The sequence below is a fragment of the Taurulus bubalis genome (genome assembly GCF_910589615.1).
Source record: "Taurulus bubalis genome assembly, chromosome: 7".
Classification (NCBI taxonomy): Eukaryota; Metazoa; Chordata; class Actinopteri; order Perciformes; family Cottidae; genus Taurulus; species Taurulus bubalis.
In genome coordinates, this window is record NC_136595.1 from 8,482,621 (window position 1) to 8,761,774 (window position 279,154).

General features: G+C 43.2%; 1 protein-coding gene across 4 annotated transcripts; it reads left to right on the forward strand.

Moving 5' to 3' along the window:
• Positions 1–76,991: 76,991 nt before the first annotated feature.
• Positions 76,992–243,457, forward strand: pik3r3b (phosphoinositide-3-kinase, regulatory subunit 3b (gamma); the record flags this gene model as incomplete). Of its 4 annotated transcripts, none has more annotated exons than XM_079220518.1 (14): positions 76,992–77,343; positions 128,177–128,251; positions 129,127–129,204; positions 148,588–148,719; positions 156,676–156,868; positions 158,470–158,555; positions 238,121–238,256; positions 239,093–239,191; positions 239,290–239,470; positions 240,390–240,515; positions 240,620–240,939; positions 241,564–241,638; positions 241,756–241,926; positions 242,906–243,457. In XM_079220518.1, the coding sequence occupies 14 exons, from the start codon at positions 76,992–76,994 to the stop codon at positions 243,102–243,104; spliced, it is 2,223 nt and encodes a 740-aa protein (XP_079076644.1). In that variant the 3' UTR covers positions 243,105–243,457. The 4 variants fall into 4 exon arrangements, with proteins under 4 accessions (XP_079076644.1, XP_079076645.1, XP_079076646.1 ...); XM_079220519.1 differs by having other exon boundaries at positions 76,992–77,310; XM_079220520.1 differs by lacking the exons at positions 76,992–77,343; positions 128,177–128,251; positions 129,127–129,204; ... (1 more) ...; positions 156,676–156,868; positions 158,470–158,555 and adding an exon at positions 229,655–229,769 and having other exon boundaries at positions 240,620–240,789.
• Between the last annotated feature and the right edge of the window lie 35,697 nt (positions 243,458–279,154).

The window sequence follows — 279,154 nt, forward strand, 5'->3', positions numbered from 1 at the left end:
TTTATGTACTGCAGCTCCTATAAGTTTGTTACTGTAAAGTTAAACATGTCTTTTCGGGACCTAATGACGATTGATAGTGGCCTTTTGAGAGGAGATTTACTTACCAAGGCCATTACCTCCTAACATTTTCCCTGTGGGGATTTATTAAGTTTATTCATGGAGCCCAAATTAGTCAAATGCAATCAACAATAGATATAATTACACAGCACAGTGCTTAAAATGACATGACAAAACAGCACTGTCACACCAAATTTCCTGCTTCTACTCCATATCCTTTAACTTTTTGACCTTGGGACTGAGGCAAGATTGGATCCATGTGCTTGGGAAAAAAAAAACAGCTGGAGGTGATAATTTATAACTACTGCAGGTTCTCAGCCCAGATGTTTTATCTCTTTTCGGATGTGATGGGGTGTTGGATAGAGAGGGCGGCGAAGAGGTAGCTGCTATATTTGGCAAGTAGATAAATGTGACAAAATGGGTAATCGGTGGCAGCACACACCTGTCAAACAGATTTTCATATCCTTTAACCTGACATCTGTACTTGGGATTAATAACACTATCTAAATAGTGTAGCCGCTCCTGCAGGCAGCAGTTTGCACACAAGTACATACAATAAATGTGTTGCTCTGAGAGTGAGGAATCTGTTTATTGAAAGCCATACATGTGACAAATATAAACTAACAAAGACATATATATATATATATATATATATATATATATATATATATATATATATATATATATATATATATATATATATATATATATATGCGCACACAAATACAGTTGGATTTGTGTCCTCCAGAGTCTCGGAAGACTTTGAAAAGCACTTAATGATGAAGCCACAACAAAGGGACTTACAGTCCACCACTGGGCCAGAGAGACAAAATAAAATATACACTGGCCAGCAGCAGAACTGCTATCTCAAAATTAAAATTTCATCTCCGGCTCCAAGAAGTATATAAGTCTGTAAAATATATATGGTTGTGATTTATTGGACATACAGAGTCGGTTGAGGGTCGTTAATCATATGCCATATATATACCCGCCATATATAGAGCCATATAGTTGAAATATGAACGCCATAAAAAGGATGCAAGACGTATGGGAGAGTGGAAAAAAACACAGAGTGATGTGAGAGCTTGCCTTTGATTGCAGGGAGGGAGGAAAGGGATGAGGAAAGAAAGAAAGGAAAGGAGGCAGGGAGAGAGAGAGCGAAACAGAAAAGGAGCTGGCAGTGAATCTCTTTGTCTCCCCGCTAAGCTTTTTCCTCCCCCTCCCGCGCGAGGATGGATCTGTCCTTGCAGCTTTTTTTCCCCTGCGTCTTCTGCCCTCGCCGCCGCTCGTCCCCTGTGCTGCTTCGCCTGCTCAACAGATGGCCAGATGGCTCATTAACTTTAATAAATCTATCATCAATTAGACCAGAGGTAATTGGGATGCCTTGGAGGTGAGCGCAAGGTAGCGGCGGCTGCATACCGACCCCTTAATGAATGGCTCTCGTCATGCCCGAAAGTTGCGTGTGAGTGCCAAAAAGGATGGCATTAACGCCTGGCAGTGCCAGGGAGGATGGAGGGATGTACAGATGATTGAAAGACGGAAGAGACTGTCCCTTTCTGACATGCTACATCACATCAGCTGACCTTGATGGTTCATACTCTCCTTCTCTGCTCAGATGCCTTCTCTTTGTCCTCTTCTTTGTTCCGCTCTTCCCAACCTCTCCTGCGACTTGCTCTTGAAATCCTTCATGTCTCCTTTCCTGCATTTCTCTCGGAAACACTCCCATCTTCTGCCACTTATCTGTTTATCTCTGATAACAAGCTCCTCTCTCGGTTCTTCACATAACAATATTTCTCCCCCCGATGTCTATTTTCCGCCTCTCGCTCTCTTTCACCTTGAACTTTTTACTTAATTGCTCCTTCGTGACCTTTGCCAAAGCTTTGAGATATGAGCCCCCTTCACTGTGTGTGTGTGCATGTGTGTGTGTGTGTGTGTGTGTGTGTGTGTGTGTGTGTGTGTGCGTGTGAGTGTGCTTCTACGCATCCACACGGTGTATATGTGCATCATCTGTGCATGCATAATCAAAAACGTGTGTTTATTATTTGCAGGTGCATGTATCATTGCTTTATTTAGCTGTACACAGCCCAGTCCTGATATACTGCATATGTTTTATGTGTGCGTGTGCGTGTGCATGTGCATGTGTGTGTGTGTGCGTGTGTGTGTGTGTGCGTGTGTGTATCTTTAAATTAGCTGGCGGACAGCTATCCATGTATCTGTCAGAGGATTGTGCTGACTCAGCCAATCAGTGCAGCGTGTCTTCCACAAGAAGCAGATGCACCTGCCAGCCCGCCTGTCCCGGCTGTAAATGTAGAAAAATGGTGTGTTTGTCCGAACGCATACACAACATATGCCTCATTATGAATGATTCAGTGCGGAGCATAACTTGTCTGAGAGAAAGGGACTGTACTCGCACTTGAGGCGCCCGTCTTCAATCCGAGCAGATTGTTTCGTGTCAAGAGGTTCTCGGCTCTGCCGGTTTTAACCCGAACTGGAGAGGCCGAGTCGTCTCCTCGTGTCCAAAGCATTGGTCTGTCTGCTGAACAAAGCGCATCTGCTGAGAGAGAACGTCCCTCCGGCGTTTACCCACTCTGAGTGGAACAAGAGCTGCAGCATTGTCACGTTAAAAGACAGATATGGGTTGTAGAGCCAACTTTAAAGATGAGCATTGCCTGCGGTGGCCCTGAGTGCTCAACACAAGCAAAGTAAGAAGATCTCTTCACCAGCACATGCACAACATTCAGAAGGAATGTTGCAAATAAAAAAACTGCAAATACAGATCACGACCGAGACTAGTCCAAGGGACACTAAAAAGCTTACGGCTTGTTGTTGCCATGGTTTTTGGTTTATGAAGTTATTGAAGTTGTCCGTCGATGGTGATGGAAAATTTGCTAAAAAGTTGTTTTATATTGATTCAAATATTACTGCAGACATTGGCCGTTAACTTAGCCGTCAACTTAGCGCTAGCCTTTTGCTCTTCATTAGAACGCCATTTCAAACATCCTGACCATGCACACACAATGAATTAACCCTGTTTAAATATGGTTTGCAACAGCAAATGGTTTACGCCTGGATTATGTTTTTTCTATCAGCATAATGACAGACTGATTTGAACGTGTCCGGTCTCGTTGAATCAGTATATTTTAACATCTGGAGGGCTGTTTTTAGGATTTTAGAGAATCATGGAGGAAAAGTTTCAGTGTTTACAATTTATATTTAGGAACTGAAACCGTTTTGGTATAAACCACTACACTTTTATCTTTCTGTGCTGTTTTCCTTCCATCAAAGTCCCTTTGAAAAAGTCACATCCTGTTCAGTAAAGCCATGCTATTGCACACTCAGTAGGGATTTGCTCAAATGTAAGACAGAGGACAGTGTGTAGGGAGATAGTCATTTCCCATAAGCCTTCCTCTGTGTCCCATAACCTGCTGTAAATATGAGAGCGCAGGAACCTCCCATACGTCTTTAAAGTCTTGTCGCCGGTGTACTGTTTTTTTTCTTCTTTTTTCCTTAGAGTGCAGCTAACGCAGCAGGCGAGCAGCGTCTTCTGGTCTTTGTGTAAATATCAGGGCCGGTCCCTCTGGGCTGATGTATATGAGGATGATAAGCGGGGGGTTATGTGTGCTGAGTGTTGGGATAGGGGGGTGTAGGGGTAAAGGGGTAAAGCAGAGGGAGGAGTGGAGATGATGACTATTAACAATGGACTAGCTGGGGTCATCCCTGATTTTATTAGGCAACAGGAAATGGAATCGGGGAGGCAGGGGCCGCTTTCTTATATGGAGATCTGAGGATCCCTCGCTAGCTTCTCTAACTCCATGGCTTTTCTCTCTCATCGGTCTTTCTTTTCCATCTATTTTCCATAAGAAAATTTGTATCTGATACTTTACCAGGCAGTACAATGTGACCACTTATCATTCTAACCAAGACAAAAAGACAATAACTTTGTTACCATCCATCCGGTAATATATCTGATAAATCTTGCCATGCTTATTATTGGAATTATTGGAACTAGGAATGTCAGTTTAAAATCCTGTATGAAAACCCACATTAATAACGGGCCAATTCATCACTTCTTCCTGAATTATTGTCATGTTGATAATTGTTCCTTTTCTGGAGTCATTTTATTCATGAAGCTGATTTAAGCAAACATCAAAAAAATACCATTACAAACATGCAGCCACATTTTGATCACGTTCAAAATACACCATGCGAACAAGGTCTCCTCAAAAGGCCTCCAAACAACGTATGCTATCTTTATTATTATGCTACAATCCTAAGAGAATCAAAGGGCAGCCGTCAGCTGAGACTCACCTTTCATTCTTCTTCTTCTGATCAAATAAAAAGCTGCATCACCCCTTTGTCTCTTAACGTTTATCTGTTGTCATAGTGTGAGGTGTGAAATGTGTCATGCATATATTTCTATTTTTGGCCTTGTGTAGAACTGTACGTGTGTGTGTTGCATTGTGTGAATAAAGACATCCACTTGGGATATAAAACAAAAGCGAGGCTTTAAAGAGCATTTGTTACTTAAGTCGCTGGAACAATGAGCATTGAGCTCAGTCAGCTGATTGGGATGGATCACTGCTACAAAGACAAAGGCCTGCAGAAACACAAGGATGAGCAGTAAACACACGCACAACACACACACACACACACACACACACACACACACACACACACACACACACACACACACACACACACACACACACACACACACACACAGATATATTAAAGTTTTGTTTTAGAAAACTAGCCTTGAATAGCCAGACCCATCTCCACAGCGTCAGACCGTACTGAAACTAAATAAAGGAAAAAGGAATCCAATGCATTGTTAAACAAAACATGAACTAAAACTTTCCTCAAGACTTTATTTTGAATTAAGTGATGGATGGAATAAACATTCTACTGTTGGCGCCAGAGGAAACGCCAGGGCTATGAGGATACATCCTCTGAGTACCATGACTATCTGTACAATATTTTTCTGCAAATTCATCCGGTAGATGTGGAACAATTTCACTAAATAAGTGAAAGCTTGGACCTGCCGGCTGTGCCAGAGGAAAGGTCAAAGAATCACCAAAGTCATTACACTGAATCCTCTAGGTGCCATGAAAGTCTGTACAAAATTCCATGGCAATCCATTAAATTGCTATCGAGTTATTTCAGTCGGAACCAAATTGTTTTCGACGGACGACAGAACTGCCGTCCATAGAGCCGCTAGATGCCGCTAGCACGGCCAACACATTTTATGGATAGTGGATAATCAAAATAGTGAGCTGCAGCCCAATAACAGTTGGTAAAACTGATGCTTGGTCCTGAGAGAAATCACCCGTAGGACCGTGCTGAGCCTGTGTGATTTATTATGCAGTATTCTATCAAATCTTAGGTACAATCTGGTACCTTCCCTCTCTCAACACACATCTAGCCAAATATTAAACTCCACCACCTGTGTCTTCTCCCAGCTGACTGCTCTACAGAAGGATTCACAAGTTCTGCTGAGCTCGCAAAGGCAAAGACACAATGTACAGTCTGTTGACCTGCAAATTATATTTGTTTGTTTTGGTCACGATGCTGCAGCAGCGGCGGTTTCACTCCACCTCCTCTGATACGTGGACCCTGGAGGGCTGTTAGTCGAGTTTTCTGTCGTTGTCTTGTGACGAGAGGACGGTTTTACTGCTGGTTGTTGGTGTGTGAATCCCCCCCCCCCCCCCCCCCCCCCATCCTACCCTGGATTCAGTGCAGCCGGATTAGATGAGGTTTTGATTCAATGTGGAAACCTCAGCGGGGATGGAAAAGGCCACTAAAGTGGTGAGGGAGCAAATCAGGGGAAGAGAGAGATAAAAGGAGAGGAGGGACGAAGAAAGACAGCGTCTGTTAGGCAGGTGGATCCTGGTGTGTCTCCTGAGAGAAAGATTCCCTGACACTGTTGACACTGCCTTTATATATGTGTGTGTGTGTGTGTGTGTGTGTGTGTGTGTGTGTGTGTGTGTGTGTGTGTGTGTGTGTGTGTGTGTGTGTGTGTGACATGGATAATGTAATAGCGCAAACCTTCCCATGTTTCTTCATTTCACTGGATATTTAAACGAGACTAAATGGACCATACAGATGCAACACATAGATCAAATGATCTGCCAGAGAAAGGGGACCGTTATATTCCTCATATTTCATCTCTTTCTAAGTATTTCTACAAATTCAGAATGTCTATAATGTCCGAAAATGTCCTCGGTTTCCAAAAAGCCGAGCCCCCCCTCACCCCAATTCTAAAACGTCTTCAATTTACTGAAATTATCCCATTTTTATGTTTGACTTTCCAAAAAGTTTCCCAGGATCTTGTCTCCTCACTTTTCAAGAATATCAACCTAAATGTCCTTACTCTCAGGGCACACACACACACACACACACTGATTATTCTCATCTCAGGGCTGGTGAAATAATCAGTATGTTACACAGCAGAGTCATTAACATGTATAGATTGCGAGAATAAACAATTTGAATGTGATTGTCAGACGTGAGGAGCCCCAGGGTATGTGTGCGTGCGTGTGTGTGTGCGTGTGTGCGTGTCCGTGTGTGTGTGTGTGTGTGTGTGTGTGTGTGTGTGTGCATGCTGATTTGGTTCTGTATGGTTGACCTATCAAGAGGATATACCAGTTGAACGGCTGTTTGTGTGTGTGTGTGTGTGTGTGTGTGTATTCATGCATGCATGCATGTGTGTGTGTGTGTGTGTGTGTGTGTGTGTGTTTGTCAGTGTTAATACAAACCAACAGAGACCCCCCCGCCTCTCTTTCCCATCACAGAAACACGACCTGCCTATCTGCATGCTCACTGACTGTAAAATTGCGACCTCCCACTGAATCAACTCTTAACTAAACACGTCTAATGATTTCCCGTTAGAACCTGATTATTGTTGGGGGGGGGGGGCTTATCTTCTGTGGAGTTTAGTTTGGGTACCTGGGGCTTTGTGGAGGACTCTGTGTATGCTCTCACAGAAACCAAAATTAAAGTCAGAGACGTGGAGTGAAACCTTGAATAGGTGACAGATGGCGGTTTTGTGTGGATGGTGTGTATGTCCTTGTCACAATGTTTGAGTTTCTTGCAGAGGCATTTGGGATTATTCAAGTACCTGTAGGAGGAAATCAAATGATGTGAATCCCTTCCCCCCTCAGAAGTCTATCCCTCCGTCACTTCCATTGTCCTTGTTGTGTTGAAAACTCTTTGAATTTGCAAATATCCCTTGTTTAACAGAAAGCTTCATTTCAATCCAACAGCGGGAACAAAGAAACTGGTTTGCAACAGCAGAAGTGAATGGGGGATGCGCTTTTCCAGAGCGCCTCTAGGGGGCACTGTAGGACATTTTTAAGTAGAGCACAAAGGATAAGAAGCTCAGAAGTATATTATAGAGCCTATATGATGCAGAGAGAGAGAGAGAACAAAAGAAAGACAGAGGCGTTCAAACTCTTTTCCCCTCTCTGCCTTTACATATTACTTCTCATTGCCAACAAACATCCTCTTGAGAGTCAATACAAACTTCAATGCCGTCTCTCGGTTTGCAAGGGTTGACAGACAAAACGCCAACCTTGTCCCTGTGCTGCATGTATGGGAATGGCACAATAACTGCAAAACATAAATGAGCTACTGTCTTTTTTCTTCCTTCATCTTTTCTTCTCTCCCGTGTGTGCGCAGGCTCTCAGGAGGTTCACCTTTGTGGTCGATGATAAGAGCATATTTGAGAAAACAGAGTTTACCTTGGATATGAAAAGAAATTGAAAATATAAAGGAAGATTCGGGTACAGAGAGCTTCAACTTATTTCTACTGTTATGGAGAAAGTGAACTTAAAGTCTGAATGACATCTATAGTGTCTCCACGTGTGTGTGTGTGTGTGTGTGTGTGTGTGTGTGTGTGTGTGTGTGTGTGTGTGTGTGTGTGTGTGTGTGTGTGTGTGTGTGTGTGTGTGTGTGTGTGTGTGTAACATGCTTTCAGCTGGGTTCGTTGTTAAAGAGAGCTGCAGTGTGATGAAACAATCTGTAGACGGAATCAGACCAGTTATGAAATATCACATGACTATTTTAAATGCCATTTGTTTGTGCTCAGGTGGTCACCTGTCACGAGTAAACAAAGTGTGGGTGCATTCACTTGCACACAGTTTGTCCTGGAAAAAAAATACAAATTCCAAAACGTTTTGACAATTGAGTACAATGTTCTCAAAAACGACTTAAACCATCACCTAGGCCAAATGAGACGCAAGTTGTGATAAACCGTGATCATCCTAAGAGTGGTTGTAGTGGTGGTATGGCTAATTGCAGCAATGTACTGACGTGGTATAAAGGGCCAGATGGTCCCCACAGGGCGGGTGGGAACGGAGGTGAATGGGTCAAACAAACACAGCACTTCCGAGGCCGCTGTTTGTGTCCCGCATGTCGCACGTGAATCGTCGGTCACCTGAGTGGTTGGTGTCGTTAGTCACGGTAGTCACATGAGTCATCCGTCAACCACGCTCTTTTCCTAAACCTAGCAATGCGGTTGTGTTGCCTAAACCCCTACATTTTTGGAGAAAAACTAATTATGCATGTAACGAGCGCATGTCGACACGCCGTCCCTGCCACGTCCCAAACTGATGCTAGACGCTATAATTTGAAGCTCAGGGTCACTGACCAAGCTTCGCGTTTGGCGCATTGGGGTGAGAATGTGTTGCTCTAGCAGCTTCCACTCGTCTGGTTTCAGTCTTACTACCGGATGTTGAACCTGCTGCAAAGACAAGCGCCCATTCAGCCACAAGAGCAGACCACAGGAGGTCTGACACTGATGTTGGGTGATCAGGTCGGGCTCTCAGTCGGTGTTTCAATGCCAAAGGTGTTGGATGGGGTAGAGGTTCTTCAACACCAAACTGGGGAAACTATTTCTTTATGAGGCTGGATTGGTGCACAGGGACATTGGCACGTTGAAACCAGGAAGAGACAAAGACAAAATACTGTCAAAAAATTAATTGTATGATGCATTATTTAGATTTTCCTTTATTGGAACTGAGGGACCATGAACAACAGCCTCAGAACAAAAGTAAAAATATGTGAACAAGTGTGAACATTCATGGATGAAACTTCTTGACTTTAGTCCTGAATACCTTTCGAGGAGCACTTTCAGCCTCCCCCGTACAAATCACGCCATCGTGCCACAGCATAGGCTGAAGGCGCAGTCACACCTGAACCTTTTTTACTCATTCACTCCAATTGAAGCCTGTGTGACTAGTGAGTGATTATTGAAGCCAGCCGCTCATCTGAGGATAGGGAATCATATCACTCAATCTACATATCGTCCCTCCTCATGTGTCCCTCAGGCCTTAGCTGGGCATTATGCTATTTGCATTCTATTATTGATAGGGGACCACTGTTATAGTGGAAACACGGTAGTCATCGCCTACATTATTTGTACTTGGACCCATGTTTGTGATAATTATAGCTGACATGGAAGTGGTACAATATTCTGTGTGTGTCTGTGTCTGATAGCATTATGAAGCCAACAAATCAGCCTCAGTGCTGTTTGCCAAATGCACGAGAAGAAAACAACACACGGTGAAGATATGCATCAATGCAAACTCTTTGAAATGCATATTTAAATGCATGCACACAGATATGCGTTGCATTGCATGTCTTTATATCTGCATCTATGTGTGCATATTGATGCTGCTCATTTTGAATAAAACAGCAATAGTGGCTGGTGAGTTTGCTGTAGCTGTTAAATATGTGTGTGATCTCCCCGAGACATATCAAAGAGATCTGTCAGAACTCCCCTCTGGGGCTGTGTGTGGGTGTGTGAGGGCGTGTTTTACCCGTCTACTGGGGACATACGTGTAATTAAACAGTCACTATGGGGGGACAAAATGCACGTCCACATAATGTAAAAATACAATTTTAGGGTGAAGATTAAGTTTTAAGGTTAGGGCTAATTTTAGGTTAGGGTTAGGGTAATGGTTAGGCTGCTAGTAGTGCAATGCAACCTTTAGGTTCTGGTATTTTACTGTGGTATTCCTTCTTGAATGACTTTATTCTTGTTTTACATGTCAGATGGACATATTCTGTTTTACTCCACTGTTCTCCACACCTTCAAGCAGAAAATGAAGAGCAACTGAACACGTATGTAGTTAGACTGTCCTCACCAGAGAAGCGACAGCAGATCATTCATTCAGCCACTACACTACACACGATCTATATCAATATTGAAGTCGCCGCCGTTGCTGCGATGCATAAATGGTGCACAGCGCAGATGAAAACCACTTACTGAGCATTTATGATGGTGACACCTAATTGACTAACTGGAAAGAAGGCCTCCAACATTCAGCAAGTAGGTTCACGCTCAATGACATTACTGGTAAGACCAATTATCTAGTTTCTTTCAGACATTCACATTCCACTAAACGTCGAAACATTGCTTTGCCTTTATGCAATGCCTTTGTACCTGTGTTTGCACTACCAGCCGCTTGATCTCTACAAAGATTCTGCATTCACATTTCACAAGAGCATGTCCGTTTGTAGTCTGAGTAGTGTTTACTAAAACACAAGCATATTTGTTTTTTCCTGTGTGGGCCGCAAAAGGGGCAGAACCCGTAGACCCACCAGCTATTGTCTGACGACGATCGCTTTTCCCTGCCAAGAAAATAGAAGCTGTTATCTCATACATTTGAGAAAATGTAATGAACTTGTGGTGGGCCCTATCTTGGATCAAAAGTACTATTGTTACTAGATACAATATGTTTCTTTGTAATTGCCTTTCCTCAACCAACAGCTTGTTTCTTCAGCCATCCAATGAGAGATCCTCATATGAATATATGACAATGTCTGCAGAATCAGGTCCGGACATTGCCTGGATGTTTCCCTTTTCCACATGTAGCACACAACAGGAGATTGTGCGTGTCAGACGCATTCTCACCGACTGGAAATACTCTGTTTGGTTTAGGCGAAGGGGAGCTCTGGGTAGAGCTTGCAGGAGGCAGGACATGATGCACAAACACAGAGGTCACGTAGCCGGTTTGTAATTTGGTCCGAAATAACTTATTGCCGTTCCTGGAATTTGTCTGACAATTTTGGCATCGGCTTTATACTGACAGCATATCAGTGTGTCTCAGTTTTTGTGGTCGTATTCGTGTAAATGACCCCTCTCCTTCACCCTCGGATGTTTGTATTCTTCCGCTTTAGTGTGAATTCTCTAGACAAGGATTGTCTCTATTTACAAGCTCAATTGGACATGGCACGGCCTTTTTACTCGAAAGCTGGCAGGGTAAAGTCGGTTCAATCTCCGGTCTGAACTGATTCTGACATTTGCGCTGTCACACACAGCTCCTCCACGTAATGTCTCGATAAGGTCATGGGTGCAGTGCATGTGTGAAAGGGGCTTTAGTCAGTTGCTCCATCACTTTGGTCCAGACTGAAGTATCTCAAAAAAACCTACTGGAATCGATTGCAATGCAGAAGATCAGCGAGCATTACTGCAGACTCTTGGGCTTGTTAGTATGCCCTTTGTGGGGATTATTTCCTTAGCTTCTGATAGACCTCAGGCTGGTCAGGATATATGTATGCTGTATGCTTGATGAATAAATGAATTAGAATTGACATCAGGATAATGTAATCCTTCATCATGATTGAAAATATGGCCTGTAGTTTATGAGTTATCTGGCTGTAGTTGGTCAAACTGACCAACTGACCACCGATCAATAGTAGCACCAAAAGAACGTACAGTACATTCTGTACCTGTAGGCAAATCCCAGAATAAGGGGTTTTAGCTTAAAATCCTAAATGGACTGCAGAACCAAGGCCATATTTTCCACTAGTTAGAAAAAGCTTAAACTAATGAAGCATCAATTTGAATAATTTAGCAGGATTTATGGTGTGATATATTCAGTTTTAAGATCGTTGTTGGCTGCTGCAAACCCTTTGGGATGTTCATGCATCTGCTAAGTGCCCGCAAGAACTTGTAAAACCCTCCTGCCTACAGTTAAACTATTAATAAAAGAACACACTCCTTGGGCGGGTTTTTAATTGGCTGTGAAGAAACTCCCCAAATTTACATGCAAATGACTACTTCGGTGGGGGAAAACGATGTGCAACGGGTTTTGAAATGTCACCTGTTCGGATGTTTTGGGATTTTTACCCTCAACGCAATTCAAGTTGAACGCTACGTTTATCCCTCCATGTCCCTGCCTGACTGCCTGCAGCGAGTGTTGGGAACACTGTGTTTTCAGTGACAGCAGCTAACAAGGGGGCGGCGATACCCGCCACTGCTTCCATGCTCCCGCTGCCTGTACATAGGGGAGCACCTGGGGTCATAGATGAATATTTAAAACCACTTCCATATCAAATTAGATGTGACCTTGGAGTACACAGGCTTGTGCCAGATGAAGCCTAAAAAGAGCCTAATTTGCTTTCAAAGGCCCCTTCTGTCATGCAAATGCCTGGAAGGAATCCCCAATGCATGAAGAAGAATTATAGAAACATCTTTGCCACCCGCAAACCCCTAACACCCCTTCTCTCCTCAACTGTACTCTGCAGAGGAATAAAACAATGTGTGAAAAATATGAAAAGCAGTAGATGGAGGGGGAGGATGAAGAGATGGAGAGGAAAAAGTTTTGAAATGATGATGGAGGCCAGGTTGCGTGTTAGTGTGTGGGCAATGTTGAAGTATATTTATTCAAGTACTGTGCCTAAAGCATGCATTGAGTTTTTATTTATTTTTCAGATTGTATTTGTTGATATAATATATACATTTAAACATTTATTGACTCCTTCCTCCTCTCCATGCTGTCCATTTCTTTATGGAGACTTCATCGAGAAAAATGCAAGTTGAACGCCGCAGTCCTTGCTTTGTAAAATAAAATAAATGCAGTATTAAGTTCATCCAAGGCTTTAGCCGACCTGAGTTGGACAGCATGAAACACCAACATAAGGAGGGACTCTCATGCTAAAAACTGTGGTAAATGTCCACTTGATTTGGATAACGCAGTCTGCTGAATTTCAGGTGCTTTTTTTGTGTGCATGAAATGAGTACTTTGGATTTCAAAACCTCTCCCAGTTTTGACACATTATCAAGGCGTTGCAGAATGGTGAGGAGGAATGATTATTCTGACTACATTTTTTTTGTTTTTCAATACACTGAACACGATACGCAATGTTATTCACCTACAGAACAGCGAGCCCTCAATAAAACATCCGCATTTCCACACAAAGACTTAAATGTGGTTGCGTCTTAATCATAGTTCAATAAGGAAACCCTGCAGACCATTTCCCCTGTGTGGCTGCTGGCTGTGCTGTCAGTCAAAGGGGAACTGGACGTAAGTCGAGGAAAATGTCAAAATCTGAGTGGACTGACATTCAGCGTTGGAAGTGAGGGCACCAGAGGAGTGAACAGAAAAAAATAAGTCAAAAGACATGACAAAAAGTAGGCGTTGGTCAGCCCTTAAAAGGGACGGGTCCGACAGAACAAATTGCATCGATGCATCAAACAGCATATCGCAAGGAAATATGGTCAAATATAATTGTTTTCAATTCAAGTGGTTACCCGTTAAGATGCAATTACTTGGAGTGTAAAGGCATAAATAAATTCTTCAGAAGAAAATAGATGTCTTAGTCTTGTGATCCTTTTTAACTCTCATCGCAGGAAAGATCAGCCTCACGTGACTGAATGGAAATGGCGATAAATTATTGAGTTCCTCTCACTGACAGACGGACTCCCTTTTTCACTCTGACTTAAATTGCATACAAGAAAAGTCAAATCGGGGCACATAACAGATCATGCAAAGAAAAATCGTTATAATAAATGAAGAAGCTAGATTTACCGTTAGTGCTCTTTGTTGCTGCTCAGCCGTTTGAATGGCAGTGAAGTTATTTAAATCCTAGAGTAGCCAAGTCTAGATGCACTGCCAGACGTAATCATTTATTTATACATATACATTTTTTGCATATTTTATTCTCTTTGCATGTACTGTGTAGCACCACATAGAGTTGTTGTCAATGTAAAAGCCCAGTAGCCAGGCTGAGAGGACCCTGCAGAAGGGTCGGGCAGCAGGGGAGGTGGAGGGCAGCCATGATGTATTTCCTGCACTGGAAAGGTTAAGAGGCTACTGGTTAATTTGTAGCAGTTCACGTGAACTGGAGTGTGATGGCTCTGCAGGGCGAACAGAGGCTGCTGGACGCATGGGACCGCTGGGGCCCCCATATGTGTGGAAGGCAGCTGTGTGTGCATCTGCGCGTGTGTGTGTGTGTGTGTGTGTGTGTGTGTGTGTGTGTGTGTGTGTGTGTGTGTGTGTGTGTGTGTGTGTGTGTGTGTGTGTGTGTGTGTGTGTGTGATTAAGAGTGTGAGTGTAAGAATGAAGGCAGAGCAGTGGCTGTTGAGACTCTATTTCCCTCCATTTGTCTCCTTAACGGCCCTGCCTCAGGCCACAGCTGCAGAATGGATCGTACATTCTGACAGAGTCCATTCCTGCTGAATGTGCCTCACTCTGTGTGTGTTTGTGTGTCTGTGTGTGTGTGTGTGTGTGTGTGTGTTCATTTTGGCTGCTGCCCCTATAAATACATAATATTTATATACATACTTCATATGAATGTGTGTGTGTTTTAATGCAGCGATGCCCTGTGGCGAGATTTAATTTCGACACTACATCTTCCTCGGCTTACATGAGAGCGAGTGTGTTTCGGCCAGTTTTCCCTATTGGAAAGGTCTTGAAGCTTCTCTGTTCGCTGTTAACACCGTTCTCTCTTTCCTTTCTTACCCAATGGCAATGGGACAGAACTTGTTGGGTACTACCCCCCTTATATATACTCTATTCTGATGGTTGGTAGGGAAAAACATTAGAACACAGAGTATGTCCTCTATATTTGTAAATTGCAGTGTATAGCTGCCGTGCTCTGGAGCAGGGCTCGGTTATTGCGACGAACAACGCAGGCCTCTGGGAACAAAGGACTGTGGTAATACAATACCTTTGCTTCAACGTTTCCTCAAAATGCGGCTTCACCTCATGTTCAAACGCGGCTCTCAGCATCGCATCAGCAGATATTGCACCGAGCAGCAGATATGCAGAAGAAGACCCAATAATGGCCGGGGCCACGGACTATTTGCTCAGCATTTCATCGACTCCTATTCTCAGAGCACTCTGATCGTTATTGGCTTTTGACTGAAACCTGGCACGCCGTATGCTGCTGCCCTCCGGCTGTGTGTGTGTGTGTGTTCTCGTTTGCAGGTGAATATTCTCTCTGCGAGGTGAAAGCTACTGTAAATCAACAACAGCTCATTAGAGTTGATTCCCCGACAGGAAAACATACTGAGGTGTACAGAAAGTCAGACAACGCTTTGATATTGACAGTCACACTGCACTAGTCTGTTTTGTGTGTCATGTATATGTGTGTCTTAGACATGGGGGGAGTTGGGGGAGGGCGGGGCTCACGGCAAAAAGTAATAGAAAAGGAGCGGCGGAGAGAAATAAAGGAGATATAGAAGAGAAATGAAAGTCTCCTCTGAGGAGTAAAAAGGAAATTGGTGTGTTAAGGGGAAATGATTGAACCTGACCCTGGCTTGAGGGCTGAGAGAGGGCATGACCTTCTTTTAATTTAGCAAGTGATGGTGTGTGTGTGTGTGTGTGTGTGTGTGTGTGTGTGTGTGTGTGTGTGTGTGTGTGTGTGTGTGTGTGTGTGTGTGCAGCCATGGTTCAATGCCCCCAGCTGCGATACCACGGGTGGCCACTAGAAGCTGCTCTAAAAAAAAGAAATCAAGGATGTAGGCTTTAGGGCCTCGATGTTACCAGCAGCTGCCCTCAGACTGCTGCTCCTAAAGTCATTTCATTAAGGTGTGGTTGGGCTCTGAACGACGCCAACGGCATTACCACGGTTGTGTACTCGGCTGCTCACGTTACCGCAGTCCTGGAAACGGAGGAGTGGGCAGAAGGGTATTCAGTTGGTTGCTATCTGCAACCTCAATGTTACCACCAACTCCTACTCACTGTACCTTCAAGGTTTGTAGAAAAGTATGTTAAAGGCAGATGTCTGCTTCAGTCGTTATTAATGTTCCTGACTCCATATTTAGATGTTCCTGCGGCATAAACCAACAACCATGTTGCCCAGATTAGATGATGTCATGAACGTAAGGTGTGCGTTGCGAGGTCTATTTTGAGAAATGTTCCTCATGCAAAGCTCTGGAACATCACAGTAATGTTTAACTTGCTTGCTATGATTCTGTCCTATATATATTAAAGTAGCAGTTGTACTAACGTCTGCATGTAGTCAACAACTGACTGTTAAATCAAATAAATAAAGAATGACATTGAATAATATCTCAACAATGTTTATTGAACTGGATGAATTATAAATAATACATAATCTAATAATAAATAAATAAATCTAATAATAAAGACATGTTTTCTCGTTTCATGTAAAATAAGGACCACATTTAAGAATAAATTACATTACAGAAAGCTTTCGAAAAATGCTTAATGTATTTAATTTTAGAACACTGAATTAAACTGAATCGTCTTTAATGATGCCACCCAAAAAAAGCCATGCTAATAAGTTAATATCATCTTCCAATAAGAAAAATGTGTGTGCAGGGACTTTATCTGTGGTCATTAAAACAACTTGTTTCAGCTCATTTCCCCTCTCTGTTCACATCATTGTTGGGCAGTGCATTAATGTATTAGGATTCTGATAAAGTTGGGCTCTTAGATTGTTTATGTTCTGTGCCTTCACGTTTGCTCAAAAGAGTTGTGCTTTGTATTGTAGAGGCGCTTCACATTGCCGCCTTTCATAATCATCACGGTCTCTGATCATCTGGTTTCAAACTGTTCATGGGAAGAGTCCGTCCATTCTAACGGATCTGGTCTCGCTGACCACGTTCCTCTTCTTGGAGAACGCCATGTGAAATAACTTCCCTGACTCACTTAATTCTTGTTATGGGTTTCTCGCCCCGTCTCCCCCGTGTCTTTAGATCTCACTCGAGTTGAGACGGTCCAGGTCTGGGTCCTGATCCGGACCGCGCTCTGCCTATTAGTGACTCCTGCTGTAGACTGTGACCCGAATCAAATAGTACCTGTAGATATAGTTTATTAATATGAATAATTCCCTAACCTAATCTACAATATAACCACTGCAGGCCTTAACCCAAAATGTTAATTTTGTGGGGACCTACTTTATTTTATCCTGGCAGTCCTCACAAAGTCATACAAAACATAACGTCCACACACACACGGCCAGGAATAAAAAACGGTTTCTTATTAGTTGAAACGTTTCCATTTTAGTTAATGTTCGACATCAGTCCTCAGCCAATATTAAACTTTAAGTAACTCCTGCAGGTCAACAATGATATAATAAAATAATAAACAAGGGTATGTGGTGAGATACTTTACTGTTCCTGTGGGGAAACTTATCTTGAATTCATAGCCCTGTTGATCCACCATAATTACAAACTACCATAAAACTACAGAAAAATCAATAGAGGGGCCAACCATTCATTCATCCATCCACACAACACCGCTAAAGGCCCTTCTCATCCACTCATTTACAGCACATATCTTGAGATGGAGACAAAAAGCATTAAAACACAAAGCCGAGTGGCGTGACCTCTGCAAAGTGATGATTTTCTATGTTAGTCCAGACTGACTCTCATACCATGTGTTGGTACATCAAATGTAGTCTCATCCTATAGGTTATATAGGCTACAATGTCCTCACAAATGCAGTACAACGAGAGTGTGCGTGTGTGCGTGTGTGTGTGTGTGTGTGTGTGTGTGTTTGTTTAGGTGCAGGTGTGTGTGTGGATGCAGGTGTGTGTGTGTGTGTGTGGATGCAGGTGAGTGTGGACATCCTGCTGTTAGGCTGGTGGACGTCTCTGTGCCGTCTGACAGATGGAGGCGGCACAGAGGGCGGTTCGGATGCCGGTGGAGTTCTGCGTTCGACTCGACAGCTAATCTCTCACTCTCCACCCGGGGACTCGGGGGACCACGCACATCACATTACTCAAACAGACCCCCCCCCCCCATCGGTCCTTTCGCCTGTCTGTCCATACCTACTGTACGTCTTTTCATGAACCACTTCCTTTTGTCTTTTTGTCTCTGGGTGTCTTTACTCACTCTGAGCTATTTTGAGAACAACCTAAGCCCCATTTCTGTCAGGAAAAAAATAACAACAAAGGATGAAAAGGAATAGTTGATATATATATTGAGTCGTCACATTTTTTAATGCACTTGTTACATGCCGTTATTAAAAGTTTTTCTTTTTTGACATTTGTTGTGTTCCAGCGTATATGATACTATTTTTCTGTTCCTTTGTCCAAAATGGTTGTTTGAAAAAAGACACAGGAAGACGATTCTAGAGCAGCTATACACTGAAACACGAAGGAAGGTAGAAATAAAGCTGGATCCTGTTGTGATGGACCGATGAACCGTCTTTTTATCCAACTTGACTTCTTACCAGATGGTGGTGATGATGTGCAATTCCACTCTTGCAAACCAACATTTCATTAAAAGAACAGGATGAGGTTGAACCTACTCTAGAAAATAATCTGAAAAGTGTTGTTTAACTGTCTTTACTATAATTCAGTCGTCTTCATTTTACTTTAGTTTACTTCGTTTTGCTAAGAAGGAGTCACATTAATTAAGGAGTCACATAGCCAATACACATGATCACACTTAATCTAAGTAATCCATCTGTAAATGTTAAATAAACTTCCTCCGAGGCAGAGGAAATCCCCAGAGTTGCAAAAACAATTTAGAGAACCCTGCTGTCCGTAATGGTCCTTGCGTCCACATGTATTCATCCATCCATTAAGAACATGAACCTTCACCCTACCACTCACTCTCCTCTTCCTCTCTCTCACTTTTTCTCTACTTCTACTTCCCTGGCAGTTAATTATGGTGCAATTAACCTTTACCTGTCAGTTCTCCTCACTTGAAGATAAACAATTAAAGGCAGTGTGTTCCTGACACACACATAGCACTCCTCTAATTTGATTACTCTGAAGATAAATGGGCATTAGGGGCCTGAGGGAATTCTTTAAACCAGGCACACCTTGGTTTGAGTGAAGGTGCTGCCTCAGACAGACACTCCACATCACCGCTGTAGCTGCCTGGATGCCATCGATAGCGTATCCATCCGTGGAGTATTTATCTCCAGCTATAGCGCAGGTCTCCGTTATTAAGGCCCAGTGGTGCCAAACGGGACCTCACTTTAAACTAATCCAGGGGGGGAAACTGAGCGATTGTTATATAAAACTGTAAATCATAGCTGGTTTTATGAAAAAAAATGCCCACAACTGATGCATTTGGATGTATTTAACACCATAAGTAATATACAAGTGAAATATATGGTTTGGTACATGAAAGAATTAAAATGCCACAGATGTGTGCAAATGTGCCCTAATGCATTTTCTCTGCACTAAACCCTCTCTAACATTGTTCTGCTTCACTTTATCAAAGTCAATCTTTACAGAGAGAATGTTCACATATTGTGTTATGATTTGGGTTAGAGTTGGACCTTACAGATGCATCATTTCAAAGAAATAATTATCCTGAAATTGCTTTTTTTCTAGGCGGACTTGAAACCTTTTCATTTTTGCTATGTGTCATCTTCATTTACTCTTAACCAGTAACATATAGACTGATATTTACACATCTGAACAACATCTCACATGTGTAATTATAACACCAAAATTATTCAAAAAGCCCTAGTGGTTGCAGAGATACACCCTTTTTAGTTTGGGTGTGCAATTTTCGAGCAGAAGCCTAAAAATAAGTTGGTTTTCAAAGTGTTAAAATCACAAAGTATTGTTGTTTTCAATGATGTTTTGTGTTTGGTAACAAACAAACAAAGAAACAAACAATATTCAATGTGTGACATTCACATCACATCACATCATCCAGGCTAGCAGTTTCCCCCTGCTTCCAGTCGTTACACTAAGCTAGGCTAACCACGTCCACACTCCATTACATAACAAGTTAATACAACATTGTCCTCTCTTCACTTTCGCACAGAGAGCGAAAAAAGCGGGTTTCCGGAAAATAATCGGAACCTGAGTAAATGCACTTCATGAGTTAAGTTTAATGCACCTGACACCTGCTGCACTATAACTTACATGTCTTACAATCATCTGATTTTGGTTTCAGACCAGCCTCAGGCAGAGACATAGCTCAGTGTAATGCAGTATTTAACAGTGTGAGATCCTTGTGCATGTGTGTGTGTGTGTGTGTGTGTGTGTGTGTGTGTGTGTGTGTGTGTGTGTGTGTGTGTGTGTGTGTGTGTGTGTGTGTGTGTGTGTGGGGGTGTGGGTGTTGCTGCAGGGCAGTTAGCTGTTACAGTCTTAATTACCGTACTTAGTCGTTAGGGGCTTGATTTGTGTGACCTCCTCATCACACACACACACACACACACACACACACACACACACACACACACACACACACACACACACACACACACACACACACACAGATAGAGAGAGATCCAGTATTTGCCCCGGGAGAAGATATTGATAACTATTATATTAATGGTGTCAGAGTTAGTGTCATTCAATTCTATCACCTCAGGGCTTTGTGTTTCTAATACAAGGCTACACCGGCTGTGTGTGTGTGTGTGTGTGTGTGTGTGTGTGTGTGTGTGTGTGTGTGTGTGTGTGTGTGTGTGTGTGTGTGTGTGTGTTCGTAGAAACATCACGTTTCCATGTTTGTAACTGATGGGAGGTTGATTTTGTGTTGATGTGTTCTTTGGCAGCGCGTGTTTGCATGTGTCTCTACACTGTGGTTGGTTGGGGGCGGGCGGCTGCTTCATTGTTTCATTCAAGCACATCTGTTTTGTGTTAGTTTTGATATGTTTTTGTCAAGTTGTTAGCTGTTAGTCTGCAGACAAGTCGGACAAAAAGAAATGCAGATTTATCCCGTTTAGCCCGGCTCAACTGTTACCACGACACAATGCAACACAATGAGACGAGACACTGCGTTAGCCGGGCAAACACATGCTAGCACACCTGGCTGGGAGAATGATTTGTTCCACGGACAATGTATCTCCACTGTTTACCTCATGATTGTCGAGGCGGAGGATAATAATACATTGCCGATTTCTAAAGTCAATAACAGTGCTCCCCCCCAACACCCCTTATTACCATGGCTACCATGGTGAGTTAACTATAAGGCTACAACTTGAGTCTTTTCGCTCATCTGTGTTTATATATGTTTTTTGTGTGTATTTTCTTACGTAGCAAGAATATACACATTTTCTTATGTAGCAATAATGTATATATATATATATATATATATATATATATATATATATATATATATATATATATATATATATAAATATATGTATATATATATATATATTATTGTATATATATATATATATATATATATATATATATATATATATATATTATTGTATATATACATACATTATTGCTACATAAGAAAATGTGCATATTATTACACATATAATATATGTATATATATATATATATATATATATATATATATATATATACATATATTATATGTGTAATTTTAACAAATTCCACTTAGTGTTTTATCTATTGTATTTTTATGGAAACCAGTGAAACATCAGGGTTATTACTTCAGAGGAAATAATTGACATCAATCTGAACTCCAACATTCAGTATTAATGTGGATGTCACTGTTGAATAAAACAGATCTGCTCGGCAGGAGCAGCCGTGAACATGCATTATAACTCTGGTTACAACACAGGAACGTAATGTGTAATTTACATATGTAAAATCACCAATTGACTTTTGAAACCCATTTTATTATGATGGATATATGCAGCGGTGGCAAATATTTTATATGTTATAATATTTCTGGCACATCAGCTTATATCATGGAGAATTGGACAATTTCAAAGATTTGTAGTTGTCCGGGGAAAAGGTCAATTGTAAATGACTCTCATTACTTTCAGAGGATTGCTGTCCTGTGTGGCTACTTGAGGGAGTTATTAAATAGAATCAACTGATTCAACTAAAACATGATGGGAGAGAGATACGACAACTGTTCTGCAAGTTAAACACAAATCCAAATAAAATCGGCCTCCATTACAATCAGCTTTTATTATCCAACCGTACTGGTCATATGAAAACAACTAAATGAATGTGACTGCTCATGCCCCGCAACCTTTTCCAGGCAACCCATGCATATCGAGATACATTAAACATGGAAACTCCATAAGGAAAATGTTAATGATGCAGTCTTTAATAAAATGAACAGAAACAAAACGTCATATTGAATGTTATTTTTTGTTTAAAAGAGCCCAGTTAAGATTTGTCTTTGTCTCGTGAACATTTTAGATGAGTTTAGGGTCAATAAGAAGCTTAGATATATATTTTAATGTGTTCCTGTATAGTTCAGTTGTTATGTGTCTTGTGATCCGGCTTAAAAAGCATAAATGCCCTTGGTTCAACCTGACAAAGGGCAATCATTTTGCCTGATGAGATCTCCTGTGTTTGATTGACATCTGTGTCTCATCTGTTGCTTGAACGGTACGGTACTGATACGGCCTCCTCTGATGCCGTATCAGTCGAAAAAACGTACATGCAATTTGTCCTTGAAATCTGTTAAGTCGTTTTTGAGATATTCCGCTTACTAAAAAAACAGGACCAAACAAGTGACCTTCTTGGCAGAGGTGAATGCATTCGGTGTTCATCCGATGCTTTCACGCTTCACTGAAAGGGCATCGGTGTATAAACACATGATATCAGATAGAAATCATTCCCGCTTTTAAATGGGTACAAATAATGTATTTCTTCTAGATCGCAAAGATGTGTGACAGTCACGGCTTAACGTTCCCAGAACACGACTATTTTGATTCGTTTTAAACGTCGCCACTGCTATTGCACTGTTTGTCTACAAAGTAGTTGTTTTATTTGCCAAATGTATTTAGTCATCATTACCAAACCTTTCCATCACATGACCTGTTTTTGAAGTCGCTCTGCATCCTCACTGCAGCATATTTCTCCACATGAAAGACCAGAACAAACTGCTCTTTGAGCTGGCTCCTAACTCATGTTGGATGATCGTTAAGGGGATCTGGTGACATGTCATGATCATCTCCACAGCTGGACTAATAGAGCGGTGAGGGTGCCCTGTGCCCAGCATCTGTCCTCCTTCAGCTCTGACTCACTCTCATTAAAAGTGCTCCAATCCTGAACTCTGACTACAGTCACGCTATTACTGGGCTGCGTTCAAGCCAGGCCAGGGCGTTCACCGGGTGTGTGCACGAGGCTCCGGATAGTGTTTGTGCACCGTGCCTCTTGAGCCCAGCTAGTGCTAGGAGACGTGTACAGCTCTCCGCCCTTATTTTATTATTCGGCGCCATAGATACTGGCACACTAGGGGAGGGAAGGGAAAAAGTGAAAAATCTGCATACTTACGGCATTTGTCAAGTTCTTTACGAATCCATATAAAAAAAAATACATCTGTTTTGTGCTCCACAAACCGCAGGCTGAAGCTAAATATTACACTTTGTTGATAGAATATTCAGCAGTTTGATTCACTTCACTGACAAATTCATGGTACATTTTGGATGAATTAATTCAGAATTTGCTTCTGCCCTGACTGATGCGCCTGAATGGCTTCTCCTCCGAAGCGACGGCAGCATGGGTGTCATGGGTATTGTAGTATTCAGAGCCACAGCAGGCCGACAGAGAAAACCTGATGTCTCAAAAAAAGAGAGCTGGAATCCTATGAGAACACAATTTTCCGGGTGTTCCTATCACAAATGAGAAAGGCGCATTCATAACAGTTTGCGTTGCTAATGTATGCTGCAATTTGCACAGAAAAGGGCAACGAAGCAGAAAAATAAATGCTGACTTTGGAGGAGACACGGGATGTGGAAAAGCCCTGTCTCTGACAATATTTATATAAATCTAATTTGCAACAGCAAATAGGGTAGAAAGATAATGTCAACATAATTCAGTTTTTTTTATCAAATAAGGAAATTAGCATCCCTGTCAAATGTTTCAAAAATGCTGATGCTGATCACATCAGTAAAATATTCCCTGACAACACATTTCATTTGTTTTCTGCCATAACGTATCATCTTGAAGAGATTACAGCATTATTAAGCTCTGTGTGGCGTATGTTTAGGCACGCACAGCATTTGGTTATGGTGAGGGACATATTATGATCTGGTTTAGTAAAGAAAATGTCCTCAATGACACAACATATTATAGCATTTAAAGCAAAGCCACAATCTTTGCTGACCTTTACCAAAGTGCTTTTGTTGCCTCACCACAGTCAGGACCTAAGCGTTGCCTCTGAGCCTCCAGACAGCGATTATGTTTGTTTTGGGGAAAACAATGAAGTTTTAAATTACATCAATTCTGGGAGACAGCGTTGGGAGATGAGGGCACCATATGACCGTGAATGTCATCAGAGTTCTTGTTACTATTATTTCTCTCAGTTGTCCCTATTTCAGTTGCAAATGTCAAAATCGTTTAAAATAATGATAAAAAGAGTAACAGGCAGTATTTAGATCGGAAGACAAACAAATACAATCCTTTCATCTTACATATTGTTTGAATGTACCTCCCAACTGTCCAACTGAGCCAGACTAACTTGTTCTGATCGTCTGAACGTCCAAATCTTATTACCAATCGGCTCCTCAATTAAAACTTCCAGATTTTTACTTCCAATCATTCATGTGAGAGGTTTCATGTGCCACTGCCCCTCAGAACGCCTGTGCTTGTTACTGGAGAGCAGCTTGAGGTGTTTTTTGGTGGCCTGAACCCCACCACGCTTGCGCAATAAAACAATTAAAAAAATGCAAGGCACACCAAATTACTGTTTGCTTGAAAGCGTCACACCGAGACTTTAGCATTCTGATCATGAAGGGGATCTAGCAAACTTAATGGGGTGTTACACTTGGCTTAAACTGCCTCCACTGAAACATTTTACTACCCCATTAAGTGCATTTTCTTCAACGCATGAATGCATTTTACTTTTATTTTGGTTTGGATCTCGACGCAACATCGGCGTTCACCCGGCAGCAGCCCAGCTGATCGCCCAGTGGCTGCAAAATAAAACCTCCCTGTGAAAGTGGACGTTAGCCCAGTGTCAGCTGTTCTCTGGCTTCTGTTTTCCCACTTTATCACAACCAGAACCCACACAGCGGCCAGACCCCGTGCGCACCACGCCTCATTGACAGTCCAACCGCGGTGGTGGAGTGTTTCTGGCTATGATCTGCGGTGACACCACCTCCTTAAAATCGCTGCTGATACAAGACTCCCCTTCCTGTAACCTCTGACTCCAACCAGCCGCTCTTCATGTGTTTGGTGACGTGGGAGAAAAAACAATATTTTAGATGTCCTTATGCACATCATGCTAACACTAATGGTTTCTTGCTTAAATTGAGGCTGACTCCATTAGCCCGCAAGTGCAGCACGAGTGATGGATGTGACCCTTGTGTCGAGTTCCTGAGTACCAGCCGAAACAGATTACATTATCCCAGGCAGGCGCGTATGGTCAATCCATCTCTTTCTCTCAAGGCCTGACTATCCGTCTCCCATCTACACAAACACAATGGTTGTATTGGATTCATAACTGCAGCTTGGACAAGCAATTAGCGTGCGCTAACGTCGGACTGGTCGATTCAACTCAACTCCACCGCGTGTTTGCAGAGATGATAAACCGATCAATAGAGCTCTCGGAGACATGGGCATGACATCATCACCCAGGGACATCTGATATGTGTGGAGGCACATGCAACACAAACACCTCAGCTTAATCCCTAGACTTTAATAGCTAAATCCGAGCTGTGAGGTCGCAGCAGAGCGGCACTGAGCTTTTAGAATGTTTTTTTAAATTTTTTTATGGACAGACTTTTAAATAAACGTCTTAGGAGAGCTGACAGGCTTTCATTTGGATAGCTGAGGTGGTTAGGTGGAATGATCTTATCAAATATTTGAGTTTTACAATCATCAATCAACTGTTAAAAAAAACAAAGACTTTTGTTAGCATTTCAAGGTGAACTGTGAACATAAGGCTGTTAATATTTATCTGCTATTCAATTAAGATGTTTTGTATTTTCTTTTCTAGTTTTACTCTGATTCAACGTTGTCAAGATGATTTAATGTTGGAAGTCAATAAAGGAGCAAGTACGCTCACATTCCTGGCTCTTGAAAAGGAGTTTGGCTGGCTGTTTATCTATGTTAACACTTTGGAAGTAAAACACATAGGGAGAACAGTACAATATTTATACCTGATACAAGAGGTTTTTAGAGGTCAACGTCAGATTAAACCCATTGATGCAAACCATTAAAATTGGTGTATATCTACTGTCAGGTATCGTGATTTGATGGTATTCCCCACAGTGGTTTATATTCTTTCAACATGCTATGTTTCATGACTGGATAAGATCTGCCACACAGTCACCATGTTTACATTCCTTCATTCAGTGTGACATTGTGATCATGGTGGGCAGAAGGCTGCAATGGAAATGACTTTGCAAGTTATTTAAAATATATTTTACAAAAACAACGATGAATTGATCTCACTGACACGTTGGTGAATCCAAAGCCTGATATCTCTTCTTTCTCTGTGCCATAGAGGAACATTATTGTTAAAAAGCAAACACTGTGATGAGTCACACGGTTGCACTGCGTGGCATACTCCTTATAACACACTGTAGTTTATGTTCAATCCCACATACACCGTCCTGCTGCTACAATTACTCACTAGAAGACCAAATATGGATTGACCACCACTGAAAGTAGTCAGTTGCATTAAAAAAAAAGCACCTAATAGGAATCTTCTTTCAGGAGTTGTTGCCACATTGGGACATTTTGCCCACCATAATCATAAAATTCCTATTATTTGGTACATTAACCAATAAAGGGAGAGGCACATTTCTACCTGGCTACCTCTAGAATATATTATCAAAAGGGTGAACCCTTCATGTGGCACCAGAGAAAATTCCCCTGTGCTTATTGCCAACAACTACTATTTTTAACACGTATTTAAAGCAATGGGTCTGGAACAGAAGGTGTTTTGTGGGGAAAATTATAACAAAATGGATGCTCAGATTGCTCTGGAGAAAACGGGCGCCTGAAGCTTCTGGTTATTTTATGATGCCACATATTTTCCAAAGGCAATTAGATATAGCAGGCTACAGTTTTCTCCCGTGCAGGAGAAAAGTAGAAGCAGAGGGAGGAGTTGGATCCTGGCCACAGTCTGTTCAGTCCAGAGACTAATAGAGTAGAAAACCATCTGATCACGCACCAACATACCTGAAACAACCCTGGCACGTCCCTCCGTCACATGCACGGACAAACATCCATCCCCACATCGCCCATTTCATCATGGACTCTTGCCCTTCATCATTTGAGACTAAAGTCAAGTCACACAAATTAAGTAATGTATTTGACACAGTCAAATAGTGAATCTTTTCCTTCTATCCCGCTGATAGGAAACACATTTCTTCTGGCGTTTAGTGAAGTCTTCTTTAGTCACGTTTGACAAAGGCCTGATTCCTCGACCCAAAACAAAGAGGGCAACCAGAAATGTGACTGACTCTGAATCCCTTTTGACATCAGAGATAATGCAAATGAATAAAGATGCAACAACATAACCTTGGTCAACATTATGAGGGAAAGATAAAATGAAAAATGAAAAACAGAGGTTAATGTGTACGTCTATATAAAGACACACCTTCTGCATTCTCCCTTGTGTACATCCAAGTGGACATTATCCATCCATCAACTCTTTGTTTTATCTCTTCACAGCAGCAGCGTGCTTATCTCATCCCCTCTTTGTTTCGCCGCCCTCTCATCCTCTCCCTTCTCATTGTCTCTCCTCTGTGAGTCGAGCCGGTCGGCGCATTAGCGACGACCTTTTGAGTCTAGCTTCTTGCTCTCTCCCTCTCTCTCTCCGACACCTTTTAAGTGACATCGCATACATCAAATCACTTTCGATCTTTTGTACGTTCACATGAGCAGCAGTTATGGCTCCTTTACTCAATCTGGTCCTTAATCGTATCCCGTATGTACAGATCTCTACATTAAAAATGCATCGGGTGGAACAAAGCTGTCAGGCCGTCTCCGTCACCATCACTTACATCACATCTTCATTCATGGTGAAGGACAGCTGACTTTGGGCCACTTTAAAAACTTGTGCATTTTAAAGTGCTATAGTTTATCTGCAAATATAAAAAAGAAAACAATTACACAACAGACTGAAAAAAAGAGAAAAATCCGAAGAGAAATATCCATTTTAAAAACAAATGATAATTGTAAAAAAAACTACAGCAGCAGACACCCTGAAAATACAGTGACCTGACCTATAGCAGCTGAGGGTGTCGGTCTTTATTGAAGCATGTAATCTGCATGAATACACAAAGGCTAGTAGGTCTTGAGAGAGTAACGTGTTTGCATGGATGCACATACATGCAGTACGAGTACATTCCCCATGTGAATTCAAAAAGAGCGAACACCGTATATACACTTGAGACATAATGCTATAGGCGTCATGGGTTAATCTGGTCAGAAGACACAAGAGTACGCTTCACCTCACATGAACCCCTGCTGCTGGCCTTTTATGTAACCAGAGAGGAGAGGACTTTCTGCTCGAACAGACTTTTGCTCCAGCAGAGGAGTGTGTTTACATAACCAACAACGCACGTTGTGTGTTTACAAATTTAATCCCGGAATTTCCCAGTTTAGCAGCCATCTGTCATGTAGAGGCAGACACTTTAGCCCCCTCTCTGGTTATTCTTGGATTTCTTTCATAGCCAAACGTCAAGTTAGAGTCAGTGAGACATTGTATTCCCTGTCGGTAAAGTCTCACTTCTGAAACTAACTTAGCCACTGGTTAACTTTTAACAAACACACTTTAAAACCTGATGAACGTAAAGGGCCAGAATCTCAAATTTGTGTTCTTATGTTGCTTTCATTACGAATGTCCTATAATGTAAGGGAAATAAATGTTCATACATGTTTTAAATATTGTTTACTACGTGTCGGAACAGCTTTTTCTGACATACTAAATAGTTTGGCTATTGGAACGCACAGTTTATATTTTAATCAGAGTCACAGCTGGCTTATGGCACTTTGCCCTTCACATGGTGATTGTTTTAGTATGGTTTGGCTTAGTTGCCCAAACCAGCAATGGACGTCATCGCCAACCACCTGACTCACAGAGACACCTGGTATATTTACGCCTGGACTGCCTAATCTTTCAGCAAACAAAATCAGAAATTAAATACATGAAAGACAAACAAACACTTTCTGCAACCACATATTAGTTCTAGAGTCCTGACAAGGTGGCCCATCAGTCCGTCCTCACGTGTCTTTTCAACGGTACCATTTTACTGTCCTTACAAGGCAACCTGCTGTGCTTACCGGGCTGTTTACACCGTGAGACGTTGTGTCTTTCTGTCCTGCTGTTCTCAAGGAGCTTTCTACAGCCAAATCATGGATATCAAATGTCTCACAAGACCTTTGGACTCTGCTGTCATTACTTTGTATTGTCCATTGCGGTTGTCTTCTGTCCTGACAAGGTTAACTACAGCCCTGGCTTTCACCTGTCCTTGTAAGGCTTTCTGCTGTGCCCACGTGACTCTTTACTGTGCTCATGTAAGTTTCCACTGTCACGTCTTGGTTTACTAGGGTACCTTTGTGTCTTTGTACTGTCACAGTACAAGGCTTTTCATTTTGCATTTGAGATTTTCTGCCATTACCAAACATCTTTAACCAGCCTCATCGTGGTTTTCTAGTGTCCCATATTGCCTTCCGCTGTCCATTGCAGCCTTCTACTGTACTCTTTAAGCTTGCCATTGTTTCTTGTATTAGAACAAGTTGTTGTACATATTGTAAATATCCATATACAAACCATTGTTGCACACATCATGAAGCCATTACATTCTATCATCTATCTATACATCTATTATCTATCTGTCATGAGAGCAACAGTCAAATGACCTTAGAAGACGGACAGTTTAATAGGTATATAGTATATATATCATGAATAATTTCAGTCTCAAAATGGAAAAACGCCGAGACATTTCATTAGAAAAACATGTGTAAAATATTCATTTTCTGTGATATTGTTATCTACTTTTTACTTAGACTAGATATGGCTTCAGGCTATTGTCCCACTGTGTTTCCCAGTCCATAAGTCCCATTTATAGTCATCTACAGGCATCTATTTGCAAAGAAATGTTCAGGTGGAAATAAAAACCTTATACTTTAGTGTGTTTAAACTTATATAACTCAGTGTCAGCAGCACTTAAAGTGATTCTGACTATTGAGGGGGGAAAGCTTCAGAGTGTTACCTTTCAAAAGAGACCAAGACCATGCATTTACTCCAAATAGTTCAAGTACAGCTTGCAATTTACTTTGGGTATACCTGGATAGGTGTTTTTCGTAAAATTTTACAGGAACGCTAAGAGGTTAATTAGCCTTTATCTGGTCCTCCTGATTCTGTGTACCTGTGTAACACAATGCCTACACTGCACCACTAGTTCACCTTTGCAGCACATCAAAGTTGCATAAACCTTGCCTGCCACAGCTGTGGGCCATCACAGGAAACAATAAAACAGACTCTTAAATTGCTCTGACCTTTTCAGAGAATGTTATTTGTTCCACACCAAATGGCCTGCTTGGTTAACTTAGCCCCAATATGCACCTGGGGCATGAGGATCCATGTGTCTGTCTGTGTGGTAAGCAGATGCCAGCTCGAGCTCATCCCCTCTATCATAGGGGTTTAATAGGCCATAACAATAAAAGTGGCACATCGAGCCAGCCCTTGGGGAAATCGGCGCTACTGTACTGCAGCGTCAGACACGCACATTAGAGTGAAGCAAAGAAAATAGTAGCGACCTAATTTAAAGGGTGCACTCTTTCCTCCTAAAACTCGCATCCTTGGTTTCAATCTCTCCTTCTACTCTGCTGTCGTCTGATTAGAGCGAATCACGGCTTTCAGCGCGTAAAGCTCAATCCTCCAAACAAAGACAGTGAGGAGGGAATACATAGTCTGTGTATGTGCATTCTTTCGAAGTGGTATGTCTGTGTATACACAGGTGCAGGAGGCCCATATGTTGAATTATGCAGTGGGACTTGTTAACATCCGTGTCAGTTATGACAGTGGTGGCTCTCTTTGTGTCCGTCCCTCTGTGTCTCCCTTCATCTCACCCTCCAAACTTCCTTTTCATCTGCCGACAGTTGTATTTTACCCTCCCTGCTCCTCTGTGCATTGTTCCGTTATTGTTTCATGTTTGTTTGCCACAGCTGGTACTTCAGCACTTCCTTCTTTATGAAACAAACCCATCCCCAGGATGAAGGAATCTCATGGGTGTGTGTTGTTCTCGATACTGTTCTTACATTGTACAAAGTGTATTTACTAATAATTGTTTTTCCAAGTGTCTTTGAAGGGGGGCATCAGTATCAATATATTCAGAAACATTGATAAATGCAGATATGACATTAAAAAAGATTCCTATTGGCACTGAATATCAGAAAAGGCTTCTAGAAGACAGTAGAGAGCTGTAGAAAGCCTTGTGCAGACAGTAGACATCCAGGATTGGACAGTAGAACACCTTTTTGTGACGGCAGAGCACCCCATTGGAGTATAGAGAGCCTTGAGAGGACAGGAGGAAATCACACCAGAACTGATGAACATCACAAAGGGACAGAAAAATGCAAAAAGCTTGTGAGCACATAAAGCACAGTAGAAACCCCTATGAAGACAGTAGAAAGCCTTATGAGGACAGTAGAAGACCACGATGGATAATATAAACCCATGATCTGAATAAAACCTTATGACTACAGTAGAATGATGGAAATTAGACACCCATGTTCTGACTAAAGTCTTGTGAGGACATAGGAAGATCACAATGAGTAAAAAGCAATGTAAAGATGGGAGAAAGCCTTGTTGGGACAGTAGAAACCCAAGAGTCCTGTGAGGACAGTGGATGGCAATGATGAGGCAGTCGGAAGCCATAGTTGGACAGTTAACATACCAGCATCCAACACCAACCCTTGTTGGGGCAGTAGAAATCCATGATTGTCTGTAAAACCTTTTGTGAGGTCAGCAGACATTTATGAACACAATGGAAAGCTACGATGAGACAGTATAAAGATTTGCGAGATTTGTAGAAAAGCCAGATGTGACATTAAAGGCATATTGAGAACAGTAGAAAGCCAGTGGAAAACCAGAGTAGAAAGTCAAGAAGAACAGGCGTGGTGTGTGTGTGTGTGTGTGTGTGTGTGTGTGTGTGTGTGTGTGTGTGTGTGTGTGTGTGTGTGTGTGTGTGTGTGTGCGTGTGTGTGTGTGTGTGTGTCTGCGTGGTGTGATGGCTGTCTAATGAGCCTTCGGCCTTCCCAAACCAGATATCTGACCCAGAGCCTCTGATGTCTAGGTGTCAGTGTGTGTGTTTGTTATGATGATGCATGTCATTCCTCAAACCGTCGTGTGCTGCAGGTTTGCGCACGCCTGTGTGGAGCTTCACACCATCTAAAACAAAGGAACTCACGGAGCAATTTTACACCCAGCACACACTTGTGTGTGTTTCTGTGTGTGTGGGTAGCGGTGTAGTGTTTACGTTTTCACACAACATGACCCGCTGTCCACACACACAGTTGGGTTTGTGTTAAAAGGGTTATTTGGAACCCTCTATTCTGCTCCTGTCGATCAAATGCAGCCAAGATGATTGACAGCTGCGGACAGACAGAGGCAAATGACAGTGTGGTGATACTAGATTGACTTGGCTTCCTGCTAGCCTCATTTTCTCCTCAAAGAATTGTGCAATTCAGACATGTAGATGCTTAAACGCACAACAACTCCCCTTCAGCTCCTCCAGGATTTGTGAACATGTAGTCCCTGAATTATTTATTGCATTGTGAGGGCTTGTCTTTAAACTCTGTCGGCCATTATTTAAACACGTTTAACAATGTTGCTGTGCTATATGATTAATGGTATGTTGAAGGGAAGATCCTTCAGTCGGAATCAATGGGCTTGGAGCTGAGTGCCACAGATGGAAGTAATCATAAAGTATTGAGAGACAGTTTGCTGTATACTTTAATGACCTTGTAACACAATTAGAAACTCTTGAAATGATCCACTACAGTAAATGGCAGACATCTCACACTGCCTATGCCTTGAAAACTTGAATTAAGCTACATACAGTATTCTTTTGAAATTGGTTCAGGCAGTTGATTGAGAGGTGCGTCCGGACATATGGCTATAATGCTATATGAATGGATGTAGGAGAGCTCCATTCACTCGTGATGTTCAGTATAGTCTTTCAAAAGGATACTACAAAACACGGTCACACACATTGAACACTGGCACAAGCATTCACAGACTCACACTCGCATTGAGCCGCTCAGGTACCCATTATGTTCGGAGCATTAGGTTGTGCGGGACTGTCAGATTACTCCATATTCAAGGCCACGGCTCGCTCTGAACCCGCGGCTGTGAATCCCTCTCACATTTACCATTAAGCTGTGAATAGGGCCACGGGGAATGGGCTGCAGGCGATGTGTCCGCGGCAGCTGATGGAGAGCTGACCCTCTGCGTCTTTTACGGCATCCTTCGCCGAATGGAACGCTCCAGAGGTTACAAATTGAGGCCCGGCTTTGTTCGGCGGCTGATGGGATTCGGTGTGATTCACTGGCCTGTTATCAAGCTCCTCGAGACAGGTGTGTACATGAATCCCACACAGATCGTAGAGGAGAGGTGCAAATGGAGACATAGTACATCATTGTTGAGCTGATGATAGGATTCACATGCACATTATGGGAGCTCCTGTGAGTCACTGAAAGCTTTAATGGACATTTGTGAGAGTGGAAGAAAGATGTTTTATTGGATAGAAGATGGTTCTTTCCTCTGCGTGTCACTTTTTCCCTCATTTTGCTGTTGCTAGTGAGGCGTGTGTGTGTTTTGTTCGCCCTTGGGTCGTCCCTCAGCGGTAACCTCGATTAGATGTTATTTCACAGGGTGGTCAGTGTGGGGAGAGATCTGATTGTATTACAACTAATCCAACTCCAGCTCATTTTTTACAGCTGACTACTGTTGCACTGTGTGCGTGTATGTGTGTGTGTGTGTGTGTGTGTGTGTGTGTGTGTGTGTGTGTGTGTGTGTGTGTGTGTTTGTGTGTCCAGCCTCTGTGGATTCATTGAGTTGTTGCTGATGTGTGATCTCCCTGAGAGACTTAATATCAGGCTCTGTCGTTTCATTTGGCTGTTTCTTGCAGCTGTGTGTGATCACACCTCTTGGACGCCTGTAAAGATTTTCCATTACGCGGATCGGATGGCAGCTTTGGTCCCTGAGGATACAACAAAATGTAAACGTGTGAGATTTAAAAAAATGCATTACGGGAAATTGCTGTCAAGAATCCAACCAAATGATGCTGTGATTGTATTAATCTTGTTCTCCCACATGTATTACGATACATCTTGGACAAGTCATTCTGCTGTGATTTAAAGAGTGTGACAGCGCTGTCAGCACTCTGCCAAGGCCTTCTCCGTGGCCCCAATCAAGCATTAATGTACGAAGCGGAAAGATCATGTGACAGTGTGGGTTTTGCCGGCAGAGTGAAGGTCAAAAGGCCTGTTTGAAAACTCAGAATCATTAAGTTGGGGATAATTAATACTGACCTTGCCCTCTGGGGAAGCAGTGGACCTGAACTACGCTGCATAAAAATAGTCTCAAACCATTACACAAAAAAAACCACATGCTTGAGATTACATTATATCTACACCTCATTCCATGTAAAAATGTATTTTACATCAACAAAACAATGTGCGGTTAGTTCTGTAAAAGTCAGATGGATTATCCTCTGGGGTCCATGAATATCCACTGTACATTTGCGGCATCTTCCTGACTTGTACCAAAGTGTTAATTGGACAAACTTGATGGTGACGCAAGAGGAGGTTAGTAATAAAAGTGTCTGCAGTGATTTTGCCACAAATAGCACTACACATCACATGATGGCCTCTGAACCAGAGAAACTTTTTGGTCAAACGTGACTATTACAAAAAATGAAAAACAAGATCGTAAAGAACCTAAACCTCATTCAGAACCTAATTGTGTCCTCTAATACCATATGCAGTATGTCCTCTGAAGTGACTTATTATAATTTGTATTTTATTTTAAAAGTTAACCCTTCCGACTCTGAGGTCATTTCCTCGATTTTACATCATTTCTTAAATTCACCTTTTAAGGCACTTGCATATAGATACATACCCATGTTTTACATAAAACATTGCAGAACAATCTCAGCTCTCTATATAATGAGGCACCATTGTCATAAGTCAAAGTGTAAAGAGAAAATATGACTAAAGCTGAAAAATTGAATCTTGATTTTTGGAAATTCTTCATATCTCTTACTCAGGTTGTCAAACGGTTTTGGTGCTTGAAATTGGTTTACTAAAGGTCTTAGGTTTACAAAAGCAGTTAAATATATGAATAAAATGGTAGATACATGTAAATAAATGTCTAAAACCACATTTTGTATTATCGGTTTTTGAGTGGTCTGTCACACCTTTCACCAAAGTTATAAAAATGGGTCTGAGAAATGACTTCATACTGCAGATAAAGCTTCATGGGGTGTGTGTAAATGAAAAATGACCATTACAACATTTTTTGTTTTCAAATAAAATATGTATTTTAAATTTAAAAAAATATTTACACAATATACATGTTCAGAAATAGAAAACAGACCGGGGCTGGATGGCGGTGGTGAATCCTCTCTGTAAAATAAATGACTACTTGTCAGTCCTAACTTCACACAGTTTGAACAGTTCAATGGGTGTACATGTGGAGCTGAGCTGTGCACCTACGTTACCTGGTAAACAGTGTCCGGGTCGTCGCCAGTCTTCCATGACAGCGTAGATGCTGGTGGCTGGAGCGAAGCTGCATGTTGTCCACTGCTGCAGATGTGAATCCTCTTTGTAAAATAAATGACTGCTGGCTGCTGGCTAAGTTCGCTGAAAGAAAGTTACGATTACACACCAAAACTCGTAACAGAGATCCAGCAGGGATGCTCAGGGTATGAGCTAAATGTGCTAACTGCTAATGTAAATAAACTATGTGTGTGCCTGCATTACGCCAGACTCAAGCAGCAAGGGACCAGCCAAATGTGCTCACTCTGCTAGAGTAAATAGGCTATTGCAACACAACGTTTAGTAGCTAAATACACTTACCCATCTTCAAATGGATCCTTTCTGTCTGCATATTTCTCTTCGTCGCAGGAGTCGAAGCCTTCAGCATCTGATGCTCCTGTCGTCCTCGTCGCCAAAATCGCCGCCACAGCTTCCTCTAGTAAAGTGAGTTCTTGCCGGAATATCTCTCTTCTTTATGAGTGAAAACGCCAGCGTGTTTACAGAGCTCAGGTGTGTAGTTACATGCTTGTTGTTTGTGCTTTTCTTTTCTTGGTCAGTTTATTTCAGAAAATGTTGACGGACACATGATTCAACAAATCACGGTGAAGGATTTTGTGTGACAAGTACTTTTTGGCACCGCGTCATATGACACGCCAAAGCCACGCCAAAGCCACGCCATAGCCACTATATCTTGTCTGAATCATGGTAAGATGTTGCAGGAGGAGAGCAGCGGAAACAGGAAGTCTCCTCTTTCCACTAGACGTCAAACCATATTTCTACGATGTATTATCATGAAGATATGAATATTAAAAAAAATGTAAGCACTGTTTGCGCAGCCTCGCGTCGGACATGTCAGATGAGTTAAAGCTGCATTATCTCTGCTGACCACCAGGGGGTGACTCCTCTGATTGTATAGAAGTCTATTCTTCATGTGTTAAAGATGCATTTTCTCTCCTGACCACCAGTGATTTCTGTGGTTGTATAGAAGTCTATATAAATGACCCAATCTCTAGTTTCAAGTCTTCTTCAATACAGCATGATGTTCATTTAGTAAATTATGGTAATTTAGAGTCAAACAGACTATAAAGCAGGGGATGCTCTAGGGTGGGGCTACCAGGTGATTGACAGGTCGCCACCGTATATGGCGATTCTACGTCACTCCTCCTCAGTCCATATATGGTCACTTCCTGTTCACTGGTTGCAAAAAAAAACAAGATAGCGACTGCCAAATCGCAGAACTCAAGGCTTCAAAACATCAGTTCACAAACATTCAAATGGTGGAGTTGTTTCATAAACCATGATGTAGACAACGACCATAAACCATGATGGAGACAACGACCAAAAAACCATGTAGGAGACGACCATAAACCATGATGGAGACGACCATAAACCATGATGGAGACGACCATAAACCATGATGGAGACAACCATGAACCATGATGGAGACAACGAACATAAATAATAATGGAAACGACCATAAACCATGATGGAGACAACCATAAACCATGATGGAGACAACCATGAACCATGATGGAGACAACGAACATAAATAATAATAGAAACGACCATAAACCATGATGGAGACAACCATGAACCATGATGGAGACAACCATGAACCATGATGGAGACAACGAACATAAATAATAATGGAAACGACCATAAACCATGATGGAGACAACCATGAACCATGAAGGAGACAACGAACATAAATAATAATGGAAACGACCATAAACCATGATGGAGACAACCATGAACCATGATGGAGACAACGAACATAAATAATAATGGAGACGACCATAAAACATGATGGAGACAACCATAAACCATGATGGAGACAACGACCATAAACCATGATGGAGACAACCATAAACCATGATGGAGACAACGAACATAAATAATAATGGAGACGACCTTAAAACATGATGGAGACAACCATAAACCATGATGGAGACAACGACCATAAACCATGATGGAGACAACCATAAACCATGATGGAGACAACCATAAACCATGATGACGACGACCATAAACCATGATGACGACGACCATAAACCAAGATGGAGACAACCATAAACCATGATGAAGACAGCGGCCATAAACCATGATGACGACGACCATAAACCATGATGACGACGACCATAAACCACGATGGAGACAACAGCCACCTGAACTCAGGTAGAAAGTCAGTTTAGTAATTAAGACTTTGCTCAGTGTGCTGCTTGAAAATAGAATCATATTTCAGTACATGAAGAACTGTTGACACAGACAGCTCATTTAATGGTTTTATTGAAGCAAAAGAAGCATCATCACAATGAAAAAACACACCATTACCAATAAAACTCCTACATTCAGAATTATGATGTAAAAACTACAGAAGAATGTTCTTCATGACCAAAAGTAAAATCACTCATAATGCAGAATAAACTCTTTTAGAGAGCTATAATATAATAAACAGCATTTTATTGGATCATTTTTACTCATTAACATGTAAGTAGTAGAACCTCTGCCCTTCGTGAAGAACCTGTTTGGAACCCTTATTAGAAACTATATCTGACAGATCAATGTAGTGGAGTAAAAGTCTAAAGTACTAAGACATAGAAACAGGGTACTTCACAGCAAGAAGAAAAGGAGGAAGAGGAGGAGAAAAGAAGCCTCTGACCAAAGTGGATTGAAAGAACATTACAGCTCATCTATTCTCTTCTTCCTGGTATTCTTCTCTTCCTTGTGGAAGACTTTTCCATCCGACTGCTTCTTCCAGCTCAGCTTGATGTCGTCGTTCAGCCACTGGTCGTTCAGCCTCTGTTTGAGCTGAGAGACAAAAACATTGACTACCCTGAATGTGGCTGACAGAGAAGAAGTCTTCACTAAAGCTGTTGTTCCTTTACATTCTGCATCCTGTCTCACACTGTCCTCATGTGGAAGCTCTGCTGGAGAAGAACTCTGGTTTCCACTAGAGCAGCTTTGTTGTTTTATGTTGTCTGGGCACAAGTCTACCTTCAGTAATGACGTGTCCACATCTGCACTGCACATAGCACATTTACATTGCTCTTAGTAGTCCACTACCTCACATATATCACCTGCTGTTGTTAATGAGAGGAATGTGTACCTGCTTCAAGAGGCCCTCCATCACCACAGGGTCATTTAAATCCAGAGAGGAACTTCTTTTCTGCAGCCTCACTTTCATCACTTGCTTTGCAACAGGAACGTCTAAAACACAAACAACCTTCATCAGTCACAACATTTCTGGCTGATAATAATCAACATCGTGGAATGTTTAACACTTTGAATCATAAAAGAAAAATTTAGCATTAGCATTGGTGCATCACTGTGGCCTTCACTTTCCATCTTCTGCAGCTGATCTGCTTATTCAATGTGTTTTCTATCCATAACTTTATATTTATAGATTTTATGTGTATCTACTTTTGCTAGTTGTCTTTCTTTTTTTTACTGTATCTGCAAATGAAGCAAACCTAAGTCCTAATTTACAGCCTGAGTGAATGATAGCTTACCACTGTAGCAGATGAACGCTGACATTACGTCACAGTTCAGGGTCTCCCATTGTCCATTGGCACTAACATCTGCTGACACACAAGTCTTAGAGGAATGACTACCAGGTTTCCAGTTCCTAAATGAGAAGTTCCATCAGACCACTTCCATCCATCTCTGAAGAGGCCGATCCAGACTCCTTCTCTTGAGGGTTTCACATCGTATACCATCTGGTTCTCCTCCATGTTCCTCACCATGGCCAGATCTGCATGGTGTTCTCTGCAGTAGCTCTGGCCCTCAGTCCACGTCATGATGGTGTTAATGAGGACAAATGTCTGTGGACCTGAAAGTAGAGCAGAGTGAAGTGCTGAGTAGATGAACCATAACAGACTACCTGATGCAGACCAGTTTATAGGTCTGAATGAATCTCAGCATGAAGGTGGATCAACACGGAGCTGTGTGAATATGAACATGCAGTGTCCATTGAGTCCCACATTCATGAAGGCATCAGAGATATTTTCACTCCAACAGACATGATACAAACCGGCTGAATGAGCACATTGATCTGCTTTAAATGTCATGCATGTAGCTGAAGACTAGTTCAAGTAACCGTGAGGAACTTTTAACTGGTCCTGAACCCGTCTCAGTCTAGTCCTGGTCCTCTATAGACCTCAGTCTAGACTTAGTCCTCCAGTGGCGGGCCGTCAGGGCCTGCAAAGCCTTCACTGCTGGCCTAAACAGAATCACAAAGTTATAGATATTTTATAATTTAATTGTTTTTCACAAATACACTACATGTATTATTATTTTTCCCTATAACCTTATTTTCTCATTGCACAGCTTCCTCTGTTGCTCTGCCTTCAGCCTGCAGCTTCCAGCCTGCTGCGTGGCCGCTGGATCATCCAATCACATTTCACCGTTTCTCTGGTAGATTAGCGGCTGAAACTACATGGAGAGGCCTTCTAGCATTCTTATGGATGTGTGTTTCGCCACAGGGACAAGCAGCAGCAGCACCCTGAAGCTGCACACTCCGAGCCAGTAGGTGGCGGTATGCACCTAGTCAAGTTGGTTGCGATCCGCCATTTAAACTGAAGAAGCAGCAGCAGCAGCAGCAGCAGCAGCAGCAGCAGCAGCAGCAGCAGCAGCAGCAGCAGCAGCAGCAGCAGCAGCCTTTCCCTGTGGACACTGTATAACAGTGTATAACTAGCCACCGGTAGCTGTGGCGTCATAATGAGGTGAGAGACTCACTGAAAGCATAGAAAAAGCACGGCCCGCCACTGTCTTCTATTCAATAATATGAATACAATCACAAACTAAAAAGTAATTATTCTTGGACAATTTGGGGATCTACCCACTCTGTGTAATTGTCTTACATTTTCATCATTACCTAACCTGTTGGTTGTTTTCTACGATTAATAATTTAGTTCAAGAAAACCGTTTTTACAAAAATCTCAACAGACTGAGCCAGCATGCATTTACGCTGTGTAAGAAATGTTTAGGTGTGTGCATCTGCCAGTGTGTGAGAGAGAGAGAGAGAGAGAGAGAGAGAGAGGCCCTGTCCCGCATTACACTGACAGCTGATTACATCCCCAGTCCCTCATCCCTGCTGTCCTCATGCAATAACCATCACACACACATAAGCCTAAAATTATGGAGCCAAGAGTGCTGCCAAGGAAATGACCGGTGTGTTGTTTTTCATCATAGTTGTCTCCTGAAACACACACACACACACACACACACACACACACATACACACACACACACACACACACACACACACACACACACACACACACACACAACTACTCGTCCAAGCACATTAAGCCAAAGAGACTAAAGCAAAGCATCCTGGGATAGCCCTCTGATGACACTGTGACAGGACTGGCCACTGAGACAAATGGACAACATTACTGGCCACATCTCAAGTGTGTGTGTGTGTGTGTGTGTGTGTGTGTGTGTGTGTGTGTGTGTGTGTGTGTGTGTGTGTGCGTGTGTGTGTGTGTGTGTGTGTGTGTGTGTGTGTGTGTGTGTGAGAGAGAGAGAGTCAATATTAGAGTGCTGGGGGAAAGAGACGTGTGTGAAACCTTTATTTGACTTCATCCGTTTTTCATCTTCATCCGACCTGCACAATTTGTCCTTTGCTGCGAAATCACTCTCTCAGCCTAAATTATATTTTTGCTCTAAAGTCAATCTTTCCTTGTACATTTACCCTCCAGCTGGACTCACACAACCACACACAGCTGCAGTGTTCAGTGGCCTTTCTCAAATCAGCCGGGTCAAACAATAAAAGGTCACTTTCACAATGCTCACCAAATGTTAAAGTTTTGTTCGGTCTATCAATGTGATTTTTTTTAAACTATATTTTTGCCAAAAATAATTTATTTTAAATGAAAAACTGTCTCAGTGATACATTTGACACTGGAGTTAAATAGCATACAACGTAAGAACAGAACCACCATAGCTGCTAGCATTGCAGTTGTATAGGTTATATAAATATATAGGCCTGTCCATAACCATGTGTGATGTTGTTCTGTGTGATCAGCATTAGTTTCTGCCGCTTCTTAGAACCAATTGGCATTAGCAGCAGTGTGGCCTGGAAACCTCCAATGAAACACTTCCAGGAAGTAGAAGGCGATAATGTCAGTGATAGATTCTGGCCCTTCATCTCTTGGGCTCCTCACAGACACTTTTATCAGCCTAAAGGACACATAATTAAGTACACAGAACATGGTGTTTATCAGTGCGTGAGTGTGTGTGTGTGTTAGAGGGAGAAAACACTGCCATTAACTGGTTTTCTTTTTCATGTTCGCTCTCTCCAAAAGCCAGATAGCAATTCAAAGTCTGCTTATCGCCATTCAGAGCCTACATACTTCACTCTGTTTTCCTGCTACTATTTTTTCTAAGAGTGATTTTGTGTGTGTGTGTGTGTGTGTGTGTGTGTGTGTGTGTGTGTGTGTGTGTGTGTGTGTGTGTGTGTGTGTGTGTGTGTGTGTGTGTGTGTGTGTGTGTGCACACAGGGTCACAGGTCTGTCCAACTAATCGTATTGATTTTGTGCATGGAGGCCTAAAGCTAAACTAAAAACAGTAAAGTGAGTGGAGGGATAGAGAGATGGCAGAGGCAGGAGAGATATGTGGTGATGAGGGATTATATGTGGTCTGTGGAGCTGTGTTTGCCTTTTAGAGCCTCAATAAAATACCAATACAGGTTGTTGTTTTTTTTCCTCAACCGAGACCTCACAGTTTATTTGTTCATAAACCGATGGTCCGGGGTGAAACCTCAATACAGCAGGAATGTGACCATGAATGACACCATTTACAGATTATTTTATTTTTTTAATATTACAATGGAACAAGGTAGCATAATTAGGTTCCTTTTCATTTTAAAAGGTGAAAACTCAACCTTGTAAATTTGATTTGGAAAACGCTCAATTGGCAATTAAAGTTGATTTGAAGAGATAAGCTACATGACTTTACTTTATTAAGAGGGTCATCAAAAATGAATGCTTCATTTACCTCCCAGTTGTTTCATATGGTTGCCAGAGATCCTATAAATAATTAATAAAGATCATTTATACATTAAATCAGTAGTTTTAAAAACTGGATTCAGTTCCAGAGTGCAGACCAATTATTAATAGTTCCTACGGTATTTGTAGGCCATTATATTGTTTATTAATTTGTTTTTTTATCTATTTATGTTATTGCTCATGAAATTGCCCCTGAAGGTGAGATTTGTTCTTTTTCAGGAAAAAAAAAAGACTTCAAGAATGATGACTTACCGGTTGAATAACAACAGCTGTAGTTAACAATCTGGACATCAATATACCAGCAGACAAATATCCACGATGTAAAGTAGAGTAATGTCTACCTGAGCAGAGGATGAAGTCACTCTACCTCTGTTTGCTTTGTTGACACGCCGGACGGCCAGACGTGCGTGCGTGCTTTAAGTGCATGTTAGTGCACGTAAGAATTCCCCACTTGTTAGCTCACGGACGTCGATCTGCGTCATCACGCGGTTAGCGCTGTGAGCACCGTTAGCTATTAGCCGGCAGCTCGCTGTCGACATATTGAGAGCCGCTGAGAGGCAATTAAAAAGCTTCCGATCTCGAATCTTGCGCCTTTTAACTCATTTCCAAGTGTCGTTACATGTGGTCGCTGATTTTAATTTAAGGCAGGCATCATACAGTTACACATTTGTAAAATAACTATCCCCAGCAGAAATGTATCACATCACACTTCCATTATTAAACAAAAAAATAACTAATATAGTATCAAATTATTAAAAGGTGGAAGGGATAAAACAATAAGTTGTTCTTGGGGGTTTTGTTTGCAGTTGGTCTGTGGTGGAACTACTGTGGATTGGTTGTCTTTAATCAGCAGTGAGAAAGATGGTATCATAGTTCCAGGTGAATGGGAGACAAATTGGGCCTTATGGTGGAGGAGATGCCCTTCACTTCTCCTCCTCCTCCTCCTCCTCCTCCTCGGTCTGTACTCAGAATCGTGCTTCTTGCCCAACACAATCAATACACACACCTGCTTCCTTCAACCACTTTTCTCTCTCTCTCATTCCCCCTGGTTGATGTAATCTTTGCCCGATGTTCGCTCTGTCATTCTAGCTCTGTCCCAGCTTCCCCAGCGGCCCCGGCAATGACGGGAACAAAACAGGGAATTACCTCCCTTAGGTCTGATTGAACAATGCAAATCACAAGTTTCACCATCACCACAATTGTTAGCGCTGAGAACAGAGATTTGGGCCTCCATCTGGTTGACCTGGGACTCGTGCTGGGGGAAGACAACAGGTATTTTTCTTCTCTTTTGAGATGGTCACTGTGTTCGGATTAAGAGGTCGTGAGGTCGAACATTCATAACACTTGGCAGACTACACATTGGGCCCCGAGCGATTACGCTCTTTCACGAGCTGCGTCCGGGGGGCCATCTCTCTGTGCTCCCATTGGCCGTCGTCTTGGAACGTCAGAAGTTGTCAACATGGCTCAAAACGATCCAAGTATTCATACCATCGATATTAATATATTCTAGAATTGTTAGGGTCAAAGACCACATCCTGGACTCATGAACATGAATGTTAAAAACAACATTTAATCTTTTTTTGTTTTCTATCACATTTGTAATATTACAAAAATACGTTAGTGATAGATTAACAAATTTGTATATCTTTTTTTCCCATAAGTATCCAGGATTAACCGAGAAGGCCATTGCCATGGCTCACATTAAGGATTAGACAGTGGTCTCTGGGGGGCAGGGAGCCACACACTGATCAGCAGGAGAATTGATTTTATTTGCCCAGACGTGAACGAAGGGCCACAAAGCTTGTTTATCTGTTCAGATACCCCAGAGGAGAGGAGAGGATAAGGAGGAAGAAGAAGAAGAGGACGGAGGGGAGGTGGAAAAATCGAAGAGGCTCAAAAATCAAACGTTGCACAAAGAGAGATCATTTATTTGTGTGTGTGTGTGTGTGTGTGTGTGTGTGTGTGTGTGTGTGTGTGTGTGTGTGTGTGTGTGTGTGTGTGTGTAAAGCTCTAAAAGCTCCTGCAGTTTGCAAAATCAACAAGCTTTGGAGATTTTTATTTTTTTTCCTTGCCTGTGTTTTCCTTGTCTCATTGTAATTTCCATGAAAAGGGAGGCAGTAAGCCGTCGACAAATGCCGTTTTGAGCTGAGATTGCAGGTGTGAATACAATATGTCTCCAAAACAGACAAATCTTCTACTTGGAAAGAGATCAAATGCCGGGTTTATTTTACTCTACACAAGACAGAAAGCTTCCTGTCTCAGCAGCGGCACGACTACAAGACACGCTGACAAAAGAGAGGTTAAGCTGCCGCATTAACATGTTTGATGGTATCGAACTTTGTGTGTGTGTGCGTGTGTGTGTGTGTGTGTGTGTGTGTGTGTTTATCTGTTATCTGTGTGTTTACATGTTTTTTTAATCCCTCTCCCGCCTGCTTCTGTAGAGATTTTGATCAGCTCACCTGTTTAGAAAGCGATGAAAATCGGTCTACTCCAAAATATATTTTTAATGGGCTAAAAAAGGTAAATAAAGAATGTCACATTTTGGCATTATGACTCCACCATGTTGTGATGTATCTTGAGACAAACCTTGATGAAATAGCTGAAACGTACAACGACCGGACAAACCACACATGAAGGTAGTTTCCACATGAACAGATGAATTAGTGAACGGTGGGCTGCTCGGTGGTGTCGTGGCTCACACTGTCACCTCCTAGCCAGAGGGGCCAGGTCACCTCATGCCCCGTGGCATTGTGGGTTCCGTCCGGGTTCTCCGACTTCCTCCCACAGTCCAAAGAGGTCAGGCTAATTGGAGACTGTCAGTCGGTGCTTTGAGAAAGAAGTTGTTGCCTGTGAGGTGTTTAAATAAGCATATTGTTAAACATAGGTTTTCTTGAATCTATTACTGAAGAGCCTGTTTAACCGTCATCCTCTACCAACATACAGCATTCAAAATACAAGGATTACCAGCTGGAGAAACAGAATTGTAGAAAATAAACTAGCAAACTTTTTTATTCTAATGGCCTCTGAAGAAAAAGATGATTGCTATTATTTTGTGGGACTTGAAACAAAAATAGACAGAGCACATGAGGGAATCTGTGTTTGATATAAATAGAGACCATGGCAAACATTTTATCTATCGATTCTATTTCCACTATTAACTACAAAACTATACTATATATCATGCTGCATAGGCTGCAACTGGGTGCCTTTGAGCCCGAAGCACTAATTAAAACAGAAACAGGAAATAATGATATTACGTCATGAGGAACGGATTGATGGAAACGTCACAGATTGTGTTCTTGTCTTCTAATGATGGTTCCCGTCGCAACAGATGCAAACAAAATGAAATGCAAAGGGGGTGCGTCGTTACTGTCTGTGTATCCGCTTGAGCACACAGACTGCACGTTTTAAAGGTTGTATTAATGAAATCTAATTGACTAGTCTACCAAGAGAGAGTCAACCTCTCTCGCTCTCGCTCTCGCTCTCTCTCTCTCTCTCTCTCCTCACCCTCACACACACTTTCCCATTTCCTTGCAGGGATCATTTTCACACCGTGACATTCCCATCAGCAGCATCATTAGAGAACCTGTGGCTCCTGTGTGTGTGTGTGTGTGTGTGTGTGTGTGTGTGTGTGTGTGTGTGTGTGTGTGTGTGTGTGTGTGTGTGTACAGTTTGTCATACAGGGTTGTTATATGACTGCACCTCATTCTGTATCTGTAGTCAGCTTTGATCATCAAGCAAATAGTCTGAAGAACACACATTGGTAATTATGAGTGTGACAAGTAATCATATGAGTTAATTAGTCGCAGTGTGTGTCTGCATTTGGGTGACAAGCTGAAAGCATGGATGCTGCGAGCAAAGACATTACCGAGAAATGACTCGTGGCATCACCACCGGTTGTTTCATTGGATCATTTATTCCCCTTTACAAAGACGGACTAAATAGACGGACTAAATGTTCCTGAGGATCCACTGAACCCAGTCCAACTGACTGTGTATTGGTGCATTCTGTTTTTTACTATAGCAGCTATTTTTGTGGTGGAGTAGCCGACCTACTGTTTATAATTAGTGGCCAGAATGGAATTGGGACCGAGCACCGGGGCCTGGTTAGACCAGAGAGTTGCACGGCAATAATTATTTGCATGTCCTAGCATGCTAGCGCCAGTCAGCCGCAATAGCTTGCAAGCGAGCTGATGTATACTTACTTAGGATGATCAAATTTTAAAACCACGAGCATACACGACGCGTTCACGCGTTTGTGAACGCGTCGTGTATGCTCTTATGCCCAAAACCATAGGCGTGTTATTGTATCATCCTTTTCTGGCCATTTTGATATGATCTTTGATATTGGCATTTCCACCACCCGCTCTCAAAAATGTGCTCTGACAGTGTGTGTGCAGAATGTAATATTCATCACTGCCAGGTACTTCACGACGGAAGGAGTATACGCCTTCTTTCGCTCTTTAGAAAAGACACACTTTCTCTTCGGCATGGCAGCTGTAATTATGGTGTTATTGGTTATTTTAACTGTGGGGAAAATTAAGCTTTATGTTAGTTAGTCTAACTGTGTCGAGCAAACATTTAAGGTCCCTTATAGTTGATAGCCTGGGGCAGGGGGTTGCTTTGGTGTGCCAGTTTTCCACCAAAGTTAAACTTTGAGATTCATTTAAATGAGTTGATTCCAGTCTGACATTTGGTACGAGTCCTCCTAAAGCCAACAACAGCTTGAGCTGTGGAGCTCGGCCCATGATAGAGACACTGTGTGTCATATTCCCCAGCTTTCAGAGACATTATACAGTACTCATCTTCACAGTCACGTCTCTATTTAGCCCACAGCTTCTTCCTGTGATCTGATGCCTCACTTTGAATTACGGAGAAGTGAAAATGATGGGAGGATGAAGGGCAGGAGGCGGAGGGGGAGGAGGACTGGAGGTTTGCATGTAATGAATGGTAAGGTGGAGAGAGAGAGAGAGAGAGAGAGAGAGAGGAAGTGGGTAGGTCTGTGTATGTGCGTAAGTAAAAGTGAAGATGGCAGCTCTCTGAGCTGAAGAGGCGTCTGCAGGGCACAGATGCCTGTTGTCAAATCCTATCACTCTCCGTCTCATGAACAGATGCTGTGTGTGTGTGTGTGTGTGTGTGTGTGTGTGTGTGTGTGTGTGTGTGTGTGTGTGTGTGTGTGTGTGTGTGTGTGTGCGTGCACGTGTGCGAGAGTGAGAAAAGGTCTCGGGGCACTATGTCACCATCTCTGTTTCCCAAATTTCCCCTGGGATTCTGGTGAATTTCTGGTTGCTAGTGTTTCTGGTTGCTTCTTTTACATGAACACATTTTTCCAGTAAAGTTTTTTATCGGTTTATCATTTATTGGATGTATTCCTCCGTTTATATTTTATATATTCATTTCATTCTTTGTATTTCATTTTTCATTTTTTATAGAAAAAAAATCTCCGTTTTGCCTCGACCAAAGGAATCACCATAACCGTAACCTTAAAAATAATTCAAATATTATTAAAAGAAAAAACTTTTCCGATTTTATTTGTAGAACCTGCGGCAGATGACATCATTCTTTGTTTGCAAAAACATTTTGTGAGAAAAAGTTAAATTGGTTGTCTTATAAATTCATGTGTTATGTCCCTGTGTATCTGCATGACAGTAAATTACATAACTAACTAACAAAACTAAATATGACCAAGAACGCTGATGAAAAACACATTCTCACTTCTTACTCGATTTATACAGACTCATGGTCAGTGGGCGAAGTCAGATTGCTCCTTGTTACAAGTGTCTTTCCAAAATAAACTTCTGTCTTCACATCTCGCTCTCTGCTGACCATCTACAGACGTTGGAATTAATCGAGGGCCGCTCACCAACCCTCGGTGTTTGAAGAGTTGGGACTGAGACCGGGCGAAAAGTGCTAAAAATGGATGTAATAGACCAAATTTCCTTCAGTCACTGCAGCAGTTTGGACCTGTGTGTGCGTGCGTCTGCCTCTCTGAGTCAGTCTTTCCACGGTGGATCTCACGCACGACTGGACCCATCAGCCCAGTATGTTTTGTGCTCATTTATGACTGTATGCCAAACCACCCTGCGGTTGGTCACACTTTTCGAAAACACATTTTATTGAGTGTTTTACAGCGTCATTGACTGCTGACTCCTCACGTCTCTTCACCAGCTGGCCCATCATCAGCCGGTGCTTCAGTTTGGACTCTTGTTTCAGCTACAGAGTGCTGATTGTTCCTCTCTTGATGGGGAAGACATTTGCGTGTTCGTACGTATGTATCCATGTACAACTACTGCTGATGACAGACATGAAATGAGCGCTGACTATAGCGAAGCTGATGCTTCCTGTTCAGAGGAAGCATTAAACAGTCAAGATGAAGCGTTAGACAGTGAACTGCAGATTAGATGCACAGAGCCGGTGCAGACGGCTGCATAGATTAAAATGAGAGCGGATCTGTTGTGAGGGACGTGCTTACGGTCTAGACGAGGAGGGGGTTAAGCCAATGGTGGTTTATTCATTCAATCAAACATTACAGCAGTGATCATTGCAGACGCACCTGGAGGAGATCTGCACTCTACTGTGCACTTTTCTAGTAATAATTATTCTCTGGATTGTTAGCTGTAGTGTCAGCAGCTCTACGTGTGTGTGTGTGTGTGTGTGAGTGTGTGTGTGTCCATGTGTGTGTGTGCGTGTTGACCTGTTCCTCCACGAGGTCGCCGCTCTGTGTTTGATCCACGAAGACAACTTCACTCTCTGTGTCTCTCACAGTAACATCACATTGTGAAAACATGAGCTTTGAAGTGCTCCGGCCTCCACGCTTCTTACCTGGGATGAAAAGATGTTCTTCTCCCTGCAGAGAAATTATTCACGAGCACAGAGGGAGAGACCGGCGGAGATGATAGGCACTTTATTTCCTCCCTACTTTGTGCGTGTGTGTATGTGTGTGTGTGTGTGTGTGTGTGTGTGTGTGTGTGTGTGTGTGTGTGTGTGTGTGTGTGTGTGTGTGTGCTGCGCTCATGCTAATGCTACACATTTTTTATTCTCTGACGCTAGAGTCAGGTGGAAGAGGCTGATCTGCAGGTTGGTCCGCCTCTTCGGTTCAGCTATTGAATGGGTTGTGATGAAATTCGGTAAAATTAGTTCCTCTGACATTTCCTCTAATCAGGTAAAAGAAAAAAAAGAACGACCTCATTTTGTGACCAACCTGCAAAAATAATGATGTTTCCAATCTTTGGACCTCAACTACTATCCATCTTATATTTTTCCTTTTTTCCTTTTTCACCTCTCAGAGGTGCTTGTGTCACAGCAGGGTATTCAGAAATACAAAAAGAAAAGCATGCACTATTCACATTGGCATGACATGAGAATGCTTGACATTTCAGCTTAAAAAACGACTGAAATGATTGATTCTGTTCACTGAATCATTTCAGCTCTCGACCTAAAAATACAAATAAAAATGTGTTGCAAAATCTTCTTTTTTTCCAATTATTTTCCAGCTGTCATCATGACTCTTTTCCCTCTTCCGAGGTCCCAGTTCTGAAAGTGACTCTTTGTCTCACAGATGGCTGACGAGTCTCAGTGACGTATGAGGTTTCTTTTCTCCCAAATGTCTCTTATTAAAACTGGTGCAGAGCTGCAGTGACACATCATGTGTTATTCATGAGAAACTCCGAGATGTGGGTCAAGAAAAAACCAGAGACATTTGCAATTGTGGTATTCATCATTTGCTGTGATGAAAAGTGTCTGTCAAAATGTTCTGCAGAAAGAAACAAGGGAATGAAGCACACTTCAGCTGCTGAGCCAGATCAGCCAGTCACACTGTTTTTTAATAATCTAGCAAATTCATCCCTCACTCCCTCCTGCAGTTTAGCTTGTGGTCATTAATGAAAACCCCACTTCAGATCCTCCAATACAGCACAAGAGAAAGACATGAATATTATACTTTAAAGATTCTCAGTTTTGGGGCTCTTTTGATTGGGCTGACAGAGAGGTGCTTCCATTCTTGTCTTTTTTTTTAGTCTGATCTTTGCCTCTCTCTCTTTTATTCGCTCTCACCGTCAGCAAATTAGATCATGACCCAATTCCAGTCAAGTTTTCAGCAAACTCTTTTTTTTCGCCGCAGCTGTCTGTGGGAGTTAGATAACGCTCGCTCGCAGCCTCCTGGTGAGTGTGAAGGAGTGCCTTTCTCTCCCATATATACTGTATATATAAAGAACTTACTGTACCGCTACGTGTGTTGCTTGAATGCCCAAGAAATGCAGAATTCACACATTCACTATTGATAGTACTTTGCATCATTTAGCGCTGGAAGGCGAGGAGGGAGCAAATGAAGTGGGAGGTGGGTGAGGGGCACGATGCAGGCCGAGGGAAGTACAAGAAGCCCGCTCTTAAATTATGTTTTTTGAAGTGCGACCCGGTTCTCTTTCAATCAAGCTCGGCTTTCATCTCGCTTTTTGAAACTCGGCCTCCTGCGGTGCCCCGTCCTCCGCCTTCTCCCTCGCATCCATCCATCCGTCCGTTCCTCCCATCTCCCCGCGTCACATCGCAGGCATCATTACCCCGGCTCCATGCTGGGCCTCACATGCTCCCTCTCACGAGGAAGAGATGGCTGGGCGGAGACTGGGAGGGCGAAAGGGATGAGAGGACTGATGGAGATGTTGAGACTGAGAGAGAGAGAGAGAGAGGTCTCTCGGCTCTGAGTGACTCGTCTGTCAGTAGAAACGACTGCAGTGCCCTTGGCTGAGATGAGTGGTGACCATATGGACACGCACGCGAGCAGAGTGCATGCGTGCGCATGTTGTACGCCCTGATTCATGCGAGGGTGAAGTCATGCGCACATACAGAGGCCCGGCAATCATCCCGTTCACATTGGAGCCCCACAAGCTACTTTTGATTGACGCGCTGGTTTTCAAAGTGCCTATTTATAGTTTCTTTTGCCGCTTCCGTGTTTCTCATCCCAGAAAATGTCTGAACGCTTCAGCAAAGAAAACTAACACATGTTCGGTTCAAATGGAAATCTGCACCACAATTTTCACACGTAAAAAAAGTTAGTTGCGGACCTTTGCACCTTTTTGCAACCAAGTGGACGAAAATGCTCCTCCGCAGTCCAAATATGGACCTGCCAATCAAGAGGTAGCCCGCCCCAGCATACCCTGCTTCATCATCTACTTTACCAAATGGGACCATATGTCACGGTCTTGGGTTTTATTTAGTTTATCTTATACTTTATTTTGAATTTACCAGCCTCATGGGTCCTTTGTATGTTTTTCCGCCTTTGAGATTGTCTTTCCCGTCCCTAATTGATTCCTCCTGTGTCTAATCACCTGTGCCTCCCCAGTGTATTTAAACCCCTTGTGTCTCCTGTCTCAGTGTCGGTGCGTCTGCGTCTCATCCCTGTATGTTTCCCTGCTTGGCTCCCTGTGGTTCTGCTATGTTTCCCTGCTATGCTGTTGGTCCTTTTTAATTAAACTTGACTTTGATCATTCCTCTGTTCCCTCGTCTCTCTGCTTTTGGGTCCATCCCCGCTGACCTTTTTGCCCTCCTTTTTGCCTGCACGTGACACCATCATTTACTCATTTTCTAAATTAAACTAGACCATAAACATATTTTTACAATGTTTACTGAGGCAATAAATCAAGTGAGAAGTAGAGTCATTTTCTCATAGAATTCTATACAATTAGACATTGCAACCAGAGGAGTTGCAAAGAGTAGAAAAACACAAGTTTTATGCACTTCCGCATTGGCTTCACTTTCCAAAACCCGAGTTTGCCGCCTGTTTAAACTGACATGCAGGTTCTTTGACATGTAAAGCATTCATTTCTAATGCTTATTTAAATAGGCCACGTTAACATGAGACAATAAACAAGGGAGAAAAGAAGAAAATTAGATTATTCAATTACATTAGTGGGGGGGGGGGGGGGGACCATCAGTCTTTGGTTGACTCGGTCCCACCCCATAGATGATCACATGTTCTGAAAAATGCTTAATATGTCAGTCTGAAATAGATTACCTGCACTCTTTCTGACTCTGAGTTTCAGCAACAAACACATTTGGGAATGTCATCCGGAGATGAAAACAAGAAAACAAAAGAGGAAAAAGTGAGTGGGGTTGACTGCTGATGGATTTATCCAGAGCCAGCAGAGTGCTTTTATAAACTTGACAGTGTAATACTGAGAAGTGAAATATTGCCGGAAATCTCCGCTGCTGCTGAACCTGAGCCTCACAGTCAGTTTTCATTAGAAGAGTCTGCTCTGCCATCATCACAGTCGCCGGCCCCGAGACGTCCTGCAGCACTCGCCCATTCATCACAGCTGACACACACACACACACACACACACACACACACACACACACACACACACACACACACACACACACACACACACACACACACACACACACGCACACACACACGCGCAAAGTAAGAAGGGAGGAAATAAAGTGCCTATCAACAAGATGATTCACTCTCTCGAACATCACTCTGTAACTGAACACTCCTCTTACACTCAGTTCACTGACTTGTGTGTTTTCTCATTGGTATTTGTTTTTTCAGTCTTCATGAATAGTTAAAATCTCAGTTGTTAACCCCACTAGCAGCATGACTCTCGGGATGGCAATGTGGGCTTCTCCGACACTTTGGTCCTCGTCTGACTGTGCCTGGAAGCCTTCCTCTGGAAGCCTATTTCAGACAGAACTCTACTCCCCATAGGTTATCTGCCTGAAGGATAGAATAGAGAATTGGACCGTGCAATAAGGCAGGCCAGCTTGGTTCTTTATGTGAATGGTTGTAAAGGCGTACAAAGAGTATGTTTAGAACATTATCAAGTACCCTCCCCACACTATTTTGCAAAGTCACTGTCGCAACATCCTGGGCTTAATGCCGCCAAAGACGATTATGATCAAATAAAGGTCTGTAGGTCTGGGTTTAGCCAGACCTACAGACAAAGCGCTAAAACAAAGTGTTGGTACAGATCCGGCAGTGCAAGACTACTTGAGTCTAGACTAGAAATACTACTGCATGAGTTACGGTGACATGTTTTACAGGCATTCAATGTCCCCAGAGGATGAATCCTGCTGACTGTGATTCTCTGACTTTTCCTTGAGTGCCACCAATTAATTAAATATTGGACTTTCTCTTTTTCCAAAGCCACGTATCTTCTGAACATTTTGCCACTTAAAATGACATTTTCCAAACAAAGTAATGAGGAGAATATTAAGTTTTGCGAAGACATACCACACTTAGGAGACAGGAAGTGTATTCCACAGTTGTAATGCGTCATCTTTGTGATAGAGCATCTTTGCTTCTGGTCTTCAGCCACAACCGCCGATGACTCAAGTGGCATCACCTGAGGACATTCATCATACTTCACACAACTCCCTCTGGAGCCACAGTGTTCCAACGCTTAAAAAAAAAACTTTTAATTTTGTGCCGAATGCTTTGGTTTATGACCAAATACTTGCAAAACCAAAAGGCGTTCCCATCAGCATATAAGATGATGTGCTTTGTGTTTAGTGCTAATGACCATTTGTTAGCCTGCAAACACGCTAAAGATGGCGAGTGTGGTAAACATTGTCGCGAGGCACACGAAACATACGCAAATTGGCATCGTCATTGTGAGCATGCATGCTGACGTCAGCATTTAGCTCAAGTGCATCCTCACGGACATCTGATCCGCTATATAGGCTTCATGTTTGGAAGTGCAATAATATCTTGAGTTCTCAGAACTTACTGTATAACAAACTTTCTTGCGCGCACACACACACACACACACACACACCATTTTTTTTTCAGATTTCCTCTCTTTTGTTCGATGTTTCATGGCTGTTAGCTCCTCAACCCCCAACTGTCTTTATTTAATCGCATCACACTCCCACACTCCAACGCTGTCTCTCTCACACACAAACACACACACACACACAGACATACAAACACACACATGCTGTGCTCCACAGTTGCCTATGTAACTAAATATTTAATGAAAGTGTCGGAGCAGCTTACTGTATTCAGGAATCCGTTCGCTTTACACGGCTGATGGGATATTTATGCCTGAGGAGGGAGACGGCTGCTGTGACGACTACTGGCCTTTGAAGTTGTCCCCTCTCCTCAAAGCAAAAAAGTGAAAGGCATGAGGGATGGAGGGAACAGCAGGGAGAGGTGGTGCGGTATGAAAGAGACAGAAAAAAGAGAGATATATTAGCAGCCACAGACAACTTGCTGTTAATTGATTGCTCTCCTTTGAGGCGCCTGATGTGCCGTTATTGCAGTGGGACCTCCGCTGTTTCCCCGAGGTGATTGGCGAGTGCAGACGCTGCTGAATCAGTGTTTCGGTCTGCTGTGGCGGCCGCTGCTGCTGCAGGTGGTGGAGCGCTCCACCTGCTGAATGATCTGACGCGTCCTGCAGAGGAGTGGATGTTCTCAAGCGGGCAAACGGCCAAACTGTCGGCAAACAAAGGATGTGTCTTTAACAAATGTCCTCTATGGAGTTGATTTTTTAAATGTTTTGATGTCACATTCATATCATGGATGTTTTCTGTGGGAGGATCCAACTTAAATATAATTAATGTTAATATGCAAGTACCTACATTCAGGGGAATCCAGATTTATTTCTCAGACTCCAATATAATAACGTAGATTTAAATAATATGGAAGTGTTGGTTAAGGCTGCAATATATAATTTACTTAATATAAACTGCAAGCTTCAAATTCATTCCAAATGTCTTTTTTAAATCAATTACATTATATTTTAATTTACATATTGCTGTACTGAGCATGCACAGTATAATCTTTTTTGCACAACTAAATATGCAATTACACAACGGTCCATGTATTCTTTTGACTGAACTCTTACAAGACGTAAACATGAGTCTTTTCCAACTGTTACTTTCCATCCCACAAGACGAGAAAAAGACATTTACGACATGAAACCTACTTTTTAAAAAAAGACTGAATCTGAGTTTTCCAATGTTTTATTAAAAAGAAATAAGCCCGATACATTTATGTCAGTTTTGCTGATACCTGCAGCTTTGGTGCACTAAAGACATACAGTATCAATGATATGTTTGAGGTAACTTAGAATCAGCATTAACTATAAACTGTAAAATGTTCCTCTCAGTACATATCTTTGTTGCAATAACTACATTTTACGGATCCTTATAAAGATATGTTTTGTCTTTTAAAGCAATATTATGGGGGTCAAATGTTGAAAGGCTCTGGCTGGAGTCAGAGATAAATGTTAGGACAAAAAAGCGACACGTAGGGAAAAGATAAAGTCCCACAGGTGTTTGTGCGATCCCTCCATCCACTGCTTTCTTAAAGGAAAATAAAATAACCAAACTGCACTGCGTGCCTCTACTTCCCTTCTAACCCAGTGGCTCTGCAGTCTCTTCTCTGGTATTGAGATGTCTGATGGGTAGAAGACACACATTGGGATGTTCAGCCGCAAGAGAACGAGGGAAACAGCCAATCAGCTTCAATTCCTCAGAAACCCCTCGCTTTGAAATTGTGCCTGTCAAATGTTCATTTAGTGCAGGAACGCTTGAAGCCGAGTACAGCGGCTCTGCACGCGGTACATTTAAGATAATGTCAACATCTAACAGTTATTATATTTTGATGATCTGTTATATTATATTCTCTTTCTACTTCTAAAAATGTACTATAAAATTCACACATACTGGGCATCTCTATGATTGTATTTATATTACATTATATACGCACTATAACAGTGTTTCACGCTCTTAATAAGTTGCACAGCTGGACTTGCATTTTCACATGTGTTTAAAAAATATATGTTAATTATGGCAGACATTTTAATGTAATTATTTTTATTATCTCTTATTTAGTTGTATTCGTTCAATACACATTTAAAGTCCTTCTTCTATCGCCTGGTTTCCTGCGCAGCTGTAACATGTAAATTCTACCCGTGATGATAAATAACATCTTAACTTCTTATCCCCTTAATTAAAATGTATCAAGTCTAAAAAAGCATTACCATTTTGACAGTTAAAGATGAAAGCCATTAGCATTGCTTTGAAAATTACCCTAATATATTTCAGCTTGATGTTGTCATTTGTAAACCCGATAACAATGTTGGTGTCGTTTTAATTTTTCAAATCATCTCAATTTGGAACATAACTTCATTTAGTCGTTCATGAGCCCGTGTAGCACCGCTTCATTTTAGATGAGAATGTATTTATGACTGCGTGTGCTGAGTTTGCCATAAATCAGAATTAATTGCTTCGGTGAAAGGAGGGAGGGGGAACATCAATACGTGGCCTCGGATTTCATTTCCTTTCGCTCTAATGCGATTTGAGTGCTTCCCGAGGTGCTATACCTAATGCAAATGGAACAATAAAAAACGGAGCGCGCAGGGATTGAGGAAAATATAGCAAGTCCTTCTCTTCCATAATGTTCCTGGCTGACAGTGGTGTCAGAACTGCAACTGGAGGTCGTTTACGAGTTCACATGGATGACGTCTTGATGGGGAGAATTTGTGTCTCCTGCTTCCTCCCACTCAATCACTTTTACCCTGGTGTCTCTCTTCGTGCTCGTCTCTTCCTCTCTTTGTCTTTGGATTTCATCGTGGTTTTATTGTTGCAGCTCTGAGATGTTGCTCTGTCTGTGCGCGGGGACGCACACTGTCAGTCCGCGTGATGTTTGTGCGCGACGTCGAGGAGGTTTGTCGTTGCGATCCCATTCGACCCAAGAGCGTTGTTAATCTGCCATCGCAATTACCATAATCATGTTCCCGCCGTGGATGCTATCTGACATTTTGTCCGGCCGCCCTAATGTGCAGCAAAATGCTGAAAAATGCAACCTGAAGCTTTTGTTTGAAAAAAAAGATCTTTTCAGCTTGTTGACAAATAGAAAGGACCCTCTCTTTGTTCAGGGGGCTTGCATCAGGGTGTGGTGTCGGAGTCAGAGCGAGTGGTGGGGGACAAAGAGAGATGGGTCAGAGAAATATGAGGACAGCCTCGGCACGGTAGCGCCGCTACACCTGTGCTTTATTGGTCTCCTTCCTCTCCGCTGGGTCACCTGTGATAAATCGTCTCTCCCAAAAGACTTCCTACGTCCAGTATCTACACTTCTACCCCCTCTCCGCTGCTGCAGACCCCACACAACTGGAACACGTGGGGGGAAACAGCCCTCGCTAGTGTCCTCCAGTATTTTCCTCTGGAGAGTAAAGAATATAATATATTGCACAGGAACCAAATCAGTCTGAGCTTGGTTCTTGACAAGCGCAACAAAAGAATGGCCCCTGTAGAGAAGGAGCTTGTGGAGGGCTTGACCTTTCAGCCAGAGCAACAGACACATTTCACCCAGGAGACCGCTGTTCCTGTCTCGTGTGAAACAAAGAGCAAATGTTGACTGTAGACGAAGGGATGTCGTTGCTGATTTACGGTAGTTTCGGCCGTTATCTTACGCTGTTTTCTTACGTTGTTGCGTTATTATTTTAACACAAACGTGATTCTTTTTTTTCCAACAACCAACAAGTTAAACCTCACCAATTGTTGCGCAATGCTAACCACGTGCTATCGCGCGTCTCTGCACCGGTGATACAAGGCTGGTATGGAACGTTAGCATGAAACATATTTTTTGGTTCAGAAATGTTGTTATTAAATGTTTCCAGTGGCTTGCAGATGCATACAATGGTAACAATATTATACGGCGACTGGGTCACCAATTGAGGAGAGGAACTCTCACACTGTTTTTAGGCCTCTGCTTGAAAATTGCATACCCAAACTAAAAAAGGTATCTCTGCAACCACTAGGGCTATTTTAAATAATTGTGGTGTTATAATAAAAGAGTATAATGTGAGTTGTGCGTTCAGATGTGTAAATATCAGTCTATATGTTACTGATGATGAGTAAATGAAGAAGTGAATTACACAGTTTTTATAGCAATATCTGCCATAGAGTCCATATGAGCTCCGCAGTTTTCATTGAAAGCCACCGAGAAATTATATAGATATCAGGAAGGCTTTAAAATCGTAAAAAATGTAACAGGAAGTTAAGGGAATTATATGCATTAATCAAACATGCAGAATGTTTCAATCTCCTCAGACTGCATTCATTCTTAGTTTTATGGATCATAACAACACTCATTTCCAGTGGCATGTGTGCCAATCAAAAAGATTTCTTGAACATCGTTCAGCTTCTGCCCGAGTCTGCAGGACAGATTCTCTCCTTCCGCACATCTCCCCGGCTCCCAGCGCTCATGGAAACTATATGCATGGCTTTATGTCAGTATGCATGCAGAACAAGTCTGTGTCCTTGTTAGTGAGAAAGTAGAAGAGCGAGCGAGAGACAGCAGAGGGTGGAAAGCCTCAGGGATGAGAGGAGAGAGAGCGATGGGAGGAAAGTCATCGGGAGCCAAGGGGAAAGAGAAAGAGACAAAGAGAATTCACAAGACGTAACGTGGGAGAATTCACACCAACCAGAGCTCTTTTATTCGTGACGCTGTGTCAGAAAGATGTCGATGTGATGAGAGCGTTCCCTCAGATTAAAAGGCTCGCAGAGCGTGGAAGGCAGTTTTGACGTTTTTTTTTAACTCTGCCGCTGAAAATATACCAGAGAAAATATATTTCCCATGCATGGTTGGATAAAATCCAAAATATTATGACTTTTTTTTTTAAATAGAAGGCGTAGGATTCACAATAAATGATTACATACAAATGTTTGTACGCCAGAAAATATCCTAATTTATAAAACATTGCGCACGCCTGCCAGTTTGCAAACTCCTTTTATAAATCCCAGATCAACTCGGAAATGTTCGCACGTGGATCGGCCTCAGATCCTGCCCTCGACAGGCCCGCATTCACCCATATATGATCAATGCAAGGCACCCTCATGAATGTTGATGCCTGGAAATGAGCCTGCCGATCAATGGTTTTCACGGTGAATCCCAGCAACTACAGAGAGGGAGGCCAAGAAAAGGATTCCTCTCTGACACCGTTTGAGTACGCCTGTGCTCGTTGGGTGAGGAGGTCCCTTAGGAGACCACTCACACACACTCGTTCCCTCCTAATACTTCCATTTACGTAGTCATCTAGCAGTGCCAGAGCACCCATTATGCAGAAGTATGCATTATGGGTGTCGCCACAGTATTTATATGTTTACAGCAATCAGACTGATTGCTTCCAAAATGAACGCGACAATCAGCGCATCCCCCACCTTGGGTGTCATTTAAAGATGGAAGTTTGATAGGTGAACACGCTTGATTTATTTGATAATTATGTACGTCTTGTTATGGCGAACTTGGCTGGCATAATTAGGACTCATGATGATGATATGGCTGTCATTGGCTTTATTTCCAGACGTTGAGTGTGTGTGGCAGTCACGAGCCCTCTGACAGTAGCATCTGATAGCTCTTTTCAGTGTGTCTAATGCTACAGTATGCTGCTGCGTGGGAGGTGACAGATGCTGCTTTCAGGCCCCCCGAAACCACACAAACACTATGTATGCAGATGGATGCAAAAGCACACTCGAGGGACAAAAGCAGAAACCAATATATCATTGTTGAACATTTGATGGGCATTGATATGCTGCATAACATTCAGTCTTTCCACCAGATGTTTGCAACCCGCTGCAGGGACGTGGTCCCATTCACAAGAGCAGCAGAGAGGTCCAACACAGGGCCGGGCTCGATGCAGACCAGTCAACTTCTTCCAAACCAGTTCAGGAAAACCAGTTGACACACAGCTTTAGGAACACTATTGCCTAAAATATCACGCTATGCTGTATCTTTAAGATTTCCCTTCATTGAAATTACGGGGCCTGTGAAACAAGTGTGTCTATATACTTTTGGCCACATAATAAAGTGTGTGACTGTATTCATAAATGTACATATATATATGTATAGTTCATGGAGTATATTTAAATTATATTATACTATATTACTTTATGATATTATATTATATTCAATTGCATTACTTTACATGGTATCATATCATATTATATTATACCCATTCAAGAAAAGTGAGTTCAAGTTAATTCTGATATCTTTTGGTCGTAACTTGGACATTTGGAACAGACCCAATGACAAATGATGACATGTGTATCTGGACCCAGAGGAGCCGCTGCTTCTATGTGCACCACCATCTTAAAAAAAGAGAGAGAGGGAGAGAGAAATAAGACAAAGGAGAATGTATCATACTTAACATACTGTATATCCCACATGTCAGGTCTATATTCCTTCTTTTCAGAGAAAGGGACACTTTATTAGTCAAACTCAACCCTATTTGATTAATATTTAATTGTATTTTAACACACACACACACACACACACACACACACACACACACACACACACACACACACTCCCCGACATGCAGTATAACCTATAATACAGCCTTAATGTTTAAATAGCTGTAGCACGCTTTAAAACCGCATCAATGCACTCGGAAGGTTTTCTGACTTTGTTCCTCCCCAGTGACACGACGGAGCCCTGCAGGCGTCAGGAGGGACAACTTCTGACAGTTTATACTCAAATTACAAATGTTTTCCTGCTGAAGATAAAGAAGCGTTGTGCATTGCCTCTACTATGACGGAAGAGCTGCTCCTGCAATAGGAATGTATAGTGGGAAGAATAAAACTGTGTCTGTGGAACCGCAGGGACGGCTCACTGAGCTCGTATAAGGTATATATGATTGAGGATCTTGCACATCGGAATGAGCAATGTGGCTCATGAAAAGGAGTGGATCCCAGGCTTAAAAGCTGTAGACCCAACAGAGCTAAAAAAAAATCCATGCACTTATCAGTAAAGGCATCCATGCATGTGTAATGAAGGCTTGACTTTAGACAAATATCAAACACATTAAGTAACGCTGTTTCACTCGGGTGGATCGTTCGTGCGACATCCCCATCCATACCATTAACCAGCTAATTTCAACTTCCTTATGTATGGTAGTTAAAGAAAAAATATATGATACTTTTTTCTTGAAGAATATGTTAAATATGAATATGGTATGACATGGTTCAGCTATGTTTGATTCAAATAATTCAGGACTGCTTTAATTTAATGAATTCACCAATATAACCACTCATCTAAAGTGTTTTCGTCCTATTTCTGTCACTTGCCAACACACAGCGGAGGTCAACGGTTTACACTGGTAATAGACCAGACCCAGGTTGCAGCCCATGCAACTGAATGCACTTATTTGCAGTTTGGAGGAATGTTAGTGCAGTACTTGAGAGTAGGCCACTGTTTTCATTCATTGAGACTACACTATTAACTATTAAGTAGCGTACAGTTCAAGGTTTGTGTTAAACTCATGTTTGCACTCTTTTCGATTAGATGCAACCATAAAATATAAAAAGACTCATCCTAGCGCATCCACCGTCGCACACTTTCTCCCGCTCGACGTCACAGTCAGTACAGAGTTGTTGAACAGCAACAGCAACCGCACACGTATCAAGGACGTTACCAGCTGAAACATTGTGGCGCCTACACCGCGGGCGACAGCCAACGGGGGGAAGATACAACTGTGTTGTTGATGATAATCAATCAACTAAAAGACAATGTAAAGTATATTCGCCTGTATTTGACTAAGGTAATGCATTAAATAAAACCTGTTCTGCATGTAAATCGATGTCAACATTTTGTCACTAATGTTTTTTCGGATACGGTAAACAATCTCGGAAAGTTCTCTTTTGTCAGGAAAAAAAATGTGGAGGCTGCACTGCTGAGCGTTCAAGTTTGTGTAAAATTGCAAAGAAACATCAGTTTGTCAAGGTCGGCCGTGGTTTTTGTTTACGTTTGCCGTCGTTCGGAAGTGTTAACTGGGACAATTCCGACCTCCGAGTTGTAAGGAACGCAGCATCACGACCTCGCTCACTCACTTCGTGGCATACTTTCACTATTATAGGGCTGGCCTCCAGTTTGGGAGTAAAATCCCAGTACCTCTTGGGTATACGTTCCACCACTGCGTGGATCTGCAGCAGAGCCGGGTTTTGTGGGCGTAGCGCTCTCGACCGTTTCGCGCGCGCTCTGATGATACTCACAACTACACAGACTCTGTGCTGCCAAAGTGATGCTGGACCTATAGAATGGAGATGCAGCAAACAGCTCTATCGACCATAAAGTTTTAATGAATGTGGTTTCACTTGTCAGATCACAACCGCGGGGGAAACTCATATAAAGAGAGATCTTACAGTGTCACAGCTAATTTACTGATATTTCAAGTGAGGAGTGCCACTATCAGAAGGAGAGAATACTGTGAAATATAGATGGTGTGTACATACCAAATGTGTTTTCCTTACACTAATTACATGGTATACGCGCCTCTCTGCTCTCAGCACCCAAACACTTTTCAAGTTGCCTCGAGCCTTTTCCCATCACTTTGTGTCGAGATAAGAGCATCAGCTCGGCTGCTTTTCTCTAAGTGCATCCCTGTTATCTTTCTGTTCCATATGCACAGAGTGTTTACTCTGCTACGTGTGTAGCAGGAATGTAAAATATCCTCTGCCATACTGTAAAATATTCCAGACATCAATGCACCCTCCTCTTGTTTATGCTTCTCTGAGAAGCATAAATTAAGGTCAACCACTCTGACAGGTCTGTGCAGGGAGAGAAGCACTGAGAGAGAGAGAGAGTGTGTGTGTGTGTGTGTGTGTGTGTGTGTGTGTGTGTGTGTGTGTGTGTGTTGCTAGAAACACTGATTACGAGAACAGAGGAGGCAGCTAGAGAACTGAGCATCATTAAGTAGAAAAACTGTATGATTTAAAAAGAAAAATGCAGCTACAATTATATTTACAAATATTTCGTTCCATTATCCGAACCGCTTATCCTATTGAGTGTCGCGGGAAAGAGGAAGAGGAAAATTAAGCAAAGTAGAAGGAAGGACAGAAGGAAAAAAGGACAGAAGGTAGGAGGGAATGCAGGAGTAAAGTAAGTAAAGTCTGAAGGAAAAAAAAATAAAAACAGGAACAAATTTGATAATGGAGGAAAGGACAGGAGAACAGAAAGAAAGGAGATGAGAAAGAAAGCGAAACAGAAGCAATGAATCATTAATCCGCTGATGTGATAATAATAATGCCTTACAGCCAATTGTGGGTTGTGTTCTTCCAATCACACATTACAGCGGTGGTCGTATTGCACACAGCAGAGATGTGCACTCTACTGAGCGCACCTTTCTGGTTTTTCAATTACTGTAACACCCTCTGTTTTCTATGTGTGTCTTCCCAGTGCTTCCTGATTGTTTATTCCCTTCACCTGTTCTCGTTCCAGACTCCTCCCTCCTTGTGTGCCTTTCTCCTCCTGTGATTGTAAAGCCCCGCCCTCATTGTTTCCACCTGTGCCTCGTTGCCTGTCTGTATTTAGTCTGTGGCCGTTTCTCAATATGCGTTCTTCTCTGTACTTGTGTTCTCGTGAAACGTCATCAGTTGCGGCCCAAATACTGCAACAATTCAAAAGTCCGCTTCTCGCCAAGAACGGTGAAAATGCCCGGCTGTGACTTGATCCGTTCATTTTACCGGGGATGCATCAGAGCAGACTAGAGCGTACTTGAGAGAGCCAATATCCCAGAATGCATTTCGGACTAGCAAACGGGGAACAAAGGCAGATGAGACAACTCATAACTGAAAGTTGACATTCTATGAATACTACTTTTTACTGCTCCGATGTCTCCGATGTCTCCGTATCGATTAAACATGAGATATAATTCTGTTTCGAGGATTTAACAAGCAATCATTCTTATTTATTCACAGTCACATTAAATCAGTTTGACTGAGGGAAAGGTTAAGGTTCATAACTTAAGATTTTAATTTAACTTTTACTTTGAACTACAGCGGTGTCTTCTTACTTTTGACCGAATTGTTTGCAATTATATGTGTATATATATAATACATATTTATAAACACAATATATATACAATGAGATGTGTATCTGTGTGTGTGTGTCTATGTATATATATATATATATATATATATATATATATATATATATATACAATGATATGTGTATGTCTGTGAAACCAGTACAAAAAGAGCAGGGTTGTCATATTTTGTTTGACTGTAAAAATACTTTACAGTGAAGAATCAGAGTTACTCATGACAACAACAGCTGAGGTGGTGACGTCATCAAGTCAGCTGCTGTTCCAATTGCAGTAAGACCGTCCTGCGTTCTCCTGTCTTTGAGAGTCTGGACTCCCAAGTCCAGACTCCAAGTCCAGACTCCAAGTCCAGACTCCAAAAGTTCACAAGTCCGTACTTGGGTATTGAGAAACGGCCTGTGTCTTCCCCTGGTCAGTGGGAGGATGGTCTTCCTTGTCTTCCTGCATGTTGGATCGCCTTGAAGCCGTAGTTGTCTAGTGTTTGTTTCCTGTACCAGTCTTTATCTTCGTTTGTGACTTTGTTTACTAAAATACCTTTTTTGATTTTGCCCTCCACCCGGCCTCCTGTCTGTCTCCTCTGCTCCTGAGTCTCTGCCTCTCAAACTCGGTCGTGACAATGACTTCTATTTCTGAGCTTGACTTTACTGCTGTTTTCTGTGTTTTAAAGCATAGTTGGAAGAGTACATTTGTGTGGCTTGAACCTTAAATGTGGGCTGTGACGGGTGTGATGACATAAACCGGGATTTGAAGAGAGGCAGAGGGAGAAGTCTGCTTGTTTGTGTATTTCAGCCACACTTTCCTAACAGTTTAATAGCAGCTAGGCTTCTCTTGTTTGTTTAAGCAGCCTGTAACAGAGTCAGCTGGAGGCCACAGGCAGGCTTTCCACAAATCTGTCCTGTTTATCCTTCATCCCTCTGATTCCCCCATCCCTCCCATCATCCTTTGCGTTTCAGGCTCTTTACGGAGAGTGATAGTAAGCCTAAATACAGTGTATACTGGACACCAAAAAAAAGATAACTCTGCACTGTTTATAGGATTAGGACTGGACATGCGTGCTGCATCCTGATTCAGGCTCTGACTCCGTCCCAGTTGGCATTACAAGACCAAATATGTCAAAAGAAGTCCACAAAGTCTTTATTCCTTTGCACAGATATGAAGGGTGTGTGTGTGTGTGTGTGTGTGTGTGTGTGTGTGTGTGTGTGTGTGTGTGTGTGTGTGAAATATGATTCGTCCAAGTGGTATTTACCAAGTGCTCAGATAGTCACGACTACGTCCATCGCATAAAAGTACTTTCATACACTCGGTGTGTGCTTCTGTTAGCGGCGTGGACATCATCACACTTTTCCCGCCTCCTGAAGGTGTTGGTGGCTAATCATAGATAGATGTTTTTTATTCCTGCTGTGAAATTAACACCCTCCCTGTCCTTTCTTTACACCCCTGGAAGAGTTACAGCATTCTGTCACTGTGTCATTCACACAACCGACAAACACACACACGGACGCACACACAAAGAGACGCACAGAGGGTAATACACAACTCTTCTAATCTATTATTTCTGAGGCAAATATGACATTAAGCGTCATTAAGACCTGCAGGGGCCAGTTGCACAAAACGCCTTAAGTTAGGATTTTTAAGCTTGTTTTAAGTCCGAGTTAAGGTGCCCTTAAAAAAAATTATTGGTTGCACAAAATACCCTTAAGTCTTCGCCTTAAGGTTTCCTTAAAACATCACTTGAGTATTTAGAAGAAGGAATTAAACCTTTGTGACCAAAGAAGGCTGAGTTTATTGCAATAAATGAAGAAAAGTAATGTATCCCGGAGAGGAGTGTTCTGCAACCAACGGATATGCTAAACGTTGAGCAATTACTTTTACGCCACACGTTTGCCCGGCAGTCAATTCATGATTTGTCTAGAGTTGGATCCCTCTCTGCCTTTCGGCCATATTCCTCTGGTCCCTTTGTGCAATGAATCATTCATGCTACGGGATCTTTCAGTCAGTAATATGCGAGGTAATTCACATCCACAGGTCACCGGTGTGCCACGCCATCACCCAGTTTCAAACGCCCGTCTGCTGAACCGTGTGCGATGAAGTTCCTGTATATAGGGCAACTTTGTATCTTGACAGGTATCCCGAGCGCAATTGCAAGCAAACAAATGTCTCCAAGGCAACTAGAATTCTTCCAATGTAAAATCTCTTTCAATGCAGCAAGTATCTTAACATGTTTCCTCAACTAAGGAATTCTTTTCGGGACTCTTGGCAACATCCTCAGGTAAGTCCCTGAGCTATGGAGAAATTAAGCCTTAAGCGCCTGCAGGAGAACTTGAAGAGCCACGGTGTGATTTAAATCCAGACTAATGCATTCATATTGCAGCATTTATATAACATTTCAAAACGTGTTTTACTGAAAACACAAAAACCATTTTCATCAAGTTAATATAAATTAAATACATAATAATGTATGGTCACCTTTACACTTTAATCCAATCACAAAGTGGTTCACAGGGCAACATTTTAAGGCCCCTAATTATAATGAAAAGAATGGAAATATTTATAGAAGACATAAATTTGATTTTTCATCCAGTAGCCTATTTCTTTATTTCTTTATGAATGTTTCTGTTCTGTGGAGCTTGAGATGCATTCCTCGCCTCATTTTGTCAATTAATTAAGATGATCTCTTTTATGACTCCCTTTACTCCTTTTCCCTCTGTTTTCTTGCAGCTTGTGGCTGAATAAAGTATAAAGATGGTTCATGTTGTGATTTTTAGGCCTGGCGATGAATGAAACTCGCTGCTGACACAGTTTACAACCTTCTTTTGAGAAAATGTAATCCGGGTCTATTAAAATGAAATGGAATGAAAATGCAACTCGACTAAAATCAAGAGAAGAAGAAAAAGCTCTCCCACTCGCTCTTCTTCTTCAATCATCTCCATCCTCTCCACCGTCTCATCACCTTCCTCCAGCTCTCCATCTCCCTGTTCTCCGCTCCTCTTGCCCGCCTTCTGCTCTCCTGGTTTCCCATGTCTGCGGTGAATCAGAAGAGGATCGCATTCGGCATGAGTCCTTCACGCTGCTGTTTGCCGTTTGATGAGCTGGGAGGCCTTCAAGGAGGGAGGGAAATTCTGATGCTGTCAGGAGCCTGTGCCAATTTCAAGCGGCACTTGCCACTCATTTTTCCACTTGAACGCTCCTCGCAGGCCTGACGTCCTCCAGAGGCGGCTGTTTTTCTCTCAAAATTGAGATCCAGCGTCGTCGACCAGGTGTGACGAAGGCTTCTCGCCTCTGGGAACATAGCATAACCTTTGCATATTTAGATGAAATATCAAACATGTATATCCATACGTGGGGAGGAAAATCAGTTTTCCCCCGGTTTGAGCGCGTGTGAAGTTTCTACGCGGCGGTGGAGCTGTACACCCTCACGCCTCTCGATACTTCAATCATGTTGTGTAAGTGGATCACCAGGAAGCAGCAATGACATGAGGAGACGTTTGCCTGCCAGTCTAATCTCATGTTGCACATGAAGAGAAGGGTATGCATGACGAGCGCCGACGTCGGTGCCGAGTTCAGCTGCGAGCAGATGTCTGTTGTTGTTTCTCCAGGTTTGTATACGAATCCAACAAAGGTGTTGCATAAAAAAACAACACCCTGAGTAACCTGTGGTGTATCTATCACACGGAGCGTGGTGCGACCCTCACTAAAGAACATTAGTTCCTGGCATTGTATGTTGGAAGCTATAAGTGACACTCAAAAACAATTTGCTCTTTAAAGGAATAGCTTCTAATTTGTTAGATGATTCAATCAAAGTCATTCTGTGCAACTCGTAAAGAATCAGTCTGATCTTACTTTTCAACTTTAACAAATCCCGTGTAAATCCGTCTATAATTATATTCTGACATCTTAACCATCCTTGCGAGGCTCTGAAAGGCCTTGGTTCCTACTGAGGACATAAATCTACTAAAACGGCTCCAGAAATTATATATATATATATATATTTTTAAAGGCTCAGTAATTTCTCAAAACAGCCCACTGCTGTAGCTTTTGAGAAATTATACTCAAACAGGAGGGGAAAGTGCATTTGTCGGGGACTTTTTTTAGCAGCGGATTAATCCACATTTGATGCTGTCGTAAATATTTCAGGCAGCAGGACGGTTCATGTGGGGATTGTGTGAAATTAACTAATCTAAAAACAGCATTTTGCTTTTATCAATGCTTCTGCTTCAGACAAGCCTAAAAGCCTTTTTTGCAAATATTTATGTAATTTTTTTTTATCAAAGATTAATACTTGAATATATGCAGAAAAACAAGTGGATGCAAAATGTATCTTCATTAGTGTTCCCTCCAAACGCAGGGTTATAGATAACCTAAATAAACTGTTGGTTTGTTTCCAACCTGTCGGACTCTGCAGTGTTATTATAATAATGGCCAACTTCACATATATGGCTCCTGTTGCAGTGACCCGGCTTACCCTCCAATGCAGACTGTAGAAAACATGTTTGTGTGTCTGTAAATAAACCTGCTATAGGTGGTCTCTCTGCCCTCATGGCCTTCAGCTAAATGTATACACGGTCCAGCAGATTAAAACTCTGTAATCCTCCTGCCGCTCGTCTCAAATTGGGACCAAACTTGGCCAAGAGGTTTGTCATTAGGCCATGTGTTTCCGTATTTTTACATCAAAACGCAAATTCGAAAATGCACGTGACTGTGATAAGGAAAACAAATGTTCCCTGCAGTAGTACGGGAAGTAATTGAATTGACAACATAACAAGGTCTTATCTGGCGGGTTTCTCCAGGCACGGCAGAGGAGCGTCGTGCCGAGCGAGCCTGTGATGCGGGAAACGCTCCTGGGCCACCAATGAGCTCTTGACCCCGCTGCTCACTGGAGCACATCCTGACACACAGCACGGAGCAGGGCTGTAGAAATGAGGTGTGTGTGTGTGTGTGTGTGTGTGTGTGTGTGTGTGTGTGTGTGTGTGTGGGTCCGCAGGGCATCCATGCGTCTGGGAAGGCATCTAGTTATAGCTGCTAAATGCGTGCCGTGGAGAGGTCACAACGTGCGCTCACATGAGAACACGCCTCCCGCATGCAGATGGGATCAAAAAAACACGGCGAGGTGGCCGAGGCCACTCAGATGTGCGGCTGTCACACGTGTGTACACACACGCAGGCGGTGAGGTCATGCGGGTGAACTCTGACCGTGTCAAGTTGCCATGGCGATGAACGTTTGATCCCGCTGCAGACTTGCTTTAGTTTCGACCGAGCTAATTAGGTGGAGATGAAAACCAAACGCATTTCGTTCTTTATTATTTACGAGAGGATTTTGGGTTGCCACTCGCAAGGTGTGGTGGAGAAATGATTATTGGACAGGACATTATAAACATGAAATAATGTATATAACCTCAGTATTTGATTGAACTACACACGTCATATATACAATATGTAACAAATGATGGAGTAGACATGGTATATATATATATATATATATATATATATATATATATATATATATATATATATATATATATGTATAAAGCGTGGTATGCTTCAGGACAAGCTACATTGTGATTGACAGGTCACTACCGCTACCAGAGCCGTATACGTGTTTTTTTGGGGGGGGGGGTCTTTTTTTTCGTTCATTTTTTTGTCAAAAATTGTTTTTGATATGATGAGTTGCAGCGGGACTCACCACGCTCACTTTCACTTTAATAGAACTGGCACCATGCGTCTGACATGACCTTTGGACTCCTGCAGGCCAGGAGGGTGATAGCTTTATCTGTGGAAAAATGGATATACATTTGATACATGTATGGGTGAAGGAGATGGCATCTTGTATTTTATTGGACTTAAATGAAAAAAAGCAGGATAATTGAAAGTGTCAAAACCTTTATTATCTTGCACACCAAGGTTCACATTCAATTTGAAATTGCGATGTGTTGATGTGTGTAAAACATGTGAAATGTTAATCTTCCTAGACTCATTGTTGAATTATTATTATCATCATTATTGTCTATTTAGCTGTAAGTATATGCGATATCTAATTAAAAAACGTCTGGCACAATCAATTTTTTTTTTTTACGTTCCTTGGTATTATTTTCTCCGGGAAAAGTCATTATGTATTCTTGAGAATTCTCACTTTACAGTATCCAAGCTGATCCTGGACATTTTCAGGTAATATAGAGTTGTTGTTTTTCTCACCGTGTGACACCAGTCAGTCTGCCGTGATGTGGAGCCCCACTCGGTCCTGACAGCCTCCAGCAAACATTCACTCATGCTTCCATGGAAAGTGTCTACACGGACACCACAAGCACGGACTGTTTGCATTCATGAGTAATTGCACTCTCCCAATGCGATAGAGGGAGATGACGCCTGTACAGCCTGACACATTTAATCTGGGACAACGAGCCTCCATCTCCTCTGGGAAGTCACACTTTCCTCTCATAAAGATTGTCTTCCGTCTGATTGGCCGGTGGCTCATGGGAGATCTGACAAAAAGAGGATGACGTGAGCTCGGGAGGAACAGAAGAAGCAATCTCTGTCTGACACTGAAACACAAGCATGACTAAACGCCTGTAATATCCTGATTATATCTTCTCTGCTTCTCGGCGTGAGCCTCGTTGATTCCTGTCGCTGTATGTTTTGCATACGTGGCCGCGTGTCAGAATAGATATCACAAAACAGGGAGAGATCATTTTTTTCCGTGAGGCGATGATGATGAGGAGGAGTGGACGATGCTGTCATGGCGATCGTTTGGGCATTGAATGCACATAAACAAGACTGATGCAGGTTTTCTGCAGTACAAAAGTAATCCAATTGATTTTTTTTTTTTGTCTGACCATTTATGAGAACAGAAAAGTGTTTTTCACGACTGCGACATGTCAGTTCTTTTTGGTTGCAGCTTTACCACGATGCTCAGAATGTCCAGTCAACATGGTTCTTACATTGGTCCACTCTCCTCTATTGATACATTTCAAATTGTGGACAACTTTTTTCTGTCTGTCTGAGTGTGTGTTAAATATCACTCTCATGCAGATTCAGGACAAATCTGAGCAAACAAAGTTTTATACACGGCACTTGACAGATTTCACTGTTTTTGTTGGTTTTTATGCCTCTCTTTATGCCGACGACAGCTGCGGCCGGAGGCATTGTGTTTTACGGGTTGTCGGCCCGTTCGCCTCAGGAACACCATGCAGGAAATGTCTTCACATTCGGACACAAACGTCCACTTGGGATCAAGGATAAATTAATTTGATTTCGGTGGTCAAAGGTCAAAGGTCACTATGATCTCACAAAACAGGCTTTTGGCCTAAAACTCAAGAACTCATACGCTAATCACGACAATTTACACACAAATGTCTGAGAGAGAAAAATAAGGAAGTGCTGACATGTTGGACGGACGTGGATAAGAAGTAGGGTTTGGTTACCGAAAACTATATGACCGGTGCCTACCGGACCGAAACCCAACGCAGATTTCGGTGCTTCCTTTCGGTGCCTGAGCCGATTGAAATATTTTTTTTACACTACTCTGATGACTCCATCCTGGCAGCAGGTAACAATAGCCTATCGTTTGTATAGCTTCAGTAGCTAGCTAGCCATCAACCTTTTAACAGAGAAAATGCAGAAAGGTAAACGGTCAAAAGTGTGGCTGTATTTCGCAAAAAAAGATTTGAACAACGCGTCGTGCAGCAAAACAACTGCGTTGTACGTCAGGGCGCAGGAACCGCAGCTGACCGACAAGAACACCGGCTGGGAGCTCTGCAGGAGAAACGCTCCAAGCCGTGACACAAAGGGAGATTATTAGGAAACGTGTTTGTTCCTCGGTTCATTTGGTGTTTGCCAAATTCAAGAGCAGCTCCATCTGGTTCAGAAAAGCTCTCCCAGTTGATATTAATGATGACGTGTAGTCCAGTAAAGCAGCAGAGTTTGTAGAATCCAACATTTTGTGAGTGGAGTTGCACACGGTCTGATGCTTGTGTCTGTTCTTTATAAATATATATATATATATATATATATATATATATATATATATATATATATATATATATATATATATATATATTGTTCATAGTTTGAAGTTAAAAAGTTTGAAGCTGTAGTTTGAAGTCAAGTGTTTTGTATTTATTTAGATTTATAGTATACTTTAAACAGCTATATAATTATAACAATATATTGTTCAATTTGAAGAACAGAAATTGCTAAAAAGTATAATTTTAGCACCGGCATCGAAAAAAACAACAACCGATACCCATCCCTAATAAGACGTGCAACGGGACCGGTCAACGGAGGCAAACAACCGCCACTTGGTTTTGCTAATAATTACATTAATACATGTTATTTAAGAAGGCCAGCAGTGTGCTGGGGTGTCACTGGATACGTTGGAGGAGGTGGAAGACAGGAGGATGATGGCAAAGCTCTCATTCCTGATGAACAACACCTCCCACCCCATGCAGGACACTCTGGCCGCTCTGCACAGCTCCTTCAGCCACCGGCTGATTCATCCCCAGTGTGTGAAGGAGAGGAACCGCAAGTCCTTCCTTCCTGCTGCTGTCAGGCTGCACAACCATCTGAGCTCCCAGTAGACCACAAAAAAACACTTCAACCTGTGCATTATTAATACACTGTTCATAATAACAGTTATATGTATTATGTCTATATATATGTACAATTCTGTATTTATAGTACTTATTATTATTATTATTATTTTACTATGTCTCTGTGTGCACTTTACCCTGTTTCCCCACTGCGGGACTAATAAAGGAATATCTAATCTAATCTAATCTATTGATATTTTCTCTGAAAACACCAGAGGCACACTTTGATTATTGGTGAAACATTCTCATGTTCATTGTTTTCTCCACAATAATCTCAATGGGCCGACACAAGGACAGGCCCACACATCTTCACTTAGCAAACGGACTGGAAGAAGGGGAAACGGCTTACAAAAATACACCTTCTATCTGATTTACATGTTGTATCTTCTGTAATGAACTGCTGCATGAATAGAGACGTAAAGAATATAGCCTGCGGCTTCGGAGCTGTTTGTTGCTGCTGTCATTTTGTGTCGTCCTGAACTACCAGACTTTAAGAACACTTCAGTTTGAGTGCCTCACTTATCGGTGAAGTGTCTCTCGTGTGCTTTGTGGATATCAGGAAATATAAAAACAGACCACGGGCCAGCTCCAGATCAATCCTCTTAGGGTTTTGCTTTTGTCTTTTCACGCACAGTTGCTCGATAATGATTTATGCTGTGGGTTTAATTATTTTTATTCTGGTAACCCTCACGTTCTTCATAACGTCGAGAGAGTTTAATCTTGAGTGCATCGCTTGCATCTTCATTTGTGTTTGTGTTATTCTCATGGGTCATTAAAAGAAAAAGAAAATCCAAACCAGCTCGCTCTGAAAAAATGAAAGATTTCATATAAGCCAGGTTATGTTTAGAGAAGATATAAACACATGTTGACACTGGAACATATATTGTTTACTGAAACGCTCTACATTGTCGGGGTTCATCATCATTTTAGGATTTTTTTCTAGCATTTATTAGTCTGAGGAGGGCATTGAGAGAGAGTGGAGGAATTCGACATGCAACAAAGATCAATCAAAGGGAGTTATACCAAGGCACTCCAAATAACATTGTTTTTAATTAGTTTAAATGATCACACAGAAAACTTGGGATCCTTTTGTATTGAACATTTCACAAAGAGTGTCTCATTGTACAACATATTGCAAGTTAAAGTCTCAGAACATTTCACCATCAACAATAAAGTGCATTGATCTTCAGCTGTGAGATCACAGCCCCTCCCTTTCAACACATTTCAACTCCTTAAAACTTAATGATAACTCTTGTTGTAATGCGTCATTCATGTGGACTGTTTTCATCTTACCCGGTTTAAATTTGTGCATTTATATTACATTTTACCTTCTGCTTTAAACTGTTTCAATATGAATCTGCCGAGACTATATGTAAAGTTGCGGATGCTGCCTTTATGTGGAATGCATTTAAGCATATGTCCCTGTAAACCTCAAATACACTATTTGTATTATTAAAACATGTTCAAATTATAATTTGTCATACTATGTACTGAAAAACAACATAAATAAATGATGCATAATGAAATATATAAAATAGACAATAACCAAGATGAATACAATTAATAATCAATACTTTAATTTGAGTATATCGATTCAGAATAATCACAAAACGGGAAAAACAGTAAATGCAATAAAGACACATTCTGCCACCTACTCAGCTGCCTTTTTGTCATTCATCTTCCAAAAGTCAGATAAAAGTTGAGGCTTGCAGCCCTCCATCCTCCTCTGAACACGCTGTACCTAAATGTTCTCTGCAGCTCCAGACAGAAACGTGCGCACCTGATGACGCTGCAGTCTGCCGCTGTCTGCTGCTGCGTCATGTGCGCACCAGACAACAGCGACCAAGCCTGCACTCTCCTCCCATCACCCGCCACCACCCTCAAGTCTCATCCCTGCATTAGTCTATTTTTCTATTTTATTTTTACTTAAATTATATATTACTTTCCTAAAACGCACAGGGACTCTTTCCCCGGTCACTCTTAGTTTTTTTTACATAATTCATCACCTCTCTGCTCATCCGCGTGCCTATGGAGCGCAACAACAGCAACTGAGAACAAAACAGAGAAAGCACAGACGCGGTAGAGCCTCAGGACACCGTAACCGGGTCACGCGGAGTGTTTTGCTGCAGCTCAGCAGCCGCGCCGCGCCGCGCCGACCCCGTCCCGTCTCCGCTGGCTGGCTGGCATAATTCGCAGACGGAAGGGGGAGGGGTTTTCACTGACATCAGCACTGCCGCTCCACTACCCAGCGCCCGAGCAAGGCTGCCTGTCTGGACCAGCCACGCGCACATCCACTTCTCCTGACTGGGCTTTCGCGGATGTATACGGGCTCGCTCGGCGGGGGTTCGGGTTGTGTCTCAAGCGGGACGGTTCGCACACCGGGTCGTCGGCGGCGGAGGAGGAGGTGGTGGTGGTGGAGGAGGAGGAGTACGCGGGGCTCGCACGTGCGGTTCGAGCGGTGAGTTTTTTGCGTGTGTTTCAGCGGGCGGCGGCAAACTGGCGCAGGGCGAGTTTAGTCGGGCACGCTGTCTGGCTTGAAGTTCATATCCGCCTCGTCACGCTCGCTGTAACGGATAGTCTGGGCTGCTCGTCTCTCTGTCAGCCTGCTGAGGGACGCTTCCACTGCCTTTAACTCCAATAATATCCTCAAATATTACTTAAATTGAAGCTTTGCTCGTGCTCTGACCTTAATTGACACCCCTGACATTCAAAAGGACCCTCAGGCCTGAGCTGCAGCTTCTATGTCCTTGCTTTTTTTTTAAATCTGAGTAGCTGGATAGAGAAGAAGTGTGTGTGATGATGTTAAGCCTGAAGAACTTCCTTTTTAAGTTTGCAGGTGCGTGTGTCTGCTCCAGGAGGCTGCACAGACCAGAGAAAGGCGAAGCAGCAGGATTTCACACAGAAGGGTGCACACGGGGACGCTCCCAACAAGAAGCCAAATTCTGCACTGCAGTGGATTTCCTCAGGTGTGTGTGTGTGAATGAATGAGTGAGTGAGTGTGTGTGTGTGTATGTCTGTCTGTGGGTGTCTGGTCTGACATACACGTACACTTTCTCATTAACATCGGAGGATCCTGGCAGAAGCTTTGGGGGATCGTCTGGAGGTCGCCCCGTCCTAGAAAACTGTGCCACCCTCCATTTTTTTTTTTCAGACCATCCAGCCCCCCTTCACCATCCACCCCGCTCCTCTTTTTTCTTCTTTTCCCAGCACAGACACAGAGTGGCGGCTGGGCAGTCTTCCTGTCCATTTGGAGGCCTCCGACTGGACAGCTTTGACCGTCGGGTGGATTCATACTGTGGATTTTTTTTTACTGCTCGGGCATTTCACCGAGTATTAAAGCAAAAGTTGGCCGTTCACTTCCATTTCTTTTGCACTTAAAGGACTTGTATTTTTGGATTAAGAAGGTCGGACCTGCTCTTCATGGGGTTGTAGGACTTAAAAGGGTGTCAAATTCCACCTCAGGGATCAGATTTTTATCATTTCCAACCGTGTCATCCAAGTCAGCACGACTCAGCAAATCTCAGGCGCCGTCAGGTTTCCCAGGTTTAGGTTGAGTTCCACCTCAGGGATTTCTAACTAACAGAGTTTACTTTTGCTATTTTTCAAGACTTCACTTTTCACACCTCAAATCTCAGGCAACATCTGTATTTTTGGCTTTAGAACCGCCCTATGAACCCCGGTTGCCATGGCCTCTGACAGTTTCCAGTACCGGGCGCTCTTTGAGTACAAGCGGGAGCGCGGCGATGACATCAGCCTCCAGACGGGCGACCTGCTCACCGTCCTTAAGGCCTCGCTGATGGCCCAGCCGGGGCTGGACTACCAGGACGGGGACGAGCGGAGCCCCAAAGGCTGGCTGCACGGCACCAACGAGAGGAGCAAGGAGAAGGGAGACTTTCCAGGGACCTTTGTGGAGTACGTCGGGGCGGTGAGGACCGGCCCTCCTGCGGCTAAATCCTGGTCCAGGCCGGTACCGCGGATCCCCGGGGGACCACAGGCCGACGCGGGTGCTCAGCCTCCTGGAGCAGCTGCTGCTTCAGGTGAGTGCCTCCAACTCGGCTCTCAAACAAACGCATCATGGGGAAGTTTGGGTCCTCTGCTTGGATCGTCATGCTGACTTAGCAGTTTGATTGTAATCAGTATATTTTTTTTAAGAAATCCATATGAATGGAACAAAAGCTTCACATTTTGTAAGTTTTGGCTGTAAAGCTTGATGTTGGTCTTCATGTGTCTCGTACCATTGTGAGCTGCTCTGCTCTCACAGCTCTCACTTCCCGCCTGGTCCAGTTGCGGTGAAGCATGCTTGGCTTGACTACAGAGTTGCTGCGTAACATGAACCTGAGCTATGGTTTCGACAGCGTTACAGATGAAATGAAACGTGCAACTCAAAAGTTTGCACTTCAGTTCTTTTTCAGGTCTTTTTCGTGTCCACACTGAGGTTGTATCTGGGCCGGCTGTGAGGCTTTCTAGGATCGCCGTGACACAGTTGCAAAACTATGATGGTGACACGACATCTTTATACCCTCACGTACCTCTGCTGTACAAACTATAACTATAACTCCTGGTCCATGGCCTCGCTGCCTGTTCAGGTTGGCTGATAACTTGCAGCTGTGCCTGTTGCTGAGCACCCTTATTTGTCTGGACTGGAGCTGGAGGATCAGTGTAGATCACTACACTGATCCTCCAGCTCCTATCCAGACAAATACCAGCCCTGCATGAAATCCACCGGGCCTGAGTACTCCTCCTCACTGGGGTGTGTGAGTCTTCCAAGAAAATATAGCAAGTTGGTTCTGAAAGATACTTTTCTCTGCTGAACAGCAAGGGGCGGCGACTCTGGCTGCAAAAATAAGTCTGATTGTGTGTATGTATGAGGAAAATGACCCTACTTCTCACTTGATGTCTCAGTAAACATTATAAAGATGTATTATGGTCTCAATCGTTAATTTCAACTCTTCTTCAATACAGCATGATGTTCATTCAGTAATTATGGTGAAATAGACCATAAAACAGAGAATTCTTAAGGGCGGGCCTGCTGTGATTGACAGGTTGCTGTCGCTACCTGAGCCGTATCCGGCACTAACTTCCATTCATCGGTTGCGGGAAAAAAAAACATGGCAACGGCCGTATTCCAAGACAAACCAATGGGTGACGTCGCGATGACTGCGCCCCTGACTTGTATACATGTCGATGGACAAGTTTGACTAAACTGTAACACTGATTCAGAGCTGAAACAATAGGCTCATTTCACAGCAGCCGTTATGATGCATGTGATTGCAGGATAAACACAGGTGTAATCTATCACATGAATTATGGCCCTGTTCCATTTAGGTTTGTTTTTTGCTGCTGATGTTCCCAGAGCTGTGACCTAATGGTAGAAATTATGGCCAAAACAAAGTGTTAACAAACCAGGATTAGACTTTGAAAAGTCAGAATTATTGTGGCACAGTAACAAATAGGCGCGCTTGCGCCTGCAGCAGGAACCCTGGGAGCTGATCAATGCCCCACATTCTCTATTATTGACTGTGCAGTTTCTGCAAACATCCAGAGATGTCACATCCTATACTGTTGGCTCCCGGCGTGTTCTGACTGAATCTGTGTTCATCGCCGCCTGCTTTGACGTCTTCCGGTGTCTCCCGGTGATGATCCCAGTCAGAAGACGCGTAGGGTCACGTACCGTACACTGGCGTGCGAGCCGTGTGTATCTGTCTGTATCCGTTGCAGCTGGATTCTTGATGATTTTTATTTAGAACGGAGCAGAAACCAACATGTAAAAAGCCTTACGAAAGGGGCTGCCCCACTTGAAAAGCTATTCTGAAACGTGCAGGCCTTGATTAGTGTTTTTAAAGGGTTTGGGTGGTTAGCTCCGTTATAGCCCCGGCTGTCTGCTGCAGACCGAGTTCAGATCCGCTGTGTTTATGGCTCCTCATTTTCTAAATGGGTCAGACGCAGCAGTGTTCTCTCCTCCTCCTCTGTCGCCTCGCTGCTCTCTTTAATTGTCTGGCTGCCCGTCTGTTTTATTATGGAGTGGGTTGGGTCCGTCTCTTTATAAATAGCATCCATACCCTCTGGGTAAATATCTCATTTCTATAAGTCTCTGCTCGCTGCGGCTGATGCTCTTAGTTAAAGTGCTGGCAAAGCAGCTCGTCCCTCCATATAGCTATCTATCCATCCAGCCTGCACACAAAGCTGTGTTTGTTCTGATTAGTTGATTGGTCGAGGCACCGTTGGCATGACACGCCACATTCCTGCAGTCACAAATCAGCTGCAGTAAGCAGAACAGCGAGGCCGGAGCAGCCTCTGTTTACCGCTGGCACTCCGGCACGCCCTGCTCTGTTGCAGCGCTCCGTTCAGGAACAACACGGTTTGGAACGACATGGTTTTAAATGTTCCAGGGAGCAGGACTGATCCAGGATCACTGGTCTAACTCACATAGAGTGAGTGTGTTGACGGTGCAGGCATGTAGCAACAATATTTCTTTATATTCATAATGAATCGGCTCGCTATGCACGTTTTTTTAGTTCAGCACAAGCGCTGCGCGGCCATTGTACTTTCTGACTTTTTAAATAATGTGACAAAATGTGCCCAACCAGCACTGTGTTGATCCGGTGTACCATGCTATAGTTCGACTCAGTTGCATGTTTCAAACCTGATTAATCAGGCTGAACTGAAACCTGGCAGCTGGAAATTCCTACCAAACGGAATCCATGACATTCATTTGCCGCTGTGCGAGCGAACGCCATTCAACCCGCCCATCGCTCGGTTTTTATTTAGTGGAACTGAACTAGTTCTTGCCCCAAAGTCGGGCGCCATTTCTCCTTCCTCCACTTGTTGCACAGGACAGTGCACTTTTCTCCCAGCAGCCACGCTGATGAAATCAGGTGTGATGCCTAATAGCGCTAACAGGGCTCATAGCACTAATCAATGCGCAACACTATCTGACGCCTTACCCTTCCCTGAGGGAAGCTCCATGCAGCATTAATTATGACCGTTAGCTAATGAATCCCGGACCGTCTCCTCGTCACTATCGACCCACAGGTACATAGGAGAGATGTTGAGGTAATCAGAGCTCCGGCTGATCCTAAAGGGCTAATGCCATGCAGAGCGCTGCTCTGCTGTGATAAGCCGGGGCTCGCGTCTCTCACACTCTCTGCTCCTCTGTTATTCAAATGAGTGGCGTGATTGCATGTTAACCAGACTAGACGCTGCTGGATCGTTCTCCCCGGAGGATCGCCAGGGCTTCGCCATGTAAAGACGACTAAACCCCTGCGCAACATCAGCGTGGAGAGGGTCAGCGTCCAACGAGAACAGAGAGACCTGAATTCAGAGCGGGAAGTTTGGGGTTTCTTTGCGGAGTCTTTAAAGCCAAGTCTAAGGCCTCAAAACTTCCATTTGAAGAAAGGAATAGGACCTCACATGGACGGAAGCACAAGACCAAACGTGTGCCCCCTGGTTTTACGTCGATACGGGACGCTGATAAGATCGGCCATGACACGATCAAAGCCGCCGATAATGAGGCTGAGACAGTGAGGCTACCGGAAAAATAATGAGCTTATGACCAGAACTTTATCTGTAAGATTTCACTTTACCGCTTGCCATCACTTCTTCCACGCAAATCAACACTGCACAGCAAGGGTTGGCTTTCATTGACAGTGGCCGAACAGCAATAGAATAAAAACCAGCAAAGAAGAACGGACAAACAAGCATTCCTGTGAGGAACTGACTACGTTGACGTCAAAGCCGATAGGATTGATTAAAAAAATCCGATACAAGGCGTATAAAAGTTTTCTCCAAACACGCTACGATCCATTTCCTTTCCATCTGACAAAATGTAAATATGATTCATATTTAGGAGACGAGGCTGGACAAAGAGCTCATCATAACCTTCATTGGCCTGCTCTATTGTGCATGTTTGACACTCACTCACCCATATCAAACAGAGGCTGTCGATGGCAATCAGAGGTTTTTTTAATTGAGCGCAAAGGCCGTTTGAGTGTCTCCGTGTCTTCAGAAGTTTCGTCGGTGTCGAGCGGATCAATGTGATCGGGGAGGTGACGAAATGCCACCGCACCGGATAATGACTGGGAGATCAAATACAATGAGAGAGAGAGAGAGAGAGAGAGAGAGAGAGAGAGAGAGAGAGAGAGAGAGAGAGAGAGAGAGAGAGAGAGAGAGAGAGAGAGAGAGAGAGAGAGAGAGAGAGAGAGAGAGAGAGAGAGAGAGAGAGAGAGAGAGAGAGAGAGAGAGAGAGAGAGAGAGAGAGAGAGAGAGACACAAAGGAGGGACAGCAAGGGAAAAAAAAAAATCAGAGCAGTAATTGCTAGCCTCACTGTGTGTGTGTGTGTGTGTGTGTGTGTGTGTGTGTGTGTGTGTGTGTGTGTGTGTGTGTCACTGTCGACAGCCCGGGAATCATCTCCTCCACCCTCGGCGCTGTGCGATGAGTTCAGGGGATCGATGAGCGCAGCCTCAGCCCGGGGAAACTCTCCGGGCTAAACGGCCTCATTTGTGTGTTTTATATTTAGCTCGACTCTGAGCTCTTTGTTTAGTGTGTGTGTGTGTGTGTGTGTGTGTGGGGGGGTGGGAGAGAGCGTAAATGCTGCCCAGTGAAGAGAGGAGGCACTGAAGCGCGTAGTGTGAAGTGAGACAAAAGAAGAGAGGGAAGCTGTTCATCGTTTCTGCCAGTGAACCTTTCTGTCTCTTTGTCTTCCCCAAAGAGCGTTCAGTACCGTCTTTTACCAGTTTTTTTGATTATTTTACCTTTCCTAGTTGTTTTTGTGAAGGGGGAAAAAAGGAGCAGTGTTGGCGGGTATCAGTCAGAATTGAATTGTCGGCTCAGTTATATATCTTCAGTCTGCCTGATGTGGAGCCACTGGTTTGAGCAGTGGAGTAGAAAACCAAACTGCGATGCTGGGAAATATCAAGAAATATCAAGAAGCGATACCATCAGTGGGGAGGGAGTTTCTTGCCGTACCAGCCGGCCAATACGACACTTGTAGTCTAAAATGTAATAAGACCTATTTTGATTATAAATCGGGAACTATCTCATCAAAGGACGAGTAAATATGATCACGATTCTGACTGACGCCAACATTTTCAAATGTTCTCTGACCACAAACGGCACAGACTTAAATAAGATGGTACAGATTTGAATTAAAATCAGGGGAAATATCTGATCAAAGAATGAATAAACAAGATTAAGACTGTGACCAGACCAAATGCAGTGGCTACGGTGCTGAAAATATATTGGTTTGACTCATTCTGTCTGCTTTTGAGTTTTACACCAAGAAACATTTTTCCATTGGAACTAATTGCTAACCTCAGCGAACCAGACATTTGCTAATTTGATTTGAGGAAAATAACATTTCAGCAGCAAAGAGACATAACTTGATGAAGAGAGGGAGATGGTTCAACATGACTCCACAGATTGCAGATGAATGATAACAGTACTTTACATACTTAAATTAACTTAAAATAAGAATCAAGATTTTTTTTCTTGTTGATGATAATCAAATAATTGCAATTAGGTTCAACCGATGAAACAAACTAGTCTCCCCATGCCTGAACACTATTATATCTCCGTCTCTGTGCGCACAACACAGGCGCAAAGCTGATCCGACTGTTGCTCGGTGGAGTTAATTCTCTGCCAAAAGTCTGCACCATCAACACCAAACTGAATCTGTCAGCCCCATGCGGACCCATGCGGCCGCAGTCGGGCCCGGACTTTGCTGGGTAACCGGAGATTTATGAAATCTGACAGTATTTCACTCACAAATTGACGCGTTTAAGGATTTCCATCTGCTTCATTTCGGCTTAATTCAATATACTGACACTCACACATGGAATTACCTCAAACCACTGGCGGAGTTGAGAAATATTCTTGAAGGCTGAATATCAGAGAGGATGATGGTTCGTGTAGAGGCACTTAGGGGTGTGTGTGTGTGTGTGTGGTTGTGAATTGGCAGAACATCTTTTGGCTGCTTGTCTTTTTCCTTTCCATCTTTGATTTCATTCCCCGCTTCAGTCCTCCATCCGTCAGTCAGTTTTTTAGATCAACTAATCTATCGTCCTTACACACTGATCTTGAAGCTCCCTGCTGGCCTCTAAACACAACACTGGTTTCAGGAAAGTGTTTTCAAAAAAGTTAAAATGATTCCATTATTTTTTTCTTGATTTAAGAAAATGAAAGAGGTCTCTGGGACTCGCATGAACACACATGCTGACCCAAATATGCTGATGTATTGCTTCCTGCTTTAAAGTCAGCTCTGCAGTGGTTGGTTGGTTGGCTCCCTGCGGATCTCTGCGGCAGCATGCAGGGCTGCATGCCAATTAGAGTATCGTAACGAGAGTCTTTGCAAACTGCTGCAGGCCGTCTGCACTCTTGACTGTCAATCACAGACCCACATACACACTAACAATACACTGTGTCAATGATAAGGTCACACACGGTGAACTAAGGCATAGAAGAGCCTTGTAAAGTTCAGGGCAATGAATATATAAGGAGGGATGGGAGCTGAAACCCGGTATTAAACGGGCACCGGCACTTAATTAGTAAGTATTGATAAGCTTCTCCTCTGCTCTCTGTCAGGACTGACCTCCTCCACACAGACAGACAGACAGACATTATTGAGTTTATATCGTGACTTCGCTGTCGTAAATAGTAGCGTTGCTGCTGGATTACAATTTAGATATATTTGAACTAAAAGTTGTTTATACTGTTTTGAATTAAAAAAAATATTTAATAAAAAAATGATTTAATTCAGCATTAAAGCAGCAAGCACGATTCAGACAGGTTAACAAAAAATATAAGCCAAAATAAAAGTCTTCTGTCATCTCAGTGATACATATTATTATACATATTTAGATTTTTCTTCATGTGTTTTCTTCTTTCTTTCTTTCTTTCTTATGATCATTTTATTTTTTCCAACTGATCTGAAAGCAAGAACATGTAACATCTTCACTATTGTTCTTCACAATAAGTACTTTCACTGTAGGTATTAGTTCACATTTTACCTTACGTTGAAAACAAAAATAAAATAACATGATTTTCACCTTTTTTGAGGTGGTTTATTTTCCAAAAGTAAAAGCATGTGAGTATTATGTGTTCTTTTGGGGGGGTATTTTCCCCAGCGCTGCATGCTAATGTCTTTAATCTCTAAAGTGTTATTGTTTGTGCAGGAGGTGAGATTAATTGTCCCAGTTTTGAAAGTTAATTACGGAGGTCCACACAGCGCCTGTGTTATATTGATGAATACGGTGGAGCTGCGGAGTCGTTCGGTGATGGCGAAAGGTGCTTCAAATAAACACGGCATGAATAAAACAGGAGCCCGGGCGACCCTGGGAGGATCCGGGAGGATGCAGCGCTTTAATTCCTCGACGCTGCACGCCGGTGACCCCACCTTGCAGGCTGTTAAACTGCAGATCCGGGCTGCAACGCGGCGGTTCTGGGAATACATCTGCGAGAGGTTCAGGTCACAGTGTGGAGAGCTGCGGGAGAGCTGTTGTCAATAAAGCTTTTATTTTACTGGCTGCCTAATTGGCCTTGGAATCACTGCGCTGAGCTGGGAGGCTTCTCCTCTTGAGCCGAGGAGGATTTACTTGTCAGCAGTTAAAGAATAAGCACACAACACCCGCAAAAAACTAAAACGAACCTCATTGATTTTTATTTGTTTGGAAACAAAGGTAATAAATTGAACCTCTTTTCAGTTGGAAGGAAACCTTTTTTTATGTATTGTATCTGATTTCTTTCCTCCGTCTTGCTTTTCTACCTTGCTTCTTTCTTTTCTTCGGCCTCCTTTCCCCGCCTTAGCTTTGTTTATACTTGCGCAGATGGCCTTGTGAGCTCTGAGCATGAACAGAGGCGTTCACACTCTACACTGCATCATTTTCCTTAGTGCTAGAGGGCGTACAGACTGAATTCATCAAACACAACGCCGAGTGTTACCCATAGACGGTGTTACCGGCAAAAGGCCATAAACCAAGCTCCACAATGCAGAGCAGGGATTATAGTTATCTGTAAACTCGTATCGCCTTTGTAGAAGCCCGGTGAGGAAAGAAGTCGAGTATTAAATGCATTAGAAAGAAACAAAGGTTGAATATCCTGTCAACAATTGGATCAGGCTGACATATTATTTTTATATATATATATATATATATATATATATATATACTCAAATAAAGATTTTTCAAACTTGTTTCTAAAGCATTTGAAACCCCAGACATGTAAATAGTGTTTTTAATTTGTGACAGTCTAGTGGTCACACGTGCCAAGTTACTGAAATTCGGAACGACCAAGCGCCGCGACCGCTTGCGGGGCCGTGATTATGTCAACTTCTGGCGCACCTTGTGATGACTTCACTACGGCGAGTATAAACTAAACTTTAGCTGAACTTGAAAACCAAAGAAAAAAAATCTCCATTTGTGGAGGAAGATTTTCACCCGACAGGAGACACACTGAGGCTCAAAGTTCACTCATAGACCACAGAAACCGCAAATGAGAAACATTTGCCACCGCAAAGTCCATTCAGCAGCGACTATATCACAAGATCTTCATCATCATCATCAGTGGCAGATTTATTTTGCGCCTCAGCTTTCAATCCAACGTGTCCGTGAGGTCAAAAATGGAAAGTTTAAGAATTCCGTGACATTTAGTGCAAAACGGGGAGTGCTGAAGCTCATGTGATGCGATTGAAAGCTGTGGACCTGGTGGTGAAATTCTTTGTCAACTGACCTGTACTCTCCTTTTCCCATATTGTTTATGCAGCTGCAACTTTGGTTTTATTGAGTTTTTCTTTCAAGAAAAGAAACCTCTCGACATAAACATCTGTTTATAAAGTCAACTACCACTGCGTCAGAACATTGAACATATTTCCGGTTAATTAGCATCAGGTTACAAAGCTCCTTCCTGTAAACACTCTATGAATAAAGAACATTACAAACCTGTGCAATGAAGCTGTAACTATTATTAATTGTCAACGTAAGTGTATTTCCACATTGCTTTGAGGAAAAAGTCAAATTTAGAAATATTCTGTATAGAAAAACATGACAAATACCCAACACATGTCCCTAACTGTAGAATATATATATATCTCCCGCACCTAACTGTTTGTATGTAGATGATACTGTTTGTTTCATAAAATGTCAGAAAACTCTTTGTACAAAAATGACATTTGCAATTTCTTGAAGACTTTTAGTTCAATATTATGTATGACAATGGGGGGGGGGCTGCTCTTCGTTCAACAGGGGATATTCCTGTAGCCACTCGAGTGCCGTCAGGAGCTGAGGCTCCGCCTGTAAATCCCTGATTTGTGCGCAGCGACTCGGAACCAAGTTTTATGTTCTCAAAGGAATGGAGGGATGAGAGAAACCGGCCTGTCCACGGGAGATCTGCTTTCTCCCGCGGCCCGTTTATGGGCCCCGATAAAACCACAGCGCTTTTTTACGGCCCCCTCTTCGCTGCGTTTTAATGTCCTCTGAAGTCTCTCGATAGACTCGGTGCAAGTCGTTTGACCGCTTTAATTTCAGCAATCGGAGGGACTGTAAAAATAATTTAAGCGGCTTGTTTTTTGTCTCCGAGGCAGTAATGCGTTTCGGGGGGTTCGAGGCAGCGCATTTACGCTGCTGCACGTTACTACAATGTTGGTATTAATGAGCAGTTTATAAGCACGTTTTTTCACATAATGGCTTCATTAAAAGACGATCTATATGTGAGAGGCTGTGAAAGCATCTTTGTCCTGTTTGTTGTTCATGATTGCAGTTCAGGGTTTTTATTATAGTTGTTTACCGTGCAGCAACAATGGAATGCACCTCAGAATCGCTTGCAATCAAAATGTCCTGCAAGCAGTAGTTCAATCATTCATTTGTAGTGTATTCAGTCCATCATTTTACTCTCCGCTTCATGCCAAAGACGAAACGACGTTGCTGCCCCCGCGAGAACCTATTTCTGAGGTAGACTGCACAGAAAGCCACAAGCATTTATTGTGTGGAAAATTTGATCCGAGGGGTTCTTCTTGTGGTGGAATAAGTGCTCGCATCAACTTTCCTGAATACAGAGAAATAGCTCTTGAGATGCCTTAAGTACCAGCCTTCTGCTCCTTCTGGCTGCTGGCGTGCGCGACTAAGTGCTTGTCTTCTTCCTGCTGCACTGCGATGGAGATGCTTCATGGCAAACCAACTTTCTTTTTTTTAACTACACGCTTTTGTTTGACACCAATGTGTTTTGTGTTGGACTGAAAGCACGCGACACTTCAGGGAGCGTCCATCTCTTCGCCCTCTATATATTTTGACTTCCTCATGGAGGGATCCAGAGCCAGGAGCCACGTGTCGCGCTGCCGGCCTAGCCAGTAGCGTGCCACTTGCACTTCACACCTTGCTGCTGTACTCTCATACGTTGAAAGCAGTTCAAGTGTAACAGTGATCGTTCCTCGAGAGATGCCCTCATGGAACGGGGCCCAGAGCTGTACTTGCTCCATGATGTCATTCTCTGCAGGAAGACGGTGTGTTAGGCTCGAGAAAAGGCAGATGCCGAAAACCAAAGGTGCCTTCCTCCGACCTGGTGCGTGTTGGTTATTTAAGCCTACACCTTGTGGGGAGTGCAGCTTATGATGGTGATCATGTGCGGAGGGGCCTAACGGTGGGCTTTAAGCCGTCAAAGAGAAGGGTGGGAAGTGATAAATTGGGCTGTAAAAGTCATACAGAGCAGCAGATTTAGAGGGATTAGACGACACACACACACACACACACACACACACACACACACACACACACACCAAACCACTCTTCACAATTGAGCTATTGTGTTGATATTTGAGCTGACGAGCAGAGCACTGTAGTGCTTGGCACCGCTGGTACAGAGAGAGAAAGAGTGTGTGTGAAGCCACAGAAGCCAGTTGGGATTACGTTTGGCCAACTGGAGAGCTTTTGAGTTGAAAAGACACTTTGTTATACCAGAAGGGTGTCTGGGCAGAGGCTAAATCTAACAGACACACAAGCTTCTGTTTTACCATTGAAATTAGGGAATTCTCTCAAAAATCCTGAATACAAAGTTCGAGAGGATAAATCCTCAGGCAGGGTCACAGTGATGGAGAATATCTCATATGAAGTCCTGACTCCATCGTGTGTCTGTGTAGATTTGACCAGAAGAGCAGTTTCATTAGGAAAACAAAACAAAAGAGACGCTGTGTGCACAAGGAAAAGGAGGTCAGTGTTTGCCTGGTGCAGCAGTTTGTCATGCTCGGCCCACATCGAGCCCTCGGGTCAAACGCTGTTTTTTTTTTCTCCCTGTCGGTTTTCATCTTTGCTGAGAACAAAGAAATCTGCACAGGTCCACGAAACACGGGCAGAAAACTGATCCTCCTGATACTTCAGTAATAAAGTCTACACACACACACACACATACACCAACCACACCAGGTTTATAAATCTTCACTCGTGACATGAAAGTGTTTGAAGCCGGTCATTGGATACGTGAGAACACACCTCAAGCACAGTGAAAGTGTGTTTGCTTACACGGGACACATTTTGACACAACGACCCCCCACACATGTGTGTTTGTGGAGGCGCGTGAGGTTAAGCACACAGCTCTGAGTTTACACTGTGTGTGTGTGTGTGTGGATAGCTTGACGGCTGAAACGACATTCAGTGCAAAAAAAGACGAATCAGTGGCCCGAGGCTCATTTCTGCCCTCGCGATTTGTCGTGACGTACAGACGGAACTAAATGTGATCACGGGCAGTTTGGTGTCACTCTCGAGCAGATGGAGTTGTTTATGCTGTATCTCATACGCTGCTTGGTTTATTTCCACTAGCAGCGAGTTACATATATATATATATATATATATATATATATATATATATATATATATATATATAATATATAAAAAAGTATTTATATGGGACCTAACAGCTCAAATTCTGATAATGCAAAGAGTTATCAGAGGGTGACGCTGAAAGAAATTAATTAATTGTTTTACAGTATTCAAATAATTCAGAATAATTGGTGGGAAATTACATTTTGGGCCAGTGGGCATCATGTGACCAGCAATTCCGACTGTGTGGCCACTACACCAAAATCCCCTCACAGTGCTGTTGCTTGAGGTCTCGGTTCAGTGATGGTTTCCTCCCGCCCCTCGTTTGGCTGCCAGGGTTTGTTAGCTTCTAAAGGAATCTGGACTTTGGCCAATTTGAGTCACAATTTTTCAGTCATCTCCACTCAGCAACAGCCAGCACCGCTTCAGGCCAGTGCACTGGTGCATCAGTCTGCCATTTATGCCATGGATGTACATTTTATTCATTTGAAGTCATCTTGTAAAATACAAATAACTGGAAAACTACAACTGTAGTAATTATTTAAGCGATCTCAAAGTCAACCTTTTTATAAAATCACAAATATTAAGATTATTACGAAGAAAGAAGACACAAGAAAGACATTCAAAATAATAAGAATAGAAAGCATCTTCCAGAAAGTCCTTTTTTTATTTTCAAGTTCATGCACATATGTTTGTTTTTCTTACTGAAATATTTCCCCCATCGTCTTCCCCCCTCAACTTACATTATATAGAATTTGCTCCATTTAATTATTTCTTTGCAGTTGTGGATGCATGGACATGATTTCTAAAAATATAGTTTATTCTCAAGTAATATTGAATCTACATCTAAAACGAGACAAGCTATATCTAATTGTATCTTTTTATTGTAGAGATTGTTCCTCTGAAAGTCTTTCACATTGGGCAAAACCATCACATCTTTTCAAACATTATGTTGTTGCTGCTAAAAAGAATTTTTCCTCTCAGATTGGTGTGATATTTGCCGTGTTCAAACCTGTTTATTTTCTAACACATGCAGGTTTAACTGCTTGCATTGACGATGCCTGCATTCTGTTGAAGCTATTCCAGTTTCGGGCCCTCGTATCGTGCAGGCACCTAATTGGAACACTGTCATCAATACCACCCTGTTGCCGGAAAATCACCGGTATAATGCTGTAAGACTTTGACAAACGTTGCCGTTCTTTAGCCAAAAAGACCGATATTTGGGGCAATCGGTGTGGATTTTCTCCACTAAATCACTCTGAAATGGACCAGTAAAACAAAAAGGAACTGGCATCACAATGTGGCGGCCATTATTCATCTCTACTGCGGCTTCTAAAAAAGCCCTTTTCACCGTCCATCATCCTCACAAAGTGGCTTGTCACTTTGCGCTTTCCTTCATCAGTTTCATTAATCGTGAGGTTGTCTTTTTTTTTTTTATCCCGACTGTTTATCTTCATCACTTCATTATAATTCCCCGGCACATTTAGTTGAGTATCTGACTTGTGGGTCGGGGGAAACGTGGGAAAGTTGAAGTCGTAGATGCTGCAGGTTGTGAGAGCCTCCCGGTGACAGTTCTGCAGTGTCAGTTGAATCGGTGTGCGCTCGTGTTTGTGAAACGCAAAGCATAAACACAACTGATGCCTCGTGGCGGAAGGTGCTTCATTACACATTCTTGTTTCTTTGGTTTCCAAGGTCAGCGTTTTGCTCCTCCTGACTGATTTCTTTCTTTCCTTCTTTGTTCCTCGTTCTTGCCACGTCTGTGATTTGAGTGGAAACATTTTCCTGTTGGCCTTTTGGAATTCCTTACCTTGCCTTTTCCTGGTCACGCTGCTTGGCTTTACACTGATGCATGTATAGAGGCAGGTGTGTGTGTGTGTGGTAAAGTGTGTGTTTGCGCCACAGTTCCATTATTCCGCATGTCACACAGAGACGAGACGTCTTTATGGAAGTTTAATGACTCTCAGCTGTTTTCACACTGATGTCGTCACATAATCACCATCATTTATTAAACACAACCAGTTTTGCTAACACGCTCCTTCATTCTACTAATTAAGGCATTAATCAGCAAGTAGCGAATTAACGGTAAAGGGATATTCCATCTAAACATACAGTGAAAAAAGTATTGGAACAATGTGCTTTTTATGCCTTGTCTGTTCATTCTCGTGCACGCAATATCTCAAGAACGCCTTGACAATAAGAATAAAATAAAAAATTGGGCACAAACGTCCACCTGGCCTCAATGACGAACTGATTGGAATTTGGTGGTCAAAAGTCACTGAGGTTTGAGGGTTGCCTCATGTATTTATTAATGTTTGCCAAATCCTTGTTAAAATATGGTGTTTTTTTTGTAACCTCAGCTATTGGTATTGGCATCAGCCAGGCTAAATTGGAAACATCTAAGGATGTTAAAATACTGTGACAAATATTGGGTGGATAGACATGACATTCTGTCAAACATTCAGGCTCCCCAGAGGTTAAATTCTCTTGTCCCTCTGTCAAACCTTTCAATTATTCAGTGAAAAAGCTTGACTAGTATGTAATGTGGTGGCCCTTTAATGTTGCACAGACATTCATGGTTCCTACAAAATGTATCCTCAGGGCTTTGACGATTCATAATCGGCTCAAAATATTCAGTGAAATACCCAAACCACTCTTGTTACGCGCTCTTTACCGCTCAGGATGAAAAGCAACCTGTGAGGCACAATTTGTATCCATTTTCCAGTGTGATTTGTCTTCACAGTGAGCATAGCGGCCTCACAAAAGGACTTGCATGTCTGTAGACATCTTTGCCTTGTTCTACAATCTGTGGGAAAGACGTCACCTTTGTGGCTCTGCAATCAGCTCTCAATCTGCCTGTGAAGCCGGAGACGAGGCAGCAGATAACGGATAATACCTGTATTTACAGTCTTTGTGTGCGATGCAGGCAGATGTGCGCTCTCTCTCTCCCCAGTTCTCCCGCTCTCTCCGTGCTTAGATTGTATTCGCAATCTCACTTTCGTGCCTTTCTGTCTCTGATTGTTCTCATCATCTCACCTTCTCTCCCTCCCTCCTCGAACACCTGAACACAACGGCCATCTCCAGATCTGTGGGGAGAGAAAAAGGGGCTATTTTAGCCGAGTAGAGGAACCGTAATCGGGAGCAAAGAGATAATTATAGATGAAAAGCAACATTCTGTAGAGACCGTCTAATGTTTTATTAATGAAGGAGCTAGCAGATGAGAGACATATTTACCGTCCGGTCATTAGTCATTCCTCTTCTTTATCCTCTCATTCCCTCTCTATCTCTGCAGACTTTGTTCTGGTCCCTTTTCTCTTTTTTCCCCCCTATTAACTTGGCGTAAAGTCACCGCTGCTGCAGCCCTCCAGGGTGGAGTTGAACTGCCCCTGAACTCACCACACCCCCTCTAACACACACACACACATTTGGTTCGTTTGGTCCTTGCTCTGTTGTATCTCTGCTCTTCTGTTCCAGCACTCCCCCATAATTCTCTCTCTTGTTGCCTCAATGTCATTTAGTCCTCTTTCTACTTCCTCCCTGTCATCTCCTTGTTCCCCCCTCTGGCATCACAGCACTCCAGTTGAAACCAGTTTGAATTAATATTGGATGACTTTCTCGCTCTTTTTCACACTTTGGCAGCCGACTGTGTGCAGATGAAACACATATGTGGAGAGTTAATAGAAGGGGGGAAGCACTCATCGTTATGTTTTTAAGAGCACCCGTGAGCCTTTCCCTCTAACGTGATTTCATGTATGTCAATAATTGCAGTGAAGACTCATGTGGTGTTTGTTGATTTGTTGGGTGTTGGCGTGGGTGTTTGTACGCATGGAAATGCGTCCGTGAATAGCAAGTACCAAAAGCTGTACTCTGAGTACTCAAAGTTTGCATTGAATGTCTTTTTTATTGATCTATCATCAGGCGTCCACAGTGTGGTAGCAAGAATCTTCAAAGAAGCATGACTGTTTCATTCCTACCCTTTTTAACTTGTTTCAGCGTGGTGCAGGCGTTTCCCGTGACCGCCCGGTGATTCATACTGGATCCAGTCAAAGCGGCTCCAAGAATGGACCTCCTTTCTTCAGTAGTATTGCGCTGTTGCTGTAGACTAGTGTGCGGAAGGATTGGCGGCTGTAATAGGCCGCTGCTCCAAAGCCAATCATTGCAACATGGTTCGTGCGTTGTTACGGCGCTCGGGTCCTCGGACGGCCCTCCATGCACGGTCGCATATCTGACGGCATGAATCACAAAAGACGTTTTAGCTTCGCCTCACGCGGAAAGGATTGTTTTCATAGCTTTACTAACAGCATTATAATCTAAAATAGATCTGGCAGTAAACTACATTGTGAACTCCTTGCCCATGTTTAAGCTCCTGCCATTTTTTTAGATCCAGGTTTGCAACTTAAGGTGACAGACTGTCAGATGCCAATGGCCCCAGACTTTGTAATGCTTTGCCAGAGAAACTCAGAGTTGTACCACAGTTTACTTTCAAGTCCCTTCCTAAAAGAACAGTGCAGTCCTGTATTTGTTCACACATGCAGTAGTACCTTTTGTGAAAGGGGAAAAAAGCCTGTTTTTAACATCTATTAACATCTATTTCTCAAAAAAAGGCAGGACTAAAATCCAGTTTTATTATCATTAGAATGAAAACGGTTCTAACAACACCCAACACTATTTAGGAGGGAATGTTTTAGAATACCTTATGTGGTTAGGGTTAGAGGTAATCTCTGTCCGCACTGAATTTAGTTTAATTTGCCCTGTTGTGCTGCTTCAATACCTTCTTGACCCATCAATGCTCTCGGCTCCAGCTGGCTGTCGACCTTGTTTTTCTATAATTCATCCCCGGGCCTCTAACTGGCTCATGGGAAGATTTGGAAGGCTCTGTCTCAGTTGGATGACCTTCCTCACTCAAATTGCTGCAGATTGTTCCCTTAGACTTTCATCAGGAAGTCCCAGGGCCTCACCAAGATGTGTTTTTGCCCATTTGAGGCCATGAATTTTTAAGTAAAACAGCAGTTGGCCCAAACGTTTGGATTCGTTCTCTCCTCGGTTACCCAAGACAAACAAGAGGAAAGGACATTTCTACCATGAGACGGGGAAGAGCTTGGCCGAGGTCTGAAAGAGCAATTACTTCAGACTTCAGTGCACTTCTCCCGGCCTATTGGGAGGGCACCATAACAAGAGTTAATGCACCAGTTTGAGCTCACGGGAAAGGGTAGTAGATGCCTTCACAAGTAAAACCTACTTAGAAAAAATGACTTGAGTTCATCGAACATTATACTGGTCCTGGGCATGATGCCAGTATTATGGTTGAATGAGTGCGAGTTAAAAACCCTGACGCTAACCAGGAATTCTCAAATAAATACTTCCTTTCCCCAGGAAACATAGCAGTGGGATCCTAAAATGTTTAGCAAAGGCATCTCTAGGAACGACAGTGTTGGTCTGCCAATTGGGGGTTAGTCTGGAATAGCTCAACAACCGTTGGATGGATGGCCAAGGCATTTGCTCAGACTGTCATGCTCCTCAGAGGATAAATCCTTCCCACTTTAGTGATCCCCTGTCTGCAAATCTAATGCCATTCCCATCCGCCTCAAATGGTAGCATGCTAGGCTAGTAAACAGGGTAAAGATTGTACCGGTTAAGAGTCAATTTTGCTGAGAATCCCCCCGTAAATGGCGGGATCTCGATCGGCGGTGCTCAACCCCTCACTGACAGCGAGTGCCAGACATGTCTCTTGTGCTTTACACAAGTCTCTCTCTTTTTCTCAGTTCCTCTGTTTCACATCTCCATCATTTCTTGTTTTGCGCGATCTGACCCCATTTCTCACTTCCCTGACTCTCCCCCCATCTCATCGCCCTCACTGCCTACGTCACTCTCCTCTGCTAATTATTCAGCAGAATCAGCTTTAGGGGTTTCTTTCCCTCTAATCCATTTTTCTGTTCCTCGTCGCTCAGCGGGGAGCTTCCTCTCTGCGGCTCTGTTTGCTTATTTCCCGTTTACACAGAAAATATATATATATATATATATATATATAAAAAGGAAAGCGCACTTTACTCGCCACATGTTTCTAAATATGTTTGAATTTGAGTGGTGTATTTTTAATTACATGCATGTTTGCTGCTTGCAGTTGTCTCTCTCGCTCTTTTTTTGTATTTATTTTTTTACATGTGCGAGTGCATTTGTCACCCTGTATTAGCCGACCCATGCGTCTTCTGCTGCGCCCACGCCCAATGCGTCCATGAGAGATTCAATTACACGCTGTTTTAGGACACACAAACGTCCGTAACGCACACACTTTGATGCGCTCCGGTCCATGTTATCCACCCACACACCCTCCGCCCGAACACTCCCTCCACCACTTACTTTTCTCATTTAATAAAACACCACTTCACTACCCCATTACCTCTAAAACAATCTCTTCCTCATTTATCTTTTTCTCCTCCATGCACTCTTATCTAATCCTACCTCCAGCCCCGTCTTCGCTCTGTGGAAAATGTTGTTATACATCTTGCATTCAGCAATTTATTCTCCCCATTTATCATTTCATTACTTAGCTTTGAAAGCACCCCCCCTATCTCTTCTCTTTCGTCCTTCTTTCTCTGCTGCTTCTTTTGCTCATAACTCTCCACAGTTTTAACTGGATCCAATAGTAGAAAAGCAAACGACCTGTTGACCTTGATTTTATAAATAGAAAAAGCAGTAGCAATATCTATTTAATATCTATTTAAACCCCTCTAAAAGCAACATCCATTCGTCTCCCTCGCTTTCATCTTGTTCATCTAGTCTCTTGAGTTGTAAATCCATCTTTCAGAGCGCCTTATCTGTGGGTAATTCTGAAATGAAAGCCCGACTGCGTTTTCCTCCGTGGCCCAGATGGCTCAGGCTGGAAACCTGTCAACCTTCATCCCGAGTGAGGAGCGGCCTTGATGTCAGCACTGGCAGCCCGGCGCTAGCATCAACCAGCGGACCCTAAATCTCCGCAAATCCGCGAGCGGTTAAGGGCGGTGTTTTCTTTTCTTTCTTCTTTCTCAAAATCAGCTGCCCTGCCATTAGACACTGGCAGCAGAGATAGACAAAGAAAATGAGCAAGGTATTAGAGGGGATCGAGGTGAGAGAAAGTCATTACGGACCCCGAAAGCACCCCGGCTCTTCGCGAAAAGGCCAATTGTCGTCAATTACCGGAGTAAGCAAGTGAGAGATGGAGGGAGCGTGAGAAAAAAGAGAGGGGGATTTCTCTCTCTCTCTCTCTCTCTCCGTGCATGTGTTGCTTGTGCATGCGCTCTGGAGGACTTTTCTTCCCCAGTGTTTCAGAGGGAATTATGGCACTCTTTATTCCACCATCTTTCTCTGCCATCTCGCAACCACGTGTATTGTATGCATATTATAATATATGCACCTCCCGACAGTCATCCTCACAAGACACACGACCAACAGCATTGCTTTTAGCCTCAGGACCATGAATTGTTTTTGGTACTTCGTGATGTTTGGAGAGTAGCTCGGATAATAGTTTTGCTTTGTAACCGGGTTTTTGGCCAGTTGAACTTTTTTTTTGTTTTGATTTCTTTATCTTTGATGTTCTCTTCCTCCTGCAGCTCTCATTCCAACTGTCTTACTCCTTTCACATCTGTTATTCCCACTAGTTCCTCTCTGAATTAAACACAAAGCTCCCTCTGCTGCCGCACTCTTTTCTTCTAGCTGCGAGGAGTTATGTAACCTCTTCCTCTCTCTTCCTTCTCCATCCTAATGATTTGCTTTTTGTATCCCTGCAGCTCCTTCTTTATATTTCTCTCTCTCTCTCTCTCTCTCTCCCTCTCTCTCTCTCTCTCTGGCGGCGAAAAGTTTGCTTCTGAATCTCACAGCAGCAGAAGATCCCTCCCTCCAAAAAAAAAGAACTTGGCTGCAGAAAAAAGATCAAACAGAGAAACACTGGCTTGTTCCTGCAGCGCTGGCAAGAAGAAGCAGGGCGGGAGGGGGAGGATTTTGGGGACATGAAACTGCAGGCGGGGGGGGATTCCAGGCGTAGGACTGTTTTGAAAGCGTGTAAGTGTACAGTGTTGAGTTTTAAGCCTGGGAGAGGGAGAGGGGGAGAGAGAGAGAGAGAGATTTAGAGACGGGGAACCTGGTACCAAGCGGATTTCTCTGCCTCCCTCTGTCTTCTCTTATTAAAATCAGAACACATCACTTTCAGAGGCGTACGGAGGAGTGTGGCCAATTTTTATTTTTTTGTTAATTGGAGCAAAAGATATCCAGTGTGTGTGTGTGTGTGTGTGTGTGTGTGTGTGTGTGTGTGTGTGTTACTTTCACACATGTCTTTAGGGGAAGACAGAGATGAGATTTAAGGGGATGTGGGGAAAGTGATGTGGAGCTGTTTGGAGTCATACAATCCTTTTGAGAGATCGAAAAGAAAATTCAAAGAGAAACGGAAAAAAGGATGATGCTGTTATTTTTGCTTCAGGGATGGTGGGCAGATAGTTTGGGAGGTGATGAAGACCAACCATTCTGTGTCCTGAATCGGAAAAATGGCACTCAGATTTAACTTTTCATGGTTTGGTGTTTCTCAGCCTGCGTTGCTCGGGATGAGCCGCTGAGGATGAACAGAACGCCTGCATTGCAAACGTGAGATGTTTAGCACGATCCCTTTAGTTTAGCAAGCAGTTAGGGTCTGATGATGAGACATATTTAGTCACATAATGAAGGTGCAGAATCTTACTTTTTCCTGGCTTGACCTCTTGGACAGCTACATTGCTTTCTATCACAACTTTGGTCCAGACTGTATATCAACAGTCTGGACCAAATATCAGACGGATTGTCATGCAATTTAGTTCTAGACATTCATGTCCCCCTGAGGATGAATCGTAATGACTTTGAGACTTTCATCAGACTTTACTTCTAGCGCCACCATCATAAGATGGGACATTCCTGTTTCCAGAGCTGATGATGGAAGCAAGCAGTGAGCCATCTCACTTCCTATATGAGCTGATTAATGATATGTGATATCAATTTAGTGTATATACTTGCGTACTAGTTTTTGAAGTTGTATCAGAAAAATGCTATATGGAAAAGCAATACTATATCATAAGAGTACAGTATTGCAGTCAGACATTGTTCAAAAACCACCAACCTATACGTTAAACATTTCTGGTGAAATTTTCCACAGATACAACAACAATGTTATGCAACATTTGGGGAAAACAGGAAGAAACGGATGCACAAAATGTAGTATAAGCAATAAACCGTGACATGAAAAAACGGGACATCTCTCCTAAAGTACGATCCCACCTCTCCATCCTCCCCCCACTCCGCTTGCATCCTAATCTCTCCTCTCATTCTAATTTCATAGTTTTTATCATATTAATCTTCATATTGTTTAGGTCATACAATACAACCTAAACAATCTAGATATGCAGCCAAAGTGAAAGGTATGAAGTTTAAAATAAAATGCTGAGCCTTTAACTTAAAGCATATCACTCACTGGCAACACACACACCTGAGATTATTACATGCCATCTGTCCATTGCAATAGTGAGGTATTAGCGCTGAGCTAAATCTCTAAAAAATTCTAGTTTATCACACTTCTACATTCCTGTTAACCAACACATTATGGCTGCACGATATTGGGAAAAACTGACATTGCAAAAAGAACAAAAAAAATGCTGTATATGTTGCATTATAAAACAACAAATGTAATATTCACCCTTAGTGTTGTAGGCTTCATTTTTTAAGTTGCATCCTTCAATCTGGTGAACTTTAGAAGCAATATTTAGTGGCTAGAGAAATAATTTTGTTTGTGTACCGTATACAGAATTTAATATGAACACATTAAATAGACATGAATGGCGACGGCAGGGCAAACGCATGTATTTTAAACGTCAATATTGCCACAATCATGTTCATTTAAATGCACAAAGCCCAAATTGTGATTGGGATTGATATTCGATGAAATGTGCAGCCCGAGTCGCGAGTGAGAGAAAAATTGACACGCACACCACGAACATGAAAGGGCCGGTTGCTGATGGAGGCCATTAAGTATTGAGCAGGTGGAGTTACCTGTTCTGTAATAACGTCCACTTCCACAGCACAAATTCAATCAGCACAGCAGTCATGTCAAACTCACCGCTTCTGCTTATTGAAGTCGCTAATAATTGACATTGACGTTTGTAAAGTCACTGTCGGTTAAACGTCCTGCATATATATATATATATATATATATATATATATATATATATATATATATATATATATATAGGTGGAAGTAATTACTGAGGGAAGGAATATGAGAACAGCACTGACATCAAATTAAACGGCAGCAGATCACAAAAAAAAAGACGTCGATGGTCGCACTAAAATATGACCCAGGATGAAATAGAAATAGTAATTAATAAATGAATCCTCAGTGTCCAGTTTTTGTGCAGCTCAGCCAGCTTCCATTGCTTTTTTAATTGGATCGATGGTTTCATTGATGAGTGGACGATCTATTTCTAAAAGCTGCTGCTGATTCAGGGCTAGCGAGGGATTTGATAGGCCGGACGGCGACTTGCCTGTGCACCAGGGGATCATCCCTGCTGTCTCCCTTTTTTTATTGTTGCTAAAAGAGGTTTCATCATTAGCATTCAACAGAGAAACAGCAGCGACCCCGCATCCTCATTTTATTCCGCGTTCATCCGACATCTATGAAACGTGATGGTCTTTAAGGCGGAGGATACCCGCCATGAGGGCTCAGGAGAACTTATCAAGATGCACAGTGTTGATGCCTCTTCTTATTTTGGAAGGGCAGCGGCGTTGCGTTAGAGCTTATCAGTCTGTCAGCATGTGTCCTGTGTTTGTGTATTTGCATTCCAAGCATTTCTAAACAGATAAGCAATGAAGTCTGCGTTATTATTGGTTTATCTCGGGCAGGGAGACCTGTCTGACACACATGCACTCGCACACACACACACACACACACACACTCGCGTGCGTGTTTAAACAGAGGATGGAGCATGAATGTCAAACTAAAGTTAAGCTTTGCTGAAAAAAAAAGCGCCTCCTGAAACGGTGTGTTTTGAGCTGGTGGTGTGTGCAGCCTGCATTACGCGTGCGTGTGTGTGTGTGTGTTTCTATGTAATATGTATGTAAATAAGGTACAGCACTGGTCATGGACACACGCATTAATCGCCAAGTCGTCCGCAAGCGCACGGCGTCCCTGCAGGTTTGATGTCAAGGAAGGTGACACGTGTGTGTGTGTGTGTGTGTGTGTGTGTGTGTGTGTGTGTGTGTGTGTGTGTGTGTGTGTGTGTGTGAGATACTTGGCCACATATAAATGACTTTACCTTCTGGCCTCTCCTTTCCTCTCCCATCATCCTCTCCCTCCTCCCTCATATTTATCATTTTCATCCACTTTTTCTTCCTCACATTTTTCTGTGTCTCCTCTTCCTCCTTCCTTTGTTCTACTTTGCCTCTACTTGTCTCTTTGTTTAGTCCTCTCCTTCTTCTGGTCTAATAATCAATTTTCTTCTTTTTTTTCCCCCTACATGTGGTTTGCATGGAGTTAATATATAGAACTACAAGAGAGAACTCTTTCTCTAAAGAAACAAAGTTAAGAAAAGAATGAATTAGCAGCAGATGAACTGACCATTGCATACATTTTTTCTCCATTTCTTCCCTCCCCCTCCGGCACATTAACTGTATTCCAGCCTTTAATATTTTAATTACAGGTTGGACTCTGCATGCAGCAGACGTAGTAATGATAATGAGACATTTAGGAACTGTTGGCATCTGAGGTTTCACTCATTAGAGGCCAAATGCATATGATTAACTCTGCAATGCCAACTGGTGCAGGGCCTGTACCCCGAAGCCGAATTTCATTTCACTCCCCCATATCCTGATTTAATAGGAAACTCCACATTATCGCTAAGCAGTTTTTCTGTAATAAAGTCCTCCTGAAACCCACAGGGCCGTTTATCTCCTTAGTATGTTGGTGTTTTCAAGGCTTTTCCAGACGAGTCTTTCTGGCCATCTGGTTCAAAACCTTCCCGCTAAAATAAAAACGTTTTTCACTTGTTTAGCAAGTTGTGACTTTCCAACAGGACAGTGGCCAGCAATGACGTCTCCTTGGTGGTTTCACAAAGTTTCAACCAAATCAAACAGTTTATTGTGTGTCTGCATTCATTTTAAATTCAATAATTGAATGGTTTCACACACAGTAACTCTGCTGTGTGTTTTGTTTTCCTGCAAAATGAGGAAATGGCAATTTCAGTTCAAGCCTTTTGTTTCTATAATTTTTTTCTTCTGAATTGGCAAAAAAAGAAGTACTTTCATGTTTATTATGACTTTTTAAAGTGTGATGCAACTGTATTGGTGGAAAACATTCATGTTTCAGGGCTGTTTGCGTCCTTTTAGTGATGAAGGGGGAGAAAAAAAAAAGCCCGACGCACACAGAGATTCCCTGCTGAGAGAGGATGGCTAGCCTGCCTGCAGATATTTAGCTGCACAAACGTGCACACATGGGCGTCCTTTCAAAGATACACATATAGTGAGAGCACATGTACCGTCTACAGAGACTCGCTTGTTTGTTTGAGCCTCCTCACATCATCAGTATGTGTGCAGTATTCATGGAAAGAAAAGCCCGGCTCTAAAAACAAACACTTTAGACCTGGACTATCGAAACCACTTGATGTGGAGGTAAAGCTGAAAGTCAGACCACCTGAATAATTGGAACTACTCATTCAGTGTACAAAACAACTAGAGTTGCTCCTTCTTAAATGTAATTGCCCCAAGTAAACCTTCTCGTTGGCGTTCCCTTTGACGCTCAGTTCAGTTGCCTTAACCAATTCTCCTATTTCCAAATTGCCAAAGCCGTCACACAGCAACGACACGTACAAAAATGTAAGAGGCAAAACACATAAATCATCGTGGTAATACCCTAAATATCGGAAGGTTTTAGACAGCAAATACAAAGCCCTTCAGAGCTGCCTCTCCACCTGAAGGTGTCAGTCAACCAGCCTGTTAAATATGCCAAAAAGCTGCTTTTATTACAGCTCCACTGCATACCTGATAAGACTAATTGCACCCGGCCAACACAAACACACTCATCCCATCCTCCAACTTGGTGTGTGTACACACACACACACACACACACACACACACTCACATGCTACCTCTCTCCCCATTTGCAGTTGACAGCTCAGACGATTGCTACTCCGTTGCTAATTCCTTATCTCTGCAGCCTCCGAGCCAAACTCTCTCGCTTTGATCCCTTTTTTTTTCTCATTAATGTCACTTAACTCCAGCTCTTCCTCCAACAGCACCCCCTCCTCCCCATGCCCACCTTTCCATCCACCTACGTATACTCAACTGAATGACAATTTCCCCTTTCTACGGCCCCCCGTTTCTCCTGCTGGCTCTTGGCCACTGTTAACGAGTCCATTTACCTGGTGTGGCTCTTATTAACATGACCTCTGCTAATTTAACACACCTGTGCGTCGTTTTCCAGGGTTTCTATCGCATCTCCCAGTCAGTTTGGCAAGTTGCGATTGAGATAACCGACCCGTCATCACGTTACCCAACTATGACACTTGATAGGAACAGGATGATTAGAATAATGAAAATAAACGTTGTTTTCTGAAGAACGTTGTAAGGTTTGCTCCACCTAAGAGTCAAAGTAAAAACTGCAAATGGTAAAAAAAAAAAAAAGAGCTAAGACCGTAAAATGTTAAACCTTAACAGTTAGATTATTATCAGGGTTTTTGAAGTATCTGTTTGTCTTTGTAAACCAGCCAGGATGAGCCTGTATCAGTTTTGTGAAAGCTGAATACGCTACCTGGAGTGCGCCAATATACTGTATATTCCCATGCGTTATACTGTGGTTTTGATCAGGATATATACAATAACATGAGAAGCCTGGTTATTCAGCTCATTGTGTGCATCCTTCAACAGTATCTCAACAGGTGTGGATGAACCCAGTTTGATTTCTGGAATCTTCTGGATAGTTTTCACCTCTTTGTCTGATCACTAGTGATGAAAGGCAACAGCTAGAATACACTTTATCCTCCAAACTATTGCTGTCAGAGACTGTCACTGTCAGCATCCATTATCAGCACTTTGTGTTCGTCCCACTGTGGTTCCCAACATTACGCTGCCAGTACCAGTGATATAATTTGCCTCAGAATAGATTTACCGTACTAAGTGTTTTCAGCACCGTGGACAGCGGCTCACCTTAATGTAAGCATGTGCATTCCACAAACGCATTACTGTGGGACTTCAAGTAGTCAAATGCCAAAACATTTAGATGCCAATAAGTAGTAAACCACTTGGCAGCTGACCGATGTGTGGGGCTAAAACAAACTGCATTCACTGATTATGAACGCCAACACCATTGTTCTTGGGGGGGCTTCGTAAAAGGTTGTGAATCACTACAAGGAAAAGGAAGTTTAGGTCCAGATCCAAATGCTAGCTTAGTTCATGCCTAGGTTGATATGACAGATTTAACCATTCAATGCAGTGGTAGTCATTTATACGATGCGGATACTAACAGAAACCCCCTCAGGAGCAAGTCTCAGGTCTCCAGAGAGGCGGATGTAAGGAATGGTTTTGGACAACGCACACTGACCCTCGGCTTGTACACGCACAAACTTTCCCACCACCAACACTTTGCAGCAGAGGCCTCTGACTCCTAGCGGTGTGACACTCCCAACTGGTTGTCACAAGGTTAGACAACTGACATCCTCCCACACATGGTACACACACAGACACATAGGAGGTGAGCCATCCCCACCTCTGCCTCCACCTCCCGGCCTCCTTATCTTTTTCTCAGAATAGATGGTCCCCTTTTTTTTCTGCAGCGGTTCATCCATTTTTCATGCCGCTCTCCTCCTGAAGCCTCGCCTGCTGCTGTCACACATGTAGCTCGACGCCGCGGCCAACCGCCATAAATGTTTGATGTCCAAGGTCTTCTGCTTCCAAAAACACTGCCACACACACACTCACACACGTCGCATTTCTTCATTGTCTGCCTTCCTCAGAGACGGAGTCTTTTAAGGTTTGTGTTTGGACTGTGTGTGTGTGAGAGAGAGAGAGGGCTCAGCAGTATATTGTCAAATAATCAATATTGTGAGCAGATATATTCTCGAATTTGTGGTGGAGCTCACAGTTTTAGCTTCAACAAGCCCATCGTTATTCTAACAAGGCGATCCGATCCCCCACATCATGTGTTTGTGTGGGGAAAAAAGATGCAGGCTTCAGGCTTTTGATTCATCATCAAGCGACGTCTGCCTCCGTCTTCTCGTGTTGCATCATTGATGCTTCGTCTGTCTCTCTTGTGTCTGGTGCGTATGGGGCGTCGTGTCAGAGTTTGGAGACTCGTTTGAGTCGGGTTGCCTTTTAACTCCCTGCTGATTGGCCGACGGTTATCGTACCGGGCTGCTTTAACTCTTGCCGTGCAATCGCCTCCCAGTATTTGGTCCCATTACCAACGGCAAAGCAAATCCAGTAGATTATGGTATATTTGATGTTCCCCTCTTGTCATCATGCAGTACATTGTACTGCTCTGCTCCACCCTTTGATGTTGCCCTCTCTCGTCTTTTCTTTGTCCCTTGCTGCTCTGCTGATAGCAACACAAGTGTCTCTGTGGATGCATGTTGCAGTGCCTCTTTCAGCTATACAAATCAAATTAATGGGATTAAGTGCATTTATAATATTTTTGTTTTAATACTGTAGTCCCGGGTCCATACAGACGTTGTTTTGAGCTGGTCGTCTTGGGTCTCTGAAGAAGACTTCATGTAGCTGAACATCAGACACTGCAGGTGGCCACGTTATGTTTTTCTGCAACTTTGTTATTTAAGATGGCCGTGCTCGTGGGTCTGTCTTGTGGTCCTACCCTTTTTGTTCCGGCGTGAAATGTTTCAATGGGTTGCTGTGAGATTAGGTTTAGATGATTTCCTGACATGTGATCTATAGTGCCACCAACAGGTCAAAACGTCCGCTTGTCTTAAATTCAGTTTATCTGAATCCACTGACCCAAAAGGCTAAATGGTACAATAAACTTGGAGCATGTTCACATACTTCATACTTCATACAAACCCTTTTTCTGTTCACCATCTGGACAACTTGTACATCTGCTAGCCCACTATGAACAATCTTTCAATCTCCATCTTTTTTTTTACAACTTTATACCTGCCTGCTAGATTAATTGTACACAACATATTACCACACAAAAAAACAAAACAAAAAACCCACTGTTAATATCAAAACTAGGTTATGAAGTAGTCACCTTTCAAAGGTTTTAAGCAAAAAATATTAAATAAATAATATTGTAAATCAATGTAGAAGCATGACTAGATTATAAACTGTCTCTTAAATAGGTTTTAGAGGCATCGAGCAACCAACGGTAACTTCTCCTGTGTGGCAAAAATACAAATGGCCCAATCTAGAGCCGGGGCTCGTCTGTTCTAGTCTACTGTAGAAACATGGCGGCGCAATACGGTGGTCTCTATGAAGAGGAGCCACTCAGTATGCAGATATAAATAATAATAATTAAGAATGCTCCTTCTGAGGTAACGAAAACACAAACTATTCTTATTTTTATATATATATATATATATATATATATATATATATATATATTCCATTTTTACCAATAGATCCACCTCCCACACACGGGCCCTTTGATCTCTTTTTGAGAGCAAAAAGTGCCGAGCTGCCCAGCTCACCCCTGTACTGTACATGCATGGATGCATTGTGTGTTGCTCCCGTGTACTCTGCACTGTGTGTGTGTGTGTGTGTGTGTGTGTGTGTGTGTGTGTGTGTGTGACACACGGGCAGGTGGACGGTGACCTCAGTATTGCAAAAGATGCCCTCCATCAGAGCAGCATATGTACCACAAGACTTCCTGTGGCCCTGTGTGTGTTGGCGTGTGCGTGTCGGTGTGTGCGCGCAGAGGGTGGCCAGGGGCCCAGTGGTGCTCAGGGTTAATGGATGAAGCGCCATACCTCCCACTGACAGCAGCTTAATAACTGGAGAAACACACACAGAGACACACACAGACAGGCAGGCACGTGGGGACGGTGAAGGAGAGCGAGACGCATCTTGTTACTGAAGGCAGAGAGAGAGATAGGTGCTGTTAGAGTAACTGTTCACACACTGTCTCCTTTTCTTCTTCTTCTCTTTCTGACTCCATTACCAGGATCCCACAGCTCTTCTAGCAACAGAGCTGGGACGCCCTCCACTACCCACCGCACTCTGTAGTAACATGTGCATTTCAGATAATGTAGAACATTGCACAATTTCCAAATGCACCCTATATTTTCGGATATTTGGATACATCTGCATTATTGCCTATTCGCTCCACGTGATAGTTCTGTCTGAATGATTTTCGTAAAAACCTTTGTAGACGGTTCTTGTCGCTCAAGGGTTGAATTCTCTGGATAAATGTCACAATATCAATACGTGGTAATGCATTTAAATTATTTTATATATTTACAAAATGTCAAGTTTTTTTCTCTCTGTCATATGAACCTGAAAAAGCAGAGTCTTTTAGTTTCATATCACCCAGAAGAATGCAATAATAACAATGCCATAGGGCTGGAAGACACCCAGCAGCACGGATTACAACATGATCGGCTGCAATGTATAACAGACTATTAAAGTGGTACGCATTCAGTGAGGCAGAGCAGAAATCTGAGCCGCAGAGGAAACGGTGAAGAAACAAATGTGAAGTTGCCCGCTGACAGCGCACACGTTCGGCAAAATGTGCATACCTAAATAATGGCAATGAGAGTATGAGAGTGGAAGGATTCGGAGGAGGAGACCTCTGTGACGGGAAGATCAGCGCTAATGGTTTTAATAGTCCAACATCACCCCATTAAGAGAGAGAGAGAGAGAGACACACACACACACACTCTCTCTCTCGCTCACATATGACAGGGACAGACATTTCAAGGTTGTGCTGCAAGCTGCTTCTCCCTCATTTTTTCCCCCCTCCGTCTTTTCTACTAGGTCAGCATTAAAATCAGGTCTTAAGGAAAGTGACATTAGCGATGATAAATGAGTTACATGTTTCATTAATCACCCAACTGAAAGCCGTGCAGAGAGCGGGAGGAAGGATGAGGAGAGAGAGAGAGAAAGCGCTCTCCTCGTGCTCCTTTGGCCTCTCTTTGTTTGTCGAGGCGAGCGGCGGATGATTTACGCGCGATGGACGTAAAACCGAACGCGTCAAAAAAAAAAGGCTATCAAAGTGACAAAGTCAGCTTCCTGTTTCCAGGGAATAATTGCATGCAGTCACTAATTCCATTTTGTCGTCGGTTGACAAAGCCCTGGCATAATTATGCGAGTTGAATGCTCTCAATGTGGACAAGTTGAGCCAATTAGCGAGCCGGGAAGTCATTTCAGCAGCAAACACCTTCATTTACATGTCTCACCTTAACCCTCGTAAAAAAAAAAAAATATTAAAAAAAACCACGCCGCTCCCGGGCGTCTTTGATGGAACGCGAGTGTGTTGTATTTAGCTTTGATCTCGCAGATCCTTCACGAAACTCGACAAAGAGCTTTGTGTCATTATGACGACAATTAGAGGATGTGTGTGTGTCGTGTGTCGTGTGTGGAGGGAACACGTGTCAAAAGGTTTTCCGGCTATTTCTGCGAAGAATTAAAAACTCGTCTTGTAATACGGCGGTTTCCCCTGCGACACATTTTAAAGTTCACTCCTGTTGCTGTTCACCAGACAAAGAATGCAATTTTTTTTTCAGGGTGGAGAAATACACAGGCTTTATTTGGCATTCTGCGTAAACCACTGTAATGGAAAAAATGGAGAGGATTAGGGTTTATCAGTTTATAAGGTGTCTGAATGGTATCAGTTGCATCTGGAATGCGTTTTATTTTTTCGTCTTTAACTTCCAGGTCTTAGTGCCGGTCGGATTCCGACCAAAACGGCAGCGTGAAAGGAGAAAATCAAGCCTGAACTTTGTGTCCAACGTGCTACGCTAACGTCAGACGTGGTACACAGTTTAATTAGCACTTAGATCCAGAAGCGCTTGGTTCCACTTGCTGCAGAGATGGAGCTCCTCCTGAAAATGTGACTTCGGGTGGAGCACCGCGGACGCCCCCACACGTTTGATTTGTTTGATCAGAGGTCAGATTTCCGTTCAAGCGCCTCACATTTCGCGACAATAATGACAACAATCTGACCGATTCTACGAACAGGAGCTCCTCATCATCCAACTCTTCCATGAATGTTTTTCCAGCCATTGAGTTGGAACTATTGAATCACGCCTTTCAAATAAAGCAGACACCGCCTCTCAGAGGTTTTGGAAATCGGCGGGTCCGCATCAAAAAGAAAAAGACTGCAGAACTATGTGCGGCTGCGGTATGAATCCGATATACCACTACATAGTGCAACCTCTATATGATATAAAAAGTAATTTAGAGGTTATTTTAAAGCTGCATTTAGCGTTTTTGCTTTCTTTCCCCGAGTAGAAACGCGGCAACAGCAGTGTAAGGACGTGAAAAGTACCATTCCGGCTTCAACCCGTCTGTCATTTTGTGACATTTAATGCCAAATCATACCAACTGGCCACCAAAACTAAATAACGACAAAGAACTGCGGCGTTGTTGATGCTCGGTGGGTTCATTTGATTCAATTTCTGTATCAAACATCCTGATTTCTGCAGACTTTAGTGACTTCACTGAGGCTTTCTGCAGGTTCTCAGTGTCCGGCTCCGCCTCTGAGCGAGGACACCATTAAGATTAGCATTTAGATATCGCACCCGGTGGGAGCTCAGGATGGTGAGAACCGCCTCCTTAGATTCCACCACAGCCCGGCTTACATTCTCACAACCCTTTTGTTTTTATTGTCTCCCCATACAGTCACACGCAATCACGCCGAGCAGATCATATCACCGGGCGACTGCCGTTAACCTGCATGAAAAATGAGCTCTATCTGTTGCTCCTTCTCTTTTCTTAATCTTTCCTCTCTTCTGTCTTATCTGTCTTTTTGTTTGGATTTTCTTTGTCCGTTGGACATTTCTGTCTTTATTCTCTTTGTCTTTCTTGACTTTTTCATCATTCTTTGTTTTGTAATTTTTCAGTCATTTTATTTATTTATTTTTGTCTTCCTCCATTTAGAATTCTTCTTCGTTTCTTCTTTTTTCTTTTCTTTTTTTCGTCTCTTTATTTCTCGTCATCTCCTTCTCTCCTATACACAACCAGCCTCTAGCTGAAGTTTTCCCGCAGGTTATCTGGTGACCAGAGCAGCTGTAACCTGTCTCAGGTAACCTGTAACTGTGGTAACCGTCAAATGGGAGAAGACTGGGAGAAATGGGAAGTCTACGAGGGAGGAGGAGGAGCAGACAAAGGAGGTAGGAGGGGGGGAGAGAATGGAAATTAAAGAGGAGCGATAGCAGCAGCCTCTTAGTCTTATCTTAATTATAAACACGATGACCCAGCTGTGCAGCTCGCCATGTGGCGGCCGTCTGACAGTGACCACTGACAGACACACACAGACCTAATAAACCTGTCTGACACCCCTAATCAGCTCATTTTCCCCTGGGGTGGTGTGTGTGTGTGTGTGTGCGTGTGCGTGTGCGTGCGTGTGTGTGTGTGTGCGTGTGCGTGTGCATGCTTGTACCGTCTCTTGAGGCCAGGTGAGCAGCGAGCATGAGGGAAGATGCTTTAATTGCTTTTTCCTCCTCTTTCCTGCAGCTCTCCCTCATTCCGTCCTTCACTGTCGATCTTAGCCAGCATGGAAGTGTAACACACACACACACACACACACTCTCCCTCCAGTGCTGCTGCAGACGATTTCAGTGATTTCAATCACGTTGGGGTCAAGTGTTTTTTCTAGCTGAACATTATTAATGTAGTCGGAGCCAATGAATATCTTTCTGTCTGAAGGTTCTCGAGGTTTTATGGCCTACCAGCAGCCATCACAGATCATCAGTGTTTGAACAAACTTCAATTCCTAATATTTTGTGTTTGGTCAGTTTTTCCTTGGTGTTTCTGCTTCAAGTAATGAAGACGCTCCGTTGTTGCTTTCTCCTCTGCTGCTCAGGGACTACAGATATTAAGCTAGAAAGGTGCACTCAGTAGAGTGCAGATCTCCAATGACCGCCGCTGTATTGTGAGTGAATGAATACAACCTACAATGGCCTTTAAGGCCTCTTACAACACCCTGCATTCAAACTCAGTCGTTGTATTATGAACCCAATACGGTGCTGATGAAAACAACAAAATCTGACTTGTGTGTGTGTACTGCTAGTTCTGTTCGCTGTTAGTTAATTTATAAGCCAAAAACACTAAAAGTGAGCAAACTGTTTCAGCCCCACTGTGTCTCTGGCCACAGAGGAGTGGTTGGGGGTTGGCGATGCCCGGTCAAGAGTAGCCAGTGAGCAGTCAGTGACAGTATAAAAGAGGCAATACAAGGTGTTTTAAGTGGGCTCCCAAAATATTACACCGTTAGCTGCAGCCGGATGAGAGATTAGCAGCGGACAGAAACAGAGGTTCCCAGTCACTCACGAATGCACACATGCAAGCGATCGCATTATCCCTCTGGTGCTGTGGACTGTGATCCATGAGTCAACAAGTAAAGTGTCTGTTCCCAGATTGAGTATCATGAAGCTATAAACATCTGTTCAGTTTGCTTGTTGAACAAAACAAACAATAAAAAAGGTTTCATCAATTAGTTTCATCTACAAAGGAGCAGGGACGTGACATACTTGCATCTGGGGAACGGCAGAGATCCAACAGTTCAGGATTAATGTTGGAGTCATGACGATGTAAAGTTCAGGGTTAGGGCTGGCATTTAACACTCAGCCGTTTATGTTCAGGCGAGGATAATGTGCCCGTCTGTATTCCGTTAATGTTGATGCATTGAAAGGTTTTTAGATGTTCAAGACTGTTTCCTCTCATTCGATGCAATATAATGAAGATCCGTTGTGTTTCTCGACAGTTTAAAACTCATAGTCGAGGATTTTAAAGGTGAACACACCTACACAGAGGATTTATCTGTCATTTTGTGCTGTGTTGAAGTTCACTATCTCCCCTTTTTGAATGGACTTTAAGCCACCAAAGAAGGGATTAGGGTCCGGCTTTACCCCCCTCATAAGAAGCGTGAATGTCATTGGCCGCACCTGAAATGCGTTTCCCCGAGAATCCTTTAATTTTTCACGGTCCGCTCGGCTCCTCCGAAGCGCGGCGTCTGCCCCCCAAATCACTTGCAAACAGCTCCCTCGTTAGGCCGGCATATTGCTCCCATTCCCTGCCAGAGTCATTTCAATTAGCTAATGAGAGGCCGGGAGGGAGGAGGCACAGCTCCTCTGATGCTCAAGGTTGCTGGACGGAGGGAGAGGGAGCACTTGGTCTAATCTACGCTGAAGGGGTGATTGCATTCAGTCGGCACTACAGGAGAGGAATTGATGTGGCGAGAGAGAAAGGACAGCTGGGAAAGAGAGGGCGAGCGATATGAAACGGTTCATCATCTCAGTGAGGAAAGAAGAGCAATTTCTTTTCTTTTTTAATCAACGTTCTGACAAAACTAAAAGTCCAACTGTATTCTTAATAGTTTTCACAGTCAAATATGTTAAAAGTTCTGATATATTGTGGGTTTTTATACTACTGAGAGCTCGGCCGGTGTATTTTTCAGCGAGCCGACATGCGACATCTGTCCATGTGTGTAGATAAGAAGGAGACATTAACTGGGATGCTAATGTGTAATGTTGCGTTTTAGGCCACTGTCTGGCGGTTTGTCAGTGTCACCGCCGGCCAAAGATAAGAACTGGGATGGGACTATTACTGCTTTATGCAAATACAGTTTAAAATAAGGTTTTTTTTTCATTGGCTGTCAGTGAAAAAAAAAAGAGAAGGAAAGAAGAGTCTCTTTCTGTGTTGAGCAAACACCTTCCAACGGGTTAGTACAAAGACGGGAGTCGCTGTGATCAAACTACATTTTAGGAAAGAATTTTTTTTGTGTGTGGAAAAATACGAAACGTTTGTTCTTTAGGGAAAATGTTTTGCGGATTTTATTATGAGAAACAAATTGTTTACTGAAAAACAAAATTACTGAAATCATTTAGGAGTAGTGTAGAGACGTTTAGAGGATGTCAGCCGTGGAGAATGTATGTGCTCTGTAAGTGCTCTCTGTTTCAGTGTGTGTGTGTGTGTGTGTGTGTGTGTGTGTGTGTGTGTGTGTGTGTGTGTGTGTGTGTGTGTGGGTGTGTGTGTGTGTGTGTGTGTGTGTATTTGAGCTCTGTATGCATTTATGAATGTCTAATATAACTAAATAATAAAATAACAGCGCTAAGCCCAGATGACTCCATCGGTTGTGCTGCTTCCCCGCTGAGAGGACAATGAAGCTTTTCCTTCCTCTACATCTTTCTATTTATCTCACTCTCAATTTAATGGCCCATTGGTCAGCCAGAGGAGGCCCCTCAAAAGATTAATCCACAGCGCAGCCTGGGGGAGATTCAGTCCACAGGAAAGCTGCTGGAGCTCTTTAACTGTACGAGGTTGGAGGGAGGGCAAAATGTAAATGAAGTGAACAGGCGAGAAGCCGGTGTAATGGCCTCCTGCGACACGCTGGAGTCGTGTCAGGTGGAGTCGCAGTTTGTGTGTGTTGGTGATCTAAAGGCAGTTTAGTGGAACTGCACAGGAGACTGATCCGTCTGTGTGCTCGGCAACGCGGAGCACTGCATCAGGTGAACAATCACCCGTCCATAGACACAGCTGAGAGGGAGGGTTGGCCTTTTATGCCGTAAAGAATAGAATTTGACGAGGTGGAAAATGGAGAAGAAAAATGTTTTAGGGCAGATGCCAGTGATGTGGCGCCTGAGCGTCGATACCAAAAATACCTTTACCTTTATTCGCTCTAAAACTCTTTTTCACACTTCAACGTTTACGCGCATCGTGTAGTCGTGAATATTGATGTGTGCACTCTCCGAGGTGCAGTGACACAAACGCACCGCACAGCTTCTTTGTCTGCCGCTGCTTTGTTCTCCTGGTTCCTGTCTCATATCCAGACCTGCCAGCAGGAAACATTCCAGTCTTGGATCTGGTTATCAAAGGTCACGGCTAACGTCGTAGGAATGGATGGATGTATGTATAATGCATGTGTGGGTATTCGTATCACATTCTCCCTCATAATGAAACTAGTGCCTTTTTCTGTTGCTGTTGCTTTCATTTCCTGTTCCTGTCTTACAATTTCCCATCAAAAGCCCCCTTTTTTTTTTTAAAGGTTTCTTCTCAAAGGTGGTTTTAGATGACGGGACTCAACTCTCTGAAATGGTTTATTTGCACCGACTGGAGAATTAGCTCCGCCAGCGGTTTATCTCAATGCACCCAAGTCCTATTACTATAACAGCAGTGGATGGAAACGCGCATTAATTCTCATTTTGTGCCACAGACTACTCATACCGCTAATTCTTTTGACATCAGCGGTCTGCACTTTTCCTTCTCTTGGCGTCTCTCTCGCTGGTCTTCAGCCTCCAGAAGAAAGAAAAAAAGCTTGACGGGGTCAGAGAGCTGTGATGGGGTCAACAGCAATCTGTCACTGTATGTCGCACCAAGACAGAGAGGACGAGGAATGTGTTAATAATAAGAGGAGAATTAATTTGTCTTCCAGGAAAAACTAGATGAATTTTAGAAGGAAAGAAAAGAGACATTTTACTAGAAATCTGCTGGGAGATGTAGAGCAGTTGTTGGTGTGTTAAACACATTACAGAAGACATTAAGCCACTAATATACTCACTGACATCTGGAGGAGGGCACATGTTCAACAGGGAGCCTCAAGGGGAAAGGTAATGAAGTTTCACCTGCAAGAAAACGTCTGATCTTCTGCCCTGACCTTGTGAGTTGTATAATACATGAGATAAATGATATGGCTCAATGTTAAATTTAAACCCTCTGTACACAATATACATTAAGGAGAAACAACAAAAAGGATTGATGAACACTCTTTTGGTGCAAATTAGCGTTGTTAATATTAATAATTAATACAGGTAAATAAAAAAAGGTTGGTCTCCGGGCAAATACAATGAAGGCAAAGGGAGTTTCGGTTCTTTTCGCTCGTGTGTGTGTGTGTGTGTGTGTGTGTGTGTGTGTGTGTGTGTGTGTGTGTGTGTGTGTGTGGTAGCTATGCTAATTTATCTCAGACAGAGATTTGTCTTGTTTTTTTGCCTCAATTAATGGGCTTTGTTCCAACATAAAGAACGACGGATCGCCTGGAGTGAAGAAGATCTGAGGCTCTGTGTGTGTGTGTGTGTGTGTGTGTGTGTGTGTGTGTGCGTGTGCGTGCGTGCGTGTCCAGCGCACGCTCTAAGCATGTCAATAGTCCTAGTCAAATTATAGCAGGAGTCACATATATCACCCTGTTTTCGGCCCTGCAGTAGCAGTGTTACTGTATGGACGGCTCACTAGAGGATTATACACACTTCAACAGGCAGCTGACACTTAATTAATTTAATTGTGTGTTTTTCATTAGTTGTGAGCGCTTTTCTTTGAGTTCATGTGATTTCTATTACTGTGTTTATATTTTATTCAAAGTTAATTTATTGTACTTTGTCCCTTATTTGGGTTATAGATCTGGGTATGTGGGGCTGGCTTTATATCTGAGGCCTGAAAATACAACCCCCATCAGTTCATCTGTTTATTGTAGAATTGTAACTTGGTTGCATCGCAATATGTATCAACCAATGAATCTGTTGTGTATCCAAAGACTGACATTCTAACTTTAGCTTCTTCCTTTGTGCCGCAGAGCTCTTTTCTTTTCCAAAAATTCTAAACCACATGAGCGAGCCTCACTGTTGAACTAGTTGACATGTTCTCTCATTACAGTCGGTGTCTTTCCCCGAGCTTCTCTCCAGAGATAAAAGAGTGTAGTCGTGGTGGTTGTCGTTATTCAGTCGTCATGTGACCCGGCCTGCAAGCACAATTTTGTCTCCTAAGGATCGGTATTGGGAAGTATACATATTTAATAGATATTCAATCAGCACTTTGCTAAATATATCGGCTCGGATGTGGTATTCCAAAAATGATTCACAATTCATAAGTTCATTTATTTATTTAAGTTCAACAGCTCATCAATTATTGGTCTTTCCTTTTAAAGCACAGTAACACCAACACGTGTCTGCCTTCGCATACATGTATTTTGTGTGTGAACCAGAATGTTTTGCCACGCGTTCTCTGTTTTCCCAGCTCTCTCGCTCGATTCATCTTTCCCTCTCTGATTCCCTTTTTCGCCCCCATGCATCTCCTCTTTGTTCCCGCTCCCGGCATCCAGCGTTCATCATATTATATTCAGAGCTCTTGCAGAGGAACGCTCTGGAGAAACACGGCACACATCTTCTCATTTGTCCTTCAAGGCAAGCCTCCACATAAATGCGAGCCTTTTGCTGTTTGAGAATCCTTCTAAGCGTCTCGCGTGCCGTTGCTTTGTGCTTCCGCCGAAGGTGAGAGAGAAAAATGGTTAATGCTTGATGTCCGCCGAGCACATTCGTATTCATGAAAACAGCCGGAATCTGCTGATGGGTATTTTCGAGAGCGGGAAAAGTGTCGAGATATCGTTTTGCGGTGTTTGTGTTTAGTTGCGAATGCACGCCGGCTCTTGTGCTCTCGTTAGAGTATAATTCAGACAAATGGTACGGGAGCCGATGTATGATTGTGTATGCACACGCATGCTCTCCAGCACACTGTATGTTATGGAGGAATTATTTAACAGGAAGGTTGTGGTCTCTGCACTCTAATCCTGAATGCTGGCAATTACTGGGCGTATGGATTCCTCACTCTTGCTCTTTGTCCTCTTTGTGTGTGTGACTTAAAGAATATAACTGGCGTTATTCTATCATTTTACGTTCACCAAGTCCCTTGAAAAGACCAAAATCAACAATGTGGTAGTCGGACAAAATAAGTTCTGACTCGCCTTGTTCTCACTGAAGACAACTCATATATAGCGGGTAAAATAAGTTTTGAACAATGGGCCAAAATGCAGTAGACTAGTTTCTCATACAGGAGGCGTGTCATTCCATTTTATTACACATATCTTTATTTCTGAACTTTTTTCTGGTGAAAATGTCATGTCAATAGTAAAATGGTGACTAGTCCAATACTTATTTTACCCGCTGCAGGCTACGGTCTATTGTGAACCCCTTCTCCTCAACGTCATGAATGAATGAATGAATGAATGAATGAATGAATGAATGAATGAATATGGTCGAGGAAAGATGTGATGGAGAATTCATAAGGATTTAGGGAAAGACGGCCTAGCTCAGAGAATCCGACTCCACGTTCACGAAGCTACGTAATGATGATGCAGCGGCGGATGTAACTGCACGCAAACTGCATGCAAAGAGCTCCTTCAGTGACGGCTGCTTATTAATTTAACTGTTCTATAACAATGTTTCCTATGTGCAATATTGGGAATTTAGCTGTTTAATTATTTATGATAGGCCTAGCTTGTTTTGTTTTTTATTGATATGTTACGTGTTCAAAATACATTAGCATGGATGTAATGAAACAAAATGGTTGTTATCCCATTAGTATATTAATGTATACAAATAATTGTTGAATAGATTGGCATATGGCCTGTTTTCATGGACAGCCAAATGTGGCGTTACTTTAAATATCACCCAAAAAATATTTTCAGTGGAATCAAACGTGTATACAAGCAATTAGGCACAATAAAAAGTGAATTATTTTCTATAACGGGACAATTTAAAATACTTTATTTTGCTTATATTGTTATCATCTACCATCAGAACCAATAGCTTGCGTTTAAAGTTCCCAATAAATCAAAATAGATGGATGTTGTTTTATCACTTCCCAGTGTCTGGCCAAACATTGTTTAAAGTCATCTAGTAGGAATTCCTATTAGTATTTTCCCCGTAAAACGTTGATGACTCATGCTACAACCGTGGGCGTCCAAATGAAAGGACCCAAGCACCATTGGGCTGCAGCAGCTCATAGTGGATGTGAGCCTGCGTCTCTCCTTCGCCAGCCGCACTGAGCACCTTTTCGGATCTGGGCTCGTACATGTGTGGCCACACAAACGACTTCCTCACGAGCGTCGTCTTCTTCCTCCATTTTCATCGCTCTCTCCGATTAGACGGTGGAATCCCCTGGCGCAGGCAGCAATGGTGGCGAGGAGCTGGCTGTCCTCCACGTTGAGACAGTAGCGGACCGTTGATCAGAAATTTGGCGGGCGGTGGGATGAAGCGGGTAAATGCCAATAGATATTGAAAAACATTAATTAAAACGTTAATATGTGGGATCAATTAGCGCCCTGCTTGACGCTTCATTGAATCTGCTCGTAGCCAGGAGGGATATTTTCACATGCCATTTCCCTCTAAATGAGCCTGAAGCATCAATACTGTTGCTATGGTTACCAGCAGGTTAATATATTTTGAGTTTCCAATTAAAAACTGCTGAGCGATAGTTTATTGGAGGTCACCTGATTTATGATTCCTATATCAGAGTCAGTATTTTCTTTCATGGCTGGTGTTTAAAAACAAAGAATCTACACACACACACACACACACACACACACACACACACACACACACACACACTCTATGGCCTGTGTTTCACCCTCACTCTGGGCTCGGCCCCTTGGCTGTCTCTCTGGTTGGCTGTGTCACTGTGTTCTAGTTCGTTCTCGCAGTCGTTGGCTAATAAAAAGACAGAGGCATGATGGGAGTTTACCAAAGAAAACAAGTTCAGCCAAAGGCAAAAGCTTGAGGCAGAAATACCCGCAGTCTACGCTTGAGGCTGGAGTTGGGGGTCGGGTCACACAATACACACACGCACACGCATAAACAAACACTCTGCATTCTGTGTGTAGTACGAAAAATCCCATATGCACACGTATAAATTCAAATGTATGGGCAGCGGCTGCATGCATGCATGTGAATTGTCTGGAGTTATGAGGGACACACGCATCATGCATACTCAAACACACGGCAAAGGTCAGAGGTCAGTCTGGCAGCCAGCTTCACGCTTCATGCATCAGGATCCGAATGCACACGATGCTGCTTCTCTCCCTTTGTCTTCTTTTGTTTCGTATTTGTGTCATTTCTTCCCCTCTGATGTCTTTGTGGGGACCAAACCTCGAGAGTGGGGCCTTCCTCATGAAGCGAGGACATATTTGTGGAGTCGGAACATTTGTTTTTCCAAAGTAAGAACAGTGCTGGAAAGCGATGACATGTGGGGAGTGAGAATAACTTGTTTAAAAGTGAGGTAATTCTGGCAAAGTGAGAACATTTAAGAAGGGAGGGGTGACTTTGGCAAATTAGCACATTTTGTAGAGCTTGGATACAGTGTGAACACAATAGAAAAGTGAGGACATTTTAGAACATTTGAAGAGATTTCTGGGAAGTAAAGACATGTTTGGAAATCAAAGCAGTGGGGAAATATTTCAACAGTGTGGACATTTCAGCTTCTCCCCCTTTTTGATTCCCTTTTTTTCTAGGGTTAAGACGTGGTTTAAAGGTTAATATTAGAATTATCTTATGGGGCCAAGAAATGTGTATATCCGTCAACGAGGGTCCTCACAAGTATACAAGTACAAATGTAGTACGTGGCGGTGCATGCAATCCACTATGATGGACGATTATCTCCTGATGTCATCACTTTGGCCCACAGCAAAATGAACACACACACACACACACACACTCTCTCACACACTCTCTCTCTCTCTCTGTTCATTGATCTGAGTGATGTAGAGTTAATTCCTAAAGGAATGCCAACAGAGCAACGGATCGATAAAGGCCACTCAGACATCTCACAGCAGCGAGGGGCGCTATGCTATCAGGGGTGACACACACACACACACACACACACACGATTTAAATCAGTCATAGACACTTTCAGGAATGCATAAGTCGTGTGCTTGCATGCAGACATTAAAATAAAAAACTTGAAACACATGAACACACACACACACACACGCACACATTAATGTCTACAAAATGAAGGCACCAACTCACCATAATCTTGAGATGTGACTCATTGTTCATCAGCTCTGGGTTTGAAAATGCCTAAACGTCTGATTACCAGAATCCATCGCAGATTTTAGTGAAACGGTCACGATTGACTTAATTTCTGTAGTTACTTTGCGTCGTTATGATTTATCTGCCACGTTAACTGAACACAAAGATAAAGAAAATAAACCACTTTTTCTCCTTAAAGACCTTTTTCTGTATCTGAAACATTTACAGCCCCAAGACAATGAGCATCAACAGCCATTACGCCTAAGTTAAGTCCTTTCATGAACGTCGCTGTTGATTTTGTTGGTGAAAACCTTTCACCTTAAAACAAGCGCTCCTCTTCATCCCAATGCCTCTCTGTCTGCAGTGGCGATATTAGCAGCTACAGTGTTTTTCTTGCCGAACCACTTCCTGTAGAGAGGGAGACTTCCTGGTAGTCTCGTGCAGGTTTGCTGCTGGGACAGAACGCAGTAAAGGCTGTCATCCTACAGATGACTGTCAGGATGAAGGCGACTAGATGGAACTCGCTCGGACGACAGCAGCCTCATTTAAGTTCCGGCAGTGATCTTCCTTCATCCGCTCCGTCTTTAAAGCTCTACAGGGCTTTTTAGCCTCTTATGGCTCAATAGTTTGGCCACATGTCTGGTTCAGTGTTCCAGTGTTTCCAGCAGCAGCAAGAAGCTGTTGATGAACCCACTGTACATTACCTGCCCTGCAGACAACGTTAGTTAGACAATGAATTTGTGACCTTATGAGCAATATGCCCGTAAAAAACATATGGCCGTTAGATATTTAATGGCTCGGAGAAGAGAACAACACTAAATATTTGAAAAACTAGAGTGTCTTGCATTAATAAGCGCTTTTTTCTCTGATGTCAATGTCTCCTGGAAGCACACTGGGAAAGGGCGTTTTGGAAAAACAAAGTCTCTGCTTCCAACTGCAATTTAACACGGCAGAAAACGTTGACCAACAAATATAGATGTGACAAAGATGTTTTCTCTGAAGGATTGCTTTTTCTGTGCGAGCTCGATTTCCATATCGTCGTTCTGTTATGATCTGAGACGGGAGTGGAAACCCCCAACTGAAAGCCTGCAGTATGTTTTGGGGAAATGGCCGGCAGTAATTGAAATCTCACTGGGCTGATTCATACATAATGTCTGAGTCACGGCGTGCGTTTCGCCTTTGACAGCTGATTGGCAACACCAGCTTCACGTCAATGCGGGTGGGGGTGGGCGGATGTTCAGAGGTGCAGTTCTCCTCAAACGCTTGAAGGGACCTGAGGGAGGAAACCAACACTGACTGTTGATAGGATACGGCATGCAGCGTTGATCCCCAAAGTCAGGCACTTTAATGGAGGCTTCCCCTCTCAAGGTTGAACCTGAATCCGTGGTACATTTTTCATTTATCTACCACATATCGTACATATTTCTTACAATTGCGGCTGTCTGTTTTCCAGAGAAGAAGGTCTCATAGACTATGTATATTTCGGAGCAGCCATTCACACATAGCTACTTCTGCAGCTGAAAGGGTTCATTGACTTCATTTGTTTACTATGCACAATTAAAGACACCGTAGGTTTTTTTTTTATCGCTAACAAGCTATGTTTCTATGCACGGTTTTATCCTTTTTTCCACCCATTGCATGCGTATCTCTTATGCAGAAGGATGCAACTAGTCATGCACATTGAAAGTGATAGATTCACTACAAAGAAATGGAGCAATTGGCCAAAAGGGCAGATAAGAGAAAGACAACTAAACTAAAAGTTCTTCAACTTTTTGCTTTAATGCAGGAGGTTGGAACATTGTGTTCAGATTTACAACATGTTTTGCATTTTTGTTCCTTATTCGGTGTTGAATACTGTCCTTAGCTTCTACATTGCTTTGCTTTGGATGTAATGTATTGCTTGTGAACTTCTGCCCGTTTTGTGTGTGTGTGTGTGTGTGTGTGTGTGTGTGTGTGTGTGTGTGTGTGTGTGTGTGTGTGTGTGTGTGTGTTTGGATTGCATGGGATGAGTAACTGCATCTGTCTGACGTCCTCCCCGTTTTAATGTGGACCGATGTCGGTCGTTTCTCTCTTTGCCAGCAGCGGCGAACAAAGACAAACAGCAGCTGTGCTTTCCAAAGTCAAGGCAGAGGAAAAGTGAAAGAAATTCACGCATCAACATATTTTGAGCACAAATGGAACCTCGCATCAAACGTGGAAATGACGCGTCGGAGCCCGGAAGACAGATGTAATGTGATTTTAACACAGTGGCTCATGTGGTCACAAAGCAAGACAAATGACTTGCATTTGTTTGCGTGCGAGACGCCATCCATAGCGTTTAGCTTCTGTCTGACTGCTGGCGCTTCATGAATGTAAATCTGCCTCTTTACCATCAGAGACCATTAAGTAGAAAGTTGAATTTCGTGATAAAGGCTGTGTTGTCCATGCCCAGACGAGAGCGTATGTGTATGCATGCATGCTAATGTATGTGTGTATGGCCGAGCTGCTTATGTTGCCGCTGCAGAGGAAGGGACATCGGGGCAAAAAGGCAAAGCTAGCAGCGCTTGTTTCAAAGGTTTTGTTTTCACCAACTAAATCAACAGTGACGTTCATTAAAGGACTTAACTTAGGCGTAATGACTGTTGATGTTCATTGCATTGGGGTTGTAGACGTTTCAGATGCAGAAAAAGGTCTTTACGGCATACAGCAGAGGTTGAGTGGTAAAATGTTCCTTTTCTTTTTCTTTGTGTAAACTGACCACTTGTTGATCCTTGAAAGCAAAAGTTGGGCCTACTGAGGCTCCACATCTGCATGGGAACCGGATAAATGCGCAAGCTTTCTGTTTTAATTGCTCTGGCATCTGGTTCCCTCTCCGCTTCGGACAGACTTCCAACATCTTGAAATCTGACGGACCGATCGCAACCGTCCATCTCGCAGCCTCGCATCGCCAGACCGAATCGCAAATGCATCTGCCTGAGCAAATAAATCAGCTTAGATTTCAATGTTGAAAACGGCAACACTTGTACAGATGCTAAACCATCGTTGCTCATCTCTGCAAGGACACACAAGGTCTGTTTGCGATTTCCTGTCGCTTAGCTACACGTCCTGTTTAGTTGCTCTAAATGGTTGTAGGTCCATCCAATTGTGTCCAAAGCCATTTTGGACTGCGCCCGTTGGTAACGCCCCTTGGACATTAACTCAGAGGGTTCAGATTACTTCGCATTTATGATTTGGACCAACGATGTTAGGTTAGGTCAATGTACCTCGCATGTCAAGACACTCATCGTACTTAAACTAGCTCTCAATTGTTTTTTAAGCTCCAGAAATGTAATCACTGCACCAAATTAGAGCAAGAAGCAAGGTGGTCTAGAATGCTTCCTGCAGCTTTTTGCTATGATTCTCTCATGTCGTAGTTGTAATGCTGCAGAATTGGCTCATGAAGGACATTATTTTCAAGTAAACACAAATGCAAACATTCAACGTGTGCGTTGCAAGATGGAAGCTATCCTATCACTTTCCAGGAACTTTGGCATTTTAATGCCTCAAAAATAATTGGATCTGCTCTGGTGTGGAGCTGAAAAGAAGAAGAGAGGCTGGAGAACGGTGGAGAAGAAACAAAGAACATTAGAGCGACTGACAGGCAGAGGGAAAGAGTAGGAGGAAGGGGAAGGGCACTTTATGAGCAGCGGTAAAGAGGAGATTGTCATTTCAAGCCTTCACATTGGTAACAGGATATGGTCGTCACGCTCCAGCAGCCTGCAGGTCACCTCAGCTCTCCACCTCATCTCTCGCTCTATCTCTTTTTTTTCTTCTTTTTTTTCTGTCTGATGCAGACCCACAGTTACTTTTAATGCTGTGGCAGAACAGGAGAAATGTCTTGCTATAGTAGGAGAAAATCCAGAGAGAATTGGCATTCCTTCAAGAGAAGGGGGGAGGGGTGAAAAGAATAATCTTTACAGTAATCCTTGCAACTCCTGTCCTTGATACTTGCTTACTGTCCATGAACACTCTCTTTAAAGTTCTTAATGTCTGTTTATGCCCATCATTTCATCTGTAAAATAAATACAAATTCAAGGCTGAGACCAAATGTTCACCCAGTGGTAAAACGGATGGACCGCAGGACTCGGATGAGACGGGATGTGATTAAAAAATGAATAATAATCAACGCCTAAAGTCAAGCTTTTGGCAGCTAAAGTCACCTTGTAGTAACTTTAAAAAAAAAGGTTAAATAAAGATAAACGTACTAATTATTAATCCCTCTCTACTTGAAACCAGTTTTCATGTCCACGCATACATCATTTCTGTGTGGTGCACAAAGTCAGTCGGTTTACCTTTTGGGTCAAAGTCTGGCAGCGGATCACAGCTTCCTTCAGTTATTTTGAATGTAGGACAATTTTTATGGGAACAGATTTTGGAGGGCAGAAGTGATGCCCCCCCCCCCACACACCCCTCTCCAGCAGCTTTCAGAAAAGAGGCCACAGTGCTGTCCAGTCAGGGCTGGAGTCAGCTGCCCCCTGCTGTCGCTGCCCGTTACTGCAGCAGTAAACCCTGCCTGCTGCAGCTCCCCTGACTGACGGAGGCAACGGAGGAAAGATCAGAGACTTTAAACCACTGTAGAGAGACTCCGGATGAAGATCAAACTTGCGTATAATCTCCCATGAACATAAAACATAAATGAATTCCCCCTTTCACACTCTGTGTTTAAGTATTTGACCTAAATGTGATGTATAATTCATCAAGAGAATATCCTAATATATGATCTGCAGAGCCCCATAGGCACCATACGTTACATCTGTGTAATGCAGACATCTCAATCTATAACTCTGCTCTCTTATCTCGGTGCTCAGGTTTTTCCAGCAAGTGTGTACATTGTGTGTGTGTGTGTGTGTGTGTGTGTGTGTGTGTGTGTGTTTTATCAGTTGATATTGAAAAGAGCAGCGATTCAGTGTCTACTTCATAATGCCAACTCCTCTGATCAATAAATCATTTTCAAACACTGCTGATCGGAGACCACAGCTGTCTGCAGGGGAACACAGATGTGTGAGTATGTCCGCGTGTGTGTGTCCGCGTGTGTGTGTCCGCCTTCACGTAAGTTTCCGTCTCTTTGTGTTCATGCAGCAGGAAGGGAATAACATCGGGTAGTGGAACGTGTGTGTGTGCCAGTGCAGTATATAGGTCCGTGCAGGATAATGCAATGGAGCATGTTTTAATGACAGAACACCTCGGTGACAGAGGACAAACACACACACACATCAACACATTCTCACACTGTGTATTCCCCTCTCTTTGTCTCTCACTGCCACAGCTGTGAATGCACAGTCTTTACTGCATGTTTATGGGAGTGTGTTAATGTGTTGCTGTTGGTGCCTTTGTGTGCCGCTCTATACGACGTCTATAGGAGCTGGTGGGAGGCTGAGCTGCTGCAGAGCTGAGCGAGTGCTCAGCCTCATTGTTCCTTATCGGCAGCTCCTCTCCTCTTCTTTGTCTTCTCCTCTCTTCTGCGTTGTCCTCTTCCTTCCTTCCCTCTCTTTTTTCCTTTGTTCTATTCTTTTTCTTGTCTCTTTTCTGTTGTCTTCTTCTCTCCTCTCTTTTTCCATTCTTTGTGTCCATCTTTGCTTTTGTCTTCCCTTCTACGTTGTCCTCGTCTTCTCTCGTCACCTTTGTCTTTTTCGCTTCTTTTTCTCTTGTTTCACTTTTTGGATCTTGTCTCCATTGTCGCTCCTTTTCGCTTCTTTTTACTCCTCTGTTTTGTTTCTGTCCTCTTCACTTTTGTCCTTATCTAATTTCTTCTTCTTTGTCTTCTTTGTCTTCTTCCCCTCTCTTTTGCGTTGTCCTCTTCCTTCCCTCTTTTTTCCTTTTCTATTCTTTTTCTTGTCTCTTTTCTGTTGTCTTCTTGTCTTCTCTCTTTTTCCATTCTTTGTGTCCCTCTTTGCTTTTGTCTTCCCTTCTACGTTGTCCTCGTCTTCTCTCGTTACCTTTGTCTTTTTCTCTTCTTATTTCACTTTTTGTCTCATTGTCTCTTATTTTTACTCCTCTGTTTTGTTTTTGTCCTCATGTATTCTTTTTCTTCTTTCTCTTCTTCACTTTCTTGTGTCCTCTTCTCTGGCGGTTCCTTTCCTCTCTTCTCTCTTTGTTCTCTTATTTTGTCCTCATGTCTTTTTGCCCTCCCATCTCTTCTCCTCTGATGTCACATTCTTCACCTTTATCCTCTTGTCATCCATTTGTCCTCTTCTTTTCACCCTCTTCTCTTTTGCCCTCCTTTTTGTTCTCTTCCACTTTTCATTTTCATCTCCTCTTGTCTTTTTTCCTTCTCCACTTCTGCTTGTCCTCTTTTCCCTTCTCTTTTCTCTTTGTCTTTTCTCCTCTCCTCTCTCCTCTGGGTGAGATATTGCCTCTGTGATGGGTTGTGACAGTGACGTTAATGGAAGCACTGTACATTTAACGACCTTTATCTCTGGAATTTCCTCTGCCGCTTCTCGTTGCTCACACACACATGCATGCACTTACGTACACACACACACACACACACACACACTCCTGAAACAATACAAAACACAATCAGTACAGCAGATACAGGTCGGTACACCTGTAAAAGCAGCAGATATGTGTTTGTTGTTGTTTCCTCAACAAAGGATTAATGCGATTATTGGCTCGTGTGTGTGTGAGAGAGAGAGAGAGCATGTGAGCTTCAAAGGACAAGTTTAATTTAACTCGGTGTGACTGTCACTCGGCAGTGTGTGTGTTTTGTGATATGACACGACTGTCAACAAAAGAGCGAGGGAATAGCTGAGCCGGGAAGCGAGGCTGAGAGTTGGTGAGCAGGAGAGAGGAAGCAGGATGAAAATGATGATTAAGAGGACGAGAGAACCAAAGAGAGACGAAAAGAGAGACGTTGTAGAGGGAACGAGGGAGGAATAGAGAGAACTTGAGCGAGGCAGGACGGATGGAGGGAGCAGAGATGGAACAAAGAAAACAAACATGAGCAGGTTATTACCGGTGCACTTGGAGAGAGAGAGAGAGAGAGGGAGAGGGAGAGAGAGAACCGATGTTTCACATAAAAAATGCTTTTCAACTGGAATGGAAACAATAACTTGATGAATTAGTCACAGAAAATAAATGTGTAACTATTTTGGTATTGGACGCATTTTTTTCTTTCGTAAAACATAAATACCTGCTGGTTCCAGTTTCTCCAGCTTGTGGGTTTGCTGCTTTTCATGTTAGTTAGTAACCTGTGTGTTTTTGTGTTTTGGACTCTGACGATCATCTTTGGCACTGATGATTTTTTATATTATTTTGGACAAAATACAAATTATTGTCAGATCAATCGATGATGGAAATACTTGTTAGTTGCAGCCCTACTTTCCTGGTAGCTCAACTGGTTTCTAAACTACAAACAGTGCTGTGAAAACGATGCTAAATGTACCGTGTGAGTGTAGTAGAGTCAACTCCACCTCCTTGTTCATTATTCATTCATACTTTTATTTAAGAATGTATGACATTGTCAATCTGTAGAACATGTACAGGACCAAACCAGATGTCTGAGGGACTGCCGCTGTGCCGACGATGTCCTGTTCTCTCTTTGCTTCTGTTCAACCCATGTCTAATGTATCAGCAGATTGAATGAGCTTCATCAGAGGTTATCAGAATTATAGAGACGCTAAGTCCAGCCCCTTTCCGATGGACCACCATGGGGCCTTATTTCTGAAATAATATGTACGGAAGTAATTGGCGATAGACAAATAGTTTTTTTTATTCCATTTGAATTGTGCAATCAATTACACATATGTTTGTCAATGTAAAAGACCATTTTGCATATCAAGAAACACACCCAAAGGTTGCCTAAGGGACATCTCTCACAAGCTTGGATGCCTGTGTGCTTTCTGAAATAAGGTCCCATTGGGGGAAACCAGAAGGGGAGGAACTTAGTCTTTTTATTCTAAAGCAAACACATTCTGAGAAGTACTTTGTGGAATAAAAAAAAACAACTTTGGTTAAAAGCAAACAAAACATTACTTTGTTTGGTCCAGGAAAAGATCTCGGTTTGGGTTGAAATAAGTACTACGCGAGTTAGGTCACGAAAGTACACAAGTTCACTGTTGACTTTTGGCTCCACATATGACACGAACAGCCGTGTTTATTTGCTTCATGGTTCTCAACAAGGTTGGAGTGCTCAAAATAATTTAAACAAGGCAATTTTTCTTCCCAATGACTTGGAACCAATGTTTTCTCAAGCCGAACCCTTTCGATACCAGGTCACATTGTTCACTTGACTTCCCACCATGACAATACGACCATGTGGAAGTGTGATTGTGAAACTGAAACCTGGTTTGGTATGACATCCATCACCAACACCTTCCCTGTCCCCCACCATTATAATGTATCCTCCATTGGCTTGGCACTTTGTCTAGAAATCTTTAATTGGGGATTTCTCTCTTCTAATTGATTCCCAATAGTGGATGTTAAGACAGCTGCTGCTGCAGCCTGTGGGCTGTAATCAAGTCCCACATGTTGCTTAACCTTTTCACATCCACTCAAGTGGATTAACTGCAGGCAGCCGCACATGCACGATATTGAAATCTATGCAGATATCTGATTATTTTCATGGCCAATTTAGCAACTCCCGATTCAGATATATTTCATTTCATTGCAGGGCTGCCACATGTTTAATTACCAGCAGTGGAGTTTACCTGCAGCTCTAATGCGTAATGTTTATTAATAACTTTCAAATTGTGTGTGTGTGTGTGTGTGTGTGTGTGTGGCGCTCAGGAAATGCTCATGGACTTGCAGGAATAATAACCGGCAGAACATCTTTCACTTTTAATGTAAACATTGTCTGATGATTTCTGGTACTAATTTAATTCAAGGTACATTTAATTTGCATTTGACATAATGATCTCTCAGCCCTTCTTCAATTTATAGTGTAATTTTGTCTTGTGCAGAATCCGGTTTCATGGAGTGAAACAGCATTATAGAATAATGATTTTCTTTCCTAAATATGTTGTTTAAAAATTAAGTTAGCACATTAAAAGTTAATTGTGGACTTTACTGTACGTCATTAATAAATAAATAGTTGGGGGTGTTGTAAGAAAGAACATCATAAAGGGAACCATCCTTGTTGTTTTATGTAAATTAATAAAACATCATCTCGCGCTCTCTCTTTCAGGCATGGAGGCGGAGCTTCTGTCTGAAGCGGCTCCGGTGGCTGTTTGGAGACTCATCGAAGCCGTCGAGAGACACGGTGAGATAATGCAAACGGATGTGTAGCGAGCATATTCAATTAAGGAACAACATTACATTTCAACTCACTTTTCAAGGACTACTTCAACAATTAGGGCAAGACACGTATGTTTATATATTTTAGTGAGATGGTATAGGTACACATCTGAGGTTTTTAGGGTTAGCATTAACACTGGAAGCAGGGGAATCACTACCTGCCTATCAACACTTCTGAAACTCACTAATGAAAAATTGTGTCTTTTGTTTGTTTAACACAAACAGGACTGTAAAGAGGAGTTATGTGTTGGAAGCATCCATCCATCCAGTGCTTCTAGTGTCAGTGAGCACTCGGTTTTAGTCTCTGTGCAGACGCGATGGTAACACTGCCAACTTCAATGTGATGACCAGCTTTCAGGAAGTTGCATTTGCTTAAATAGCTCCAGGACGTAACTCCCCCGAAAACCACAAACTGTCATTTTGATATGTTTGGTTATCCATGGACTGCACAATATACGTAGAGCTAATGAGCTTTTTTGGGGTTTGTGTGTGTTTTGGAACTGCAGGCTAGCAGTTTACCCTGCTTCCAGTCTTTATGCTAAGCTAGGCTAATAACATCCTGACTCCAGCTGTGTAGGTACATTAACACACAGATATGAGCTTGAGATCCATCTTCTCATTTCACTTTTTCACTATTGAGTTTCATATTTAATTATATATTTCAGAAGAACTGTATGAAAAAACTCATTTTACTCGGCATCAGTAATCTGGAGCTGTAATAGAAGACCTAACATTATTTGTAAAGTATGAATTACTGTCTATCCTTTTGTCGTATCCTAAAGGAAAATGCGTTTTCAGGCTGACACCCAGCTGACTTCCTCTGTTGCTTTTCTACTGCAGGTTTGAACAACGAGTCTCTGTATCGAGTTCCTCCAGCGTCCGGTGGACCCGCGGAGCTGCGGCAGGCTCTGGACTCAGGTACATGCGCCATGAAATAAGCAGATTCGTTGAAGGATGGAAATGCAAACAAATGTCAGGATTTTGAACTCTTCCAACACGAGTCACAACTGAATGCCATCACGCAGCGTGAGGTTTTGTAGTTCACATAAATAACTTCATGGGCACAAAGAAAATACAACGAGATCATTTCACCAGAGGACACTGTGATGATCCATTTTAGGTTGCAGAAGAGGAAGAGATTATTCTCAGGTCAGTCGATAAATGTGTTTTCAATATTCGTTTTTCCTTGTGCATCACAGGCAAAATAGTAAAAAAAATGACAGTGACAGAACTGACCAGAGCCAGGTAAACGTCTTTTTGCTAAGGGTGCTTAGATGCCAGCAGAATACATAAATTAGGCAGCAGAGCTCTATTGTCTATCTAATGACCAAATGTACAAGAGGACCCACCAGTGTCCCTCACTCTCAAAATTAAGACGTTTAGATAAACAGTTATTCAGCGTTAAAATGAATCTGAAAAACAATCACAGGTGCAGTGAAAGCAGAGAACCCTCTTGTTCCTTCATCTCAATATCATGGTATATTCAGGTCTGTAAAGTATGAAACCTAAAGTAGGAAGACCGACCTTGAAGCGATGTGTTGAGGTTCTTCCAGTTTAGTACGTTCTGTGAATCTCTGCTCAGCAACACAGTGCAGGAGCAACAGGTGGCTCAACAGGAGCAGCCGAGGCTCGTCTCCCGCTCTCCTCCTGGCATTCAAACCCATATAAACTCCCACTAAGACCGAGCCGGGTCGTGTCAGTACTGCTGCGGCTGAATGGAGCCGCAGTCAGTCAGACGAAAAAATAAATAAAAAGTTTGACAAGTTTGGGTTGCTGAAGTTCAGGTTTGGCACCACCAGGGAGTGCTCTGACTCTTTACTTTATTTTTTGGGAGAGAGGCGGGGAGCTCCCAAAATCCAAATTCAGACTCCACTCTGAGGAGGCAAGAGCAGAGCGGTTGAGGAGGGAGGAAGGACACGAGCCTGGTGCTGTTTAGAAACATGGCTTTTTAGGGCAGACATTTCATCCTCCCTGCCTCATCTCATCCGTTGTCTCTATTCTCAGTCTTGAGTGTTGCTAGAGTTCATGACCACCACAATACTGATCCGGAGTTTGTTTCCTGCTCTTTAATGGGACCTTAGCGTAACTTTCCTCTTGTTTGAGTAATTCATGCACGACTGTCAATGTCACTCTCATACCTGTAGTTTGGCTCACTTGGCTCAGACCGAGGGAAAATAATATTCCCGCTGCTTTTTTAGTTCAATCCAACCGAGATGAGTACACATACACTCAGTTTTGGTGATGGGTCATCGTCAGCGCTACATGGACCGCCAAGACGGGGATCGAGCGGACTGGGACCGCTCTTTTCTGGCGTTCTTGGACTGTTTGTGGGGTTCGCACAGAGTGAGATTGACAACTTTTGCACCAGCCTAAACTAACCAAACAAAGTTATTTAGTTAGTTAGTTTGTTGGTTAGTTAGTGTACCCTTAGAATGTCTACAGTGAATACAAGTTAGAAGGAGATGGAAGACGTAAAGGTGTTTGACTCAAAACTAAAACAATTTCACTTAATTTGGGACCATTATTATTACAATTGATAGCACCCAACAAGCGTTAAGACTGAAGATAAAGATAAGATAATGTTCAATTGTATTTGTTTACTAATTATCTTTACAAAAAGGATGTGCACATTGTATTGATACATTACAGCCCCTCCTCCCCTGTGCTGTGCAGTGCGACGGCTCATCCAGATGCTCTCCACACTGTTTTTATGTTCATAAGGTTTATGAGGTGCCGAACAGTCATGAATCGCCCAGGTAACCCGATATGGAGAGAGGCCAGAGAGGAGGACCGGCAGGTTGTGAGGTGGAGAGGGAGCAGTTCAAACGCCGTTTGGGCATCGGCTCTACTAACGCATCAGTAAATTGCACAAAGCACCAGACCTGTCAGTCCGCCATCACTTCAAAGGATCCAAAGGTGTGAACAGTGGGGAGGCAAATCCAAACTTCTAGTCCTGTTTTTGATATTTTAAGAATAATTAATCATAAGTAATGATGTTATCCTAATTCCTATAGAATTCCCCAGGGTCTGCTCATAGGTTTCATCCGAGGCAAAGATACCTTGATCTTAATAGGATGTCTGCTGCTCTTTAATGGACCTTTGTGTTTCACAAAAAGTGGCAATTCCCTTTTTTAAATGTTTCATCCAGAAGATCAGGATCATAAGACCCACATGGAGAATAAATTAAATGTTATGACTGGTATTTGCCTCACCGCACACCACATTTTCTCCAGAAAAACGTCAACAGCTCTGCAAATCCAATCCAGTTTATTGGGCACAAAGAATAGCTTTTGAGTAGAGGGACACACACACACACACACACACACACACACACACACACACACACACACACACACACACACACACACACACTGTGCCCATACAGCCACACGTGCACCTGGCTTGCTCGGGCAGTGGTGAGAGGTCAGCAAGGGGGCCCAGGATGTGCACATACTTCAAGTAATTGACTGAAAGGAGCTGACATGGAGGCACTCAGAGGAATTTAGCATGCAGGCTTGACACGCAAACCCACATATATGTTGAGACAGAGGGGCTGTTGCACGAGAGCAATCCTACGCATGTTATGGTGGAAACGCAGGGAAAGGCGGCGGAGAAATGCAGCCGCTGACATCCCGCAGTCACAGCGGCTTCATGTGCAGTAGGTGTCCTGATAGACATAGACAGATCCTATGGAATATAAATGAAAAGCGGTTGCTTCTGTGCAAATTTGTGCTGACATGTGTGAAAGGTTTGGGTTTGAATATTGGAGGGCAGAGGGGTGGGCCTGATGTCATGGGATATGTGAGGAAGGACTATGGGAGGGCAAAGAGGAATACGAATAGATGTCCATCTTCGCTGTCGTCTTTTTGCTCCTTCTCGTTGTCAGATTGCCCGTTCCAGTTGCACAAGCAGATGAGATGGAAGGCAATGAGAAGAAATGTCTGTCTTCATCCTGGTTTCAACGCAGGCAGACCTTACAGCGGCCTCAGCAGTCAAAAACTGCAACAATAATTATCTTTGATTAATAAGCGAACCCTCTGATTTTGTACCGGTTTTGGCTTGGTTGTCACTTCTTGTGTGTGTGCGTGTGTGTGCGTCTGCCCGTCTGTCCACGGCTGATCTTGCATTCTACTGGATATTATGCCATATACGCTATGCCTTAAGGACCTCTCGGGGTTGATGGGATTCAACATATATTGTTGACTACCTAATCGGTCACTAGCTGCTGACCGCTCACTCCTCTTATCCGGCCGGTGGGAGCCTCAAGTGATTTTTCTTTAGCGTCTATATGAGAGGCTTTAGGCTTCAAACATGAATGTATACCCATCCGAGTGATGACGTGGCATGAAGACTGAATGGGAAGTGGATGGGTCAGACAAACACAGGACTTTCATCCAGGAGACCGGTGTGAAGTTATTTTGAAGCTACCTTCGCAATGTTTTTGTCTCGTTTTCCGTACTGCACTTTGTTCACATAGCTTATGTCGTTGTTTTACACCAACCATGATGTTATTCTTAACCTAGGTAATGAGGGTTTGTTCACTAAACCTAAGCGATGTTTTTTTTGTTGAATTCACAACTACGTCCTCACGGCTTACGGCGTTAGAAAGTGACTCCAAAGGGTCTGACTAAGCGTCAGTGTGGACCAACTGTTAGAACGTGTTGATTCAACCCTAAATGCTTCCTTTAATCTGCCTGTGCTGTTCAGTTGGGGGTGTTTTCTTTACACTGTAATAGAGGGGTTAATTAAACTACATGTGTTTGCATTGAGTTTGTGGTTAGTGATGGTTCTGCTGAACGGAATTATATTGAGGCGTTTCTAATATTCTGTCCCCCCTTCATATAGGACACACCTTTAGAAAGGTCTGTCATTGCGATGTAGTCCAGTCGCCACATCACCTTTTTATAATAGTGTATAATACGAGATTAGGAGCATCTTGTTCTGCCTCCCAACGTGGCAACACCTAAGCTGGCCGCTTGTCAGGTGGAAGTACAAACCACGGCAAACGTGCTAGCGGAGCGAAAGGTGTTTACCTGAGGGGGGAACCAGAGGGTGGGACGGTGTTACCGGCTGTAGCCTCCGTATGAGAGCATCGTCTTCATGACTGCGCTCTAAGTCACATAGAGAGGGGTCAAAATGGCCTTCAACTGCAGAGGTCAAAGGTTAACCAGGGGATCTGCACATCTGGACATGTGTTCAACACAGTTTCTCAAGAGCCTCTCAGCATCATTGTCAAATAGCCCCAAAAACCCCTAAATAAATAATAACCTTTTGTTAACATGTAGAATGACGTGAGGTACTGTGATTAATGACCTGCATCAGTGTTTTGCAGAACTGGTCTCGTATGTTTCATGGATCATTATTGGAGCATGATGCCACATCAATCACTCTGCAGGAGGAGCACCAGGGCTGCCGCAGTGCTCTGCCTCTTTGTTGTGTGGGTTTGTGAGAGTCGCACATGCTCAGAAGAAGCTTTCGGGAACATTACCTCATCGAGTTGACCTCCGATTGGTACACGGCCCAGACGTTGCCATGGTGATAGCTGGCCCGTTTTTAGCTGGTTGGTTCTGTCGTGCCCACACATCACTCACTGTGTTGGCCCTGTGTGTGTGTGTGTGTGTGTGTGTGTGTGTGTGTGTGTGTGTGTGTGTGTGTGTGTGTGTGTGTGTGTGTGTGTGTGTGTGTGTGTGTGTGTGTGTGATTGCACTTCTATCTTTGTGAGGACCAGATTGAGTTTTGCCTGTTCTGGAAAGTGATCATTTGGAAAGTGGGGACATTTTATGGACTGTGAGAATATTTTGAAGTGAAGACATTTTGCAAAAACGAGGACATTTTGGAAAAATTGGAACACTTGTGGAAAATAAAGATATGTTTTTTGTAAAAGAGGGGCGTTTTTTTTGTACATTTATTGGACAGGGAGAACGTTTTCACAAGGTGTCGTCCTATTTGGACTGTCGGGACATTTTTGGAAAGTGAAGACAGGTTTGTACTGCAAGCACAAGTTTGGAATGTAAGGAGCTTTTTGAAAACGGAGAACCTTTTTATTTAATTGAAGACATGTTTTCATTGCCAGGTTTTTTGAAAACTAACTCCGGATTTTGAAAAGTGAGAATATTTTTTACGGTAGTTAGGACAGTTTTCAAAGTGAAGTCCTTTTGTTCCCTCCTCACTTCATTAAAAGATGGTTATGTCAACAAGTGTCCTCACAAGTATGGAAACACGTGTGTGTGTGTGTGTGTGTGTGTGTGTGTGTGAATAAGTGGCCATATGGGCATTTTCATTACTGCTGGGTTTGTGTGTAGTTGTGTCTGTCTTGTGTGTCTGTTTGTACACTTTGACCTAGTTAGAATTTACATGATGATTACATGGATGACACACACACACACACACACACACACACACACACACACACACACACACACACACACACACACACACACACACACACACACACTGTGCCAACTTGTCAGGCACAGAGTGGGCAGTCTCTGTTTTGGAAACAATGACTCATGTTCCCTCAGACTGTGGCAGAATACTTTGTCTTCAACACAAACTGTACACCCTGACGTACAAAACGCACACATGCTGTACACACGCTGACGTATGGAGACACGCCGCAGCTCAGCCTGCTCACCCACACAAGCAATCGATAATCATTCGTGTGTCCATGATAATTTCTCCAACTTTAACCGACATGATGAGAATCCTCCTCTCCTCTCATCCTCCAGATAGATGGAGCCTCACTCTCTCTCTGCCCTCCCATCCACTCCGTTAACGGCTCACCGCTAACAACCAATCTACCAATCTGCAGTCCCAGAACCATTAACTAATCTTTTATTTCACTGCACCTGCTTTATGTTCTCTTCAATCTCTCCCTCTCTCTTGCCCTCATCTTCTATCTTTTTTTTATTCACTCATTCATCACTCGTTCCTTTTCTCCCCCTCCCTGCATCGGTGACAGGAGCCGCTGAGTTCAGCAAAACACAAATTAAAAGAGCTCCTCCGCTCCATCTCTCCATCCTTTTCTTCCATCTCCACCCCTCCATCCTTACACGTCTGTCTTTCCTCCCGTCTGTCAGTCGCGGCCCTGCTATTGGTCGGAGGTGATGTCATCATCTTCGTCTGGCGCCCGTCAATAACCTATTAGAAGCCGGAGTTTTTACAGTCAGCTGGGGAGCAAAGAAGTGTACAGACACACACACACACACACACACACACACACACACACGGCTACACAAACTCATGCACAGTGGACGTGAGCAGGAAACATAAGAGCTTCTGGCTGCAGAGCGGTGTCAGGCTGTCTTAATGAAGGCACCGTATTTGGTAAAAGTGATGAGTGGTTCTTTGTCACCGAATGCAGCGAGCTCCATGTTCTGCAGTGTGAAGGAAAACAAGTGGGAGAGCAAGGCGTCTCTTTTTCTCTCAGCGGCCTTCTTGGTCTTCTTCTGCGTGGTTTCGTTTTGCCGTTCGAGACGTAGAGATGTGCATCCATGTGTGTTCGCAGGTGCGCGTCTGTTTTCGTCTTACTTTTCGTAAGATTGGACTGTGGCTGCAAATATGCTGATCCATCCCTTAATCTTTGTGTTCATACATGAGAATGTGGCACTTCGCAACTTGGTGTGCGGTACAGAATTCAGGAAGTATCGTGTTCTTTATGTAGCGAGACATTAAGTTAGGATGTGGAGGCCAATTAATCGTGACCATAATTTGTTCGCTAACGTTGACAATATCGGACAGATCTTGCCTTCGACAGATGTTGTAGATATGGGCGTATCATGAGACAGTGGGTCCCTGGGCACAGACATGCAACAAGCCTCACTAGCGTAGGAGCAAGACACACAGACTTTATGGTTGTTTTAGCCACTTTTGTGTTGCTTTGAGTCTTTCTGTAGTTGCTTTGAGGTCCTTTTATCTTTATCTTTATTCATTATACGTCTCTATGTAGTTGCTTTGAGTCTCTTAGTAGTTTCATGTATCTTTGTGGTCATTTTGAGTCTTTCCTTTGTTGCTTTGATCCTCTTTGTTGTTGCTTTGTGTCTCTTTGCCATCATTTTTAGTTTGTTTGTGGTGGTTTTGCCCCTTTTCATAGATGTGGTGATTGTCTCTTTTCAGCTCTATTGCATATCATTATAGTTATTTGGTCGTTATGTTGTTGTTGCTTAATGGGTTTAGGGGAGTTCTGAACATTTCTTTGTTTGGGTAACCTCAAAAAGGTAAAACGTGCAACAGGTGAAAGGAATCGCAATAAGATCAAATAAAACCAGAATGTTTGAGTCCAAGTGGAAGATATCTGATTGATCTGATGACGCATTTGCACAAATCCAGAAACCGAGTCATTGTTTCTCTGTGATAAAATGACATCCTAATATTTCCACTGATACTTATATAAATATATGTATATTTAAAATAATAATAACAATAATATATATTTTTTTTAAAAAGTATACTCCTGGGGAAAAAGAGGTTGCACAAGAATCTGTTCAGATAAACGGAGCCTTCATTTTCACAATACAAGGACACGGTTAGTTGCAGTCGACAAAGTCCACTGCATGAGGAAATACTCATCGCACCCACAGAAAATTCTCTCCAGCACTGTCCTCCTCCTCCTCCTCTTCCTCCTCCCTGAACAAGCTCTCGGCATCTCATTCAATGATGTCATCTCTTGCAGTGCTGGTGTGACAACAAACAACCGGACACACTGTCTGCAAATACGTTGTTAGGATTCATGTACTTCAGTAAATGCCTCGATAGCCTGCACACATATATACGTTCTCTTCTCTGTATGCTCGCCTCCCGTCTCGGGATTCATATCTCTGCCATATGCTGCCATGTAACATGAACGACTAAAGCGGCACCTGCGGCTTCACCGTCTGTTCGGAACACACACACAGTTCAGCTTGAGACATCCTTTGTTCTCTTTTCCTCTCGGTCTCTGGCTCTTCGCCCTCACCCGGCGCCACACAGCGCGTCTCCGAGAAGACGCGTTTCTCATCCTGTCGCATTGGCCACGCTCGCGTCTTTATTTGCGTCCGTTCTACTGCATCTTTAGTCCCTCGATACATAATCCCTCCCTGGAAAGTTTGTATATTGAAACACCTGAAGGATGCGTGGACTTCCAATGACAGTAGTTTGACAACGTTCAAAACGGCAGCAAAGTAGAAATGATTGGAGTGAATGGAATGAAAACGCTACCTTGTTATTCTGAATTTAACATTTACATCCCTCAGTGTCGTCACTGATTTGTAGATTGTGGATGTTTTAAGTCAAGAGGTTAAACATCCAAACATATTAAGATATGCAGATACATACAGTATACAGACGGTCGGCTATATGAGGTGGGGCGCCATCCCTGTGGTAGCAGAGAGAGAGAGTGCAGGGGTCAGTGGGGTTGTTAAGTTGAATGTGTATTTGCCTGACACGTTGATCCTTTATTATCTTACTGAAGTTTGTGCAAGTAAAAATCTATGGCCCCCGGCCACGGCTCTGAAATATCAGTAACCCGACTGTGCTGGGTATTGATAAATCCATGGCGCTGTCCGCGGTGCTGAAGTAGCAGTCGGATTTGTTATTACGACTTTTTCTCTGAGTCCCGCCCTACTGTCTGTTTAGTCTTGGATCCATACGTTCTCTCCACTTTCACCTGCGGTATACAGACATACTCTATGCGGATAACGTACAGGAGCGATGGATCAACGGCTTTGAGTAGAATTCCTTCTCAAGTCATATTTCTATTCAAACTGCAATCTTTATAGAGTTCAAAGGCAACATGTGTGATGTTTTTAGTTCTGACTCCGCAACTCGAGGTTTCATTCTTTAACAACTCTCTTGCTCTCTGTGTCAACTCAAAAATACTCTGTCAGATCGGAATGGTGGCTTTTTCAAATAACTGTGACATACAGTATTTTAAAATGAAAAATGTAACACAAGGCATTTATGATGGATGTAGCTCTGTGTGAGAAATGTGCCATTAGTTTCAAAGGAGCTAATTTATCCTTTAAAGCCAATTCTCTCAACTATTATTGCATTTTGGCCTTCGGATGAACTTGGAGACTTTGTTCCGTCTTTGAGTTTCTTTGCCTCCCTTTCTTTCTCTCTGCATGTTATTACTTCTTTCTGTGACGCCGTCATCCTGTTGCATCCCTCTCAGTTTAAGTTGTGATATCAGTGTGTGTGTGTGTGTGTGTGTGTGTGTGAGAGAGCAAAATGCCAAGGACAGATGGGTAGATGGCTAGATGGAGAGTTGAGCGGGTTCACACACCCCCATAGGGTTCAGACTAGGGCTGTGCGGTTTCAGTTTTCCGTACGGTATGAATTTTTCATATACCGTCATACCGGTCGCCGCTGTTTGCCAGGCAACAACATTTAATGTTCACAGCTTGAAGCTGAAGGAGAAGCAGACCGAGCTACTTACGTCTCATGTTGACTCACTTGACTCATGGTTTGCAAGAAATGACATCGCCAAAATGCATGCTGGGTAAATGACACCGCCCACACAGGAAGACTTTTCTTGTGCAGGAAGAAGTCTTTTCCTGTGCAGCTGAGTGAGCGGGCTTTACCCAACATGCATTTTGGCGATGTCATTTTTTTCAAACCATGAGTCAACTTCTATCCGTGAGACGTAAGTAGCTCAGACCGCTGTACACGTATCTCTGACTGTAAACATTAACTGTTGCTGCCTGCCGAAGAATGACAATAGTCGTTTCAGCCGTGCATGCGCCACTAGTATCAAGGGATTCCCCTGGGTCCTAAATCCCTCCATGTTTAGCTCCCTATGTACCAATCAAAACAGCTGCTGGCCAGTTGCGAGCGAGTGGTGAATAATGATGGCGGTCCTTTTCGGCATCAATAAATTAATGTGTTTATTTGGAAAAAAATACTGTGAAACCGCCTGAATCTTACAAAATATCGTGATATGAATTTTTGACCATACCGCCCAGCACTAGTTCAGACTGAGATTATCACCTTGGGAACCAAATAGGCACACACACACACATATATATATATATATATATATATATATATATATATATATATATATATATATATATATATCCCTAAACCCTAAAATAGTTCTACATTGTGGTCAACTCAGTTTCTAACTCACTAAATGAAATATGCTTTGTAATAACCCCAATGAATAGAAAAGCTTGATCTTTGGCTGTCGCCATCTTGTTTTTTTGCAACCAGAAGTAGCTCTTTCTTCTTTGATTATAACGATGACTGCAGAAAATCATCTTGCATCACTTTGACTTTTGACTTGACTTGAATCTGATTCAAATTTAAAGGCGGTTCAGATGAAGTTCATGTTCCCAGAGGCCGGTTCATCTCCTCAACGATACACTGACCGGACGGGGGCGGGATTAAAGGGACAGAACCCCGTTGTCATGGAGTTGTAGATATTGAAGTTCCAATGTTTCTGAGCAGTTTCACTTTTATGGGAAGTACTAAAAGTGCTCAGAAAAGTTGGACATCTGAACACATTTTGGCTGCCCAGCATGCGTCTGTAATGACTCAGTGTGGTGAAAGAGTTTTATTCATGTTGTTCTTCAAAGTTCAAGTATGTTTGTCCCATGCTCAACTGATTATTGCTCATCTGTTTTAGATTTGTGGTGACATTTTTAAAAACTGACACGTGTATCACACTGAGGTCTGTCACCTTGAGTATTCACCACTGGTGTCAGACTGTAGATCATAATTCTGCACTGTATCCCGCAGAGCAGGTCTAAGCCGAGCTCTTTCACATGCTCACACCCGGCATTGTCACGTTAGCAGCGGCGCAGGCAGCTCCCATAAACTTTGTCACATCTTGGTTTTTAATTTGTTGTGTTTTTAGTCTTTATAACTGGAGCGCCTATGGCTTATGGCAGAGATCCACTCTTCAACGTCGCAGAAGTTAGCGTGGGTCTTGGATACAGTGCAGCGGCCCCGGAGACGCCTTTTCATTGCCTGATTTCTTCTGACCACCCAGCCACACCAAAACACCACTGAAATGTTATGTACATTTTTCAATATTAAAATGCTGGCTATTTTATCTGCCCAGAGAGTTCACCAGTGTTTAGTTTTTTTTTCTGCTGTTTACATTCATCCAAAAAAAATAATGCCATACAGGAATTTACTGCTGTTTTTGTTTTGCCATGTTTTTTGTGTGTAGCATGAATGGACTTGGCTTCTGCCTTCCATCGTGAAACCCTGTGTTGCTGTACGACAACACATTCCCAAGCAGTGCATCAACAGAAAAGAAAGCGAAGAAAATTTCCCTATAATGGGATAAAAGACTGAGAAATGCACAGCAACAACGATAACATCTATAAAGATGATAGAAATATGACTAATAATAGAAATAGCAGCAGTGGGCGGCAAGCAGAACCACGGCAACATGCACAGCCACGATCCACGGCAACCTGCAAGATGAGAAGACTCTGAGGACGCTTAGTCCATATCATGCATTTACCGGACTTGAATGAATACAGATGGAGAGGGAGATTAATAATAATAATTATGCATTTATTTTTTAACGCACTTTTCTTTGAAAAGAGTCTCAGAGTGCCACAAAGCCAATTTATACTAAAACAAATTAAAACATAGTTAAAGCAACCCATAATAAATCAATTATTAGCTGATGAATTAACACAAGGTAAAAAATGCCTTCCTGACTGAAAGGGTTTTTAGGCCAGTCTTAAAAGAGTCCAGTGTCTGTGTTGCCCTTAAGTGGTTCCATAGGCGAGGAGAGTAGCAAGCCAAAGAAGAAACACAGCATCTCCTGTGTGTCTTCAGGAACCAGCGAACCCATGACCGATGTCTCTGTGTGTGAGTTGCCATGTGTGCTATTTGATCCGTTTGTCTCATGAGGACAGGCAACAGGAGCATCAGGAGACCATCGCTGATTTGTCTGCGAGATGGAAGATGAAGATTCATAAATTCCATAACAGACTCTGAGATGTTCTGCATTGTGGCGGTGATGATCTAAAACGGGTCAGATGAGAACATCAGGATACACAGCTGAGCGATTTGAACTTCCTGTCCTATGTTGTAACCCGTTGGATTTTCAGCTTCCTCCTGTGGTTAAAAGCTCCCGGTTCGGGGTGCATCAGTCTCCACAACAAGCGCATTGAGACTCAATGGTTGGTTGTCACTAAAAGACAAAAGAAAGACATGTGCAGTCATGTCATAAGTGAACATCACGTTTTGGAATAATATGTTCTCAGTGTTATTTATTCAAGCAGATTCATTTCCTGAGATGCGGATGTCTGCTGGCTTGTTTGATTTTTAACAGCATTTTGTCTTATCAAGGCTTTAACGTTGCCCCCCTTGGAGCGTCACATGGCTCGGCTCATGTCATGCCACAGCAGGTACTGCAGAGCCTTCATATTCAGATTGCATATTCCTCCTAGTTCTGCTCCATGCAAGCTGAACATTGATATTAGGTGACACAGTGAACAGACGAAGCAAACAATGGCTCCTTTAATCTCGACTCCATCCTGTCAGATAGGCTGTGTCTCTATTTTGATCACGTTACACTTAACAGTAATCCACTGCAGTGTGTGTATAAGATGCTAACAGTTGGTTTTGCAGATGATGATGTCAGGTGTGAGCTCAAATGCTGGCTGCTGCCATGGCGACGCTGAGTCTATCAATACCAAAATTCATTAGCGTTGGATTTAACAGGAAGCTTAACTGTTGTTTATCACAAGGAGAACTGCCCTTTTTATTATTTTTAAGTAGCAGCTTTCCTCTCAAACAGCCTTGGTTTAAATGAGAATATATATTCTTTCACAATCTATTCAGCCTCTATCAGTCTCTAACTCTCCCACCTTTAATTTAATAACTGGCATTGGGTTAGCCGCAAACAACTTTTTCCGCAAATCCGCTGGATTGCGTTGCAGTTTTCCGTTCCGAAAATTGCTTGTTCGACTGAGCCAGACTGTTGTAATGCTGGCTAGAGCAGATGATCACACAGCTTTTGTAGTGTAATGAGATTCTTATTGGAATGCTGCTGCGAGGGCACACACACACACGTGCGCGCACACACACACACACACACACACACACACACACACACACACACACACACACACACACACACTCACGTGTATACACACACACACTCACGTGTATACACACACACACAATGCACAGAGATGAACAGCTTTATCTGATTAAACCATACTGCCGTCATTGTGTATGAACAGTGGAATGATTTTGTCCTTCAAATTTCCTGTGGCTCAAGTTCAGCGAGAGTGCGTCCTTCTTCTGAATCGGTTCGGGATGTCACGGCCTTGGACGCCGCGCAATACGAGGCTGCGTCCAGTTCAAAAGAAACCGGGTCCTTCGCTCAGATTTTTCTTGGTCTATGATAAGACCTGTCTCCATCTACTGCACCTGCACACGCTGATTCCAGATAGCGGAGACACTCGGTGTCCTGACATTAAGCGCCTCGCTGCGGTGACCTCAACAATAGAGGAAACATTCAAACATGCCTTTTAGTTCCTGGAGAGCTCACTGTAGACAGATTATAATTATTGTGGGTTTTGTCACAGACCATCAATTAGGGATGTCATAAAAACCAATGCTTTGCGACCAAGTTGATGCCAAAATTATGATAGCATTACGATACTGGTTTTTCTACTTCTCTATGCTAATGACGTTTTGTCATTATGGGAAGCAAAGTGCAGTTTTTATGTTAATGCAGTACCCAGTAGCTGCGTTGATGCCTTCATGTGTGCGGTGGATGTTAGCGTTGAAAAGATTCCATGTTTACAACCTCTCAACAACTGAAAATCAAGACGGTTAAAGTAACCAAATTAGGTAATGCTTGAGTAATGAATACAATAATTGTATCAGTTTTCTGTAATTAGTAACATGACATTAGCAACTAAATATATTTTAGGATTATTTTCCTACTGATCTCTAGTGAAATCTGATTCTGATTCGGCTGACTGATGCGGCTGCATAAATAACATGCATCATTATTGTTTTAACTAATTCATACTCCATGTACATTTGTATGCTGAAGATGTAATTGTATATGCCCCTCGTCAAAAACATACATTAAGAACAGAAAATAGGCTACTTAGGAATGCTTGACAGTTGACGGTCATATTCAACATTTGAAAGTATTCTTCCAAGAGTACAAATTCAAAGAACCACATATGGTTCTAGTTAGTATCTTCATTTCTAAGACTACACACTAACTATTATCCACATACATCGAACTCTCGACCAAGTCTTATCGAAGCCAATCAAGCATGTCTGCCAAATGCAATCCAATAACTGGACCCTGCCCTTGACTATTGACCCGGCTCCACTCCATTCATTCATCTGCCCATCTGTCAACTGATCCGCTGCCAATGTCAGAAAAAAGCCTTGATTAGCTGACTGACGGATCAAGTACGAAGAGGAAATTGGCCGTGTGTGTGTGTGTGTGTGTGTGAGAGAGAGAGCTTATAGCCAGTGATATGTTGCAAGCAGATAGAGGCAGAGGAAAAAGGGGTAAAAAAACCAACTAAAAACAGAGAGAGAAATCATGAGTAAGGAGACTGAGACGGATCGAAGGTGAAGTGACAGGTCAAGGTTGTTCCTTCGGGAGGCAGATCGGAAACATGTCGATGCACAGACATGTACAGAAGGTGATGATCAATAATGACCTATTTGGGTATGAGTGCACACGTAGTAGTCTGTAGATTTGTGTGTTTCCGCACGTCTGTCCTGTGGTCACGTTTGTCGAACACGAAGCTGAGCAAACGAATTGGAGCTGAGTCTCTGAATCGTGTGTGTGTGTGTGTGTGTGTGTGTGTGTGTGTGTGTGTGTGTGTGTGTGTGTGTGTGTGTGTGTGTGTGTGTGTGTGTGTGTGTGTGTGTGTGTGTGTGTGTGTGTGTGACCTGTTTCAAGAAAATAAGAGTTTTTGGACACCATTTCTTTCAAGATCAGTGGCAAGGCAAGATTTACAGTGAAGAGGACAGGTGGCATAAGGTGAGAAAAATGTTGACAGAAAAAGGTGATGTTGCAGAGAAACTAGTTAGACTTGAACTTAAGATAAGGAGACAGAGGGAGAGAAAAACAGAGGACTGAATTGATTTGAGGATTTATCATTCCCAACCCTTCAGTGATCAGTGTAATGATGCTGCCTTGGCTGTGGTGCAAGAGCACGACTATAAAACTGCCCCGCTGACTTCAACTACCTCACCAAACCCCTCAACCCAGAGCCAGGCCTCTGCTGCCTAATATCACTTTTGTCATAAATAAATAGCTGATTAGCTGATTTATTTGAGGTGGGTGTGGTATGAAGTACGTATTCATAGTCAGTGTATTATTTTCCACAGTTGCCGATGGGCGTGCCCCCAGCAGCAAAATGTTCTTCAGCCACCTAAAAAAAGCCCACCCCCTAAAAAAGAACGGGGGCAGTTTAACAAGCTAACAATGCCGTAATTATTAGCACCTTTATAAAGTAGTAAGGCAGCATGTTGGCAAACAGATGCATGTGAACACATCCAGCAGAGAGCAACATTAGCATTACATTTTGTGTCCACCGGATGAATGTAAGTCAAGTTCACTGTTCTTTTAGTGCTTTTAACTCCTACGAAACACATCCAGCTCTTTAGCAGCTAGATCTTCCAATTTCTTCCTCAGCTAGTCTCTAACTTGCTGGGCAGGTAGAGGACAGCGAGCTGCTACGGCTGGAGACAACGTTGATGAGTGCTGATGCTAAAATTAAACAGTAAATGTGCCCTAAAACCCCAAATTTGTCCTTTCAAAAGGAGCCATAGCCAAAGAAGCTAAAAAAAGATCCACAGAGCTAAAGGCAATGTTCAGTGATGATTATCTGTGGCTTGGCCACCACATGCTATGCCTTTTTCGAATACATTTTTTTAGCTCCAAATCAGCTTGTTATTGTCACTGTTAAATTCCACAATATGGTTTCTCGTCTTCCTTTTTAGTGACTGTGTTGTGCAGACCATCTCTACCAGGCCAGGCTTCCCTGTATGTCAATTGGACCAGTCGGTCATCCGGGTCGCTCACATGCAGCTGTGACATCGGGGTGACATCGGGGTGACATCGGGGTGACATCGGGGCAAAACGGAAGCATGGATTAATCCCACTAGGTCACAGACAGATCCCGGTTAAATGGTCCACATTTGTATGGCGGTTTCTGATATCAGACTCCAATTTGTGTGGTGTCTGACAAAAAACAAAATAGCTGCTGTTGCTTTTGGTCAAAGGAACTGTTTGAGTTCCCCCTCATGAATTAAAATAGTCATTCTTAACAGTCTGTGAAAGGTCTTTGGTTAATTCTATTCAAATCGTATTTGTTTGGGTCCAGATTATGTCTCTCTGATTGCTCATAGCACTAAATAATGAAACCATTGGCTTCAAAGAAATCATGTGCATTTCTTGAGAACAATTGTGCCATTTTGCTGTTAGCGTGGGAAAGACAGACAGTCATGACTCAGCAAAATGTGCCCTAAACAAGCAGTTTTTTGTCATTGCTGCCTCCCTGCACTCTTTGAAGTCATATCTAACTCATGACCAGCCAACATATTGTCTGGATTTATACATGCACTATCTGCTTTATTGCAAATCCTGTTTTGCAGACTTAAATGTTGTCATTGTCTGACACAAAGTAGTTACACAGAGCCTTACTTGTACTCCAAGTAGCTAAGCTTTCAACCCAAAAACCCAATCAAATTAGTGGATCGGTTCAATTTCTCACTGAAAGACTGGGTAGTTCAGCCAGGAAAAGATTGATTGGTTGTATGTTCCCCTATTACAGCAAGTACCTAGCCACGTTTGCCAGTATCTTTATTGTGCAAATGTACACGGTAATTGTTGGAAAGTCAAATGCAAGAAATGTTTACAGTTGATGTAAACAATAATGCTCTGCTATGTAGGGCTTCGCGGTATGGCCAAAAAGTCATATCACGGTATTTTGTAAGATTCTGGCGGTTTCACGTTATATCATGGTATTTTTTTCCAAATAAACACATTAATTTATTGATGCCGAAAAGGACCGCCACCGACATCGTTATTCACCACTGGCTCGCAACTGGCCAGCAGCTGTTTTGATTGGTACATATGGAGTTAAACATGGAGGGATTTAGGACCCAGGGGAATCCCTTGATACTAGTGGTGCATGCACAGCCGTAACGACTATTGTCATTCTTCGGCAGGCAGCAACAGTTAATGTTTACAGTCACAGATACGTGCACAGCGGTTTGAGCTACTTACGTCTTTACGGATAGAAGTTGACTCATGGTTTGAAAAAAATGACATCGCCAAAATGCATGATGGGTAAAGCCCGCCCACTCAGCTGCACAGGAAAAGACTTCATCCTGCACAAGAAAAGTCTTCCTGTGTGGGCAGTGTCATTTACCCAGCATGCATTTTGGCGATGTTGTTTCTTGAAAACCATGAGTCAAGTGAGTTAACACGAGACGTAAGTAGCTCGGTCCACTGCTCCTTCAGTTTCAAGCTGTGAACATTAAATGTTGTTGCCTGCCAAACAGCGGAGTATGTCGGTATATGAAAAATGCATACTGTACGGAAAACTGAAACCGGTATACCCTACTGCTATGCTACTTGTTGGCAACGTATGCAAGTTAGGAACTATAAATAAGTAAATGCTACATTTGCACATACGGCACATTCCAGATATTGCACGGCCCATACGATGGGAGCAAACCAGATGGAAATACGCAAAGATTCAAGAGAATCAACAAAGAATTGGGCGTATACAGAAAAAATCGGGAGCAACGAAACGGCGTGGCTGCCAACACGCAATCAGGCGCCCGGGGACTTGTGTATTTTCATTTGTGCAAACTAACACCAACACTATCGTCATTATTATCACCGGTACAGATCACAACCTAGTAAAAAAGAGCACTCTCAAATTAACACATTACAATCTGGTCTTTGGGAATCACATTGTTTCATGCTCTAATACCATTCCACACAGAGACACACAGACAGACACACGTGTATTAATATCTTTTCATAAGCCTGGGTCCCATGGCAACACCAAATTTGCTTTGTCTGGGTGTTGGAATGATCGAATCCCCCAGACAAATCACTGCACGATAACACAGGCCTCAGCACTGCGATGTGAAGAGGTCATCCATTGATATAAATGGCCTGGTGGGTTACTGGCCTGTGGTGATTGGTTAAGTTTATTCAGGCATTAGTCAGAGGGGCAAATCAATGAGATTTAACTGCCGTTTTGACTCCAGAGGGTCTGGTACATATGGAACGGAGGCGGGGGCTGGACATGGAGGATGGGGTGAGATGGGAAGATGATGGGTGGAAAGGGGGGAAAAGGGACAGGAGGGAAGCAAAACGAGGCGCAAATGGTGGTGGTGTAGGAAGATAAAAGATTATGGGCAAACAGGAAAAAGGTCAAGGGAGGAAGAGACGCTGGTGGAGGAAGGTTAAGAGCAGAAATGGGGAAGGACAAGTGGAGGTAACGTGTGGGAAGAAGGTTGAGGTGAAAGATGGAGGACAGAAATAAACGTCTTGTGGCGCCGTGAGGTTTGTCCTTTGCTAATCTGCTGCTGCACTCACACAGACACACAGAGGCTTCTTATCTGTTGTTTTGTCTACCGGCAGAGAGGTTTGTAAATTGTCTTTGTGTTGGACATCCCAGCATCTTTTTTTATTTTTTTTATCGTAGGCTAAGGGACAGTATTCCTTTTTTCCCAGAGACAGGCGTCCGTGAGACTTGACGCACTCTGAGCGATCTGATTACCGCTGACCTAATCCCACATGTATTTCTCTGATGTTCATGGCCAAATCTAGGACTCCATTCAGATTGCAGTGCGTAGTAGTGCTACCCTGGCTAGTTAGATTGTAACTTGTCATCCAATTGGGACCATGAATATCAGCCCTGCTATTTATACAGAAACATGCTTCAATTTCATGATAATTAAAATGTTTTATTTTTAGCATGGTTCCAGATCTCTCGACCACATTTTCAGTGAAATATGAACACTACGTGAAGACATCAAGTGAGACAAAGTTGCAACCAATTTGGACCATGAAATCCACATAAAGATTTATGATGATCTGGAATTTATATTTTCAAATAAACCTTGATCTGGCGGGACGTTAATGAGATCTGTTGTTGGAGAGCAAAATGTTGGCCTGACTAATTGCCGTCCTTGTCCTATTTTTGGTGACCAGTCTAAAAACCCATCTATGCTTAAGATCCAGATTTTAAAATGACTCATTATGTCACTATATGACATCCATAATCTCCATAATCCATAATAATCTCTAACGCTTCTCCTCTCTGCCGTTTGTCTCCTCAGATCCAGCCTCGGTGGACCTGGACCAGTATGACGTGGCTTCTCTGACTGATGCCCTTAGAGGTTTCCTGCAGGACCTGCCCGCCCCCATCATCCCCGCCACAGTCTACAGCGAGCTGGTCTACACTGCTCAAGGTACAGCGTGGTGCACGATGCTAACATCTGACGGATGTTAGCATCGGCTATAAAACGTGTTGGATGTCAGTTCACTCAAATGACAAAATTCTGATAAATTTAAAAGCCAAATGATCAGGACCAAAAGTTTTTTGTTACGTGTGTTGATTCATTAGTATTTGCATGAGCCGACCTTTGCTTGTACAATGAAAAGTGATTAAACCAGTTCAGGCCTACGTTACAGTTCGGGAAGCTTTTCCGAAGCAAAACTACCAACACGATGATGATGACCCGCTTAAAATTTCGTTTTGTTTTCATGGCCGGTGAATGGTGTCAGTTTAGACCTCCAGCTGCATCATATTCTCTCCGTTCACACGCACTGCAGGGTTCAACTCAAGGTGTGTGTGTGTGTGTGTGTGTGTGTGTGTGTGTTTTTTCTGTTGCCTCTGTCACTTGGCATGAGCGCCGACACTCGTCACACCTGACGGATTTCTGCCCTATCTGGATGTAAAGACGACAAGGCTGTACCCTCTCATCAGCATCACATTTCTGCTAATCCCCTGACAGCTTTGGGATTCAATGAAAACAAACTCTGAGCTGAAAAAACGTGGCTCGTTGCCAGGTCCTCTCTCTCATTTTCCGCACAGCTGACCTGCCTGTACACCCTTTCACCTGCCGTCCACCCCGGCAGGCCCTCCTCTCTACGGCTTTTAGGGACTCTCACGCTCTTATCTATCTTTAATGAACCCTACCTTGACATTTGGAGTTCCGGGCTGCGCGTGGGCGGTCTGCGCGCCAGTGTGTGCACATAAAAGAAGGTCATTGACGGACTGACGAATGGACAGACGGACGGACGGACGGACAGACACATGCAGGCGTGGTACCGTCACGCACGTCGGCGCGCATCGTCTGAGCTGGCAGGAGGTTCACACCAGCTTCCCAGCTACCTCCTCCCAAAATGTTACTCGGCTAAGCTCCTCGACATGATCTCTCTCTTAAAAAAAAAAACTCAATTATGTAAGTGCTTTTTCTCTCTCTTGTGGTCCTCGTCCCGTTAAGTGACAGCCCTTTTTTATTTTACTTATTCATGGAAACATTTTAAGTCCGGATAAACCACTTTGAAAGGATGCACCAAGTATTTTGCGCAGGTCGTCCAAGGTTAAGCCCGTTGAAATTGAACTTCTTATTTAGGGAGGCAGGGGGGTCACTTGAAGAGCACGGAAAGGTTCCTTCTGTGAAATCAGAGGGTATTAGACAGTAACGATGAGTCATGCAATAATATCGAGAGATCCCTGAAAAATAAACTCCTTGCCCAAGGGGCAAGATTTTCTTTCTCTCTGCTGTTTCTTTTTTTAGCTGCCATTTCAGTCTCAGCCTCCACACCAGAGGTTTCTGTTTGGGATCAGGTGATATTTCCCTCACCAACCATTGGCTGGTTTCCTGTCCCTTCGGCGTCTGTTTTAGTCGACGCAAAAGCTGTGGCCATGTTTTCTTTGATTGGCTTGGTTGTTTTTTCTATGTTGTCAATGAGCACACATGCCCTAAAATACTGAGAAAAATAGGCCTATCATTCCAGCCAAGATGATGTCTTCAAATTACTTACTTTCTTAAACCAACAGTCCAAACCCCAAATAACCAAATAGTGACCAGCAAACAGCTGCATCAGCTGCAAAACAAAGTTGTTGCTACTAAGAGGAGCTGTCATTTTAATGGGTTAATTTCAGAAAGCCCCTGTTGACGAAAGTGGCAGTGTTTCCGAGCACCTTAGAAAACCTCACGTTTTACTGCAGAGCAGGGTCTGACAGTCTGATCACGTAGTCCTGGTTCTAGTTCTCCGGTTCCTTAGCCGCCCTTCAGTGGGCCTAGCCATAAGGCCTGGGAAATAATTAAGAACTAAGTAGAAATAGCCAATCGTTTCACTGATGGTCTTGTCTACTAGACACTAAACTAAGACTGGTTGTGAAGTTTGTCATATTAACTGCGTTTTCTGACTATCATAATCAATGTGTTACTGAGCGCTGTCTATACTGGACTTTGAGGATGTGTCTTTGTGAAAAGATATCCATGAGGATGGAATCAGTCAAATGTTCCTCGTATGAAGTTACTGTCTGTCCCATCGTAGTCTAAACCCCGGGATTTGTTGACGTTGGAACGGTTTAAATCCCCTCTCATTCCATTTTAATTGTTACTTTTCCTCTGGCTGTCCTGCTCTCTGGGAGACGAGTCAAGCTCTCATCCGTTTGATCCGCGTCCATTTTTCCAGTCATTGGCTCAGCATGTGGAATCCCCTTACACTGTTAGAAAGAAAGATAAAATGTTGGAAGGGATTTTTAGATGCCTTTTTAAATCCTACTGAACCATCACTGGGACAGATGTCATACTCATTTCACACAATGTAGTGCAACTGCCCTCCCCCTCAAAACATAAAATTAGATCTTGAGATTGTGTCTTTATAGATACCATAAGGGAAATTAAATTAAATTTGAATATTGTTTCAAAATTTGGTTTGAAGCTAAATTCAATTTGAAAATATAAGTTAATGTGCGTCATCAAACTCCATTTAACCTTCAAATTAGTCCAATCATTCTCAATTTTAGAGCAATCTTCACTCTATTGTGTAGTCTTTTTCTTTTTTTCGGTGAAAGAATAATTACATTTCTTGTCATCAGATGGCTGTAATCCTTTTATAATCCTCTTCTCATCTGATCCTGCAACATCCTGACTACAATCAGCCCTTTGATATCAGGCCTGTGCTATTTTTTTGTGGCTTTTATTACTTCCAGCTATTTTAAAGAAAGTCTTTGTCACATTTACCAAAGCCCCTTAAGCCATTATGTTTTGTAAATCTAAAAAGTCACAGTCCACGCCTCCCTTTTTCTTCCTCATCCTCCGTCTGTCTTTAGCCTCTGAGTCACTCATTTTAACAATTTCATCTAAGACCTTCTACACTTCCTGCCTTCTGCCTTTTTTTCTTTTTATTCATCCCCCCCCATGCCTATTTTTGTCTTCTCCCTGTCTTTTCCCATTCATTAGTTTTGCGAGAGTTAGTTAACCTTAATGGTCTCTACGAGGTCATGGTCTATTAGGATAAAGGCCAGCTGTCTGAGTCTGACTGACCACTGTCCATCTGGGCCTTCAGAGGAGAGACGCTGTTGTGGACAGGGACCGTTTACCATCTCCTTCATTGATGAGATGCAGGATAAACTGTTGTGTGCAATGAGACGCTTCAGGATCTGATCCATTTACCATCCTATCAATCTGATAACACTTTTTGATATACCTTTATACCAGTTGACACTGGTATCTCTGTTATGTTTAGCGGTTCTAATGTCTAATCTCACAAGTAAACATTTTAACTGCTGGTGGCGCTAGAGGAAGAAGTCAGAATAAGATGCCTTCTGTTTTGTTTTTGTAGTTTGTGTCTCTGGTATCCTGTGTCCCCGCACTTCCTGTTGTCTGCCTCCCGTGTGTCTCCTGATTGCTCATTCCCTTCACCTGCCCTCATGGTTTCCACCTGTGCGTCATTACCTTCACCCTCCCCTTGTATTTAAACCCTGTCTGTCTTCTGCCCCAGTGTCTGATCGTACTGTGTGTTGCCTGTCTGTGTGATTGATTGTCACCCTTTATGTTTATATATAGTGTTTTTTGGAAGCCTTTCCTCGTTTTTGTTTAAATAAATTTACTTTTTCAGCTCTGGCATTTGGGTCCTCTCCTTGACCACCACGTAACAGTAATCCAGCCAAAGTTGTTGAGATATCGAAACGCTGACGGCCAAGAGATCAACTTTCTTATTTTACGCTCACAAATTTCTCTCCTCATGTTTATGATTTTGACTTGCAGATTGTCAAGCGATCAAATTGGCATCCCGTTTGATCCGGAATCAGAGGGGTCAGTTGCCTCAGCTCTCTGAGGACCTGACATGTTCTCATGCTCCCGAGTATCACCGTCAAAAGGATGCAACTGGACATCTGGATGCACTTCACCCAGACCTTATCCCTCAAATCAGGCATCTCTTTGCCTGTCGCCAAACTGTGGACCGTAGGAGAATATTGAGTCCAGTATTATCCTGTTCCCCAACACTAGCAGCTCCATCTTTGCACACCTAAATGTGTAACATGTGAGAGAGAGCACCATAACTTGATATTCTGATCTTATTAGTCTTTTAAAAGCTTTTGACAGAGTAATAGTGTTTTAGTAATTTTTGTATTTTTTTTTTGTATTCCTCATTCCTGAGGTCATCTGATTGTATAATCTAAAGCATCTATTTATGTAAATGGAATTAGTGTCATGCAATTGAATGGGCAGACACCTTGTTTTTTCCAAAGTGACGAACGATAAGTGCATTTAAGAGAAGTGAATTAATGTGGGGAAAAAAATAACATTGCAACAATTGCCTGGATTTTCTTTTTATCCTGTTTGGGGACGGAACTAAAGATGAAATTGATTAAAATGAGAATCACCTCCAAAATAGTCCCAAAGTAGGTGAAGTCCAATTCAACCACGGATATTTTCCCACAATCCTCCTCTTCCCCTCCACCCCGCTGTCCAGTTGTCCAGTCTTCCAGAGTCCCGTGGGGGCAGATGGACAGGCCAAGTTCCCTCTGCAGCCTTGACCTCTATTGACCGGCGGGGTCAACCACAATCCATAGTGTGTGTGTGTGTGTGTGTGTGTGTGTGTGTGGTCGTCTATGATCAGTAGTTGTCAGACAGAGAGAGGTGACTTCGATGACCCCCATCAGGCTGCAGCAGATTGTCATCCATCCATCACCGCCCACCCAAAATACACACACACACACACACACACACACACACACAGTGTCCCTGAACTTCCTTGAGTCTCCCATGCTCCCTACATGTATAAAACTTTATGATATCCGCAACATAAAATCCCATTTTTATACTATTTATGGCCGTCATTTATCATCAATAGGCATTACATATCTTTCCACTGTGTAATTACCTCTCTGCCACCAGTCTGCGTGGGCTTCACACTGCAGATCCACTTCCAAGGGACTCACAGGAAATGATGCATGGGTCCACTGGATATAATGTGGACAAAAGCGGCTGTATTCATGAGCTCACGTAATGTAACGGACTGAATCCTTCCTCTTCTCTAAAGTGACACCATGAATCCTCTCAGCCCAGCGTGTGTTTGGCTGCACTGTGAACAGATACTATCAGTTGCTCCTCTTCTTTCAATGGCATATTCGGCATATTTTTGAATAATCTTTTTTGAAAGACCAGAATATACATTGCAGTAAGGATACAGAGGGATGTCACACCATTTACATATTTGGTCGAGTAAATATTTAAGAGAAAGAGGCAAATGATGTCGGAGACAGTTTCTCATGATGTAGTTTAAAACATAGAAAATGGACAAATGTGGTAAAATGACCCTCAAAATGTTATGGACAGTCATGTTTCAGGACTGCAATTGTATACATTTGTCATGAATGTTAATGCGATTTTAAATGAGGTCTGACAGCAGAGCTGTGGGAATATGGAGCCCTTCTCCAGCTATGGTTCTCTCTTTCTCCATCTCTTCAATCAGTCAGCTGTCAAGTATCCAGTCAGTTGTTGGGTCAGTTCCCTCTATTGGCACTCCGTGTTATTGGGATCGATTTGCACACACACGCCAAACGCACCAGTACCTCTCGTGGTCAATCAATACATATCAGCACTCTCACGCCCGGAAACATCTAACATGTACACATGCAGAGCGCTGCATCACACAAATCACTGAGCAATAAATATGTATGTCAAGCGGTCCAGTTCAGCTGCTTCCACCTGCGTGTCGGCATGACGATATCAGCTCCCACCTTCCATGACCTTCACATAATGCTCGCCCTACTCTACCGTCTTCTGGAACGATAAACACTGGAAAGTTTGGGAAAGGTCAGAAAACTCAGTTAGTTTTTATTTTCTGTTCACTTCAGTGTGATTCACACACAATATGAGGTGAATATTCCAGGTCATTCATCTTTTTATTTTCAGGATCAGGCCGATTTGTATGCCTTAAGCTACAGAAAGCAGTTCTTCATCCCTTATTCTCATAATAATTTTGAATAAGAGAAGGCGGTTTTCGAACAGGACTTATGAAATCAAAGAGATGCACTACTTTTCTTTCACTTATCAATCCATATTTTTACTTTTAATGAAACTTTACCCTGAGCCATTGCTGTGAGTGCATACCAGCAAAAGTTGAATAAAACCTTTGAGACTGAATGTCAATGATACACTGGTGCAGTATATACATGGATTATATTATGACCCAACAGCATAGGGAAAAACTCTGAAGCACGATATTTACGATTTTTTTGTTTTTGTTGAAATGACGTATAGAATAGTTGCATTAATCTTATGCAGTGAGCTGTGATCCAGTGTAAAAATGACAAATGGCAGTTCAACAGAGGTTTACGTGCCTGGCTGTTGGCCGTGAGCAGTAACTTTGGGAACCTCACAGGGAAACATGGCGTGCAACTTTTATAGCAAGAAAAGTGAGTCAGTACATCCCCCCCCCCCCCAAAAAAAAAACGGTCCTGAGACTTAATTACAAATTCCAACTTATACCATAGCAATGCTGGATCTAAAGGAAGAGTTCAGCATGTGGAAACCCTGAGCAGACGGCAGCCTCAGACACTGAGATGAATGGACCTGCATCAGTCAGGTGTTCAGCAGCAGAGCTCTGCTTTCCCACTGAGTTCCACCCCGTCATAAACAACGCGCACAGCGGGCTCCGGCACAGATGTTTTCTTGTTTGCAGCTTGTTTGCGGTGGTGGAGGGCCTGTGGTGAAAGCGCCCGCCAATAGGTCTGGTCCTCTTCAAACATGGCTCATTGTCTGAACCCCGGCAAAAACAAGAATAGGACTTTCATTATGTTTCCTCGCTGGCTCATCTTTTCTTTTTTCCTTTTTTTCTTTCACGAGCATCCGTATACGAAGCCCCTGTGATTATCTCCAGTGTCTGACGGGGTGGCTGGCTAGCAGCTGGCTGCTCGACTGGGTCTGAATTCAGATCAGTGATGTCCTGCCAAGGCCATACATCTCCTCAAAGTCGGCGAGCAGTTTGCTACATGCTCGGATGGATACCGCTGGAGGTGCAGCTCACGGGGGGTGGGCGGGGCGGGGCGCGGCCCAGCAGGGGGCGTCGGCTCTGTGGTCCATGTGTACGAGTGGAAGAGTGAAATGTTTTTTTTATGTGATGGATGTTTATGCATGTGGTGTCCGCTCGGCTGCTCATCAGGACGCTCGTTCTTTGATCTCGCTTTTGTGTGATCACTGGTCACATGACGATAGTCTTCTTTACTTCTGCAAGAAAACACTGATCTGAATGTAATGTGATGTTGGAACCAGGGGGAGCTGTCGGGAAGATGCAGCTTCCTACAGCTCCAGAGCCTAAATGCTAAATATATTTTTTGATTTTGCACATTGAAATTACTGGCTTTCCGTGGTTCGACCGTCATCTGCAGTGTAGCCACATTTGTCCACATTATGGACATTGTGGACAAGATAATGACAGCAACTGGTAGCATATCGCCATTTAGTTATCTGCTCCATCTTTGTCTGCACAGGATGTGTTCACTCGCTCAATACACGTGCCTGAAGGCCCCGCCTGCGTTTTAGCAGCACACGGAGCCCAGCGCTCTCTTTGCAGCTCCGCCTACATACTCCCAGCTGTCAGTTTAGGAGAAGTTGACCTATGGATGAGATGATGGAAACCGATAGTTCAGGGTTTTAACAGCGTGCGCTTCTTGAGCATCTTCTTCTAAAAAAAAACGTTTCTCGCTACATGCTTCTGCTTCCACACAAACAAAAATAATAGATACAAAAATATACATATGAAAAGGCTACAGAAAATACATTTATTAGAATAACCGAGAAACAGAAGTGACCCGGGAATGAACATTTGATGAAGTATGAATTCACCTGCTTTGTTGGTCTAAAGGAGCCCTTGTGGTGTCGCTCTTTGTCTTACAGAGAGTCAGAGTGTGGAGGAGTGCGGGGAGCGGCTGAAGAGGATCCTGGAGTCTCCCAGCATCCCTCAGGCCAACCACCAGCTCCTGGTCCACCTCAGCAGACACCTGGCCCGGGTCGGCCAGCACAGCCAGGCCGGCCCCCGGCTTCTGGGACAGGCCTTCGCCGAGGCCGTCTTCAAGCACTCTCCTCTCAGGTACACAGGTCTCCCTGGTTAACGCTCATTATCATTAACACTAGCGTTTACCCGTTAACTCTGCATGTTTTATTCAGTTATTCATACACATGTAATTTAGCTCTGGACCACAGCCACCGAAGATACACACTTCTGATTGATGTCAGTTGAAATCCTCCACCAGTGCAGTGCAGTTTAACCTTCGTTCTTCAACCGTGCTCAAGGGGCTCCAGACGTCCAAAGTATCCATAGCGACAAAACTGAAGCTTTAGGCTCCATTGGCAGATAACAGACTGGTGACCTAACCTTGCACTTGTATTACATACATATTTTTTACTTGGGGACATGGCCGTGGTGCAAGAGACATAAGACATGTCCACATGTTCATAGAAAGAAAACGATTCGATCCAGAAGGAAGCACCACTTCATCTGGCGGCTGTCTTTTGTACCCCCACGCCGCATATTGTTTTCTTTCATGAAGAGTTTATGTTGTGTGTCACTGCTTACTTAATGGCTTTTTCATTTGCGTCGTCTTCATTCAAATTCAAGTCAGGTTGTTAGTCACAGTGTGAGACTGTAAGGGACAAGGTAAGATGGAACAAACCTCGACTGACAGAAGGGGTAACCACCCCATTTTTAGTTTATTTTGGACCACTGATTGTGTTAGTATTCTTCCCCCATTGTGACTTCCTGAAAATATCATTGAACCACAAAGCATACCAGGGAGAAAAAAGAAAATCATCCATTATTTTTAAGGTGAGATATCATTTAAACCAGTATCGCAAATTGAAAATAAATGGCTGTTAAATTATCATTCATGCACATTTGATTCTGTGGCCTACATGTTTTATGGTGTTTAAAAATATATGTGTATCTTCATTTGTGAATCAACCAAAGCCAAAGAGCTAAACAAACGTTTTGGCTGTGCCATTATATAAAATGTGCCATCTTATATAAAATACTCCCTCCCCATATTAACCACTGCCTATTTCCATGACAAACCTCACATGAGTTGAGCTCCAGCACAAATACATGATATTTTCATAGTAAAAGATCTGCCCTTGCTAATAGGAAAGCCAAGCATGATATTCGGCTCAGCTGTCATGTCTATACCTACAGTTTAAGAGCTGGATGTTTGAACTCTGACAGAATGGCATTAACAAGGCTGATTGTCTTTTTTTCTCTGAACCCTGCACAAGATAGCTGGCGTCGTTTTTTTTCCAGAAATTACAGAGGAATTTCTCCTTGTGGCGTTGTGTGCGGTGGAGATGTAGGGGATTTGGGAAGGCAGTCAGTGATTGTTTGCATAGCCTGGTCAAGCAATTCACGTCTGACGCGCACAGCGGGCGGGTAAAGAGCGAAGCGGCATGTCCTACTATTCCAACCTGAGCCCGTGTTAGCCTACTCCAATGCATGTGGAAGTGTTGATTAATGCTCGATGGATCTGGAGTACACACTGCAGTCTGCAAATATTTAGACAGTCACACATGTTCTACCCTTTGGGCGTCACTGCAGCATGCTGGGGGGCAACTCTGATGAACTCTTGGTGACGTACAAATAAACACCCGTCCTGCCGTTTGTGACAAAACCCAAAACTAAAGCACTTGTGTCTCTGTCAACAGCGCGGACGTGAACCCGGAGCATCACGTCAGGATCTTGGAGGCTCTTATCGCAACCGGAGGTCTCATGGAGATGCAGCCTGCACCAGGTAGGGCAATACTCATGAACGCAAACGCTGAAGTGCTGAGGTTCTACCCAGAACCATTTGCTTCTGAAGAAACCTTATTTTGGAGATTTCAGGGGTTCTTTATAAGACTAAGGGTCCCATTGAGACCCTTTTTTGATGAAAGCGTTCCTCAATGTTGGAAAGCAAGGGTGTAAAAAGGTCCTCCCAACCAAAACTGTGATTTTGAACAGTAATTGTTGTGTGTGGCGCAGCACCACATCAGCCCCGATCCTTTGGGAGCCTCACAAGGAACCCTGGGTGGGTTCTAGATGAAACCCTTGGAATATAAAAAGCATTCTTGGTAGAACCCCCTGGTGGGTTCTGGTTTTGGGTAAAAACTCCAGACAGGTTTCTGGAGCCTCTCTCAGATGGTTCTTTGCACATTCCTTTATGTTAGGTTCTAGATGCAACCCTCTGAAAGGGTTCCAGGTGAAACCTTTATAAAAGGGTTCTCCTACGGGGACAAGCCGACGAACCCTATGTGGTTTGAGTTTACACCTTTTATTTCTAAGAGTGCCTCATGCTTCAATCTTTTATCCGTTCTCTTGCAACAGTGCATCTTGTGCGACATGATGATTTCACTCACTTTTGTGACACACAGTCAAAGCTTATCTGCTCCGTGCCTGAAGTCTGTTTCCCAAGTGTATCACCATACATTTCTCGTACTGGAAACATGACATTCCCTTTACCCTCCCCGCTCCACCACAGACTGCAGTGGAAAACACACGTTTGGTTTATGAAATATGTGGAAAACACACACTTTTTGCCCAATTGCTGCTGTGATAAATTGGGCATGAAGCATGAAATAACTGCTTTAGCTTTGCTGTCCGTTAGTTTGGTTCACAGTCTGGACGTACAGAGTTCATGGTAACAAAACACAGCGGTTTCATGATGTTGTTTTTCTTGCTGCGATCCTGATTGGCTGGACCGCCTCAGCTGAGAGCGAGGGTATGGATGTGAGCGGGGCCGCTTTGCTTTAGTGTATATGATCTGCACAGTTTGCATTTTTCTCAGACCTCAGCAATAATTTCCCGAGACCGTAGGAAAACAACACCCTTTCTTAGATTTGGGCCACAGGAGAAACATTGTAATCCGATCTGGTGGAAGTTATACTCTAGAAAAGCTGTATTTAGCTAAACTGGCAACCAGAAAGTATCCTGATCTGACCCTTGTTGAGCACGTCATGGTGGAACAACGGTAAACAAGATGTCTTCTGCCTTTCTGGTTTATGCATCCCCCTTTAAACTTGATGATCACTACAGCCGTTAAAGATCTGGGCGCAAACATGTAGAAGCGGCTTTTCGCTTTAACCTGCCTGTGAGCCTTTGGTGTATGTCTTCAGAGATAAAATGCTGTGGAAAGATCAATCGGCCTCTATGAGGACGAAAGAAAGGTCAGACAGCAGGTGTGCTGCTGATTGTATGCGCCAAGCCAGTCTGCTGAGGTCGTTTTTTTGGGTCAGTGCATGTGTGTGTGTATGAATGTCAGTAGGTCAGTGTGTGTGTGTGTGTGTGTGTGTGTGTGGTAGTCCTGGTCTTTTGAGGGCCACGGTGTTGAGGCCAGGGTCAACATATTGGTGGTAGCAGTGATTGTAGTGGCTGCTCAGGGGTTATGTCATCTTTATATGGAGCAGTGGTTCATTCAGAAGGGATGTTGGAAAGGTTGGTCTGTGGGTGTGATTCATGGTTAAAACACGACCAGGCGAGGACATAACCAAGGCAAAGGCGCCTTCGTCCAACACTAGATAGATAGGCGGACACAGCCACTTTGACTCAGTGGATCGTGACTCTTTGAATAAGCATCTTCCCTTCATTGAAGGAAAATATCCAAAATCATGAATATATCTCGTTTCTAAAACACATTTCTAATCGAGCAAATAAATCTCAATCACAAAATTGCCACTTGCCAAAAATCAAGGACGCTAAACCATCAATTATGACGTTACTTTGTGTGTGTCTGTGGAACTGTTTGGATATTTAAAATCTTCTATGGAGTCGGATATTGTTTTGGAGCCGGTGACTGCTGACCCTCAGTTGCCCTCGATCTGAAGGCAAATACTCACTGCAAAGCCATACAGCAGACAAACACAAACAGCACACACACCAGAGCCACAAATCAGACTCAACTTGTTCATTTTTTGTTGGGTGACACGGAAAAGGACAGGATGACGTCTGGAAGACGATCAATAATTCATGGGATAAACCTCTGTCCTGCAGTGTGGGGATGCAAGGGATACATCAGGGGGCAAGGCGGCCACTGGATATTTAATTTGATTGTATTTACTCATTCAGAATACCTTTTGAAATGGAAACGTTGAAATCTCGCCTGACGAGAAGCACACACAAGGACATCCAACACGCTCGGGTGGAGTTTCCAGACACAGTCAACATTTCACAGGGCTTCTCCTCAGACTCTCCTTCCATTGCTTATGTTCCCTCATGTGCTCATTTGAGCGTTTCATCATTTTGGGCATCGTCTCAAAATACATATTTGTCTCTCTGGTTCTCTCTTGAGTCTCTTTGGTATTGCACACATGTAAATGCACAGCTTTTTTTGCGCATATAAAAAGTTCTGTGTCAAGTCAGTATAAGCTCAAAATCTCTAAGTAAGCAACAGCAAATCATGTCCTCTGTGTGTGTTGGACAGGCTTACATCACAGCAACAAAAAGCGCCAGAGTCTCTCTCTCTCTCTCTGTGGGTGGGTGTTTGAATAAAGCCTCACAACTTGCACTGTTCAGTACTCATATCTCTAACACATTAGTTCTGCATTATAGTATACCTGAGAGATGCCCTGGAACGGTTTGACTGGAGACAAACTAGCGCTCGCGTAACCCGCCAACTTCTTCTTCTTCGGCGCCGATTGCTTGAGCCAACACTCGTCATCGAACTCTCCCTCCATTTTGATCTCAACTACACACCGGTCCAGTTTTGTGGATCACAATCAGCGGTGCATGTCAGTCAGCTTGATGCACCGCGGCACAGACCTCTGATCACGTACACTGCACTCTGAGTTGAGCTCAGTAGTTTTACCACGGACACACCATCATTTAGGAGTCCCTGTGTGATTATTCTGTTTTCAGCACCTGGCAATGCTGGTCAGCACGGACATTGAGATGTCATTTAATGCCTCGAGTTGTGTGTGTGTGTGTGTCTGTTCAGCTCATGTTGCCGTTTCAGTGGCCTGGCCCGGTGACTGCCTGTCCGGCTGAGCTTCCCTTTGTTTGATGAATGGATTTAGAGGGAGAGAGCGAGGCAGACGGAGAGAGGTAGGCAAAAACGGGGAGGTCAGGTTCATGTGCAAGCATTTTTTCTCACCCATTACTTCCCCTGCCACCCCTCCAGACAGCATTAGTGGGGGTCAAGGGTTAGCGCAGTGCCTGTTGGCGGTATGTTAACCCCTTAACAGAGGTGTGTGTGTGTGTGTGTGTGTGTGTGTGTGTGTGTGTGTGTGTGTGTGTGTGTGTGTGTGTGTGTGTGTGTGTGTGTGCCTATTCACCTCTCAGGAGAACTGCCCTTCAAGCCATGTTCTCCAAATGGAGTCTGAATATACGATCGGTGCTGCTCCACCTGAGTGCTCCGGCTAAGTATCTCTGCACAATGTGACTGTGTGTGTCTGGGTGCATGTGTGTGCTTGTCCCTCTGTGTGTACATCACTTGCATGTGAAGCCTCAGTCTAGTCCAGCAATCTGTCAGCCAGCACGCATAGAATCAGTCGGAGGGAAAAAAAAGGGAGGATTGTAAACTCCCAAACACACCCATTCACATTCTGTCCCCTCTTGCTCTGCTTTTGTTATGAGCTGTTTTCCTTCCCAGGCACGCAAGCCGTGCCCGCAGCTTGGCAAGAATATGACATATACTAACACACACACACACACACACTTACACCACACACACACACTGGTTCTCTCTCTCTCTCTCTCTTTCGGTGCATTTATTTGGCTGGTAATGTAGCTGAGGAGGCTTGGTGGTAAAATCTTCTGCTCGGAGACTTCATCAGAAAGCTGGCTGCTGTTACTGCTGACAGTGTCTCCCTCTGTTTACATCATTATAGTCTGCTGTTCAAATTCTTCCATCTGTGCCTCTCTGGCTTTGTCCAAAGGTCAAATATACACCTAAGAACCTCTCTAAAGCCTCACTAATTAAAAACACTTTGTTTTGTTTGTTTAACTGGATGTGAACACAAACACACAAAATATTGTGGTGTTCTGTTCTAATTAATTACTTTGAAGTGAACACGATGTCCAGCATCTAAATGCTCCTAAAACCACACATTGCCATTTCTGTTTGTTTCCAGACTAAACAAACAGGAAACATTTTAGTAAATCAACTTAAGAGGGGTTTTTTGTCAAAGGAATTTTCTTTTTCTTTTTTTTCAGGAAATACTTTTTAGGAAATTGGCTAGTTCCATGTACTTTGGTGTGTTCTTTTGGTATTTTTTGATAGTAACCTGAATATCTTTGGGTGTTGGACTATATTGGTTGGACAAAACAAGATATTTGTGGATGTCATGAGCTGTAATTATCCTACAGATGTTGATATCTATCCATCTATTTCATCTTTTTAAAGTAAGCAAATAACCATATTTCCCAAAGTATTGGACTAACAATTTAATATAATAACAAACGAAGGGTAATCATAAATCTAAAGCCACTCAGCTGCTTATGTGTGAATGACCTGGACTAATAACACACACTCATACTCTGCCAAGGTCAGAGCTGAGAGCAACCATTAGTGTGTGTGGGCCTGTTTGTATGCGTGGGATTAGAATGTGTGTGTGTGTGCGTGTGTGTGTGTGTGTGTGTGTGTGTGTGTGTGTGTGTGTGTGTGTGTGTGTGTGTGTGTGTGTGTTTTTCACAGTTAAGTCATGTCCTGACTCGATCCTATTGGGAGGAAAGTGCCAGCTTACATCCAGTATAATCCTACTGTACGGGGTCAGCAGCAGGGCATGATCACACACACACACCAGCACTTGTGAATATGTGTTGGGGCATCATGGTTGTATAATGTGATTAAGGTCAAGCAAATACACAGCTTTTAGCGTGTGTGATTATTAGTATTTGGCATGTCTGTGGGTCCTTTTTCAGCCTGTGTGTGCGCTCCTTCAGCTGCACACAGTTACATGGCTGAGGGTTCCAGCTAATCACACACACACACACACACACACACACACACACACACACACACACACACACACACACACATGCACACGCACACTGTTTATCAATGCTAACAGTTTTGAACATCCTTTTTTTTCATAAAATTCACATGAGTTAGTCCTCATTTTGGATCGAGAGGCACAAACAGAAGTTATATTAATATTAATTTACTTAAGTGGCCGCCTACGGCCGGCAGGAAGCACCAGTCACGTCACGTGGCCTCTGAGCAGAGAGCCACTGAGGTGCCACTCAGTTGAGGTACGGCTTCCTCGACTTGCCGTCGACCCTGCTGCTCCTTGGCGGGCGCCGTCCGCTCAGTAATCACACTTGCTGTCTCGCCACTATCTCTGCTCCCTCTCCGTTTAGCAATTTTTGACTTTTAACTTTTCCGTTGGGCCAAATAACGTTCTCTCCCACATGCCCTACGAAAAGATCCACTTGCCGCACAAGGGGACAAGCTTTAACGTACAGCTCTGACTTCGTAACAGATGTCGTAATGTCTATGCAGGTTAAGTATTTGGACATTACGACATACATTTAGACCTTTCCCTACCTCTTCCAAAGACTCTCGTTAGTCACTCATGTTGGAGTCACAGAGTGAGCGATGACGGACAGATGATCTGCTTCACTTCAAATTCACTGTCCTGTTAAAGCGAGATGATGACAGAAGATGCATCACAGACGGACCGCGTCAAGTTCAAGGCCGTTCCCCTACGAAACATTACTCGGCTGTTCTGTGGCGCAGTGATACTATACTGGATAAACATTAACAGCCAAACCTTCTGCGGTTTTATTCAAACGTTTATTTATTTAGGTTTTTACCCGATTCTGAGACATAAAAAAAAAAAAAAGTATCCCTGGATCAGTCTCGTTTACTGAGATCCACTTTGGATCTTTGAACAGATCCCAGAGCAGATCTTCCCATCTATTTTTCTTTTACTATATCATGAGGTCAGAGGTCACAGATCGGCGTGAAATGAAGGTAATGGCCTTTGAAATTACTTTGTTAGCTGGATACAGAGAGACATGTGGCCCGGTCAGTCCCAACAGGAGGTCGGGAGGGAAGGGTCATCACACACACACACACACACACACACACACACACACACACACACACACACACACACACACACACACACACATAGCGGAAGCCCGATATGTATGTACCTCCTGATAAGGTTAATGACGTCGTCATTTTACACTGTTGGTCTGTAATTCTTTTTTTTTACCAAACTATTGTATACAAACTACAATATATTTGTGTAATTGTGTAAACTCCACAATTTGTGTTTTCGACACAATATTGTTTTGATGTTTTTTACAGCACTGAAGTGACAAAGATCGTAGCGGCACATAGAACATACGGTAGAACACAACGTAGAATATAAGCCGAGATGATTCGGAAAATCTACATTTTTCTTCCATCCAGAACATTTAAAATGAAATGATATAGTGCTCTCTTCCCTTTGAGTCAATTATTTCCACTCGGGCCAGGATGTTAAAGACCTTCCTGGGTGGACAGAAGTGGCACACATTTAGAAGGTGGTGCGGTCGCTTTCCCCACGAAGCGGCGCGCGATCTCTCAGCCCGGCACAGCCTTATCCCTCGGCTCAGTCTCTATTAGAAGATTATCTTATAATGTCCATCATCCCGCACACGACTCTCTGGTTGAGTTGTTTTATGGTGTATTCTGGGAAGCAGCTCTCTCCTGGTTAATGTCCAAATTCTGCTATAATGTGCTCATGTAAAACTTGAATTACCATCAAACAGCCCCCGGCTCCCATGTTTATCCCTTCATATGTAATTTGAAGGATCATCAGGTCACAGAAGCTACACTTCCTGCCATGCACTGCCCGAAACCTGGCTCCACTTTGTCTTCCAACTGTATGTTTATTTTATTTTTTCTACCATTCTCCTGAAGATGATTTTGGCGGCAGTTTAGAGTCTCATCATTGTAATTTTTCTGATTACCTTTTCACAGTTAATTCATATTAGTTCATATTAATATTTTTTAAATGTACAATACGTTTATTGGCGGTTGTTTGATATGAACGATAGAAAGAAAATACATACAGACGTCTATATTAAACTTCCCTTTATCTGGTAAAAATGTAAATCGATAACATATTTCCTTTTAATCTGCAGATTAAAAATTCTTGGCCAGTAAAACAGTATCAGGCCCTTTTCTTTCAGCACTGCTCATTGATCCAACAGTCTACATGTAGTTGTCCGTCTGTCCATCACTGCGTACAACTGGATGCGTGTCACATCCCAAACTTCTTCTGTTCTGTACCCTTTGTATTGTTGAGTCACTCTGCTCATCAATCTTAAATACAGTGTACTCATTACTTCACATCCAATGTTTCTGTTCATTACCAAAATTTCAGAGCTTGTCTTTGGATGCAGCCTCATTAAAACAGAGTGCTGCTCATATTGCATCATGTCTCACCAGTAGGAACAGACTTTTTTTTGGGTATCTGGGCATGTTAAAGTAGTTCAGAAGACGAGGCGATGAACCACTGAGGGCAGAATCTGTTACAATCAGAGAATCATAATGATATGGAAATGCTGCTAAAACTTCCAAGAAGTGAGCAGCAATTATTTCACTGGGAGTTTATGATTTATGTTTCTCCATGCAAGCCATCAATAATGCATTGAACTTATGACCCAAAGTTATAATGATGCACATAACTATGTGATAAAATGAAAATGAAACGTCTGATTCTCCCATGTAGCAATTTAAAACAGAGGCTCGTTTTTGTGCCTCGGCCTGGCGGGACGCCGCGTGATCGTGCATGCGCGCGCTCGTGGACGAGGGGGCGTGCGCTCGCTCGTAATCGACTGTCCAGCGCCCCGTGCGAGCGCACGTGTAGTTTTCCACCAGCTGTGTTTGAGACATTTGCTGCACTGAAGGGCAAATGTGATGTAAAGAATATGAGGCGGGGATGGATGCCTGGGCTGTAACCAGCCGTGAATACCAATGTGCTGCTTCCTCTCTGTGTCTCTGTCTGCTCCCACCTCTTTGTCTCTTTCTGTCTGCATCGCTTCTCTGTGTACGGGCCTCGCTCTCTGTCTCTGACGCCACCTGAAGGGGTCAGAGGCAGTCAAGAATTCACAAATATATGTGTTGTCTCTGCTCCAGAGTAAGAAAAGACTTGCATGATCAGCTGGCAGCACAGAATAACCCAAATCCTAGCCTATACCTTTCTGCAAACTCATGCTAGCGGTGATCTGTGCTTATGGTTTACACCCGACCCTTCCTGTTAGCTGTTAGCCGCCGTCACCACGTTGAATCGTGTGGAGACCTTAATCCGATGCTCTGAATTTCAAATGTATACCGAGACCTAACTCTCTAAAAATTGTGACTGACAGATTTTTTAACATTTCTGGATGGCATTGAAAAATGTTGCCCTGCCAGAAAACATTCCTATTGATCTTTTTTGGAAGATGCTTCGGGTTACAGTTACATATGGATGAATCGGGGATCAGCTGCACTGTTGCAAGTTTAAAAGCTTTTATTCTCTCCCAATTTGAAGAAACTGTTGCATAAAATGAGACATGTGAAGACACTTGATGAATGAAAAAAACATCTGCAGGCACACACTCATATCTATTGAGCTGAAAATGTGATTGACATGCGTCCCTTTTGAGAAATCCTCAAGGAACAGTGAGCTGTGCAATAATGTGGTTGTAGTGGTTAAAGCTGAAACTTCACATGAAACATGACTCTTTGTCAGAAATGACTCTTTATTATTTAAATTTTAGCCATTAGGTCCAATATAAATGACGCAAAAAGCCAAATAACTATTTTATTTCCAAATATGTGGAAGCTTGAAGAACATTCAACATCTGGAGACAAACAAACACCGTTTGGGGCAGCGTATCACTTTACTGGTCACATGGTATCAGTTTGCGCCATGTGTTTGTTTCTCTCCTCGTCTGTTTTGGCCTCACAACAGCTTCTCTCCTCTCTCCCTCTTTCTTTCACTGGGGATTGGTTGTTTTTCGGCAGTAATAATTGTGTTTTTAAATCAGAGCTACTGTTGTCTCCTCCTGACTCAGCCCGATTTGAATTACTAATGAGTCTGTTTTCTATACCTCTGGGCAGCTCTGGGAACAGCTGTCCACCGAGTGGGCTGATCAGTATGCGCCAAGCGCCTCATGCTGCCTTTTATTTAGTTGAGTTTTACTGCTAAATTGGTCAGTTTGGAGCCTCTCTCAGCCTTGGACGGCTTTGTGAATTCAGCTTAAGGGTTTCACGACCCCAGATGATGTGAATCAGGCCTCTGTTAGCTAACTGTTAGCTGACCTTGGTGACAAATTGTTTACGCTAAGTTTCGGAATAAACCGATGGCAGAGCATCTAGGGATAAGGAGGTCTTTGTTAGGTCGTCCGCCCTCCCTCCCTCTCTATCCATCCCCCTTTTTTAACTCTATTTCATCCTCTATGGCCAGCTACACTGCAAAGAAAAAAGAAAAACACTTGATCTTCCTAGCCATCCTATCCGAACCGGGCATTTGCTGTTTCGGTTTTAGGCCGACCTCACAGGGCGAAGGTTCAAAGTGGAATAGCGAAGAGACATTTCCACAGGAGTACTTCAAGATCTCTTTCTCTTCTCAAGATACACCACCTCCGATTATCCAATCACGTGGTTTGTACTGTCATTGCTATGTTGACGATACTTGGCTATATATACCTGCATTGCATATTGTACTATTCTATTCTATATCGTATTCCTCTGGGCCACAGAGCTCTGTTGTTTTCCAAAAGCTATTCATCAGTGAGCCGCGCTGTTGCACCGTGTTGCCTCATTACCACAAAGACACACTGCCCTGTATTTTCACTCAATCTCGCATACTCCGTCTTGCTGCCCTAAATATTCACTCGAGCACCAAATGTGGATTAATCCACTGCTGAAGATAGTCCCAAACAAACACACTATTTACTCTTCTCTGAGTATCGTACGGTCTCCAGCAGCTGACACATTGTTGATTTGGGCCTTGATTGGGATTTGTTGATTCCAACCACATACTCTAGCAAACACAGGACTTTCAGCCAGAATACTGCTGCTTGTGTCCCACACAGTCGCTAGTCAAGTAAGTGGTAGTCGGGAGAGTCGTCAGTCAGTCAAGTTAATGTCAACCATGCTCTTTCTCTAAACCTAACGAAGGGGTTTTGTTGCTTTAACCTAAACTCTAGAAGTTTATCTAGAAAGGACACTCTGCACCAATCAAGAGCATATTGACACGCGGTCCCTGACACGTCCAAAATTGACGCCCGAGCATTAAAGCTTAAACGCTTCGGACCGCTCACCACGCTGCGGTATTTGACGCATTGGAGTGAGAATGTATTGCCTTTAACATGCCGTTTTTAACATCTTCATATTCGACAAAACACTAAATGACTTTACTATTTCCCAGTATCTGGGCTTTGCCGCCTCCAGCACCTGACCCCCTGTGTTTTATGCCTTTTACGGGCTCGACGAGTTATGGCAACACGCTTTAACAGCTAATCTGTAGCAAGCTGCCCTGCTAGGCTGCAGTGCTCTGCTTGCCCAACCACACGGAAAGTTATAGAGCCCCATTATGATGCTCTATCAAGCCCCTCATATTGCTTGAAGGTCAAGGGCACTTTATATGAAAGATGTGAAATCTGCCCGATATTATAAGGACTGAGATGGATAAAAGAGAGAGAGAGGGAGAGAGTCATTCCCCTCCTTGGGTTTCTATAAAGAGACCTTTCCGCTCATGCTGGGAGGTTTATGGGCGGCCGGGGAGCTGTAATTGGTGGCTGACAGGTCGAGCTTCGAGGTAGCAGAACCACAGGTGATGGTAATCTGCTGGATCTCATGGCACACATACATGTGGCTGTACATATGCACACACACGCCACACACACACACACAAAGCCAGGCCACATGTTATGATGTGTTTGTGGTGCCTTTGAGGGATCAAGAGTAATGAGTTTTGTCTTCTCAAAAGAATAATAAAAATCTCTCATTCTCCTTGTCTCAGAAAAAGAGACATATTTATTTTGTTATTAGACTGTGGAGAATTGCATTCGCTCTATTAACATTTGCAAGCAGACAGGGGTTCACTTTTAACGGGTTTCTCTGTGGTATACACTCAGTATACACTCCACCGCAGGGCCTTGGACATTTAGTTAGATATGTGTCGAGGTGTCTTTTGTGAGCAAAACTTAGAAGAGCATCTTTTCACTGAACGAGAAAAGCTGGTCCACCTTAAAGGTCAGTCCACCTTAAGTTGGCTTCCTTAAGTGTAATGAGCAGGTGGCAAACAGGACCTTGGTTTTAAGGAGTTGGAGTATTTATTCACTGACAAGTCCAACATGTACAAACTCTGCACTGCTACTTTCACAGCTATAATGTTACTGCTAACTTCTCATCACACACACTTCCCTTCTCTCTATCTCTTTATCTCTCTCTCATCCTAAAAATACATTGACAAAAGAAATTCCCAGATGCGTTGGACCGAGAGGGAGTCAACTTAGGCCCAGAAGGCAGCCAGGCGTTCAATACACTGGTGCAAATCCTGGATATGATATGTCGGTAAATGATATACATGAACTATGGTTTAATCCCACTCATCACAATCAGCCCTTGTGGAATGCTCCATCTCTTTGTGTAAGTGACCTTGGAGAGGTGCAGTGTGTCGCCTCCAGAGATATAGTCTCGTGATGTAATTCAGGTCGTCTTAATGGCATATGACCTAAGAGGCACCGGTGCGCACACACAATGTGAAGCCTTTTGTGACAAAATAACACCACACCATCTTTGAAAATGAAGAAATGAGAGCTAAGGCTGGTCACATGGTTACATTACTGGCTAAGGTTGCATGATCATTTCAGTTCGGTTACATTATATAAGTGGTTGTGGTAACATCTGCCGCACCATATATAGTAGTATACACATGTAGTTGATTTTGACCACTTTCACAGTCGTAGTCATGGTCACTGGAGTCAGTTGTGGTTTATTACAACTTGGATCTTATTTGTGTAGGTTTTGTCAGTTGTGATGATATTGTACTAAGATATGGCAACACTAAAAAGAAGTCAGACTGTGGGGAAAAAAACAAAAACAAATCAACAACCAAGCCAGGCAGTGTTCTTTATAAAGATGTAAGTCATGTCTCTACGAACATTCCCACATATGGCAACATTTCAAATGGAGGAATATCTGTCTCGGTATCCGATGACATGTTTTCATTTGTGCTGCAGAAAATGTTCAAACTGGTTTAATATTTCCATGCAAGAGGCCCGAGAGAGTAAAATGGACAAGCAGGAAGAAAAGGTGAGGCGCTCATGCTCAAAGCGTTGACGGACAGCCGAGACGGAGGCAATGCTCGCTGAAATGTGGCGAGATGCATATAATGCTTCGTTAACACGGGTCATAACGCCAGTGAGCGAGAGGGAGAGAGGGAGAGGGGGAGAGAGAGAGAGAGAGAGAGCAAGCAGTGTTGTGTTCTGGTGTGTGAATCTGTTTGAGATATCAGAGAAGAAAATCTGTGAAAGTATCTCTTTTCTTTCTGGTCTGCTTGATAATTGTACTTTCTTATAGTTTAAACTGAACGTATTACAATTCAGAAAATAGTGCTTTGTCAGCAAAAATCTGTAAAACCAGTCAACCTAAGAGCCTTCCCAGTGTGTTTCAGCCTGGTGGGCAGTGTTTGTGTCCGGCCGGCTTCACTGACCTCATCTCTGGCCGGAACTCAAACCCTGCAGCTAACGGCAGATGTCCTTTCCGTCTCCTCTCTCACCTTCTCTCTCTTCTTCTTTTTTTCCCTCCATCTCTTCCTGCTTTGATGCCTTTCATCCTCCTGTCCCTCTCTGGCATTCTTTGTCTTCCGAGCTGATTTCCATCCTCCTGTCTGTTGCTGTCTGATCAGCTTTCTCTTCCAACTCGTCAAAAATATATACTTGGTCAATGCCCCTCGGCGTCTGATACCATACACCGATGCACCCTCTAGTGTCAATAGGAGACGCAGCGGGCTTTAAACTAACTCAAATGTAAATCCATCTGCATTATTATCACGTTAAGATAAACTAACAGAGTATAAAGAGCATGAAAGGGTTAGGGTTAGGGGGTTAGCCCTAACCCTAACACAAGACTTTCAGTCAGAAGGCCGCTGTTTATGTCAACATTGAGATTTTACCGTAGTCTTGTTATGTAACTACCACACTTGACTTAAGCCGGATACATAACGAGCAGTTATTGTAACAAACAAACGTATTGCAACCCCAACCAGCCTAACCAATACGTATTGTGGCCCAACCCTCACCAAGTAGTTGTGTTGCCTAACCCTCACCGAGTAGTTGTGTTGCCTAACCCTAACCAAGTAGTTGTGTTGCCTAACCCTAACCAAGTAGTTGTGTTGCCTAACCCTCACCAAGTAGTTGTGTTGCCTAACCCTAACCAAGTAGTTGTGTTGCCTAACCCTAACCAAGTAGTTGTGTTGCCTAACCCTCACCAAGTAGTTGTGTTGCCTAACCCTCACCAAGTAGTTGTGTTGCCTAACCCTCACCAAGTAGTTGTGTTGCCTAACCCTCACCAAGTAGTTGTGTTGCCTAACCCTAACCAAGTAGTTGTGTTGCCTAACCCTCACCAAGTAGTTGTGTTGCCTAACCCTCACCAAGTAGTCTTGTTGCGTCAGTAAACCTAACCCACGATGCTTCTTAGAATTGAGAAATGTCTTTACCTCTATTGTCCCTCGATCCATCTTTTCTTTTCTCTCATTTTCACTCAAAAGACCAATATGAACGTTTTCTGATGCTCAATCTCTATGGTTGAGGTTTGATTACGTTTAGGCAGCAGCTTGGCACCAAATTCTGGCTCCTGTGCAAATCCCGTCTCAGTGGGCCTTCTTCTCGTCCTGAAACATCTATTGTCAGTCATATGAATCAACCCCTTAAAATATGTGTGATCAAACATAGCGATCCTCTGTGACATGTGAACCAATCGGAGCATGTCCTCACCTGGCCCTCAGTCAATGACCTCATGGTGCCGCGGCTTTTAATCAGGTGGCTGAGAGGCTGATCTGTCCCGAGCCCAACTCTGCGTTCAAGGAACTGATTAAATTAGCTTCCCAACGAGCTCAGTGTGCACACTTTAATTCCCGACTTTATGGCTGATCTCATTAGCTCCATTCTGGCTCAACGCGCTCGCTCGACCTAAAGGGATTTCCCTCGACGTCCACACACATACGCACACACACATATGCACACACACACACATCGACGGAGGACTGCACGCACGCAGGAATCGAGTTGTTTTTTTGGTCAATTAGTCAAAACCAGGGAGAGGTTCCTGCTGTGGATCAAATCAAACAAGTGGACTGTGTGTGTGTGTGTGTGTGTGTGTGTGTGTGTGTGTGTGTGTGGGAGAGAGTCAGAGTGCTAATGCAGAGGTTCTGCTCCTCCACACACGGGATGGCTGAATGCTCCTTTTGTGGCTCTGGTGTCACTTCAGGCTTTAGCTTGCAGCGGTGCTGAGCAGAGTTAAAGTCTCAGTGGGAATCTGGCAGATCATTTCGGAAAAGGCACTGTGAAGCTTTTCTATGCACAGAACATTGAGGCTGGAGACCAAATATTTTGCCAGACGAGAGTGTTGAAGTTGGAAATGTATTCAGCAAAGAGTCGATGCCAAAAAAAAAAATCTTCGTTTTACAATATCTCACATTGTCGATATGGGCGTGCTACACATTGTTACATCGGTTAGATTCTCCACAGTTCAATCGTTCAGTTCATTTTATGCAAACCATGAGCACCAAAGTATTATTCAGTTTTACCGGCATTGGTAAGAGAAAATAAATAAAAATGGCGACTTCGTAAGCGCTCACTGTCTGCTAACGAAGACCGCACTCTAACTGACAAATACTTCTTCCAGCACCGTGTTGTCCGGCTGGCTTGTTTTAGTTATCTCGCTGGCTACAAAATAATAATGTCGCCTTTCCCTGTTTGTTTTTCACCCCTTTATTTTTTCTGTGGTAGTTTGTGTGTTGCAACCTGTTCTATTATGTGTCCCAAGTTTGAATTTAGCCACCGGTTTGATTTGAGCAGCGCTAAACTGTTTGCTGTTCATGTGGTATCGACCACAAAGACAACCAGGCAACGCACGGCTCATTTATTCTCTTTACCTCCATTTAAAACTAGTTTTCCAGAGATTCTGTTGGCCTCGAGAGATAATTGATAAACTGCAGTTATCTGGAATTCAGATGAAGTCATGTTATTTTATGAAGGATCTTATTGTGCAGGCTGTCATGGTAAACTGTTTTATTTGTTGGGGAAATATCTGGTTCTTACGCTTGAAGGGATGACGAACATTAGCTTTAAAAATCTGGTGGTGTGTGTCTTTGTGTTTGGACTAGCGGAGCAATGCAAATGTGTGTCTCCTTTTTTAAGTGTGCATTCCCTTTTCTTGTTTGTTCAAGTTTTATATTTTGCTTTTTATTTTGGAAATTCAGCTCAACCTACTTTTATATATATGTGTATATATATATACCTAAAATTATATATAAAAATATATATATATAATATTTTTTTTAGATTTGAGAGGAAAAGTTAAATTTTAAAATGCAATACATTTTACAATTTAGCACATAAAACGGCGAGTCTTTAGTTTGAGCTGGTAAATAAGATGACCATGATGTGACTCTGAATCAGATATTAGCACACCTGTCGGAACCGTAGACTGTCCTGAGACTAACAGGAACTGTTTTCTTCTTTCCGTTTAACTCCTTGAGGCACATATATGATATTGGGCTGTATAAATATAATTTACTTGACTAACCCACTAGCAGCAACTCTCTTCTCGTAACCACTGCTCTTGATCTGTGTTTGTTGGCAGTCACTTTAATTGGTAAAACCGAACCTCTGGGACCTCCGTCTACCGATCGGCTCAGAGTACAACATGGGGATAACGCACTGGTGTTAGTCGGCATCGAATATATGACGGGGCCACGGAGGAGTTAGCAGAGGGAGCCGGGCCCAATCACAATGTGGGATTTGTCAAATAATCAATATACTCGTTTTGTCAAAGCAGCTTCAATAAGCAAAATGAAAAGCCATGGTTCAAGAATAAACCGATGTGCTATGCTTGTATTTCTTGCATTACTCAAGTTTTCTTTCATCTACTTCATGTAAAGGTTTCTGTGTTTTTTTATTTTAACACCTCTGGTAACCCTGTGTTTAATGTCACAAAGCTATGAATTGTGGTTGATTATTCCCTCAGGCAAAGTCTACATAAATGTGGACTTATGGAAAGTCTGCCTAAAGGGATGTAAATGTCAGCTAAAGAGTCCTCAAACTCTCAACGATTTTCGTCGGAAGTCTTCGCGCCGAAAGTGGAGAGCTCTTCAGTCTCTCGTTGAGAGTTTAGAGACTGACTCGTGAGTCTCGAAAAACCAGTTTGTCCAAATTTCCAAAGGGTGTCACACTATCCCAGTTAAGCCGATAATACACTTATGTGTGTCCCTGTTGGTCAAAATCCCAGCAGGACGATCACCAGAGGTCAAAGCGACGAGGTCGGCTTAGAGAGGCGAGAAGTTGGCAGGGAGTTGAAGCTTCTTTTGGATGTCAGTGAAAGTTGGTAGGTGTTTACGGTTTTAGCCGAGCAGCGCCTCCAGACGTCAAGACAACCTGGAGGTGACGAGGTCGCGGTTCAGTGGAAGCGTTGTCTTTCCCGCGTTTTTTTTTTTTTCCAGACGAGCCGTATCCTTCGGGCGCCAGGAAAGATTCACAGAGTGACTGTTTTAGTTTCAATCTGCAGACGGCATCAATGTTTCATGTAAAGAGGAGCTGGCAGCCCACACTATTTCTGTATGTATTTATTATTCAAGAAGAGCAGTAAAGGAATAGAAACGAGGAGCGTGAAGGTGAAGCACGGGCCGGTTTTCACCCCCGATCAAGAGCGACGAGGCTCCACTCCCCGGCCGCGAATGTTGTTCTGTTGTCTTGTCGGGCACTTTGTTGACTCCTTCGGTATCAATAGTTCCTATTGAATTGTACTTGAGTCCAAAGTTTGAGAACTTTCCTATTGATCGAGGCTGAGAATTGACTGAGCCGGCTGCCGCGGAGTCTCTGAGGTAGTCGGCTTTCATCTCAGACATCCACAGCGAAGCTGTTTAATAAGTGATGAGGCAGCCGATGACTGTGGCCAGGCCTCCGTATAGAAATAATCCATATCTGATATCATATTCTCACACACACACACATTCCCTTTCACACACCACTTAGAGCAGCCTACATTAGGATGGAAGATAACGGAGAAAAATCCCTTTCTCTCCTCATAAAACACCCACAAAGCCTCCGTTAAATGTTGAGATACCTGTTTAAAGTCTTTTTCTACGTTTCTTTTATCTGCCCGCTGCTGTGTTTTTTATGCAGCCAACAAATGCTGATATGCATCACCGCCCTCAGCAGTCGACAGAAATGTGGACGGCATCGTCACATGCTCGATGAGTACAATACACAAAGGCTGAATCCTGATGTCTGGACTCCGCAGCACTCGCGTATTCACTGACTCAATAGGAGGTTACGGCTGTGAGGATCCTCGGTGTCGGAGGGTTCGATGTGAATATGACATTCTGATGAGCAGCCCTCATAAAAGGGAACTTTAATGGCGCATCGTGACTGTAATTGTGATGGCTGCTATGTAAAGCAGCAGACCCTGCAGATGTCACGCATGAGCGGCCCACGGATGTCTTTCGGCAGCGGTCCGTTGTCTCCAAGCCAAGACGGCGACGGTCAAAGTGCCGAACTCGAGGCGTCAAATCGTCAGTCCTCAAGTCAATGGGCAGCGCGGCGGTGACCATGACAACTTCCTGCACACAGTCCATGGTATCCTCCGAGTAAAACTCAATTTTGAGTCTGCTTTTTAGTGGTTTCCAATAAATAGTACACATAGCGACTTCTGATCAAACCGCCAGGTTTCAAATATAAATATATGGTTCGGTCGGGTTAAAGCCCCGCCCATTTCTGGTTTAAACCCACGGCCATCGTGAGTATGGATACAGATCATTTAGTTGGTTGATTAGATGCAAATACAAATACAGAAAAAAACAAATACTAACAGTCTACGTGCTGACCCTTAATCTCCATGGAAACACATGACCGAGATGATGGTGATGACAATGGTACTGACCACGATGACAATAACCCAAAATGTAGCTGTTGATGACTGGTGGTGATGATGGTGATGACGATGATCATGGTGATGAAGAAGGGAACAATAAAATCTCACTTTGTTATGACGACAATGAGGATGATGTTGTTTATGGAGGTGAAGATGAGGAGGAGAGGGGGGGGGGGGGGGGGAAGAGAATATGATGACGAAGAGCTAGGGGTAAATGATGGGCTCTGTTTAAGAATTCTAAATGAGCTCTCATTATGTGTCATAATTGGCAGCAGCTCTGTGTTCACATATGATTAATTACTCTAAATGAGGATTAGAAGTCTGCAATTACTCAGTGATAACACAAGGACCGAGTCCTGATTATAAGGGTTAATTATCATGACCCGCCTGCTCTGCTGTGTGTGTGTGTGTGTGTGTGTGTGTGTGTGTGTGTGTGTGTGTGTGTGTGTGTGTGTGTGTGTGTGTGTGTGTGTGTGTGTGTGTGTGTGTGTGTGTGTGTGTGTGTGTGTGTGTGTTATAAATTGGGACTTTTCTTATTAGAGGTCTACTTCCCCCTATTCCCTCAATGTCAATTAGGTGCCTGTTTATTCGTTGTAAATGTCATTTAGAAATGTCATATCTTAAAATAATCAGATGAAGACACTGAGGTCTGTCGCTCTGATCTGTCCTTTTTTATTGCTTTGGTCAAATTAAAAGAACTGGTATTTCCAAACACTCAGCTCTTTAGCAATTAAGAATTAATTATATGTTTTTTTTTTAACTGGCAACCAATAAATTACCAAATCCATTTATGAGTGTGTGTGAAAACCTTCATGGTTAAAAACTTTTTCTGAGCTTTAGATTTACTTTCTTGCTGGACTTAATTTGACTGGGCAAGGTCAGTGTTTTGAAGGTGAAATACTGAAAATAAAATCTAGTTTCCGTGAATTCATTTTCTCATAAAGAGATGCCGTACGCTGTACTGATTGTAAAGCCCTCGGAGGCAAATTTGAACTGTTTGGCTGTACAAATTATAACAAAAATTGAATTGAAATTATGGAAAGGACCCGACGGAGAAATAAAACCTTTTATTTTTTATTTGGAGGAGTCTCGTTCTGAACTCTCTCACCACATCCACACTGTTGAAGTCACCTCAATCTCTCGCCTTGACATGAGTTTTCCCTTCAGTCTTCTGTTCCTCAACACAAGCTACTCTTGCGTCCGCCGCGGCCCTCCGGCATCAGATCACATGACACGATAACGAACCGGATCAGGTCAAGCGAAAGGCGAGGAATGCTGTTAGTAATTTCTCCGTAGGGTCCTTTTCATTTCGTAGTCAGACACTTCTACGGCAATCTCCTTGAAGAGAGACATTTCAGCATTTAGCAACGATAAAAGGCCACTTATTGTTCTGTTGGAATTCAACAGCTTGGCAGCAACACTTTGGCCGCATACTTTTGGCCGCCTCTCTGTCATCCAGGGCTGAACGCGGCTCGTGTCTGAATGGGAGTAAAATCCTCGCAGCCAGGTTGAACATCTGGTGGGGAAGACTGAAGCCAGATTGAGTGGAGGCTGTTTAAGAGCAGCAGATTAATTAACATGGTTTGGAATGAGATGTGCAATATTGAAGCTTCTCAGACGGAGAAAGAAAAAAGTGCAATTTCCGCAAACTACTCTGGTTTGCATTAGTGGAATGAAGTAAGCATTACTGTTGTTTTTTTCCTACTCTTCTTGCAGCTGCATGTCACAATGCAGTTCCACGACACTCTAAATCTGGCACTGAATATCTATTGTCGTGTTTGCATACAGACATTAGCCGTGGTAATGCGGGTCAGATTCGGTACGTGCGTGTGCTGTGTTGAGCCGGCTGAATCCCTCTCCCTCCAGCTCTAATGAGGAAAAAGTAGCTTTTCAAACGGCCTTATAACTGTTTCCAGTGCAGGACTTTGTTCGCCGTAACGGCATTGAGAGGTTTGTGACTCAGAGAGAGACATGATTAATGGAGGGAAGCAGCATTATTAGTAGGTACAAAGAAGGCAGAAGAAAGAGAAATCAAGGTAAAATGAAAGATTTCTTAGAATAAAACTAGAGCTATCCACCTGTTGTTGCTTTTTGATTTTCAAAGAACGACAAAATAATGAATGCAAAGAAAAAGAAGTGTGTTTGAGGTGAAAATAAAGAGGAACGTTTTTGATTTTTCTTTTTTAAAGAGACCTTGATGTACTATAGACAAAGTATTTACAAATTACCATTTCAAAGGCTTCCAGCTGCGGCAGAGAAAACATTCCAAACGTTCAGCTTCACCTTCTGTTGGCAGTAAGATGTTAAAGGAAACACAGTTTACACAATAGGTACAGAACAGTGGTGTTTGCCTGTGATCCCCAGTCGGATATGAAAAGGGCAGAGGTGTTCTGCACAAGGTTTGTGTGGAAGCACACCGAGAGCTTCCCATCTTCTGTTTAGTCCCTACAGTGGAAACGTGTGTGTGTGTGTGTGTGTGTGTGGGCGTGTTTTACCTCCATAAATCTGTTTACATGCAAATCATTACAATATAGAGTGGGTTAAAGTTCGGTTTAAGTCAGGTTTAGGATGGTTATGGTCACAGGAAATCTCCAGGAAATGAATGTAATTCAGCGTAATGTCCCCGAAAGTCATGAAAACACGACTGTGTGTGTGTGTGTGTGTGTGCGTGCGTGTGCGTGCGTGCGTGTGTGTGTGTGCGCGCGTCCAGTGTCTCGCCCAGCCCGTCCCTCCATGCCAGGTTGGCCGGGCTGCTAATGATGTTGTCAAAGAGGAATGTGGAGCAAAAAGATCGTTTTGCTTCTTTGCACGCACATGGAAACACACGCGGACAGACACTCACACACACACACACACACACACACACGTGCGCAGATTTATTCCTAACAGAAGGACAATGACTCAGAACAAAGCTTGAAATACACAAGATTTTGAAATAAGCATGCACGGTGCTGCACAGATGCTCTCTTGTTTTTGTTTTTTTCTGAAACTTTCTGTCGCTCTCCGTGAGTTTGTTTGTTCCCGTCGACTGATTGAAGGGCGCATCTCTTTGTTGCGCCCAGCGTTTAGTTTTCTCTCCGTCACACACACGCTTCGCTCACAGAGTTTGTTGCGGTGACAATCTGGAGTTTTGACAATCAATTACTTACCTTTTGGATTCGCTGCAAGGTGTATGTGACCTCTCACGCCGTGGTACTTTGTAGATTTACCTCTACTGACGTGTTCTCAAAGATTGAGTGCAAATGTCAGAATACCTGACTGGCATGGTTGTCTGATTATACTTTACTGTGTTTGAAAACTCCAAAACCATGAAAATAACATGTTAAATAAAACAAAAAAATAAAACTGTGTCGTCCTATAAACATTGGCAACTCCCTGACTACACAGCCAAACAAACAAACGTGTATCCTCACACACACACACACACACTCAGAGACGGTCACACACGCACTCCTCCCGTCATGTTCATGTTTTCACAGCAGCTCCTGACAAACTGACACAATCCTGGGAATTTTCCCCACACGGAAACCTACATATTTTAGTTTTATTTTGGAGCTCCCAGCAGGGCGAGGTCACACCAGGAAAAGCAGAGAGCAGGCTGTCCCTGTCAGTCTCGTCCTCTGTGGTAGCAGCCTTTCCCAGCCACGGCCTAACTGACGCATTGGCAACATTTAGCACACACACACGAGAAATAACACATCAGGTCTAGCTGTGTGTGTGAGTGTGAGTTCAGGCTAACGACTGCAGGGACTTTTCCACTGGAGAATTTCAATTTATTTTAAAGCTTTTTTTAGTTGCCTTATCTCTCATTCCCCCTGGTTTGAATCCCGCTCTTTCCTTTCTCTCAGCCCGCCATCACGTCTGAACTCCTGTGAGTTGCAGTATTACCTGCTCCTCCTCTTCCATCTCTACTCTAAGCAGCTTTGGGAGCAGCAGGTGTGACCCGGGATGACCTCTGGGTGTTCTGCTAGGTCACGACTGCTCTACATGTCCCAGACTGCTCGGCTAACAAACCGACCAATCACAGCCTAGCCAACACTAACTCGTACCTCATCACCAACACACGAGCCATGAATGTGTCCCATGAGTCTCCTGTTCCACAGCGTATCATTTTTGATGTACCTTTTCATAAAGGGTTGCTGTCATAAAAAGATGAAATGCTTTCAGAGGTGTTTTTATTGGTGTGTTCAAATGTGAGCGGGGTGGGCAGAGAACACACAAACTACATCACGCAGCCCATTTCATGTCCATGTCTTCGCTTTGTTGGCTCCAAACGGCGAGTGAGGGTTAAGGAGGAGAACAGAGCCAAAGCCTCAGACAAGAAGATGTTGTCTTGATCACAGGCGGTGTTTGTTCACACCCTCACTGCCTGGTTTGTGCGTTTCAATGAGCAGACGCGCTGCGTGCTCTGAGCTCTGTGAGCTCTCTGAGCTGTAACTCACGCGGTCTCCATCTGGAAAGGTTCTGGCGTTGCTCGCCGCGCCGACCGCGTGTGGATTTGTAAAAAGTTTTAAAAGCTGAAATGTCTCAGCTCTGAGGCTGAGAAACCACCCTTCCACCGACTGGAGTGTGTTCGGTTTGGTGTGTGTGTGTGTGTGTGTGTGCGCACACCGTCTGCTGTGAGACCGGCAGCCTCCAGCATCAACCTTCCTCCTGTTTTTCTGATCCGTTTTGAGCCGACCTCTGAGCTCGGAGCCGCCCGGTGTCGATGTTTGAGCGAGCGAGAGCTGCAGCTGCTTGATATGCAGCCGGCCGTAACGTGTTCAGTGTGGCAGCTAAGACTTAGATTATCGCTAATTGCGACCAGAAGGGCCGGAGTGAATTCGCTACACTCATTTGCATGCAGGCCAGATCCCGAAATTGTGACGACGCTGAAGAGATTCGGTGACTGAGCGGCCTCATTACGCAACGGGGGAACGACAACATGTCCTCAGGGCAGCAGGGGTCGGAGTTCAGCTCATTTCCATTTATCTTTCCTTTAAATCCCGGTAAAAAATAAGAGTTGAAGAATGTGAAGTTTAGAGTTCATGCATGCTCGTGGCTCTCGGTCAGCCGGTCGGGTTCACCACTTCCACACTGAAGTATCTCCACAACTATGGGATGGATTGCCACCACATGTTGTTCACACATTCCCGTTCCCCGTCGGACTCATTGTAATTCCTTTGGCAATCCTCACCACTTGACGCCATTAAAAGAAAAGGTCGTCGGTAGTTCTACTGAGCGACTTAGAAGGTCTTTCGTTAGATTATTTTTAATGATCACCTTTTTAGATGAGGTTTTTAGATTTAGCATTTTTCTGATGTCAATCATTTTTCATATGGCATTTCTGGTTTTATTTACACGCATCATGGGGGCCATGCATCTGTGAAGTCCGTTGGTTCGTTGCTACGAAGCCTCACCTCAACGGGTCGGCGACCTGCCTGTCAGTCGGGTGCAGGCCACGCCCCCGGAGATGACTTCCGGTCTTAACGTTCCTCTTTCAAACCAAACCACGAAGTTTTCCAAACCATGGAGTGGACAGACTGTGGACCCTCAGATAGACCTACTTGGTCGCAATGGTACACATAAAAAAGGCCGCCGCTCTGACCACGCTGCTATGAAGAATGTCCATTCTGCTCCTTTTATAATTCTATGGTCATAACACAAGGGATTGATATTGTATCCTTTAGTATCCATTTTATCTTCGAGTTTGGGGCCTAACAACCTACTACGGGCAGCTACATACCTCAGATAACTGGCAATTATACGGGAGACATTTAGTCTTGTTAACCTTTTAAAGAAACAGACTCATGAAACCTCTTCATTTCGAGTGTTTGCCTCCTTTGTACGTGACTGCTGCTTTCTTCCAGTCCAGATTCACTGCCGGTCTCTTTTGAGAACAGACGCACTCAAACCCTAACAAACCCAAGTCTGATATTCAGACTTTTTGTTTTGCTTTACTTCATTGAAATTGCTTCATATTATTAATCCTAATTATGTGAATCTCTGAAAAGGGGATGTGGGCACTACAGGCCCAACTTCATCATCTTTCAGCTTTCGGGACGCCTCGCATTTTGAAGAAGACACAACAATGGGGTGCAAACTGAACATTAAAGGGAGCTAAGTAATTTTCATTATTCCTCATCGCTCCAAATGCGCGTGAATGCCGTCTTTGTGCGCGCTGGCAGCGCTGCTGCTCGGGTCAGGACCGATGGAAGGGCCGCTTCAAACCTCCTCTTTCAGCCAGGCGGGTAGAAAAGCTCCTTTCACAGACGCAGTATTGTTGATGTCAAACTCATTCATGCTGCCCTCTGGCTGACACCCACACGCCAGCATGTCCTCTTTCATACTGAAACCATAAATATGCAAGATTTGTATTATTTATTGGGTGGAGTTGTTCATGAATCTTTTCTTTTAATGATGTTTTTTTGCATTTCTTTCACTTGGATGTCTGTCATTCACTCACTCACTCACTCACTCACTCACTCACACACACACACACACACACACACACACACACACACACACACACACACACACACACACACACACACACACACACACTGTGCGACACCCTCTCCGGTTGCCAGGTTGGTGATGAGGGCTCATGCCAGTGTGTTTACCCCCAAACATCGTCCTTCTCTTCTCTTATTTACATTTCACCTGCGTCACCCAGGGATTTCCTGCAATACAAAAAACACCTGTCAATAAGCGCGAATGCACACACGTACACACACACACACACACTCACACACGCACATACGCATCACCAAATAATCTCGCCCTCGCTCTTGTAGACACAGTCGCGCTCATTGTCTCTCTCTCTTTGGTTGTTTTCTTGCACACAAACATTTTGACAGGACATGTCTGAGTCTGTTATGTCACCACGGTGCTTGAACTCAGCACGTAGAGGAGCGTTCCCGTTTCACAGCTGCTGTCCCTGCTGGCTCACATTCACGGGCTCCTCGCTCTCTGGCACCCCACACTTAATGCTTACATAAGGGTGCTGGATTGGCCTGCGAGTAAGAGAACCCCCATGGCTACCTCCAGCTGTGCACTACCTACTTCAATTCTCGTATAAAAGTCAATATCGTGGAAGCAATGGACAGATCAAGGTTACCAATAAAAAGAAGATTGAAATGAAATGTAAAAGCATTTCCATTACAGTTTTCCAAAGATAATCAAAAAGGTGGTTTTGTCCAATCAACAGTCCACAACCCAAAGATATGAAGTTTATTATCGTAGAAAAAAAAAATACAGCAAGTTGTCACAATAAGAAGTTCAAACTAGAGAATTGTAGCTTTTTTTCCCTTTATCCCCATAACAAATAAACTTACTGGATCATCAAAAATATTTGCTAATATAAAACCAAAAAATATATTGATTGACTAACTGTATAATGTCGTAAAAAAAAATCAACCTGCTTTTTTTTTTTTCAACCTGCTTTTTTTTTTTGGACATATTAAAAAAAACACCTTCTCGCAGATGCATGCACGTTAGCACACAATAAACACACACACACACAGTGTGAATAGCCGTGTCCTCCCCAGTGCCACGGGCCTCAACAGGCACGGGTCGATGTTTATTTAAACACCGTGTGAAATCCTTTTTTCTCTCCCGTCAGAACTTTCGCATTGTTCACGTTTCCTGGCCTAAATACATAAACCGGTTACGAGGCGTTAATCCCTACACAGCGTCAGCAGCTCGCTCCGTCGTTAGCTCGTAAAATAACTCTGCATGATAATGAGGTGCTCAGAGGCCGCAGTCGCAGCCGAATGTCTGAGTGAAACAGACTCCTGGAAGCGGATCAACATGGAGGAGGCGTCAGCGACTGAAACACAACCGGGCCAAGTTTAAAAAGCCTTAAAAAGTTTGAAAGGAACCAAAATATGAACGTCAATATAGGTCGTTCATTCTTTTTTTATTTTCAGCAATTCTCAATCATACATTTGTATTTCACTGCTCAAAGTAGCTGAACGATTGCCGTGTGGTATCCACGGTCAGCAGCTAACGCAGCGGCACCTTTTTCTGCAGATTAACTCAAATGTAAATGTTTAAGCTACGGCTTGCTCACTGACAACATTACACGTTGTTTTTACATCAAATATGTGTTGAAAGCCTTTGGGCGTGCAGGCAAAAGAAAAACAACTGGATGATTTCATGTCATGTGAAGCATTTTCTTCTTCATAAAGTCTTCCCCACCTCATATGAAGTCCCACTGACATGCCAACTGAGGGCATTTCTGAATAGCCCAAGCTATTGTGAAAATATCTGGCAATTCTACACTTATAGACCCAAAACCTTTGAGTAAAAAGGGCTGAAACAACCGAAGGTTAAACCAGGACTGAAGGGCGTCGGTACGGGAGGAACAGGAGATGTTCTTCAGGTTCCTCTCGAGAGTTACTCGGGATAAATGCAGTACCATGAGATGAAGGTGATGCAGTTTCATTGCGTGTGTTAACATGTCCATGAGCGACAGATGCTGACCTACACACACACACACACACACACCACCAGGGGTGGATTGGCCATAGGGAGTACCGGGAGTTTTCCCGGTGGGCCGGTCAGTAATGGGCCGGCAGTAGCTGACCTTTTTTTTTTTTTTTTCATGTAAAGACGCATAAGAGGCCCAGTGGCCCTATGATAGGCCCAGTAGTCCCGCCCACGCATTTTCCAGACCCCCCCCCCCCCTCGTCCAAACACCTTTAATGATGAACTAATGACACATCATTAGCAATCTGTGAGAGAGAAGAGAAAGCTTGTGTGATTATATGTACAGTACATCAACGGACCGAGTTGGCACAGTATCTGCGTGCGGATTGTGGTGGGTCAGTCTGGACCAAAAAGTCCAGGGCCGAATTTTTGTCCCAGTCCAGGCCTGCACACCACCACAGGCAACACGCCCTGCAGAGTGAACTGTAGCACGCAAACAGTCACACATGTGCCACCTTTCTAAAGTATGTTTGGTCTGTCACACAGTCTCTCTCTCTCTCTGTCTCTCTCTCTCTGTCGCTCTCTCGCTCGCGCGCGCAGGACTATCGTCGTTGTTGCGTGACAGAACCTGACATATGTCAGCTCTCTCGCTAGAGTAGTTCAGCCCAGGAAAAGTGTGTGTGTGTGTGTGTGTGTGTGTGTGTGTGTGTGTGTGTGTGTGGTGTTGGTTATGCATCATAGAGCCAGTGCTCCCTGGAGAGCAGGAGACTTCTTTCCCCCTCTTCATCCCCTCATCCACCGTTTCTTCTCCTCTCTCTCTTCTTGCTTTTCTTTCTCAGTGTTCCATCTTTCTATCTCTCCTCCTTTCACTTCTACTCTCCCCCCCCTCTTATAATTTTCTGTCATCATCTTAACTCTCTCTCTCCATCTTTTCTTCTCCTGTCTTCCTTTTACTTCTTCTCTCTGTTCTTCCCCCTCACCTCATTGCCTCCTGTCTTCTCATCTACTCACCTTTCCGTTATTGTTCTTGTTCCTCTTCTCTCTTTCTTTCTATCCTCCTCTTTTCTTCCTCTCGAGTCTCTCCTTCTCTTACGTCCTCTCTTCCTTTCCTTCTTCTCTGCCTTCTCCTTTCCTTTTTTCTCTCCTCTCCTCTTGTCCTTTCATTTCCTCTATCCTATTCCCTCCCCTTTATCTCTCCTCCACCTTCCACTTCTTCCCTCTTCTCCTCTTCTCTTTTCCTACATCCTCTCCTTCCTCCCCCGTACCTTGTTTGTCCTCCCCTCTCTTTCTCTCTGTAGTGATGGATGGCCCTCTGGGGCCCCGATGGTCTTGACAGCTCTGAGATCTCTCGCTGGCCCACAGGAGCCTCACAGGAGTGTTTGAGAAAGACAGGGACGTGTGTGTGTGTGTGTGTGTGTGTGCGTGTGTGTGTGTGTGTGTGTGTGTGTGTGTGTGTCTTAAGAGCACTTCAGCGCACATGTGTTTTTTCTTCTCTGGAGCTTTATCTCCCGCAGAGAGAGAGGGGTTGACATAATGTGTAGGCGGTGGGATTGCGTGCCCTCTCCATCTCACGCTACCTCTCCCTCTCGTCCTCCTCTCCCTGTGTCAGGTGGGGGAAGCGGAGGGATAGCTCTTGACATCGCTCCTCGTCGCGTGACAGAGGATGTAGATTGATCGGCCGGCCGGCTTGCACAGCAGCATAAGCGTCGGGTAAACAACGGGACAAGAGGGCACGTCGATGAACGCGAGCGGAAGTTTCCTCCGAGACGCCCTCTGTACGCCAAAAGGGAAAGAAATTGTGTTTCTGCGACATTACGGCGCGCCGCTCCTTGTTCCGGTTCACTTCCTGACCTCGCAGCTGGTCATCACTGAGTCAAAATATAAGCAGGCATACATACAGGCATCTATATAAATGTTTATTATTTTAATCAAACTATTGTCTCTCATTCATTTGTCTCATTTAAGGTATGCTAGTGTTTGCTTTGGAATTGTCATTGTTAGTTTGAATACTACATTTTCTCACTTTCATGTACACACTGAGATTCCACAAAATGTTTGGTCATGGAAATTTGTTTTAAAGTCATGGAAGTCATGGCAATCCATTGGTCAAAATGTGTATGAACCCTGCAACTGGAACTAGATGTTTTTTAGGAATCTCGCCCTGAATCTTGTGACGCCAATGGATGGATTTCAGCGGCCCGGCGCTCATTTCAGAAAGCAACGTTTCAAAGGCCTGTGCATGAATCAATAGAAAGAAGAATTTGACTGCCTGCTTGGTTTCTGGCAGACATGACTCAGATAAATGAGGTGGACGGGTCCATCAAACGGCGATCTTCCCATGTGAACCGAGAAGTCAACGCTTTTTGAAATTGACACATGTTGCTGGATTTTGTAGGAAAACGCACAAAAGATGAGGAGGAACTCTTTGTCAGACATCATTAGGACCATGAGGCAAAAATCATTTAGATTTTCATTGTTCAAGATCTCATTATTTTGCTCACCACCCAAAGTTTATGACCATTGCCGACAAGATTATTGTGCTCGTTCTGAATGTCTCAAATGCTAAATTATAGCTTTGTAACAGGTCATATCTTAAGACTTTACAAGCATTGTGACACCTTCACATAGTGTTACATCCGCAATGTATTCTTTGGGTTTTGGCTGGCTTCCAAACTAACTCCCCCTGATCTGAGATGCGCTCAAGGCCTTAACACATGGGGCGTTTTTTTTTTTGTGATTTACTTTCACGCAGAACATGGGCAATAGTGAATGAAGACATCAATCAATCACATTGTTCGGAATAAGTGGACGCACCTGAGGAGCATAAAACTTCGTAGTCTGAACCAAGACTGCAAATTACTCCTCTCGACCTTGACAAAGATGGCGCACTCCAGATCTTACCACTCTCACTAAAAGGTCTAGACACATGATATTTGCCGGTGATTAATTTAGCTTTTTGCTTTTTCATTGAAGTAAACTTTTGATCTGTCGTTTCATTGAAAAGGCACAAGTGGGGAATACAGCATATAGTGCATCATTTCTTATCACGTTTCCACTGGGATTCCACCAGTCGGGTTCTGAGGAACTTCACAAGCATGGTCTCAAGTGGCTGCAGTGGAGCATTCAGTGGCATAGACGGTGAAACCCAGACGTTACTTCAGATCTTTCCTGGCTCAGAAAGTTCACACGTACCCTTCGTATTCAGATCCGTCTTCAATTGTATCCTGCGTTCACTTGATTATGAAGTTTTGTAGTCATACGTTGCCTTTTCGATGTTTCACAGTGCCGTGGTTCACAAAGGCTGTGCGAAACGCATGAGAGGATAAAGCTGGTTTTCTTAATCTCTTGGAAAAAGAACTGCTGGCTGGCAGAAATGCTTCGGACCACTGGCCTACTTTCCTCTCCGAACGCAACCGAGTCAGCGTTTCAGTCTCAACTATGCACTGTTTGGTTTTGGTTTCATTTTTATTCATCATTAAACAACTTTTTAAAAGATTTATAGAATATCACACATTGTACTTTGTCAAGACTGACTTCTATCGTCGTCCCGGATGTCGTCACTGGCCACCAACCTTCATCCAGAAGGAACCAGAACCATTTATTACCATGTATGTTTCACACGTACACGGAATTTGTCTTGGCGGGTGGTGCATACATTAGACAGACAATCAACAACAATCAACACAGTGCAATAAATAGAAACATATTACATTTATAATAGAAAATAGAAAATAAAGTGCACAGACAAACAGATGTAAACAAACAGTGTACTGTAAGTGTATGTGAAAGTGTAATGGAGACGGGCTCTCTAAACCCCTTAAATAAATCTTTCATTTCTGTGAAGATAAAAGGTAGAAGGTATCATTAATACACAAAAGTTCAAATTTTAAGACGTGAGTCAAAGGACATTGTTCAAGGTGAAAACCATAAACCAGTGCAGTAATCCGCCGAGCTGTCTATACTGTACACCCTTCTAGGAATATATACTGCTCTGGCCGACAGGACGGCGCCTCATATGCCAAATGCACACGAGGCGTTCACTGCCCACACTCCCTCTCTGGGGAATTTTCCACTTTTACCACACACACACACACACACATACGCACGCGCACAATTACTTGAATTAATAAACCTGCCTCTCGTTGTGGACTTATGTTCTCTCCGAATCTCTCCCGTCTAATGCACTTTAACCTAAGCTCGGTTTCATAACGTCGCCTAAGCCCCCACAGCGCTACACGTATCCCTGCTTTTACGTGCACTCTCATGCACTTTACATTACTAAAAGCATCGGCTAAATAGGATTCACCGTGTCTGCCATGTTTTCTGCCCCTATAAGCTCTGCAGGCTTTCAGCTGTGTCAGCTGTCTGTGTGTGTGTGTGGGTGGGTGTGTGTGGGTGGATGTGTGTGTGCATGTGTGCATGTTTCGTTGTGTATAGATACATTATATGCAGTATGTTATGACTGCACCGTTGTGTGCGGAGGGAGAGTGAGAGGCAGAGATCAGTGTGGGTCAGTGGGCATGGCTTAGCGCTGCTGTATGGCTTTAGATGCAGGAGAGCCGCGGGGATGTGATGCTAAGCTGATTAAATGTTCACACTTGTGGTCAAGTCAAGCAGCCACTTGGTGTCCCCAACTGAACTGAGGCCAGCACAAAGCCCTCTGTGGTGTGAGAGGGCAGCAGCCAGTGAGTTATGATACTTTCATATCGTATACTTTAGGTGGCTTAATATGGAGCAGCTTCAGTGGCTCCTGTAGATTTTTTTTTTTTAACTTCTAAAAAAGATGTCCCATCATTTGGCGTTTTGATGGACGCTGTCTTGCAACACACACACACACCACTTGGTGACGGTTGACACGTCAAGGTATGAGGACACGCCCCTGGCCGCCGACGCACATGTGCACACTCCAGAAAAGCAGCAAATGTATCATATTTGTCCCGCACTTTGATGCCTATCTTGTCCCTTGAAGCGCAGCAGTTGAAATGACCCGAGTCAAATGTTGAGTTTTTGACCACAAGCGGCGCTGTGGAGCAATGTTTTTATGAACTTGTCCGCTTTTCATTTACATCTCCTGCACTTGAAGCGCATGTACATCATGTAAATGTGGTGTAGATTTTTAGACCAAGATGCATGTCAATAAGAAACGGTGAAATAACTATTTATTTTTCGTGTTTTAGTCATGAAATAGGCCAATACTAATCCAACATTGAGGATTACTTACTTTATTTTAAAAACGCTAACTTATCTTTATAGTCCTACGTTGTTGCTGAAGATCACCAAAACAAATCAGAATTGTTGCTGTTTTGGCTCTCCCGTCAGGGTTTTATCCGGCACACAATAATCACTGTCTTTAGACTCTTGAACCACTCGAGTGTAAAATAAAACCCCCTTCCATGACAAAGATGCTGGGGTTTAATGGCAGCCATCTGTAGCAAAGAAGATTACAGTGATGAAGCAGGAAGTGCGTTCTCTATGCATCTTAATTCTGCGGGTCAGTGGAGCTCGCTGCAGATCAGCAGATGAAAGTGCTGCTGGGTTTATTTCTAGGAGGGTAAAGTCGGGACATGACACACGGCTATGACACAGTTTGCATCCAGGAAAGCGTCTGTATGTATGCTGCGCTTGTCTTCAGATAAAATTGGGAGTGGATGTGACCTAAAACATCAAATGATTTGTGACAACGTTTTAAGTATTCATTTCCGTGCACGCTATCAAACAATTAAAAAGATTCTAATTAGCCCTCATGGACAACAGGCTGTAATAAAAGAAAAGGAACCTTTTCAATAACATCAACCAAAATATTAGTTTAAAAAAAAAAGTTTGAATTTTACAAGATCAGCTTCATGCAAAATATCCACGAGGGCTGTGTTTGGCTTGCAGCTCTGTTTGGTTGAATGCTGAAGCCATTCTCCTGTAACGTCACCTGGCAACACCCTCTTACCAAAGTAAATACCTTTTGATCCTTACCAAACCACAATGAGACGAGTCAAATCTCTAGCCTTGCCTCAATCAAGCTCAGAGGGCGGCCACCGAACAGCGAAAACCCGTGACTGGAAACACAATAACCTCCGAGATGAGAGCGAGATCCTCCGTCCTGCTCCCGCACAGAACGGTCGAACCAGACGGACCGGTTTTCCATAAATGTGATGAAGGTTAAATGCAGAACAATGCAGTAATTGCTACGATGCAATGTCGGCTGAAAGTGTGAGTGACGGGTGTTTAGAGGCAGGGAAGGCGAGCGGAGGAGGCTCAGCTTTTACTGGATTAAAGTTTATTGATGGTTTTTCATCACAACTTATCGATTTATATTCCATCTCCCCTTCCCCTCATAACCAGCAGGTCGTGACTGACTGTGTGTGGGTGTGTGTGTGTGTGTGTGTGTGTGTGTGTGTGTGTGTGTGTGTGTGTGTGTGTGTGCGCGCAGCACCAATGTTGCTAATGTAATATCTCTTTCCTTATAACCTTAAATACATCCAATATGCCTTAGAAGAGCTTTACACACTGATTGCAAATGTTGACTCTGTCTCGCCAAGAGACAGATCAGAGAATTCAATGCGAGTCCACCCATTTTATTTTTTACTCTGGGCTCATTTCAGATATTTGCATGTGAAAGCAGAAAAAAAAGATTTTGTCATCGAAGGCATTCTGGGTTCCATTTTCCATTTGTTGTCCGAGAAGTATTGACCAATCGCGTTTGAGCGGGCTTGGGTTGCACGCAGTAGAACAAAATGGCCGAAATTAAATATTGGAACCCATCGTCCGCCGTCTGACAATGATTTTGCTTTTTATTCGGTAAAAAAAACTAAAAAAAAACTTTTCACTGAGTCTTAACTGGCTACTTGTGAAACAGTCCGGTAGTTCCAACTCTGAACTACGGTAATTCGTTAATTCTCACGTCTCAGGATGTCCCCTGTCCCCCACGGAATTCCCGAAATTTTGGTCATTGCCCTCGGAGGCTAAATTCGTCATCAGGCCCACATGACTTATATGAGTAGTTTTCTGATCTGTAACCTTGGTGTGAGTGTAGCTTGTATGTGGTTTAAAATAAGCATGCTTGAAATGTAATCAAATGGCATCAGTTCAAAATAAATGACACACCGACTGGTTCCAGACGCAGTGAATCACCCCGACATCTCGTTTTTCCAGCGGTTTAAAGTGCCTGGTGTCGTGCCCGTGTACGCCTGTAAAACCACAGTAAATCCTAGTGGTTTGCGGAGGTGCTGTGATGAACACCTCGTCAAGAAAACTGATTGGTTGAACTCGTGTCGGGACACGGGTGAGAAACAGGAAAGATATCGAATGTAAATGTAAAGAAAGACTGAATAGTTGGGTGAAAACTAAATGCCGGTTCAGGCTGATTGTCAGACTATCCTCCTTCCTTCCATTATTTTCCTTTTTCCTTCCTCCCTTCATTCAATCTTTCCTTTCAACCTTGCTTCCATCCTCGCTTCTCCCCCCTCCTTTCTTCTCCTGTCCAAGTTTACTTTTGAAAATTGAAATCCATGTTGGTCCTTTTGTATCCACACGAACCAACTGTGATCTCGGGCAGTTTAGTTTGAACTCGTTGGGTTTCTTTTCTTCTTTCTTGCAGATAGTTTGTTCTGTATGTGTGTGTGTGCATGACGAGACAGACGGGGTAATGACTCTCTCTAATAGGGCTTAGTTCAGCTGTCCGCATAATGCCGTCTGGCCTTTGTTTAATCTGAGCTCAACATACTCGGTCTCCGGCCGGCAAGGGGTTAACCTACAAAAAGAAGAGGGGGAGGAAAAGGAGAGGGGGAGGAAGGAGAGAGCAAGGAGCAGAGATGTCCTGAGAATGGAGAGACAAGTAAAGGGTCGTGGCAGTCATCCAGACAGATAGCATCGCGTTGGAAATGAGTGATCTGGATGAAGAGGCTGCTGTTAATGACCATTCAGCAGTGACCCTGAGCAGAGGTAATGATGCTCCGATACACGCACAGCAAATTAGCTGTAAAGGGAAGGAAGGAAGGAAGGACGAACAGAAGAGGAGGTATTAAAAGAGCAGGAGAAGCTAATAGATACAAGACGAACGCACGGCATACACAGAAAAGTGTAACAATGACGTTGAACTTTAACCCGGCAGAGGTAATGATGCTGCAAGTTGGACATCGGCTATGAATTAGAAGAGGAAATTAAAGGACAGGAAAGGACAGAGAAGACGGCAATGAAGGGAAGGAAACGAGAGAATACGAAAGGAGATAAGAAGGAAGTACAGGAAAGGAAACAAAACAAACTGAGGAATAAAATTTGGGAAAATGGATGGAAAGGGAATATGATAGGACATGAGGAGAAAGGAAAGGAAATGAGACAAGTAGAATGAAGGCAGGAGAAGGAGACGAAACAAAAGGATAGGAGAGGACGTGAAGACGGGAAAAGATTAGGGGTAAGAGAAGGCAAAGACATAGAAATATAGAAACGTCAATGAGGAGAAAAATCCAGGAAATTAAAGAATCAGAAAGAAAGCAGAGGGAAAATAGGAATGAATCCCCGCAACGATGCTAGCTATAGCTCAGACAAAGAAAGAAGAAAGACAAGGGGATGAAATGAAAGAAAAAGAGACGTTGAAATGAGTGAGTGTGTTCGCCTCGATGATGAAGTTGAACTGTGACCTCTGCGAAGGCAGCGACAGCACAAGGCCTCGGCTAAGGGATTAGCCACAGTGCTAACTAGCGGAGAGTAAGCCACAGGGGAGCCATCTGGTCTGGAGGACATGAATCTTATGTGGGTGTGGAGAGAGAGCAAGGTGGACTTTGGGGGGATGGGGAGGCGGAGTACTAGATTAATGGACCCTTATCTCAGTCACGGTGGACCCCGGTCCGCAACTAGACGGCCAAGGCCTCGTCCTAATGATAATGCTCACGTTAGTGCGAGTGCGTCTCCGGCGGATGAGGCATATGTTGGGTTTCCTGAAAGAAGTCTAATCTGACCTGATGTTATTGCTGAGCTGGTGGCATTATGACATGTCATTTAGGTGGCTGTATTCATTACTCTTGGACAGGGTGAACACTTTGTAAACCAGACTGGCACCAATAAATTCTTTGGCCCACGGGTGTGCGGGCAACTATCACTGTAGTACTTTGATACCGACAAAGATTTGATTATCCTCAGGTAAGTTCGGTAGTTATGAGCGGAATTATTCTCATTGAATCATGATGGACTCGGAGATAATGACATCCTCAGTGTTATCTCTTATGTCAGGAGTTGGGGAAGGAGTACTATTTTTGACCAAAATTGCAGCAATCAGGCGCTAAGGGTTATTTAAAAGTGCCGTGAGGTCCTTCATGAGTTATACGTCGGTGAACGGGCTAAACTAACTCATTGTTGATTTTCGATCACTGGCCTGTACTTGTGTACTGCATGCACCTCTCCTCTCTCTCCCTCTGCACCCCAACATTTCATTGTAAAGTAGAACCCAGTCTTTTGTTTAAAGATTTTGCACAGAAGTTGCTGCAGCTGAAAGTCGATCCATGTATATTACCATGTGGCATTTCACATAGGACAGTTGTGTAATGGTGTTATTGAGTTTTGGAGAAGGCTTCTCCAATTCATTTAATTTGATAGTTTTCAATGCATAAACACACACACGCACAGTTATGTTTTCTGTGAATTGGGACCAGATTTTGGTGTGAATTTCCAGGAAATACCAGGATGTCTTTCTCCCAGTATTCAACCTGTGTGTGTGTGTGTGTGTGTGTGTGTGTGTGTGTGTGCGTGTGTGTGTGTGTGTGTGTGTGTGTGTGTGAGAATAAACAAAGACACACAGACCGAAATATACAATAATGTAAGCATGGTGCCAGCAGGATAAACACGTTTAACAAGGAGAAGGACACAAGAGGACACTGATGACAAATCAACAGCTTAAGTACAAAACAATGGAACCTCATAGAAACATATCCTCTTTATTTATCCTTTCTATTCTCTGTCTTCTGCTCTCCTCTCTCTCCCATTAAGCAAACCTCATGCTGTGTTCTGATGTTGCGTGCCGGGTTGCCTTAAACCTCTCAAGGACAAACTCATGTTTTGAGGGATGAAGTGGTGACAGACGTGGAGCGTGTGCGTGTGTGTGTGTGCGTGTGTGTGTGTGTGTGTGTGTGTGTGTACTTGCATATCTTTCTTTGTGAGGACCAATCTGAGAGCATCAGTCTGAGGACAATGTTGCCCCTCCTCACGTCTTCAAAGGCTTGTTTGAGGGTTCAGACAGGTTTTAAGACTAATATTTGAATTAGGTTCAGGCTGGGCTGTTGTGATGGTTAATGTGAGGGTAAGGGTCAAGAGAATGCATTATGTCAATGTCCTCACAAAGGGGTGTGTGTGTGTGTGTGTGTGTGTGTGTGTGTGTGTGTGTGTGTGTGTGTGTGTGTGTGTGTGTGTGTTTTCTTGGAAATGATGAAGTCATTCTTCCAATTACATTCATTCAGATGTCTCTGATTACAACGTATTTAGCAGTGTCATCCTCCTGTATTCCTCAACACTGAAGAATAAACTCAGCTGCTTTTTGTTTTACTGCACTAGCAGATATTTAGAGAATCTGTTTTTGGTTTTAGTGGCCAGTCACATCAAGTTTCCCAATATTGATCGCTTCAGCTGGGATAAATTTATGGAATTTCAGGGGTCGAGTTTTTCTGCGATTGAGAAATCATGCTGTTTCTTTCCATTCGGTGTGGTTAATATCCGTGGAATGTTGTGAATTGTAATGACTAATGTGGTCCACTTACATTTCATCAGGTCAAAATGTATTTTGTACAACAGCCCACTTTGGTTTAGGAACAAATATCTGTTAAACCAATGTAATTCCCATCGGCCTGAGCTGTACTTCGCAATTGTTTGCATGCTAACTCTCTAAACTAAGATGGTGAACATGGTAAACATTACAACATGAGCATGTTTGCATTGTCACTATGAGCATTTAGCTCGGCGCACCGCAGTGACAACACATCATTACATGTGTTAGCATTTCTGTACTCTTTTAATTGAAGAGTCAGACAATTAAGACATAGCTGTGATGATACAACACAAGTTTCATGCTCATCTAAGTGCTGCATCTCCTTACATTGTCTATAAGAAAATGAAGAGGAATTTTTACATCCTTGCATGTAAAATGCCTTCACTTTTTTAAGGAGGCTACATATACGTTTACGTATACACATTTCGATTGCTTCTCAACGGCTTTCAAAATGGGGATGCTAAAGGCATTAACAGTGCAAACTCGGCCAACAGTGCTGACGGAGCTAACAGTGTTTCCCTGAGGGACAACTGGAGGGGGGCTACGTTTTTCGGTCGGTGGCAGCCTTATCAGCTACGCATCCGCCGTATGCTAGCAGTGCAGAGCAGCAGCCACGAGCTAACCAGCGTGGCACGCGCGATGCACGAACCCAGCTATGTCAGCAGAGCAAAGAGACGGCAGTATATTTACACACAGAGGGAGAGTGACTTCATTCTCTGTTCAGGTTCTCCACTATGTCTTTACTATATTAATGCACTGAATTAAGCACCTTTTTAAGTTTAAATTAAATGGAGGACATTCTTGTCAAAGAAAAAATCCATTTCAAACCCAGCTGCACATTGATTTCTCTCACTTACCCCACTTCCTATATGTAAAGACCTGTGATCTTTTGATCAGGCTAGCATCCTCTAAACTATACGCATTATTTACACTAAAATGGCGCTTTTGACCCTCTTAGTTTGTATTGAACAGCTTGACTGCAGACAATAGAAAAACCCAGAACCTCCTCCACCCCGGCCTCAGTCTGTGCCTCCATGCATCCTTTTCTTCCTCTAATAGGATTTCCATCCATTAGATCTTTTATCACGACCTCCATGCATGTTAAGGAGGGAGAGATGAGCTGAGGTATATTGATGCAGGGAGGTGATAGGGAATCAATAGGCCTATAAAATGGACAATCGGGCAGTGAGGCGGTCGACTATAAGCCCCGACTGCCTGCTGGGGGTCCTGAGGGGGAATATTAACTCTGCCAGTGTGTCTGTCTGTCTCACTGAAGAGTCTCTAATTAAAATGTACAGCCTGTCTCCTTCTCGTTATGTCTGTCCTCAGATTAAAAGGTAAACCTGTCTGTGGTAGACTGAGGTCATTTCCCACTGAGCAGCAGGCAAGTCAGAAAGGACAGGACAGTTTCATCGAGAAAGAAAATCTAGGAAAGAAATGGAATAAAAAAATGATTTAAAATGATGTAAGTATTTAAATTGTTGATTCAAATAATGAATAATCTATATTTAAAATGGAAAGTGAAATTGAAGAGACTACCTCTTATCTTTTTACTTTTTTATTTAAGTTAATTGCACTTAATGATCTGCTGCCGATGCAGAAAAATATAGGTGACCTAAAGCATGACAATAACACTTAATACACTTGAAGCACAAAGGCAAGGATTCTATTATCGTCAGGGAAATTATTTCACATTATGATATAATTAAAATATATATATATATATATATATATATATATATATATATATATATATATATATCTGATTGACAGAAACTTCTTACTTTACCAGGTATCAGTGTGAAAATAAAAACTTTTAAATTAGATTTAATATTAATTAAATGTAATTAATATTAAATCTAATTCAATAGTTTTTATGTCTGCGCCATTACTTGTATTTAAAACTCTAAGGTTAGAGTCGTTCTACATCAAACGTTATGAAAACACCTCTTTAATTTAGCAGCTAAGAAATCTCTATTTGTTGACACATGTCCATATGGACATGACATAAAGGCATTTTAAAGATATTAACACATTTCACTTAGTGACACAGACACACAAACACCCCGGCTCTCACGTGACCTTTGACCTCTCAGACAATGGCCCGGGTCATGCCGGCGTCTCCTCTGTCACACTTGCTCGCCCCATCTGGACGTCTCATATAAACACGGCTGTAACACTCACACTCCACACATGCAGAGGTAAAGAATGCCTCTGTCTATACATGTGTGCCGTGTGCGTCTGTGTATATGTAGTGCACGTGTTCATGTTGTGTACTCAACAGCTTTTACCCTCCGATGTAAGAAATTCTTCCCCAGGAGCTATTAAGCCCGGCTCTTCCTCTCGTTCTATTTAATTAGATCATTCCCACACACACAAATTATTGTCCACACAATACTTTTGTATGATAACAATACACATTGTTACATTCATGCATTGCAGTCACGTTTCCGAACACGTGACAGTATCATCTCTCCTTGGCTACGTCACACACCTTTCACACAAAGGACACACACTGTTTGAGTCCCTTCCCTCTGGCAGGAGGCTGAGGTCCATCAGGACCAAGACCTCACGCCACACTAACAGTTTTTTCCCGTCGGCAGTCGGGCTCATCAACAGAGCCCGGGTCCACTGACTGACTCTGTCACCCCCTGGACTATTTTTCTTTCTCTCTTCTTTTTTCTTTCTTTTCTTTCTTCTTACCGGTCACTCCCCTGCACACTTCATACTCAAACACTCATGCCACTTAACGTACACCTTTTAACTTAAACACACATGTCACTTTAACATACACTTACATTCACATTATCTGTTTGTCTGAGCACTTTATCTTATACTTAATGTAATACCCATTGCACTGTTGTTGTCATTGATTGTTTTTGTCTCGTCTAACGTCTCATGTCTAATGTATGCACCTTCCGCATAGAAAAATTCCTCGTTTGTGTAAACATTCCTGGCAAATAAACGGATTCTGATTTCACCTCTTAGTTCTGTTACACAAACTGATTGTTACGCATACGATTAGTTTCTCCTATTTGGGCCTTTAGATTTTTTAAAATTCTGGATCCTTTTAGTTATTTGGCTTCCTAAAAAAATCCTTCAAATCAAACAATCTGAAAAGGAAAGATCCTTTTATTTTGATGGACTGGTGGTAAAAAGTCATGTCTAAACTGTGGACTGAACCTAGAGCAAGGCATCATGGGCCAAAGAGGTTGAGTAAAAACTAAGCAGCAGCATTCGAAGCTATCATCTTTATGCATCTATAATACATATGTATTACTCTCATGGAACTCTTTTCCTTTTTCTTTATTTTCCTTCTCTACCTAGTCCGAACTCTACATTCATCATCTCCCTCAAGGAGGAATATAATGATTCTAGACTGAGTTGCCTCCGTCCTCCTGATTCCCGCGGGCTCTCCTCCGCAGAACGTTTTCAGCTTTCACGTTCCTCCTTTTCTTTTCCATTTCCCCCCTCCGCGCTCACGGATTCAAAATTGCTTTTGTTATTGAGGGCAGGATTGTGTAAATCGAATCTGTATAATCGAATTTGCAACGCTCAACACGAGCAACTGCAGCCCGCAGAGCGCCCTGAATGTGTTTGCCGTGTAGAGTGTGCAGATTTACATTACTGACCTCGTGTGACCTCAGCTGGGCGGGAGAGAGAGAGAGAGAGAGAGAGAGAGAGACGGCCATTACAGACATTACCGTTACTGTCAGAATGGGGTTGTCCATCAGAGCTGCCAAGTGTACATACCATTGCTCACAGGTAAGCAGTACACTCACATGAGGATGGGACATACTTGGTTTGGGCTCCTGTCGACTCACACTGACAAGCAGGGTCAAATCATTTCTTACAATAACATTTTAGTCGTCAAGTTAATCGCCGAAACCCTGGAAAATGACGGATTAACTAAGGAGATGTCCTTCGGGTCAAGAAACGAGCAGTCAGACAATCAACCATCATTTGATGTAGATTATCTCAATAATTTAATTCAGGTGTAAAACTTGAGCGCATCTGAAACGTAGGTAATAATCTGTCAGCGCTCAGGAAAACCATGAACTACTGTAGCTATGGTGGGTTAAAGTTGAGGCAGGTTGGCCTGTTAAGTGCACACATTTGAAAATGCGTTTTTCCTCTCGCTCTGATTTGTCCGTCTGGCAACACTGGTTTATAGCCTCAACCCGTCAGGGCTGTGGAGTTACAGAGATATTGTTGACGGTAAAAAACAACATTAAGCTAGGCTGAAGAGTCGAACACGCGTCTTTGCAAAGCTGGCGCGAGCTTCCTGCCCGCTGCGATAGCCACAAAGTGAATGAAAGAATAAACACGGCGATCGCAGCAGTCGCCAATTTCCATTGGAATCTGATAAGTGCAACGTCTGTGGCGTTTTTCTCACGTTATCAACCAGAAGGGCACTGGGAGAGCGCCGACCTCCGCCGAGGCCGTTTCCACACGTGAAACATAATGTGCGTGTCCGCTCCGTGATTCCGATCCGCGACCAAAGGTTTAAGGGAAGACATGATGAACCTCGCCGCCATCGGCAGTCAGTTGTGGGATTTTCCCAGAGTCGTCTCGTGTCTTCTTCAATGATAACCCCTCACTCGCTCCCTCTCCAACATTTATTTCCACATTTCACATGTGGACTGTGCTCGGGCTGATAAGAGGCTCCCACATTATATTGGCCGGGGTCCTCCAGAGGCCGCTTTATCCATAAATCACCGCCCCCAAAGCACTCAGCCACTCCAAGCACAAAAACGTCGCTTCAGGGTGAGATCTGAACGCAGCGACTCGTCTGCCTCTTCACTCACACTGAGCATGTTTTCATCTCATTCGATACATTGCAGACTTGAATGGATTGGAAAAAATAATCAGGCATTTTGTTGGTTGAAGTCTCGACGAAAACATAATATAACTTGATGCAGAAGTTAAAAATTCTCGACAGATGTGAGCTCTTCCTTCTCCATCCAGCACACAATGAATATTCTACACCACTCCTCCAACGACTCCCTGCAGATCGCCCGAGGCCTGGAAATCTTTAAAACCTCGCCGGCCCGTGCCTGCTTCTCGTAATTGTCTCGTGCAAATTGTCTCATTTGCCAGAAATCACGAATGGAAAAGACAGAAAGAGATTCCAGACACATGGCCTCATGGGAACCGTGTCAGATTCCTGATCTCTCGTCACGTGCAGCTGTTTTACTTTAATGTCCACGGGGATGCTAGATACATTTTATTAATTTTTGAATGATGGAGACCAGTGTCAAGAACCCCCTCAGAGGGGTTGCTAGATAAATCTAAGCTGTCGGGGAACAATTTCGGGAAAGAATGAAAGAAAAGCACATTTACGTTAACCAACGTACAGTTTTTTAGGCGGAACAGACGACCAGACAGAGACGACAGCCGCCTGTCACTCAAAGCGGCCATGCCTTTTCACGCCTGACATTTTTTGATTTTAGAGGCTGTCTTTATATTAAAATGTTATCAAAATACAGAGACCAGATCTGTTTTTTGTCCCAGGCTGTACAACAACATGTTTATTTTCTGCTGTAGCGTTGGGTCTCTTAACATCGGGGGTCTATGGGGTTTGACTCTCTTTTGGAGCCAGCCTCAAGGGGCCATTCCATGAAGTACAGTTGTTTGGCACTTCGCCGTGGGCTTCATTATTCAGCACGAGAGGTTGCCGTTTGTGAGGAACACCAAAGGTTTTTCCTTAAAACTGCACTATGACTGGTGTGTTAACTGCATGTCAAGATAAACAGAGCATGCAAGTCTAAATTCCCCCCGAAGACCCCATATTACCTGTTGCTGTGAAGAAACATAGCATTTAAAAGGCTATTTTCCCTGCACTGGAGTATATCACTTCCGGCAAATCAGCATCAGTTTTAACCAAATACTCAGCTAAATACACGGAGTCCGTCTCCACACAAGCTCGTCCTTCACTGCGCAGCCTGTTTGTAACGGGTCGGCCAACAGCAACCTCATCTTCCCCTCACTTGTTCAACCGACTTCAGCAGCTTAGATAACAGACACTCAGCTGTCCTGCTGTTTATTACAGATGTGAACCAACCAGTTGTTGCCGTGTGCCCGAGGGTCCACCTGTACAGTTATAAAGGAAACTCTGTTTTTTGGTCCATTTTTTTTTTTAAATGGTGACAGATTTCAGTAAAAATGACAGTTGACTATGAAATAGTGACTTCATTGAGAGCCTCTCCCACGTCTTCACTTTCAAATAAAATGTAAAAAGTCTGTTTGTTTCAGTGATGATCTTTAAAAAGCAAAAGAAGAATCAGCCTAACATTTAAACCAGTCATCATTTGGTTCCATTGGCTTTCCACACGGAAAGCATAGCACAAACACATTGTATTCATAAGCATCCCTTAATTTTGGTTATTAAGTAATTATGACCGAGATATGTAAAGTACTGAGCACAACACCTTATTAAAAACACTGTAATAATATTGTTCACGCTCTCGGGTAAAAATGTAATACCAGAGTGCCTTATTTCTCCTTAACTATACATATACATGCAATACATATACATTTGCATACTCTTCTTCAAAACTTTCTTTTCTTTAAACACAAGAAGAATCCGAGAAAGCACTCGTTATCAGCTTTAGGTCCGAGAAAGCTTTCAAAACTCTTTTGCTCAGCGCCGATAAATATTGAGGTTGATACCCAGCCTCCTTCCTAAATGACCACAGACATATCACTAACATCCACCACGCCGATGTACGTGTTGGCCTGTACAGCAGATGTCACTTTTATTAGACTCTGCGGGTCGACCACGCGCCTCACACCTGCCTCAGGCTGGCCTTAATTGTATCCAGGCTTTACGATCAGAAGGTTCTTATGTCTAAGAGCACGGCCAGACGGAAACCGAGGTCAGAACACTAATTGAAAATGCCAAATGCTGATCCCTCAATTACTCTGAACATGGCCTCTGTCTGTCTGCCGGCCCTGCGCCCCGACCTCGAGCCTCCATATGTGATCTGCAGACCTCGCTCTCTCGTTCTCACTGTCCGGCCCATTGTTAGCGATGGAGCTCGACCCCCGCAGACATCTCCACCCCTCACCCCCCTTCACAGAGACCTGAGGAGGCTTCCCATGGACGACGATGGCAGAAAGGTCAAGACACGGGCGGACATAAATCTGTGGCCTTGCCATCCATCCCCCACCACCACTACCTTCCACTCACCCCCGCCTCCCTATCTACAACACACACACACACACACACACACACACACACACAGGTCCAGCTAACAATAGGCCCTCTCCATCTGGGTGTAAATAATGATGATATTGTGTGGTGAATGGTGCCCTGTGTCCAGGCGATAAGCCCAATATAGTTATAGCAAAATGGGGCGGGGGGAGGAAAAGCGGGGGTTATCCTTTATCTGTGTCATGGCTTACCAACTGTGTGTGTGTGTGTGTGTCTGTGTGTGTGTGTGTGTGTGTGTGTGTGTGCACCACACTCTTAATTATTAATGCCTGAGCCCTCACCCTTTTTCTTCATTCATGTCTTCTTAGCCATTTCGCCAGTCCCCCCTCCCAAACACACACTCTCCCCCCTACTCCCCACACGGCGGACGCTTCAGCTCGTTCTCTATATTATTGCTTTTGTTCTCTCTCCTCGGTCGCCCGGTGTTGTGCACGTATCCATTGTTCACTAATACCCAGTCTCCTTCTTCTTTCCCCGCTCGTCATTAATTATCCCCACAACACCACAATGGGCCGGTTAGCTTCATTTGCATGCCGCTTTTTACGCGGTTGACAATTAATTAGCCAGTCAGGATAGAATCAGAGACGGGACAGGAAGGAAAGGATGTGAGTGGGTGGAGTCAGCCGGACCGTCAAATGAGTTGTGAATTTTGTTCAAGCAAACTTATTGGATATAATTTCCACTTTTCCAGGTTTCTTTGTGTACCTTCCTTTGAGGTGTTTTGGAGTAGCCTTCAAAACACATGTTGCGCTTCCAAACAGAGGACTTTGAGGGGTCGCGGTAACGGGGAAGGCTTCAAACAAACCCAGATTGTACAAGGTGTCCTCCAACCCCAGATTCTACCCGCTCTGAATGGCAGCCCCCTGAGACGGGCTGAAAGCCTGCTGTCATAACCTCCTGCTGGCTGCTTCCTCAGTCTCTCTCTCTCTCTTTGTTGTGTCTGTGAAGTCTCGATGCCGTGAGTTGTACCAACAGGGGGAGGGCGGCGCTCGCTTTCTGACTGTCTCTCCTCGAAGGCTTTCGTTGTGAAGCGCTTCTGTTCTTTTACGGAAAGTGACTTAAGTAGCTGTGTGAACGATGAAAAAAGAGAGCTTGTTATTTCCACACCTCAAGAAATTCGGAGAGGGTGTTATGCTTCCCGACAAGCGCTTCCTTTTTGAAGCATACTGAGGCCTTAACTCCCGTATGTTACAAGATGACGCTCGTAACTTTTGGAACAGCAGGACGCCCGGCGACGAGGCTGCTGCAGATTGCCACCTTCTTACTCGTGTGGCAAAGGAAAAAGGTTTTATTTATTTCGTTAATGGTTCCCTATCTTTTGGGCTTTTAATGAGCTTTAAATACAGCTTTAACGTTGCTTTTGAAATCCTATCAACATAGAGGCCTCAGTGTGCTTCAAACTAAATTTTCCTCTGCTCATCTGAATGGCTGTACGGCATTTTAATTGCGGGGGCACACAACACTTTTTGTTGTTTATTACGCAACTTTGTGTCACTTTTGTACAACCAAGTGTAACACAATACATACGCCTGTTCTTTATGTGGCTGGGGCGACTCTTTCAAACTTTCAAGCATATTGAACCCCCTAATGCTAACATTCAACAATGCTGGGGTTCAAATTGTGCCTCGTGAAGTTCTAGTAACCTAAAATGACTTTTTCCCCCTGTTTAATAGAAGATAAGAAACATGATTTCTTAGAAACAAAGTTTCTGAGTCGCTCCCGTTTCAGAACTATTTAAGGGCAAACAGTCATTAAAATAATGTTGGATAAGGAGACCAAAGCTTAGGAGTCTCAGAATGGATTTTTGTCGAGCAGCTCTGACAGTGTTTGTTTAATGTACACTGTGCACTGGGACGGCACTGAGGAGAATCCTATTAGTTTAATAATTTCAGGCAGCCGGGCCGACGTCCTCCCTCATGTGTCACATTGGTTTGAAGGGAGCCGGAGCAGATGTCGCTCTCTTTTTCTTTTCTCTTCCCCTTTTTTCTCTGTTCTCAAATCCCCACACAGACAGACAGAGACACACACACACACACACACACCCTTTTTCTATTGGTATCTCTTCTGTTTTCACAGCTCTGCGTCTATTTGTCTATTTCTGATGACTCTGCTTCCTTTCTGTCATCCCTCTCTTTCTCCTGCTTGAGCACAGTAAGGGATCTGAGACCCTCTCTCGCTCACACACACACACACACACACACACACACACACACACACAGTTGTCATTCATTGAAGTCGCAGGCGTTTGTGCATCTGGCCGGTGTCAGAGTGAGAGATGTCACTGCCGCTTCATTGTCACTAATGTTGGGCTGATGTTCCCACAATGAAGCATGTGACATGATGACAGAGAGATGAAATTACAGAACACACACACGTGTCACACTCGTTATGACATGTACATGTACTTTTATTATAATTATGAAACACAATAATTGTTAGTGCAGCTAACAATTATTTGTAACAATCTTGTCAGTAAGTAGTAAAAAATGTCATCAAGACACCCAAAGATATCCGGTTTATTTACGTAACAAAAACAACAAATATTCCCATTCTCATCATCGCTGCATTAAAGCTGCGAGCATCCGGTCGGTCCGTCTGCAATCAGTGACGACTGCGCGGCTCAACCCACGCACCTGTGTGAAGAAGGTTGTCTCTTATATGTCCAAAGTGGATGTCGGCACCTTCTCAGAGCGATCTATCCACGCAGCGACTTGTTAGATTTAAACAAGCCCGGATTTTATCACAATTACAGGTGATTTCATTTTTGTATTTGTCATTTTAATATGTTGTATTAGAGATTGCGAAAGTCTGATAAAATGTGTGTTTGACATCATAGAGATTGGAACAATAATCACATGGTCCAAATACACAGCGTATGTAGATACTGAACCTTAAAGCAACATGTGATTGGGAAACTCTCAATTCCAGAGGAGTCCAAAAAAATTGTAAATAGTTACATTTACACATCATAACACATACACATTTTCACTTTTGAAGATGTTCACTTCGAATCACTGTTACATCTGCACTCTGCATTCTCCATCTGTGATTTAATTAGACTGACTTTTGACTGAGTTTGGAGTTTTTACTTTTTTTTTTCTCGCGGCTCATGTCTGATCTCTTCACGGCTGTCTGGACGGGATAAATCAGATTGTGTTAGGGTTCTTAGTTCAGACAGCCATGAAAAGATCAGATGTGCGCCTTAAAGAGCCCTGCTCCACTGGTTCGAACCAAGCATGCACGGAACACTCCAACAATGCATTTCCAAAAGGTAAACCTGATGGAATCCAAATCATCATACTCTACAAGTCTGGTAGAGCAGCAGCTTGTTTGCCTGTACAGCTTCTTTCTTTTTTTTATCCGCAAAATACCTAAACTAACCATTTAAAGCCTGCAGAGTTTGTGGAAATACTCAGAACTAACTTCCAATTTCCCTTCAAAACCTCTTTGGGATTGGATTGCGTTTTGAAAAGATTTGCACAAAAATGGGTTTAGGGACAGAGCGAGTGGAAAGGGAGCTGAGAGAGAGGACAGTCAGCTTATTCTCAGTGGCAAACCTAATCAAAACAAGTCAATTATTTCCTTTTGCGCCTGTGTTTTATTATATATTCCACCAGAATAAAAATGGATTCTGGTTCACCGGAGTGATCATTTATCATTGTGAGAGTACAACCGGCTCTAAATATCTTCTTCCTCCTCCGTGCCATAGGGCTCCATTCTTGTTCAAAAACTATTGGAAACACATCAGTGAGCCGCACTGTTGCACTGAGTGGCATGTTTCTATATTACCATGAACACACACACACACTGTGATGATTTATTTTGACTCAAATCCTAATACTACTGCTCCAAGTACTCACTAGAGCAAAACCTAGAGCGTGGATTAATCCGCAGACGAAAATAGTCCCCAACAAATGCATAATTTTCTCCTGTTTGTTTTTATAGAGTTTTTACGATCACCAGCGGAAATTACTGAGCATTTTTAATTATGTGTGAGCGGTAACAAAAAAAGAAGGAAAAAAAAAAGTACATTTTCAGGAGAAATCAATGAGCTCGTAGCTGCCACAGACATGAAGTCAGGAAGTATCGACCGACAAACTTACTTATTGTTGGTTTGGGTGTTTTCATGGGATTTGTTGACAAAAACAAACATTGAATAATGCCAGCCTCATCTTTGAAGTGTGTGTGTGTGTGTGTGTGTGTGTGTGTGTGAATGTGTCCAGGTTTTTCAAGGTTATTTGTAGCTGATTATCTGGATGCACAGATTATGCCAAAATGAGCCACATGAACACCACAACACACACACACACACACACACACACACACACACGCACAATCCCAACTGGTCACCAGTTGTCAGTAGCGTCTCCGCCCCAGGGCAGAGCTTTCATGCTACATTTCCACCAATCCTCCAAACCTCAACCACTAATCCATCATTTTGGACACGCGAGTGCACACTGTACACATACACACAAACACACACACCCATATACATCCACATGCATTCAGAGCCCCCCCCCCCCCCCACACACACACACACACACACACACACACACACGTGTGCCCTGTGGTCAGTCAGTGGTCTGCCATTACTGCCCACTGGGGTTGAGCAGGAAACAGCTGCTTAACCTGATAAGACAGAGGCAATAACACACACACACACATGGTCCATTTAAAATTGTGTGTGCCTCAATTAACACATCTCCTCGTCCTGAGCTCAGTCAGCTCTCTGGTGCACTGAACGGACATCTCAATGTGCAGCAAAAAAAAAAAATAAGAAAAAGAACCACCAGCTGATAGCTCACTTAGCTTACTGGAGATTCACAATGTGTTGTTTATTAATATGCGTTTGAGCCGTTGGCTCGTAGCTATCAGCAAACGGTGCCGTCTACGGCAGCAGTGTTCATTCTCTGCTCAGGTAGACGTTACTCCACTATATCTTGACTATGTCTTTGCTGCTATATTAATGCTCCGAATATCGAATATGACAGCGTTAAAGTAGCACAGTAACAACATTATCCTGTTCGGCCCCTTGATCCAGAATCAGCATGAGAACATGACAGCATGAGGATATTAGTGGTCAACTCTGCGTGTCCAGTTCAGGGAAAAGGGGATGTGTTGACATCCAAATGAATAGCATTTCAAGAGAAAAAGGCAAAACAAACTGATCATCGTCAGAAGAAAGTATAACTATATTAGCAAATGAATACAAGGAAAGCCTCAACTTCCCATGAAGCGACTTAGAAGCTGTGTGTATGTGTGTATTTGGTATGAAGGGAGAGACACACACACACACACACACACAGCGTCACTCTATATATGTAAATCCTGATTAACACATGTTACAGCTGACCTCCCTAATCTTATTACACAATCTGTTCATAGAGAAGAAGCTAAACCTGCATGTTCGGCATCACCACGCTTGCATCCAACTTATTGGCACACACACACACAATATGTTCACTTTAATAAATGAAAAATAAAATTGCAGCAGGCTGTATCCTGAAATTAATGACTAACCATTTAACGCGTTCGCCTGAATGCAGCACAAACTGCGACATCTGAAGCATCAATCAGACTTACTTTTAATGAACTTCAAGAAATACACGTTTACTTGGTTTCAGTTGTACTCACGAACACTCTGAGGGACGTGTTACAAAACAACACTGACACATGGAAGATTTCAATTTCACTTATTCGCCTTATTACGACACTTTGGACAACAACAAGATGAGACTTGAGATTTCACTTGGAGTTGATTGCTGTGAAAGTTGACTCACTCCAGACTTGAGACATTGAATTCACAGATTTTGCTTACTTTTGGTGAAATCCTGGAACAAAACTAAAATAACACGCAGGCAGGTGTTTTTGTGTTCCTCATTTGTACATTTAAAGGGCTGTTATGCAATGTGTTTAAAAGGATTTGAGACTCCACATGAACTTGCTTGAAAGGCAATCAAAATGCATCTCTAAATTTGCTCTGACTCAACTCTCAGCTTGGGATTTACCCCCAAAGCATTGCTGCTCCATGGCCCTACGGTGCATTAAATATTTCTCAGCTTTGCACCCACTGAAAAGATCTTTATCTTATTAAGTCGATTTGTTTTTAATACATGAATTCTAAACCATGTTTCTAACAGAAAGTCAAAGAAAGAACAGTAGGGAATCCTGCAAAACCCATTAAAACACCCCACCACGATTTCAAAAATGGCTGGTAGAAATGTAAATTATACAAACATGCCAGAACTATTTGTATGGTCCTTTTTTTAAAGTTTTTTTTAACATTAAATATTAATGGGCAGGAGTGTGTGGATGAAGCAGTCCCGCCCATGTGTTCCTGCCTTGTGCGTCGGTTTACATTTATCTTTTTTAATTTGTGCTCAGGATTTGTGGATGTTGCTGTCGGCCTACGCCCCGGCTATAATTATTCAGCAGACAACATGTGGGTGACAGCGTGGCCTAGATTGGAGTGAAGTACGCCGCCCGCCTAGTCCCCGTGTACAGTGCAGACAAAGAGCAAGGAGAGACGCATGAAAAGAGAGGCAGAATGTATATCAGGGAGAGGGGGAGGAAGGACGGTATATGAAACAAAGACTGGGGGTGACGGGGGATTCCCAAGCAGACAGGTCCTTCATTTTCTGATATTTACTGTAACAGCGACGTCTCCTTGGTGGCTTGCAGCCTCTCATCCTGATTGGCTATGGGGGCACAGTAAATGACCGGGGCTAAAGTAACAGTTGGCCAGTGGTGAGGAAGGATGAGGTGTTGACCCCACGTCTGTGTCTTTGTGAGATACACACATAGAAACTGTTTTTATTTATTTTTGTATTCATCCGATTTGAAGCCAGAGCAGCCAGCAGGAGAATTAGGTCACTGAAGCAAATTCTCAACACTGCAGCTCTGTACCATTTGCAACAACTGAGAATGTAATGATTACAGAAGAGAGGGACACACTGTATCTACGTTTTCCACCAATTCTGTGAATAAAGTAACATTACATTAATAGTTTCAAGGCTTTTGATTCTGTCAGTCGCAACATGTTTCTGCTTTTCATGCATTTGAATGATTCTGCCTACAGCGGGTTCAAGTCATATCTTTCTGTTTTAGTTCAGTTGTTGAAGATAGTGTCAAAGTACATCCCCACCCTGTTGATAAAGGTGTCCCACAAGGATCCATATTCGGTCCCCTTTTGTTTAATCTGCAATACATAAAGATATTTGTTTCAAACTAAGCCCTGCAATGTATTGTATTTATGCAGCAAACAAGTTCCAGTGCCAACCTCGTATCTAAATTATATAAAGCTTGTTCCAAACATCACGTGGAGCTACAAATGCCTACAGCTATTATAAAAAACTAAACTGAAACTTCTTTTTTTAAGGTCATTTAGATCCCAATGCTGCTGTAATAACAACAGCACCTACTCCTCCTTGGATCCACTTACCATTTACGATACTTCAAAAACCCATGACAAATAGCATACAAATTTAAAAATTCACATCCAAAAAAACACCAAAACGATAAGATCTCATGCAACAGATAGCTCGACATAATTTTACATCGCCTCATCAACTCTTAGATATCTAAAGTAATTCATAAGTAACACTTCCTCAAACTACATATACATTAAGTTAGCTTTGTGCATCAATATCCCATCTTTTGAAGAAAAAAATTAAATAAAAATTACAATAATTACAATCCTTATTGAAACGTGTTTTACTACTTTACATGGTAAAAATAATCCTGGTAAAGAATCCCATGCCATCATTGCTTGATAATTAACTGCCCTCTGTATTGAACCAGTTTCATAATGATGGCAATAAAAATTGTCAAACGACTGCCTCGTCTGTCATGTCTGCCTGAAGAGAAATTACAGGTTTCTGGAAATGATCCATGGAGGTTTAGTCATGATGATGCTTTGTGTAAAACGCACTAAGGGATAAACTGAGCATCAAACCTGGAGCCCCACTGTGCTACAGTCAGCATGCTACCGCGCTCACAATGACGACGTGACGTGAGCCACATTCGCTGAATGCCAAGGACGGCCGATGGGATCGGCATCGGCTCGTGAAAAAAACATACAAATGTTTTATTCGATGATGGCGCCAGAGGAAAAGGTCAGGGGATCATTCTTCTTCCAATTCCTCTTTTGAATTCAGAGAAATGGAATAAGAAGACCCCTGCAGACAGACAAACAGCTTCCCCCATTAAAATGTCTTAATCAGACTAAGTGAGGAGACACTTCAATCCCATTAGAATTAAATGCTTGGCGTAGCAGATCTCATTACCCCCAGCTCAGTGTGTTTGTGAATGTGATATGCTGTGCCTTTGTGTCGCACGCGTTACTGTATTGACGAGATCCACACCGTTGCGTTCTACCCTCAAAGTGAACTGCGCTCGCCTGGATTTCCTGTCCTGTTGCCTCTGCTTTCCTGATGTGAATCCCAGCCACATCTGGGGCAAAAGGGTCTTTCTTGTCCATACGCTAGTTGGTAGAATGAAACATTTGTGCTGTCGTCTTTTCTTAGAAGCCTCTGACGTTGCCCGGTTTACTTTGTATGGAGCGCTTCCATAACTGGGCTCCCTGGTTGAGCGGACGGATGATGTGGCCGTTGGCTAAACCGTCCATTTACTGCTCCACAGTTTTCACATTGTAGTTCTACAACACACACACCTTTTTTTAATTACACAAATACTCTGTATAAATAAACATCCCGCCCCGGTGGCCCTGTGCAGCTCTGTCACCGACCACAGTGACGCATAAATATGACATTTGGTGGCAGAACTAAATTGCATTCAGTGGTTAAAGTTGCGTCGACATGTTAAAGGAATAATACACTCCTTTTTCAACCTCGTCTTGTGGCGTATGCCTTTTTTAAAGCATGACCTGGCAAAATCCAAAATTGCTGAAGCAGTTACTATGAAACCGAAACCACTGTGTGAGCAGCGTCTTTTTTATTAAATAGTTTTGCTCTTGTGGGTCCGTCTGTGTGTTTAATCTGCTCCAGCAGCCGTTCGCAAAATGAGAAAAAAAATAAAACGTAATGAAGTGTTAAGTCATGCAGAGGTTCCCCACTGTCTTCCTTATATCTTCTATTTGGTCAGCCTTTGCAAAAACTTTTGATTGGATTTGCTTTTTCCGCGGGCCTGTTTGAGCTCTTCTCATATCTGCACAACAGTTTCTCCATGCTTTTTGTTTTCTTCTTGCTATTTTTTCTTGCAGTTATGTGCACTGGCTGCTGAGTTGAGGGGAGAGATAGGGGAGATGAGGTGAAGTAGGACATACAACAACAAAAAAGAGAGGTGTTGTGCCTCTTGGCTATTTACACATTACCAACCAATCAGTCTTGTCCATATTTCCTCTCGGGCTCCCACCCTCCTTTACCTCTTACACGTCGTGGATCACAAGCTGATCACACACTGCTCGCAAATTAAAAAACACGCCCGCACAGATTATCGAGGCATTCCTGACTGGAACAAGCCGCCTCAGTTTTTTGCGCCCGACACCAAAGGTCCTTTTTTTTTCATGTCGGGCTTAAAAAAGTATTCCGAGGTCATTTCAAATTTACAGTCAGCGACTCCCAGTCCAACCGTTCCGCTTTACCGTAGGGGCCCCTTGTGACATTTGATGAGTAATGAGGTGAGAATCTACAAACAAGATCAAGGGGTTTCATTAAAAGGCAGCACCTCCGATCAGCGCAGCAGGAGCCACAGGATTTTCTTTTTTTTTAGGGGGGGTGTTTGGTGATGGAGGAGGGAGAGGGAGGGAGGGGGTGGGCAGCAGGCTTGCTGCTGTTTTATCTCGGTCTTTGCCTGTCACAATGATATTCAGATGCTCAGTTAGACATTCTGTTCACCCTCTGTTTGGCGCGGCAGAGTTAACTCTTTGCAGGGTCGCAGAATACAGAGCGTGCTAGAGGAAGTCACAGGGTATTATATCGGTGTGCTGTACAGAGGAGAATGCCGCTTCTGTGTGCCAGCAAAGCAGGCCAGCCTCGACCTGTCATCGAAGAAAGATTTCACAGTTGAAGTTTTATGGTCTACATGAGATTCAAACCCGCCAACTCGTCCCACCGCCCGTAGGTCTAAAAGGTTCCAGCTACAGTGTTCAGAGCCACATCGAAAGCATACAGGGAGACGAGGACTTGGTTCTCAAATGGCAGACTTTTAGTAGTTTATTACTTCAACTGGCAGAGCAATCTGAATTTCTGAGATACATCAGCTAACCTTCAAGAAGTCAGGCCTTGACACTTAAAATGTGGATTTTTTTATCTCTTCAATATCAGCAGAAGACACATGAAATAATAAAGTAAAAATATTCAGATCCGATCATCACTGCAGGGAGGAGTGACCCTGGAAGAGATGGTTACACTTCATGACAACTGAGCAAACTTCATCTGTGGATTACAACCATGGGATGAAGTTCAAGGCTCCTGAAAAGGCTAGTCAGTGGGCCTCGGGTTGGGATTGTGTGTTAAACCATTTTCCAGCCTGAGAATAAACATTGACATTTAAGCAAACTCGAAGTTGGACGGAGCCAAGGGAAGGAGGACTATTCCTGCAGATGTGTGTCCTTCTTTCTTTCTTCTTCCAGCCCATCAGCCTCTGCCAGGTTGACTCAAGGGCAGACACAGAAGAACAGACCCACTCAGGTCGGCACAGCCAGTTCTCTCACCTTTTCACCCTCGAACCTTGAACGTTTTTTTTTTTTGCCTCACAGATCACATCACCTCCCCTCAGTGTATTCTGAGCATTAGCTCAGCTGGTGCGTACACTTGGAGGTGTCTGCTCTCGGGCTCAAACGCCCACGCGCCCGTGGTCCCAGCTTCAGACCTGTTGCCAGCGTGTCCTCATGTCTTTGTCCAACTCAAGACCACCATGTTTACCCTACATGCTCCTCTCCGCGTCTTCTCCTCTCGACTTCCCCACTCTGCTGGCAGCACATCCTCCATTTCCGCCCCGGTGGTAATGGAATCCCTCTCATGTCAGGCGGCGTCGGTTCTCTTGGCACGCTCAGAGGTGTTTCATTTAGTTTGGTGTAAATAGTACAGTAATGCGTGTGTTTGTTTGTGTGTGTCTGTGTGTGGTTGCTATGGCCCTGCATGCTCGGTGACCTTCCACCTTTGTCCCCACAGCAGGCAGGCTATGTGTGTGTGTGTGTGTATGACAAACACAGGCTCTGTCCTCCCTTTTGACTCTCAGGGTGAATCTGTTTGTACACCTGCCATAGATTTCCCTCACCACACACACACACACACACACACACACACATCCTATATATGCTGCTGGGGGTTGCTGCCGCCGCTGCTCTCACTGTCCATTCAAATGACCTGCTGCTTTGCTTTTACACCCCAAGCTTGCAAATGCTCTGTCTCCATTCTTGGGAAGCTACGGCCTGAGCAATGACCCGGCCTGGACTGGGTTGCTCCTCGGCATCCACGGTTCCAACTCGTCCTCTTCTGTGCCAAATATGAAATATGGTGATCTCGAGGGGGAGCGACACTTGAGACCCCCCCTTAAAGCCTCAACAGAAACATTCGAGAGAGGTCTGTCACTGGCAATTGTCAATAAAAATGTCTTTCCAAAGTTGAGGCTACTATGTCCAGCAGGAGGATGTTCATACTTCAAAGTTACATGTATTCAAAAATATGAATATTGAGTAAGAGACAGGATCTCAAACAGACAAATTTGATCCAGCGCCGTTCGTGACCACCTGGTTTAAAGCGGGACACCACGTCTCCTCTTCGTCCGGAACCAGGACGGCACTGAGAAGGAGCCGAGCCAACGTTTGTGCGTCAAGACGAGAAACGAGCGAGTGTGCCGTGTGGATTCTGTTGCAGGGTGTAGTTGTTGCGCGGCCTTAAGGTTAACAATATTCGCCTTGGTGATGTGTGTAGCCCAGTTAATTGCCTAGGCTTGGATCCATGACATCTTGTATAAGGCGTATTCAGTCTGTGTAAGGCTTCGGTATAGCATTTGAAGCACTACGTAGGGGCATTTCGCACCCTCATAACACGGCTAACGCAACAACAGGTTTTTCCACCCATTCATTTGCGGCTGCTCGTCTGGGCCTAATAATGCTGTGAGCAGATCAGCAGCCAGGCAACCTCTCCATTTCCCTGACAGCAAAGCTATACCTTGAATCAATCCGACTGCAGCCAATCGTGTTGCACGTTGGAGGAGGCAAACGACGGATGACAGGCCACCGCTCACATACACAAACTTTCAGCTCACTGAAACAGAGGTGTCGCAGTTGTGTTCCAGGAAATTTACTGCACTAATTTTCCCTCCATTTAAAAATATGACACGTAATATTCTTTGTGTTTGTGCTTAGCTTCCTCTTTACTATGACAGCCCTGGGGCAGCGTCCACATTAATCTGCCAGATTAGAAAGGCAATAACACTCCGTGAATAGATAGGTCCTCAACACACGTCGTAATACTCCACCACATTGTTTATACTTTACAGAGGGAGCTTTATGCGACACGCCGCATCCTGGGCCCGTCCACATTTACTGTAACAGAGCGAGGTGGAGGCCGAAGGAGAAGGAGTCATGGGAGAGGTGGAGCAAGGGAGGATGGGAGGTCGTCCTCCTGACTGATGTACTGTATTAGAAATCAGATAAAAGAGTGTTTGTTCTCTAATCTCGTTCGGGGCTGCTCTACCTCGCTGCTGCTCTCTCTCTCTGAGCTTGTTCACTAGCTGTTGATGAAACAAGCCCTCAAAGGATTGAATAGGAAGTACACACACACACACACACACACACACACACACACACACACACACACACACACACACACACACACACACACACACAGTTCTTCTCAAGCTTAAATGGGCTTGTGTGCACTTTATTGGTGTTTTGTAGACTTTTATCAGGCTTATGTTCCCGCAGCATTAAAACACCATTCAAGTGTTTTTGCACGTTAAGCCCTTCTACCACAAATCCCATTCTGTACTTTTTTTTTCTGTAATAAAAAAATAGAAGTGGCTTCCCTTCCTTCCACGCTTTTATAGTTTCTGCAAACTATAGAAGACTAACACATCTGTTGAGCAGTAATCCGATGCAGACTCTTCAAATAAATCTGCATTTAAAATGACACTAACATGACGGCTGCAACAACAAAATGACTGTTGGCTCGTGTTTCATGCATGTCAGACATCTTATTAGCGGAGTACAGTGTCATTTTGTTTTTTTACCATTATCAGGATTATAACAAACTACAAAATTCAGATTCATGTTGTATCAAGATGGAGTTATCCTCTGAGACGGAGAGAGGAAAGAGTTAAATGTATTTCCAAAGCAGGTCTGCCTGACTCTGCTGGACCGGTTGACGGCCTTGCAGCCTGCCTACTTGGCTGCCTGCCCATCTGACAGCCTGTCTGTCTGACTGTCTGTCTGTCTGAGCGGCTGGCTGACTGTGCTGCTGCATGAATAATGCTGAGCCATGGTGCCCCGCTGCCTTGACAACCAGTGGAGGGAGGGGAGGAGGAGGTCTGTGTGGGTGGAGAGCAAATATAGAAGAGAGAAAAGCAGGAGAGGAGGAGGAGGAGGAGGGCAGGAAGGATGGTGCTGGGGGGGATCTGATCAAGTGAAAACACTGAAACAATTGAAATGTAGGGCAGAGAAAAAGACTAATAAGGGAATACCTTATATAGGCCAGATGTGTGTGTGTGTGTGTGTGTGTGTGTGAGAGAGAGAGAGAGACTCTCTCTCTGGCGCTTTTTGTTGCTGTGATGTAAGCCTGTCCAACACATACAGAGGACATCATTTGCTGTTGCTTATTTAGAGATTTTGAGCTTATACTGACTTGACTTGAAACAGAACTTTTTATATGCGCAAAAAAAGCTGTGCATTTACATGTGTGCAATACCAAAGAGACTTAAGAGAGAACCAGAGAGACAAATATGTATTTTGAGACGATGCCCAAAATGATGAAACGCTCAAATGAGCACATGAGGGAACATAAGCAATGGAAGGAGAGTCTGAGGAGAAGCCCTGTGAAAAAGGGGAGGAAGAGATGCAGCTCAGCAGTTTTGGATGCAGCCTGCAGTGGCAACCTGTTTCACAGTGTCACCAGAGTGTTGCATCATGGGTTCAGGACCAGGGGGACGCTCACATTGCAGGATGACATCACCTTTTACCGAGTCATCGGCAGTCTGTCGGCCTGCCTCGAAAGGGAGAAAGAGATATTTGTGCTCGCTACGCTCTGTCTGTCTGTCTGTCTGTCTGTCTGTCTGTCTGTCTGACTGCTCATCTCAAAGCAAGCGATACAAAGCGCCAGATCAACAGATGAACAGACCGACATAGACGGAGGGAGGCGAAAAGACACTAGTGTTCATGGAAATTTTCAGTCTCATGCCTGCATGAATTTGCAGTTTGGAGGAGGAGGAGGAGGAGGAGGAGGAGGAGGAGGAGGAGGAGGGCGTGTGGGGGTGGAGGGAGATTTGTGTGTGTGTGTGTGTGTGTGTGTGTGTGTGTGTGTGTGTGTGTGTGTGTGTGTGTGTGATACATCATCTCCGGCCCTCCCCTTTCTGTCTGCTCTAAAGCTGTATCCCTGTTTGGCTCTCTGACTGTCCACTGCACCCCAAAACAGAGAGAGAGCAGGTTGAGAGGCAAGCCATCATCCCTATTTTTGACTGCAACAGCGAAAACCCATTTCACTAAAACAGTAAAAATCGTGTTTTCAGCCCTTTTAACGCCAAACAAGACACAAGAGGGGGACACGCACGAGAGTGACATTTTCTTCCCCTCTCGCTCTGTTTATTTCCTCCTGTCTGGTCAAATTTGGCATTTGTCATTTTCAATCTTGCCTTCCAACCAATCCTGTTAAAATATATAATTATTTCCCAAGTGGCTATTCAAGCGCTTCATAGTACCCAGGGTGCGAATAATATGATTTTCTAAATTTAAATGGAGCGAATAATCACACGTCATGGCCCCATGCTGAAATGTCATTTGTCATTTACATCTTGCCTTTACCCTGTCCCGTTACTTTTGGCCCCAATCCTGTAATTATGTCACCCCTTGACTATTCCAGAGCCTCTGGATGAGTGTGAATATTATTTCTTAATTCAAGCTGAGGTAATAATCACACTTCATGGCCCTTCACTTCCATGCCATTGAAGGTCTCTGAACTAAGGATATGTCTCATGAATACGCTTCATATCAGCCTCGTATCTCGCTCGCAGAAACTCACGATGGCCTATGGTAAACGTTGTGAGGCGATGGGTTTGGGTTCAGGCAACAAAACTGCTTTGTTGAAGTAAGAAAAAAAACATTTTGATTTGTGTTGAAATAACAACAATGTAACGTAACAACATAACTATCATAAATAGGCACCAACTCCACTTTCTTGAGTAACAAGCGTAAAGTCAACGTCTACTTTTGGTTTCACACGGGACACGAACAGCTGTCTCCTGGGTGAAAGTCCAATGTTATTGTCCAGTCCAACCACCCTTCCCAGAGCGCTCTCGATTGACTTTCTCGCTCGTTATACTCGTTATTATGTCACGTAACTTTCAACAGCGGTTGCTCGATGCACTACGTCACTTGCTCTGATCAGATGCAAATATGTAGACTGGGCCACTGGACTGTACATAGATGGTCTTCTGAATTTAAGATGCAATAATCGTACATCGCAACCCATATGTGAACGGCACTTCTTTCTTTCTTACATTTTTGAACATAATCACACGTCAAGTAACGTGCGGTAAAATAGATTTTGTCATTTCCAATCCTGCCTTCATCCAATCCTGTTACCTAACTCCTGATCCTGTCATTACTTCCCACGTGACTATTCCAGAGCTTCTATCCATACGACGGGGTGGATGCAGGATCAGTTAAGTCGAGTCATGGTTTCTTTTGGTCATTTACAGAAAGGCCTTCACCCAATCCTGCTGCTTTTCCCATGCCAACATGCAACTATTCCAGAATTTCTTTCCCCAAACTGTTGGTATGAATATGATTTTCTGAACGTACGCTGAGCAAATAATCACTCATGACCCCATGTTAATATTGCCTTTTTTGCTTTTCTTTTCTATCTTGCCCTCACACAACCCTATTACTTAACCTCATGATCCTGTAATTATTTCCCATGTGACTATTCCAGTTGAGCAAGTAGCTACACGTCATAGAGCTATAGCATGTGAATTCATTAGTTGTCCCCATCAGCGACTCGATGTATCAGCACTCTCGGATCACAAATAGGTCACGACTCCGACGGATCCTATGGGGTTCCTGAACATTTATTGGAGAGAGTGGTTCTTTCAAAAGCCTTATGCTTACATATTAATGTATAGTACAATTTAAATCAGCTGCTTTACAGTAGACTGTGCCAGTAGACTGCGAAGACACAAACACAAGCTTCTCAGCGGGGTGTTTTCAATAATTGATATAAATCCTTTTAGTTACTGCACGACTTTACTTCTGCCTGTCTGCCCGCAGTGGGAGACAACCTGAGTTTGCACAGGTGGATGGGATCAGTCCCTGCCAGGAGGGCAACTGAACCCTGAATAGCAATGAGTCCGTCGGGCAGGAGGATGGATCAGGAGGGCTAAGGGAGAGGAGAGCTCCTCATTGAATTAGCCCCGGCTGGAAAGTTTGAGACAGCGAAGCTAATCAGTGTGCTTGAGTTGGAGCCTCATGACTCAGCTCACTAAGACCGAAGCAGTCGATGTAAATCCAATGTGCGGGATCCATCGGAGGGAGCCTCGCTTCAAACGGCCCGGATCAAACCGGCCGCTGTGATGTGAACTACGGCGCAGCGTCTAGCCCCTGATGTTTAAACCTAGTCTCCCCCCCCTGGAGATGTTCGTTCACTCCGAAGAAATGTACTTAGCGGGGGTCCTCCTGAAACGTCTTTCTTCTGGATGTGTAACTTTGAGCTCCGAGGTCTTTGATTTCTCACCTGGGAACTGAGATCAGGTTTTCACAAGAACAAGTTAACAGTTAACTCTTGCACTTGGAACAAGGTCCAGGGAGGACATTGATCAAATAATTTGATTAAATGTTGTTTTCTTGTGATCACAAGGATACTTGGGCCCAGTCGACGTAATCCTACCAAGTAATTATCTTTGCCATCATGAGTTTTTCTCATCATTGTGAGACGTCAACATCACAAGACCGGTCACGCAAGTTTAAGAAAGAAAAGATGTGCAAAAAAGCAAGTTTCTTGTCCTGAGGGGGAAAAAAGGCCAAGTGATGGATTTGTGCAAAGCTATACGTTGTTAACAAACCTACGGCAGCTATGTGCATTATTGGTCAAGCCAATTGATAATAGAATGCCTTCAAATCTGTGCATCATTTGGGTAAAGCATGATAGTTGCCTGGAGAAAAAATAAATATTCTGCTGCATTGGATTCCATGCCATAATATTCTGGACCGTTTATTAATTAGGAATCAAGAATCCCCAACAATGCCAAGTATATGTGGCCTTCAATATTCTGACTTGAATGTTCGCCCAACAGAAGAACACTGACACAAACACAATTATTATATAAGTTTTCTTTCAGGAAATAGAGTAGTAGTAGTAGTAGTAGACACAAAGTTGAAGGTATTTTTAAAGCTTAAGAAATTCTGGGCTTTTTTTTTAAACACTCAGGGTGGATCCCCAGAAGCCACCTCGCCGCTGCTGTTGACAACAAGAAAGCATGCGGCTCTAAAACACTACATATCATTTTTATTTTTCTAGTTAATGCCAGTTTTATGAAGCATGACCACACATACAAAGTGCTGGATATGTGTGTACTGGGGGGGTTTGCTTCATTCAGTGTTTCAGTGGCTATATGTGCAGCAACAGAAAGCCTGCATGCACGCAAAATCTGCATGGCTCCGAGCGTTGCACTGTTCAACTTAAAGTGTCCTCACAAAGGTAGAAATGCAAGAGAGCACACAGCACACACAGCCCATAGGTAACCCCGGGCTCCAACTGTCATGAAGACGACACTTTGGTTCAGTTCACCACTGACTGCCAGCACTCCTCTTGGGTGCACCCAAATTTACCCTTTGGGATGAATAAAGTATATATCCTATCCTATCCACCCTCGCATCAAATATGAATATCCTCGATATTTTGTGGGTCTTTTCCGACACGTCTCAAATCCCCAAAAATTGTTGGTTACTGTTTGGTACTGTTTAGTAGTGTTTGGTACTGGAAACTTATATGATCTTAACCAACGATGACGGCTCTGGCAGAGTTTTGCATGGCTTGCGGTGTGAATGTTGCCATATTAACAGCAACAGAAAATACAATGTTCTGAACAACACGGAAGAAGAAAAACATTTTTAAAAAGGTGACTGTCCAGTCACATTGTGCGCTTTAATGATAATTGTATCAGGAATGTAAGCGGATGACGACGTACTTCCCTCCACCCTCCAAAGAAAACGCTTATTCATAATATATACAAAAGTGCCGCGCCATGTTACGTAACGTGTGTGTGTGTGTGTATGTGTGTGTGTGTGTGTGTGCCCGTGCTCTCCAAGACCCCACTCCACCGATGTCTATGTTTAGCAGCCTATTCGTGTCTACAGTTAAATTGTTCTTTCCACTCCAGTTATTACAGCAGCAGACGAAATATGAAAAGCGCTGAGGGCCATGGATAATAAGCACAGAAATAGAGCAGGCAGTGAGCAAACCGCAGCCTCATCATCACTGTACAGGCAAACCCCAACGACGCACAAACACACTCGTACATTTATGGACCGTTATTTCCACGGGACAAACGCGTCCCGACCAAAACTTCAGGATGAATGGAACTCCGTCTTCCTTCCCCTCTTTTCCCTCCTGGCGTCCCATTTCTCTCTCTCCTGCATCGCTTGCTTGGGTCTTGCATTCAGCCGGGCAGATGAGGATCCACCCTCCTCCTTCCACCCACCCTCCTCTCAGTCTACTGCCTCTGCGTCTCCCATGACAGCGAATGCTCAATCTGTATCGGCTCTTCCTTTAAAAGAAGAAGAAGAAAAAAGAAGGTTTAACCACGTGCTCAGTGGCTGATAGATTGTACAGTAGTGACTCACTGACACTGGGGAACGTGTCAGGGAGATATACTACACTATTGTGTCTCTTTCTGAATCACTGCTTTATTACAGCACACACACACACACAGTCACACAGACAGATGCCCACACAGGGGACCAATTAAACCTATAAAACACAATACTGAAAACTGCACATATGCCCATTTGTTGACACAAGCAGTGGAAGAAAAACTCGATTTATTTAAGTCAAATAGAGACAAGCAAAATATTACTGATAGTGCTCCGTTCCCTTCTGCCACTTTAGTCAAAGTGTTCGAATTGTGTCCTCGCAACACAAAGACGAGCTGAAAATATTTGTTTTATTGGCGCCAAGGATTTTGCGTGACATTACATTACAGGGACGTTGTGTGACGCCAAAGAAATTCAACATGAAAGAAACATTTAAGATGCTGCAGATATCCAAAATGTTAGCCTCTCGTCTACAGTATGTGTCACACTCCAAAAACAAAGGCTCTCACATGTTTTACAATTCAGCTCAGCATCTTTAGCCCTTAGTTGGATAGTATCCTAATGTCCAAGTCCCAAACTCCACCTGAGACCCGTAAGTGTACATTTTAGTGTTTTATTCCTGACCCTCAGCCCGCCATGTGGGCTAATGCGATGCATGGCCCACACCGTTTCCTTTTTCCTGCCTCCCACATGGTTTTGCGTATACTTGCAACACGTGGCACACATGGACACAGATGACTGGCACGGTTTCTCTGGTCAAATGTTTTGGATTATTTTTTATTTTGGTGCCTGATCCAATGTGTTGGGCTACTATTCACACTATTACCCATGCTGACAACACAACATGGTTAAAAGTGTGTGTGCGCACACAAACATTACACCCATATACGATAGCTGAACAAGTCATTCCAAAACCATCGTCGTTAATCTGATTCTTTAACAGCCTTCAGTAAGACCGGACCATATAGCCCAAAATGTCATCACGTAGTGTTTTTTTTAATTTTTTTTATATATATTGATCAATGTCATTAACTATCACCATATATATTTAAAGATAACAGTAATAATAATAATGCTTTTAACCCTTTTGCATTCTTCAAGGACAAGACATTACATATTAAAACCAAGTAACTCAAATATTGTGTAACATTTCACAACACATCATCGTTATCATGAAAGATTTTATCATAGAAATACATTTCGAGATTGTTTCATCCTGACCTTCACCACAATAGCGTTTTATTTCATCCCACAAGTGTTGGATGGCTTTAGGTTCAGGACTCAGTCTTCTCTATAACTGGGAGGGAACAATTTGCGTATAGAGGTCGCTAACTGCACTAGATGATGAAACACTTGTCTAGAATATCATTGTATAACGTTGCGATAATATTACCCCTTCCTACACAGACACACACACACACACATTAATGCAGATAAGCTGGTGGTTCACAGGTGTTGGAGGGTCACGACGGCTCCATTCAGCCGTGTCATGTCGCCCCGTTCGTGGCGTCTGGCTTTCTATCTCATTTTGTGAAGTACAATAGCTGCAACAAAAAAAAAGAAGAAAGAAGCCTGTTTGAGTGAAATGATTATATTCTGTGCTTGTAGAAAATGACACTGTGTTCTCATGCAGGGTTTTTTTTTTTGGAAGCAGTTGCTTGGGGCGCAGGTGGTCGTGTGACCTTAAACGTGCACTTCACACATGCACAGATAGATAATGCAACAACACACACACACACACACACACACAGAGAGAGAGAGCATCGCACAGATTACATCTAGTTTACTGAACTGCTTGTTCTCCTGAGACATAGAGAGATATCCTGACATAGAGAGTTTGTCTATCCTGAGATAGACAAAACCCTGAGAGTCGAGCAGGTGGGTCCGTGAGTTCAAACGGATGATTCATGGCCAAACGTTCAGCCTCAACATTATGTTCCATTTTTGGAAAGATGCCTTACATTTGCAAACATATCAACTTATTCAGCTTTATTGCGGGGGACTTGTATGGGGAAAAGACTATCCCTCAACAGAAGCTTCATCGTCATAATGAAAATGTTGCAACACTGTGCAAACATTTTATTCAAGGTGCCGTTTTGTACGGGAAATTAAATCAGAGTTGAAGTAATTCAGCTGCGTGTTGGTTTGGGTTTGACATGCCTTCGTGGTTTCAAGAAAACCCACGTGTGCATGAACTTAACTCAGTAGGAGGCACATGATATGAGCTTTCAGGCGACGCCTTTGTCTGTACTTAAAGCCTCTGAAGAGACAATGTTAGCGCCTCACTGGATGTTTTGGTCTCTATGGCGACAGAAATGGAAAACTCAACACCTGATTCTCTCAATAGCTCACCTGGGCTTCCTTCTCACACACACACATGCAGATTCTTTGAATTGTGTTCCGCACACACACACACCTGCAGAAGTAGTTACAGGAAAAATCTGCTGCAACATAATTCCAATGTTTTCAGTATTATTATTTCAGTTTCAAGTAGTATCAGTAGATTGTATCTGAGTATCCTAGAAGTGCCCCAAACAACGGGGCCTTCATGAGTTCTAAATGTTGGATGTGTGAACCTGCAACCAATTATCTGTAATGTTATTTCTGGTGCAGCTGGTGCCCTGTCCGACTGTTTTAATATTCCTGCTGAACATTTTGTGAAATATGTTCACTCGCTTTACTTTTGAGAGTGAGAAACAGTGGCAGCGGAACAACAATGAAGGACGAAGCTGAAGCAAGTTCCTCAACATCAGCCTTAACTCCATTCTTATTTTTTCTTTTTCTGACAGACATTATTTCTCGTTTGCCATCATCACTTTGCCAGCATCTCCACTTCACTTTGCCAGCATCTCCACTTCATTCAAGCTTAGCATGAATATTGACAATTTCTGTTTATTTTTGGCATTCTGTTTTTTTTGTTTTTTGTATGCAAACATTCAAAATGCACCTAATTGGACCCGTACATAATTGGAATTTTAAAGTTTTAGTTGGAGTCGCGGGAGGGGTTTGATTCATATATGACTATGCTTCATATGTGATTATGCATACGCTATGTAAATAGGCCACTTGATGCCACTCGGCTCCATTGTTGGGAGGTTAAATGGGGAGCAGGGTGCTGATGGCCGCGGACAGCAGAGATTAAGGCTGCTGTTCCCATCGTCCTCCTCCCTCTGTCTGCCCCTCCTTCTTCCTCTCTCTTTCTCTTTTGTATGACGAGGGGCAGAGTCAGTTCCTGTGTCATTGTTAGGGATCCATCTGCCCAGCCACACACACACACACACACACACACACACACACACACACACACACAGGGGCGGCAGCAATTAAACCTGTTTGACACACTTGACAGAGAGGAGCTTTGGGCTGTGTGTCGGGCACGAGCCATCTGTGAAACAACCACATACACTCAATCGTGTGTGTTTGTGTTTGCTTCATTAAATAGATTTCATACACTGACATTGCCACGGATCCCCACTATTTATTTATTTTTTCTTTTACATATTTGTGCAAGATAACCCACCCTCCTCCTCCTCCTTCTTCTTGTGATGGACAGAAGAGACAGTCAAGTTAAGGGAGGGGATGGACGGATGGGTGGATGGGTGGACGTAGAGGGAGGACAGAATGGATGGATGGCAGATTGGGAAGCAGACCTTTTATTTAATGTTGGTCCCTGAAGTAGGACACCGGTTAGACAGATAGATAGACAGAGCAGCTGTAATTACTGGTGGCAGCAGCCCCCATCTGAATATATTGTATTGATAGTATGCTGTTAACAGGAGATTACCATGTGGATGACTGGGGGTCTGGGCCAGTCTGGGTCTCCACTGTGTGTTTTTGGGGCAGCTGATTATGATGATGCCATTGTTCTTTTTTTTTATCTAATCTTAAAAGTGCTCTACTTTCTGCTCTTGGCACAGGAATAGAAGCTGAGAGAGGGAGTAATAAGCTCATGGGTTCATTTTATTTTTGTTTGACCAGTTTTCACCAAAAGAAAAAAATAAGAGTTAATCAGCTTAAACAGACTTGTCATCTCAATTTTGCTCGCGCATGCAGAACCCCCCAGAACGTGCTTATGTGGATAGAAAATTAAATATGTAACTCTTCCAAAAACAGACCTCTGGAAAACCAACCAAACCTCGACATGCAAACCTCATGCATCGAGACCCATCCGAAAAAGGTCACAGAATTATTAGACCGCATCTAAAATGCTGTCGACCCAAATAGAGCCGAGCAGCGAGAGAGCTGGAAGCAGCGTGATCCGATACCAATTACCATGCAGGTGCAGTCGAAAAGAGCAGCAACGCGTCCCGAGGTCCTAAGAATGAATGAAAAGTCGACTTAAAACACACTTCTTTTCTTTTTTTTCTTCCCCTGTGACGATGATGATGATGCACCATGTGATCAGAGATATAGCAGAGAGTCCACTCCAGTGTGGGACATATTGACAAAACGTACGGCAATAGAACCGGACCCTAACTGGACCCGGTCCGACTGGATGTGACTTGGTCCTGACCAGGGTCAGGTCTCGACTGCTATGAACTTACTTGAGCTGAGAAGTAAGGAAGAACAAAAATTGTGCTGTGGATCAGTTGGAGATCTTTTGAACTGATTTAACTGTTACATAAACCTGCAGTGACAGATTGCCACCTGGGGCATCAAATACAAGGTGTAAACACACCACTGACCTGAGATCACCTTTTAAGTTGATATGACGAACTTGTTCGGAAAGCGTTGCCTAATTTAAAAAAACAACAGCCACTTGGCAGCATTCTCTGTAGGTCTGGCTCTTTAGCTGCGATATATGTTCCACTTCCTCCGCTAGCTATATATAGTCGTTAACTGTGTCTGTCTGCTGTTTGGCGCTGAGCAGCAAACACTCTGGTTTTATAGCTGCTTTTTTTTGCTGAGAATAGCTTGTCTGCTTTCTACTGAAAAAACAGCGCCATGAAAGCGGTGAGAGTGAGCCAAAGCCTTCATACTAAAACAATGAGATGAAAGACCCTATGGAGCTCTTAGAGGTGGGGGGACCTGCAGAGTCAGGTGATAATTACCTGTGCATTTGTCACCATGAGGGACATCCTTCCCATAAAACTTTGTCATTTGATCCGTTGGTAGTATTAAAATATTGATGGTAACAGCTTCAAACATAGTATATATCTAAGAATGAGGAGCAATACATCAAGGAAGCACCAGCCAACTTTTTCAGTCCCGAGGCGGATATCTGAGATTTGGATATCGTCCGATACCGATCCGATACCGATGTTCGATTAAGCTACTTGCGTCACTGTGCGTGTGACTGGAATCATTTAAGCTTGACTTGAACACGGCTTTCACTACAAATAAATATATATATGGTATATAAAACAGAATTTAATTGTATAGGTCGGTCCCATTTTCTCCAATCTGTGTGTGTGTGTGTGTGTGTGTGTGTGTGTGTGTGTGTGTGTGTGTGTGTGTGTGTGTGTGTGTGTGCTGTATTCCCTGTATTATAGGCTTCCTAAATGTATGTTTGCACCTCTCTAGCATCCCCAAGTGTATGTTTAAGCTTCCATATCGTTTACGGTAACTGTACTTAACCTCACTGAAGGGGGCTTGGTTCATGCTGGAGTTAAACGAGCCCACTGTGCAAACAAACTACAGCTCCGGACACATCACTGCAGTGTAAAAGGACATTAGAGTGACTTTTGTAAGAAGGTTAATTATTGTGTGATAGTTAATTTAATGTTTTACATTGCCACTTATCATTTTCCAAACCCCATTGTAGGGATTGGTTTTGTTTGAATGTTTCCCAGACCCTTTAGTTGGCCATTGCATGAAATCCTTTCACCATGGACATTAACTTGAACCATGCTGGACTTGTGTATTCCACCATTGTTGTCATTGTGCATGCTAATGCTCCTGAAATAGTGGATTCATTTGGGGAGTCTCCACAGCATTACCATGCAAATATAATATCAAACCACGAGGTTAGCATCCTTTTATATGTTCTTATTATACATGTAGTTTCATATTTTTTAAAAGGGCTCTGTAATTTCCTAAAAAAGCTGGGCACTGTAATGTGTAGCAAACGTTACTCAAACAATAGGAAATAGTGCATATATTGTATTATTTTCATAGGGAGATTCATCTACATTGTGTGCTCTAGTAAGGTTTGGTCAGGATGCAGGATGGTGAATGTGGGATTGTCAAATAAACTACTGTGTGTGTGTGTGTGTGTGTGTGTGTGTGTGTGTGTGTGTGTGTGTGTGTGTGTGGGGGGGGTTTATGGTAATGAAGGAGCATGTCCCCCAGTGCAAGAGTGTAGCTCATTGATGTGTGTTTAAGGTATTGGACAACAATCTCTGCGCTCTATGACAGAGGAATAAGATGTATCAAGCTTTTTGATAAGACCAATGTATTGTTGGTTGGTTGTATGTATGGTAGAAAGAAAGCACATTTACAAATGTTAAAACATAATGGTTTGCTTTGTTAATTTGTAATTAGTGGGCTTAAACGTGCAAAAACACTGCCATGGTCTTCCAGAATGTTTGGATGGCTGCGTATTCATGTAGCCTGGTATGTCATACCCCAGAGTGGCTGCAGCCTGTAGTTCGTAGTGACTTACAGCCAGGCAGTAGGAAGGTAAGGATCTGACTGGAAAACCACAGAATTTGTAAGTTGCTCTTCAGAGGCTGAAGTAATTTCCCTATTGGCTTTCAAATTCAGCTTCTGAGTTTGCGCACAGAGGGGTTCTGTCAGCGTCGGGCCTGGGAAAGAAAGAGTCTAACCAAGAGGGGGTGGGGGTGTTGTATTAATATAATACAGGCAGAACGTGAGCGGGATGAATAGGTTAAATACAAGTAATGTTTACTGGCTGGTACAGTTTGTCAATATCCATTACAACAAGGGGCTATTTGTATTTCGTTTCGGTGTGTCACAGTTCGAGAAGTTAACTCCACCCACCCCTGTATGCTCCAGCGTAGTGGTTCGTCCCAGCCGATGTCAGTCTCAGCCGGCCTCCTCTTGTCAGTGCTCTTCTTAAAATGAAGCTAGCAAGCCGGCGGCACCAACGGCGGAAAAAGAGAGGGGACTGAAATGTAGAGCTGGCATCTACTTTCCACCGTTTAAAAGGACGCTTTTATATGTATATATGTGTGCATGTACACATATAGAGGGCCTTCATGAAGAGCCCAGAGTTATTCACTGTATTATGTCGGAGGGAGCAGTGCTTTTTGTACACAGTTCGCCTATTTATTCCAGTCTGAAGCAGGATTTCAGATAGAAGACTTCTAAGTAGATAGTTAGATAGATTAGCTTATCTCGTCGAGTTTTTTTATACGTCGGTTTGTTCTTAGTTTTTTTCTTTCCCGTTTGCATTTTACAAGGTTTTGTTCTTTCCTTTTTCGTGGAGAACGATTGTCAGGTTAAGCCACACGCAAGCAATGTATAATACAGTCTGGACCCCGGAAAAAGCCGGCGAGGAAGGCGACTGGAGGGACGTGATGATGCCCTACTCCACGGAGCTGATATTTTATCTGGAAATGGACCAACCGCCAGGTAAGGGGAGGGTGGGGGTCGTGACGGCACGAGCCGGACCCGGTCAGGAAAGTTGAGCTGGAGAGGTGTTGCGTTTGATGTCCGCTCAAATCGGTGGGAAGTTGTCATGCGTAACGTACCGCTGCGTCCTGGCCCCCGGCGTAGCGAGCTGGAGCCTACCGACGGTCCGCTCGTCGTCCCTCGAGTGTTTTTAGTGTCTGAACAATTTATGGTTGTATTTTATTTTCTCAAGGCATCGTCATTGCCACGGTTTTGAACATTAGCCTCGCATAACCATTGTTTAGTTGTAATGGTTAGCAAGTCATTTGAGCTTTAAAAAAAAAAGAGAGAAGCAATTGGCAATTTTTTTGGGGCTTTAAATTTGACTGAAAAAACTGTTTGCAGCACGGATGACAATGCTTTAAACACGATTTACTCAGTCTTGCCTCTCCGATGCCACGGTTGTCGCGTGAATGCACCGTCGTTATATGTCCATATACATGTATGTAGGACGTGCATGTAGCTATATATGCTTATTCTCGCTGTGACAGTAGCGGCAGATCTCCAAAAGCTGCACATTTTATGGACACAATAGTACACCGAGGTGGCCGATATCCTCCTCTGTCCACCTGCATGTAATGATAAATAAATGACCAAGATGGCAGACATGGCAGCCCAAATAATTTTAGGCAAAAATGCCCCCCCTCCGCACAAACCCACCAACGCAGTCCTTTGCAGCCGAGTTCCCTTCTTGAAGCTAGTCTCTAATTTCTGCAACTACCTGCGCGTTTTTCTCTCTCTGTTATTAACGTGACTACACAATCAAAGTCTGGATGATCCGGATCGTCCCGACATTCGCTCTGGTGCCGGAACCGACGACTGGGGAAAGGAAAGGGGGGGATGGGACACCGAGAACAGAGAGATGGGGGCGACCGGATTAAGGAACGGAACCGGGGGAAGAATGTCCCGAGCATTTCATAATCCTAACATCAATTACTGACATTTGTGGCCTCTCTCTCTCTCTCTCTCTCTCTCTCTCTCTCTCTCTCTCTCGCGCGCGCAAACTGTCACTGTCACTTCATTCCTGCCTTCATCCATTAATTCCTAGGCAATTGTGCCAGTGTCATTTGACTCCTACTTCTCTCTCTCTCTCTCTTTCTCTCTCTCTCTCTCTCTCTCTCTCTCTCTCTCCCCCTCCTCCCCTCGGTGCGCTGAATGGATCATGGAGATGTGGGACGTTGCGTTGTTTCCAGGAGGCGCTGTTGAATGCAGTTTGCCCGGTAGCTCTGTCCCCCCTCCTCCATTCTCTCCTCCCAGTTATCTATTGAGATGTACTGTATATTCTGCAGCCACCATAAAGTGCAGCATTGTGTCTTTTCTGTGGCATGTTGCAGAGAGGTTGCATAAATACAAAAATAAAAAAGAATTCCCTAAGGTGAAGAGGGTTTTATCAAACAAAAGTATTTCAACCATTAGAATGCACTGATTTAAACTTCACATAGGATGGTATTTTTCACCTTGTGTGAAGTTTGTACCTGCAAGTGTGAGCATGTGCTCCATTTTTCTGCTCTGTTCATGAAAAAAAAAACTGAAGTGCTTTGTTTGATTCTTTCGTTTGAGGTAGTGAAGTCCAGGTGAAGTGGACTGGTGCAGTATCTCCACTTTCCTCTTTCTCTCTGCTCGTTTTAAAGTCCCCCCCCCTTTTTTTTTTGCCTCCTGACTGAACGGGGAGAGGCATTGATTGTCTTTCTTGCTGTTTTACTCTGTCTTGCCCCTCTCCCTCGCTCCCTCCGCTCGACAGTCATTGTGTTGGAGCTACAGTCGAGTGAATAGACAGCGCTCCTCGGCTCAATGCGTCGGATGTGAATGCAACACACTGGCCATTTACTGGTGATTCACACACTTGTGTGCCGCTGGACCTTTTGCTTTTATAGCACCCGGAGCTAATCATTCATTCACGCAGAGGGTCATTGTCATTGGTTGACAAAGAGTAATGTTTAAAGAAAAAAAAAACTCTGCTAATTTCATCCCGGCTTAATGAGCAATTGTGCTCACTCCATGCTGTGAATCATACAGTCCACAAAGACGATATATATACGAAAAAGGTGCATTTTGTACCTATTTTTTACAATGCAACTTATTTTTTACAATTATCTCTAGCTTGTACTTGCAGTGTGTTGTACACGATTATAGGTCTTTTTTTGTGTGAGTGGCTCCTCTTTTACCTGAACGAGCTCATCCTGTCTGCGCCTCAGCGTGTGTGCCTATGTGTCTTTTGTTTTGACATAACTGACATGTAATCTAAAGAGCTGAGGAGACGAGAGAGCGGGGCAAAGAGAGGGTGACGGGGGTGTAGACTGGGAAGGCAAAGCCTGCGGGGTGTGTGTGTGTGTGTGTGTGTGTGTGTGTGTGTGTGTGTGTGTGTGTGTGTGTGTGTGTGTGTGTGTGTGTGTGTGTGTGTGCGCATATGTGTGGTTCCAATGGAAAATTGGTGGTACATTATTGTTAAAGGACCTCACCAGAGGGTTTTCTGCACGTCTTTGCTCGCTTACAGCACATTACTTCTCCGTTGTCCTTCCCTCAGGTGGTTTCTGATGTCATCTGCTCAGCATGAAAACCCAACATGCAAAGGCTGGGACGTCCTTTTTCCTCGCAGTTTAAGAGTTTACATCATGTCTGCATTTTTAGTTATTTTTTATTGTGATAACGTATCGCATATTTTACAAATCTACCTGCATTATTATTGATATTATTATTGGCATTAGTGATGACAGTATTGTTTCTTTGGCAACAATACATAACAATAATTAACTAATTGCTTGTCATGGTCCTTAGTCAATTGTGGTCAGTGACGATATGATCATATTATGATGTTTTTACAAAATAGTTTGTTTTAAATTATTTATTCATTTTTAGCAATAAAAAAAAGAAGTTTTAAATGATTATGTCACTGCATTGAGAATCAATCGAAATATCTGTTACTATAATATGCCCAAATTTGCCATCCTGTGATGTATATTGGTAAAATGTTCCCGTTGATATCATGATCTATCAAGCAGCCCTGCATTAGTCCATAATGAGGACCAGATTATGATAGATTTTTCTACATGAGTGCACTCACCTTCAGAAGGAAAATCATATTGGAGGAACACGATTTATGCACATTTAAGTACAAGTGATCAAATAAGTCCTTTTAACAGATATGTTACTGTGTTGGATTAACTAATTTAAGCACGGTTCAAGTGCCAACTCTGATTTTTAAGTGCATACATTAAGCAGAAATTGCTACCTGCACTACAATATGCAAAAACCAGCAGTATAGACCTGCCACTCTTGACACAAATGATATGCAGAGCGGAGATGTCAAAGCCTCTCCACATAAAGGACGTAATCATCATCATCATTTGGATCGGATTGACGTGGTCCATAAGAGACGTATCGCTCGGTGCCCTGTCCATTAAGTCACTGAGTGAATCAGAGCCTGATATCAGAATCATAAGGTGAACATAATTTGACTTGATAAGGGATATTTATTTTGGTGGTCTGGCAGTTGGTTCATTGGTTTTGGTTGTGCGTGTGTTCATGTTTTGTCTCAAAGGGCTGTTGTTTACAATACAATGCCAAGCGTTCTTTGGTTGCAGCTTCTCAAATGTGAAGATTTGCTGATTTTCTCATGTCATTGGAAATGTAATATCTATGACGTTTTGGACTGTTGCACCTAATTTGTTAGATCACGCTTATGTTTTTAGTTGTGTGTGTGTGTGTGTGTGTGTGTGTGTGTGTGTGTGTGTGTGTGTGTGTGTGTGTGTGTGTGTGTGTGTGTGTGTATGTATGTGTGTGTGTGCTGAAATTATAGAGTCTTAAACGCACGTTCAGCCGCAGGTCGCACTGTTTAATAGGAGACGACCTGTTGATTTAGCGCTCGCTGCTCCACTGCTGTGTGTGTGTGTGTATGAGTGTGTGGTGTCCCAGAAGGAATTGATATACCACTGGATAACTCCGCCTCCCTCTTTCCTTTCTTTCTCTCGTGTGAGGCACGCCCCCCTCGCTGCATCCTGATTGGCCGAGTGGGGCGGGCCCCAACGCCGGGATTAGTTAGCGCATCGGCTGCCTTGCTCTGCTCTTTTCTTCACTCTGACTGAGCAGAGAGCTGGAGGAGGAGGTAGAGGAGGAGGAGGAGGAGGAGGTATAGGAGGTAGAGGAGGAGGAGTGAGTGTGTGTGTGAGAGAGAGAAAGAGAGAGAGAGAGAGCAACACACAGGGGTAGTGAGTGAGTGAGAGAAAGGAGGAGGGAATCAGCTGAGAGACGAGTGACAGCATGCAGCTAACGGAGAGCGTGATGCTTGAGGACGGTAGGCAAAGAGACACATTTGATCTTTTGGTGTAATTTCTTTTTCTTCCTCTTTTGTTGCTGCCTTTGTTCCGTCTTCGCTAGCTTTCTCGTGCACCACTCTTGCCGTTCCAATCTGTGTACATTTATTTGCAATGACTGGTTGCACACTTTCTTTTTCATATTTTTCCCTCTTTCATGCTGTTGCATTCCCCTCTTTGATTCCTTCTTGCAGCACATGACTTAACACTTCCAAAGAGTGTGTGTGCGCGTGGGCATTTGTCTTCATTGCTTCTCTGTTGCGGAGTTTGCTTTTGTACTCTACAATTTGGGGAATTAATGCTGCAATCATGGGTCGATCCACAGAAAGTTGCTTGTGTAACACAAATACAATTGCTATCGAGTTCCAGTCTCTCAAATGTGAGGATTTACTGTTTTGCGTTCAATGTTGTAATTTAGTATTTGAACATTTTTTTATTGTTGCTCAGACGAAAATTGAAATTTCAAGATGTTGTGTTGGGCTCTGGTAAATTATGACTTTAACATTTTATTCAGGCTATATATATATTTAACAACTAAAGAGTCTTACGCTCTAAAGCATCTCCATGTGTGAGAAGTGGGTGCTTGTGCTTTCATGGCCGTGACGCTGGTACACACCCACATACTGTAAAAGCTCACACACACACACACACACACACACACACACACACACACACACACACACACACACACACACACACACACACACACACACACACCCCACCTGCAGCTCCTTACTTTGTCCAGATGGAAAGTGGACCAGATTTCAGGAGCATATTTCTCCTTCAGTCAATTCATGCCACGTGCTTTTGAGTATCTGCTTTGTTTTTAGTTTTTTTTTTGCAACATGTGCCGTAAGGTCTCTGCGCGTAAACTCGTGTTGCAGTAAAGACCTTTGTTAATATGCTGTCCCTGCTGCGCTCATGGTGATCAGCTGTGTGCACGCCAAAAAATGACCACGGCTCGCATGGATGCTTTGTGGGTTTGTCCGGTGCGAGTGTTAATCATGTGTGTGTCGGTCAGTGTTCGGGATAGGTGTGTGTGTGTGTGTGTGTGTGTGTGTGTGTGTGTGTGTGTGTGTGTGTGTGTGTGTGTGTGTGTGTGCGCGCGCGCGCGACGGGCTGTGTGTGTGGCTGAGCGCTGCTCCTTTGTCTGGTGAGGGGGAGGGGACGAGGGAGGCTGCGCTGATGGTCGCCTTTGTTCACCATCTCTCTCTCTCTTTCTCTCTCTCTCTTAGACTCGTGTGCATTAGTTGTGACAGGTTTTTATTAAATTTGTACAGACTCGGAACAACACAGTGTACGTTCTCATATTTGCCGACATGTTCAGATCCCGTCCTCTTCAGCAAGACAGTTGTCATGAGCGAGTTTGACTCGTTTCGTGCAGGACAGCGGTTTAGAAGAGCAGGCGTATCACGAGTGTTGTCCGGTGTGTGTGTGTGTGTGTGTGGGGGGGGGCTGGCCCCCTAGACACTGCAGAGGTCGCCGACCTCAATGCTTCAAGTTTCCAGTGGAGTGTTGCAACAAAGGGTTATTTGCTGGTTTGACCTTAGCATTTTTGTATTGAATTTTTGTGAATTACATATTTCTTTAATTTTGAAATGTTGCTGACATGACTTCAGCCACATTTAAGATGAATGAAAATGATAGTTAGTTGCATCCCTGACGACCCCCACCTATTGTCCTTTTTACAATACTGTACGTTGTGAGGTCCATGTACTTCCACACAGGGAACAACATGCACACACTTTTCAGTTATGTCAAAACAGTGTTTTTCTTTGTAACCTATTTTTTTGTTTTTCCTGTTCATTTTAAACCGTTTTTTTTATTGAATATGAAGTGGACTTTCTCTCTGTATGTACTTGGACGTGCGTGTGTGTGAAGCGCTGACAGAGGGGAACTGTGCAGCTGCCGAATGACAGCTTTGGCTGCAGTAACCGACTGACTAACTGACTGCCGTGGTGATGTGAAAGGGAGAGAGAGAGAGAGAGGGAGAGGGAGGGAGGGGGGAGAGAAAAAGTGAGAAGGATAGCAGGGTTGAAGGAGAACAAAGAGGACAGGAGAGGAAGAGGAGCTGCCACTGTCACGACATTCCTCTGAATGTGTGTATGTGTGGCAGTCCAACCTATCTGGTGAGGTCTTCACAGCATGAAGTGAGGGAAAAGGTCCAAGGCCGCTTGCTGTTGGCAGTCCTTTTTTGTCATTCCCGCTGTATCTCACTCCTCGTAACGTCCTGTAGTTACTGAATTCACAGCATTATGAGACAGGTGCAGATTGTCATGAAACAAAAAGGATCATGAGCTACAATGTGTGGAAATTGAAATGTTTCAAACAACTCAAAAGAAATGTTCTTTGAAGTGTAATTGTGACATAATGACGTACTACACATTTGATCGTTTTATGGCCCTCTGGTGGCTCTGTGGCTCAAAGCACCCTATTTAATTCCTCAGTTCTCAAACTTGTTAGATTGGAGACAATGCATACCAACGGAATATATAGTAATGTCCAGTGCTTAAAGTAAATATTGGACTTGACTCTAATTATAATGACAATGCTAATTGTGTCTGCCACACACGGAAGTAGCAGGTGTTTGCCTCATTAATAACATCACAACAAACTGGGTATTGTATTCATCTCTCCCTGTGCATTGTGGGTGTTCCACGTGTCGGTCACTTGTCGTGTGTGTGTGTGTACGTGTGGTGTGTGTGCGAGCTCTCCAGTAATTACACTGCTGTTCCTTAAACTGTAACCAGATGTGCCTTGAGACGTGCCTTGAGACCCTCGGGGGGGGGGGGGGGGGGGGCTGTTGGTACTGTGGGTCATCTTCAGGCTAGCTCTCTGTTCGGCACACAGCATGGCAGCAAACACAAGTACTTCTGCTTGTTATGCTTATTAGGCCTGTCCCAGAAATTACAGCGATGAACAACATTTCTGACGGATAAAACGTAAATACAATGGACTCTTGAGCTCTGTAAATAGAAAATTGCAACGTCTGCACACTGCTCAGGTCTCGTCTAACGTGTGTACTCGCAAAGGGAAATATTGAGGTCAGCAAAAATGATTGAGGTCGTGTCCATATAACGTACCATACTTCGATAACCCAATTATCCCAGCAGGCCTTATTACGCTGTTAGCGTTCAGGCAGACTTTACCTTCAGCCTTTAAAACGCTGCTGGCAATGTGCATTTCTGTGTGGATTGCTTGATTACTCCCCCCCCACTCCCCCCCTCCCCCTCAACATCAATACACATTTTGTGAGAAAGAATAAACTCTTAAAAAATGCATATTTTCTATAAAGTGTACCGTTTTAAAAGCCTTCTGATAATTAGGCTTGCACAAGCTTCCTTAAGGCTACACGGTATTTCAGGAATTGCATTCAACACAGAATCAGTTATAGTTAGGCTGAGTGCAAACCCGAGTTTAAGTTTAACATTATCTGCTGTGAACTTTAGAAGATTAACAGGAGGTTTCCCTGCAGCAGCTCAGTGGGAGGACGAGTGCAAAGACTATGAAAACAAAAGTGTTTGCAGTTGTAACAAACTTCCTTCTCCTTCCTCGGGACCTAAAACTGTGTGTGTGTGTGTGTGTGTGTGTGTGTGTGTGTGTGTCGCATGTGGTTTATGACAGAATAATTACTGTGATGATGAATGTGCTGTTCTTGTGTCGTTTCCCTGTGTGATTAATAATAACAACACGGTCACAAACTGCACCGCCACTGCATTTGTGTGGAGGTATAAAAACAGCTGCTGTGTTACAATTTGCATATGCGGTATGTGTGTATGGAATACACATTCTCGCTTGTTCTGGTGTAATTGTTCGCACGAAGCCCTGAAGTAATGACATATCTGGAGAGTATTAACTTGAGTAGTAACGGTGCTTCCGCTTTCCCTGCATCAGCAGTCCAGGATGGGCGGTTGCCCTCAGTGTTGTGTTTTTTTTCCGTATGTATGTATACCAGCTCCTTTTTTCCAATAGTAACACATCGTCTCTTTCTCTCCACCCCAGCTCTTCCTCCGAAGCCAGCAAAGCCACAGCAGCCCTGCTCAGTCGGGTTGGGAGGGGGCGGCACCAATGGCACCAAGGACGGAGGAGCGGGAGGCTCGCTGCAAGAGGCCGAGTGGTACTGGGGTGACATATCCAGGTAAAACACACACACGCACACACACACAGGGTCTTAAAATGGAGTGACTGAGTAGATTATATCTTATCACATATCCTTATCCCCAAAAAACTATATTCACCAATAATGTTACATTTCGTTCAAAATTATTGGCAATAAATGTCAATTATTTTATACTATAGACTGACACATCTATCAGTGGGGATCTTATTATGCTTACTGTGAGGAAAAGTATGTACATTTGGTATATGACGAGTACAAATTTGATGGATATTTGATCCCTTAAATCACTAAGTCTGCCTTACGTATTGACCTTTATTTGATAGTAGCTAGTTGAGTGATAGGATGTTCCTCAGTTGTTACAAAGAGCCATGTATGCATGTTTGTGTGGTGTATCTACTTAATTGTAAAGTTTCAGTAAATGCATCCTGAATTCTTCCTATCGCCAAGCGCTCAAATTTCCACAGTATCCTTAGAGTTGAGTTTCAGAACATCAGCAGGACCATCTTTTTCATGTTTTCCTAAAGTAAAAGTGATGAGTCTGAACTGTTGAGGCTTTTTGTCATAAGTGCAGGTTAGCTCTCAGCCACAATCCACACGTACTTGGATAACCACACCTACAGTGCAGACAGCCAGTCTGCCGCCTTTCACACACTTGCAGAGCAAAGATGCTGTTGGCTCGGACTAGTCTGCCCAGTCCCTCCCTCCGTCGTTTAATTGATGGACTTTACTTTGAGGTGTATGGCTGTGGGCAAAGTCCTCATCGCCTGCCACTGATAATTGAAGGCAGACTTTACACATAAAAACCATCTGTACACAGATCACTCAACCAATCCCATTGTTTGTTTTGTCTTCAGGGAGGAGGTGAATGATAAGCTCAGAGACATGCCGGATGGGACCTTCCTGGTTCGGGACGCTTCCACCAAGATGCAGGGCGACTACACACTCACACTGAGGTACGGTCTCTCTTCAGTTTGTCGCCGCAAATGTTCGACTGTGGCGTCGACATGTTCTCATCTTCTTGTCCGTGTGCCGGCTTTTCTTCTTGTGCCAGGAAAGGGGGAAACAACAAGCTGATAAAGATCTACCACCGGGACGGGAAGTACGGCTTCTCCGACCCGCTGACGTTCGGCTCAGTGGTGGAGCTCATCAGCCACTACAGACACGAGTCTCTGGCTCAGTACAACACCAAGCTGGACGTCAAACTCATGTACCCCATCTCCCGCTTCCAGCAGGTATGCAACAGGATACACACTGTCCGTTTGATACGGCTTTATTGAAGGAGGAAAATTCCGTGGTCTTTACAACCCGTGTCTCATTTTCATCTCAGTTGAGGCAATTAGTTTTATCGTAGAACAAAACACAGGATTTTGGCTGTTTGCGCAACCATCACATAGAGGTGTAACATGTAGCTGTACTTTTAACTATATACTGTAATTATGTGCACAGGCATCTTTACAATGCAGTGGTTGGTCTTAAAGGACACTTTGTATTCTGTGGTTTAGAATATTTGATTAATTAAGTTAAAAACCTTTCTGGTAGCTCATCTGTTTGGCACATCTGCTGAAATGTGATCATAACCAACAGGGAACCAAAAAAGCTAAAGAAAATCTGAATTTTTCCTAAGTAGTGTTGTTGTATCTTGATCTTGAGGGCATAACTCCCTCTTAGTAATCCATCAGTTTCTTCTACCGTGGCCTTTTCAACCAGTTTCCTCTTTAACCCCTCCCCCTCCGCACCCGGCTCGCGCTGGGTGTTTCCACTTCAAACTGCAGCGGCAGCAAGATCCTCACTCTCTGAAATATAGCCCCGCTCGCCGGCCCCCCGTGGCACGCTCCCTAAATAATTGCACACATCCGCGGTGTCAAAGGGCAGTCGTTGCATTTATTCCCTCTCTCCCCTCGCTCCACTGAGTCATTACTCAGAGCGATGCAATATCTCGGAGCGTGCATACCTTGCCATCCACCCAGGGCATTGTGGGTGGTTAATTAACGAGCCTGTTCTGGAGTCACACTCGCTAAGCAGAATCGGGGGTGAACGTAGCAAACGCGCTCGCGTGCACACACACACTTTTATTTTTTCCCCTTCTGTCTTGAGTTTCTGTCCACCGCTCGCTCTCTGAATGTTTTTCGTTTCCCCTCCTCAATCCCTCAGGACCAGCTGGTGAAGGAGGATAATATTGACGCTGTGGGGAAGAAGCTTCAGGAATACCACAATCAATACCAGGAGAAGAGTAAAGAGTATGACAGACTGTATGAAGAATACACCAAGACATCGCAGGTACGCATGCCCTTTAAGTTTTACCATAAAAGAAAAAAGATGGGTAAGAAAAAGGTCCACGTTTCCCATCCGCTCGCTCACCTCCTCTTCTCTCCTCGCCTCAGGAGATCCAGATGAAGCGGACGGCCATCGAAGCCTTCAACGAGACCATCAAGATCTTCGAGGAGCAGTGCCACACGCAGGAGCGCTACAGCAAGGACTACATCGAGCGCTTCCGCCGCGAGGGCAACGACAAGGAGATCGAGAGGATCATGATGAACTACGAGAAGCTCAAGTCTCGGCTCGGAGAGATCCACGACAGCAAGGTGCGGCTGGAGCAGGACCTGAAGACGCAAGCCATGGACAACCGGGAGACCGACAAGAAGATGAACAGCCTGAAGCCCGACCTCATACAGCTCCGCAAGATCAGGGACCAGTATCTAGTGTAAGTGCACAAGACATGGATGGTTGTTAGTACAGTGCCTTGTGGCCCAGCTTAGTAAACAATAATATATTGATAAACCACGGCTCTGGTGGAAAAAGCATCTCACGTTATTTTGGTTTTGATACTATCTGACAAAAGGAGTGTTTCATTCAATATAGTGGTTTGGTTGGGGTTAAACTTGTGATTAGTTTACTAGAGTAATCTGAATGGCAATCTGAAAGGGAAACTTTTAAAGTGCTTACAGCAATGGCTGAACAGGAAACAAATTATTTGTCTACACACGACCGGTTTTCTGAGTTATAATTTGGAATTACCCCCGCTTTATTCCAGAGGCCTAAAGAACAACCGACATGCTGCTTGATTAGAAACTTGTGTTTCCCCTTCACTGAAGGTCTGGTTCACCAGGAGATTTTCTGCTTTATTTCAAGGAGTGAGTCAAACTGCGTTTCGACAGAGCCGGCCTCCTTCTGTGAAAACATTTGTCGGAAGCTCGCTGATTCAATTTCTGTTCAGTCTCATGTTTGCTCAGTGCATCGTAAACAGTGTTGTAGCTGAAAGAACCTTTTAAAACTGAATCATATTGGTAGTAATGTCTCTCTCTCTCGCTCTCTCTCCTCTCTCTAGTTGGCTGAATCACAAAGGAGTTCGTCAAAAACGAATTAACGACTGGCTGGGAATCAAGAACGAAAATACTGACGAGTGAGTCTCCGCTACGAGTTTTTCCTGAAACCGTTGCTGCTGTAGAGCGACTGCAAATATCAAGTGAAGTGCGCCTTGTTCACCGTGTCCGTCTCGCTCTTTGCTCTTTTGGTGCAGAGGCTACTTCGTGACCGAGGAGGACGAGAACCTGCCTCACTACGACGAGAAGAGCTGGTTCGTCGGGGACCTGAACAGGACGCAGTCGGAGGATCTGCTCACCGGGAAGCCAGACGGAGCGTTTCTCATCCGAGAGAGCAGCAAAAAGGGCTGCTACGCCTGCTCCGTAAAGTGAGTACGCACAGGACACAAGTGGTGTGCGACGGACATTTTGTAAACTATTTCTACTACATCTGGGGCGCAGAGGTGCACGCGACATGATACAGATGTTTGTTCATTTCTTATCGACCTTCAGGAAACGTGTGTCGATTTATTCTTTTTCGTGACAGTGATTTTCAATATGCATTAGCCTTGGTTGCAGGTAGCGTTAATCACCTGGCATTTTTCCAATTGTTGGATAGCAGAGCTATTACCTTGTAATCAAGATAGCAGTGTCTTTCTACCAAATTTCAAACAAAATTGGGTTTCAGGAAATTATCTGAAAATGCGGACCCCATTTAGGAGCCCATCGAGCGACAGTGGAGTAAAGCAGGGTTGTCCTTGGGCAACGCACTTAACCCCAAATTGCTGTGAATAGAGTCTGATTGAATGATTAGATGGGCAGGTGGCACTTCGCATGGTAGCCCCCGCCATCAGTGTATGAATGGGTGAATGATGACGTGAAGTGTTTGAGTGGTCGGGAAGACTGAGAAAAGCTCTATACTAGTCCATTTAGCATTTCAAGCCCGCTTTTAGAGTGTAAAGGAAGCAGCCCAGTAAGTGAAACCGATTTCCACTCTAACCAACAGTTACATGTTGCCGTATTCTCGCCTGTTACGGTGCAAGGTTGGTTGGCCGGCCTGGTTATATTCAACAGCTACACCTGTAGAGCTGGTGAAAGACTGAGGAGCCACAGGACAGGAGAAGACAAAAGAGAGGCCTCTTTTGCTCCTGGATGTAAAAAAAGAGAAGTGTTTTCATAAACTGCCAGTGACTCCAGCTGACTGCCTCTCCTCCACATCGTTCAAAGACAGCGCCACTTAGAAAAGCAAACGCCTAAAGCACTGCTTTATTCTGAAGTAATGCTTGCGATCCCGAATGATTTTTATTTATTTGTTTAAAGTCCCGACTAGCCAGCTTGACTGAACTGCATTGTCTTCTCTGTCCTCAGTGTTGAAGGAGAGGTGAAGCACTGCGTGATCTACAGCACACCGCGCGGCTTTGGCTTCGCAGAACCATACAACCTGTACAGCAGCCTGAAGGACCTGGTGCTCCACTACCACCAGACCTCGCTGGTGCAGCACAACGACTCGCTCAACGTGCGCCTCGCATACCCCGTCTACGCACAGATGCCCTCCGGACGCAGATGAACCCCACCCGGCCACGCCCCCACATAGACAACAAACCAACCCCCTTCTTGGGGAATGGAGAACGGGGAGATGGCGCGGAGGGGGGGATTGGTTGAAATACAAAGCAACCCCAACACCAGACCCGATAAAGATAGAAACAAATTAAACACTAGCTGCAACACACGTCAGCCACCTTGGAGTTATATATTTTTACAAGAACAATTTCGGAGGGCATTCTTTCTAAAGACTGCTTGATTTGCACAAGGAAGTTTTAAATGTTTGTGAATGTGAAGAAAAAAAAAAGAAAAAAAAACGATTGAAGGAAGGAGGGAAGGAAACGGAGTAGGACACTTCAGAGTTTCAGATTGACCCCGCTGCTACCTAAACTCCAGCTCAGACTTTTTACGGGAAACTCTAAAAACAAAACACGCGAAAGACGACGAAGACGACGACTACAAAACATTCCCAAATGTTTCTTTTTGGTTTCTTTTTCCGTTCTTTTTAGTTTGCACCTCCAGATGATTATACTACGAAACATTCTTTTGTTTTGCTTGTTTCTGGAGTAGTTTCAGATGTTTTCTTTTTTCTCGTAACTTTGTTTGTGGTACATGCAAGAGGAGATGATGTCAAGTGTCTGTCCTGTCCCTCTCCGTACGAAAAAGCAAAAATAATGTAGCATAACGAGACAACGGACACTAATTTTATGAAGTGTTCCTCCATGTAGAGAGCTGCTGAAGGGTTTAGGGGGAGGGTGGGGCACAAGTGACACAAAACAGTTTTGTCGTCTAAAAAGAAGGACAAAAGGCTGGCTTTTATACTAACTGTAGAGGGGTTTTTGTATTATTTTTGCTTTGCTGGAACATAGTTTTTTTTTTTTTTTTGCCAATGTCACAGATCGGAACCAGAGACCAAAGTTGGTGTGGAGGGGCGAGGGCACAGAGCCAGCTAGAGTGTGTTTTTCTTTCTTTTTGTGAATGGAGAAAAGAGCGAAGAAAAGGAAATGAATGGTGTGTTTGAAGACCACACATAAAACCGAGTTTTGGGCCACGTGCTTGCGCACCAAATAGCCTTTTTGGAGAACCAAATGGTACGTAAACAGAAACGCCAAGACCTTCTGTAAATACAGATGGTGGAGTATGAAGCACTTAAAGGAGTCCTATGTGTGGCCTCGGCACTCTGTACCTTGCTCTGCGATGTAGGTTAAAAAGTCAAAATGATTAGTTAGCCAGTAATTAACAATAATTTGCAAGTTTCCTGGTTTTGAAGGAGTAGTTGCAATTTTTTTCTCATGTGAAATTCTAAACCAACGCGTGATTATGGTACTCCCGTTGCTTCATTGCGAATGCAATACCAGCTGCATTTAGCGCTGTGACGCTGTCGGCATAGATCGCCGATGTTTCCGGTTCGGCGGTTTGCATCAAACCGGTTTAAGTTTCTATGCCGGACCAGGCCGGAAAAAATTGCTTAACATACCGAGTGCTGAGGTCACAAATGGTGCTACACTTAAACCAGACAGAAAAAAAAGAGGTAACAAATGGTCAGATTCACCAAAATCATCCTCTTAAAAGCTTGAAGGAGAACCAGTTTGACCAGGGAACCTGAAACCCATTTTATGTGTGGTTTAAAAAAAAAAGACATGAGTGAAAGAAACATGAAGATGATGACTGTGGGTTGAAAAACTGGGACTGTTTGTGTTTTTGTTAACCATCAGAAATAATAAGCTTTGATATAAAAAAAGAAACGACAAAATGTGTAACACAGAAAGCAGGTGAACGGAGGCGACGTAGCTGAAGACGCAGGCTCGAGAAGAAAATACTGAAAACTTGAATGAAGGTGCAATCTAGCGTTTCGTTAACGTAGTCCAGCGGTCAGTGAGGGCCGAGAGATAATCAAAGTGCACAGGAGGCGTTTTAGAGTGAAATTCAGTTTGTTTGTCTGATGCTTCGTTTCCTCTTTTATTTTGTTACAGTTTTCTTTTTTCTTTTTATAACACTCAGAACTTCTTACCGGTGCTTGACTTTATAACCAGTGGAAACATTTTCTGTCAAAGACGAACACAAAAAAGCGTCACACAATAAAAAAATGTCTTCAAACATTGAAGAGAAAAAAAAACGACAAAAAAACAAGTTGCATTCTATTCTTCCTAGAAATTTGAAATTCTGTTTTGCTAATTGGCTGTGATAATATGATGCTCACCCATTGGCTGTTCCTTTTTGGAGAGATCTGAGGCCATGAACGGGGTCAGCGTTGGGGGAGGCAGGGCCCAGACAGCCGTCCCGTCACCGCCTGTCTCACAATCTGCAGCTATTTAAAGGATGGAAAGCGAAGGTTAGCAGAGCTGATGATATCTTGACCTTGTTGGTGGCAAACAAAGGCAGCTGTTCTTAAGTCCACTCACTCAAACTGATTTACACAACTTTTTTACAGGATAACGTTTGAGGGCCTCTACCAAAAACATCTAGTTTTTTTATAACGCTGGTTACAAAGTCAGACAAAGCTTTTTCACAGTACGATAAGCCAGCATCTGAGTGTATGGACCAAACCCCCACACACACACACACACACACACACACACACACACACACACACACACACACACACACACACACACACACACACACACACGTATGTCTGAAGTGCATCAGGTTGTAGGAAGAGGGCCATTGTTTGAGAAGCTGCAAAGGATCTTCGTGAATGAATGATACAACCTTAGTTGTACCCACCATGCGTTTATCTCGAACCCCGTTTCAATGTCCTCCTCGATACCCAACAGTGTAGTAACCCCCGACGACAGCGCTGTCGTCCAGACACCCCACCCACCCCACATCCTCTATAGTCCGGCAAGGTTTTTTGCGGACCTGAAAGCCATTAATATCAAGCGGCCTCTCCTAAATTTGTTTGGGTGTCCCGATGCCGGGAGGACTCGATCCAGGTTCACCCGTTGCAACCTTGAGGTGAGCTGGAAGACAAAGTCCTGACAACTAAAAGTAAACTGAGTCCCATTAAAAAAAATTGGCATAACCGTGTAAAAGCTAATTATTTGACGGCCAGCAGAAAACGGATCATTTAACTCGAGCTAAACTCGAGGTGCAGAGGAAGAAAGGCAAAGGCTGCGTCGACAGTTCACGGCGTACAGGGCGAGATGTTGGCTGTGTCCTACTCCAGGGGCCATTGTCGAATTCAGACAAGGAAGGGGACTTTCCTTTGTCCAAATTTGGACGGGCAAGAACAAGCTTGTTTAGGATGTCCGACTTACTTACCATTTGGCTCATTTTTCTTTGTGTTGGCTCCAGGCGTTAACGTGATGTTTCAGGGAAATCAACTCCAGTGTTTTTGTCAGAAGTATCATTCCCACTAGTTAGAGGTAGGACGTTGGGAGGATTAGCAACGCTCATCAAGCGATGCTCAGGAGGTTTAGGCTTCGACGTGCAGCCGCCATCCTCTAAACTAGTCTGCCTCTGGATTGGGACACAGCCTTTTTAGTCTCTTGTATCCGCCGCTGGTCTTTGTTCTTTCTCTTAGACCTACAGAGGACAGCAGGGCGGGGTTTGCCGATATAATCTTGAATGTACAAAAAAAGGATCAGTCCGGGTCCAAAGCGTTTTTCTTTTCTTTTTCTTCCTTCCTAACTTTAAGCACCACGAGTGATGTGTGACCGTCACTGAAACGTGAGGCTCCTAACGCTCACGGGGCTATTGGCCTGTTTTTGATTTGGCAGACATGTAACGTTCTCCGTCACAACGTTTCTGGTCATCAACCCTCAGGTGTTTCAAGTTTACCGTAGAAACGATCACACAACAAAACCAGCGATTTACAAAAATAAATAATACATAAACAAATCAGGGGTTTTTCTGCATTGATACTTCAATCACTCTCAGTCGATTAAGCTACATCCCCATCGCTTTGACTTTTGAAGTGTCCTCACTTCAAGAGCCTTGTCCCTCATTGCTTCCTGTAGCTTAGACATCACCACCAAATGGATGTTCTAGTCTCTCTCCCCTCCATCACCACACAGTCTGAAGGTTTTATTTTTGGGTTTTTTTTCTAACGGGGAACTCAAACAAATCCCTAACTTTATTACTTGAAGTATATTGCATTGCTCACTGTTGAATGTCTTTATATGAAATACATTTATTAAAGGAAAACCAACACATAAAACGAAGAGTTCCCTTTTGTTTTATGGTGAGCAGGGCCGCGGTTTTTAGAGTTTTATGACAGATGTACAGTATTTGTTCCAGGCAAACGTAGAGCTACTTTAGGAGGGAAGGAGGCGCTTTTTTTGAAACTTCTCAGAGATATGTTCGGATCTTTTCCTTCACAGAGGGCTTGTCTGAAATTGCACACATTATCATCTACAAGAGAATTGTTTTTAAGGTTAACCTGTGATGTCTGCGTGTGCATCGTGAGTCACCTTTACACGGAGATGTCGTATCTATCATATATATATATATATATATATATATATATATATATATATATATATATATATATATATATATATATATATATCTCGCTAAAAGATGTTACATTTTGAAGGGTTGCTTTTGAGTCGTATTGTCGCTGTTCTTTGACTGTTTTCATTTCCCGCCACAAAACATTAAGACCAAAGATTTCAGTTCTTGTTAATCCTTCAGTTGTTGATCATTGGAAATGGATGTTTCAGTGATGTTTTTATCTCCATTGCCTTGATATTATCACAACTCAGAAGATAAAACCATGTTGTGTGAATGAGTGTCCCGTACAGCTAGCTAGGATTGTTGGTTGATCTGTTCAGTTGTTTTAAAAAGTGTTTAAACAGGTACGTTTGTGACACGTCAGGAAGGGGCCATCTTTAAAATCCTTGTTCAATGATGTCCCAATGTGAAATCGATCAGATTTAACGTGTGCCGTTGGTATAAACTGACTTCTTTTAAGGATTTAAAAGAACGCGACCAAAAGTCACAACTTTCTCTCCCGTGCTCCTTCATATATTTGCACACGATGGCCATAGCTGGAGTTCGGATTGGTTCGCAATTTTGAAACTTTTCTATGTCCGTTGTGAACATATGTCCTGCAGAAATCTCAAGAACAAACGTGTATTTTGGGGAACTCTTACATTTTACAATATTTTTTTTTATTGTTTTAATCTTGTGTGGAAGAAAGGACACCATCCACAAGTTATGATCCCGCTTATCTTGTGTGATCATTCATAATATTTGTACGCAATTCTTGGATCTTTTTGGGAATTTTGGAACATTTGACACTGATTTGATAAGAATAACTTCTTTCTGCATTTAATGTTTTTTTTAATCTCCTACTATCCATGCTCATGTTAATGTTTGATTTTGATATTTCCAAAGTAAGTACCAAATTCAAGTGACTGATGTGTATCTAGAAGGCAAAAACCTCCCCCTATGACAACAGCAGCTTTCTGCAGGTAAACAGGGATTATTACAGGGGTTATTTTTAATAACTATTTTGTTTTTAATGATTTTCACACTTGCAAATTTGAGGTTTCTGCAGGACTGTTTCCCTTTTCGCGTCTCACTCCACCACGACATGCAATATTCCCTTTTCTGTCAGCCAGGGGTTCTTGATGGAGGGGCGCATGTTTACCCTCAGGTGCATCCACTCCCACAGGACCAATATTCCCAAATGGGCGGTTTCACTCGTAGTAGTACTAAGAACGGGCAGGAAGAAGTTAAGGGTTAGTGGAACAAACCAAAATATCTGTTTTGTCAAGTTTACTTTTACTGACTGTTCAGTTGAGCTTTCCAATGTGAAAACTCAAACAACTCCAGGAAACAGGCTTAGGAAACACCTTTCAGAAACTACAAAAAAAAACATTTAGTTTCAAACCAAGGCCTCTGGAACAATAAGGTGATTTACCTGAGTGTTTATACTCACTACCCGAGGACTGTTAAAAATAGCAACTGTCTGCTGTTCCTCTACTACCATTATACTACTTACCGTTACTACAAATACTACTACTACTCGCCCTTAAGCAGTTCTGCAAAGTTTTATTTGCAGCAGGTTTGAATACGTTTGTGATTCTCGCGAGGGAGTCATGTTGTGTTCCTACCACTGCTTATCTGATCACAGTACCCAGCACAGCTTCGAGGAGTAACAACTTCTTTATATATATATACAACATATATATATATGAAAATAAAGGACTTTTAAAATAAACTAACTTAAAAAAAAGATTTAAAAAAAAGTGTATATGCCCCCCCTCCCCCACTTACCCTTTTTTTGACATACGTACAGATCCAGCATGCATATTTGGTACTCTTGACTGTTGTTTTTTGTGTATAAAAGAAAAATTGTAAAAAAGATGTCTTTGAAAAAACAACTGTTATTTGTCTGTTTATGGTGTATTCAGATCTGAATTTGATATAGCAATTTTAACATCACTGCTTACAGCTGAAACAAGTTTCGGTTATTTTTGTGTCAGTTGTATAATGCCATAACAACGTAATACTGAGAGAGAGGACCCTTAATACAGGCCTGTTTTTTTTAAGAACATTGGGCTTGGAATATTTTTGTTCTCATCAATAAACGTTTTCCAGATGTCACAGATGTTCTGTAAACTGTAGTTCATGTCTTATTGCAACAATGGGAGCAAATATACTAAACTGTGGTGGACGACGCTCTTCGGCTGCATTAGACACCATCGCAGAAGACCTTTGCGACACTGACTAGCTAAGATCTTTTTTTTTAACTATTCGGTATGATCAGCACCTCAAGAAGTCAAGGGTCAAGGCGGTTTGCTATCGTTCAGCGGCACAAATGTATATGTAAAGTTCCCAGAATTTGATCTTGACACAAACCTACATTAAAAATGACTTTCATTGCTGTGAACAGGCCCAAACACACAACAACTCAAAATGTAGAGGACAAAATTCAGACACTCATGGCGGTGATTTCCTCCCGTACAGCTGTTTGACGGACTGTAATCGGGCTCTTTCTCAGTGTTACCTGCTGCCATACCTGCTAACGGCTTCTATCGGTATTCCGTCTTTCAAATGGTTTTTGCCAATCACAGTTCTCTTCACTTTCTCGTATTGGTTGCAAAAGTTTGTTGGTTGTAGATTATACATTTGTTTATGAGCTGAACTAATGTGCGTTTATTGGTGGAGATCCACCATTTTCAGTTCTCTTGCAGAATAAAGAAAATATTTTGTTCAAATACAAACATTTGAGGATCATTATTTTAAAATGACTATACGATTACTTTATATATATATATATATATATATATATATATATATATATATAAATAATTACTTGTATGACGATCATAAAAAGTAATGTCCAAAAAACATTCTTTGACAGATTATACTATGACTTTTTTGACCGACTACATTTTGGCTATACTTTACTATGACTTTTTTTAAACTTCTTAATTTACTATAGAATACAATTTCCTGACCTTTAATGTACTTACCTATATGATGAATTATAAGTCATTACAATATGACTAATGACTTTTCAACAAACTATACTTTAACATCGCCAAAACTACAGAAAGAAAGCAGCAAGAAGCCAGAAAGCAGAGGAACATCCTGTCGTATTCCTGTCATAAACTTTATTATATTTATTCTGACACATGGCATACTATACTTTGACTTTAAAGCCATTTTTGTGACATACTTAGTCATTTCGATGGCAAAAACAGCCAAACTTGTTCAACAGTAATATTGTCATTGCTACACAATGACAGCTCATCTCTGGTTACTTGTTTCCGTCATTCAGCATTACGTCACATGTTTAGCTGGGTTATGTTTTTTGGGGGTTTATCGAGTAACGCCCTGTTGATAACTCAATTGCATTGATTATCATTCTGCAGCCAGCATCTCTTTTGCTGTCTGTCAAAGCTAAGCTCAACATCTACATACATACAAGCACACAAGCACACACGCACAAAGCGAACAGAGTCCAATGAAACATTCGCGAGTACAAAGCCAATACATGATCAATACATCTGTTCAACAAGCATGACCGTGTAAACAAAAGTGAAACCTAATGCAATCGGCTTCGTCCTCAGTTTCTGATTCACCGTCAGAGACTTTTTACTTGTTTTACAAACAAGCTAAAATAACAGCTGTCGGTCTGTAGTCTTACGGTTTAGCTTAGTTTATTCTTGTAAACTTCTCTGCTGGCTGAGAAAAGAATCCCTCCTGCTGTGCAGGCAGTGAATCAGCAGAGGGAGGTGGGCAGGAGGAATGACTGACACATTGCAAATGTAAACTTCCCTCAGAAATGTCATTTATATTATTGCCACAAATAAAATTCTAATCTTGTTCTGAATTTATTTGTTTCTGCATTTATCTATGTGTTTTTAACACAATTATGTAGTCATGAAAGTCATTAAAGTAGCTCCGTATAGTAATACAATCCTAAAGATACCCATCCTTGCCTGAAAGCCAATGTATTTCACCGACACACTTGCAATGGTAGTGGTGAGCTGAGTGGAATGGTTCGGTGCCATTAAATGTCTCACACTGTTCTTTAAGGAATGCAGTCAAAACTAAAAAGGTGTGCAGATCTCCACCATGTTTACCAGCAGTTCAGTGGCTGAGTTTCAACGAGGTATAGCGGTGTGTGTGCGTGTGCGTGTGTGTGTACTGGTGGTTCGCTGAACACACCGTCCAAAACAATACAAGTGAGCCACAGAGCAGGGCCCCATTCCTCGTATCTGGTTCAACAAAGTCGATCAAATGTCCTATTATCCAGCTTAAATTACCGAGATGATTGACATCAGGCTATGTCGGTTTCTCTAAGGCTGATCCGCCCTCTACCAGTCTCGTTAATTCGAACCAGACGTCAGTCATAATTGCGCGTGCACGCTCCTCTTCAAAAGGGGGATGTGTCGAGCAAAGATTCCCTCATCTTCAAACGCTACAATGGCAAATAAACTCTCTTTTCTCCGTGGAGGAGCAGGAGATGATCATGACTACATATGATGAATGTAAGTCCATAATCATGGAAAGTCTAATGGTGCGTTCACATCCAAAGCTTCTGTTGTGAATGCAGCATAACGCCGCCTCCGCTGCGACAGCTCGACATAAGCATCACAAAATATCAAGTTAAATGTGTAAGTGTTGGGAAAATTTATCGGCTAATTTTAAGTACCTCATCACCCAAATCAATCAGATTATATTAATTTAAATGTGCCTGCTGGCAGTAGTATACAAATGAATATATACTTATGAGGATATATTTACTGTATGCGCATATGTATCATGTACTATATGTGTATATACATGTATGTGTAGATTACCATATAACTAGGAGTTTGAATATGTGTATGGGCTGATAAGTATGTATGTATTATTCATAATCAGAAATTCAATCAATTGAAGCATTGAAAAGACATTGTGTGTGATTCTCAATATTCTTATCATGAGTCCACCTTAATCATTTTCTAAAATAATGATATGTATGGTGTAGTAATAACACTGTCATATAATTATGAATGCTTTCAACACATCCATAAGTTTCTTAATCGCTAAATAAACTTTACGAACAGCACGCCATGCAAGGCTTTCCCGATGTTCTCGACATCGGCGACACTGTACAAACATCCACCAGTTGCAAAAAAGCTCAAGGCTGTGATCCCGTATAATAATAATAACAACTTTATTTATATAGCACCTTTAAAAACAAAGCTCACAAAGGGCTCTCCAGAGAAGCAAAGAAGACATAACTTAAATATCGGTAAACAAAAAGGACCATAGGCAATGAATACTACAATACCCAAAACAAACAAATGAACACAATATACAAACAAAACCAGGGGAACAAAACAACAGCATAATAGATCATAAAAGGACATAATCTGTCTGCATACAGTATGTGAGACGGTCAATGCTCGGCTGGGAGTGGTGTTCAATGTACGGCTCGAGGAGGTCCCGTAAATAAATGATTCCTTGTCGGCAGAATCGATAGCGCTCGTACAGGAAGTCATCATGATGTGAGAACGGATCAATGAGGAAGGGAGCTGCCTTTTTTGTCCAGTGGGAGTGGCCAGCTTATCCAGTGAATCTCAGTAAGCCTGCGCTGGAGCAGGTTAAGGGATTTGGATGTGCTGCTATGGTGATTTTTTGCTTCGTGGAACCGAAAAGCCTGACCTGCGTCATCTTATCCTGAAAATGATCCAGCTAACTCAGTAAGCTAGGTACGAGGAATAAGGCCCAGGAGTTTTGAGAAAGAATGAGTCATACCAACCACGAAAGGTCTTTGAGCATGCAGCCAAATATTACGAGCCGTGGACAGACAGCGATGCACACTCACTAACTCACTAACAAACTAACTACATTTTAAGATACTGTGCAGCACTTCTACTTTGTTGTATTGCTACTTTTACTTACTGTTAAAATATCTTAATCCCTGTTCCAACGCTCATGTGTTGCTGTACTTCAGCATGTTTACAAATAGTAAAACCCATATGCTGACCTCTTATCAGTGTAATGACTGAAGTAGACATAATGTGGCTATAGAAAGTAAAATTTTCTTGAAATGCAGTTTGTCAGGCTTTGATTACTTGATAACCATATTAACACCGTTTCTGTGACCGCTGATGTTCTTGTTTCATACACTTCCTAATCCTCTCAAAGCATCTATTGATGCTTTTTACCCTTTTATTGATATCAAAAACAGTATTTGTATGTTTCTCAAAGAAGGTTTTTTTCACCCCATCAAATATTGGAAGATGTAACAAACTTGACTTTGTCAACATAGGTTGAATGGAATAAAGTCCTTTAACTTGTGCGTGTGTATGTTTTAGTGAACCGGTTGGGTGAAATCAATAGTGTGAGAGCCTGAGTGATTCCTCTATAAATGATTCCTGCCTGCTGCATTAATCCCGGCTCTGCAGCCTTGAGAGTGGCCCTTGCTGCCAGCCCTCGCTTATTAAAAGACTATTTCTCCCAGCAAGAATCCACATCATTATTCCACTCTATATAAAGCTTAAATCCGATTCTTTATTTTGAAAATAGAGGCCATGGCCCCTCTGTAGACGAGCAATACACAAACCTTGAAACACAAACCCTCGGGGAGCTAACTCTTAAAAGTGCGGACTCGTATTTGATCTCCTCTCCTTCTTCTTCCACTCTCGCACTTTGAATTACAAATTCCATTCAATTAATTTTACATTTCTGCTCCATTTCCCTATTCTTGGGCGTGTTAATTAAAAGCAGCGAGCGGGATTCAGAGCGGCTGTAATTAGATCTCGGCGAGACATTAAACAGAGCAGCGCGCCATGAATCACCGCGCTTTAACGCTTCATTTTCTTCTTCTTCCTCAATGAGAGACATGTGACACGGGCCAATCAAATCACAGGAGCACACACACACACACACACACACACACACACACACACACACACACACACACACACACACACACACAATACAATACAGCGGCTGTCATTACATCTCTACTTTATAAAAGGTAAGCACTACACAACAATTACATAAAAAATACACCTTAATAATTGCTGATCTCACACGCACGTATTTCAAATAATGAAACACACATACGAATTCAAGTATTTTAATCATTTTGAAGCAAGTTTATTAGCAAAATATCTGCAAACTACCAAGTACTTATCATGGTGAATGTCCTCTTTCAGAGTATTATAGTATTATGCATAATGTGTACATATTACATCCTACATGCAAGCGTTTTAACGCTGTACAGTAGCTGGTGGGGTTGCAGTACTTAATATACTTGTGGGTAGATTAATTTATAACAAGGCATCATAAACTAGTAACCACATGGAGTGTAGATTTTAGAAGTTTATGTATTTTTGTTTAGAGTGGGGTCTTTTTGTGTTTTTCCCCATTTGGTTTTCCGTGTTCTTCTCTCGGGGCCTTCTTTCTCTTCACAGAGAGTCGAGATCAGACTCAAAATGTCAACTTCATGAAGCTGCAGAGAGAAAAAACTTCAACAAACTTCACTTTCTGACACGCTGAATTTCTGTGACCTGAGTCTGAAGCGCAGACAACATGGCAACAAAAGGTTGTGGACTTGTCTGTACTGTCTATACATTTGAAAACTGGGTAGGGGATTCAGAGTTCTGGCTTCAGTCGACTCTCACACTTGAAATGATCCTGACTGAAACTCCAAAATACACCAAGCCCCTCGTGAGCTAGACTAGATGGAGGCCTCAGACATGCGTGCAGGTGTAGACAATAGTGTAGAGAGCCTGTACTGGCCTGAACGGGTTCAGACTCGGTTCAGGGCAGAGGGTCGCTGACGGGGTAATGGCGGTAATGGCTCCACGGTTTGGTGGGGACCTCGAAAAACACCGCACACACTTTCTAATGAGCATTTTCAGAACGAGGCATCAGAGTAATGCTTTGTACTGAGCTCTTTCTAATGAGCAGGCAGACTAGCATCCAGTGGGAATTTGTGCTCCCATCATGTCCTCTTAAGGGGAAAAACTGGAGGATTTAATGTTTTTAAGGATGGACCTCAAATGAAAAATTGTATCTCCCATCTCCTTGGATGTTGAAAACATGTTGCCACTCCCACCATATATGCAGGAAGAAGAACATTCACCAATGAGCCTGTAGCACGAAAACATATTTAAAATGTATATAGGATGGAGTTGTTCAATTACTGGGGACAGAATACGCGTGCCTGAAGAAATGGAGCATCATCTCTAGCAGCCTCATTTTTGTTCAGATATGTGATACAATTTGGGAAAAAAAACACACTATAACTCCACACAGGGCAGCGTAATAGCAACAACACAAAACAACAGTGGAAGAAAGGAAGCCATTTCAAAAGCTAAAACGAATAGAGAAATTATTGGAGCCTCAAAAAGTAGTTTGATGTACAATTCGCAGCTTCTCCAACAGCATGGAAGCAGCAATCTGTGCTAATCACCAACCTTACCGAAGAGAATGAGATAAATGGACCATTGAAATACATATTTCTTCAAGGATTGGTTACCATATTATGTCTGCATAAAAAAACATCAGTCTGAAAATGAAATACAAACTTGTGTTCTCCAATCACATGTTGCATACGGCTGTAAAGCTAAAACACAAGAATAGAGAAATAATTAAGGTTTTAGGAAACTTTTTTTTCTTTAGGCAAACTGGAGATTAGTTGCATATTTTCCATCACGGGCTGAGATTAATCTGCTAAAACTAAACATTCAGATCACGTTTCCATGCAGAGTTAAAATAATCATATGATAATATGGATTATACTGTATATCTGCAATCTTACTTCTAAGGACATTAGCAAAGAGCAGCTTCAAGCCTCATGTAAAAAATAATAATCAACTTGTTCTGTTAACATGATATACTGAGAAATAGTTGTACAGGGAGCCAGCAGGGAGAGCAGGGACTAACAAAGCTGCAGTGTGAGTGCAAATAGGGACAGTGTCAACACAGATGGAGCATTGTATCCAGTCAGGGATTCTGAGTTCATAAATGCATAGAGCATCAACAAATAGCCCGGGGACTTTTATTTATGACTTCAACATGTAGAGCGCTTTGTCATAGTGCATAGAAGGCAAAGACTATTATTTGAAAGTCTACCCTTCAGCTAGTCAATATACAAAATATAAAGAATCATCCACATGTTATTTAAGTGGAACAAAGCAGCAGCTCTCCCCCTGAGGCCCTGCAGAGCAAAACTGCCCCATCAAAGAGAGCCAACAGTGAGACAGGCATTAGGAATATTAAGTCTTCTCCACCTCACTCGCTGCTCTGCATGGAAGGGACCCGTCATGGTCGGCAGCTCAGGGCCCCATTAGCCATCGCCATCTTTCCTCTGCGCTCTGCTGTGACACCGCCAACACATTTTGAACACTTAATAGCACTTACTTGACCCGAGAGATCTTCTGGAAAAGTGTTCCCTGTCGTGTATTCAACCGGGTAATAATGACAGGAAAATGTGTAGAAGCAAAAGGACAAAGTTCTAATAAAGTTCTCCTTCGTTCACCACATAAACTGGAGCGTTATGTGAAAATATTATACAGAGGCGATTATATCTTCGGCTGCCTTTACAAGCTAAATATTAACATAAGACAGACGGACTGGACCCCTTGTTTTTGTTGTCAATGCAAACTCAACACCTGTGGTTTCGGTTCAGAATAATGCCCATTTCCACAGTGCTGTCCATCAGCAACACAAAGCCTTGCCACAGCGCTGCGGCTCATTTTCATATATTGTTTTAAACCGTTTTATTTGAGGTGCTTTAATTTTGCTTTTTGACCGTTGATGAAGGGAAATGTTGAGTGAGAGTTGGACAGAGGAGGGATGCAGGCCAGCGGTGTTGAATTTCTCGTATTGAAGCACAGAAAGCAAAGCTTCGTGTTATCCAACAGTTGTTCCAATGGCAGAGTTCAGAACAGCTTTCTCAGAGTGAGACTTGGTTGGACTCAATAACATTAGGGATTGAGGGCTGAGGTAAAGAACAACGTTTTATTTCTCTGTCGGGCAAATACTGCCCTTTACTCGTACGCCTGTAATGTGAAACATCTGTAGAAAGTGTTGAGTTTTACTTACAGGAGCCTAACTGCAAAAACTCGGTAATTCCACCTACTTCTCTTGTTTTTCCCCCAAAAAAGTAATTAGCAACTGACCTATATTCCTTCATGCTATTTGAATACTGTTTTTTTATTTGACACATGTTCATAATTTAGTGTTTCAGATAACTTGATAGGAAACATATGACCTAAAATAGACACTAGCGGTTCAGTTCATCTATTATTTCATGAACTATTTAAGCTTTAGCACTATTTACATAAATGATTAAAAAAAACACTACTTGGGAAAATGCATAAAGCATAAATTGTGTCCATTGTGTCGCCTTCAAATATTTTTGACATTCGCACTGAATCATATCGTCAGACGAGGGTAACGACAACGATCCCACTGAGAATCAACACCCACATCGGCAGAATGTATCGCCTGCAGGAGCCTATGTCTGGTGCAGTTTTTACAAAGTGTCAGAATCAGTTCAGTTAAATACTTAATCAGACCCCACTAGGAGCTACACCTATTAATGTGAGCGAACATTATCAGATTATTTAAGTCACAAACAACAGTTTACCATCTTTAACCTTCCAATAAAGATGGCCAAAAGGTGAGCAGAAGTCGAACAAGGAGGCAGATAGGTCTGTAAACCCCACAACCAAACCATGCATGCGACTCCACACACACGAAGGCCCGGCGGTCTTTTGTCTCTTCTCCATCACAGAAGTTAATTGCCTCGTACGGGCTCATCTTGCATTGATCATACAGAAACCATGATACACACCCAATTAGCATATCAATTAACAGAGCTTTATTAGGGCTTCAGAGGGATCCAGAGCCTGTCACATACACTTCATCTGCAGCCTCGCGAAAATGAGATATCCGCATGTATGTTGTTTGACAAGATTAATGACTTTAATCTACAGATCTAGACCCGGACAGGTGGCGGAGAACAATAGAGCCCCATAAAGAAGACTCCAGCTCAAAGTGTGTGTGAGCAGACAAAGATATGCAGGCATTAGTTTCCCCAGGCAGGTCGGGTTAAAGTATATTTTGACAGAAACATGCTCTCGACTGCTCTCATCCAGCCAGCCAGTGAGCAACCTGCATATGAATGAATGGGGCACCATCTTAGAACACTGTATTCAGGTTGGTTGAAAATACCCATAATGTAGACTGAAGAAGCGGATGCCAGCGTGACGTCAACCACCGGCTCGTGGACTCTCGATTTTAAAGCCTGGAGTTCGACATTTTGTTCATCACCATCTTGAATCTTTGCAACCAGAAAGTACACGAGCGAGTGGAGAGAAGTAAAACCAAATGCTGAATACAGGCGACCAAACCTTTCATGACCTGGCAGTTCCATCCCCATTGCTATATGAACGGACCTGTACGCTTTTTGAGTTGAGTCTTCCAACCACTTTAGCACACTGATGAGATTTAGGGTTAAGCGTCTTGCCCAAGGACACATCGACATGGGCTAGCGGAGCCAGGGATCGAACCACCGATCCTCTGATTGAAGGACGACCCTGCTCACCACTGAGCCACAGTCGCCTCTCACTTTGGGGTGAGAGCCGATTGTTTGTCTTTAAGGAGTTGGAAGTTAACGCACTATCCCATCCTAAAGGGACTCTTAATTAGTGCGTTCACTTTTCATAGGAAAGTCAGTTCTTATATAATGTACAGACAAACTATTATGGGTATTGGTTGGGTTTTAGAGGTGGGGAGAGATAAAAAAAAAAAAAAGTCATTGGTCAATTTGAAATTCCCGACATTGTATTATAAATCTTCACATAAAAACAAACAACAACAATACACAGAAGTGTCAGGGGGTCTCTACCAGTTAAACTAATACTTCACTCGAAAGCTGATTTTTATGTTAGATTAAGTATTTGCGGCTTTACAAAATAGGCAACGTTCTTTACTGCCTTATGCTCGCATCATCAGGTCTCAGTGCTTTTTTTCAGCCTTTGTTGTCCAGCTGCATTCGGCCCGACAACCACCCTACAGAGGGCAGGCAGGCTGCATGTAGCTGGAGAGGTGAAGCACAGGGTAAAAAGGTTCATAAAACCCTGTAACAACAGAAGGCGACCTACATAAGGGTATCAATATTCTTATCAACTCACAGCTTCTGTGTACTGGATTTGGGCAGCCGGAGTTAGAGGACACAGTTAAGAGGGATTTTAATTGGGACATAAAACCCGAGACTCTGGGCCGATGCCAGGATTTTAGAAATGCTAAAGTCATGAGTTGATGTCCCAAAAAAAGTATGCTTTTTTTTCAAGTTTTATTCGAGTGGAGCCCAGTTCTCTGGAAATCCACTACTGCTTAAAAACAAACTGAAACAACAGGGCTTTATTCCCATGAATCAGACAATTACAAATCAAGATTTACAGCTTTATTTCCCCAACATGAGGTCTAAATCTGGTTTCACAGCCCTCTCCAGTCCTGGTGGAAAGATACTATGACTAAATATACTGGAATTCTGAGCCTTAAAATGTGTTTTATTGTACAATCTCAATCTAAAATCCCCAGGGCTGCTTTAAACCACCACATTCCCAGAAAGAAAGAAATAGATTAAGGCATGACCTCAGCATCCTCTGAGGTGAACTGTAACTAAGGTAGGCTCCTTATAACTTAGTCTTCCATCACACCTTTCATCAATGGGCGACAAACTGATACCATACTATAACCATATAGACTTAGAATGGAGCTTATTATTTGTAAAAAAAAAACATTTCAGTGATGGGCTAATTGTTGCTATTTTAAATTAAAATAAAAATATAATTGCAGGGTAACATATCTCCATGGCCTAGGGTAATGCCTTATGGCTATAATTAACCTGCTAGCTTCTCTGTGGCTCTGACTCTGGAGGTCTGACGATCCCTGTAGTACAACAAATATAATGCATCATCATCATCATCATCATCATCATCATCATCATCCGTGATCTCCTGGAAGACGTAGAAACTAAATGGCCTGTTGATTGACAGCTGCACAGTGCTTTGGAGAGTTCAAATTGAAGACATATAGACACTTTATTCTGTGTGCATTCTCCAGCAGAAGCTCGACAGTGAAGAACAGTCAGAATGCTGAGTTATCATCTGTACAGCTGACTTTCAGGGTCACTGCCTGCAGCGGGTTAACTCCCTTAACTCCTATCAGCCTCCCTGTAATGAGCTCCTGCTCTTCCCACACACCTCCATCCGTCCCTGCACGTCTCTCCCAAATAACCAGTATTTTCTCTCCAATTCCCTTCAATCTTTCCCACCCCATCACATCTTCCCACAGCCTTTCAGGGAAAAGGAGCGATTAAGGGGATGGGGTGATTTGGGTATGATCTCGAGGCACAGCGGGCCGGCACAGAGTAGAGCAGGGGAATAAATTAGAGGCTGACACAGAATAATAAAGTGATAATGAGTTTGCAGCTGGCCACCATGCCAACCCCAGCCAACAGCCCAGCGAATATTCAACACCCTGCTAATAAGTCATGATTAGGACGGAATCAGCAGGCCTGCCAAGGAGGGCAGGGGGCGGGCGAGAAGGCAGAAGAAAGAGAGAGGGAGCGGAGGGAGCAAGAAGAAAACAATGGAGTTGGCACTGTGGTCCAAATGCAGAGCTGCACACTAAGCAGAATAGACCCATACATACATATATATATTCAGGTATTCAAGACTAGACACATCTACACTCCAGGGAATTCTTATGTAATGTATATATGCATGTACACACACTTTTACACTCTCGCTAAATCACACTTAAAAATGTGTGTGTGTGTGTCCCTGCGTGACTCCGCGTGCATGTTTGTGTGTGTCTGCGACAGATTCGCATACTGTGCATTTCTGTTGCATGCATATAATATATATTTGCATTGTATTTGCATATATGTATTGCACATGCGTGTCTGACTACCTAAACAGCAGCCGGAATCTTCATACTGTATCTGCATACGTCTGAATCATCATCATCTGATTTATATCTCTGTATGACTCTATGTGCCTCTATGTATCAATGCATATGTATGTAGGCCTGCTGTCTATGTCAATGTTAAAATGCATTAAACAACTTGTTGATACGACACAAACAAAATAGTCCCTTGGCCACCTCATTGTGGCAAATAAGGGTTCTTCTTAAAGAGTTTTGCAGAATGGAAAACTTCTCCGTTGTTGAGAAAATATGCACTGATATATTGTGTAAACTTTGGTAACTTTTTTTTTTTTTGCCATGCTTAAGATGTTGCTCCAAGAATGTCCATCCAACCACCAGCCACTGGATGAATAATAACTTTGGTGATCCCATGATGGGGTCAAAAGGTCAGCCTGAGCTTCACTTTGCGCGCATAGCGCTAAGTAGAAAATGTCACCATGCTAACACGCTAAACTAAGGCGGTAAACACAACGCCTGCTAAACATCAGTATGCCGTCACTGAGAAGGAGTTAGAGTGACAAACATGACCATTTCTACATTTACTTCATCAGGAGCGCCACGAACCAAAAAGTATTTTTTTGTTTTGTTTTCAACAAAGACATCCGTTTATTATTTATTTATATCTATTAATTTGCCGAATGAACAGTAGTTAGCATTGGATCTAACAGACTGAAGTAGTTTAGTCTACAGTACTACTGTAGACTAAACCCGCCTGATTTGAGTATGAAGTGCTGACTAGTTTGTTTACAATGTAAATCAAACAGCTTTGCAGTTGTTGGAAGAAGACTTTTTTTTTCCAGTTTTGATGGTGCTATGCCAGCAGTTTCCCTTTATATTATTATACTCTCTAACCATGAAGAAGAAAGCTGCCATAGGTCTTCTAACGTCAGTTCAATGAGTTTCAGTGAAGACCGTAACGTTCTGTGGTACATTTGCATGACCTGTTCATTAACAGGTAGAGCACATGAAAGCAAAAGCATGGGAGCAGAGTTTCCAGCATCGGGTTTCATCTGGACGGCATGTGCGGGGCAGTGAAGGCAGCTCTGTCTCATTCCCTCTGAGGTGGGCTCCACCGAAGCTCCCACAGTCAAAAAGCTACACAGGTGTTCCTCCTCACATGCCAGCCGCTCGCTCCAGACCAAGGTCAGTCTCTCGCTCTGCTTCCAGTTCTTTTCTAACATACACGCACATAATGTACGGACACACCGCCCATAGCTGCACTATAACAGCCCCATTCACAGCTCCCAAAAATAACAGCGCAGTACGCTGGCAGGGCCGACCCGACCTCCACCCCCCCCTCATCCTTTACTTCTTTCCTTTCATATGCAGTTTTCTTTAACGCTCAATAAATGTTGACTTTATTTTGGTTCTGCTGAATTCCTTAATGAGGCCCTTGGCTTCCACAGACCAGACCGGGCGATTCCTGCGTCCTTATAAGGACATGTGTGGCAGAAAGAAAGAAATGCTCTGCTGTTTGACATACCTCCAGCCCTCCCTTCCTCCGTCTCTTTACTGCTCTTTATCCTCCTGCCTTCTCTCACTTTTGATACCCGTCTCTTTCAAGAATTCTGTAAATCTTTCATTTTCATGACTATCAGGTATTTATTTCTACTTCTATGCTACAAATTTCTCAGTTCACTCAATTATTTATTCATATTTATATATAGTTTCACATTGTAATTATACAAAGTAATAATATTGCTGTGCATATCAAGCCAGGACTAATTTAAGTTGAATAAAAAGGTTTCTAGTCCAGTCAATGTACCCGGTTAATGTTGCGCTTACTCTGGACCCAAGTGTTGAACAAACAGATCGTGATGGTGACCATCCCCCAACTAGAAGGTCAGAAAGGTGTCAAAATGAAACCGTGAAGGTTCTGCAGCGAGGACAGACGGTCGAAATGTTCTCCCTTCACGATTGCGGCCAAACTAGCTGAGTCAGCTCTGGCTCACGTCTGGCCGTGCAGCGATGACACCGGCCGCCCCCTCGTCCCGCTGCACACTGATCCGTCTCAAGGCTCGCCGCTTGCTCCGCACGCCAGGACTGATAACCCTAATCGTCAGTGCTACCCTGAGCATATGGGTGTCTGTCTGCGTGTGCACTCGTGTCTGAGTGGCCTATCTCTTCAAGGTCTCTACAACGGGCATTCAGACGGACAGCCTTCAGACGGAGTTCCTGATGGAGAAGGGATGAGTCAACTCAACGCTGATTAAGAAGTGTGAACCGAAGCAGGACAGAGACGTGCTGACTGAGTTAGTCACTATGACTGGTTGAACTTCAAATGTGAGAGACGCTTTAAAAAAACGCAGGACACACAACTTATATAACCTTCGTTTAATCAGTTGTATTGAAATTGAGATATAATCTTCTTGTCGGTTGGCATGAAACCTAATGCTGCGTTTCAATACAACAGAGGAAAAAGTAACTCAACTATAACAGAGGTGAGCTTTTTTAATGGACTACAACACAACAGTAGTGTGTATGAACAAGCCTTATGGGTAGAGCTAGATAGTTCAGCCTGAATCCCCATCCATTTATTCTGTGAAATGTGGGCCTTTGGAGCTTTTGGGGCAGATTATAGTTGACAATTAGGGGTGCAACTGATCCTAAAACTCCCTGTTCGGACTATCTCAGGAGATAAAACATGCTAATGAGCCATGGTTAGTGGTTCAGAGGCATATTATTTATACTGGACAGCATGAAACTGTTTTTTAGGCCCCTTAGTACCAATGAGGGAAAATCTTCATGCTATTTATTGCATGACATGATATTTTTGAATATAGTGTGTGTTTTTTAATGACAAAGATTTGCATATTTCCCAAAATATATAATTATTCCATTCCATTTTTGATATCTCAGTTTTCAGTCTCTGACTACACCGGCAATCTGTCCAGCCTGTACTTTTATCTCATGTCACATCTCCCAAAATAAATCACTTTCATTTGCAATTTAGCATCCCCTCTACCAGTAAAAACAATCATTTAAATGTGTTAATTAAAATGGTGAATTCCACTGCTGTACATGGATTTGAATAAATAAAAGCTGCGGCGTAACCGGCTGCTGATCCAAACTGTAAGCAGATGTATGTGCAGCATTTTATGACTGTGACCGCCGCAAATAAAACTAGAACTGCAACATCTCACACGCTTGAATACAGATTTGTTCACGATGTTTCACTATGTAGGCCTAATTAGCAGCTAGAATATTATCTTAAATTAAAATCTATATCTTCCCAGCTGGACATTTTGCAGCCCAACCACTGACCGCCGTCTGAACCCAAAGTGTTAAGGGAAGAAACACAGAACTGGAAGTTGAAAGAGTTGATAATTGCCAAAATAAGGAAATGCTTGTGCAATAGAAGGATTCACAGAGCATTAAACCTGTGAGGTAAGATTTTCCTGGCGGGGGCCGAGGTTCCTCCGAGGGCAAAATGAACACGAATAAACAACAACATAGTTCTGAATAATCTTACTTCATCCTGTGGCGAAGGAATATCGAGCTTGATTGGAGCGCGCTCAGTGAGAACGTGGGCCTCGCTCGGTCACTGAGATTGACGAGTACGAGAAGTGAACCGTTAGTCATCGCAGTGTCAGTCACCTGATCTAGACCCAGCTGAACAGGCCTCACGCTGCATTTTCCATTTCCAATAAAACACCAGATGATGGGATTATTCATGGCAGAAGAGAGTCGCACTCTGCGTAACTGGGGGGAAAAAATTATTCCATGACACGTTATGTTGAAGGTTTATTTAATTTGGGCTGTTTAAAGTACATTTATACGTCAGAAGAAGAAAAAAACGATCTTTCTCACCCCAGGTGCTTTTGAAGTGACACTCCACCCAGATTTTTTATAGCATTAAACCCTTTGCTGTGTGCTGGAAGGCTGGCTGTACAAACTTTGTAGTTTAGGGGAGAACAGCAGAGGACTGGATTAATGTCAGTTACCATAAAACATGTTTTCATGGGAGGAAAAGGGCATCAAAAGGTCTAAGAAACCTCTCAAACCAGCATAACACACTCCTACGTCCAACCTTATACGTTTAAAAAAATCCTCATCTTGCCAAGACCTTTGAAGCTCTGACAAAAATGCTTAAAAGCTGCACTAATCAAAATTAGAAAAAGGTTTTATAGTGACAAAACTAAACCAGAAATGTCCCCTAACCTGGCAAGTTCCCGCAACTCCATGGGGTCTTTTAGCGTCTTTCAATTCAACATTTTGATTTTTCAACTTTACCGTGTTGGTCATTGTCTCACGCAGCAGCAGGCTGCTGTTTTCCGCAAACAATCGCAGGTAGAGCCATCGTCCACAACCGGCCCAGCACCAAACAGACGGAGTAAGAGCAAAGCTGCTGAAGGCAGCGGATCTTCTATAGCAGCTAAAACACGACAAACAGACGGTAAAACTTTACACACTCCAAGCTTTATTCATAATATTCATTTCGGCAACAGCTGACTGAGAAATTATTAAAGGTTGTTCTCTGATGCAAAGTCGGGTTCCAATAGCCAGTGCTGTTTTGGATCCCGTTCAAGGCTGATGAGACACCCAGAACCGTGAAGCTTCAAGGCCAACAAACCTCTTATCAAGTCGTTTATCTCCTTTCTCTCTGTTTTTTTTATGAGCAATCAGCATTGTAGAAAACATTCATTCACAGGTCTCGTTTTTTGAGCAGGCAGGGATCATCACTTTTGCTGGAGGCAGTCTACATCAGCTGTAATTTTTATGTTCACAATCGATTCTAGGCAATTATGCATTTACTGCCGTTTTGTCAGCCGATAACATAAAATAAACGCGTTACGTTTCCAGTGATGTTTATGTATGTATGTACACCGACGGCTTGCTGCTATATGCGGGGCTCGCAGGAGGGAAGGAAGGCACAAGAGAACCAGGACCAGGACCAGGACCCGGACCAGGACTAGGACCAGGACCAGGACCAGGACCAGGACCCGGACCAGGACCAGGACCCGGACCAGGACCAGGACCAGGACCAGGACTGAGCAGACTGGCAGACCCTGCTGCAGAAAATGAGGTTTTCTAAAAGTGCTTCTGGTGCTTGGGAACACAACCGCTTTTGTACACAGGGAACGCCAAAAATCAACACAGTATAAAAGTTCCCCATAACAACTTTAGTCATATACTTAACATGCATAATCTACAGAAACATTCTAAATCTGTATCTCCTCAAACCAGCGTGCTGGATTCGGATCTTTTACTTGGTTGTGTAAATTATATCATATAAAATCGTATAAATACAACTCGAATGAGTTCTGAGAAGTGAAATAACGTCCTCTGAGCATCCTTAAAAAAACTAAAATACACACATTCAATTAAATATTTCATGAGAAAATACAGCCAAACTCCAGTTCATGTTTTATTGATCTGGACTTTTTAGCGCTGAAGCACTTGGCTGGCTCTACTCTTCCCGCAGAAATGCTTTTCTTTCTCTGGCTGGTTCAACAGTTCAAAGTTATGAAATGCTCAGTTCATGCTGGCGCTGGCAGGCCGACTGTTTACCGCTGGTTAACGACTGCAGAGGAACCTGCAGACTCTGCAAACATTAACGACAGACATGTTTATGCAGTTGGCACTTGTCAAATACAGGAGAGCTGCACTTTAAGAAACCCAGGAACTTTGAACGTTGTTTGCACAGAACGGGAGACGGAGAGAAGGAGGGCAGGGGATGCTGAGGTGAGGATGTTGGTTTTGGCAGCGGAGAGAACAGACGGCTACAGAGGTAAGACCAGCTGCTGCTACCTGACCTACCGGGGTGTGTTTGTGCGATACTCAGTTAAAGCACTCATAGAGGACCGTCGTGCATACTCCTTTTAGACCATTAATTATACATGTAGATACACTGCACGGCCAAAAAGTATGCAGACCTCTTAACATTCCAGCAATAGGTTATAGTTGAACTCAAATCCCTAAAAAACGTGGGCATTTCTCTGCTGCTCTAACAGCTTCTCCACTCTTCTGGGTTCAGTCTTTGCACTAGAGGCTGAACCTGCAGGATCGGCTCTCATTCAGACACAAGGGAATTAGGTCCAACACTCATGTCAGGGGGTTAGGTCCGGCTCACAAACCGATCCGGTCTCACTCCCAACTCGTCAGTGCCCCTATTGGTGTCCGATACCAACACACTGACCCTTTAGCTTAACAGGCTGTCATTTAACTCCAATGTAAACACACTGTTTCTCAGTCGAAGTGCGAGGTAGCCCACAGTGGGCGGGCCGGAACACAGGACTTTCACCAAGGGGGCCGCCGTTTGTGTCCCATGTGAAACAAAACGTACAATGTTGACTCATTTTGTCACGTTTAAAACGTTTAAACATCCTGCACACCAGTACATGTGAGCATGGGCCGGTAATCAGACAAAAAAAACGTTGAAAAAAAGTGCCGAGATCAAAAGCAACGTCAGAATAATGATGTAATCCCAGATACGTCTAACACTGAAACTGACCCAATAGCTCCTGTAAACACCCCCCCAAAAAAAGTCAGTCTCCACAGCTCATCAGTTGACTATTCTGTAAAATGTTGACACATTCGTACTGCAAGGACAAACAGCCCTCTCAATGTGTCGTCACTCTCATTCAACATTAAAGAAAAGTTTGTCGCTTCTTTCACTAAAATGCGCTCAAAATAAGTGAGCGATGGAGCGAAGGCGACTTGTGTTTTTCCCTTCAGCATCACGCTCTGGAAAACTACTGTGAAGGCTTTGAGCACAGACACTTCACTGTCGTGAAAAAGAAGTCAGGGACAATTGTTCTATTGTGTTAAATATACTGCATTTTACAACATATACAGTATGTGGGTATGCAAGCAGGTGCCAAAAGAGTAAAATTAGAGCTTCACAAATGGTCACGCGCCGTTACCCATGCCCGTAATTATAGTCGCAATATAAAACTTGAGGCAAAACAGAAACATCAGAATGCATTTTTATAGGAATAACATTGTCACTCTAAAAACAAAACAAAAAAAACCTTGGTCAGTAATTATGTCATGGCTTATAATAGTCCATATGGTGTGTCAGCAGTTGCTATTTTTAAGCCTGCAGCATGTGGCCTCTTAGTGAGGTGTGTGTGTGTGTGTGTGTGTGTGTGTGTGTGTGTGTGTGTGTGTGTGTGTGTGTGTGTGGGTGTGGGTGTGTGTGTGTGTGTGTGTATTTGACTAAGGTTAGTGGCGGTTGAGAGGTAGGTCAGGGGTGTGTGAGCAAATGACAGGATGTGCGGTCAGGCTGGTTCACAAAAATCTGCTGAGTAATGTTGGTAAAGATAGAGCTGACCTCTCCGTCGCTGTCAATGGCCCCCCTGTTAACGGCCGCCTGTCTCTCACACACACACACACTCACCTGAATGGGGACCAGTGTATTCCAGGGTGGGGACGTGCACTGTTATAACAACACACAGAGAGAAGTGCAGGATGAGAGAAAAAGACAGAATACGTTATTTTATATATGGTGGGTTTATGAAACACACTTTGACACACACACACTTATATTTGATGTAGTCGTCTTGTGTCCACAAATATCCAAAAATACCAAGCCTGATATTCAGTCTAAATAGCATTTAATTCCCCTTAAATCATCCAACCTATTAACCTGTTGATGCCAGCCATTTTATTTTTGGGAGGAGGTAGAAAAACATGTTGAATATTTAAGTTGACTTCAATCTACGCTTTTTGGCCATTTCTTTTTTATGTGTGCTATTTTTCTAGCTCTGACACAGAGAGATGATATCACCATTTTGTAATCAGTGAAGAAAACAGCCATCAATGAACACAGCACCATATTTGAATCACGGAACAGATCGGTGATGTGATTATCAATTCAGAGGTCTGCAACTAGGCTGAAGGCCTAAAGAGTAAAAATACAATGACAGACTAAATGGAAGACTTGTTTCCAACAGTGAAAGCAAACTCTGAAGTTAGCAATGAGGAAGGTGCAGCTAAACTCAATGCTGATGGAGTTTCCTTCATGTCTCAGATTTTGCGTCTGATTCCATTTCAGCAAAGACATGTAGAGACGTACGGGTACCCGAGTTCACTATGAAGTAGCGCTATGCTATATTTACATGGGTCAGACTGCGTACCCCAGTACTGACCCACTGCGGCCGACCCCTGTTGCTTCTCTGCTGTCGGATCAGAGCTCCACCGGCTGGGCGTATAACAGTGAAAGCTTGCTATAGCTATAGCAGGGTGTATTTATCCTCCATTTCCACACAGGTTCATACTAACTAAAGAATAGCTGTCACCTTCAAAGTCAAGAGAAATGTCACCGAATGCAGAGAAGCAGCCAATTTTCTCCTGACGTGACCTTTGAAGTTGACAAGTGCTGAAGGCGCTGTGACATCCAGTAAACCGCTTCGGCATTCAGAGGAAGTTTGTTGCAGCAGTTTGGTGTTTCGGAAGTTTAGGCTCAAGCCCGGATTCATTGTTAGAAAACCTTTCAGCCAAAACTCATCCCGAAACCAATATTCTAATGTCAATATATGGCAGGTTGGCGATTGTTTAGTTCTCCCTTTCATCCTTTTACTCTTTATAGCGAGTCCCAACAGCCAACACACTAGCTGGACAACATGTTGGCATCAGTCCTGTTGTGTATTAATCATGAGAGAATAGAGAGTGTTTATGCTGCAGAGGTGCGTGTGTGTGTGTGTGTGTGTGTGTGTGTGTGTGTGTGTGTGTGTGTTTGTGTGTGTGTGTGTGTGTGATGTGTGATGATAAGAAACAAGGGAAAAGAAATTAACAGTAACTCGGCGTATTACAGAAAGATTAAACATGTGTACATGTGTGACAAGGCATGCTGCTTTGCCCAAGCTTCAATGCCAGGTGGGAGAATGAGCTGCTATAGTGCTATTCAACTGTTGTTGTTGTGATGTGGAGTTTAATCACCCTGCTAAAAATACACTTAACTGGAGTCAAATTGTATTTTTTTCCCCGTGGAGCTTTGAGTTGTAGAAAAAAAAGGAAAGAAAGAAAAAAGAAAAAGAGTCAGTGTCTGCTAAACTTCTCCCTAAAGACAGAAATGCGCACTCCTGTGAAACATGTGGCCTTTAGAGGGAGCACAGAAATAAAGAGCAAGATCTCAAGCTGAGAAAGTCTGAGCTCACTTAAAATTCAGAACAAGAATATCCAACAGATTAAAGAAAAAGAAAGAGAGAAAGTAACTACAGGGAAGCGAGATTGGATTCAGAAGGGGTTCCTGTAAAATCGGAGGTGGCAGTACCTCCTAGCGCCCGGGAGGAGAGGAGGGGAAATTAGAGGAGGGGGACAGCAGAGGTTGAAATGAGCAAATGGAATATTTAATATTAAAAAAATTACACAAACAGGAGAGGATGGAAATGTACTTACTAGAAATAAAACACATGTTGCTGGGTGGAAGAAGTGACCGAGTCATGTCAACTGCAAATGTGTTCATTAGGTGACTCCCTGCCTCCTTTCATCCTTTCTAACTTCACCCTTTTTTTCTCTTTCCTTCTCTTTCCTCCCTGAGCTTTTCTTGAGGTGAGGCGTCTAAGGCTCCATTGATGGATTAAAAATAAATGAGAGGGTAAACATAGCATGGGAAACAGGTTGCCGCTAAATGAGCTCCGCGGCGGCCTGTGTGTTAACAGAGAAACAACAGCCGTCACTTTGTCCACACATTCATCAAATCCTCACTCCTCAGTCGTTCTCCTGCCTCTCCATTTGTCTTTCTCAATCTCTCTGCCCTCCGCACCCTGAGCCCATGTTCACACTACTGTGGATAAATGTCCAAATGCCTCGTGTCAATTTGAAAGTTGGCTTTTCGCTCTGCAACGGCAAAGCAATGGATGCAGAGAGCACATGCCTGTGGGCACACTGGTGGCCACATGAGGCTTTAATGTTTATTTTACACACAAAAAACTAATTGGTTGGATGGATGAAAATATAGAGACAACTTTGTTGCTTTTTGGCTCACGTCAGTGTTTACTTTAGAGCAGTAACGTATCTGACTGAATGAAATCACTGATTAATGCAACAGAGGTGAAGTACTTCTGCACAGGGTGAGTACGGAAGTGTAAAAATATTTGCCCTGTTTAACTGAATTAACGTGATTATTCATGGGAAATATTTCTGCTCTGTGTTTTTCCCAAATTAATGAGATTCCTCAGTATCCTCAGAGGAGATCTCTTTTCTGGAGAGCTTGATTTCATGGAAGCAAACATGTCCACTTCAGTTTAATCCAGTTTTATTTTGGTTTGGGTTTGAGAAACTGGGAGATAGCGTACTTGTTTCATTAGGTAAGTTAGATGGCATTGCTGTTAGTTTGTCGACTTTGTGCAGGTACTTTTTGGCTTTGTTGTTTGGCTGTAAAGCCCATTCTGAACCACTGGACATGGCGGTAGAGTAGGAATCCTATTTGAATGGTACGCACAAGAACTGCCCGCCCACTTATAGGCTACCGTACGTCTATAGGTTCCCACTCGCACACATATGCAATCTAATCAGGGAGTGAGTCAGCAAGCAAAAAGGAGTATAACACATGCGGGCCATTTCTTTATTTATATTGTAATACATTTGAGAAGTTCTTTTATCTGTCAGAAGTACTTACTTTGTACAAACGTAACACCGTCACCATAAAACTCGGATTAGCCTACCGCACGCCTTTCTAAAACCAGCCAACAGCCAGTTAAACAATAGACTACAGCCAGCTAAACAATGGACTACAGCCAGTGCTCTAATATTACTTCAGGCCCTGCGGCTATGGACGTTTTGGAGGCCCTCCCTTCACAACATACCAAGGTAGCACTAATGCAACACAAGACAATATGTATACCTGCACTGAGTAGTTCAAATCTTCCTTTATTGGATTTTTCATATTTATCTGGATCTCTTTTTTCGCTGGTTGGCTCACCCTTCCACATTCCACATTAAAAATAAATCAAAGCAAGCTGTATCGGTTGAAGCGATACAGCTTGCTTCACAGATGTAAAATAATCCATCTGAAACACTTCAAATAGGATTTAAGGACGGTTGAAGGGTCAGGGTGATTAGCAACAGCAACCATACTCGATGCATGCGAGAGCTTCTTGCAGAATTTTGAGGAAACTTGATAAAAAAGAGGCTAGCATCATAATGTTTCTGCTATCCTAGATAGACTGTGAGCCTTTCAAATCTACAAAGCCCATCACAGAGTCTGCCGTGTTGCAGAAACATTCTTTCTACCGTAGCCCAGAATGGACAAACTAAACGTTACCTAAAGGCCACCATAGTTGTCCGACTCGCTTGGAAAGGGAGGGGTGAGCAGTGGGGTTCAGCCTCACCACGAGAAGCCACTAAATCCCACGCACTGCATAACATGAGCTTAAAAAACTAATCAAGTACATCACTTTTCACTTGTATTCTTTCTGGGAAAACTGAAAATAAGCTGACTACTTGACTGTGAATCCCGGTTCATTCTGCTTTTCCACATACTTGTGTCCTCTCTTTCCTCCCATCAGCCACCAGGTTGGAGAAACAGTTGAAATAGTAAAAGGATTGCCAGCTGCCTATTTTCCTTTTTTTTAAACTAGCAGCTCAGCTGTAGCTGTAGCTGGCAGCAGCTGAGACTCACATGGTCCCTACATGAGGCCCAACACTGAGGACAGTCACTCAGCTCATTGTCCTCTGAATAAAAATATCTGTGTGTGTCTGTCTAGTGAAAAGAAGCAGTCAGCTGATAGTCATTAGTCGTACTGGCGGTCCTACTTCTCCTACTGGGACTCTGCGCCTGGCTGGTCATGTGAGAAATCAAAGGAAGCTTCGAATGGCAGTAAAATAACAGAGGAGAATCTGCACAGAGAGGTCACACAGTGAGAGTTGACAAGTCATGACAGGACACTGTCCAAGAGAACAGAGAACGGTTGGAGTGGTTTCAAAACCCACCAAAGAATAGTGTGTATTGAAAAGGAAGATCTTTTGCAGTTAAACAACCAACATCTGACTTCTACAGAGGTAAAAAGTGAGGAAGAGGACAGAAAGCAGACTGTGGAAGCTGTCAAATCTGTAAGTATACTGACCCAACACGTTGCCACAAGGCTACAAGTAGTATTTACAGGGTCATTGTGACCTATACAAGGCTCTATGTGTTAGACATGGCCAAACACTTTAGCTGAAAACCTGGAAAAAAAAGGAATTGACATTATCAACAGATTGTGGAGAGGTTGCAGCATTGACATTATGCGTGTGTGAATATGTATTGTGTTGCAGAGATATGCATCTGAATTGAGCATGCTAATCAGCTAGCCACGGCCCGAGAGGCGATAGCGAGTCACTGAAGCGTCTAGTCAGATGAAATAGTACTGTGTCATAGTTTGTTTATTTCATTAAATCCAAAATGGCAGAAACGAGAAGACAACTAGTATGTTTGTGTGGTCCTTGTGTCGTCTCTACTTTAAAACATGCAGTTAAAGCCAGAGAGTCTGCAGGTAACCCAGCAGGCTGTTTGAGTCCACAGCTAAACACAGGCAGGAAACCAGACTGCTGCCGTGAGATAGATGCACTGAACTTCCTTCTCGCCGACATGTTTATAATACCTGAACTGGAAACTTGTGTGTGTGTGTGTGTGTGTGTGTGTGTGTGTGTGGGGGGGGGGGGGGGGGGGGGGTATACTAACCAGACACCACAGGTCAACTGGGAAGTGTGAAACGGACATGAGCCAGACGCTCTTTTTGTTTATGTGAAGAAGTGTAGAGTATGAAAGAGATGGGCTGAGAAGAAAAGAGAGCAAAGGAGTGGATATGATGTGGATCAATACATATCTGGGGGGAAAGAAGAAAATTGTACAAGAAAAGAAGAAGAACAATTAGAGTATTGTGTGTGTGTGTGTGTGTGTGTGTGTGTGTGTGTGTGTGTGTGTGTGTGTGTGTGTGTGTGTGTGTGTGTGTGTGTGTGTGTGTGTGTGTGTGTATCCATCCAGACTGTGCTATTTTTTGTCTGTTAAATAGTATTTTCATGAATTGTTGAAATGTTAACCTTAACCAGCAAAGGGACTGAGAATAAACACCCCGAAAAGTCGGCTTCTGGTGATTGTGAAAATGATTTATCAAAGAATCTCTGGAATTAAAATATTTGTGTGGCTTGGCTGGGATAAAATTGAATTGTAAATGAATCATCTGCGATTTGGTGAGGGCGATTTGAATAAAAGGGACTTGACTTGAATGAAGTGTTCATTCCAACAGAAAGCCCACATATGAAAGTGGCAGCAAGTCCTGAAAGTGTAGTTTACATTTGTGTTGTGCCTTTTGTGGCACTAACACCATAACGTGTAAAGTTTAACACCATAACTCTAATTATGTCACAGTGATGTCATCTTGGTTATCTAAAATTGTGCTGAGAGACACAGTTTTAAAGCTTGGAGCACTTCATGGGGGATTGTTGTCAGCCAGTGTTTCTACTGTTAGCATCGTTAGCTTCGAGCCGGCTCAGCTGTCGCCACGTTATAATCTCTTTGTGGAACAGGTTTATGTCAGCACAATGTTTAACGAGGGTACCCCTTAAATTTGGTCGAAATCCTCAATTCTTGGCACAATGTCTTGCCTTTATTTCGATACATTAGCTAAACCATTTTGATGGCTTCAAACCTGTAGATAACAGATAATCATTTCTTTTAATCCATCGCACCGACATGGTCTCAATCTGAAATCAGGGCTCAGTGGGTTCCATACCTGTATGGCCTCATTTGCATGGTAGGTATTGGTGAATCAGCCTCAGAGCTGTGAGCAGATGCCTGCTGAATCCCCTCAGTTATTGATTTTCTTCTGGCTCTGCTCGGAGTGGATCTGTGGCAGAGAGTCAGGAACTTCAGCCAGAATGGGAGGATTACTGGGTTGTACCAAGCCAGTGACAGGGATTCAAAATAATCGCACACATTTCATTGTGTTGCACCTCTGGGAAAGTTGTGGTGTGTTTGTGTGTGTGTGTCCAACTGTCTGGAGAAAAAAGGAGGGGTGGAAGGGAAGCGATAGTCGCGCCAGATTCTGTGTTTGCGGCTGACAACAGGATTTAAGATCAGAGCTTCCAGTAAAAAGGAGCTCCTGCATAGGTCTGCCATCTGGATCACTATATCAAAGACCTGATTTTGTATTTTTTTTTGAAAAAGACAGAATTTAAGCCTAACCTGTTTAGCATTTTCCGTAAAGTTTATTATTTTCTTGAACACCTTGAACAGTGGTTCGCAATGGCCCCGATATGCCAGTTCAATTCTGTCTGGGGTGTTTGTTTCCATATTATCCCTGAAATGACACATCAAGAACAGAAATCATTTTTGCTCCTCTGTATCAATGGGTGTTGGGACAATTGCGTCTTGTAAAAGCCACTAGTGGCTTAAGACTTATACGTTTGCATATTAACAAGCAAAATCTAATTTTCGGGGTCGTGGTTCAAGGAGTCAAGTCCCACTCATTTTTTCCTTAAACAATATTTCATGACTCACAGCTGGAGCACTTCTAAGGCTTGCATCGGCATAAAAAAAAATCGCTCCCAGTTGAATGATGAGCAAGAGAAAACAACCATGTTAAAAAGTAACTAACTTCAAATAAAAAAATAAAAAGGTACAAGCTCGTCTACTTTAGAAACTTTGATGAAGAAGTCAACTATGACTCACATGCTGCGTTGTAGCAAAGAACATCCACGAGCTTAGAATTCTGTATTTACCGCTTACTGGGGGAAAGTATACGATGACGGTATTGATAAATCTAACAATATAATCTGCAGTTGCTACAACATGAACCGTGTTACAAAGAGAGCGGAAGGACCGGTCTTCTCTGGACTGGCTTGTGCCCCTAGCAGCTGCCATCCACCATGCAAAAATTAAGGACAAAACATGATTTGTAGCGTTGTTTTTTTTAACTATGGAGAGCATTTTTGGCTACAGTCTCAGAGAAAAGAAGCACTTCAATTATATTAGATATAACAAATTGATTCAAATCCATAAACCAGTTTCAGATCGCTCCCAATTCAACTGTACTTTTTAAACTTTAGGGGGGGGGGATCAAATAAACAAATCAGTGAATAAATTAATCTTTAAATTAGTTTAATTTGTTTTCTATGTGTCACATTCACAAAATACAGCCACATGGTGTCACAGAAACCATAAAAATAAAGTACTATGCGTCATCTTTTCAGTGTGGGAGCGGCACATACAAGCTGTTGATCAGCCAGTTAGTGTTCAGATGAGCTATGTACAGCTTGCCTTTCATCATGAAGGTGAATCATGCCAGCTGACTTCCACCATGTGACCGCTGAGGGGTCCAGCAGGCAGGGAAACTTGCCGTGATGTTTTCATTTATGTTTGCAGCGTGATCCTCTCACAGTGAAGTCAACGTTATATAAACCTCAGATGTAACCTGCCGACTCGCCGCCATCGACTTTTCACTTCACTTTTAGCTCTGAACTCACTGACACTGAACACTCACACACTCCCACCACCTAGCTTAGACACACACACACACACACACACACACACACACACACACACACACACACACACACACACACACACACACACAGAGGATGATGCATTCAAAAACATCTTCTCCTAGAAATTGATGCACATGAGCAGCGTTTCTCACTCATGCCCACGGAGTGACGCATTTAAGCGTTAGCAGGAATCACGGCATAAATAGACTCAGCTCCAACTGATCTTCCCCTGTCCTCCGTTCCATAATTCACATATCAACTATCCAATAGCATGCTGACGTCTCCAGCTTTCTTGACCACCTGATACATAGTTGTCATGTCGTAAAAGGATCGTTTAGGTTTATAACAATACAAAATTGTTGCATCAAGAAACACGAGCAGTCCGATGACCCTCCATGTTGACCAAACTAATAAAACGTCTCAACTATGACGAAGTCGGATTATTACAAACGCCTCAGGTGAGCTCGCTTTCAGTTTGACCTCCAAATAAAGTGGTTCATCTGGATGATGGACCGCTCGGGTTTCTTGCTACATTGGACCTTTTGGTGATGTCACAGTGTTTGTGTATCTCGAATCTTAATTATCAGTTTTATGATTTTATTAAATGTTGTGAAAAACTACCAAAAAAGAAGACCCACGTCTTGATAAAGTAGATCTATCCCTCGAGCGTATCCATGATGTACTACTGCACCCTGCAAAACCCCAGAGCCTGACTGTGTGTGTGTCGGCTCGTTACAGAGTTCTTCTGCCCCAGAGTGGCCAAAAGAAAAAGAAAACAAATCCAGGAATGAAACTTTGAGCACATTATACATCCATCCTCACCCCACATGTCACTCAGGACGATTGGACAACCTTGCCTGGAGCAAATGCTCACCGTTTCAAAGCTCTCCACCAACTGGGAAAATGTGGAAAATTCCCCACTCCTCATTCACAGGCTGTTGAGCCTCTAGTCAGGCTAGTTTAACGCCATCAAAAGATGAATGTGGTTGAGCTGAATGAATATGAGGAAGGGAAACACAGGCAGTAGCCTCTCCTTGAAAGAATCACTTTTTTTTCAAGTCCCTGTGAGTTAATGAGCCGAGTTAAACTGAGCAGCCTCGTTCTGCAGAAGACGTGACCGGAGAAGCACCTTTATCCTCAGCAGCGTGTAGAAACCGTGTAAAACAGACGTATGAGTCACTTAACACAGCAGCGCATCCAAGACGCCGCTCTGTACATTACATCCTCCGAAAGGTCGGGGACAAAAGTGAAGCGGTGAAAAGAAACTTTGACAGCAGGCGAAGAAAAGAGAACTGTAAATGCACCGAGTTGACGTGTCCTCAACTGCTCCACTTGTTTGCTTTGTGCTACTTTTTGTCTCACATTCTGCCAATGTCAGAGCCCTGTGTTCTGCGTAATCGTGCTCAATTGGTGTTTGCAGTTATTCGGAGAAGTATAAGGTATCAGGGGAATAAAGGAATGAAATGAATGCAACTAAAAATACAAAAGAGCCGAACAAGGCTTAAAGCATGACGCACGGACACACACCCACTTCACAAAAGGCTGCTGTTGTGCACTGTTTCAATGTCCTCAACTCCCCTCGTCACCATTTCCGTTGCACAAAGCAGAGCAGAAGGTCATTTTCTCCTCTCTGTATCCGTCTCTCTTGCGTCTCCATTCCTCCCAGAGTTCATTGCTCTGCGGGGAGCTACAGGTGTCCGCCCAGTGCCCCCTCACCGCACCATGTGGTGCGTCTGAGGATGAAACATGGCAACATGGAGGGGTTTCTCCCTCTGATGTTGTTTCATGCTGCGTCCCACCCCCCCGCCAACACACACACACCTCAACCAAATCACTCATTCACTCCCTCCCAGCGGGGAGGCGGTGGGGGGTTCTGGTGGTGTCTCGCTCACGGTGGGGAAGGTTTCTTGTACCTTCGCTTAGTCAGAGGCCTCTAGCATTGCATGGCAGTTTCCACTCGTTACAAGCATAACGTCTTTTCAAAATAAACTTCCCTGTCCACCGGAAAAGGCATACCGTTTGTGCTCATTACATGCATAGTGACTTTTCAAAATAAACCTCTGGGTCTAAAGGAAATGTACAGTTTATGCTTGTTACATGCATATGGTGACTTAAAAAAAAAAAAAAAAAAGGTTGTTGGTTAGGCTTAGGCAACCAAAGTACTTGGTTAGAGTTAGGAGAAGGAAACATAACCACATTTCACAGATTCTGGCTACGTGTTACTTTTTAAATTGATTTAAAGCTATTATATAT